The 255,178-nt window shown below is 36.7% G+C and overlaps 2 protein-coding genes and 1 long non-coding RNA gene across 4 annotated transcripts; 2 read left to right on the top strand and 1 right to left on the bottom strand.

Annotated features, from left to right (window-relative positions):
- Nucleotides 1-21,138: 21,138 nt before the first annotated feature.
- On the bottom strand, nucleotides 21,139-188,356 carry LOC140155486 (liprin-beta-1-like). The gene is given in 28 exon segments (XM_072178353.1): nucleotides 21,139-21,620; nucleotides 23,584-23,709; nucleotides 28,618-28,827; nucleotides 29,246-29,434; nucleotides 32,658-32,780; nucleotides 40,922-40,969; nucleotides 46,077-46,199; nucleotides 47,330-47,530; nucleotides 48,981-49,131; nucleotides 49,994-50,063; nucleotides 50,066-50,130; nucleotides 51,592-51,742; nucleotides 53,410-53,467; nucleotides 53,470-53,623; nucleotides 55,189-55,367; nucleotides 59,933-60,042; nucleotides 61,930-62,014; nucleotides 64,213-64,277; nucleotides 66,094-66,148; nucleotides 70,021-70,083; nucleotides 71,157-71,219; nucleotides 79,557-79,619; nucleotides 88,889-89,020; nucleotides 110,614-110,808; nucleotides 137,863-138,095; nucleotides 144,981-145,853; nucleotides 163,870-163,932; nucleotides 188,175-188,356. Coding segments are annotated over 26 exon segments (3,036 nt in total). The 5' UTR covers nucleotides 145,057-145,853; nucleotides 163,870-163,932; nucleotides 188,175-188,356; the 3' UTR covers nucleotides 21,139-21,572.
- LOC140155487 (uncharacterized) lies at nucleotides 92,105-94,036 on the top strand. Its single transcript, XR_011859389.1, has 2 exons — nucleotides 92,105-92,341; nucleotides 93,262-94,036. It is a non-coding gene; the product is annotated as an uncharacterized lncRNA (long non-coding RNA).
- A 16,165-nt stretch (nucleotides 188,357-204,521) lies between the features above and the next one.
- On the top strand, nucleotides 204,522-239,663 carry LOC140155485 (uncharacterized). 2 transcript variants are annotated; one of them, XM_072178351.1, is made up of 4 exons: nucleotides 204,522-204,706; nucleotides 228,684-228,865; nucleotides 234,136-234,246; nucleotides 236,716-239,663. In XM_072178351.1, exons 1-4 carry the CDS (start codon nucleotides 204,604-204,606, stop codon nucleotides 238,186-238,188), a joined length of 1,869 nt encoding a protein of 622 aa, XP_072034452.1. In that variant the 5' UTR covers nucleotides 204,522-204,603; the 3' UTR covers nucleotides 238,189-239,663. The 2 variants fall into 2 exon arrangements, with proteins under 2 accessions (XP_072034452.1, XP_072034453.1); XM_072178352.1 differs by lacking the exon at nucleotides 234,136-234,246.
- The last annotated feature ends 15,515 nt before the right edge of the window (nucleotides 239,664-255,178 follow it).

Raw genomic sequence — 255,178 nt, 5'->3', positions numbered from 1 at the left:
ATTTTTGGGTGGTCGAAAGTAGAGCCAAGCGATTTTTGGCACTGATGTTTTGGGTACCGTTTCTATATTACGCCTTAAGAAAAGGTTTGCAACATGCTTTTAAAAATATGCTTCGCTCGTATTATAATTATGATAAGATAATTAAGGTTTTGCATTGGGGTTCCCCTAAATCCTGCATATGTAAAGGAGGGAGGCAAATATTTGTGGCATGTCAAGAAAGGGAGGGGGGCAAAGGTTTTGGCACGTCGGAATTGGCACGGCAGACAATAGACAAACTATTTTGAGAATTCACCACCCCGGGGTACACATAATTATTGCACCACCCCTTAATGAGTTGATGACTTGATACCGATTTTTTATGACTTGATGAGTTGATGATTTTACGACTTTTTACCGGCTTTTTTTTACCGACATAAGTTGACGCGACTTTTTTACCCAATATTTTTTACCGATTTAATGAGTTGACGACTTATAATGACTTGGCGTTTTTACCGTATTTCTTGCTTGACGACTTGATGACCTTCTCACCGAGCATTTTACCGACTTGATGAGTTGACGACTTATCTTCACGCACATTTCGACAATTTGACAAATTCAAAAGCCTGTAAAAAGAGGAAACATTATTTCAGGGTTCGGTTTTTGTCAGTTTTTCTCTGGTTTAAATTAAACCGGCAAAAACAAAAACCAGCAAAATGCTGAACATCAACTCTTGTCAAGTCACGACAACAACGATTCCTGGGACATATCCTGCGATGCAGGAAGGTGATGAACTGTGCCGAAGATATGCTCTCTGCACCCCCATTGCACGTGGAGCAAGTATGGCCGAGTGGATAAGGCGCCCGACTCATAATGCATAGGTTGTGAGTTCGAGCCTCGCTCGTGCCAACGTGTTGTGTCCTTGGGCAAGGCACTTTATCCTCATTGCCTGGGGATGTGGTTGGGTTGGATTGGATGTTTGTATAGTTGTTTGTTTCAATGTTGCAATATTGGCGCTGATTAAGCTGCTGCCTGCAAAATTGCATTGTGTCTGTTTAGATGTGTTTAATGTAGGCCTACAATTCTAGCAATTTGACCTGCGGGTCACCATTAGAGTTTGAAATTAAAAAAAATAAAAAATAAATAAAAAAAAGACCTGGAAGGCAAAGAGCATTCTACTTGTCTCATGTGCAAAACATGCTAGGGGACTTCGTCAACTGCCAGATGCATTACGTAGGCCTACATCTGTAGATGTGTGTTGATGAAGTAGTACGATGCGTATGTCTGCTGAAGTTAAGTGTAGCTCTACGTGTGTTGATGTAGCACATTGCGTAGACCGTTCGGCCATCTATATATGTCTACAGATCATGTGTATTGATGAAGTAGAGTACTGCTTACGTCTACTGTAGATACGCGTATTGATGAAGTGGTGCACTGCTTACGTCTACTACAGATATGTGCATTGATGAAGTAGTACATTGCGTACGTCTGCTGTAGATATGTGTATTGGTGAAGAAGTACATTGCGTACATCTACATAACTGTAGATATGTGTATTGATGAAGTAGTACATTGCATACGTCTACTGTAGATATGTATTGATGAAGTGGTACATTGCGAATGTCTACTGTAGATATGTGTATTGATGAAGTAGTACATTGCATACGTCTACTGTAGATGTGTATTGATGAAGTGGTACATTGCGAATGTCTACTGTAGATATGTGTATTGATGAAGTAGTACATTGCATATGTCTACTGTAGATATGTGTATTGATGAAGTAGTACATTGCATACGTCTACTGTAGATATGTGTATTGGTGAAGAAGTACATTGCGTATGTCTACTGTAGATATGTGTATTGATGAAGTAATACATTGCGTATGTCTACTGTAGATATGTGTATTGATGAAGTAGTACATTGTGTACGTCTACTGTAGATATGTGTATTGATGAAGTAGTACATTGCGAATGTCTACTGTAGATATGTGTATTGATGAAGTAGTACATTGCATACGTCTACTGTAGATATGTGTATTGGTGAAGAAGTACATTGCATACGTCTACTGTAGATATGTGTATTGATGAAGTAGTACATTGCGTATGTCTACTGTAGATATGTGTATTGATGAAGTAGTACATTGCATACGTCTACTGTAGATATGTGTATTGATGAAGAAGTACATTGCATACGTCTACTGTAGATATGTGTCTTGATGAAGTAGTTGTTACGAGTCGTACTTGACTCAAGGCCAAAATCACCTTTTACTCGAACTCACACGAATGCACAACACAAATACACTGTTTATTTAAGCTAACAAAATCTAAGTCTTTAATTGAGAACAGAGTATGATTGGTACATATAATAACAATATCGCATTTACAATAAAATCACACAATGACAGTTTTACTCTATGACTACTTAACCAGCTGTCTTCTTGTTGGTGATCCTAGAGTTCTTGCAATGTTCTGGACGACTGATGTAATATATCCTTATTCGCTTGTCCTGCGAAGTCCAGTGTACACTTGCGCTTATAAATCCTTGCGTATAAAATCCTCATACGAAAATGATGATGCTTTCTCCAATCTCCTTTGCGCTGTTATCTCCACAACTCCTTGCGCTGCTTTCTCCTCAAATATATCTCCTTGCGCTGCTTTCTCCAAAAATGGTGTTTCTTTCACCAATCACTCTTTTTCCAGGGAACCGGTTTCTTTAACACAGCTCCACTGTTTCTTGACAGATGCGTGGCCTTCACAAACCCAGCAAACTCCAGCAATTTGACAGAAGAACTTTTAATCCTTTGATGAGGAAGAGCACTTTTGTGTGCTCGCTGTCTTCTTCGTTGCTGTATTAAAATTAGCTCAATTATTGGCTATATAAACTGGTTAAAATGTACTTCTTTTTTTGAAGCACGAAGACCATCACACACATGTGGAGTTTTCAATCTCCCATGGCATTCTGTAAAGTCCCAACAAAAGCCTCAAGCTTTTTATATCAGTACTCATGCAAAAAACCCATCATCTATTAATAAACCATTACTTCAATCACATTTTCATAACATTGCTGCAATCTTGGGATTTCCCAAGATTAATTATACACATTCACCTTTCACATTACATCACTTCCTGGGGGGTTTTCCTGACTATGGTGCAATAATGAACTGGGGCTTTCCAAGTTCCAAACATAGCTCTGACTTTGTTTACAATAATTTGGGGAATTCCAAAATACAAGGGGTTTCCCATCTCATGAAATACTTTCAGCTTGTAAACAAAGTTAAATAATTAAATTAAATCAAATTACTCAGGGCACATCACATAGTACACTGCGTATGTCAACTGTAGATATGTGTATTGATGAAGTAGTACATTGCATATGTCTACTGTAGATATGTGTATTGATGAAGTAGTACATTGCATACGTCTACTGTAGATATGTGTATTGGTGAAGAAGTACATTGCGTATGTCTACTGTAGATATGTGTATTGATGAAGTAGTACATTGTGTATGTCTACTGTAGATATGTGTATTGATGAAGTAGTACATTGCGTATGTAGATATGTGTATTGATGAAGTAGTACATTGCGTATGTCTACTGTAGATATGTGTATTGATGAAGTAGTACATTGTGTACGTCTACTGTAGATATGTGTATTGATGAAGTAGTACATTGCGTATGTCTACTGTAGATATGTGTATTGATGAAGTAGTACATTGCATACGTCTACTGTAGATATGTGTATTGATGAAGTAGTACATTGCGTATGTCTACTGTAGATATGTGTATTGATGAAGTAGTACATTGCATACGTCTACTGTAGATATGTGTATTGATGAAGTGGTACATTGCATACGTCTACTGTAGATATGTATCTTGATGAAGTGATACATTGCTTACGTCTACTGTAGATATGTGTATTGATGAAGTAGTACATTGCGTATGTCTACTGTAGATATGTGTATTGATGAAGTAGTACATTGCGAATGTCTACTGTAGATATGTGTATTGATGAAGTAGTACATTGCATACGTCTACTGTAGATATGTGTATTGATGAAGTGGTACATTGCGTATGTCTACTGTAGATATGTGTATTGATGAAGTAGTACATTGCGAATGTCTACTGTAGATATGTGTATTGATGAAGTAGTACATTGCATACGTCTACTGTAGATATGTGTATTGATGAAGTAGTACATTGCTTACGTCTACTGTAGATATGTGTATTGATGAAGTGATACATTGCTTACGTCTACTGTAGATATGTGTATTGATGAAGTAGTACATTGCGTATGTCTACTGTAGATATGTATATTGATGAAGTAGTACATTGCATACGTCTACTGTAGATATGTGCATTGATGAAGTGGTACATTGCATACGTCTACTGTAGATATGTGTCTTGATGAAGTGGTACATTGCATACGTCTACTGTAGATATGTGTCTTGATGAAGTAGTACACTGCGTATGTCAACTGTAGATTGTGTATTGATGAAGTAGTGCATTGCTTACATCTTCTCTAGATATGTGTATTGATGACAAAAGTAGGGGTGTACGTACGTCTACTGTAGATCTATGTATTGATGAAGTACTGCTTCACAATTTGGCGGGGCTCTAAAATTCCGTTAATAAGAACATTCCAAAGAAGTTTGGCTCTAAATCTACGGCCTCTGGCAACACCATCTCGCCACTGGTCAGTGACCAATTGCCGACAGACCAACATATGCCCTGAAGATGCACCTAGGATAAGGTGTGAAACCATTGCCTCTCAAAACCGTGATTCCAGTTGAATAGTTGTAACCAATCTAATTTTATATTTGATTATACCTGGATGAATGACAACCTGCACAAACGTACTGCAATGATTACATCTTCTGTAGATATCTATTGTCGAAGTAGTACACTCTCTCAGATTGTCCGGTTGAATATTCAATGAAGAAGATTATTTTTTCAATCTTTTCTCATCCCGAATTAGGGACAAATCATTTTCGACTGTATACTCAGTCAGGTGATTTGAATTTTTTGAACTTTTTTTCAATCAAAAGTAGTGATTTTCAATCTTTTTAGCGATTAAATCAGGGGCAAATGTATTTCGATTTAATTTTTAGTAGAAAGGATGGATTTTTTGTTGTTTTTCAATCTTTTGCAATAATAATAATTATTATTACAAATGTATAAAATGTGAATCACAGATTCCTCACGCAATGCGCTTTACACAATAATAAAGATGAGGATTGCAATACTTTCCAGTTGAGAAGATTGAAAATATTCACTCTAAACATGTTTGAAATCTCATTCCAAACATAAACATGTTGTGAAAATAAAGAAAAATACCGTCAAACTTGATCCTCCAATCTTTCTTAGATTTGGCTGAAGTAAAAGACATTTATTTCTTTGCCTTTCAGTTGGGAACTGGAGCACTTTGTATGAAATGAAATACCGATTCAAATAGCATGATTAGATTTAGATCCCTAATTAGATTACCCAAATAAAGTAACTGAAGTAAAAGAAGACACCTCTTCTGCATCACCCAAATAAAGTAAAAAAAGACACCTCTTCTGCATTACCCAAATAAAGTAAAAGACACCTCTTCTGCATCACCCAAATAAAGTAAAAGACACCTCTTCTGCATTACCCAAATAAAGTAAAAGACACCTCTTCTGCATCACCCAAATAAAGTAAAAGACACCTCTTCTGCATTACCCAAATAAAGTAAAAGACACCTCTTCTGCATTACCCAAATAAAGTAAAAGACACCTCTTCTGCATTACCCAAATAAAGTAAAAGACACCTCTTCTGCATTACCCAAATAAAGTAAGACACCTCTTCTGCATTACCCAAATAAAGTAAAAGACACCTCTTCTGCATCACCCAAATAAAGTAAAAGACACCTCTTCTGCATTACCCAAATAAAGTAAAAGACACCTCTTCTGCATTACCCAAATAAAGTAAAAGACACCTCTTCTGCATTACCCAAATAAAGTAAAAGACACCTCTTCTGCATCACCCAAATAAAGTAAAAGACACCTCTTCTGCATCACCCAAATAAAGTAAAAGACACCTCTTCTGCATTACCCAAATAAAGTAAAAGACACCTCTTCTGCATCACCCAAATAAAGTAAAAGACACCTCTTCTGCATTACCCAAATAAAGTAAAAGACACCTCTTCTGCATTACCCAAATAAAGTAAAAGACACCTCTTCTGCATCACCCAAATAAAGTAAAAGACACCTCTTCTGCATTACCCAAATAAAGTAAAGACACCTCTTCTGCATTACCCAAATAAAGTAAAAGACACCTCTTCTGCATTACCCAAATAAAGTAAAAGACACCTCTTCTGCATCACCCAAATAAAGTAAAAGACACCTCTTCTGCATCACCCAAATAAAGTAAAAGACACCTCTTCTGCATCACCCAAATAAAGTAAAAGACACCTCTTCTGCATCACCCAAATAAAGTAAAAGACACCTCTTCTGCATCACCCAAATAAAGTAAAAGACACCTCTTCTGCATCACCCAAATAAAGTAAAAGACACCTCTTCTGCATTACCCAAATAAAGTAAAAGACACCTCTTCTGCATTACCCAAATAAAGTAAAAGACACCTCTTCTGCATTACCCAAATAAAGTAAAAGACACCTCTTCTGCATCACCCAAATAAAGTAAAAGACACCTCTTCTGCATCACCCAAATAAAGTAAAAGACACCTCTTCTGCATTACCCAAATAAAGTAAAAGACACCTCTTCTGCATTACCCAAATAAAGTAAAAGACACCTCTTCTGCATCACCCAAATAAAGTAAAAGACACCTCTTCTGCATCACCCAAATAAAGTAAAAGACACCTCTTCTGCATTACCCAAATAAAGTAAAAGACACCTCTTCTGCATCACCCAAATAAAGTAAAAGACACCTCTTCTGCATTACCCAACTTGAATAAACTAACTGAAGTAAAAGACACCTCTTCTGCATTACCCAACTTGAATAAACTAACTGAAGTAAAAGACACCTCTTCTGCATTACCCAACTTGAATAAACTAACTGAAGTAAAAGACACCTCTTCTGCATTACCCAAATAAACTAACTGAAGTAAAAGACACCTCTTCTGTTCTGCATTCAGACTGCAGTAGCTGCCCAGTGAACATTTGGTAATTTACCCACAGTATATTGCACACACACCCGCATAACAACTACACATAACAGCTATTGCACTTACCCACTTCTGGAACTGAGCAGTAGATTTCTTTTTGGAACTGAAAAACCTTTGTATGAATTCAAAACGGTGATTCAAAATCATGATACTACACATTCTGATTCGGTGTGTATTTTTGCATTACTTAAACATAGTGATTCCCCCCGGTCCCGTCTAAATGAATGCATTTCATGAATAATTCACACACATCAAATGCAATTGTCATGTCAGGGTTGGATGCAAGTCATTACTAGAGGATCACAATCATTTTGACAATCAAAAGAATTTACATAATGGCCTTATCTTTAACATTTTCAACTCCTAACTCCTTAAGCATTTTATGTAAAATACCAGCAGTCACTGGCCTAAAGCACACAAACCTGAGTCAACTTTCAGTTACTTAGAAACCCGAGTCAAAAGCACACAAACCAGCATCAAAAGCACACAAATCTGAGTCTAAAGCACACAAACCTGAGTCTAAAGCACACAAACCTGAGTCAACTTTCAGTTACTTATAACCCGAGTCAAAAGCACACAAACCAGCATCAAAAACACACAAACCTGAGTCTAAAGCACACAAACCTGAGTCAACTTTCAGTTACTTATAACCTGAGTCAAAAGCACACAAACCAGCATCAAAAGCACACAAACCTGAGTCTAAAGCACACAAACCTGAGTCAACTTTCAGTTACTTATAACCCGAGTCAAAAGCACACAAACCAGCATCAAAAGCACACAAACCTGAGTCTAAAGCACACAAACCTGAGTCAACTTCCAGTTACTTATAACCCGAGTCAAAAGCACACAAACCAGGATCAAAAGCACACAAACCTGAGTCTAAAGCACACAAACCTGAGTCAACTTTCAGTTACTTAGAAACCTGAAAGCACACAAACCAGCATCACAAGCACACAAATCTGAGTCTAAAGCACACAAACCTGAGTCTAAAGCACACAAACCTGAAACAAAAGCACACAAATCTGAGTCTAAAGCATACAAACGTGAGTCAATTTTCAGTTACTTAGAAATATTTTATTGTGAAACTAGTTTGGTATATCGAAGAGTTGAACAATTTACATTTTGTCATAATTATCACAGAAGGAAGAAACATTCTTTCTTCTTAACATAATAAGTCAGTACAAATATGATCCATGGAAGTTGTCAAATAATTGGATTTTGAAGTCTACAAATCTACATAAATACCACTGCATTGGTCATTATAAAAATGATCCATGCATAATGAATGTATGGTTATTTCACCCATTCACTCAAATAAATAAATATATCCCACATTTATGATGAAAAACAGAAAGCATCTTGTGGTTGTGTATACATCCCGCTTGCAATGGGTTCCCCAATGTAACCCAATCGTTATTGACATCGTTTTCAGACTACTGTGCAAATAGTCCGACGTCCTTAAGTATATTTTAAAAGGTCAAATTTAAACAAAATCTCGCCGATTTGGATGTGTGTTGGATACATGCAATACAGGCAGCTTTGCATATATACAACTAAATCTTGTAAGTCAGTAGCACTGATTGTCTCGTATTGTGCAACAGCCCAGTGCATTGCGAGGTACATGTATCTATGATTTCATTCAGTTTAAAACCAAGTCATAAATACTACTTAAAAGGGCATTTCGTGATCCACAGCATCATCCCCCCACTTTTCTAAAAAAAAGTTGAGATTTTTATATCACAGGAAACCTCTAGCTACATAATGTTTATTTACAAAAAATTTCTTGCAGATTAATTCGTTTAGCAAAGATATCGTGAAATTTGAGTTTCGTTCTGGTATACACATTGTCTATGGATCAGTGTAATACACATAATCATGCATAACTCGCAAACGCCGCATCGGAATCAACCAAAATTTTGGGAATAAGCTTTCTTCGTGGATATCTACTGAAAAATGTCTTAAAAAGAGGATGCTAGGATCACGAAATACTCCTTTAAATGATATATATAATGTGACATAAATAATCAATATTTCTGTCTTTCAACATAGCCTTGAACACAATAATATGAAATTGCTCTAGCAACACTACTAGCCCCACACTAGTATAAATAAATACTAATAACATCTATAGTTTGCTATTAGGCCTACTTATTATTATATAGTTAATATAGCATGTGTGACCCTTTATGCTGATGTAAAATAAAGCACCTCACGTACAAAACAAAATATTAATACAAAAAAATTGAATTATAAATACATAATGAAGTAACCCCACCTCCTGTGTGTATATCAGTTTCAAAAGCTTCTTGAATAGGTACAGATACGCAATGTACCCAACGATTTGTTAAATTAATTAACAGAAAATAAACATGAGAATGAATATACATCAATGCAGCAAATTTATGTAAAAATACAAACAAACAACAAAATGAAGGTAGCATTGTCATTTTTTTGGTATCACAGTGCAGTGTCATTCCAATAACACCCGAATGGTACTTGATATTATGCAGTATTGCATACTGTAACATCACAAAGCAAGAAATGCGAAACAATAGTGATCCCCAAATAAGGATGTTTAAGGAAAGCGTTAAATGCAATAGTTTGTTCTACATTTCTCTCATTCACCTGAGGAGCCTTTGGGCGAAACAGACTGTAGTGAACATGGAATAATTTGGTTTTTTTAATTTTATGTGTGATCCCCACATATATAGGTACAATTTCCCCAAACTTGGCACTAAAATTATTGATATTCCATGTTCTGTGTCCCACTTTGTGGTGAAATCGTATATCAATTCGCTCTCTATCTGCCCATAATTTCCTGTCACCTTCATTATGGACCGCAATGGCCTCATCCCAATGGCATAGTTCAATAACCTCAATTAAACAATAAAATATCAAAATTTGAACCTCAAGTTACAGAGTATGAGTTTTTGTACCCACATTTTTAAAGGTCATTCAATGAATGTGCAAATGTATTGGGGTTAAAGAAGTGCACCCTGATAGATGAGCATGTTGTGGCTTCTAGTGCTTTGTCAAATATACCATACTCTGCATATCATCCTCTTCCACACCTGTAACGTTTGTCACTTTACACCATAATAAAAACGTAAATCTGTAATCCATATAGCGGTATCGATTTACCCACCACTCACAGATGAATATCCAATTTGCACAGCCTAATCAATTTGCCCAAACTTCACGGTTATTGACGTCAGAATTTTATCTTTCTTATTGTCAGTACTCCCATTTATGAATAGATCAAAAACTCGCACTTAGAATTAGTATCTAAATGCATGCTGTTCATGCAACACATTAGAAATATGGAAACTGTTCCATTACCCTTGAAAAAAATATCATATAAAAACAGGTGCTTTGTGACACGATTGACAGCCCCAAGCAACACTTAAGTACAAAATCCATCAATAGGAGCTCATAGTAATGTTGTCACTGACAAAGATTTGAAGATCAAAATTAAATAAGCTTATAAAAGCAAATCACAAACATTATATCCTACAAAACAAATAAATAAATAAGTACAAATCAGGTGGTACTACTTGATTCTATACAAACTATTACTTGATCTACAAAAAAATCAAATCAGTCAATTATTAAAATGTCCTTGTTGGTATCATATGATTAGTCATTAAGTCTATGTATATACATTTGTGTGAGGGAGTGTGTGTGGGGATTTGGTTTCTAAACGGAATGAGTGTATGAGTATTACCTTGCATAGTTTGCTATGACAAAAACATGTATTTGAGTATGCTCATGCCTTGAGTTTGTATATACACCCAAATTGTGGCATTAATATTGTGGAATGTGAAAACAAATTTTAAAAGAAAATCTCCCATGCAAGATGATTGTGTATATTAGCCTACCAGATACCATAAAACTTGTATAATATTCCAATAAGTAACTCTTTAAGGGATGGGGTATGAACCTTTGGACAGTATTTATTGTGGGACATTAGAGCACATCAGACATATCGAATTGCATTCTGAAGAATGTCCTTCTTTCTGATATCAAATAATTTTGATTTTTTGAAATTCGTAATGTAATACACATTTTATGGCAAATGATTAGAAATTGATATTTTTGATATTTAACAGTACTCAAAGTAAACTTTATAAATCTGATGATTTATCCTTAAAGTGTATGTAGGTGGGATGAAAAGCCGACGATCAATTGAAAATTTTGACCTTTCGTATTGAAGATATGAATTTTTCCCCCCAAACACAAAAAAAAATTAGGTCTTAATTTACGAGGACCGTTATATATCAAAAATGTGAAAAATATCAATTTTTAATAAATTTTCATAAAATTTGTATTATATCGTGAATTTTTAAAAATGAAAATTATTTGATATCAGAAAGACATTCTTTGTATTCAGAATGCAATTCGATATGTCTGATGTGCTCTCATGTCCCACAATAAATACTGTCGACACGCTCAAAACCCTCATTCCAGATCCCTTAAAATCGGCTGATCTCTTACGTGTGATAAGATCAAACAAAATGAATCGTTTGTTGCTAATATCAAATTACGAATTTACGCAAATGAAAATACTCGTATTTCATGGGCCCGAATTCCAATTTGGATTGAATTTTCAGCGCATAATTTGTTGTTTTTCATTTGACTCTGCACGACATATGACTGTTTCTACCTGATCGCATCACACTCGTTCAAAGGGAATGAGTAGGATGTTAATGCTCTGCATGCTCACCATGCGCTTCAACGGAAAAGGTTCAAGTGTTGAAATATTTTCTCAAAAAATCAAAAGCTATCTTAAGAACTACCAATTAAGCTACTTGCGGTTCGCCATTATGCACTATGTGCGGGAGAGCCTCGAACTGGCAGCATACATGAAAGGAAGAATTATGTAACCTTACACAGAACGTTATGACTAGTTCAATTCCCATTCATGTATGCTGCCAGTTCGAGGCTCTCCCGCTTATAGTGCATAATGGCGAACCGCAAGTAGCTAATACTAAACTTGTTTGTACTCATTTTAATGCATTTTTCATGCTGATTCCAAATATGGTCATGAAAATTTACATTTCTGAAATAAAAAAAAATTGAAACTTGTCGTCTACAGTCGACACCCGCTTGAAGGGATTTAATTTGAAACTATTGATTTTTGAATTATAGAGGAAGAGAGCGTTAATCTTTCAATTAAAGAAATTGTCATTACTTGGTAACTGGATACCTAAATTTAATGCAATTTTGATTAGAATGTAGCATTTTTTTTTGTAACATAAAAAAAAATGATGGTGAAAAGTCCAAACTGGATATTGCCCACAGGGGACTTCTTAGTGTCACAATTAACATCAGCTGCTATTTGTGATGTGATCAAGCAAAATGAGTCGGATGTCGGGAATATTGATTTTGAGATAAAGCCAATAATAGTATTCAACTTCCTTTGAGTAAGTTGTTCAGAGCTACACTAAATTGACCATATCTCTGGAACCGTAAGTCTAATTATGGTGGGGTTTTGAGCAAAATAAAGCTCTGAGAATGACTCATTTAATGAAATTGAAAACTGAATTTTGATTTTGACCGACATCAGACTCATTTTGCTTGGATCGCATCACATTTCATAGATGTAAGCATCTCGACAAGATATACATCATCACGAAGAAAAGTGAATTTACAATGAGAAATTTGAAGTTATTTTAGAATTTGAAACAGTCATGAACCTCCTTAATGGTTCAAACTGTCAACACATGACAGATCACAGGTACCGTATTCAACTTAATTAGCACCCAAGGCGTGCAAGTCAGTCACTTTGGGGGAAGCTTATTAAAATGATGAAATGAAAGTCAAAGTTGGAAATTTGCAATGGAAAGACTAAAACAAAACAGTGCATCTGAAGTCAAAATCATCATAATCCGGAGCCAGAATTTTTTCAGATGGTAATTTTATTTCGACGTTTGATGGAATTTATTTGCACAGATGCATTGTCGAAAAAAAAGGGCTCTTATGGCCATTGCGGCAATTTCAATTGCAGGGTCCATTCATTAGTGGAGGAGTAATGTGCATACTGAGACTAGACCTAAACAGCTTTTTCTCCTACACTCTTCATTCACAAAAGCATTTCGACAGCATTTTTTGTGGGATATGAGAGCACATCAGACATATCGAACTGCATTCTGAATACGAAGAAATTCTGATATCAAATAATTTTCATTGAAATGTTTTTGAAATTCGCGATACAACACACATTTTATGACAAATTATTAAAATTTGATATTTTAAAATTTTTTGATATATAACAGTCCTCGAAGTAAACTTTTAAAATCTCATGATATGTACTTAAAGCGTATGTACTATGTAGCTAGGAGGAAAAGCTGACGATCAATTGAAAATTTTGACCTTTCACATTGAAGATATACACTTTTTTCCCCATAAGACCTAATTTTTTTTGATGTTTTGGGGAAAAAAATCCATATCTTCAATACGAAAGGTCAAAATTTTCAATTAATCGTCGACTTTTCATTCAACTACATACACTTTAAGTATAAATCATCAGTTTATAAAGTTTACTTTGAGTACTGTTAAATATCAAAAATATCAATTTTTGATTATTTACCATAAAATGTATATTACATTGCAAATTTCAAAAAATCAAAATTATTTGATATCATCAGGACATTCTTCGTATTCAGAATGCAATTCGATATGTCTGATGTGCTCTAATATCCCACAATAAATACTGTCCAAACGTTCATACCCCATCCCTTAATATTAGATACTTACATGCTACATCCCTGAAAATCTCTTTTTTTGCAGGTTACTCATTGTATCAATTTCACCTTGCAAATCCAAAATACACAGTGCAATCATGTTGCAAGGTGCTCTGTAATAGGCAATTGCTTGGGAAATTGTATCATGTCTTTAGGCTATAGTATTAGACAGTTGTTACTTGAATAAATCCATACCGGGTGCTAATTGGATTGAATACGACAGTCAAAAAGGCAATTTTTATATTCAAAATCTCACATTTTAAAATAAATTTGTAACATTAAAAACATTTACAAACATCTCAATCTTTGAACAAATCTAGTGCATAAGTGATATGGACATTTTCAGACAAGTTGAGTTTGTCTATTAGTAAGTTTATTCTTTGTGACCTTTGATTACTATCTTACGACAATTGTAGCGGTCCAAATGTGTCATCGTAACAGGTAATACAACTGGGTCAAATTAACCATCGGATACACATTCAACAAATGATCTGAATTTATAATTATCATACTTTATTTAATAGCAAAACTTACAAAAAGGCAACTTTATGGGAAAGATATATTAATTTCCTTAATATTCAAAAGGAAGGAAATACCATAATACACATTTTATTTTTTTTCAATATACATCATTATGGTGGTAAAATGAATGTCATTTATAATATCATACATGTAAAATTGGGAGAATAGTTTGCACACAAAAATCTCTCAAAATTGAGAGGATTTCTCATATATACAAAACCCTGTTTGTGTACAAGCGTAGCATATATTACAAAGTGACCAATAATTAAAAAAAACGGGACTATGTACAAAATATGTCTATAATATCATCACAATTGGCAATTCCATTGAAAATCCACACTCCCCCTGTGGAAAATTTTGAAAAATATCTTCTACAGAGGGAGTATGAATTTCAAATGGAATGAGCACATTAGGCAGCTAATTTGAAACTCACCCTCCCTCTGTGGAAGATTCATGTTGAATCTTTCTCAGAGGGGGTATGAAATTCAAACAGAGTTGCCTAATATGTTCATTCAATTTGAAATTCATACTCCCCATTTTTAGAGATTTCAAAATCTTCCACAGGGGAATGAATTAAATAGAACAGCCTCATTCAACAGTGTACTGATGTGTTTAATTAACCTAATAAATTTTACTTGTCAATTTTGTCATACATGTATAATTTACTTTATGATCATTAAGTATATCCACTCGCTTTCATCATAAAATACATTGTTAAATTCAATGTAGTACAAGACCACATTGCATGCATATAAGGAAGTATACTGCACATGATAAACAAAAATGTTTCAATATTTTGTGTCATGCATGCATGGAAGGAAGTTTACTGCACATGATTATAACAATATTTTTGTAATATTTTGTGTCATTGGAACTGCATAGACACACATATCAAAACTTACCTTTCACCTATACTTTTGGTTAGTCCTAAACAAGCATGAACTGTTTGGCCTTTTTTACTACACATAAAGTAGACCTATGATTTTATGTAAGCTTAACTACCAGGCAAAATACGGACTTCCGGGTCAGTAAAATGAAAATGGTGGCCAAAGTAAACACTGCAATTATTGGTAGTAATACAGAACATTATCACTACGAAATTGCAGATTTGAAAAATTGTGCATTTTTATGCAAAAATGTGATTACTTAGTTTTTTTAATGACAATTCACCTTTAATTTGACAATGTACTTTCAAAAAGTTGAAGTTTACAATAGGTTTTATCCAGTGGCGGCACCAGGAATTTTTTTTGAGGGGCATGGGGAAAGTGAATTTCGGAATTGGGGGGGTCAACAAATTTGGTACAAAATTGCCCAAAAGTGGAAATTTGTGTGATTTGGGGTTTTCTGCATAAAAGTGGGGAGGAGCAAGAAAAATATTTTTTTGGGGATTCCCCTTGCCCCTCCCCCTAGTGCTGCCACTGGGTTTGTCTATGTCATGTCTTGGTTGTGACCATCCAGCTATATATGGCATCAAAATTTCTGCATTTCATTCAATTTTTCATGGAAAAATATGGGGGAAATTTCTTAAAGAGGGCGCTATTACAGGAATACAGGTATGTATAATTTTTCTTGCGCTCCAATATCAGATACATCAAACTTAAGTAGGTAAAAGCTAAGCTCATTTATCTATATGAATGGTCACTTAAGTAGCTACCGTGGGGAATACTAAATTCCTGTGTATAATAACAGGTCACTGTATCTGAAACCTTCATTGCTACACTTGATGACGGTTGGTAGAGCCTGCATTCTCAAGGGATGCATATTGCTTCAGTTAATACCACTTTCTGGATTTTATCGGAAATGAGATTTCCATTTGTGCAATTTGCTAAGCCTCATAGGAAACTCTTTAAGTTCTGGTCTTTAAGATGATATTACAATTGAAATAATGACCCGTTTCTGAGATAGAGGTCTACCATTGTCCTGATTGAATAAGTCCCAAAATGAACTCACTTTACTGGTTTGATACAGGCCAATTTCAGGCACTCAAGTGGGATGTGTGTAGGGGTGGGGTGTGTTTGCAATTTCAAATCCCTGAATGAACATATTCCCACTTAGTTTCCCCAAAAATTGTTTTTGCTATTAAACCACGTCCTGAAAGTTTTTGCTTTTCAGCTACGTGAAAAAACACAAAACCTTTAAAAGGGGGGAATTAACCCAATCACAATATCATTCTGAAAAAGGTCATCTTATCAATTTTCATCAAAACAATTAACAAATGAAGAAGTTGTTGCCATGAGGCAGTAATATATAGATCTCCGTGAATTATTCCTGAACCATTGTGTTTGTTAGTTTAATTCCAAAACTGAGAGGACGTCCCCACAGATATGATATTCTGACATTGTCTGTTAAATTAATTGCTAGTATAAAAATGATTACTTTACATTCCCTAGACGCACAAATATGACCTAGTTTTCAAAGTAATTACAACGCAATTTAATTGACCCCTTTTTAATTAACCTACTGAATATTATTAAAGTAGTCTCCCACCAACACACTCTAACCTACAGAGGACAATTACAATGTGAGCAAGTTTTTATGATTTCCCTATGAGGCAAAGCACTCGATGTAATGACGAAATATAAGTTTCTTGTGCAGCAAATTAATCAGAAAACTTTCATAAAGAAATACCCAAACTAGAAGAAGTTTATTTTTTATTTTTGACAACCAAGTATAATTATATTGATTGATATGGTAGGTAAAATCATTATACTGGCTATGTATAGGTCATTGGCAGGGACAGGCGATTTGCGCGGAACTTTTTCCCCACAATTCTGCGCAATTGGCCTTTTTTTTTCCTATGGGCAGGGATACATGATTTGCACTGAAAAAAGAGTTCCGCGCAATTTGCTATTTTTTTCTGCGCAAATCGCCTGTCCCTGGTCATTGGGTTCAATCCTCTACATGCTGTTTTGTCTTCCCTGTTTTGTTTGTTTGTCTGTTTGTTTGTTCACATATCTATCCCTTACATTTAAGCAATTTACAATCCTGAGTCACAACATTTGGCAAAATCTACATATATAAAAGCACTACATGTATGCCATGCACAGAGAACGGTTACAACATCTGTGCTCTGCCGATGACAACTGCCCGATTTTGTCAAGTGGCCATCATTTTTACCAAAAATGCCTGTCCAAAATTTTACAATGAAAATATAAACCAAGCCTCTGCCCCTTCTGAGGGTTCAGTCAGTTCAATAAGCTATATTGCTATAGCCTTGATTTATTAATCTGGTTTTGTTTTGAGTTCTCAGAACTTATCAAAGCATTATATTTAACATTTAGCATTATGTCAAAGGCATTAATTTTGCCTGTCCCCGGAGCAAACTGACAGTCCAAATCGACAACTAAATGGACGGGTGGCTAGCTAGCACCCTGCTGCCCAGTTGTTGCACCAAAACTGTCCTCAACACATGACATACACATGTACAGCCGCTCCACACCATCACTAAAACTCGTAATTGTTACAAAATGTACTTACATTTCTCTTAAACTTGCGTAGGGAATTATACTTTCTCTATCTCTCTTTCTCGTATTTGCCATACATCATCAGGCACAAATTCGTTTCATCTCAGTAAACAGATATACATAAATATCAAAACATTTGTTCCTATTACTCATAGGTTCCATGCATGTCATATAGTAAAGTTAATTTTTATTACTTCCGTGGTCCGGCATGCAGCTGGTGAATTGCGATCGCTTAGAAGTGACAAGGTAAGCTTACTACGCTCGCGCCGACAACCAATGGTTCAACTGGCTTGTTGTCAAGTGCGTTGATCAGCCAATCAGCGTGATTGTTTATTTCTTCTGTGTGTACGCTGGTCTACGCTTGGCGCACAGCTCGGTACCATGGAAGTAATAAAAAATTAACTTAAGTGTATCATTAATGTCTTCCGTTTAGATTTCATTAGAAATCTACATATTATATAAACAAAGCGCAATAGCAAGTACAATTTTGTAAATAATAATAACAACAATAAATAATATGAAATCATTTCAGTGGGATGATACGAGGGTGAAGACATTTATTATCTGGAAGGAGGGAGCTGTTATCCAACATTCATAAAAGCAAATAGGCCTAGCAGTAGTCACAACTAGACAAGATAGCAGCTTATGCTGCATTGCTGAGACTTTGATACTTTGACAACTGGCTATTCCAGTTGAAATAGATTCATCCCCATTTTGGAAGACATGACCTTAATCTCCCACACAGTGTCATCGCCCCGATATCTTCATGGCAGAAATCGCCATGGTAGGTTGAATCCACAGCCACGCATTGCCATTTTGTTCCGACCTGTTTAATAGTTTTGAGACGCATAATGAGCCGAGGGACATCCGACTAAGGCTTCTGACAATAGCCTGTAATTGACCTCTCTGTGTGTGAGTGATCATGTATACGCCATAAGGTCATCTGCTTTTAGACTGCCTCCACAAGTGAGTGCAGCTAGCCTACGCTGCGCTATAGTTCGGCACATATAAAATCAGAATTTTTGTCAGTTTTTGAGCTCAATACGCACGCTTCTTTCTCAATACGAAAGCTAACGACTATCATATCCTTTCAACACATATGTTCAAGTGCAAGGAAAAAAAGTATGGCTTCTATAGAATAAAAAAAATACGGGAGATATTCATCATTTTCTACCCCGGTATCCAAAGATTTATTGTCTGAATATCAAATCGTGCATAGCACATTCTCGTGTATCGATCCTGTGTGTTCATTTTAGTGTCTCTGCTGTACAATGTAATTATTAACCAGGCGATGTCGGTGTGTCCTATGCGAATGTGGATTTCAAATTGAGTCACATATTTTGGTAACCACATAATTAAGGTCATGTCTTCCATAGAGGGAGATGTATTGATTTCTATTGTAAGACTCATAATTTCTATAGCACCTACTGCAGATTTGATTCCTGCACAAATTGGCTTCTAACAATGGTCAAAACAATGGGATTTTCCATTTATGTGGAAGATTTAGGCCTATCTTCCACAGGGGGGTAGATAAGAGTTTCAAATTCCACAGGAGTTGCATGAATTTCAAATGGAATTAGCACATTAACCAACTCTTTGAAACTCACCCTCCCTTTGCGGAAGATTCAGGTTGAATAAATAGCCAAAAGCTGCTCTACTTACTCTCAGCACATCGAAAACAACTACATTTACAACTTAATTGATATAAATAATTGAGTTTTCATGTTTTCTAGTGACTAAAAAGTGACAAGAGCTATATGAATGCTATTAGAATGACTTACTTGTATCAAATAACAATGACATGATACTAAATAATGTCACCTGAAGAAGCGTTTCTGATCTCATGCAAAAACATTTCCATCATGACTGCAAAAACATTTAAATACAAATACAAACACTGCCAATTGCAAAAGAGAATAAAATCATCTGCTGCGTTGCAAATGATATCCACCAGAGATACCGAGTAATGCTCCCTGCATAAGTCACATATTGAAAATCATACCAAATAAGTTGATTCGCCGTATTCAAGTTGATGCGTCGTATTAAACATGACACCATCTTCGCTCAATATACAGTCCTCAGTTACTCCCACATGTTGTTATACAGACTCTATCTCCAAGGTCAATGATTTACATCTGGTAATGAACACTCTTGCAACATAGCTCAGTTACCATGGTAACATAAATCTACTCTATTATTGCTGGCAGGTAGGATCCATGATTGCAAATCTGCAAGTAAAAGTTTTCTCACATGATGATAACTACCGATTTCTTGAGTTAAGTTCTTCATTATGCATTGTTATCTATACTGATTAAGTTCAAGTTTATTCATCGATTGTAAACCTAGCTTGACAAGTCAAGTACCGTTTTCTCTCAAATTAAAGCCATAATGTGTGATTTGCTTCACAGCGACGCCCTCAATTTTACTCGGATTTCTACTTTTTGCATAATTATAATGCCCAGTGGGGTACTAAAATACCACGTAAAAGACTAAGCCTGAAGTGCTTTAATAACAGTAAACTTTAACTTTTTATATTAAAACCGGGTCGACCCGGTTTTATTCAGAGTTCATCGACCGACTGCTTGCTAACATCTCCCGTGGATGTCAGCTTATGTCTACACACGTCGAGCGCGATGCTCCGTGCAGTAGTACATGTTATGATCGGCAAGCGTAGTACACGTATTGTAGGCGCTGGGATGAAATCACATTTTTCTTTGTTATACCTGATTTATTTGCCTCGAAATTAAAAGGGGATAATGTGATCAGTGAAAACAAACATTTAAATAGGAATCTATTCTTTATGCAAATCACACATTATTGCTTTAACGCCCGTTCCCAAAGAGAGGTGTTATTTTTCTCAATGATAAATCCCATTAAAAACACTGCTAGAGTTTGTTCGGTTTATATAAGGCGGAAATTATTTGGCTTTTGTTATTGCGCGTGTCAATAAAGTCCAAACTCGCGCGCGCGTAAATTAACATAGCGTTCGCTAGTCACGCACAACGCAGCGCACACCTAGCGTAAGCGCTAAGCCCAACAGCGTGCATGCCATTCTATATCAATACAGTGTTATGAGTCTTATTTTCTCCGCCTTATATAAGCCGAACAAACTTAAGTACTGTCTTTCAGTGATGCGGTGCTCCACAAACAATAAGGAATTTCTACAAATACTGTCTATAACAATGGCCACTCACTTGGATATTGTGAATTCCGCGATCATATGTTTGAAAATACAGATACATGTATTGTATGGTATTTTGACAGCATTTATGGAACAGTTTCTTTGACAAAATTGGTGGGAGGCGTTTATTTGATGGGGGCTTTAATTCGAGAGAATACGGTATTACAGCTTGCTTTGCAGAAGTTGTGTGCATCATAAAGGATGAAAACGGTTTGACGTCTCCAGTGCAAAGTGCAGTGTCAAGTATCTTTCACCTGTTATTCCAATTAGCGTTCAAAATTTATCTGCCTATGCATGTTATGTTCCAATGCATTTTCATATGTTAAAATGTGCTAGTGTGCGATGCGTGGTTCTTCGTTCCCCTGTAATAAGAATTGTGCTTAAGCATCATGAATTTGATCTTGTGCGCTAGTTTGTAATGTTTGAGTGTTTCCAGTGTACGACGCATAAGCCTCTTGCCTTGTGTATCTACCACCTGTAATGTTATTGCAAGCGTTCAGTACCAAATGGTGCATCTATCTGCATTGCGTGCTACTTTCTTCTCATACATGTGTACCACTGTCACCAAAGTTGTCATTGGCTAACATATTCTGTAGAAGAATTCAAAATACGATTTCATTAACATCACATGTCATTAATATTCACGGGAGAATGGCATTATTCTAAACTGGCTTTCCGAAAAGAATGGTTCTCTTGCTCTCGTCGACGTGAAGGCTCTGTTAATGAGTGACATACAAGGGTCTGTATGTTCCCTTCATGAGTGCTGCTCTGCACCAACCAATGCTTTGACGTATAAACGTCCAATCAGATTACTAGTCTGTTGTTATGATTGTGAGACGATTGCATTGGCCAATCAGAGCCCCACTTTATGTGTTAATACTTTGTACGCCTTCATAATGTAAACAAGTGTGCCGTTCTTCTCTGCCAGTAAGTGTAATAGTGCATTAAGCTTAAGATTATGGCAAGGTTTAGAATATTGGTTTGAGGTTAGGCAATGAAAAAAGACACCCTGTTCTACGAACCCAGAAGTTCTATTATCAGCTGATTTTTGGCCGAAAGTGGATCGATTTTGACAGAAATGGTTGTATGCATATAAAATCGGCAGATTTGAGCAAAAGGTTCAGTAATTTTGACTGAACAAATTCGGTTAAATTAGGGTTCCTGCACAAAATTTTTTTCCAATTTTCATAATTTTTAATAATAAACAAAACATGAACACTTTCTTGTTTTCTAGTACATTTTGCAATATTTTTTACATTTTCATGATAAAAGATTGAAGATTAAGTTTGTTGTACTGGGTGCTCTGATGTTATGATTGATCAACAAGATCCATTTTTGTCCATGACATAGGTCATCATTTTTACACATGCTTTACATATAGCTTCCTTCCAATTAAAAAATTGACAGGTGGAAATCATGAGGTTTTTATTTCCTGGTTTTCCCAAGACATATGCATGAGAATGGCCATTTCATATTAAACCTAAAAAAATTGGGGAAATACCTAATAAAACAAAGGTCCAAGTCCAAAACAAGATAATCCAATACTGATGTGGATAAAAATACATACAATTCTCGCGTTTCACAATACGATGCGCCTCCAGCGATCGCTGGGTCGAGGCCAAAATACGCAGTGCATCCTGGGAAAATGAGTCGACATCCAAAGCCCACGTAATATGAATACAATACAGGAACATGCATCATTGTGGGTTTAAATGTCATTATAATGATGTTACAATTACATGCGAATGCACACTAAAACAACAATTTACAACTATAGTAGATCCTTTTTCCGTCTAATGATCACAGGGAATCCTTCGTGGAGCTGTTTTCAACATATTTATTATCACACTCGCGTGAAAATTCAATAGCAGCTAGAACGGCGAGGTCGACTCTGGAGTCGAAAATTTGACTGCCAAAAGCAACCCCTGGCGGCGCATCATATTGTGAAACGCGAGAATTGCATAAAATGTCATATGGGCAAAAAAACAACAACCAGCTACTTCCTCTCAAGCCCCATTTTGCAACATATGCCCAGCAAACACAAAATGTTTTACAGATAACTTGCCAAACACTATTTACAAAATTTTGACAACATATTGACAATATCGTTGCAGCGTTTTCATGATAAATTCCATGATAAATGTTTTCATGATAAAAATGTTATTAAAACATTTTGATTAAAACATGTTTATAAAACGTCTATAACACTTTGATAACAGTTTAACTCTCTTCACGGGGGTGTCGACTGCAGTCGACATAATTATTTTTGAAAAATCAAAATTCAAAAATTTCAGAAATGTAGATTTTCATAACCATATTTGGAATCAGCATGAAAATTGCATTAAAATGAGTACAAACAAGCCTAGTATTGGTTCAGTAGTTCTTAAGATAGCTCTTGATATTTTAAGAAAATATTTCAAAACTTGAACTTTTTCCGTTGATGAAGCGCATAGCTAGCACGCAGAGCATTAAAGATGTGTGTTTGCTGGGTATATATTTGCACTTGGCCTATAACACCATGCATGAGGGAACCTGTAATGATTGAATACTTACAGTAAGTGTGTTAATTTCCTGTGAGAATGCGCCAATTTGATGAGCTGTTTCCTCCACACGTACCTCCCCTCTGTTACCATGGTTACCATGGTTACCACCGCCACCGCCGCCACCATTCTGCTGCTGCTGTACAAAACACACATGAATACATAGAATTAATTTTATCTATACAAATATGTTGCTTTTTGACAAAAATAACAGGATCGACTCAAGCATCCAAACACACAGGGTGCATACACAAAGCTCAGGAACAATAACCTATTACAATGCATGCAGCTCACATATTTGGCAAAATTGGGCTATTCAGTTGAAATCCATACACCCCTATGGAAGGCATGACCTTAATCTCCCACATAGGGGTGTGAATTTCAAATGGGGTGAATGGGTGAATCAATTTGAAATCTACACCTTCTGTGTGGGAAATTAAGGTCATGTCTTCCATAGGTGTATGGATTTCAACTGGCTCTTTTGTGGGTATTTTCCATCAAGAGCCATAATTTATTAATAGGCACAGGGTGGTATATTTAAGAAATAAAGGGTAATGCATTATCCTTTACACGAAAATAATGTGTCCGAGGCAGTAAAAACGTAAATAATGGATGAGGCGCAGCCAAACCCATTATTTAAACGTTTTTACTGCCGTGTAAAGGATAATGCTGCACCCTTTATTTCTATTCTATTACCACAAAATAGTGCGATTTAAAGAGAAAGTATCACATTTTTTTTTTTTTTATTTCAAGTTGTTTACCTCAAGGTGGAGCGCGTACGCGTAGCCAAAGCGTAAGTGATAGCGAGTATTGCAGAGCAGCGTAACCGCGAAATGCTCTGCGTGAGAATGCGTAACTACGCTAATATACTGCATCACGCTTTGCTGTGCACTGTGATGCGAGAAGAACATAAAGTTTGTTGCCCTGGCCACTTTATTGCTAATTAATGGTCTTTCACGTGGCGCGTTTCAACAAATCACAGTGCGCGATTTTGAATAATGGGTGCGTGGGGTAATAGAATTATATCTAGATGGCTCTACTTAGTTCTCATTGGAGTATGTTTTCACAAAGGCAGGGGTGTGATTTTTCCGGATTTCCGGATTTTTGGGATTAAGAAAAAAAAAAAAAATCCGGATTTTCAAATTTATTTTTTTTTTTCCCGCTTTTGGAGTGGCCCTGGACCAAGAGCTAAATGCTTAACAGAGATGTCACATTTCCAGAATTTTCTGTTCCGGATATGAGAAAATCTCCAATTTTAAAATGAAAATTCCTTAGAACCCTGACTGGATGATTTATAGACACACTGTACTGTGCAAAAATGGTGATGCAATTTTTCATGTGTATGTGAATGATGTGATACTGGAAGTATGTATTCACAGATAATAAATGTTTTTATACTATAAACTGAAGTATTTTAACAGTTCCTCATTTTTGCATTTTACCCCATGAAATTGCATCTCCAGTGGTGCTCAAGTGTGTAAAACCCCTCTGGCTTCGGGGGGCTTCGCCCTCTCGACCCCCAGCAGGCGTTGCCCCTGGACCCCCAGGGGCCCTTAGCGGCCCCTGGACCCCCCGCATAACAGGCGAGAGCTCCGCTTCATAATTTCATTGCCTTGGGTTTTTTTTCAAAAGCACCAATCACACCCCTGCAAAGGACAAGTGGCTGTTTGCATATTACTCCCAATAATTTTTTTCTGACGAGATATCATACATTTTTCCAATAGTTTAATTGACCTAAAGATATCTAGGAAAAGGCTTGGGTCTGGGCCTTAACCATTGCCTGAAAAGGGGACAGATATTAATGAACGTATTATTGACCTTTTCTTTTCCTAGCACTACTATAGACTTTTTTCCCTCTTTCCCATCATGCACTATTCCAGGGGGGTATGAGTGTCGCAAAATACATCATCTCCCCGGGGGAGTACAGAGTTATGTTCATCACATTCTGGAATACAGACATTTCGGCTGGTGCCTTCATCACAAAAAAGGAATCCCCGATAATCACGATAATGGCGCCCGATCACTAATACCTTTCGGGGGCTAAAAACAACATTTCTATGCCTTATGGACATGGTGAAAAAAAAAAAAAAATTTCCTGTTATTGAAACCTAACTTTGTATACATTTTATAGACATAATGGTAAAAACTGATGACGGGACACGCAGTGATACTTTACCGGTGTCCGTTTCACTTTTTTTCGGAGATGAAAATAAAATGTAAACACAATCTCTTACACAGATGTTCTGCATCGCTCCGTAACTGCATCACTCGTGTATTCAATAATTGCATAATTAGTAACATCGATGGCCTTTACGATAATCCGCTTATATGGAATCAGTATGGCCATATTAAGACAAAATAATTACAAAGACCATCGGATGCACACGATCTATGAGGTTAATGAACTACGTCATACCCCCCTGGAATAGTGCATTGTGGGATAGAGGGAAAAAGGTCTATTGACCCTTTGCACAGATCTGCCATCTTGCTACCAAAACAAGGTTCTTTGTGCAAACATATGTGCAAATAGTGTATATTTGTTTATTGTGCTTTTCTAGCAACTAAGGATTTTTTCAAAGAGTACGCCATAGGTAATTGAAGCATGCGTACGAAAGGCATGCCCACATGCAACAAACACTTTGAGGGTTGAAACTCATTTTGAGGTGACTGTGCCAAGGGTCAACACTGTATTGTGAATGACAGTTTATTTGTCATCTGAAGGCAAACTTGCAGAGATTCATACTTGATAATGCAGGGATTTTTTGAAATTATGTCAACCAAACAGCTTGCAAGTCAACAAAACAAACCATTAATTGAGCTTGTATGAAAAATAAACCGATACTCAATGAAATATCATCACTATAACATACAATTTATTCCAATTAAACACCACATTATAAGGTCCTAAGAAGAAAAAACCAACCTAAGATAAATCCCCTACTACAATGGGGGAATTATCTCTTCACTCATTTGTGCCTCAATTCAACTTAGGTGAAGTTAGGTCACTAAAGGAATTGAAGTTAGAACACTTCACTCCTAAGTTGAAGTGAAGTGGCTGTCCTAAAAGTGAAGCAATTGCCTTTGTTAAGTGAAGTGGTGTCCTAAGAAGTGCCCTAAATTAAATCCTTTAGTGACCTAACTTCACCTAAGTTGAATTGTGGCACAAAGGAGTGAAGAGATAATTCCCCATTGTAGTAGGGGATTTATCTTAGGTTGACTTTTCCTTCTTAGGACCTTTTTAGTTAGCATAAGCAAATGGGGACATCATCATTTATCAAAACATCAAAACAAACACACTATTGAATTTTAAAACAAGACCTGACCAATAAACATGAACACACTTGAGACAAATTGAGGTATGCTCAGCCTAGAATCTAAAACTGATGTTAGCTTCCTTAATGAATGGGATGTTGATGGCTAGCGTGTATTATATATGCTGTGTCTTGACTTATTTGCACAAGACTTACCTGCATGGGGTGTACAAAGGGGCTACTTATTCACTGTAGAAGTGACATAATAATCGTATTAACTACCATAGCAATAGATGAATACAATTTTTGACTATATCGCCCTGCAGTACAACGTTCACACGGTACCTATGCATTGAACCATAGCATGCCGTTCACTCGCACCTGTAAGATTAGTATCTTTGAAAAGAGCAATATTGTATTCAATCTATGATTGCAGACATACACAGGTGATGAGTGCAACCTGCTTGAAGTGCAGGGCGATATAGTCAAAATTGTATTTATATTGCTATGGTAGTTAATCCGATTTATTACGTCACTTCTACAGAAAATAGCAAGGAACTGCTATTCTAATTCTTTTAGTTTGGATTGCAGGAATACTTTATGCGCTATTCCACCTGTTGAAAATTTAGAAAATATCTTCCACAGGGGGGTATGAATTTCAAATGGAATTCGCACATTAGCCAACTTGATTTGAAAACCACCCTCCCTCTGTGGAAGATTCAAATTGAATCTTTCTCAAGAGGGTGTATGGAATTCAAACAGAACTGCCTAATGAGTTCATTCCATTCAAAATTCATACTCCCCCTGTGGAAGATATTTCCAAAATCTTTCACAGGGGTGGTGTGGATTTTAAATGGCATAGCCCAATGGTAGGTAAGATACTCACACAAGTAATGTCATTATTATGTTCTCAGAATCTTCCTTCCTATACTTTGTACAGAGTTGAAGAGTCCAATATAATCAACACTTGGACTGTGTTGGATAGGCTCACTTTTTCCCCCAAAATTTTGTTTTCTACAATTTTTTGACCAAAACTCATTTTTGACTTGCTCATTTTTGACTTGCTCATTTTTGACCAAAATCACATTTTTGACCAAAAAATCACATTTTTGACCCAAAAAAATCACAATTTTGACCAAAAGTCATGTTTTGACCAAGAAAAGATTCTGAAAACATAATAATGATAAAATTGGATGGTTTTTCACCCAATACAAAATTTATTGAGTCTCGCTATGAGTTTAAAAATATTGGACTCGACTTTGTCTCGGCCCAATATTTTAAAACTCATAGCTCGACAATAAATTTGTGTATTGGTTCAAACCATCAATTTTATATCAAAATTTGACATTACAACTGAGGTGTTATCTGGCAGTGCACATTTATTTGGCAGAACTTGCAATCCAAAAGTATGTTACATAACATTGGGCCAAAAATAAAAAGTATGTGTGAGCACTATTAGTCCATTTGGCTTCCTAAAGACAGTAGTAGCCTTTGTAGGGTGCAGTCGTGACCTACAGATGCACCACCTGTGATCGCGCCTGTATCTCCAGCGTGTATTGTTAATGTTGCTGTTAATGTTAGGAGCAATATGCGTTCGGCAGTGGCGGCGCCACTGGGAGGCCATGATGGACATTCCCCCACACTTGGGCTATGCCCCCTAATTGTCCCTCAATCAAAATCAGACAATTCTACTTCTTTGGGGAGGGAGAAATATGCAAAATGAAAATTTTCATGCCCCATTCCCCCTGGGAAAAAAATTGGGTGCCGCCACTGATGTTTGGAGTGGATCGAGATACCTCATTTGTCTGCCCGTGAAACATGTCAGCACTGCGTACCTCCACACGATAACTTGGCACAGGCCGCGAGCCATTTTGTTGTTGGTCCAGAGAGGCACTCCTAGGCCTCAAACATGGCGGTAGCTCCACATCCATGGGGCACACGTAATCTTCCATCTCATCCATGCGACCGTGGCGTTTCTTAGGAGCTGAAAAAGATTTCTTCCTTGGCTGTTGACAGAAATGGTGAGAATGACTTTGTAGAATTAATAATGAACTGATATTTGGTTAAAAAAGACGACCACTCGCAGATCATCTTGCATGGATATAAACACATCAAAAGAAGTAAGTCCCCCTCTCAAAATTACGTCATAATATCGTAGAATAAAACTTTGTACCAATAAAACTAACTGAGAAATAATCATATGACTGTTTACTAAGTGCTGTGTGAAAATGAGAGATTTCCATGACTTCAGGGCTGAATGAGCCTAAATTGAAGGCAAAAACTGCCCTTTTCAAAAGTCACAAAGTAGGCCACAAAAAAAAAAATCATTTTTTTTTAACATACGTTTACACGGTTAACCGACCGGATTGTGGTCCGTTTAAACGGTTAGACAAATAACCGTTAATTTACACCCCTAACTCTCACCTTGATCTTGGCTAATGAGTTGAGTGGTATATACATGGGTTGTCTTTCTATCTCTCGCTTGTAAGCTTGTACTTCAATACCAACCAAGGATACAAAATGTGTGTTGAGATGTCTTCTTAAAAGTGTCTTGCTACTTGGAATAGACAATAACGCTGCCAGGGTTTCTGCTGTGAATCTGGGTTCCAAAACCTGAAGGATATAGCAACAAGCAAATGTTAAGTTAAAAGGGCATTTCGTGATCCACAGCCTATCCCCCCACTTTTTTCCAAAAAAGTTGAGATTTTTATACCACTGGAAACCTCTGCCTACATAATGTTTATGTACCAGAAATTTCTTGCAGATTAATTCGTTTAGCAAAAATAACGTCAAATTTGAATTTCGTTCTGGTGATACCAGAACGAAATTACAACAGTGGCCTATGGAGCAGTGTAATTCACATAATCATGCATAACTCACAAACGCAAAATCGGAATCAACTGAAATTTTGGAAATAAGCTTTTTTCGTGGATATCTACTGAAAAATGTCATAAAAAGAGGATGCTAGGATCACGAAATCCTCCTTTAAGGTGGTACTACACCCCTTGATAAATTTGTGACTATTTTTGCATATTAATCAAAAAATAACTACACACTGGTAACAAAAGTTATGTATATTATAGGGGCAAGGAATCCAGTTACTACACTGGAATTTCAGTGACTCAAGACAAGCGGTACATTATTTATGATAAAGAGGTACTGCTAGAATGTACCTCATTTCTTAACATATATAATGAACCACTTGTCTTGAATCACTGAAATTTCAGTGAAGTAATTGGATTCCTTGCCCTATAATATACATGACTTTTGTTACCGCCTAGGCGAAATGTCAACCGTGCTAGCATGGTCAACCATGGTCAACCATGGTCAAAACATGGTTGACCATGGTTAACTATGGTCAGCGATGATCAGCCATGGTGGCTTGACCATGGTCAACCATGGTTGCCATGGTCACCATGGTATACCATGGTCGACCATGCTTTAGCATGGCCGAGCATGGTCAGCCATGGTCTTCACCTCACTTGACCATGGTTGACCATGGTCACTTTTAAGTATACCATGGTCAACCACGCTTTATCATGGGTGAGCATGGTCAGCCATGTTCATCACCTCACTTGACCATGGTTGACCATGGTCACTTCAAGTAGACCATGGTCAATCATGCTTTAGCATGGGTGAGCATGGTCAGCCATGGTCATCACCTCACCTGACCATGGTCACTTCAAGTATACCATGGTCAACCATGCTTTAGCATGTGTGAGCATGGTCAGCCATGGTCATCACCTCACCTGACCATGGTTAACCATGGTTACTTCAAGTATACCATGGTCAACCATGCTTTAGCATGGCTGAGCATGGTCAGCCATGGTCATCACCTCACCTGACCATGGTTGACCATGGTCACTTTTAAGTATACCATGGTCGACCATGCTTTAGCATGGCTGAGCATTGTCAGCCATGGTCATCACCTCACCTGACCATGGTTGACTCTGGGTAGTGAATGAGAAAAAGCGCCCTCTGTTGTTATTAATCGTATTTAATGCGTATTTACAACGTTGTGAATAAATATTTGACACCATAGAATATAAAAACTAGTAATTTGATAAGTTAAAATAAGATTTTTAGCGGAATAAATCTAAATAATATGATTATGCAGTTTATTCCGTTAAATATTACCCCATAATTTCCCTCATTCTTCAGGCCCTGCCCTCTATCGGGTGCTAATTTAAAGTTTAAGCTTGATTGCTATTGTTTCTTTCTATTGTTTCTTCCTTGATTGCTATTGTTTCTTAACCATGGTCAAACATGCAAATTTTTGACCATGGTTGACCATGGTCACTTTAGATAGACCATGGTTGACCATGGTCTCTGGCCGTGGTGCCATTTTTCAAAAACATGGTTGACCATGGTTGACCATGGTCAAAAACATGGTTGACCATGGTCAAAAACATGGTTGACCATGGTCAAAACCCTGGTTGTTGAACTATGGTTGACAATGGTTCAACCATGGTCAAACATGCTAAGTTTTAACCATGGTTGACCATGGTCACTTTAGATAGACCATGGTCAAAAGGTTAACCATGGTTGACCATGGTCTCTGGCCGTGGTGCCATTTTTCAAAAGCATGGTTGAACCATGGTTGACCATGGTTAACCATAGTTCAACCATGCCTTTTTCGCATAGGCAGTGTGTAGTTATTTTTTAAATGCAAAATTTATCACAAAATTTATCAGGGGGTGTAGTACCACCTTCCGGGAGACTTGCACATAAAAGCCTGTGATTTGTCAAAAAACACATTGCTATTACCTGTTCTGGCTCCAAAAAAATTTCAGTAACTTTCTTGGACATTTGGATATATTTTAATAGGTTTCAGCATTTTACTTAAAAATTAATATAATGCTACTGTAGCGCTAGTTATTATCAACACATGCATATTTTGTAAACATCCCAGCAAACGCAAAATGTTCTTAAAATGTTTATTTAATAACATTTAAATGTTGGGTTATACAGACAGTGAATTTACGTTATTGTAAAATATTTTGGGCAAACATTTTTGGAGAATATTTTGTAATTTAGTTGCCAATGTTTTCCAGACATTTGTACTTATTTTAGCCTTTAATCACAATTCATAACCTCATGAATATAATGTGATATATTTGCTCCAACATTATTTTAACATTTTGTAAATACCATAACAAAGACCCAGGCTATTGATATTTCACAGTAACTTCTGCACATGCTAATGGGGCTATGCACTATAATTACTCAAATCCTATATGAAAAATTTAACAAATATATGTATATAGGACCTTGAGTTTCCGACAGATCATTGGTCACAAATCCTAGTTTAACCTATCTGCTAATGTTATCTGTCAAAAACAGCAAAACTTGGCTAAAAATGTAAACAATTTTAGATAAATATACCCCCAATTCATGAACTTTCAGTGAAATTTGTCTAAAATATAGACTCTAAAAATCCACTGTAGAGGGGGGTAAAAGTCTGCTTTGGGCAGAATGAAGATTTCTCTTGAAAAGGTCTGCATTTGGAAAATCCACACCCCTCCCTACACAGGTTACGGGCCTGCTATTATCAGACTGCTTTACGCGGGCGTCAACTGCAGACAACCTGTTTCAAAATTTTTTTAAAAATTCAAAAATTTCAGAAATGTACATTTTCATGACCATATTTGGAATGAGCATGAACAATGCATTAAAATGAGTACAAACAAGCCTAGTATTGGTTCAGTGGTTCTTAAGATAGCTTTTGATATTTTCAGAAAATATCTCAAATCTAGGATTTTTTATGTTGAAGCCTATGGCCAGCATGCAGATCATTAAGGAGGATAACACAATAACACTCAAGACTACCTCTTACCATTAAAGATCCATGTACACCGCTGCCTCTAAGGTTTGGTGCATACTCTGATAAATCCACTGATCTCAACCACTCCATCACTCTATGATTGGTCCATAGCATTACTTCAGTACCTTCATATGGCTTTAACAAAATATAAAAATACATTTTATTCTCTGTATGATTGCATTCTGAATATTTCTAATGTGTGACCCAACATGAGTAAATGAGGCTTGTTGGGAGTTGACAGAATTGAGATTATGATATTGCAAGTCTGAATAATTCAAGGGATACTTTAAAATGATTCAAAAGAAGAACAGATATTCATGTTTTTTAAGCATCTATAAAGTCAAATTGCTTGAATGCCAGATAGAAAGATATGGAGTTGATTGACCTTTCTAGCATTCTAGCTAAATTGACTACTTAGGCATGGGCTTTGTAACACATTGCTTCAATAAATCAGAAGTTCTCAATATCGGCCCCATCTTGTACCAGCATTGGACCACACATTATCAGACAATAAAAGTTAAACATCAAAAAATGCAAGGTTTGAAATCACAAGCGTATTTTTTTTAATAATTGTCTGCTTATTCATGGAAAGGCAATGTGCTGGGGTAATCCTAAAATTGATAATTTTTCCTATAAATTAAATCTTAAAAATTAAAAAAACGTGTATCTAATCAAACACCATATGCATGGACATAAGACCAGTAAGATTAAGGGCTATCTTGTTTCCCTTATACATCTGATTTTGTGTTGACAAATAGCTAAACATCTCAAAAAAATAACTAACCCCCCTTAAATAATGGCCATTATTAAAAAAACAGGCTATTGTAATAGTAATCTGTAAAATGCGTTGGAAGCAGAATTTATTTCTGCTAATTTTGACACCTCATTTGATACGATAGCCCAGAAAACAATAAAACACCGGTCAATTTAATGTAGTGAGGTCCAGATTTGAAAGTTGCACTTTACAACAATACAAAAACTCTACACAGATTTCCTTCCATTATACTGAAAACAAACCAATAGAATTTACTGCAACTTTCAAATCTTGGGTTACATTGATTTAAATTTACGCTCTGACATCAATATTCAGACAATTGCTACAAATGAGGTGTCAAAATGCGCAGAAAAAAATTCTGCTTCCAACACATTTTACAGATTTGTAATACAATCACCTGTTTTTGAATAATGGCCAGGGGGGTAGTTACTTTTTTGAGATATTTATTTTTGATAATAACTAACGGCAACACTCTTGTTACCATGGTTACCAGTGATCCCTCTAAGGCTGTATGTCAACATTTGGATGCAGCAAAAAGCAGATTGAGTGCATTAATTCTCTATGAAATTGTTGTTTTTTTTTGCCAAAATTGGCCCATTTTGAGATAAAAACTTGATTGTAGTGTGTGAATACTGGTTGTTACATTCATCAAAATTTGATTAAATTCTACACCAAGTCGGTACCTATTAGTAATAAAGGGACTATTATCATCATAACTAGAATCATGCTGGTTATACATCTATCATACTGATCAATATTGCTGCGATCATAACAATCATATCAACATCAAAACTTAGTGAACATAAATTAATAACACGACACTACTAATCAAACTACATCAAGTCAGAACACAATGTAGCAACGCTGTGAACAAAATCAATCAAATAAAATGGTGACTAATCAAAGAATGTGCTATTCCAGTTAACTCATACCCCCCATAAGAAAAATACTTAATCTCTCACATAGCGTGTAATTTCAAATGGAGTCATCCATTCAGATAACCCCATTTGAAATTCACACCCCCTGTGTGGGGATTAAGGGCATGTCTTCCATATGGGGTGTATGGATTTCAACTGGAATAATGCACAAATCAATTGTAGTCCCAGCCCCCCAGGGGCCTGGCAATAGCGGGGTCCGAGCCAGGACTTGGCCGGGGATGTAACAGCTCAATGTGTCCCCACAGTGCGGGGACGTAGTGGGGGAGTGTACGGGGATGTAATGCCTCTCAAACAGGCCGGGATCTATCCCGGGAGTGTACAGAAGAGTATTAACAACTGTGCCGGGTCGTATCTTGGAAACACTCGTGGGGACTTGAACATGGTGCCCGGGGCTAGGGGCGGGGACTTGGCCGGGATGTACCCGGGATGTACACAGAAATAGTGCCCTGCCCTACGGGGACTAAGCCGGGACTGTAACATGTTTGTAACAGTTTCCAAAATTACATCCCCGGGTAGGTCCCCGCTATCCCTGGCCCCCGGGGGGCCGGGACTACAATTGATTTGTGCATAACCCATTTTGGAGCAGACAACACTGAATGGGTGACTCCATTTGAAAATCGCACTCCCTGTGTGGGGATTAAGGGCATGTCTTCCATATGGGGTGTATTGATATCAAGTGGAACAGCCCAATGCCTGCTATTCCTGCTTTTTCACAATGGAGTGAGTCTGCTATTCTCTACACACACAGTTATCAACATCCTTTGTCAAAAATATTAACTGTGTTAAGGGCTCTGCTAGCAACATATGGAGAGTATTTTTTGTGGGACCCGAGAGCACATCAGACATATCAAATTGCATTCTGAATACGAAGAATGTCCCTCTGATATTTTGAAATTCGCAATATAATACACATTTTATGGCAAATGATTAAAAATTGATATTTTTGATATTTAACAGTCCTCGAAATAAACTTTATAAATCTAATGATATGTACTTAAAGTGTATAGCTGGGATGAAAAACCGACGATCAATTGAAAAAAAAAATTTCCCCCAAACACAAAAAAAAATTAAGGTCTTTTGGGGAAAAATTGTATATCTTCAATATGAAAGGTCACAATTTTCAATTCATCATCGGCTTTTCATCCCAGCTACATACATGTACACTTTAAGTACATATCATTGGATTGATAAAGTTTACTTTGAGGACTCTTTAAATATCAACATATCAAATGTTAATAATTATGTCAAAATTATGTCAAAATCTATTTAAAAAAAAGTTGACATTACATTTTGACATAATTTAATGAATTTTGACCCATTTTGTGTATCAATTCCAAATTAATGAGTTTGATTTGTTTTCATATTAAGATTTGAATGTTTGTGCATGTACTGAGCATGTTCTTTTAGTGACTGCACAAAAGAAAGTGTGACAATTTAATTTAAGAAATTGAGTGAGGTATTTGTATAATGATGCCACGTAAGACATGGTTCACAGTGGACAATGGTAAAAGTGCATTGGTTCCAATCTCTTTAGTTATTATTCGTCTCAGGTTTGACCCCACTACAAGAATCACATAGGAATTAGTTTGGTGTTCACTTTGACCAGGAGTTTGGATGAAGTATGGGTACTGTCATTCATCTTCTAAACCAATCAAAAGGCATGGGTACCATTATTGTTAAGTGAACTAAAGTGATCTAAAAGGGTACTGTCATTCACATGTCAATCAGAGTACATCAATCACAAGCTAGGCAAGGTTCAATTGTTTAGGAGTATACATGTAAGTAACATAATTTTCTATCTGCTTCTTTCTGTAGACAAGGGGCGGTCTTCAGCAAACGGCTCTTTTCAGAGCCACCAAAACTTACAAATTCAGCAGATAGGTGAGATCTGCTTGTTTCTGTAGACAAGGGGCAGGCTTCAGCAAACGGCTCTTTTCAGAGCCAACAAAACCTTTATATTAGCAGATAGGCGAGATCTGCTTGTTCTCTGTTGACAAGGGGCAGTCTTCAGTGAACGACTCTTTTCAGAGTCATCAGTAGACAAGGGGCGGTCTACATGTCTCATTCTTAGGTACTTTGTCCTGAAAAAGTCAGAGCTACTCCTGACGAAAGCTTGACAGTTCTAAACTTGTCCGACGGCGAACCCGCTAAAAACCCACTAATTATAATTTCTACTGAATCATATTCATCTTGATGGTGAATAGAGAAGGGTGCCTCCAGTATTTGGATTTGCATGCTTTAAAAACAAAGTTTGAATTTGGTGGTCTGAGCTTTTGATCCTACCATCATCCTAATCAAAGGAAAGGATATAAAGCTTAGGCTACAAATCCTAAAACTTTTAAAATTAAACTACACAGGGATTTGTTGTGGATACAAAGTTTCTAACACCCCATTTGGTTGTTATAAAGAAAGAAATCAAACAGAAAGAAGGTTTCAATATGGGATACCATTATTTACAGCATATGAAAGCAGAGCGGTGGTTCAAATAAGAAAGCATTGATCAATTAAAAATAAAATTTCTGACCCACAAATAATAAACTTAAAGACTAAAATTCAGAGTGGTAACAACTGTTGGTTGCAGAATTTAACAATTATTATAAACATCTGGTCGCATTAACAGTCGGTAAAGATCATATTGAACACAAAAATCAGAAACATTTTCAACTGAACTGAAAAAAAATGCATAAAATCAAGATTGCATAGAAAATATTCAGGTGTATCAACTTTTTAAGAAGTTTTAAAAGATATGTGAGCTCTTTAAAAAATGGTACAAAACAAGTGTAGGTACATGCACATTTGCCATATCACAAATTACCTGGCCCAAAGATGTATGACACGTAAGCTACAATTAATTTGGATTGATTGAAAGAAACAATTGAAATTAATACCATAATTGATCAGATAATATTAATCAGATTTTAAAATTGGTTTTCTTCCAATGTATATTATGAAATGCAGTGCTGCTCCTTGGCCCTTGGCATCATTCATTTCTGGAAATATAAATACACATGATACCTATATACATACATACATTTTATGACTGCACAGGTAAACTAGAGCTGTTAACAAGAATTATATAATAGGAATGAGTCCACTAAAAACACAGTTTTCAATACTATATATATATAAACTTTGAAGACTAAAAAGCAGACATGTACGAATTAAGAGATGAACAACACATTTGGGCTGTTCCGTTTAAATCCACACCACCCCTGTGGACGATTTTGGAAATATCTTCCACAGGGGGAGTACGAGTTTCAAATGGAATTAGCAGCTCCATTTGAAACTCACCATCCCTCTGTTGAATATATTCAGATTGAATCTTTCTCAGAGGGTGTATGGAATTCAAATGGAACTGCTTAATGTGTTCATTCCATTCAAAATGTATACCCCCTCTGTGGAAGATATATTCCAAAATCTTCCACAGGTGGAGTGTGGATGTTAAATGGAACAGCCCTATGAGCTTGCCAAAATAGGTGCTCTCTCCGTCACATGATGACATCACTGAAAATCACAAGCACTTGCACCTTGAGTTTCAAGTATTATTTGTATTTTTTTAAAAGGTACTTGAATTACCGTATTCATTCCAATAAGCGCCCAGTGCGCTTAACAAAGTTATTTTGGATGGGTGCTTATTTTTTACCTCATAATTTTTCTGTAAAAGGTGTTTATTAGATACAAATTTACGTATGTAGGGTCCTGAGACGTTCTAATAGCCTTTCTGATGCAGAAAATGTATTGCAAGTTTACACATGACTTGCAGCTATTTCACTGTATCAACATCTAATCTGTCACTTCAATATTAATGGTACCCTATGGTAGCAAATAGAAAATACCCTGGGTGGGCGCTTATTTAGAGGTTAATAACTGCGCATCGGTTATTTGGAGGGCATTGTGAAAAATCTAAACATTTTGCCTTTGGAACCGAGGAATATTCCAAGGTCCAAAGCAAAATGTTTAGATTTTTCACAATGCCTGACATATTACCGATGCAAAGTTATTAACCTCATTCATAACCGTCACTTTAATCTCTTCACCTTACAAAATTACACAAAATTTTGCTTAAAAGTTTATAAAAATAGATGATTCTTACATCTTCCCTTTCCAAAAATCGTTCTGGCTAAAACAGGACGACCAATAACAAAAGTGCATATCACAATCTGTGCAAATATGGTAGCGCGCAATCCAAATACGGCATCCAGCGCGCGCACAGTTTGTTTGACGCACAACAACACGCAAACGCCGGTCAATTGAATACCTGAGTGGAAGAAGGGCCCAACTCCATCAAAACTGTTTTTGAGATATTAAGAAAAAACTTAATATTTGCAAAAGTTTTATAGACAGAATGTTTTCATCTTCAGAGGACCTTTAATACATGAACATACAATACTACATACATTCGAAATTAAATATGATGTTTCCATGGCAGCGGTACAGGTCTTAATACTGAGCTGGAGTTGGGCCCTTCTTCCACTAATATACTGCAAGTGCCAGTTCCGTGAGCAGATGTGGTATAAATAGCCACAGAAATTTGATAATTATCCATTAATTGCACAAGTAGAAGCATGTAATATGTTAGCAAGAAAGTTTATTGTAGTGAAAAGCAGATTTCATGGGTGAACAAAATTTCTCTTATATTCCAATATCTGTGGAAGAAGGGCCCAACTCCATGGAGTTGGGCCTTTCTTCCATAAAAACCATGATTAAGTGTACATGGAAGACTATTTGGAGAGTGGACTTTGACTCATCTTTCACACACAAGGAAGAACAGTCTGTTGGCAATAGAATGTTGGGTCAAACTCATTTTTGTAAAAATTTGGAGTTGGGCCCTTCTTCCACTCAGGTATTCAATTGTGTGTGACATTGGAACAATTACGCATTTTGCGGTCAATTGTGAGAAATTAATGACCTCGATTTGCGTTCGCGTTTTCACAAACAGCTCAATGTAATTGGATCGCATGCATCGCGTTTATTAATGAGGTTATGAATGGGGCATAGGCGCTTATTGGAACGAATACGGTACATTATTTCTTTGGGCAGTTTTGTTCATTTGAGTAGAATACTGGTGTCTGGGGCCACATTAGTCAGAAAATTCCAGTAAAGTGTGCTGAGGCTTGTGGATTTATGTCTGTGAGAAACACTATATAAAATCACTGGGCTTTAAAAAAAAATTTTAGAACATTCATGTGGCTATAAGTGCAATCTCTGTGTTTTTCATCTCATATTTTCCCAACAAGTCTACCTCAGTTTTTTATGAACTTTTAACAAACTTTGTGAAACATCTAAATTTGTACTGGTTTTGTGTTATACACAAAATTCTACAATAACAACACAAATACAAAACAGAACAAAACATTATACTGATGATGCTACGCTATATATGGTTACACAATAATATATTGTTGCGCATACTGCATTTATTATTCTACAAAATCCTTTTTTACAAAATCTGAAGAATCAGGTTTTGATCACAATTTAGTCTTCCCATGAGTCAGCCAAAAAAAACCAATATTTATCCTTCACCAGCATTTGAACGTAGGACCAATTTGTATCTAGCTCAGGCATTATGTACATGTATCTTGGATTACACATTTACTGTGACCCCAAGAAAATAACACTACCGTATTTCATCAAATAGTCGCCCCCCTCAAATAAACACCCCCACCACTTTTTCAACCAAGATGTTTCAAAAATGCAGATATTTCCATGCTACATGTATCTTGTATAGTAAGCTTACCAAGTTGCCCACATGGTCGATAATAGCGTCACTTTTTGACGAAAAAATTTCGATTGGAAACCCGGAAGTGAACCAGAAGTCAGTGTTTCTAGTTCATAGTTCGTCATTTTAGTGTGAGTTTTAAGTTTACCTAATGATTTTAACGGGAATTATCATTCTAAAATTGACCTTGAATAAACGCCCCCCCCCCTTGGGAAAATGTAATGCCCCCGGGGGCGTTTATTTGACGAAATACGGTATAATATGAAGTTCCACTCTGTCAATGTACAAACTTTTACTCCATGTAGGAATGAGTACATGAGTCGATCTAATTTTGTGGTTGTGCATTGTAATATGCTTGTGTTTTCCTTCAAATCAGTGTGTGAAGAGTTGCTAATAATCCTTCATAAGACTTTTTTTTTTAAACAAAAGACAAATATTATTTATAACATCTACTGCTGCTTAAAAATCTATTTCAATTCTAATGCATGTCGACATCTAGTATCTAACTGCGCTGCACAAAAATACAATAAAGCTGTCGCTATATAGTTCTACTTGTAAGAAACCGAACATTTGTGTAGACCTGATCTATTGCAGCGTGGGGCAGTTTCACCACTACGGACTTAATGCAATGTACATTTGACATAATTAGTGTATATTCTATGCACACCTGAAGACAATGCCATGCAGTGCACACACAAACTAGATTCCATCACACAGGGGTAGGATTAAGGTCAAAGGTTACACACAAAAGGGTTGATAACAAGGAAACAGCTGCAAAGAAATAACCACACAAAATACAGCGCCCACTGCCCAGCAAAGAGCGGGTTGCCAAGAATTAGTTTACCATTTCTGAACTCCAAGCGGGCATAGTCTTTAATTCACGAAACCACCGCTGCAAAGAAAAAATGGCCGACACATCAGACTTTGGACAGCAATGACTGATAAACGATATTGAGCTCAACTTGGGGCTCTCATGTTGGGCTATTGCAGTTGAATTCCATACACACCCTATGGAAGACATGACCTTAATCTTCTGCACGGTGAGCGTGAATTTCAAATGGGGTTACCTGAATGGGTGGCTCCATTTGAAATCTACACCCATGTGTGTAAGGTGTGTATGGAATACAAATACAAATAGACCATTCTGATGACAGTAAAAGGTAACAAAATTAGCAAGCAACGGATAATAAGCCATGAATTACGAAAGTTACACAAACGAACAGAAAAAACAAAAAGTACATATTTTTTCCATTTTAATGATCGAATGAAAAAAAATCTTCTTGCACCTTTTTGTAATTACTTTTCGGTTACTGCAAAACTGATAGACTCACATGAATATAAACAAGTTTGACTAGGTATACTGGAATTAAAGCAGGGTGCAAAAAATCTCTTCTAATCTACAGTAATCATTTGTGTACTGATTTTATTTTAGTAGGCCTATATTACAATGCCGTTAAAAATTGGAAAAATAAATTTCAATGTCCTATTTTCAACTTGCTTTGGTCCTTTTCTGGTGCAGCTGATAGAAGAATATAAAAGTTGCCAAACATTTTGTATGACAATTTTCCAATAATGATGCAAAAACTGTACATGAAGACTACAAGTTAAAAGACAGTAAAAGCAGGGGATATGTCGTATGTCATTGCTTTTATCAAAATACCAATAAGTCCTAAAAAGTGACCTTTGAAGTAGGGGTTCTCAACATGTAGGGGTCACAAACTGTGGGGATGAGACTCTAAAAAAATGAAAAGTCAATTGATAGTAATCATAAACAACAAAATGGAGTAAGCTTAGCGGAATTTCCAACAGCCCTTGTATCAAATTTTAACAACCTTTGGCAGGTGTTTAAAGGTTCCAAAATTCATTCCTCCAGCGAAATATGTCGCAAGTTGCGTAGACTTTTAAGGCATATGTTTCGGTCCCCACAAAAAAGTTGAGAACCCCTGTCTCTATGTTATAGCTTGCTTTTCATAGTGCAAGCTTTTTGAGTTTTCTTCAGTAAACAGGGCCAGGCTACAAGAATGTCTGTGCAATAGTTTACATATGTGACCTGATCAACGGGAATGAATCACATGTCGGCAATTTTCAATTAGAAGTTCAGCAATTTTTAATTAGAAGTTTTTTACATCATTTTCTGGCAGTTTACAAATGTTACATTTTGATGCAAACCCCATCAAAATCAGACATCTGGTTACCAAGTTATGAGCAATTTATCAATGGCTTAAAACAATAAAAAACAAACAAAAGAATTTGAACACTGTTTTTGCCATATCTCAAAAACAATATTAGCGACATACGACTCATTGCCCTTGATCATGTCACATATGTCATCATGTAAGTTTAGATTTGTATGAGCCAGGGACAAGTGATTTGCGCGGAAAAAATAGCCAATTGCGCGGAGATTGCGCAGAACTTTTTTCAGTGCAAATCATATATCCCTGCCCATAGAAAAAAAAAGCCAATTGCGCGGAAAAAAAGTTCCGCGCAAATCACTTGTCCCTGGGTATGACAATAGATTGGTGCGTCACTTCATTATCTCTAATACCAATAGACACGCTTCCAAACTTGCAAATCAATACTGAACAAGTAGCACAATTCCCCCAAAACCACAGTGCGTATAATGTGTGTGTGAGATGCGTGCACATACCAAAATGTGTGCGATTTACTTTTGTGCCCCAAAGTGCGAAATAAAAACCCAACAATCGCCCCTATTCGGTGCTAATCAGCTACTGATTTATGAACACAGATATCCAACTAGAAGATACATGGTTGACATATGTATCTGTGACATATTTGCTTCATGTTGGTGAAGATAAACAACGGGCCCATTAACAAGGGAACCAACCATCAGTCACAATGAGCTATCCAGTTGAAATCCATACAACCCCATGGAAGACATGACCTTAATCGCCCTCAATCACTGTAGATTTCCAATGGAGTTAACCATTCAGGTAACCCCATTGGAAATTCACATGCCATGTGCGGGAGATTAAGGCATGACTTGTCAAACATCTTAGATATTGGACTTGTGAAATATGGGATGAAATACCGTAAAAACTCGATAGTTAGCATATGTGCTTACTATCGAGCACTTCTAAAACATGCAAACATGAAGAGCCCCATCCACAAAAGTGTAAAAGGTTTTTCGCAGATCATCGATACACACTGTTATATACGAACAAGTAAGTAAACCTGCAAATGTGTGTCTCAATCCCATTAGCTCAGTAATGTTGGTAAAGCGCCGGACTTTGGTAACATTTCACGTTTTCAAATCGCTCGATAGTAAGCACATTATGCTAACTATCGAGTTTTTACGGTAGCACATCAAAAATTCACTACATAAACAACTGAAAAATTTATGCATGGAAAGTGTGGTTTGCCATGATAATGGAGTCTACCCCACTGTAGGATTGTAACAATGAAAAAATTCCGATTTCCATTTGGACCTTGCTGCTGATTACACTATAGACTATTCCTATAATTGGCACATTCCTGCCATTGATGGGGTAAACATGGATATCACATATATAGTGATAGTGAGGTCAAGAAGAGCATCACAATGGTCACATGATTATTGCGTTATTCTATCTACCGTATTTCGTCAAATAAACGCCCCCCGGGGGCGTTACATTTTCCCAAGGGGGGGTCGTTTATTCAAGGTCAATTTTAGAATGATAATTCCCATTAAAATCATTAGGTAAACTTAAAACTCACGCTAAAATGACGAACTATGAACTAGAAAAACTTTCGGGTTTCCAATCCAGATTTTCGCCAATTATTGACGCTATTATCGACCATGTGGGCAACTTGGTAAGCTTACTACACAAGATAGCATGGAAATATCGGCATTCTTGGTTGAAAAAAGTGGTGGGGCGTTTATTTGAGGGGGCGACTATTTGACGAAATACGGTATTCATGATATACACTTCTTGACCTCCCTTTCGGTTTTTTTGCAATATGTGACATTGATATGATATCGATGTTCACCCGATCAATGGCAGGAAAGTACCAATTATAGGAATGGTCTAAAAAATACAATACAATTCTGATATCCCTGTAAAAACAATACTATGAAATAAATGTTATTGTCTCAAATACAGCAATCACCATTTCCCTGCAAGAAAAGTGGACTATGGCATGTTTAGGACATCACAGGGTAACTTGTTAACGAGGCGGTGCAGATTTGTTAATTTCATGATAAATCTGCAAGCAGTTTAGTTTAGTTCTGCAAATGAGCACACCAGCCGCATAGTATCATAAGATAGCAAGCAGAATAGTCCAAAACAGAAATGTTTTGTAGACGATTTTACCGTTTCCGATGTTGATTAAGATACTTGCATCGAACCCGAGATTCCGCATCTCGGGATCGATGCAAGAAGTATCTTAATGAACGGTAAGATCGTCAGGTGTACGGAGTCTATTTCTTTACTAAATACAAGGAGTACGTGTTCACCAGACGGTGCCAGGGGGCAGGGGCAAATTCCTCCAGTCACAGATTTTGCTCCCCAACTTACAGCACTTTGAAACCTCTGAAAAATGCATTACATTAAGTCCAAGGTTTTTTATTTAATTTTTACCCACCTCCGCCCAAAAACAAAACCAAAAAAGAATCAAAAATTTACCATTTTGCACCAATTTTGCAGAAATTTCATAATTTTTCCCCCCATGTCCCCCTGGTGACACCACTGAATTCCAGTTGAAATCCACACTACCTATGTGGAAGATTTTGGAAATATCTTCTACAGAGGGAGTATGTTTTTGAAAGGTAATTGGTCAGGGTTAATCATTTTGAAACCCATACTCGCCCTGTAGTATGGTTTTACCTATGTCTTCCACAACTGGAGTATTTCAAATAGAAGTTACCCAATTCAAAACTCATACTCCCTCTAGTTGTGGAAGACTTTAGTTAAATCTTCCACAGGTGGGGTGTAGCTATTAAATGGTATAGCCCGATGGAAGATGCTTAATACTGTTGTCATTCATTCATTCATTTTATTTTAATGGGTATTGAGCAGTGTCAACTAGTTCCACTTATGATACAATAAAATGTGTTGTCAAATAAAATGAATTCACATTCGGTATGAAAGTATCTTCATATTCTTAGAATTGTTTCTGTAGGTTTTTCTTCCATGAAATGGTTTATATAAACATGTGTGCAACTTTCACAAGTGACAATAAGTATAAGTTAAATTTCACAACAAATATTCCTAGGATATATACGAGAGTGTAATAGCTTAGTGAAATCATAGAGGGACCCAGCTTAGACTTAAAGGAGATATCTTACTCTTCCCACAATGCATTTCTTCCATTTCAATTGTCTGTACTGATTTGCTATCTCTAGTGCAACATGGGTCGATAGGGATGAAATATACCTCAGTGAACAGAGCACATCCAGATCTTGAAAAATATATTTCTTGACTACTGACCCATGATTAGCCAGTCTATTTTAAACATAAAAACAAAGGAAACATATACAAAGTAATGCGAGTGTCATTTGATGAAACAAGGGCATGTATCATATTGCAAAGGATTCTGGGAAGGGTGCGATATCTTCTCTGGCTTAAGACTTACCTGGTTACAATTATAACTAGGTGTGTTAATGTATCACAATGAGCCACACAGAATTCCAGGTGAAATCCACACTACCCCTGTGGAAGATTTTGGAAATTCCTTCCACAGGGGGAGTATGAATTTCAAATGGAATTAACACATTAGCAGCTCCATTTTACAGAGGGAGTATGAATTTCAAATGGAATTAACACATTAGCCGCTCCATTTGAAACTATCTCTCCCTCAGGGGAAGATTTAGGTTGAATCTTTATCAGAGGGTGTATGACATTCAAACAGAGCTGCCTAAATGTGCTCATTCCATTTGAAATTCATACTCCCCCATGGCAGATATTTCCAAAATCTTCCACAGGGGTAGTGTGGATTTTAAATAGAATAGCCCAATAGTAAAATTATATATATAAATAGAAATGTGTGATGATATTATTTACCTCATCTGTAGGTCTTCTGCGGAGACAGTTTGGCTGGAAGCTATTGAGTCTGAGACACTGGATACCTCTCATAATGCTCACATGATGGAAGGCGCTGGTTACTTTTAGAGACAGCAGATCATCCTAATCAACAACAACAACAGGATTTAAATCTTTTAAATCGTATTAAATAGACCCGGCGTAAAGCAAAGCTTCATCCCACAGATAAAATGGCCAAGATTTAATCTTGGACCAGTAAAAGGCATTAGCCTAATGGAGAGAAACTTCATATCTTCCCACAAAATGAAACACAGCATGATTATAATTAAGTTTGTTAAAAGGTCATGGGGGCAAGGAGAGGGGGCCGTTTGTGGGGCAGTGGTGGCGAGGTAGCTCGAGGTTGTGAGTTCAAATCCCAGCGGCGTCAATGTGTTGTGCACTTAGACATGGCTATTCACGCCTATTACCTTTCCTCAACCAGGTGTACAAATGGGTACCAACTTTATTTAACTTTGAATATGAAGGATACTTTGCAACGCTTCCATACATGAAGTCAAGCGCGAAGGGATGTGAGGGCGCGTAGTTTGCTTATGCTTGTTGTAGTTGCTTTCTTCTTAGGTGATCTGTAACTTCGGTCTTGAATGTTGAGGTGATTGGTATGTTAACTATATGTTCAGGCAGTACATTCCACTCCTGAATTGTTCTTGGGAAGTACGAGTCTCTGTAGCAGTTTTACTTTGCTCTTGATCTGAGATATGCTAGACTGTTGTTATGACGAGTGGGGCGGACGACTGGTGTGAGAAACTTTTGCGCCGGTATGGCAACCTGGCCAGAGTGGGAAGGTAACAGACTCGCTGTGGAGGAGGTGTAGCGATCCCCTTCAGCAACATTACATGCTGGAGTTTGGCCCAATCGCTTCGAAAGCAAGATGGGCGCTCCAGCCTGTGACCGCAGGTTTGTCCCTGTTACCTTTTATTCAACTTTTGTCAATTATTACAATTTTGATAAATGAAGTAAATTTAAGGGAATACACATGCTACCTAGTTGAACACAGATGGACTTAGGGGTGAAATCAAAACTCGACCTGCTGTTGACCGCCGGTTCTGTCCAGTTACGTTTGTTTAGAACAATAGCAACTGGGCGGAACCGGACGGAGCCGGCGGTCAACCGCCGGTCGAGTTTTGATTTCGTCCCTTAGTTGTCTTTTGTTAATACTGGCCTGTGTCTTCACTCAAACTACCAACAATCTTTACAACAAATCATTATCAACTTACCACTGTCAAGTAATGTAACATTCTACCATCTATCCTGGCTTCACTGAAGGAATCTTTGTACTGTGGTAGGCCTACATCATCAAGCCATCGGAGTACCCAAGAGTAGTCTAAATCGCCAAACCGGTCCTCTTGTTCTGAACCTATGCATTGTAATGCCAACTGCAGTTTCTTCCGATGCAGATGGTGTTTCACTCCAAGGTCCTGAAATGACATTCATAACCTCATTAATATACACGAAACATGCGATCCAATCATTTTTATTTATTTGCCAAAACGCAAACGCTGTTACTAATTGACAGTGGACCTCCGCTGCTGTCAGCGTAAATATTAGTAACATCCGTGCACGCCGTGTTGTGCATCGAACAAATTATCGAGAGCGCTGGCCGCCGTATTTGGATTGCGCGCTACCATATTTGCACAGATTGTGATTCGCCATTCTGTTATTGGTCGTCCTGTTTTAGCCTGATCAATTTTTGGAAAGGCAAAACGTAAAAATTGTTTATTTTTGAAGAAAATTGTGCATTATTTTGTAAAGTGAGGAGATCAAAGTGACGGTTATGAATGAGGTTAATAACTTTGCTTCGGTATGTTGGGTATTGTGAAAAATCTAAACACTTTGCTTTGGACCTCAGGATATTCCTCGGTTCCAAAGGCAAAATGTTTGGATTTTCACCATGCCCTCCAAATTACCGATGCGCAGTTATTAACCTCTAAATGTTTCTTTATAAAATTTTATAAAGATTTTTTCCCTATTGCTTAGGCAACCTCTCAAGACGTGTGTGGATTGTTTGTAATGCAAAGTTCCCAAAATATTTCAAATGGAGTCACCAATTCAGGTAACCTCATTTGAAATCCACACTCCGTGTGTGGGAGATTAAGGTCATGTCTTCCATAGGGAGTGTTTGGATTTCAACTGGAAAAGCCCATTTTGGAGCACACAACATTGAATGGGTGGCTCCATTTGAAATTCTTACTCCCTGTGTGGAAGATTAAGGTCACGTCTTCCATAGGGGGTGTATGGATTTCAACTAGAAAAGCCCATTTTGGAGCAGACAACACTGAATGGGTGGCTCCATTTGAAATTCATACTCCCTGTGTGGGAGATTTAAAGTTCCCACCAAGGTAGTGCCTAGGCATCATGGGAGAACAGCGTCTAACTCAAACTAGCATTCCAATGCAACTATACCGTGTGTCATAAGTCTGTTCCTCCCCCATAAGAAAACCATTTTAACATGCTTTAAATTAAATTGCATATTAACTTGATATATATTTGTTACTGGTTATTGTTTTAGATTAATATAAATGTCACATAGCAATTGATTTGAAGTTGTTGCCTTTTATGGTTGATAATAACCTCCGAAAGTCTGCAAACCTCAGTTATTGTTGTTTTTCCATTGAAAATCAAGGTCTGCAGACCTTTAAATCTGTTAAAACATACAAAATTAGCTCTAAAAATCTAGAACAATGGCCATCATATTTTTTTGCTGCAATGAGCCTTAGGGTTCTTTGCAGCTAGTAGCCTAAAGGCAAATAAACAGAAGGGGTACTTCCATATTGATGCTATGCTCCAGGGGAAGTCGGAATATAGGCGGAACGGACTTTCTAAACACCGTATACTTGATCCATGTCAAAATACAGAATGTGTATTTACCCTCTCAAGTTCTATTGGTGTAGCTTTCAGTAATGTTGACCCACTCTTCACCCAGATACGACACATGGCAGCATACTGGCCCAGACCTAACTCATGCAACCACGCAACTACATGATCCGTGTCCCATTTAGCAAACGGTGTGTCAATATCACTGCAAAAAAATACAAAGATATAAAACATTCACCATGATAAAGTTGACACTACAAAGAGGAGTTTAACCGTATGGTCAAAAAATTGTATCAAATAATCTGTACGCAGAGAAATAGTCATACACTATATGCCCTAATTTCAGCTGAATAAACCTGCTGTCACATATTTCCGGGTGTATGTGAATCTATATTCTAACAATATTTCTTTTTATCTAAAATAGTATATCTTTATTAAATTTGGGAGTTTAGTTTCTGGTTCACGAACCATAGTCAATTTCTGTACAAATAACTTTGACTGAAACCTGTATCTGACCGAAGCCCACAGAACTATACCGTGGGCTTCTTTTCTAGCGATGGGCAAGGTCAAAAAAAGCTAAAGATTATGTCCTTGATTAACTTGTATTCCAATTCCTTGCTTAAGGTTTTTCCTTGAAAAATTTCTGTGATTCAAAATTTCTTTGGCAGGGATACAGAATACAAAATATAGAAAATAATGAGATGCCGGCAGCTAAATATGAATATTTATTAATAGCCATCCATCAAGATTATGTATCAAGATTATGACCTATTGCATTCACTGCAATTTGAGCGAAAGTTGGTAGCACCAGAGAAGTTTCTCATCTCTGGTGTAATATGGTAGCAGACTAGTGGTCTGCGTCCGTTAATAGGCTAATGCAGTATGCAACGCCGGCCGGCGAGATTGGCTAGCTGTAGTATAAAAAGAGCGTCTTGAGCTTCGTGTGTTATATATATTTGTAAATTAAAAGAAAAACAATGAAAAAGTTTAATTTCTTGTCCGAGCAATTTTTTAATAGGCACATATGCTTATATAACAAATTTTTACATCATCACCAATTTTCTTACCCATTGGCTCTCAGCTCCTTGGACCACCCTAATCTTGCCCCTGCTGTAGCTCTTAACCGTCCACCCCTCTGAATTCAATGGGAATGTCCAGGTCATCATCGTCAAGACTCATGGACGCTGAACTGCTACGTTTCAACCTAATACAAAGGAGAATATGAGAAACACAATGTTTTTTATCAGAAAATTTAAAGAAATCAATTTGTATTTTTTTAAGAAATATAGGTGTGCTAACATGCTCTGCAAGGCCAAATGTGGCCTAATAAGGGTGACCTTTGACATTTTAGTCGATGTTGGAGGTTGATGTCCATGCAGACAGTCACACAATTGAATTCACTTATTTTTTCATATGGGGAAAAAGATATGGAATGAGAATGTATATAATACTGTAGATCTATGCTTCACTTCTTAACCCTAACCCGCCAGGGGCTTTTTGGCAACGGGAAGGGAAAGAAGGAAGGAATAAAGAGAGAAAACAAAGAAAGAAGTTGTTTGCTCTGGGTGGGATTCAAACCCGAGACCCTCGATGCCAAGCACTGGGTCGATTAAGTCATCACACCACGTGGGATGCACACACGAACAGCGCATATATCAAGTAGTATTTTGTAGTATACGGGCGTGTTAGGGTTAAGTTATCCTACACACTTCAAATATTTTAATCAGGATCACTGCTAGTGCCTTTAATCAGAAACAATTTTAGATCAAATATTGATCAATCTAAGACTGATCTCTGAGGTAGTTGGGAAGCTTCAGTTGAAATCCATATTCCATATACACATAAGGAAGGTAGCGTGATTTTCAAATGGGAGTTACCCGAATGGGTGACTCCATTTGAAATCTACACCCCTGTGTGGGAGATTAAGATCATGTCTTCCATATTAGGGGGTGTATGGTTTTCAACTGGAATAGCCCAACTGATTTTGTAAACAAGCAATACGAATTCAGAGTAAAGGACTGTCCAGTTTTAAACTGTCACTGCATGTCGTCTGTCATTCCTTCACACATAAAATACACAAAGCGATAATCATGTATTCATACACTCCTATATCAAAGCAGCCTTCGGGGCTCGTGCATTAGACATCAAGAGTGTGTGCATTATTTTGTCTAATTTTCTCCCAACAATACGTGTTCATTAACCTATGTGTAAATGTAAACCAAGGACAGGAATCAAGTTATTACAATTGCAGTGAATCTTAGTATCTTGTCTCTCCCGATAATATCAACAATTATCTTGCTTTTCCAAATGAACATAGCTAAATCATATATATATATTTAGTTAGTGCTGTATATTTTCTGTATTTTTCTGGAATGAGGAGTAAGCTTATGAAACTATCCCCTATGTATGTCATCATCATCATCATCATCAGCCGTATTCAGCCCACTGCAGCCTCCCCAAGTTAGCACCAAAGATTCCTGTCATTTGCTTTTGCCATCCACCTGATCCCTATGAAACTTGCTATCTCATCCCTCCATCTGACTTTCTGTCTGCCTTGGTGTCTTGAGCCCAGCCAAGGCCTCCATTCTGTGACATTCTTTGTCCATCTATGTATGTAGTTCAATACAAATCTTTTCAATACTAATCTTTTTTTTGGGTTACTTACTTTCCAATTAATTTCTTGATGCCTCCTTTCTTTTTATGTCTGTCAATGGGCGGTGTTCCTGGTGGAGGAGGGATAATACCAGCTTCCATGTCAAAGGTCACTTCTTTCCTTGGGACTCCGATGTATTCTTCACCATCAGACTCCGTCATAGCTGTTGAATTAAATACCAACAAACATGAGAAGGATAAATCTACATATTCCATTACAGTGAAGCTATTCGCTCATTGCACGGTTCCGCCATATGCGTGAAGAGCCTCAATCTGGCACCATACACAGGGCCGGATTTACCATAGGGCCAGATGGGCCCGGGCCCCCCAAAACTGCCCTGTGCAGTGTGCAAAAATAGGGTACAAAAATTGCACAATCAGCTATGAGAATGGCCATCCATGAAAAAACCTGAAAAGTTTGAAAAAGCATGAAAAAGTGTGTGAAATTAGGCTAGAAAGGCCAAAAACAGGCTGAAATTAAAAGAAAGTGCAGAAATTTGGACCCAAAAAAGCCTGAATTCAGGCTCAAACCTGAAACTTCTCATGCCAGCATAATTATGCGCGCTTTGCGCGCACTGGCCTGTTATATAGCAAAATTCAGCATCAATTTGGGCTAAATAGTCTATTTTTTTTCGCGCGCTTTGTGCGCAAATGTCCTAGTAATATCTTAAAACTTGAGGGCACATGCCTTCCTCACAGTGCGTTGGGGGCCTCCAAATTTTGAGCTGGCCCAGGGCCCCCAGGTAAATCCGGCCCTGACCATACATGAATGGGAATTGAAACAGTCATGTAACACTGTGTAAAGTTATGCAGGGTTTGGGCCATGATTTAGGGGGTGGGATTACACACAGATCTGTCACAATTTCTGGATGTTTTCCAATTCGTAGGGCATTCCCTCCCTGTGATACATCCTGAGGATGCCAGTAACGGAGTCCTGCCTGTAGAAGATATGCTCTTCATGTTCCATCACATGGCAAAAGTAGACCAGGGCAACAAATGACAAGCTATCCCACTTACATATAGAAGCTGTTGGGGAATATCAACATTGATTTACAACCAGATGCTATTGCCTCACTAGCTATGGATCGTGGTGCCTGGAGTCAAAAGTTGAATCAAATGAGGGCATTCTTAACCAAACTAAACACATCAAAAGAAATAAGTCCCCCTCTCAAAATTACGTCATAACATCGTAGAATAAAACTTTGTACCAATAAAACTAACTGATAAATAATTATATGACTGTTTGTTTGCTAAGTGTTGTGTGAAAATGAAAGATGTCAATGACTTCATGGCTGAATGAGCCCAAATTAAAGACAAGAACTGCCCATTCCAAAAGTCACAAAGTAGGCCTATGCTTGTTAACTGCAAGGTGTATTGGGACAAGGAATGAGACTGACCATCTTATCACTCACTGTGCTGAGCTCTGCATCAAGATGGGGATTTGCATGACTGAATGATCAAGAATGTTCACTTGGTGAGGATTTTAAACTGCACTCAACCACAGTCCACATGGGTTTTGCATTAGTGACATGCCATGAATCAACTTTTGTGACAAGCATAGGCCGAATTTGTGACTTTTGAAAAGGGCAGTTTTTGTCTTCAATATGGGCTCATTCAGCCCTGAAGTCATGGATATCTTTCATTTTCACACAACATTTAGTAAACAGTCATATAAATATTTCAAAGTTAGTTTTATTGGTACAAAACGAAACCTTACAATGCTATGACGAAATATTGGGAGGGGGACTTATTTTTGTTGATGTGTTTATACACAATGTCTAAGCATACATCACGTTCACAACAACTGTATTGACTCTTTTCTATTACTTACCCAGATTTGGTGCACTGGACGTTTTCTTGGCACCTCTGTTTTTAAACAATCCTTTCCCAAAAGATTTACTTGTTTCTTTGCTCCTTCTCTGTTGGAAGCCACCACCTCCTCCTCCTTCATGAGTCGGAGAATCGGTAAATATAAAGTCTTTGTTACGGCGTGGGGATGGTAAAGTGTTGTATGCAGGCGAACGCTGTGATATGCTGGGTTCTTTCTGTATGTTGGAAGGGAATATGTGGACTCAGTAAAACTGTTTAAGGAGCTATGACAATATTGAAGACCTTTAAAAATTCACATTAAATTAAATTTGTGTAATCTCAAACATTAATATAAAGATTTTATAAAAATACAAAGTAAACTTTTAAAGGAATTCAAATATTGTATATAAAATGTATGTTGTATGAAATGACACATAAATACAAACCAAATCAAATGAAAACTTATTGTTGTTTTTTTTTCTTTTTAATATTTTTTAGCTACATTCAATCACAAATCTGAGCTTTCGCCACCTTGGCTGATTGCTTGATCACAGATGATCTGGTGATGATGGGTTTATAGTTCTAGAACATGTATATGACCCACTGCTAAAATCACTACCGGGTAATAAGGATGTGTCATCAGCAATCAAGTTTTGTGGGAAAAGCAGTAGACCAGATCATGTGTGATCAAGCCATCAGCCAACCTGGCTCAGATTTGTGTTATTGTATTTGGCTAAAAAAATACTTTTTATTATCTACAACGATCCTACTCAATTAATCTTTTCATAAACTAAATCCATTTAGTGACCATACACCAACTATTAGCAAATATAGGCGGCATTATCTATCTAAATTGAGGGTAAATTACAAGCTTATTCAGCATAGAAATGGGCAATTATCTAAAACAACTATCGGATACCTACAATCCCGGCCATAAGTCGTTCGAACACTTGTGTAAAGGTTTTACTGTTTTGACTGGTATTTTAGTTATACTTAACATACTGAAATATAGCTTTCTTTGGTGTAAAGTTTGAACCTGTTCTTACTACTACAACCCTCCCCCTTCCCCACCAATCAATGTTGGATGTCTCTAAGGGTGCATGGCCAAATAAACAACTACCAACATTGATCGGGGGGAATGGGGGGCATATATGCAGCACTCATGTTAAAGTGTTCAAACAATTTTGACCAGGATTGTAGCTATAAAATAATAATGTAAACTTACCAATGCCTACATTACAAATATCAATTCCATATTAACAAATGCCCTTTTATTACTTTAATAATGCAAATATTTCACATAAAAAATAACTAAAGAAAAGCAGACATGAGATGTGTATGTGTGCTGTGATTCTGTTAACATCATTTAAGTGAGGTACTTGGTGACTTCTAACAAAGTTTGACAATTGGAATATAATGGAAACTATATCCATTCCTATGACTAGACACTGATCACACTGTGCATTGTGCAACTAATAAAAATGGCAAGTGAAAGTGCTACAAAGTGGTGCTTCAAAATGCATGACCAAGCTTAAACAAAACTTGCTTCGGATCAATTATATGCATCATGCTGACCCACTAAGTTATACTTCTAACTGAACAAAAAATAACTCAAATTTTCAAAACTATAAATTTGCATTGTCTATATTTTGTATTAATACAACTTTCAAATAAATAAAACAAAACAGGTTTGCTAACAGCTGCTCTTCCTTCTTCCCAGGCACACTGCACAAAATAAAGAGGCAAAAACAAAGCCAGTTTTTTCTAAAGCATGCAAAATTATGAAACGGATGCTCCTTACATTTGGTGGATGTTTAGCGTTGACGTCCTCGAGACTGGCCGACCTGCGAGCCAACAACGGACTGTCCCCGTCCGTGTAATTCCTTCTCCTTCACTTACTACTCCGGAATCAAGACGGATGGAAGTCGGATGATGGGGGTGAATTGGACTGGACGATTGGGTTTGAGGCGAATCAAATGACTGTGGAAGGTTAAAGGTCAGCAGGGCAAAGGTCAAATCAGTATGAAAGACCTTATGCTATAGAAAGAGTTTATCTGCATATTGGTTTATTTTTGACAAGGCCATGAAATGATTTTTGATGAAATATTTCACAATATGTCAAATAATTATAAATAAATAAACTATACCATTTCACCATAATGTATGCAACTATTTTCAGTGAACTATGTGTGGATTCACTTATGAAGTATTATGCAAAACCTGTTAGTTATCAGGAATATTCAGGTCAGGTCATGCTATAATGTCCTGAACCTCAATCAAAATGATCTCTGCACAAAGTCTATGCCTACAGTACAAGACAAAATGACCTGGCCAAGACCCACTAGTGGTATGGGTGAGCATGAAGTCAAAGGCCCATTAATTTACCAATCAATAAACAACAGGGCCGATATTCATAAAGCCTTGCTAAATTAGCAACCAACTTGTGCTTAGCAAGATGCTAAATCCACTAGTTGATAGCTACGTAGCAATCAACTAATTTCTTATTCATAAAACCTTGCTAAACACTTTGCTAACTAGCTATCAACTAGAAATATTTAGCTGATAACTTATTTGGGTGTTTTGGGTGCTATGGCCTTCAACAGTTGTGTAACATCTAATACAATAGGCTTATATAATACATGTCTATTATACTTGAGCTCTGAACCACAGTCAAAATGATCAAAATGTAATGACTCATTGCTGATGGTCTTCATTGAGATTTAGTTAATAAAATTACATGTGTATTTTGTAAGCTATATAGGCCTACAAGGTTGTTACGGCAAATCATAACAAAATGTCCACCATGAGTAAGCCAAGCATGATTTATCTTTATCAAATTGACATATAATTTGTTATTGAAAATAAGTCATGCATCTTTACCAAAGAGAACATTGGTAACATGTCTCCAAAATATATCTTTTACGTATCAAACAATTGAACAGAATTGCTTCGATTGAACATATCTGCTTAACTAAAGATTACTTGCTATATCATAATCATTTTTCTTGTGCAAATTTGGTTAAACAATACTGGCTTAGTTCAACGTTTATTCATTCACCCTAAATTTGTTGTGTGTTTTTAAGACAGTTTCTTATGTGTAAAACACACTGAAGACCTCAGAAACAGAATATTCTGAGAACATTATTTTTCATAATTGACAACAGTTAATATGAAATTAAAACAATAAATCATGTCCAAATGCAGACTGACTAGTTGTCAACTAGTGACTTAGCGCTGCCCCAGATCAACTCTAAGTTTTGGCAAAATTTTAGAATGTTGCTAACTCTAACTGGGTTTTATGAATAAGAATTAGCAATCAGCTAGGCTTAGCAGCTTGCTAAAGTCAATTTTAGCTGTCAACTAGGCCTAGTGTGGTTTTATGAATATCAGCCCAGGCCTACATGTATGGAATCCCACTATAGTGATCATTTGGTTTTTCGGACAGTTTATTTTGTCTTGTACTGCAGACAGAAATTCTGAAAATTGTATAAGGCAGTTGACAGGAGTTACACTTCAACAGTGAATATCACCATATTATTGGCTCTGACAGTGCATCTACACTCAAGGAAACCACCACAAAAGTTAAGTTGAAAGTTAAGTAAATCCAGGTCACTAATGTCACCTTATCTATGCAGGAAAAACTCTCTTCGAAAAATTTGAAAAGGTCTATTATAAGAAGCTTGATTACATGATGAGCAGTAGCAAATTTTTATACGGAAAATCTGTCTTTGAACAATTTGAAAAGATCTATTATTTATGACCAGAAATATAATATTAGGAAGCTGGTTATAAGAAAAGCAGAAGACCAGTCATTCCATTTCATTGTGCTATGTGACATTAATATTATGGATTATTATTATATGAACTGTTTTTGATTGGCAAACCAAATTAAATTTTTGTATGCACTACAAATTCAGAAATATCACACTTTAAATGCATGAAAAATTATTTTGCAAAATTCAAGAACTTGCCCCTCAAATTTCCACAAACAACTTGAATGAATTCTGCAATTATAATGTAACAATCCTGTTAAGTGGACCCCTAGCCAATTTTGTGCCTATTTTTGCATTTTTCTCAAAATTATAGCACATTGGTGACAAGTAAGATATGTTTATTATAGGGGCAAGGACTACAACTACTGTACTGAAAATTCAGCAACTCAAAGCAAGTTGTTATTGATTTATTGATCAAATATTGGTTTTCCTTCATTTTTGACTGTAACTGTTCTCTGTGCTGAAATAAAATTTCCAGTGCAGTAGTTGTAGTCCTTGCCCCTATAATATACATATCTTACTTGTCCCCAATGCACTAAAATTTTTGAGAAAAAAATGCAAAAATAGGCACAAAATTGGGCAGGGGTGTAGTACCCCCTTAAACATTTCTAACACTTCAGTAGCTATTTCCATGACGACAGCATGGTGAGCTGCATACACGGTAACAAGATGGTAAACATATCAGTGCAGCATGACATCTACTCTTGATAAGAAATATGCAACACTAATATATTTGGATTCGTATATTATCCTGTTTTGCCAAATGAAGCGTATAGCCCAATTCATATCTCAGAAGTGTAATGTTAGTATTTTATAATTTTTGAAAGGGGTAGAGACAAAAACATGACTTTGCATGTTTCCATTTTACAATCGGTCATAAGATACAAAGACTTGGCCAGTCTTGGGTGTAGATTACGATATAATTGTAAATTTATTTTAATCCAAGAAAATATTAGTGCTGTATTTCTCTGAGTAGGATATAATGGTTATATGTATGAAATGCACTGCAACCATAGTAGATAAGTGCTTCAAACCACACTATATATATAAATCTACGTATAGAAGATGTTAGTATTTAAAATGATCATAATGATTACTATGATGCAATATATACTTGAATTTTATGATTTCACAAAATGGGCATCTGTTTTCAGGAGTCCTTGTTACATTACATTTGTGCAACACAACAAGTTATTATTATGTGCATATGCAACATTTCAATGATGCATGTTTATTAACTTGAATGCTCTGCATGCTAGCCATGCGCTTCAACAGAAAAAGTTCAAGTTATGAAATATTTTCTCAAAATATCAAGAGCTATCTTAAGAACTATTGAACCAATACTAGGCTTGTTTGTACTCATTTTAATGCATTTTTCATGCTGATTCCAAATATGTTCATGAAAATTTACATTTCTGAAATTTTTGAATTTTTTAAAAAATTTTAAAAATTTTGAAACATGTCGTCTGCAGTCGACACCCGCGTGAAGAGAGGTAACTATGAGGGCTGGTAATTTGATTCTCTCTACACATTGAGATATGATAATTAATATGGGAATATAAACCATTTGGATGGTTTATATCGCCATCTATGTACCTGAAAACTGTGTACTAAATGGTGATAAGTGGTTTCACATAATGCTATGGAAAATGTTTATACAAAACTCAAGCGGACATACAATAGTTTACATGATGAGTGCGTAATCAGCAGTCTCGTGCATCCAGCCTAGCTAGCGGCCGACTGTTAATGGCTATTACATATGTAACATGTCTCAACAATACCACACAATGAAATTGGTGATGACGTAAGTATACAGACTGCAGAACAATTAAGGTACCAGTTATTGTTTACCCATGTACATTTATCGTAAACAAAGACGGATGTCATAATTGGAGCTAGCTCGGATTTAAGAGCTCATTCGTTGAAATCGTTCTAGAAATAAAGATACTTTGATTCAAAAACCGAAGGAAGATGCCAATTCAAAAGTTGCAGTTTGCTCCATTGCATATCCTAAATTGATTTGTATACAAAGCATTCTCGAACAAGAGAACTAGTGACATATGCATTCCATTGATTAGCACATTTACAGGGCCCCCTAGAATAGCAGTGCTTTGTCACTGAAGGAGCTACCTTGTATAATGAAAGCGCAAATAAATAAAATAAATAAATAAAACTGGCGTAGTGGTTTCATTGATTCGAACACAAGTGCAACTTTGATTTTGTTTCTTCCTTAGGTTTTCAGATCACCGTTTCTTTAATTCTCAACCAATTTAAAAAAATGAGGTTTTAAATCAGAGCTAAAGTACACATGTATTGGTTGCTTGTTTAAATGTTGACATATTTGTCTTTCTTTAGGCAGGGGTGAACATAACTGGTACCTTAAATCTTTTGCACACTGTATAGACGAATCCAATTTCACACATTCCTACTCCTCAATGGCAGCCATAGCCGCGACGGGGACCCAGCTATCTCACCTAAAATGTGAAATGATGCGGCCTTGGAGGGTATTTTAAACTGCATTCTATCACCCGTGTTACACATAGACAAAAGAATGATGACAGTTTACAACACAAATCGAATTTTAAGCGGCTTTAATCCACCCAATTGGGCAGTTGTTGGATTTGTCTATATCCACTGTATAAACACTTTCCAAAGCATGTAATAAAACCACATATTTGTATGCAATTTGATGTCCACTATACAAGATTTAATTAGTCCACTGCATATTCACTTCAGTTAATCATTATATACCATGTATCTATCTATTCTTACATCTTTATCTTCAAGTGATGGCGAGTCGGTAGTATCGGCTGTTGCTGAGCTTCCTGTTGAGTAACTGTCGGAACGTAACCTTTCTTCTTCCAACAACTGATTTATATCAACTGCAAAATTACAAAAACAAATATCGTATCACTGTTAAACAAGTAGAGAGGGAGCATACAACTTGCAAACACAATTAAGGTGGTCATACAATTTTGAATTCTGTAATTAAACCAATCTTTTAAGGGGTGGGGTATGAACGTTTGGACAGTATTTATTGTGGGACATTAGAGCACATCAGACATATTGAATTGCATTCTGAATACGATGAATGTCATTTTGATATCAAATAATTTTGATTTTTTAAATTCGCAATTTAATACACATTTTATGGCAAATCATTAAAATTGATATTTTTGATATTTAACAGTACTTGAAGTAAACTTTATAAATCTGATGATTTATACTTAAAGTGTATGTAGGTGGGATGAAAAGCCGACGATCAATTGAAAATTTTGACCTTTAAGTATTGAAGATATGGATTTTTTCCCCAAAACACCAAAAAAAATTAGGTCTTTTTGGGAAAAAATCCATATCTTCAATACGAAAGGTCAAAATTTTCAATTGACCGTCGACTTTTCCTCCTGCTACATACACTTTAAGAATATGTCATTAGATTTATATTATTTACTTCGAGGACTGTTATATATCAAAATTTCTTCAAAATATCAAATTTTATAATTTGTCATAAAATTTGTATTATATTGTGATTTTCAAAAATGAAAATTATTTGATATCAGAAAGACATGCTTCGATTCAGAATTCAAATTGATAGGTCTGAGGTGCTCTCATGTCCCACAAAAATACTGTCGAAACGCAATAAACGCTCATATTAGATCCCTTAATCTATTAGCATAATGAAAATTCAATATGTTATCACCAACTACTCCCCATTCCAGAACACGGCACTAATTTTTTGAGATTAAAACAATATTATCGAGTTCTGCCAAATGAAACATAGCTCAGTCCTAATCATTCATGTAGTCCTAACTGGGGAAAAAAGAAAAAGTTCACTATTTTACTAACTTCTTGCATTTTCGGCATGTTTTCTGACAATTGAGTCACAAAAATCACAGACTTGGACAAGTCTAAGCATTCAAAAGCTCGAGTATATGCTGAAATGTTGCTTTAATTTTCACTTTTTTGCGTTACTTTAATTAAATGGTTGGTTATAAGAATGAAACAGGTCTTTTCCAAAATTTAGAATGCATTTAAACTGAAATAATTAGTCTTACTACAAGTCTTTGGGCTTGATTGTCACAGCATATGAAAAACACCCTAAAAACACATGTTTTGGGCACTTATTTCCAATAATTGGCCAAATATTAGAATTTTACTTTTATTGCTAGTTAGGACTAACTAAAGGATTAGGATTTGCCTATGTTTCATTTGGCAAAACCCGATAATATTTATTTAATCCAAATAAATTAGTTCTGTATTTTGCTGGAATAGCGAGTAGTTTTCTGGCTACCTGAAGCAAACCATATCATGATCAAACTGGTCATAATACAAATGGATGCCACACATTTTCAAGCCCTTATTAAACAGGAAGCCCCACCAGAGCAGTTCTTCTGGGGTGAAACAGACCTGCCTGGTTATCAAATTAATCAGCGACAATATTATCTGTGAATTTGACAGGTATGAAATATCAATAAGCACCTGTCAAATTCAGAGATAACCTCGTCACTGATAAATTTGATAACCAGGCAGGTTTGGTTCACCCCAGAAGGACTGCTCTGGAGGGGCTTCCTCTTTAAGAGGAAAAGACATCTTTATTCCCGCGGACATGTGCATCAACATTTAAGGGTACATTTTTTTATATTTTCTTGTGCTGAAAGCCAATTTTAACCTTTATTTAAAACCTGCTGTAGTTCATCCCCAAAATCTGCTGTGCTTTAACTTTCATCTGACACTGAATAAAACTACCGAGAAAAGTTGCCTATACATACCTTTTCGCCCCTGGGAACTCATCACCATCTCTTGAATCTTTTTGTATCTCTGCAAACTTCTTCTCAACTCATCAATCTTCTTATCCTGTTCAAATATTGCAAACAATACCAAATCTGATGTAAAAAACAGCCTATATGTGACACGATCTGGTCCATGGGGGCCAAAGGAGGCATTTTTTTAAATTGAGTTACTGTAACTATTTACATTATACATACAATAAGCTATCATTTACTGAAAACACTAAAGGCCTAGCATACTTGGTTCTTAAGTTATGAAGTTTTTTGATGTCTATTTTCTTATGTATTTTATTGTTTATTAACTCCATATTTTTACCTTTATCTCAGTTTCAAATTTGCAGCCTTTGGCCCCCATGGACCAGATCGTGTCACATATTCAACTCTATCTTGTACTTGTGCACAATACAAGTAAATAACTACAGTACACACCGCACAAAAAGAAAGTCCCTACCCGTTTGATTGGTCATACTTTTCAACATGATTGATTTTAAAAGAACATTGACATTGATATAAATGTGCTGCAGTTTGATACCTTACTTGTGTAAAAAGAATTACACAGCCCTCGAATTAACCCACAGCACCCATGGCATTTTGCCGTGGGTGTCCATCCCCACTGCCGTAATGCCCTCAAAATATGTCCTTTACCCAAGGCAGTCACTTGCCATGCCCTCTAATGAAGTTGCCGTCGGTGCCCCAGCCCTGCCCCTTCATTATAAAATCATCTATCTATGTTTGTGTGTGTTTTCTTCACTTTTGAGAAATTGCCTTGGTGCCCTTCTCAAATTTTCAACAGTTGCCATGATGCCCTCTTGAAATATCACAAACTGCTGTGCTGCCTTGCCTTTTCAGTGAAAATCCAAGGCAATTATCAACTTGCCTTAAAAAAGTTGCCGTGCCCCTTTAGATCCTTAATTCGAGGGCTGGAATTACACACAGTATCAATCTGCAACTAACATTTCAATCTCAATGGTATTAACTCTCTCAATGCGGTTGTCGACTGCAAACGACAAGTTTCAAATTTCTTTTAAAATTTCAGAATTCTGCATTTTCATGACCATATTCGGAATCAGCCTAAATCTAGAAGATAACGCTGCCTTTGATTCAATAGGCTTTTTACAATGTGATAAATCAAACAAAATCAATTTGTACGTCTTTGTGAAATGGCCCACAGGATCTCTCATATAGGTTATAATATTTGTGGACTATGCTTGTTTCCCTAGAGGTATGCCATTACTACAATATTTGTCCTTGGTGTACATTGAAATATGGGTCATTGAAGTTATTTCTGGCATGATCATGTTTTACCAAGTCATGCTACAAAATCAACGAGGCATCCTGTTATGTATAACATACAAACGTATAATGTTATTTTTCAAGCATCAGCAACAAGACTTGTAACTATATAATTTGGAACTAAATTAAGAGCAGAAATGATGCATGAATTATCACATTTATTTGTGCTTACTGTGGTACGGTGACTAGTCACATTTGTTAAATCACTTATTTCAGAAGCATACTGATATACTGGAAGACAGAGATAAAAAGACTAGTTTGCGTCTGACGTCATCAAACTCGAGCACAGTTTGTTTACTTACAAGTGTCGTGATGATGTGAGTTAATGAAACGCGGCGATAAAACTGGGCGCCTTATTGTTAATTTTGCACCTTCAAACATACAAACCATCTCATAAGTTAGGTCTTTATAGTAGGAAACTTTCTTTCGTGAAGGCACCATGTCAACAATGACTAGAAAAGTTGCTTTTTGATTTTTAAAAGTACGTAATTTTTCACCATTTTGTGCTATTCCTATTATCCGATCGGCACCAGATAAATCGACCTTCTTTTTACGCGCTATTAACCAATCAAGGATTGTAGGGAATTTGATTGACAGTGACGTCAGCCGCAAACTTGTCATTTTATCTCTGTCTTCAATTATAATACATGTATTTAAATTCATGAGTGATGATAAAGAACGAGATTGCTGACATCTGCAAATGGAAGACTTTTAAAATATTTTCTGCCAATGCATGAGTGAGTAATTGACCATTTCGGTAAATCCCGGAATTCGTCGCGGTTAGACCCGAGATGTTGTCATTTGACGTCATGCATTAACAATATTTGCTCAACAATGTGTGCATCGGCGTGACATCAAATGACTACATCTTGGGTTTAACTGCAAGGAATTGTGGGATTTACCAAAAACGTCAATTGCTTCTACTTTACTTCCTGTTTACTTCCTGTAACCTCTGACCCCAAGACTAATTACCTTTTCTCTGTTTGCACTCATCAAGGTTTCTACAGCATGTTTCATTTGGGCAAGTTCCTCCATCGCTGAAATTGTCATCAAAAAGTCAAGTTAATATTCTCAATTGAAATGACATAATAAATCTTATAGCAGACACAACAAAAACACACCCTGCAACAAGTCAAAATGTTACAATCATCTCACATGTGTACATCCATAAAGGATGTGCATATCATCTGCTACATCAGTCTCTTTTAACACAATAGCTAGGAATAAATAGACTGATATCAAGTAGAGGTCACTTCATATTCAGTGTTGTGCAATTACGGAAATTCTTTTTTACCTCAGAAGTGCATTTACAAGCCTCAAAAGACCCTTGGCAAATTGTATCTTATATCATATTTTCACATGGTACAAAAAGTTATTTACTAATACACCTATAGATTGTAAATTTGAAGAGGCAAAATGTTCCTACTTTGGGATAGAAACGGTTCGTATAATGCCATGAAACCCTACAATATCGTCGCCGCATACTGCACTACCAAGTTAACGCCCTGGACACTACTGGTCATCGAACAGCATTTCTGATTGGTTGATAACTTGAAATGCTCATTTCAATTGCCAATTATGAGCAGGCTTTAAACTATTTATGGTCAAACTTGCATTTGCAGATGATCTTATTAATACCCTCCTTGATTGGTTCAAAATTGGACACACTATTCATTTTGACCAATCGGCAAGTAGTTCTCATGGGGTTAAATTATAGTAGCTACAAACAATCTACAAAACAAGATGCTGCCTTTTCACTTGGGAGACAAGATTGTTTGAATCAGTCTGCTAATGGGCTATTCCATTTAAAACCCACACTACCCCTGTGGAAGATTTAGTGCAAGTCTTCCACAGAGGGAGTATAAGTTTTGAATAGAATAGAAAATTGGGTAACTTCCACTTGAAATACTCACTCCAGTTATGGACGATATAGGTAAAGCAATAATGCAGAGGGTTTTAAAATGATTTACCCTGACCAATTATATTTGAAAAACTTGCTCCCCCTGTGGAAGCTATTTCCAAAATCTTCCACAGGGGTAGTGTGGATTTCAACTGGAATAGCACAAATGCAGAAACTGTCAGTAAACAAGCCTAGCTATGTGTTCATCTTGGGGGATATTTTGAACCTGTTTACTCCCAAAGGTTGTATCTACAAATAATGAACAGACCAAATACTGTGGTTTTACTTGGTGGAGCAGAATGCTCTGTGATATCTTACTTTCAAATTTATCTAGGTCTTCTACATCTTATCTCTCTAGCTCAATGGGCTGTTCCAGTTAAAATTCATACACCCCCTATGGAAGACATGACCTTAATCATTCCACAAAGGTAGTGTGAATTTTAAGTCGGGTTACCTGAATGGGCGACTCCATTTGAAATCTATACCCCTAAATTAAGGTTATGTCTTCCATAAGGGGTGTATGGATTTCAACTGGAATAGCCTAATCTTTGACTGTATGGAAATAAATTCAACACTTTCTGAAACTGAAAACCGGAAAAGCCTTAGAGTAACAGACAGACAGAAGTGTATTTCCTTTGCGATTACAATGTAAAATGAGTTCTCAAAAATGTACGCTAAGTGACAGCCAAACATCAAGAGGGGGAAATGCTTCTCAGGTTACCATAGTTACAGCTCGTCTGATTTTTATGCATTTGTCAACCTGATATTTCATTCCTCTGCACACATAACGCTACACAGAGGGGCATAATGGGTCAATTTGAAATCAAACACAAACATTAGCTGTAGATATTTATTGATGTTGACTACGTCAAACGGTTTATGCATATCTATCTTCATTTATGACTAGTACTAGCAGGTGGAAGACTAGAATAACAGGAAAAAGGGTTACATACTCTGATCGGCTGCGTTTCCTCCCATTCTAGCAGCTTGAATTTGATCCAGCTCAGCCTGTAAAAATAAATAAATATAAACATGTGTTAATGAACAACATCAACATGAAAATTATCATTAATCACAAACATATGATCAGGAATAAGCCTCAAAAACATGATTTTGATGTTGTAGTTTTTGTTAGATAGTTCACCCATGTTGGCCTAAAAAGTTTCCCTGTACTTTTGGACCAGAAATATTTTGGATGATGTACCTTATATGGTCATTAGGTTCAAATGTATTATTGAATAATTCAAATGTACTTCTCAAATGACTCTTTTTAAATCCAACCTCAATCAGAGGCATGTATCACATTATACTCATTTCGGTTTCAAACTGATTGAATCACAAAGCCCCCATAGGTACTACTCTCTTCCTAACAGAGCCACTGATTGGTTAACAATATGAGTAACCAATCAAGGCAGAGCTTTTAAATCTCTTGATAATTTTAAGCTTACTCCTCTTTAGCCCTACTGACATTGTTACCATATCTCTGATTGGTTCAATGCATAATATAGTTCTCATTGTAACCAATCAAAATACTTCTTAGATGCCGATAATTCAACAGGTAGTGCCCATGTGACTAATTATATGAAATAATGAATTGCAAAGGTACAGGTTCTATTTGTGCATTGTGTGATTGATTCATGTTATAAAACCTATTAAAACCCTATAACCTATGTGCAGTGGCAGTGCCAGGAATATTTTTTCGGGGGCAAAGTGAATTTCAGGGGGCAAAATTGCAAAAAAGTGGAAATTTACACGTGATTTTGGGGTTTTTTGCCTCAAAAGTGGGGGTGGGGCAAACTGGGGTGGGGAAGAAAAATATTGGGGGCAAATGCCCCTTGCCCCCCAACCTCCACCCCGTAGCACCACCACTGCCTATGTGTGTTCACTACCTGAAGTAATAACTTTGGACTCTTCCATCATGATGAAACAAAATGATTCAAGTTTTTGTAGGGAATTTTAATACCAGAATTTGCACAATAAAATACTCATTCCCATATATGTTGTGTATAAACAAACAATTAACAATCAGTAACTTCAAGTTCCTTAAACTGTAAACACAATACACCCACTACAAATTATCAAGTCCATTCCATCGAACAAACACAACAAAATGTACCCTACTTGCTAGCATGCTATGTCTGCTAGATGTCCGTGAGAACTAAACTAATTATCAACTTGTTTGCAATACCAAACACTAAAATCATTGTCACCAAGACTACAACATTGAGTATGTTATGTGAACATGTAAAAATCAAAGTAATCCCTATCAACCCACCCCAACCCTCCCTCCCATACACACACCCCATGACAAAAATAACCACCAATGCTTAAACATTCTTATTCCACTTCTGCAAATGTTGACCGTCTTCATGCTTTAAATGAACTGTGTTTACAAAAAAAAGGTTTGATCCAGGGGAAAACATGCTAACCATGATATTTTGGTTACAGGGTGGAAACATGCATTGGGAAATTCCAATTAAAATCCACACTACCCCTGTGGATGATTATGGAAATATTTTCCACAGGGGGAGTATGAATTTCAAATGGAATCAACACATTAGGCAGCTCCATTTGAATCTCGTACACCACCTGAGAAAGATTCAACCTGAAGCTTCTACAGAGGGAAGAAGAGTTTTAAAGAGTTTGTTAATGTGCAAATTCCATTTGAAATTCATACTCCCACTGTGGAAGATATTTCCAAAATCTTCCACAGGGGTGGTGTGGACTTTTTAAATTGTTTAGCCCATTATAATATGGTTATGGAAGTTTAAGCTATGGTAATGGAATAGGTTCATACATTTGAGTTTCTGTGACTCACATGACATATATCACATCTTACAATTGTAACACATTAAACAGGTTGAATTCAAATACACCAAACCACTTCTATAATAATCACTTCAAAAACATCCATCAAATGAATGAATCCATACACGAAATGTAATGAAACTGCTATCACATCTTACAACTAGGTAAATTCAAAGCATATGCTTAACTCATCTGTTTTTTGTTACTGCAAAATGTTATTAAAGTTTTACTGTTGAGGTTTAAATATTGACCACTAAGGAAAAGGTAGGTATAACATGCACATATCACTCTGTTATGTCTTTTGAATTATAATATAATGCCCAAAATGCAGCATAGAGAGGGATCAATGCTTGCTCTAGGATCCACAACATGTTCATCTATCAGGGCACAGTTCTTTAACCCCAATACATTTATACATTCATTGAATGACCTCTGAAAATTTGGGTACAAAAACTCATACCCTGCAACTTGAGGTCAAATTTTGCACTATGATTTTTTAATTTAGGTTATTGAACTATGCCATTGGGATGAGGCTATAATTGTGGTCCATAGTGTCTAAGCAGGGGAAGCTTGCTATGGGTTTTTCCAGGCAGGGTTTTGTGTTCTTGTCATTTTCTTTTGATTATACATTAATTTGTCATAATGTTGTTTTTTAAAGAGAACCTCAAAACTTTTCTAAATCGCTATCATGAAGGTTTCATGGATTTTTTATTTTTTATTTCAATTCTACATACCATATTTATCCCAATTAGAACCCCATGTGTTTAAGTCAGTTATTTTTATGGGGCGCTTATTAAAATTGTGAAATGAAAGTTAGAAATGGGAATTTACATGCATGAACATACAGTGTATCTGAAGTCAAATCATATAATCCTAATCTCGAAGATTTAGGTTATTTTATCCAGACATCTGATGGAATTTAGTTATACCGTATTTACTCTATTAAACACCCTACAGTAGTTGCATTTTCAAAAAGGGGCATTTATTCAATTTTCAATGAAAAAACTTGCAAAATATAACTTAGGACTTTCAATTTGATTAACATGGCGGCTCGCATACAGGGACCACATATTATCAGGAAATATCATGAAATTTTTAATGCCAGAATGGAATTTATTTAGTTAAATATATGAACATTCTACTAAAGACGAATCCAACGAGCCAAGTCATGGTCAGGATTTGGTCGGCCATTACTGGGGCCCCGCAGCACCAAACTGGTGTTGTGACTGCCCAATTGGGTGGATTAAAGCCACTTAAAATTTGATGTTAGATTCTTTTGTGTTGTAAACTATCATCATTCTTTTGTCTACGCGTAACACAAGTGATGGAATGCAGTTTAAAATTCCCGCCAAGGCCGCGTCATTTCACATTTTAGGTGGGATAGACCCAGCGGGGACCCAGCTATGACTGCCAATGAGGTGTAGGAATGCATGAAATTGGATTCGTCTATAATGTGGTGATGAATAGGACTTGTCCATGCAATTGTGCGATCATGACATGCCAGTTTTAAGATGCATAGAGATGCTAACATGCTATGGCATGGAAATTTCTGCATTTTGGTCACTTTTGAAAAAAGATGGGGGGGCATTTAATAGAAGGGGCAGCCTTTAATAGAGTAAATACGGTATACAGATGCATTGAAAAGGGGGCACTTAAGACAGTTGCCAATCTGAGGAATTCTGTAAGGGGCACTAATTAGGTGAAATACGGTAGTGAAATTTTATGATCCACAAACTGAAAAAGGCACTACTAAAATAAACTACCTTTGTATGGAAAAAGTTCAAACAACTATATATGCATCACTACCAATTTCAACAAAACACTGTTCACTTTCACTTGAGAGAATAAAACGTAACGTAGACGACATTAGCCTAATTCTTGTTTTAGTAATCATCAATGGGGTTGCATTTTTATCAGCCAAGAAGCGGGAACTATAATAAACATACACAGAGTGCTCAGAGAACTTTGTAAATAACTGCTGGGCCCATCAAGTGAGTGCAATTTGAATGTTGGTTAATGGATAAAAATATGAAATATAAGGGTAACATCACACTAGGATCACAACCACTTACGTGGCACTGCCGGAGCCTCGCTTTAAGATCAGCGGCCTCAGTTTGAGTTCTAACCAGTTTTACCTTTATTTACATGAGAGGATAAGTGCAATCCACGGGGTGTAGATAGTTAGAAGAGAAGTAAACATATGTACAAAGATCACATCATTTATCGTAATATCGAGTAGAATTGGTAAGTGTCTATATGCTATATGGGCTATTCCATTTAAAATCCACACCACCCCTGTGGAAGATTTTGGAAATATCTTCCACAGAGGGAGTATGAATTTCAAATGGAATTAACACATTAGCAGCTCCATTTGAAACTCACTCTCCCTCAAGGGGAAGGTTCAGGTTGAATCTTTCTCAGAGGGTGTATGAAATTCAAATGGAGCTGCCTAATGTGCTCATTCCATTTGACATTCAGACTCCCTCTGAGGGAGACATTTCCAAAATCTTCCACAGAGGGAGTATGAATTTCAAATGGAATTAACACATTAGCAGCTCGAAACTCACTCTCCCTCAGAGGAAGGTTCAGGTTGAATCATTCTCAGAGGGTGTATGAAATTCAAATGGAGCTGCCTAATGTGCTCATTCCATTTGAAATTCAGACTCCCTGATGAGGGAGAAATTTCCAAAATCTTCCACGGGGGAGTGCGGATTTTAAATGGAATAACGCAATAACCTAAACTGTACATGCGTGTGAGGCATTCTCACATTGTGTGGTCATGGTGAAACTAGATAATTCTGAAAAGAAACTAACATCTAATTACATAAAGGGTTATTAGAAGAATACAGTTTCTCGTCCACTATCAGTATACATGTACAGGGTCTCTTATACATGTAGGTAGCATATCAGTAGAAGTGGTGCTAATTAAGACCAGACTCAAGTATACATGTATGGGTCTCTTGTAGCTAGCATATCAGTAGTAGTGGTGCTAACACTCAAGTACGACAACATTGTTTCGGGTCATCTCGGATAGATTATATCTGTCGATACATGTTCACCACATTGCATTCTAATCACATAGTATATAGCAACATTCCCATATGTTCAATATAATACAGGATGGGACACATACACAGAGATGATTTCCCATGTGTGATTTTATGTATTTCAAAATACTAGTAAGGAAATAACAATAATCTGAACCAACCTGACGCTGCATATATTTCTCTTGCCATCCGTGAGACTCTGTTTGAAGCTCTGTTATAATTCTCTGTAAAAATGACAAATATCATAAACAGTGTTAATTTTTGTCTTCCTAATATGATATTTTGTTTATATCATTATATGCCACTAATAGTAAATTTAACGTAATGATTTGTGTAATTATATAATAAAGCAATAGTTTATGATGTTCTGCTATATATATACCTACACATATACCTTTATTTAATTACTTCTTCGTACAAACTTCAATCCTGGACAAAACTTTGACATGGGCACATCGAATTCTCCCTTTCCCCATTCAATATTGCAACCTGTGCGATCTGCTTATTCCCCCTAGACACCCAACAGTGATTGGTGGGGAAGGGGGAGGGTTGTAAAAAAAAAAAAAAAATTGGAAGTGAATTGTCAGTGAAAAAACCTTAAAAATCGTGTTCAATTTCCCGATGGTGCTTCTATTAAAAGGAGGGATCTACACTATACATGATGGCGGCACCCACGGAAAATGATATTTTCGTGGGGAATACAACAAAATTACACCTGTAAGTGCATGAAATTAGTGAAATTCTACCATAATTAGGCAATGAAATGGATGGGAGTTGAGTCATAATAGGTTTTGTCCATTCAATTTAGCGATCGTGACTGACACGACTGATGCAAGTTTTAAGCTTACCTACGATATGTCATGGAAATGTTCACATTTTGTCAATTTTTCACAGAACCATTGGAGGGGGGCGTTTATTAGAGGGGGGCGTTTATTAGAGGGGGAGCGTTTATTACAAACAATACGGTATTCCAACTAATTTATCCAGGATCGGTCTATCCCATCTAAATATCCATACACCCCTTTGGGCAGGGTTCGCAGGTTTTTGCCGCAGGTGGAAAAAAGCACAGTTTTAACCGCTTGGCAAAAACTAAAAAAGTGATTTATAGTTCAGTTTTTTCATCTCAAAACAAATTATTAAGTTATTAAGGTTAGCCGAGAGTTTTTCATGCGCTTGATTTCAGAGGGGCGTAAGTTCATAACAGAAACAGCCATGCAGAAAATGCACAAGCGTGCCGGGGCGTAGAGCCTACTTATAATAGAATATCGATCCACGGTCAAGACATGAAAAGGCTATGAAACTTGGCTTAGCTTCGTGCCGATGCCCGGAGCTCGTGTGTCGGGGGTCATGAGGGCGGCATGCGGGTCGGATGCCGGGGGCACAAGCCGTTTTCGGCAATTTTCATAAGGATTTTATAAATTTTAAAACTGATTTGGGGCACTTCGTCAAGCTACGCCCTGGAAAATTGGTTGATTTTGAATTTATAGCCTTGATAAATCAATGCTGCTATTCCCCTGATTACAATGTAATAGGGTACAACAATAACATCAACAACAATATCAAAACGCAATTATTTGCAAATCAAATTTGGGAAGAATATTCAACAAGACAGACTTAGCAGGCCTACAAATTTCTGAATTATATAAAGTGAAAAACAATCAATCACGATTCACTGCAGTCAGCAAATCAATCAAATAAAACTAAAAAGAAAGGAGCAAGAAAGAATAAAAAAATAGAGAAAAAGAGAAAGAAAGAGAGAGAAAGAAAAGAGAGAGAGAGAGAGAAAAAGAAAGAAAAGAAAAAAAAAAGAAATAAAAAAAGAAAAGGAGAAAGAAAAGGGAAAGAAAGGAAGTAAAAATGAGAAAAGAGAAAAAAAAAAAGAAAATTCAGCCACACAGGGACTCGAACCAACAAAAATGTTTCATAACAGATCCCCAGTCCAACGCTCTATCCACTCGGCCATACATCAGCTTACGCAATTGCTTGTTCCCAAGCGGATATATAACTATAATTGGATGCAATTACGTTGATTACAATCAGCGTCCGCACAATGGCTCTTAGAATAAACATGCATGTCGGCGCTGAAATTTTGAACGAACTGATGGAGGAAAAACCTTGTTTTTTGCAATACTAGCTTCAATTTGGAGTGAAAATCAAATGGGATAGCAATTGGCAGAATGTTGAGAAATAATGTAGGTATTCAGATGTCTGAATTAACGTCCCGTAATCCAGATATCGATAATGTAACAAAACAGTGTTTTGTGGTACAAGATTCTCGAAAATTGTTCCCAAAAACGGGCTAATAAAATTTAATTGGTACTGTATTTTGTTCTTCCCCATGGCAGCATTATTTCTTTGGTCGATTTGTAGTACAATACAAAAAAAGAGAAAATAATCACTCGGCGTGGTTTTATACGGAGCGAACATTCGAAAAAAACTGCATGGAACACGTTTTTGATCTTTTGAACATGGTGCGTAAAAATGATTTAAACGAAGGATTTTCAAACGGATTCTAAAAATTTGTATAAACACACAAAAACAATGTAAAGATACATCCATGCACCAACATTTGACTCACTGCGATATTTGATTGCTGAGAAAACGCGGTTTTAGAGAACAACTTTATACGTCTTTTATCGTTTTTATCGTTTCTTCGTGTAACCTTAAGTTATTAAGTTACAAAAATCATTTCCTGAGTGTAACAAGGCCAGATTTTGTAACATATTTTATTTTAAAGGCATGTGTTTTCAATGCTCAAGTGCATTTAACAGAAATGTGGCATATATCAGATTCAAAACTTTTTCATTTTAATGCTTTCTGCATTAACTTTTAATATTTGGGTGACTGTATGTGAGTTTTTGCCAGTTTTTGTCATTTTTGCCGGTTTAAACCAGGCAAAAACTGGCAAAAACAGTTTTTGCCAAAGTTTTTGCCGGCAAAAACCGAACCCTGCCTTTGGGAGACACATCCTTAATCTTCCACACAGGGAGCATGTATTACAAATTTAGTTATCTGCATAGGGGGCATGAACTTTAACTGGAATATCCAATTGTAGACCATAACTTGAAATCCACTTTTGCTCATTTCAAAATGACTGATTACGGAGGTTGATTCTATTTTTAACTCATAAGCTAAATATATGTGCTGTGTTCAAATATGGAGGGATCTCCTAGATGTAATGAAGCAAAACCTTGTTAGCAGCATGTAGATTAAACACTATAATCGGAATGAAGACGCCGTGATGGTGTCACCAGCTACATCGCTGCTCAACGCAGGCTCTGTCTGGAAAGGTAACTTTTTAGCCGGGGGGCACTTCAATTTGAAATGGATATAGGTGTAGGGCTAGCACTTTCGCACTAAGGTGATAGCGAAATGTAAAAAATATGGGGTCATTGGGTGAGAGCAGATTTTTGGCATTCGGTGAGCGCAAAATGTAAAATATATGGGGTCATTGGGTGAGAACATGGACCTTTTTTTAAATGGAATCTTTGGGTGAGAACCGAAACAGCGCCACAGAAACCTCGAAAATTGAATTTCTAGTTCTAAATGGCTTCAAATTTCTTTTTTTTTTCAAAATAAGTAACAAAATCAGTGATAAATGAAAGTTGCTGTTCAAACTGAACTAGTCTTTGGGTGACAGATCAAAATATGGAGTCTTCGGGTGACAGAGCATGTGTTCATAAAAAATATGGGGTCTTTGGGTGACAGCAATGCTGAAAAAGGGGGTCTTAACAGCCCTACATACGCATCACCTCCAAAGTTGGAGTGCCCCCTGGGCTTTTTAGCTAATGCCAAAACCCTGTTGTTAGGTGCACTGATTAAAACTAAGTAATGACTAAAATTAGTCCTTAGATTTAAGTTAGGAAAATCCTTGCAGCAATTATTACAGAAGCTGCAATTAAGTCAAAATAAAAAAAAAACTGAATCAAAACTGCACTAAAGATTCCTAATGCTGCCACCCTAGAGGTACACTGCTGCCCTGCTACTTTGTGGCTACAGACTACCAGTGGAGTACCAGTGTGTGTACTGTTATACGTGCGATTCCAATGTGTACTAGAGTACCTACGCAGGTACTAGATTACCAGTGAAGTAGCTGCACGGCAGTGTACCTCTGAGGCAGCAGCAGTAAGAATCGGTTTTGATTTGTTCGGGTTTTTGACAACCCTGGATAACCCAAGAAAGCCTCTGTTGAAGCTTATTTCCATTGGGGTCCATATTTGAACACAGGGACGGGTTGGGAACAGTCAGGGGTTAACACTCTACTCTTTTCGAAACTGACTGCGAGATACATGTACAGGTATGGCTCTCTGCACACAGGACCGATGGCTTAACGTCCCATCCAAAGGACGAGGAACTTTCATGATTCATTTACCCAATTCTTAATGAACCATTGGGAGAGCGGAAGTCTAAATTTAATCTAATTTTAATTTCAGACTTTTTTTCCCAAGTCAATATCCCAGCAAATCGCCACCGCTGGGAATTGAACCCGGGACCTCATGCACTAAAGGCAAGTACCCTAACCATTGTGCCACGCTCTCCACAGGTGCAAGTATGTGGAGAGCGGTTAGTATAGAAGTACAAAATATTTATAACATACATTGGTATTACTCATAATCTACCTGTGTGATACAGTTGAAAAATGTACAAAAACAAACACATTAAAAATAGCACCTGTAAAGCACAGCAGGTGCATTGGAGATTTTGTCTCTCATTTTGTGCATTAATGACACAGAGGAGTATGACTTGTGATTTATGATCTACCTCATTTAAACTTGTACAGAAATTAAACAAAATTACCTGTTGTCATTAGGCAGCTCCATTTGAATTCAATACACCCTCTGAGAGTGATTCAACATGAATCTTCCACAGAGGGAGGGTGAATTTCAAATGGAGCTGCAAATGTGTTCATTCCATTTTTTTTTCTGTTTTCATGTATTGCTATGGTAGTTAATCCAATTATTACGTAACTTCGCCAGCGTATACACAAAGAACACAAAGTTGAAAAAGGATTGGAAAAATTACTGTCCCATGAGCTATACTCAAAAATCTAGGATTTGATTTATTGATAATCCCTGCAAGCCTTTGCAACTTTGTCAACAGGGTCCCTGGCAGATTCCCTAATAGCGAACCAAATCACTTTAAAGTGGGTTTCAGACAACTCAGTTGACGTAAAAGAAAATATTTATTAAAAAAACCCTTATACAACAATCATCTATGCAATTTGTGTGAAAAAGAATACAAACTAAAGACAATTTTACTGTTAATTGAGTACCACACAGGTATAAAGTATAAAGATAAAAATATAAAATATATAAAATATTTAAAAAATATAAAATACAAAATTAAAGAAAATAAATGTCTCTTTATTTTTTTTTTTGGCCATGCAACATACATCATGTAACATTACACTTCACACAAAATGTTTTGTAAGTGCACTGAAAGGAACTGCTTGAACAGGTGTATTAAAGTAAGTGCACAGGTGTAATCCACATGCAGGGGCCACTAACTGGGGAAGGGGGCACTAGTAATAAGTTCAAATACAATCCACATCCATTCCATCAGACCAATCCATTATCTCCCATCAGGGAACTTGAACATTAGCAAAGTTAAGGCCCTGACATTTATCAAATATTGACGATAATAATGCATTACTCTGATGAGGAAGTCTTTGTATGAAAATTTCATGACAGTATTAGAAGAATGAACAAGACAATCCGGGATGTCGGAAGGGTTGCTGCAGGCATCCATTTTAAACTGATTTTAATTATGCAAATGAAAAGAGATAAGACCGCTGTAACAATTTAATGACCCCATGAGGAATAGCAAAGTTGGCATCCAGAAAATGCAGAGACCAAATTGGTTGACTTTATTAAGTGTTAATCAACAGCGTAAAATATAGTGTAATTGATCACTGCAGCAGCAGATGCATGCATGCATACACTGTTGGTTTACTGTCCCTCCCAGGACAAGAGTTCATGTCTATTTCCCTTTCCTCTGCAAGTTGATGACACAATGTCAATGTCAATGATTTGTACAACTTCTTAACATAATTAACATACACCAATTCAACAACATTTACACTGACTAAATCACTTTGTAGTGTAAATTTAATAGCCACATTTTAGGCCAATTAATATTTCCCTGTTACCATAACTGCATAATATATGTCCACCTTCTGCTATAAGCCCACCCCTATTTATCAAAATATTCTAGAAACAAGGCTGTACATAACGTACACGGCTGTAAGCCCAGTAGTAAGTTCTTTAATTAAATCAATGCTTTGCTCTCACAGTTAAGAATATATGATACAAATTACCAGTACATGTACATCCAGCATGAATATTATACTTTTAAAAAAATCAAGTACCAGCCCCTCCCTGGTTATAAGCCCACCCTTGAGTTTTGGAGTGAAATTGGCCCGGGGGGATCACTCATGTATAAAAGTTGTAAGCATCTGCATGAATTGACTTTCAAAAATGACCCTAAGCTAGGATGTCGAAAATTTGTCAAACTAACCCTAAACTAAACAAGGATTTCACTCAAATAAAAACATCCAAAGCAAGGCATTGGTTTGAAATTTGCCCTTAAACAAGGATATGCATTGCGTGTGTCGGTAAAGTGATATCGGTAAGCTTAAAATTGGAGTTGAAGTCGGCTCCGATTTTTTAAAAATCTGGTTGGTAAAATTGCTCAGAAACCAATCTTTTGGGCCGAATAATGTGATAAATAGGCCTATGTTACCAATAATATCTGTTAATTGAGCGATTAAAAAAGAAACTACCCTAAGCGAGGATCGTCCTTATAAAAACACCCCTTCTTTTAATAAAATTAATGTTTTGAAACCCTAATCGCGGATCCGAGATCCTCGTTTTGCTTTTCAAAACCACCCTAAATCCGTGTTTTCTTTCACACGGATGTTTACAACTTTCATATATCGAGTGGCCCCGGGGTAAATTGCCCATCTAGGGGGGTGGGTTTATACCTGTGTGATTTACAGTATTAATAAGCACACGTTAGATGGCCAATGTTGCAACCATCACATAGTACCAACTAGACTATAATCACCTTCACCCCCTTATCTCTCAAGCACTGATGTACAGAGCATTTATTTTATATCGAGAGAATATAATGCTCTGCATGCTAGCCACAGGCTTCAATATAAATCGTCCCAAGTTTTGAGATATTTTCTCGAAATACCAAGAGCTATCTCAAGAACCACTGAACCAATACTAGGCTTGTTTGTACTCATTTTAATGCATTTTTCATGCTGATTCCAAATATGGTCATGACAATTTACAATTCTGAAATTGCTTAATTTTTAAATTATTTTTTAAACTTGTCGTCTGCAGTCGACACCCGCGTGGCGAGTGTTAAATTGTATATCTGAATAATCTACATTCTCAATAAGATAATTGAAATGTGCACATTTTTGCTACAAGCCCAGAGTTGACTCAAGCTATAGAATCCTTAATGGTCTTAATGGTCCTTAATTTATCTCCATAGATTTGCATGAAAACCAACGTTTTTACAAAGACCTCCACCTTCTTATAGAGGGTTCTACAAACAACGATAAGGGCACTTTGTTTCGTAAAATTTGCATATATGGTGTTTTTATACACACATGTATGTTATTCAATAGATCACCAGCTTACTCTTCTTCCTTTCAATTATAATGTCTGCTCTAAAACAAAAGGTCTTAATGTGCTGTATCTGGCGTGTATGTAATTGTCTTTTAATTCAACAAAGTACAGCAATTATATAATTTCATATATCCTGGCTACTGACCCATTCCATGTCAACTTCAGGGATGTGCACCGCAGCACCTCTTCAATTTTTTTCTTTTTCTGTGTGGTGGTTGATATTGATGAGAATGAAAAATCCCAAAATTTGAGCTTCATACTCCATTTCGTTTTCCCGTGGCATCAATTTGAAATTTAGGGGGTCAGCGTAAAAATGTGTCGCAACGCCGAAAGACAACGTTGGAGGTCCATAAATGTATAAAGGAACCCTTTACAACTTTGAAAAGTATGTATCATGGGGTACTTATTTGTGTAGAATTCAAATCTGGCATCAGAAAACTTGTAACTCCTTTACTTTAAAAGATATAGGGCCCTCAAAATGCAACTTCGTCCAACTCCGAAATGGAGTATGAAGCTCAAATTTTCGGGATTTTACTTTCTCATCAATATCTACCACCACAGAGAAAAAGAAAAAAATTGAAGAGGTGCTGCGGTGCACATCCCTGGAGTTGACATGGAATGGGTCTACTATAAAATGTGTCGGTGATGACACAATCAATCCAAATTAATCAGATAGTGATTAAATTGATTTTGAGAAGAACTCATTTTATTTTGTTTAAGGAATCGGATAGCAATGTTTGCACATGTACACACGCTTACATTAACTTGCATTCGTATATATGCTACTGTAAAAGCATGGATTCAACGATCAACAACGGTTGTCAAAGGTATAAATGCTAATGATAAATGAAAGTTGATTTGCCAGAGAAGAGAAGCATTTTGTTCGTTATATTAGAGGATATTACCCTGTTCACAACTTACCTGACTATGCTGATATCTGTTATTCAATTCTGCTGCTTCAGCTTGCTTTTCCTCAAGTTTTGCCTATTGGGAAAGAGAAATCACGTATAACAAAGGAAGTTAGCGAAATATCCTAATTAGACGAGGTAGACTATTGTCACGTCTGACAGAACAAACCAGCGTGAGATAATTTCAACAATTGTACAAGTATTAATGCAATAGCGGGAAGATAAATGAATATGCACCGCAACAGAATCCATTGTGACACACAGATTTACTTGTTTATGCTATATCACACATTGTATGTCAAATGCATGTGCAGAATCCTGTATAATGTAAAAGGTAATTTTAGTGTGTGTAAATTTTCATCCTATTCCAGTTTTTAAACTATTTTGCTAGTTTTAAAATTTGTGATTTTCTGAATTTCTCACATAGAATAAAACCCAGAATTCTCTACTTTACTTTATAAATGTCAAATTTGCGCTCGTCAAAGGTTTAGGGACCGTTCACAAACACTTGTTAGGGGGCCTGATGCAAAAAGGGGGCCCCTGAAAATTTTTGAATCTCCTAAGGGGGGCCCTGAAAAAATTGACCACAAATTTTCCTGGAAAAATTGAGTTTATATGCTTTTTATGGGGTTGACCCATAATTTTCATGTCAAAAAGGGGGGCCCTGAATTTTTTGAGGTCTGTAAAAGGGGGTCCCGAACAAATTTCACGATGAAATTTTTTTGCATCAGGGCCCCCCCTTACAAGTATTTGTGAACGGTCCCTTACTGCAAAATATTTTAATGGCGTAGGACCCTACTTGTAGAAATATTGCAACTTTTTATATATTCCCATCCAGAAATCTACTCATTAAAATAAAATATTCATCCTGCTGTTTGAATTTTGATTTTATACACACACCACGTTATGCAAAGAAAAGAGGCTGTTGCTAATTATGGTTCTGGTTTAAGTGATCAAGTACTGTGTTAAGGAACAGAACCCTGGGATTGTGCAGACATTGTGTTCAATTACATTCTTCTAGTCTGTAACATAAGCCGCCCTTTCAACATGTTATATCACAGCTATACAATCATTGTTCTATGTTCACAACAACATATTTAGCAATGCATAGCTACAGAGGCCATTGTTGCTGAGAATTGAAGAATAGTTATGCCTATAACATGAACTTAGAATATAAATATACTATTTATGAACTAATTTATATTTACTTATTTCAAATATGCATCTATTTTTATTTTGTTGACACTCTCATATGGAAAAAAAAGTTGACTAGAAACAAGGAAAGTAAAAGAATAGATAAGGAGGAAGAACTTCATAACCTTGAGCTTGGTAGATAGGGATTTCAGTGTTTTTATGCAGTTGCACTGCAAACAGTCTGGGTTTAGGATAGTGTGCACAATTTGATACCACGACCAGCAAAATATGCACCTAGATCACTATCAATTCAAACTGAAGGTGATACAGCTAGGACAGCATACAGTAAGCCAAAGAATTAAGGTACCAGTTGTGTTCACCCCTGTATATCCTAAATAAAGACAAATGTATCACAATTAAAACAAGCAGTCAATACCTTTACTCTTTAGCTCTGATTTAAGACCTTATTTGTTAAAATTGATTGAGAATTAAGGTGGTTATGGAGGCATTATAAAAGTGCTCTAAGCATGTTTTAAACAGATTAATTGAGTAGAGCAAAGTACACTGGTCAATATGCCTTTTGTTTGGAGTCAATCGGACATACGGCTTTCAAAATATATCAATTTATATTTTCTTTGTATCTTATTGTTTTTATCAATAATCAATAAAGTTAATGAGCTAAAATGACTGGAGAGCTCATTAACATATAATTTTATAATATTTTGCTAAAATTCCATGCATAAATGTTCAGGGTACTTTTATTTTGCATAATTTTGCCCTGAAACTTGGTCAAAGTGTTTCTAATATGTTCTAATGTATTATATAGTGAAGCCGCCCCTAATTTGCATATTTGCATAATTAATTAGCATTTATGCAAATTAGCTCATTAATTATGCAAATATGCAAATTAGAGGCGGCTTCACTATATAATACATTAGAACATATTAGAAACACTTTGACCAAGTTTCAGGGCAAAAGTATGCAAAATAAAAGTACCCTGAACATTTATGCATTGATTTTTAGCAAAACATTAACAAAATTACATATTAATGAGCCTTTCCAGTCCTTTTAGCTCATTAACTATATTGATTATTGACAAAAACAATAGGATACAAAGAAAATATAAATTGATGTATTATGGAAACCGTATGTCCGATTGGCTCCAAACAAAAAGCATATTGATCAGTGTACTTTACCCTACTCAATTAATCTGTTTAAAACATGCTCAAAGCATTTTCTAATTTCTAGAAAATGCATCCAATACCACCTTAAAGAAACGGTGATCTAAAACCTAATGAAGAAACGAAATCAAAAGTTGCACTTTTGTGCTCTAATCAATGAAAGCACGACGCTAGTTTTAACGTGCTAATCAATGGAAGCGTGGCACTAGTTCTCTTGTTCATGAACGCTTTCTGTACAAATCAATAGGGCATGCAATGCAGTAAACTACAAGCAAATCTTCGAAAATACCGAGGGTAGATGAGCGGCAGTCTACTGTTGACTTCATGACGGACCAGCGGGAACTCGGCACACCATCACGAACTGTTGGCCCTGATTATTGTCGCCTGTCTACCTTCAAACCTCTTGTAATATCTACTTATAATGTCCGTACTGTAAATCAACAAGGAAAATGCATCAGCTTTTCATGGGCTGTGCTGATGCAGGTATTGACATTGCGAATTCAAGAACATCGTCTCATTACACCAAGCCCAACCGATGAACTTTGGTCAGATGATAGGAACTGGGTTTTATCATTCAGTTCTGCTACCAAGCAAAGGCACGGAGGAGTTGGTCTGGTCATGTCCAAGCACATTCACAGATGTCTTAAGAGTGTTGAAGCTGTTTCCGAGAGGATACTATTTGTAACATTCCATGGCAACCCTCAGCTCAGCATCACTGTTGTATATGCACCCACTGAGTGCGCAACATCTTCTGACAAGGAGGAATTCTATTCATCTCTATCTGACCACCTGGATGGTATGAAAAGACACAACATCCATCTCATCCTCGGCGATTTTAATGCCAGAATAGGAACAGACAGTCATCTTTCCCATCCCTGGGTCATTGGTCCACATTGCTACCATGATTCAACAAATGACAATGGTGAGCGTCTGGTCAACACCTGCCAGGAGTACAATCTCAGACCGGCCCAGATGAGATTCCCGCAACCCAGGAACCGTCTCTGGACTTGGACCCATCCAGCTGGATCAACCCATGCACAGCTAGATCACATACTAATAAACAGCAAGTGGGTAAATTCTCTCCGCAACTGTCGAGCATACAACTCAGTAGAAGTGGACTCCGATCATCGATTGTGAGCATCCGTCTAGCTGCCAGTCTGCGAACTAGCAAAGGAAAACCTTGCAAGAGACCAAAATTCAACTGGAAGAAGTTGCAAGATCCTGATACAAAGGAGGAATTTCAGCTGGAGCTATCAAACAGATTCCAGGTCTTGAGCATGGATGACACCACACCCATCTCTGACAGGTATGAGACCTTGAAACAGCGGTCCGTGAAGTTGCCGAGAAAGTTATTGGAAAGCAAGAGCCATGCGGACTACCAAGTTGGGTATCAGATGCAACCATCAGACTTACACTTGAAAGGGATGAGGCCAAAAAGCGGTACTCCATTTCAAAGTCTCGTCAATCTAGAGAAAGATGGAGGAACTTGAACACCAGCCTTAACAACTCCTATAAATCTGATGAGCTTGCTACCCTCAATAAGCAGATGGAAGACCTGAAGCTGGCCGACGAGATGGGGAATTATACCACCACCTGGAAAATTATACACTCGCTTTCTGGGAAGAACTCAAGGAAAGGGGTGAAAGTCAAAAAGAGATGGATCAGCTCCAACCAGTGACCATGAACTGCTTGAGGAATGGAAGGAATATTTTAGCTCACTCCTTAACAACGACAGTGGCACAGCAGCTTCAGAACTTCCTGCACCAGCTGTTGAAGATCTTCCTATTATCACTGAGCCCCCAACTCGTGAAGAAGTAGTCAAAGCAATAGCAGCCATGAAGACCAACAAGGCAGCAGGATTGGACTGTGCTATAACTGCAGAAGCACTTCAGGGAGGAGGGATAGCATGATTGATATGATTCTCGAATTCTGTATGGAAGTATTCTCAACGCTGACACCACCACGTCAATGGGTTACTGAATGTAATCATTCCTCTACCAAAGAAAGGTGACCTCTCTCTCATGACAAACTACCGTGGGATTTCGCTTATGTCCATTGCCGCAAGAGTGTACAACAAGATCCTTCTGAACAGGATCCGACCCCACATTGATCCCCACACTGAGAAGCAACCAGGCTGGCTTTAGATCTGGTCGCAGCTGTGCTCAGCAAATACACATTTTGAGGAGGATCATGGAAGGCTTCAAGGAGTACCAACTTCCCTTAACAGTCACTTTTGTGGACTTCAAAAAAGCCTTCGACTCCATCAACAGGTCCGTCATGTTTTCAGTGCTGCGGCATTATGGAATACCAAAGGTTGTGGTCAATGCCATCCAGGTGCTCTACAAAGACTCCAATAGTGCCGTTATGGTAGATGGCAGTATCTCAGAGCCTTTCCAAGTAACAACTGGAGTGCTTCAGGGTGATGTGTTGGCACCATTCCTGTTTATTATCCTGGTAGACTACCTTCTGATGAAATCAACTTCTGGAATTGACGCTGGAATTGTTACCTACCCGTCCGGTCAAGCAGGTATCCTGCCAAGATGCTGAATGACCTGGATTTTGCTGATGATATTGCCCTGCTGGAATCTTCCATAGACCGGGCCCAGTCACAGCTTACTAGGACTGCAACTGCAGCAGCAGATCTAGGCCTTCTAATCAGCGCACCTAAGACAGAATATATGACTGCAAACTGTAACGCCCAACCAGCACTTGAAGTCTATGGTAGTACCATCAACCATGTCACAGACTTCAGGTATTTGGGTTCAAGATGGGCTCTAGTGTTGGAGACCTAAAAGAAGAAAAGCACTAGCCTGGGCAGCTTTCTGGAAACTGGAACGCCTTTGGAGAAGCCCGTCCTGCCAATCGAAACAAAAATCAAGCTGTTTCAGACAACGTGTGTTACTGTCTTTCTGTACGGGTGCGAGTCATGGGTAATTACCAAGGACATGGAAAACAAGATCAATGTATTTGCAACATCTTGCTACAGAGTCATGTTAAACATCAAGCGTGTGGATCGGATTCCAAACGAAACCATCTACAACCTGACCAACACCACTCCACTGGTTGCCAGAGTCAAGATTCATCAACTCAAATATCTCGGCCATATACTGCGTCTTGAAGATGGCGAGCCTGTGAAAGAATATGCGCTTTATATTCCACCACATGGGAAGAGGAAACCGGGACGACGCGCACACTGTACTTACAGTATGTCCAGCACCTCCTGGGAGATACTGAAGGATGCTGCAGCCAAACAAAATTGTTTCGCTTGCCCAAGATCGCATTAGTTGGAGAAAGCTTGTAGTCGCCTGCTCCGCAGCCGACTGATGATGATGAAACTACAACTTTTACATTGGTATCTTCCTTGGGTTTTGGGAGCGCTGTGTCTTTATTTCTTGAACAATTTCAACGAATGAGGTCTTAAATTTGAGCTAAAAGACGCAGCTATTGGCTGCTGGTTCCAATTATGACATATATATGTCTTTGTTTAGGATATACAGGAGGTGAACATAACTGGTACCTTAATTTTTTGGCTTACTGTATATTGAACAATTTCTAAAGGACAAAAAATGTGAATCAATATCAAAGGATAGATACCAGAGTTTAAAAAAATTAAAATAAGAAAATGGAACACAAATGTAAAGACAGAGCAAAGACTGGGATTTAAATGAAAAAAAAAATAAAGACACTAAATTAAGTTATAGTATTTCTATGAACAGCCCTAGAATTAACCCACGGCACCCATGGCATTTTGCCGTGGGTGCCCATCCCCACTGCCGTAATGCCCTCAAAATATATGTCCTTTACCCAAGGCAGTCACTTGCCGTGCCCACTAATGAAGTTGCCGTCGGTGCCCCAGCCCTGCCCCTTCATTATAAAATCATCTATCTATGTTTGTGTGTGTTTTCTTCACTTTTGAGAAATTGTCTTGGTGCCCTTCTCAAATTTTCAACAGTTACCATGATGCCCTCTTGAAATATTACAAACTGCCGTGCTGCCTTGCCTTTTCAGTGAAATCCAAGGCAATTATCAACTTGCCCTAAAAAAGTTGCCGTGCCCCTTCAGATCCTTAATTCGAGGGCTGTCTATGAACTGGTACACCATCAGTTATCATAGTACCGCGGTGTATCCGGTCCCTGTGCGAGTGGTCAAGCTTTTGTCATGCTAAATAGAAATACTGCAACTTACTATGAATTACTGTCGAGAGAGCCTAGCTAATTATTAACATTATATTAATTACTTGTATCATTGTTTTTGCTTGTAATGTAATTATAACAATTCATCCTTCAATGGTTCAAAAGCATTTTGCATGAGTTTGAAATAGAGTAGTTTTTGTGACAAATCGCTGAAGAGTGGTTGAGTAATTAGTCAAGGAACTGTCGCTTTTTGCAGAAAAGACAGCTGACTTCTATATATATTTTTCTTTCATCACATCACCGACTACATACATCACTCAGTATTTAATATAGGCATGCACGGGCCTGTCACAATAATGTAATTTAAAGCCATCACCTTGGCTTTATAGGTCAATGAACTTGATATGAATCTTCACTCTTCAGACAGATAGACAGAAGGACACCCCTCATGAATAAAAGGACGACTTTGGTAACTTGAGCAGTCAAGTGATTCTACAATCTATACTAATCAATATTAATAACATTAAGACAATAGTTAGATGGCTCAACCAGTGTGCTTCTATATCATCGCGTATCAATGTAAATTTTTGTGTGCCTGCGAGCACATTGAGTACGGTTCACAGTTTGGGCAATTTCCCTGAACAGACATTCTTGAAATGCTTTAATGCTGTTATGGATGAATATTGATCAAAAAATTATATACTATGATGATCTACCAAATCAAATTAGGGTATATAAACATGAGCACCTGTGTTTATATTGCACAATCACTGTCTAAGCATACAAGAAGCTCATTCTAAAAGGGTTAAATTTCATTTTGTTTCTCCCTGATGATGACCACAGAGTCTGTACAGTACTTTGTCACACTCTTTACTCTCCTCATATTTCTTAGGAAAACCTAAGAAAAATTGTTGCCCTGTGCTGAGATACGTGAATGGATGCATTGATGACTCATTTGATTTAGTTTGCTTCCAAGGATATGATGCGTACTCTTAACACGAATATACAAGCCTAATTACATTTATTACCTTGTTAACTTGGTTTAAGCCTGGCTTGACCGACCCTTACATACAAAATTGCCTATTCCTGTCAGGACTGTAACTCAATTGCACTCAATGACTAGGTGGAAGATGCAACTATTACTAATCTAAGCAACAGCTTGCTTTTTTAGTAACCATCATGTGCTGTGTATTTGTCATTAATTGGGGGTCAAAAGCAGATCATTCTATTGATGCTACACTGTACAAACCAGTGATGATAGGCTTGTTTCTACCAGGCAAATCCTGTCGAATTCACATGGTACAATGTCATTGCCTTATTTGAGCTTTGCAGCTGCAGACATTATCTGCAAGTCCTGCAATGCATTATATCATTAACCCTATATGCCCTGGCTGCTTTTTGGTAGGGGGAGAGGGAAGAATGAAGGAAGGAAGAAAGAAAGAAGAAAACTTTTTTTTTTCTTGAGTGCGGTTTTGAACCACCGACCCCTCGGGTGCCAGACATGCGCACAGGCCTACCTTTCCACGGAGGTGTAGCTTTGCCAAGAAAATGAACAATTCTGAAATTAGTACTATTTTTTTTTAATTTGTAACTTGTCGTCTGCAGTTGACACCCGCATGGACAGGGTTAAGCGTCTGTGATTGATTGAAACATTAAGTCATGCATGCAACACTATGGACCACAATAACCTCATCCCAATGCCATAGTTCAATAACCTCAATGAAACAATAATAGAACAAAATTTGACCTCACTGTTGCGGAGTATGAGTTTTTGTACCCGAATTTTTCAAAGGTCATTCAATGAATGTGCAACTGTATTGGGGCTAAAGAACTACGCCCTGATAGATGAGCATGTTAAGGATCCTAGTGCAACACACCTTTCTATAATGTTCATCTACTAAAAAGTAGGTTCTTCTTCTTACATTAAATTATAGTGCATTTTGCCAAGTGAAGTCATCAGAGTGAATTCATTGTACGTAGCTTCAATCGTTAGGGTTCACTAAAAACGCTGAGTTACTTACACCACGCATTAAAAGATAACGCATAGATCATGTGCAAAACAGTTGCCGTAACATGTTGCATCACTGACAGCATTAGGCCCAAAACACTATAAGGCCAAAAAAAAAAAAAAAAAAGGTTTGTCTCAAAGCTGACGAGAAATTTAAAAACAAATGCGAAATCGATTTTTTTTTTTTTTTTTTTTTTTATTCGACTTTTTTCATGGTATTTTGTAGGCCCGAAAATACGAAAATAATAATTTTAAAAAAATATATATATATATATTGCCTACCTGGCCCTCTGTTGATCAGATTAGGTCAGTTTAGATTGTCATGTAATTTGTGAACAACTCACTGAACTGCCGGCCCGGCGTGAGTCGAAGAAAAGTGACAAAAATTTGACCATGAATTATGTTTTATAGTCAAAATATTCCACTAATTCGATTAATATAATGATATTTGGCCTAAACTTGAACTCATTTGAAATGAAATGTCAGTTTTATTGAGTTTTTACACTCATCCATGTGCTTGCAATGCTGTTGAATTCTGCACTTTGGCGATATTGGAACTGCATTTTATTGAATTCGCTAACTTTTAATATGGCATAAAGCAACATTTTTATAGTACTAAGTGCACTGCTTGGAAACTTTCTTAAAAAGCGAGATAGATGGTTTAGAATCACGGCGAGAAAATTTTGAGAAAAAAGTCTGACTCTCGCCGATTTTTTCTGGAAAAACTATAAAAAAAATTTTTGAAATAAAAAAATTTCCGCATTTGTCTTTTGTCAAATCGTGGGATTTTACAAACGCTGCGTCAGCTTTGAGACGAACCTTTTTTTTTTTTTTGGCCTAATACAAGCAGAAAGGTGACTTCACTTTCCGACATAGATTTAGTGCTTACCTCGGCATGAATGGCTCGTTCCTTGAGTGAAGCAATATCATTCTCTGCCCCGGTGTACTTTATTCTTAGGTTGGATATGTCGGTCATTAAATTCAACTTGTCGCTTTCCAATGTCGATCTTGCTGACATTTCCTGTGATACAAAAAATGATAATAATGATAATAGGTATGGAGATGAAAAGCAAGTTGGACAAAAGCATGACGTTACTGAAGGCATACAATGTTTGGTTTTTGAATGATACTATGGCTGAAAGGATTTTGAAGTTAACCCATTTTCAATGAATAAACTCATTTCCTTCTTCTGGCAATGTACATCTTCAAAGGAAATCAAGAAAACTAATTACAGTGGGACAAAATACAGAAGAGGACATCTTATGATAAGCCTTAGGTACCAATTTAGGTACCCCATGCTGCTACTTGCCTAAAATTGGACTTATTTTCCAAGTGTCAGACCACAGCAGTAATTTTACATAATTATTTTCCTTTCAATTTAACCACATTTTAAGACTCTGAAGCTCCCAATAGAGGTTATCCGTGTTCTATAAGCTGCATATCCTATCAGCGACTGCTAATACCTTGTTTAGGACTTTCAAAAGAAGTACCTGAATGTGCAACCATAACTGTTTCAAATTAACCCACCAAAGTCATGCCGGTAGCTCCGAGGTCATACATTGAATTGGTTTGAATGAGGAATACTACGGGAATTGAATTTCCTATTGGTAGCCTAGTGTGCGATGACGTAAGGGGCTTTATGATGCAGATGAGGCGGGAGGTTCGATGGCGGAGTAAGAGCGTGAGTGAGTCACTGACGGATTTCTAGGCGGCAACAGCGGTCATACCAAATTTGGCTCTGCTATATATCGAATTGGGTGTGGCATTGAGTGTAGTATTACATAGGCCTACATGCTAGTAAAATGTCTACTGGGGAACAATCAACATCAGCTACTGGACAAGCTAGCGCTGTTTTAACGGCAAAGGACATTTCAGCGATAGTGTCTGGCGCTATAGGAGGTGTACAGGGGTATATTGACAGAAAGTTAGAAGAGCAGAAGGAGGTGAGTGAGAAGGCAATAGAGAGTGCCGCGAGCAAGTGAAGAAAGCTGCTCAGCTGCAATTCAAATATAGAGGGAATCGCCTACAATTTGAGTTTAATTCCCAATTATTGGAACACCTAGTCAAATTAGAAGGCTATATTACAGAAGGAAAAGAGGCGGTGGCTCGAGGCGCAGTTCAAAAAGCAATAGCTGACGTTAAGAAAAGAAATAAATACATTCGCCTGGCCGACAAATCAAGCGAAGGGTGGAGGGTGATTGATGAGTACGTGGAAGAGGAACTGGCGTCTGATAGCGACGATGAAAAACGCATCAGAAGTGCGCAAGCCAGAGCGGCAACCAAGCGCAAGAGGCAAAGTTCAGGGAAGCAAAGAGCGGGTAAGGCGTTTCAGGGCAAGAGATGGGCAGCTGATGCTAGTAATACTAGTGCTTCTGATAGCAATAGCTTTTTTCGAGGCTCTTACCCACAGAATAAATACCAGAGTCATCAGTTTGGCTTCACGAGTTACGGAAGACGACCAGGCCCCTCTGACAGGTGCTTTGGCTGCGGCAAAATGGGTCACTGGAGAAGAGAGTGTAATAGTGGAAACACACAGTCACAACAAGGCAGCAAAGATGGCAGCGCCCATCAGCAGTGGTAGTGTTGATTCTGTGGGAGAAGCCGGGTGTTGGATATGGATAATAAAGGTATGTGGGAGTGCAGAGTGAATATTGGCCAATAAAGATAAGCTGCATAACATAATTTTGTGCTGGTGTCAAGGCTGGGTGCACACAGTGTTGCATTTGGTTAGGTAGGATATTCATGACAATTGGCATATCTGTATCTCTACGTGCGTATAGAGAAAGCATATCGATCAAGGTGCTCATGTATGACATGGATATACACGCAAGCGGAAAGCTTAGGTACATCCTTTTTTAAATATAAGAAGCATGTGTTCGAGTGTACAGGCATGAATGAGATAAGCGATACAGTTCATAATATGAAAATTCCTCGGATGCAAGGCCTGAACCTATAATGAATGTAATAATAATATGATAATGATTACGATGTAAACATTTTTGCCATAGGTAATCCGAAATCCAGCAGGGAAGGAGAGGAAATAGCCTGCGTCAAGTATGTCGAATGCAAGTTGTTCAAGACAAGTAGAGGACAGAGTGAGCGGTACGATTCTAACTTATTCTATAAGAATAATTTTTACGAATATGAACAAGGAAACTCGCAACCTATTGTGAAAGACAGAATGAAAGCTGCGTATGAATTTTGGGTTTCAATAGGTGCTAACCCTGAAGTATTAGGCATTGTATCTGACGGATATAAATTGCCATTTATTTCGACACCAACACCGGTTTTCTTGAAGAATAATAAATCTGCATTAAAGCATGCAGATTTTGTCCTTACAGCAGTGAATGAACTTTTGGACAATGGGTTGATAATTGAGAGATTCAATATGCCTTACGTTATTAATCCACTTTCTGTTTCAATTCAGAACTCCGGCAAAAAGAGGTTGATTTTGGACTTACGTTATGTGAATAAATTTTTGTGGAAAGATAAGGTGTCATTTGAAGATTGGAGGGTGGCACTTGAGTTTTTTCAGAAAGGAGATTACATGTGCTCCTTTGACCTTAAGTCGGGGTACCACCATATGAATATTTTTGCCGAGCATACAGAGTATTTGAGTTTTAGTTGGGATTTTCAAGGCAGCACTAGATACTTCTCCTCTACCGTACTCCCCTTCGGTCTGGCAACCGCGCCAGTACATCTATACAAAAGTTTGAGACCATTGGTTAAGCATTGGAGAGCGAAAGGAATTTGTATGGTATTATATTTAGATGATGGGTGGGTGAGAGCGAATCACGGTGGAGGAATGTGCGATTGCTTCAGAAGTGGTTAAGAATGACTTGCTAGCCGCAGGGTTGGTCCCAAATAAGGAAAAATCCAATTGGAAGCCTACTCAGCAAATAGATTGGTTGGGCTTGACATGGGATGCGAAGCAAGGTTCAATTGCGGTAACAGAAAGTAGAGTGTCTGATATTTTGGGCTGTATTGATCCTGTATTAAGATCCATGCCATATGTTACTGCTAGAGTTTTGGCCTCCTTAGCTGGTAAAATCATATCCCCTTTTTCCTGTTGTGGGTCCTATTAGTCAGCTGAAATCAAGGTTTCTGTACCATGAAGTTACAAAACAGTTTCATTGGGATAAGGTATTCAAAATTCCTTCAGACAGTAGTGCAATTGATGAGATATTCTTTTGGAAGAATAACACTGTTTTGTTAAATAACAGATATTTGTTGAAATATGCTTTACCACAGGTTGTTATGCATACAGATGCAAGTGGCAGTGGGTGTGGCGCTCAGTGTGGACTGCTTAGATTTAGCCAAACATGGGATTTGGTTGATACAGGTAAAAGCTCCACTTGGAGAGAAATGAAAGGAGTGCTGTTGGCTTTAGAAGCCTTCCTGCCCAGGATTAAGGACAATTCAGTTAAATTGTTCACAGATAATAGAGGTGTAGTGGCTATAGTGAATAAGGGCAGTATGAATCTAGAGTTGCAAAACTTAAGCCTTGAGATTTTCAGACTGTGTAAAAAGAATAACATCAATTTGGAAGTCCAGTGGGTTCCAAGAGAGAATAATGCACAGGCTGATCAGCTGAGTAGAGAAATCGATTTCGATGACTGGGGTGTAAGTAAGGAATTTTTCCAGTTCATGGACAAGGTGTGGGGTCCTCACACAATTGATCGGTTTGCCGATAACTTCAATGCTAAGTTAGAGAGATTTAATTCCAAATTTTGGTGTACAGGTTCGAATCATGTGGATGCTTTTTCGATCAGTTGGGATGGGGAGAACAATTGGATTGTTCCTCCAATTCATTTAGTGCCTAAAGTAATCAAGCATTTGAAAGTTTGTAAAGGCATATGGGACGCTTCGTAATACCAGACTGGCCTTCAGCACCATTTTGGCCTTTGTTATTCAGTCATAATAGCTGTTGGGCAGGCATAGTTGCACAGGTGATAAGATTTTCGGATCCTTCCCATATTTTTGTGCAAGGTCGGAATCATAAGTCATTGTTCGGATCTCAGAATATGAAAAGTCATGTTCTATGTGTAAGGATAGAACCAGAGAAGTAACTGTGGCATTGTATGTGTGAGTTCTTGGAGTTGTAAATCCACTGGGTAAACCCAAGAAGTATGTCAAATCTCACTGGAGATGGAGACATAAGGAAATTTGAGATTGTATAGTGCTAATTAACATAATTGCAAATTGTTTTCCTGTGCGACAGAGAAGATATATAACATTTTGTTTTTTGTTTACATTGTGCAGGGAAGCAGAATATAATGGTGTTTTGAAGAAAATTTTGGACTCCTCAAGGGCCAACAGTACGGTTGCAAAATACAAGAGAGCGTTTAAATTATGGGAAGACTGGTGTAGAGGCAAAGGGCTGCGTCCCCTCCCTGCTAGCCATGAAGAATTAGCAAGGTACTTTGTGCATTTGTACAACAATAATGTTCCGTACTCTTCAATTGAGTCGAGCTATTATGCTATCAAGTGGCACTTTGACTGTTCACCACAGGTGGATAACAATCCATGTGACATGAAGTTTGTGAAATTACTTATAGACGGGCTGAAAAGGATTTTAGCCAAGCCAGTGGTTCAAAAGGAACCTATCACAGCAGATATGCTTCTTAAAATCGTGGATAAATTTGGTCAAGGTGAAAATTTGATGCATATCAGAATGTGTGCCATGTTATTGGTGGCATATGCAGGGTTTTTTAGATACGATGAGTTATCTAACCTCAGGCTTTGTGACGTAAAAATATTTACATCACATGTTAAGTTTTTCATAAACAAAAGTAAGAATGACCAGTACAGGGAAGGGGCTTGGGTTGTAGTGGCTGCATCCGGCAAAGAGACTTGTCCAGTTGGTATGTTGCAGAAGTATATTAACCTTGCAGAGTTGGATTTATCTATGGAAGATTTTTTGTTTAAACCTGTTCTTTTTAGAAAATCAAAGCAGGTATATCAGATAAAGAAAGGGAAGTTATCATATAGCAGATGTAGAGAAATTTTACATTTCGCCTTGAAAGAAATTCAAGTAGACCCTAAGAGATATGGCTTGCATAGCCTGAGATCTGGAGGGGTGTCGGCAGCAGCAGCACTAGGGGTACCAGATAGATTGCTGAAGAAGCATGGGAGATGGAAAACAGATGTTTCCAAAGATAGGTACGTTAAAGAAGAACTTGCTAACCAACTGCAGGTATCTTCTAGTTTAGGATTGTAAGTAGAAGCCTGCATAAATTTCTGAAGTGTAAAGGACAGGCAAACATAGTCAAAAAATGTATCTTATAAATGAGAGAAGTAAAGTAGCTTTAAGAAAGTAGTATAAAAGGTTAAACTGAAGATTGTGATGTGAAATGAATTGATAGTTTAATAATAATTTACATTGAGAACATACATACGTATTCTGCCCGTTCTTTAGTATCTGACATGGGGAGCATAGAGGCTATGAGCCCGTCGCCGAAGATCCGTGCTCCCCTAAATGTGTATATTAACATGTGTTTGTTGCAGGAGGACAAAAGGCGCAATGGGAAATAATTTATTTCCGGTTGAGCCTGCGAATTAGGAAATAATTGAATTTCCTATTGGTAGCCTAGTGTGCGATGACGTAAGGGGCTTTATGATGCAGATGAGGCGGGAGGTTCGATAGCCGGAGTAAGAGCGTGAGTGAGTCACTGACGGATTTCTAGACGGCAACAGCGGTCATACCAAATTTACAGGTATAAAGGTTTGAAGAGATAACGGTACCTTAGGAGTTCATTCCTAGGTTGAGCATTGGTTTATAGGAAGGTGGAACTTATGGGCATATGAGTTAATGTAGGTGTGGCAGTTATCTTTTTACAGGTACGCATAAGAGAGTATGGAGAAAGAAAGGATAAACGGCTTGACTGGACTTGGGTGAAGAGTATATATGTATCGGAGGACAAGAATGGGCTTTGGATGGAGTGGTTTAGGACATGAGTGATTAAGACAGACAGAATGGAGGTGCAGAAGTGATGTAGAGAAAGGTACTGGGGTTGAAGGTCGGGAGGAGATGGGGTAAGTGATGATATTTTCTTGTACCAGCTTCTGTCCGCTATGAGCCCGTCGCCGAAGATCCGTGCTCCCCTAAATGTGTATATTAACATGTGTTTGTTGCAGGAGGACAAAAGGCGCAATGGGAAATAATTTATTTCCGGTTGAGCCTGCGAATTAGGAAATAACCAGCGCCTTTTGTTAGAAGTCACACATGAGTGAAGTGGATAACCTCTATTGCAATAACAATGGGTTGTGTGACCATGTATTGATCAGCGAGTAACTTAATCCCAATAAGTACCGAAAGTTTTTTAAGTCAAATGCTTTTTTGCCCAATAGGGTGATTTATGTTCTAAATTTGGGTAAAAAGCCAAATATCCGATATTGGGTGATTTTTTTTCTTTTTGAGTTCTTAAAAAGTGGGCTACTTGAGAATCATGCACCATAGCCTCCACAACTCCACAACTGTTGTCTGTACTGAAACAAAATTTCCAGTGCAGTAGTTGTAGTCCTTGCCCCTATAATATACAGATCTTACTTGTCACCAATGTGCTATAATTTTTGAGAAAAATGCAAAAATAGGCACAAAATTGGACAGGGGTGTAGTACCCCCTTAAATTTGAGAAACCCTCTCCTGGTATGGCAAGCTTGTAGAATGCTACCATTAAAGTTTAAGTGTTTTAGATTACAAGGGAAGTTGATATTAATAGCAAGCCATGGTATTTTGATGTCGACTCATTATAGCAAATTAGATATTGATGACACCATTAGATAGACACACTAGATGGGTGACCTATATACATTTATTTTGATAATAATTACTAGTTAACCTATATTGTCATGTCATTATATATCAGTGTCACAAGTTCAACGAAGAGAATTCATAACCTCATGAATATATGCGATATATCGTATGTACTTTTTGCCCCTGAACATGGATGAAGCAAACCATTCAATATAAAGTCTACACCTACAAGGCTTTATCCATGTTCAAGGGCCAAAAGTAAATGAGGTGTTTTCTGCATGTACTTTTGGCCCTTGAACATGGATGAAGCAACCTCTTCAATATAAAGTCTACACCTACAAGGCTTCATCCATTTTCAAGGGCCAAAAGTACATATGAGGTTTTCCCGCCCAGTGACGATATGTTTAATCCAATCACAGATAATAACTTTTAAATACGCAGATGCAAATGCAGGTTATTGAACAAGTATGACCGCATCTCGTGAAGTAGCTAAAAGTATGCTGTACAATGATCGCGTAACGCGTTCAAACAATTTACGCAGATGCTGGTCGCCGCATGATTTTGTGCTGGTGTGATTGGTTGCTAGCAATATTTCCCAAATCTATTTTTTACACAGAAAACAAAAAGGGCCGCGCCGGGGCTTGAACCCGGGACCTCAGTGGTGCAAAGCGAGGGAACTACCGCTGCGCTAACTCGCCCTCAATATTGGTATTAATTATGGTATTAATTAAAGCAACAATGTATGATTTGCTCACACTAACACTTTGGTTCAATATACATTTTATAGCAATAATTTGATAATTTACCCAACTGATTACTTCTGGTAATATATGTGATCAAGCAAAATCAGATATAGCCAAACAAAGACAATAATTTCTTGTGTTGCATATTGTTTTAAAACACTTCAACTGTTCATATCTTTGGAACTAAATATTCAATATCAATGGGGTTTTCTGCAAAATGTAGCTTTGCAAATGTTTTATACAATCATGCAAAAAACTGAAAATTCAATATGCCTTCCGACTTCCAACTGATTTTGGTTGATCATACTGTAGGGTACGGTGGCTCAGTGGTTACGGCCCGAGAGCTTGCTCGACGTGCATGGGTTCGATTCCCCGTGTCACCACCATGTTGCGCCCTTTGGCAAGACACTTTGCCTCGCTTGCCTCACCCCACCGAGGTGCAATGGGAAGCTGTTAGGGGTAGTCACAGTCGTTGTACTGATGGACCCTCGCCACTTGTAGGCTGCAAACGTGGTTCCGACATATTCTAATGACGGCAGAATAAATGTAAAGTGCTTTGAGGCTGTTTACGGCATAAAGCGCTATATAAATATCTACATTTATTTATTTATTATTTATACCACATAATGTCTATTTGTCATGCAGTTGATACTATTACAGAAGACTGCAATACACTGCAGTCTTATTTTCTTTACATTAAGGCACAATTTCTGTAAACACAGACATGAAATCTAATTTGACATAGAATTAAGTCTACATCTGACACAAACATACCCTCCACCTGTCCATTAATACAATTTAAAACAATGTCGGCCGGCAAGACTGACAGCATACCTAATGTCATCCTCTACTTAACACTAGCCATATAAGTGAGCATTACTGCATTCTGTATACAATATGCAAGTAAAAAAGAGCCACATTGTATGTTATGATTATAGCTGAACTTTACTTAACCGACTATAAATCCCAAGTTGTATTTTTCCCATCGGCCTCCATCTGTGCCTGGGTAAATGCCATAATAAGCTTTAATGTAGGTCTCCCTCCGCTGATTGAGAATGCTGAATTAGTTAGTCAAATTGTATGCTGCACGTACCGCTGCATCCATGGCATCTTCCTAACATATCCTAGTCTAATTGGTTTGAATACTAAACCAGTCATCCAGAAGAATCAAAATAACTGACGCTAAAGTGAATGGCACATTTTCTTTCCTTAAACTGTTCCTATTTTTAAATACATTTCCCTTTTAACTAAAAATAATATATTGGTTTGCTGTTCTATGCATTAAAGAGTTTATTTGAAGATATACATCTGATGTACCATGTTGTACCAGCTCAAACATCAATAATAGGTCACGTGATACATAAAATGAATGCATGTTTCCGGACTAGTGGAGATGTGCATCAAAGAAAATACACATGGAGTATTGCTCAAAATGACGCTCTAACACTTACGGCACATTAATAGTTGCTTGAAATTCTAAGAAGACCTTTTTCAATGTAAGTCACTTGATATGTTGCATACATAACTCTGGTGCCAGAGCTTCTCTTACAAAATGTAAGGAAACAACTAATATGTATACTGTGCCACCCAAAAAGTATCCAAGTGCTTAAAACAAAAGCTATATTTTAATGACATTAAATCTAAATTGCAAAATAAAGTAGTCAATATTATTTTGTTTTATATACCAAATCTTAAGATTCTTGTCATCTGTTTGGTTAAAAGCATCGATTTTGTGAAGATAAATTAATAGTTTCAATGCAAGCGGCAAAGATTACAATCAGCGATTTCCACATAATTGTAGCGCAAGCAACAACATTAAACGCGTCGCGTAATATCATTTTACGCGGGAACAACGCACACACAGAACTATGCCCGGGGAATAGTTACTTTTGTGGGCATAGTCAAAACTATGCCCACGCTTTTAACCAATCAGATGGCTGGAATCTTTAGATGAGGTAATGATATAATGAAGTTTATCATTTAAAAATACTACAATAGGAACATGATTTTATTCCAACCTGTACACCAGGTATCATTCCTCTGCAAAAGCAAATACTTCCTAAATGTAAAAGAGTGAAATTTTCACTCCCTGTCAAGAGTGAACTGATTTTCACTCCTATCCAGTAAAATTGGCTCCTATTCGAGTGACAAGAGAGTAATATAATTTACTCAAAAAGATTGATTATAGTTTTCACTCAATTAAGAGTGAATTACCACTGTTTTGGAGTGAGAGTCATTTCATTTCCACTCTTTTGAGAGTGGGTTTCAGTCTTTTTAAGAGTGAGAAAACACTCTTTTGAGAGTGAAATATTTTCACCCTTTACAAAGAGTGATTTTCACTCTTCAAGGACTGGTCCCTAGAGTCACTCTTTGTAAGAGTGAATCTTTGTAAGAGTGAAAATTCACTCTAAAGAGTGAATTTTCACTCGAGTATAATTGCAACTCTCAAGTCTATCACCTATTTCGCCTGAGCTACCCTAAATTTAGTTTGACCAAGTTAGTATTGATTTCAGAAGAGTGCATAGCATTTGCCATTCATTACTGCAAATATTTTTCATATTGTTCCATGTCAAATTTGGTTAACTTTCATTATATGTTTATTATAGTCCAGTGCATTTCTATGTTAGCATTTTCCATCAATGTTGTATATGTTTTTCATAATTGTTCTCTTTAAAATTTGGTTAACTTTAATTTCATGTTAAGTACATAGTGCATTTCTTTGTTAAGGTTTTTTGTTAGATGATTTAGACATCATATATGTGATGCGATCAAGCAAAATCAGTTGGAACTCGGAAATATTACATTTTCAGTTTCTTATAGGGTAGTAAAAAAAATGCACAAAGCTGCATTTTGCAGAAAATCCTATTGAAATTGAACAACCAGTTCCAAATATATGAGCAAATAAGGGGGTACTACACCCCTGGCCAATTTTGTGCCTATTTTTGCATTTTTCTCTAAAATTATAGTGCATTGGTGACAAGTAAGATATGTATATTATAGGGGCAAGGACTACAACTTCTGCACTGGAAATTTTATTTCAACACAGACAACAGTTGTGGAGTTATAGTCAAAAATGAGGGAAAACCAATATTTGATCAATAAAACAATAACTACTTGCCTTGAGTTGCTGAATTTTTCCTAAGCCTTTTCTGAGCAAGGTTGTTGAAGGTACCCTATGATTGTTTTCCAAAAATCTTCCCCCCCTCCCTCCTTTTGACTTGCTAAAATCTCTTGTCTCCTCCTTCCACCGGAGCTTGCCCTCCCTCTCCCCTGCCGGGCAGATAATTAAATTGTGAGCCCCTTTCTCATTCAGCAAATTTGTATGCAGGTTAATTTACAAGCTATAAAAATGTACATAGTGGCAGTGCTACACCTCCTTAACATTACACAACAGCATTTTAATGTATGGTACATTTTATTTATCGTTGAATGATTTCAAAACTACAATTCTGCTTGATTTCCATGTTTACTCAATGTAGTACTTCATCTGAATGCATAATGCACAGACGTATATAAAATGCCATAACCCTTGCCGTCAAATAACCTGTTACTATATACCAATACGAGATCTATATTTAGAATTTGTCTAGAGCTGTGAGACCAAAATTTAATTTCTTAAATTGCTTATACAGCCTAGCTAACCTACTCAAGCAAACTCTCACCCTACTACCTAACACGGACTATAAACATTGATCCAGTCACTCGGCCGGCGTGACTTCGGGCTGTTTTAATTTGCTGACGGCGACAGTCTTGGAGGCTTGACCAGTTTACTGTAAAAACAATATATGAATTCATATAGTACACAAACCACTGCTACATACATGTTGTTCCTTTCACCTAATCAAACCATTCAAAGAAAGCTGACACAAAGGAGAACTGGTTTAATGACATGGATTTGCTAATTAATGCTTTCTTAATTAATACAACAATGTAAGTCATGAGAACTTTGTTAAATTTGTACTTTCTCGATATTAATACAACATATTTACTTGATTATTATATTTCCTTCTGTGGTATCACTCTATAGAAAAGTACAAAGGTTCTAAGAAGAACCTAAAATAAATGGTTCTAGAGCTGTTGTGTATGTGGACTTTAAATGGTTCTACAAAGAACAGAAATAGGTTCTGAAAAGGCCAGAAAGAACCATTTTAGACCTGAAAAGGGTTCTGGAAATGCTAGAAAGCAATTGGTTCTTTCAATTTTCAAAAACACTTTTCTCTTCAGGGTTCCACTCTCTTAAATTGAAATATTTCAATCTTTTAATGATTGATAATAGGAATCAATCTAAATAGATTGAAAAATAGATTGAAATGGGTTTTTTTATTGGACTCGTAAAGTTCTCTTTTTGTAGACTGATTTCACTATCCAATCATGTGTTACTCCTAATGTACTGCCAAATGGTATGTGTTGCATATCAGAGCACGATGTCAAAACACGTAAGGCAGCAGCTTGGAGAGCATGTAACAGCCTAAACAAGATCTGGAAGTCTGCTCTACCAAAGAAATTAAAACTGCGAGTTTTCAGTGCAACAGTAGAGTCTTGTGTTAACATATGGATGCGAAGCCTGGACCATAACTCCAAAACTATCTAAAGAGCTGGACGGCTGTTACACTCGAATGCTTAGGGCAGTGTACAACATCCATTGGAAGCAGCATATAAACAACAAAGAGCTGTATGGAGACCTGCCAAGACTCTCAGAGAAGATTAGAGAAAGGAGGACACGCTTCGCTGGACACTAGCTGCTTCAGGAGTAAGTGCGAACCTGTCGCCAATCTGATAACCTGGACCCCCAAACACGGAAAAAGAAAACCTGGAAGACCACCCATTACATACGTAGATGTTCTCAAGCAGGACACTGGACTACAAGCATCAGACCTGGGTACGGCAATGCAGGACAGGAGGATATGGAAAGCTGTTGTGGTTCGGGAAAACCACCAAATAAGCAAGTAAGCAAGCATATCGAATGAGATTTCAAACATTTTTAGAGTGAGTGTTTTCAATCTGGAAAGGATTTGTCCCTAATTTGGGATGGCAAAAGATTGAAAAACAATGAAAATCAATCCTTTCTACTAAAAATTCAATTGAAAAAGATTTACCCCTAACTTTATCACTAGAAGACTGGGAATCACTCCTTTTGTTTGAAAATGCAAATCACCCAACTGAATAAACAGTCAAAAACGATAAACCCTAATTTGGGAGAACAAAGGATTGAAAATTAAATCGGGCAATTTAAGAGAGCACATACAAAGTCAATGTTTGTCGGGATGTGTCAACGGTCCATGCCTTTGTTGGTGTGGTGTGTGTGGATGCAGAGTGGGGTGTGGGGGTGCGTGTTTGGTGCGAGCTGAGGGTATTACTACAATGATGATATCACACAAAACTTCACACATCAGTGGTTTCGTGCAACAAAGATTACTCTAAATTTGTTCCCCATATAGCCAAATGGTGAACTTTGTCGCTGCTCATCCCTTTTTAAGGGATTTTTTTAATTCTAAGAGTGTAAAGCAATTTGAATATCTTGGGATAGGTCAATTTTACTTGTAGATATTACCATCAATTGCACATCAATGAATAGGTAATCTTTTTGCATGGCTCAATGGCCAATAGGGGATGCTATGTATAGCCCAAACTGACAACCTATATCCTTTGAAAATGAGATAATTATGAAATGAATTCCAATGCCAAAATTGGTCACGTTTTAAGAGGCAGACCTACGTAGTGTAACTGCAGCAAAAAGACACAGATAGTAAGTGTGGAACATTTTGCATTCCACTGGAATAGTATTTATAACAGAAGATAAACCAAATTCCTCAAAGATCTACAGCAAAATTTGCCTGGCTCCAAATGTCAACATTTTCTTGAAAGACACTTCATGGATTTGTCACAAATTCCAGCCCTGAATTGCTGTGTTTTTGTATTGGAAAAAAGGAACTTAATTTGACCCAGAAAGTGGAACGCAAACCCGCTAAATAACATATTAATTATTATGAACTCCAGTCGTAAAAGCCTACCCCCACAAAAAGATATATATATATATAAAATATACATTTTTTCAGTTTAGAGAAACCATGTTGTCTTATTCTTTATTGTGAAAAAACCTTGCCATAGGTGTTATATTGAGTGTCCAAAATTTCAAATCAATCGACAGAAGCACGGTGGCCTAGTGGTTAGGGCGCGAGCTTCATAATCGAAAGGTTGCGGGTTCGAGCCCCACCACGGCCAGTGTGTTGTGTCTTTGAGCAAGATAGCTTAATTCCCAATTGCTTCACTCCACCCAGGTGTAAAATGGGGAGCTGCTGGGGGTAATTACAATCTAAGTCGCTGAGAGTACCTGCGCATCGGTTGCGGACTTGGTGAAGCGGAAATTATTCTGATGTATAATAATGGCAGCGGAATAATTGTTGAAGTGTGCTGATGCTTAGGCAAAGCGCACTTTAAAACAACCAACATTTATTTAGAAAGCAAATTTATACTTCTACGCTACTCAAATTTGGTACACTCACCGGAACGCTTTCACCGGGTCAACCGGCGTCTTCAGCGGATGTTATTGCTCTGAAGATTGTTGAACATTTATTTATTTATTATTTATTATGAGGCATGTATATATAGTACTGATCACATCATAGTTAGGGGTGCACCATTAGATTTCCAGGGGGGCATGGGAGTTTTTGGAGAAAAAAAACTTTGCCCACTAGTGAGACGAAAAAAAAAAACTTTGCCCACTAGTGAGACGAAAAAAAAGATTTTGCCTGACTGATGAGTAAAAAAAAAATTCCCCACCCAACTTTGTATAAAGGTATACATTTAAATTGACACATAAATACTTCGGCGAAAAATTTGAAATTCCGCCACGAAAAAAAAATTCTGCCTGACCCAAACTCCCATGCCCCCGAGAATCTAAGGGTGCGTCCCTTAGGTTGGCATATCGCTTCTATGCTATGACCGGCTCTGAAAATCAGACATGTAGGTAATGAAAGAAAATTTATATTATGATCTGTCAAATGCCTGGCTAATTGCAATCAATATAGTTACCTATATCTGATGAGTCTAAAGGAAATGATTACATAACCATATGTACAGCATACACTACACCAAACATTAAATTGTTTAGTAGAGATCCTGAGATAGAGATCAGAGCATATGGTTTTCTTTCTCTGAATAGTTTTCTTCAAGCCTTGAAATAAGCAGACTGGAACCAGAAGCAATTTGTTTTTGAACATTGCTCCTGGTTCACTGGGAGCAATTTTCTGAAGAAACAGGAGCAATTTTCAAATATTACATCCTTTTCTGCATGTACAATACAGTATACCACTACCAGCACTACTGGATCAAGTGCAAAACTGGAACCAGGAGCAATTTGTTTTAGAAAATCGCTCCTGGTTCATATCAGTTTTAAAAAGACCAGGAGCATTTGGTGGCTTTACAAGAGCAAATTTGCTCCCAGCGCCTGCTTATTTCAAGGCTTGGTTTTCTTGCATGAATTAGATCTGAAATGGGATCGTGATCGACCAATCTGTCAAGTTTGTGATAGGATATATCGTCAGTACCGATCTTGGGCTGGATCGATCAATAATTAATATGAAATTTACCCCCGGGGGGGTCATTCCCATTGTGGCCTGTACACCATCCGCGATAATCAACTTTTAAAAAGCACATATCACATATTTATTTGAACTTTCATATTCAGCTTCATTTGATGTTTAATGCCACAGGATTTTATTGTTCAATCACCTCACTACCCATTTTGCCAACATTGTCCGCATTTTGCTTAATAGATATTTATATAGCTCTTTATGCCATAAACAGCCTCAAAGCGCTTTACATTTATTCTGCCGTCATTAGAATATGTCGGAACCACGTTTGCAGCTTCCCATTGCACCTGGGTGGGGTGAGGCAAGCGAAGCCAAGCGCCTTGCCCAAGGGCACAACATGGTGGCGGGACGCGGACTCGAACCCACGCACGTCGAGCAAGCTCTCAGATTATGAGTCCAAGGCCGTATCCACTGAGCCACCCTGTCCTCACTGCTTGCTTAGTAAATCTACCGTATTTCCATGTTGAACACTTATTAAGAGAATTTTAATATTCTTGATGCTCTTCTTGCTTTTGGCTATTAAAATAAAGGGGGCACAAGAGGTGGATATCATGCTCATTGTTAAAAAGTAAGAAGGGTGGTTTTTAAGTGTCTGGGAATTATGTATTCTTTGTCAAGGTATCAAAAACAGCAAGAATATATGTGTTTGGGGTATAAATATATAGGAAAATACAGGATAAGAAAAATGGTTTATTTTATTATCAATATAATATTTTCATTTTGTCAACATTTACAAATTGCAAACTGTTATAGTTATAGCTAAATAATTCACAGCTTATTATAGGTCTACCATGACACTTTAATTTAATGAATCCAATAGGTATTAAAGGTCAATGACATAGTAATCATATTTAGTTACCTACTAACAAGAAAAAGATAATTATTCTAACAGATTAATTGCATTGATATTTAATTGACAAGTTGAACAAGTGTGGCCTATAATACCATAGATTATCAAAAAATACCATGAGTACTGAACTAGTGCAAAATCACAATCAACATAACTTGCTGAGCTCATTTACATTTTTAAAGCAATTCACTTAGTCAGAAATCTTCCCCTTTCATACATACATTTGCTTTTCGAAGATGATTTTTCAAAACATGGCATACATTTGTAAGTCGGGACCATACCCATTATGTTTAATTATAGCATTTCATTTTTTGCAATACACAGGTTCATTTGAATATCAAATGATGCATAGCCTAATATAATGCAGTTTGTTTTGATATTAAAATATCAAATTTCTACATCATCATTAATACCTAACAAGAAAACAACACACGCTGCGGTAACATACGATTTGGGGTATGTGTCCTGAAATTAACCCAAGCCAGTGCCCAAAGGCTAGACCAAAATGAAATATTGATGTGAAAACCCTAGATCCCTTACAAGCCACATACTACAAACACATCTGTAATCAGTCTGGCTAGCTAGCTAGCTATCTATCCCCTTGAAATCTGATCGGATGCTCCATGTAGCTGAATATCATAATTATGTGTGCAGAATATTGCATAGGCAATGCATAGGCAAGCACATCAACTTCGTATCTTGTATACCAAAAAAAATATGCTGATGTATTGTTTGTTATGATGCATTTGTACATGTAAATGGATTTTATGTGTGATATTACCATCCCACCAAATTGTGTACATGAATGTGCCACACAGCCTTTCGGATGCTGACTTTCTCTATACCTACTTTTTCCTGTTTTTGCTACCCATCGGTATACCAATTTTCAACAAAAAGAACCCTCAAATCACCCAAATTTTGCCCTAATTTGTACACGTAAATGGGTTTTATGTGTGTTATTACTATCCCACCTTTTTGTCTTTAAAAAAAAATTGTGTACGTGGATGTGCCACACAGCCTTTCGGATGCTGACTTTCTCTATACCCACTTTTTCCTGCTTTTGCTACCCATCAGTATACCAATTTTCAAAACAAAAAAAACCCAAATCACACAAAATTTGGCCTAATAGGCACTTTTAAGGGCACTTTTGCCAAATTGTATTAATATTCTGATTGTGTTATATCCTGGAATATAAATGAATAAATAACAAAATCACAATCAATTGTGACAAGATGTAAATTTCATCATGCCAGATGCCTAGTACAGAAAAGAGATACATATAAAAATAACTACAAGTGTGGTCAAATACTTCTATAACAGATACACAGCTCTAACACAATCATGCGAGGCAGAATAAAGACTTTGATGGGTCTCAAACTCTGCGGTCTCCTCTTTAACCCAATTTTCTTTCTGTCCAACCACTTTGAGGTCAATCCCGCAAATGCTAAAGCAAATAATATTTGTCAACTCTTCGATAGTGTGACAGGCTCAATTGACCGACTTTTCCCTGTCATCAATGAGTGCACGTAATATTGATTACTTGCCATGACTTGGGCTCAGATTTTGAAGTGAAAAATAAATTACGCAGAGTTCTATTAAGACGATCAAATTCCAGGTCTCCACAAGATACTGAAAAGGCTTCAATTAACGACTGAAAATCGAGTTTGTATGATAACGTCATAAATGTTTTATACATTTCCCCCCTTAATCATACATTGGGCTATTCCACTTAAAATCCACACTACCCCTGTGGAAGATGTTGAAAATATCTTCCACAGGGGGAGTATGAATTTCAAATGGAATGACCACATTAATAGGCAGCTCCATTTGAATTTCATACACCATCAGAGAAAGATTCAACCTGAATCTTCCACAGAGGGAGGGTGAGTTTCAAATAGTGCTGGATAATGTGCTAATTCCATCTGAAATTCATTCGCCCACTGTGGAAGCTTAATATATTTCCAAAATCTTCCACAGGGGGTACATGGAGTGTGGATTGTAAACAGAATGGCGAATTTCCTCCCGCACGTGTAGTCAGTCAGATATGGTACAACTAAAAGCTGTAACACTGAACAAGATAACACTGCATCATTTTACTCAAGATTGCTACCCACTACACTTTTCTGCGTCACCAAATTGCATTATATAAATCCATATCTTAATGTTACATTTATAACAACATCATTTATAGCTTTTGGCACCTGAATACTACTCTCTATTGTTTCTAGTTTCCATTTTGGAATACACCAAACCATATGCTGTGGGGCGTAATTATTCAGAATTATCTGGAGAAATCTCCATGTTACTTATTTAAAAGGCAACTTACATTTAGCATACTAAGAAACACTATCATGTAATACAGACGTCCCTGAACTGCACTTAAAAAATGGCGGCTATAGTCCAATGGGGATTTTACATTTGCTATAATAACGCCTACATTTTTTTAAACTTTGAAGAAAACAAAATCAAATTATGTATTATGCAGGGAGACTGTCTTTCATCTTGATGGCCGGCGAGACATGCATTCATATTTAAAACAATCTTCCAGACAAAATGTACTGCTTTTACATTAACAGTCTCAACATATGAATATCGCTGCGCTTTTCCTCACACCTTCCACCACTTTTGCTTTCTCAACTAAGTCATCAAGAGCATTCAGATTACACTATGTCAGATATACCGTATTCGTCCGAGTATAGTCCCACGTTCGAGTATAGTCCCACCCCCAATTTTTCGAAAAATTCCAGAAATTGTAAGTTATTTTTTTTTTTGGTTTTGGAGTGTCCCTATACCTAGACCTAAATGCTAGGATCATTCATGGTTGACCTAAAAAAAAAAGTTTGCATGGTGTTTTGTGTTTTTAATATGAAAATTGATAATTTGTTTTCATGTCATACTCTATTAATGATATCAAAATGCATTGAATTTTTTTGAAATTTGAGATAATCCCCCACCCCAATTGTGAAAAAATTTCACCTAAAAACGGGTGGGACTATACTCGGACCAATACGGTAATACTACTATACCAAATGTCTACAAATTTTAACCATCTTTCAATGGGGACGGGTACATGGTGAGTTTGGAAAAAGGGAGTTAAAAAAGCGAGTATTTGAAAATCCCTTTTCCCTTGAGAATGAAAAGAAATATTGAAAAGCAGAAAATTTACACTTAAGGGACCGTTCACAAACACTTGTTAGGGGGGCCTGATGCAAAAAAAATTCATCGTGAAAATTTTTCGGTCCCCCCCCCCTTTACAGATCTCAAAAATGTCAGGGGCCCCCCTTTTTGACATAGAAAAGCATATAAACTCAATTTTCCCAGGAAAATTTGTGGTCATTTTCTTCAGGGCCCCCCTTAGGAGGGTCAAAAATTTTCAGGGCCCCCCTTTTTGCATCAGGCCCCCCTAACAAGTGTTTGTGAATGGTCCCTAACTAGTCCAGTTTCACTCAATATCTATTATCTAGGCATATTTGGTTACTGTGTTATTTGCTATTGAATACTTCAGGCTTAATATCACTAACATGATCACAGGAATGGGTTATTTCCTGTTAAAATCCATACACCCCCTACAAAAAACATGACCATAATCTTTTACACAGGGAGTGCAAATTTCAAATGAGATTACATGAATGGGCGTCTCCAAGGAGATAAAGGTCATGTCTTCCATATGGGGCGTATGGATTTCAACTGGAATAGCCCAATTAAGCACTTTATTGTTCACACTTTTCTGTAAAAATTAAAAATATCATTTCATTGCCAAGGGCAAGCAATATCAATATAGGCAAAACTTATGCTGAACGGTCAAGGTAACGGAAGGAATCTTGTTTTCTGAGTGAAATGAAATGGAAATCCTACTCAAAGACTGGCACCTGAATTCAACTCACCAATTCATAGCCGGCCAGTCTGATGGAATGCGTATATATAATATTTAAAATGGTCTTAATTACCGTATTCAGTCAATTTACTACACCAGAATGGTTTTAATTACCCCAGGGCAATCTTTGAAAAAGTTTGTACGGGGATGTGCCACCCAGACTTTCGGATGCTAACTTTCGCTATTCCTACTTTTTGCTATTTTTGTAACCTATCAGTATAACACTTTTTCACAAAAAGCACCTAAAAAGCACCAAAGTTTGCCCAAATGCGCCCAATTAGGCAGATTGGTCTCCACTGAAAACCCACCCATCGATATACAAAAATCACTGATACCCCCCCCCCCCTCCCCTCCAACCCCCGCTTAAAGAAAACAGAATGTATAATTTAGGAAACAGAAAAATTAGGGCTTTAATGTCGAGACTCCCTAAAACAATATCTGAGCTAAATTTGTCGAACTCTAATCACTGAATGTCCCTCAGAACCATAGTTTGATCAATTTATATCTAAGACTTATTTCTTCAGATAAATACAAGAGCTTCAGAAGGCATAGTGAAATACACCAGCAGTGCACCATGCTCATGCATTCTGTTGACAATATTTTCTTGTGAAATTTGCCTAGTCACATATTTACTTCCTGCACATACATGTATAACATTGATTTTATCATGTTCTTCATGAATTTCATGTGTGAGTTTCATATCTATGGGACATAGTACATTTTCACATACTGTTTCATAATCATTATTATTTATGTTAGGTATGATGCATCATCTGCTATTTCCCAATAGTTTAATTAGTAGTATAAATTAGTATTTTTCATTTTTCTTTGAACTCATCTTTCTTCATATTATGCTTGGCTATTATAGGTATTTTAAATCCTTCTTTGACAAGGTGGACCAATCCGTACACATGTAGCTCTGTGATACACACACATGCATATAACCCAACCCATAAGATTGCATGCACGCACCTTACACACTGTGAACCCGCTTAGTACGCTACATGTATGTTCCATCTTGGCCAAGAATTATTTAAAATACCTATAGTCTCTCTTTCTTAACTTCAATATACAATGTCTCCAATAATCTCTATAGTTCTGTTAGTTTTTGTTTGTTTGTACACATCTCTTACCATCTGCAGCAAGGTTTTGGGCTAGTCTCTACTATCACCACCAATCAATATCCTAACATCTTTAAAGCCAATAGTCTCACGTTCTTTGTGTGCATTTTTCTGTTGTGACCAACTCCGGTCTTTGCTACCAATTTTTTTTTTTTTTTCCGCTGTGATTTTCAAATATTTAGCTTGATATTTTTTCTGCAGCACATACTTGCAGCAGGGGGGATGTTGCAGCAAAATTTAATTGCCACTCTGTTTATCGCATTGGCAAAACACACACAAAATAAATAAATAAATGTACATATTTACATAGCGCTTTATGCCGTAAACAGCCTCAAAGCGCTTTACATTTATTCTGTCATCATTAGAATATGTCAGTACCACGTTTGCAGCCTACAAATGGCACAGGGTTCATCAGTATACAATGACTGTGACAACCCCCAACAGCTTCCTATTACACCTGGGTGGGGTGAGGCAAGTGAAGCAAAGCGCCATGTCCAAGGGCGCAACACGGCAGTGGGACGGGGACTCGAACCCACGCACGTCGAGCAAGCTCTCAGATTATGAGTCCAAAGCCGTAACCACGGAGCCACCGTGTCCTAACCAAAACATCAAATCTATATACACTTATTCATTTGTTTACATCTGTTTGTTGTTCACTTGTTTGTATACATCTCTTACCTCCTCCAGCATAGCCTCAGTCTTGCTTAGTCTTTCCTTCTCATCAGCAAATTGCTGCTCAATATCTCGCACCTTAATCTCGTGGCTTTCCACTTCCTCTGTCAAGGCATTCACTTGCATTTGTAAAGTCTGCTTCTCTGCTTCAAGCTGCTTGACTTTGGCATCGCTAGCTGATGAGTCTGTGGGTCCATTGGGCTGAGGGGTTACAAAAGAGAGGTATAATCAATTATTATCTATATAGAAAAGACACCTTTGTATGGCTAGTGACATAAAGTTAAAGTCTTGCCATGCTCACATAAGTAGAAGTGTCCATCTCTTTTTGCCTAGTATTTAAGCAGTATACGTCTCTCTTCATTTTTTCATTCACTGTTTATTAGAAAATGCATTTTGCAGCCAAAGGCTGAATTACATACATTGCACAGATAAAAATACATATAAGCTAAGCAATAAATGGCATATAAATATAATTTGACAATACTTTTAAACAAAGACACTTCAAATGCAAACAACCTTCCTTGCGCACTCATACATTAAGCCATCGCTCGCATTAAATGTGACCCGCTCTAACAAAACCAGGAACAAGTCACATTTTTGACATTTCGTTTCTTTGGTATAATGTATTATTAGATGTTTGCACTTCTCGTGCACAACAAGTCTGCTATGCCTTCCCAGCATTATGCTGATATTCATTTGTGACCCGCTCTGTCGAAACCCGCCATAAGTCGCACTCAGTCATTTCGTGATACGGCGAATCAAAGTTGGGAAAGGGGTGAAAAACCTTGCAGAGTTTGTTTTTCAGTTTTTATTATTTTTTGATTCCTTAATATGTTTACTTTAACCTACCACTGAAAACCAATTATTCTTTTATATCTAAAGCATCCAAATCTAGCATTTTCAGAACATAGACTGTTCAGAACCAAACCCAAGTACTTTTAAGTACATGTCATTTTAGAACTTTAAAGCCATTTTTCTTACATTTGCCTTTTCTTTATGTGTTGCTTCCCCCCTTCCTGTTGAAAGAATGTAGAATGAGGACTACATGTCCCAGAAACACAATTTTGGTATCAAATGAAAGCCGAAGACCTATACTAAATGATGACATCAACAACTCAATTTTTAAAATTAGTGACTTATGTCTGGTTTTGTGGGAGCGGGTCACATATATTCACATGGGAGGCAATAGAGGTAAAAAGGGGATACAATAGATGTGAAGTGCCGTGCCTTAGTTCACAACTAAGGATTCGAACCTGCAACCTTAGTAATAATAAACAGCATTTACAATATATTCATAACCTCATTAATATGTACGCAATACATGCAATCCATTCATTTTTATTTATTTGGCAAAACGGAAACGCTGAATACAGTCACTAATAAACAACAGTGGACCTCCGGTTACCATCCGCGCCATCAGTGGGGGATACTCTCAACTCTGAACCTTACGATCTGAGTTCAAGCTGATACCGCTACATCACTATACATATACCCTGCATGGATAGTTTGATAAACTCAGTAAGATGTTATGAAGCAGCTCTAGAGATGGCATCATAGAGGTTGAAGTTACAGGTTGAAATATGTAAATTTATGATACTGTAGATAGATACTGCTGTATGGCAAAGTCGGTTTTATTCTATTTCAAATTCGAGGAGAACCCGAGAACCAGTTCTCCTGAAGGTTCTCGCTGGATTACAACTAGGAGAACCAAAATTGGTTCTCGTAAGCTTCCAAGTCTCAGATCGCATGTTGTGTTATATTTTACCTTTCTGCAGCAGAAATATGATAGTGCAGGGCGATATATTAATTGTATTCATAAATTATTGCTCTGGTAGTTAATCTATCCCTTGTTCCAAGGCAAAAATTAAATCAGTGACAAAGGCAACAGTGGCCGATTGTCAGATGAACTTAATACTAGTTTTAAGTTTGAGCATTGTTGTGAAAGGGTAGTGAAAGCAACATGCATTGTCTGTCAGAAAAACTGCAAAAAATTAAGGTTACCTATTTTTCTCATTATTTTGCAGGAATCAGAAGCCTGGTTTTGATGAGAACCAAAGGTTCTCGCAAGAGCCCTTTACGAGAACCTAAACAGGTTCCCGCAATTGATTGCGAATTTGAACCCCTGCCATTTGCGATTCACTCCTCAATCTGGTTATTACATCCACTCACTTGTTCAAGTAGCTGTCAACTGGTGTCACAGGTAGCCTACATCTACACACCAAATATTCCTTCTGACAATACACAACTACATGTAGCCAATATGTGTATTACAAACACATTTAAAAGATCCAATTGGTTTTTCCAGTACAGACCGATGCATGCTCTCCAATCCAATTATTCACATTGCATATATGCATACACTTTCTTATAGTGGAATCAGTTACACAATTTACGTTATAAATATCACCGCAACTGTACCAAATGTAGAGATAAGTCTCTTATGTGGTCAGAAAAGCCTCTTGCAACCTACGCTGAGTCAACCGCAAACTTTAATGGCCCTTAATGGCAATCCTTTTATAACCAATGTTTAAACGGCTCCCACACTGAAATCACTGCATTAACATAATCAATTGAACTTTAATCAAAAGCTAATTTGCAAAAAGTCAATATGTCTGTGACGAATAATCCTCATTAAATTATTGTATTGTAAACATGTGGTGCTATTATATACCACAACATAAGCCCTTCCCCCAAAAAAAAAAAAGGGGGCTGCATCAAACCATACATACATGCCATATGTTTGTTTGTCTGTTTTTGTTTGAAAAACTGCTTTAAAGGTCCGTGACCCGATGGACAGCATCATCCCCCCGATTTTTCTCATTGTTGATGAGTTTTTGGTATCATTTAATAGATTATATTTTTCTCATTACCATCCTGAAATTTGACGATCCAATTTGATGTATTTTCGAGAAATCAAGAAACAAACAGGCTATACTGGTAGCCACGCACCTTCGACATTCTGGGTAGGAAAAAATGATTCCGTGAATAAGAGCCGTTTTACTCCCATGCCAATTCGCACGAACGGAAATAGGTCCGAATTTATGAGGGCGCTATAATGATGAACGCTTAAAACAAAAATAAAGAAATACCTAAGGGATGAAATAAAAACAAAACAAGACCTTATCTTGTTAAGTATGATACGAGTAATATGAAAAAAAATATGAGAAAAAATGTCCCCACTATAAAATTAATTAATTAATTAATTAAAATATTATAAAAAACTCATTTTTCATTAAAACAAATCCTAAAATAAAAGATAAGTGTAAAATGTATGTGATGATAATATATAAAATTAAAAGGAAATGTATCAGGGTCAAATTAAAATAAAAAGAATGAGATATTTTGTCACAAGAATGATGAGCGTAGTGGTATGGCGAAGCACTCGACGGGAGTGTTGTTTCTGGATGCTGGACCACAATGCAATTCATGCGTATCAACGTATTGGCTTACTAATTGTGCTAATTATTCACTTTTACGCTGAAAATGTTCTCGTTTTCTCACATAGATGCATAAAGGGGACAATATTTGAAATTGTATGTAAGTTTGAAGACAATCCATATCCTAAACTGATAGGGTTACCCCCCTTTAAGGCCAAATTTCCTAACTTTTAAAGAAAAAAAATTAATTACTAAATGGAAAGTACCAGACTTGACCCCTCTTTATCAAGGACTGTCTATGTAGCTCAGTGGTTAGAGCGTCCACCCAACAAGCAGAAGATCTTGAGTTCAAGTCCCCACACGGGCAGGTATGTCTGGAGTTTTTTCTCAGGTTTATCTGCCTAGATGCATGTTATGTTTCCATTGTGGTTTCATGTTAAATTGTGCTACTGTGCAATGCATGGTTCTTCATTCCCCTGGATATTAAATGGTGGTTAATTTTTCATCCTCAAAAACATTTTTTTTAAATATTTTAATATGCAAATTTGTCCTTGTCCTTAGCGAACCATTCCTTTTCAAGGACATCAATTAAAAGTAATAATTTCCATTTTCCCTACCATTAATCATTGCATAACCAATTTCTCATCTTAAAGGCAAACTACTAAGGAAATTAATTTTCAAGGAAGATTGCCTCTGTGCACCCTTGAAGTCACACAGTTGGCGCCCGAATTGGTTTCACTCTAGGCGGTTCACAGTAGATTATGTATACACACAATGATTCAGGGTATTTTGTGCTTACGTGTATGTATCTCTATATTGCAGATGAGAAAGCTAATTGTCGATGCCTGTATATGACAGGCTGAAACTTGTTGATTGTGATGGTGAAAGTCTACGTACGTAAAATGACTTTCAGTTTCAATTTATTGTTTAAATTGACTTGCCTCTCAACAATATGATACACTAATTTCCAATATAAAATAAACGTTTGTCGTTTGGTGACTCTTCCATGGCTAAGTTTCTATCTTTCATTTCGCCCCAGTGTATATTTTGTTGGTCGCAGGATCAGAACATGTGCGCAATACAAAGAGCAAATATACATGCATACAAGGGCAGCGTGTTGGCACGCTTGCAGTGCAATCACGTAAAAGCAATGACAATTGACATTACTACCAAACTTGATGAGGAATAAAGTGTATGGAGCTGTGAGTTCTATGTTCTATCACAGCATCTGGATACTTTGATACCAATTGATTTTAAAGGTGTGTAAAAACGTTTCCAAATTATTCCATTTAAAAAGAAAAGAGATTGTTATAATTCATGTGTGAACAATTTCCGGGGGGAAGATCTCTTCAAATAATAACAGTACATATTAAGAACAATAATACCATAACACTAGAGATCATTATTACTTACATTCCTTTAAGGGATCTGATAGCAACGTTTGCACAGTATTTTTTGTTGGACCTGTGAGCACACCAGACACATCAAATTGCATTCTGAATTCGATGTATGTCCTTCTGATATCAAATAATTTTTTTGAAATTCAAAATTTTACATAAAATTTATGGCAAAATATTAGAAACTGATATTTCAAATAAATCTACCATTTGATAAGTACATCAAGTGTATCAAGACCATCATTTGAAAATTTTAAACTTTTTTTGTATAATAATTTCAATTTTAAATATTTGCCATAAAATTTGTATTATATCCCGAATCTACATGTAGTGTGTCTGATGTGCTCTCAGGTCCCACAAAAAATACAGTACAAACTTGCTATCCGTCCCCTTAACCAAGACAACTTCTGCCACTTGACGTTTAAGTGTGCAATCAGTAATCACTCAAGTACTCTAAAGCACTTTGAATTTCCTTCATCTTGAAGAAAAATGTGAATCAAATGTAGCATAAAACCTAAAAAATTAATAAAAAACAATAACAATAGTATTGGTTTTTGTTGATTCACAAACTTATGATGCATATATAGGTCAACAATAAATACCAACTATCACAACTCACTTTTTTAAAACTTCTGTGGAAAACTTGACGAACCCTTGTCAGCCTAGTCTGAAAATGCACCATAAAAGCCATGATATCCAAGAATACAAAAGTCTCACAAACTTTGTAAAACTATCAAACTTTCACTCTGAACTTCCATTCAGTTATTCAACTTTTTTTGAAACAAATATGCAAATAAGTCATCACTTTGCACAGTATTATTAGATCCATTGGAACAATACGTTGTGCGTAAAATGCCCAGGATGGCAGTAATATCCTTTTTCCAGCTATGGACAGTAGAAGTATGAATGAAGGATCTCCCGTCATAAGAGCTGATGTCAACTTAATGATGACCTCATGCCATGTGAAGTACCGACTCTCAAATCCCATAATGCAATGGGTTTTAACCATGTACAAAACGTGTTAACCCCATGAGAACTACCTGCTGATTGGCAAAAAAAAGAAATTTTCATTATCAATTGGACCAATCAGTAACATTGTTAGAATAATTTCACCACGCAAAAAAATTGGGGTGAATTATTTGCAAAGCTCCATTCTGATTGGCGATTTAAATGAAGATATCATGTAAATGACCAATCAGAGGGAATGTTAGATCAGCAGGTAGTGCTCAGGGGGTTAATGTTAAACCAGGAAGCAGATGTAAACATAGATATGTTAAACAGTCTTACACATACTCCGTAGCATAGCCAGGACTTATTCTGAGGGAGGAAAGAGGGGGCAAGACTTCTCACAAGGGGGGAGGGCAGCTTCCCCTTTCCCCCTCCCCTGGCTATGCAAAAGCACATACTGTTGCTGCCTGTGGAATTAAAATGACTTCAATGCATGCAGTGTAAGTAGAATTTGCCATCATCAAATTCTAAGTAATGTACATGAAAAATCAAAACTTATGATCTACAAACACCCCCCCCCCACACACACCCCCCCCTATCAAAACGTAAACAAATAAACTTAGGAGCATACCTGTTTAGGTAGCAAGCTTGCCCATTCTTAGACTCCTCGTCCGTTTCAGATACCCATTTTCCGGTTATCGTGCATCTTTGCACAGACACTGCTATACTACATTGGAAGATATAGTTTGAATATGCATGCATGCATTTTTCATGTAGCAGTCTCGCAATCTCAGTCTTAAATCTGGATCTACGTAGTTGATGCCTTTCAAGTCAGTCGCAATGTCTGGCAAACATTACACATCAACATGAATCGAAATTGTCTATCTAAACCAAATGAATTGTGGGAAACTCTCACTGGAGAGCCATTAAAGAGACTGCTTGATTACATATGGGTCATCAGACAATCTCAAATTGACTACTTCCCCTGTGTTCGCAATGCCAGAACCAAATATATACGCACTCAAAGCACAACGCTGATTAACTTTTCAATGTTCCATCACCTATTATGTTGATGTCAACAAACCCTGTGTACACCGCTAGCTGAGAGTTCGGGTACCAATGTTTGTGATTGAATGCAAATGATTGTATTTGAGATGATAAAAAATCTTGTTTTTAGAAGTGTTTGTCATCGCCGGATGTGTGGATCACTCACTACATTTCTCTGTTTTTACATTACAAAACTCACATATCATCTCAAATATTACTAACACCTGTATTTGAAGATCAAAATCAACATTTTCATACAAGCAAGAACAAACAACAGTAAACAATTTGATAGTTTGTACAACTTTCTTGCATTGACATCTAGGGCCGGCGTCGGAACCGTTTTTTGATGTCGACATATTTCATATCTTGACGTCGACAGTGTGTCGACATACATTTGGGTTCCGAAAAAATACCAGGACTTTTTTTTCATGATTTGAGGAATATTTTAAAAATTTTAACCTAAAAATATCTAGAAACACCATCGGCAATTTCAGCCATTTCCAAGATGGCCATCTTCATAGCGAGCATGTAGCGATAAAGTGTACAATTTACACGGAAAACAAGGCAAAATACTGCCAAAAGTATGACCCTGAAGGCAAATAACATGAAAAATTGGCGAAATAGTAGGTAAAAGATCAGATTTGGCATTGTATTTTGTTGAAAATACATTGGAAATGGCCAATATTTTGAGTGAAAATGAGCTTGCCTGACTAGGTTTTACTGGGCCATTGCCTTTGCCGGCCTTATTGACATCTCTCAATCCTCATTTTCAGAATAAAAATCCTATGTACAACATTGTTTTTAATATGAACATTTTTTAATGTATTAACAAGTAACAATTCAGTGCCATAACATATCTCAATACAATAACATTATGCAAATAAAAATTCAACTTTGTCCATTTTTTACTCTGACAATTAATGTAAGTCACACAAAAGCTTCTGCAAAATGATGTTAGTGGTTCATACAACTTTCTTGCACTTAAATGCTATACTTGCATATATTGACTGCTCAGTGCTAGAGGTGGGTAAGTGCAATAGCTGCCACGTGTAGATGAGTACAATTTATACTGTGTGTAAATTTCCAAATGTTCATGTGGCAGCTATTGAACTTACCCACTTCTGCACTGAGCAGTAGTCCTACAAGATGTTACAAATATATTGTAATGTGACCTATTAATAACAAAAACTCTCTCCAAGCAGGCGTCGACTGCAGACGACAAGTTTAAAAAATATTTCAAAATTTCAGAATTATAATTTTCATGACCATATTTGGAATCAGCATGAAAAATGCATTAAAATGAATACAAAGGAGCCTGGTATTGGTTCAGTGATTCTTAAGATAGTTCTTGATAATTTGAGAAAAAATCTGCTGCAGCAGTACAAAATTGTTTCGCTTGCCCAAGATCGCAATAGTTGGAGAAAGCTTGTAGTCGCCTGCTCCGCAGCCGACTGATGATGATGTTGAAGACTATGACTAGCACACAGAGCATTAAATGTGAATTGCTTCCACTACCTACAGCTGTGACTTGTCTCAGTCATCGTCACAATACATTATGATTAATTGTAGTATCCTTGCTCCATTGATTATATTGATATCATCTAAATCGAAAACCTAAGGACACAGACACGTAATAGATCATCAATGTTAATTATCTCTTACACACTGCTGAACAATATACTCATCCAAATAGATATCTGTTGTAACTTCTTACCAAGGTAATGATACATTGGTTCACTGTTCAATGACACTATAAACTATGCTTTTGAAGATCTTCGATTTTTATCAAAACCTGATCTTTTTCAGAAAATGTTAAATGATCCGATGAAGCGGCAGCCGAGCACTAGTCTTGTGCAAGAAGTGGAGTTGGAGTGTTTTTATTGGTATCGGTACTGAGCCCGGATCTAGTACTAATCTAATCATGTTTTGTTTGTTTGTTTGTTTGTTTTTAATTATAAACTGGTATGTAAGAAACTTCATTTACTTGGGCACTACTTGTGTTCCTTGGAATGTTCTCTTCCCCACCCTTTATTATAAGACGTACATAGCACTTTTCAGTGGCAACCCAAAGGGGGGGGGGGAAGGGGCACAGTCTGTATTCAGTATTGCGACACATTGGTACATCTCAAATAATTCTTTTGATGATGACAAGAAGTTTTGATAATAGTGTCACATGAAAGACTCTTGATGTTAAATTGCTTGAAAATCATTGTAAAATCTATAAAATCTCTGAAAAAAAATGTTTTCCTATATCAAGATGTTATATTTTTTTCTGGAACCGGTTGAATATCATTTTGAGGGCCGTCAGGCGTCGGTACATTGTAATTTTGTGCCCTTTCAAAAGGCTGGCTACTTCACAAACGAAGTAAATAGCATGATGACCCTAACAAAGGGTTCCGTAGAACTTGGTCTTCTTTACAAAACGGATTCATTTGACCAACAATTTAGATTTGGTGTAATTATTATTTAAGACTTGCCAAATTAGTGTGAGGTAGTGACACACCCTTCATAATAAGAATAGTTTATTTCACCTTTATACCTATGATAACGTCCCATATATCTGGGTAGACAACAGCTGATATTAGTTATATCCCTAACTTAATCCTGGCTCTTAACAACCTCCTGTCTGAATGTATTCATTGAATAAAAATTCCCTTAAAAGGTAGAGCACCTGTAAAGGGGTTCATTAAATTATAAAATCTTGGAAGATTGAAAATCTTTCAATGAAATGCGGTGAGTAACATTTGGGCGCAATGCTTACGCTAGTTGTGCGTTGCATACTGCGTGACCGGCGCACGCTCATGTGAATTTCCGCGAGAATGAGTTGGGACTTTATTGACGTGCGCTGTAACAAAAGCCTAATAATTTCCACCTAATAAAAACCGAACAAACTTTAGCAAGGTGCTTGCCAGCAAAAGGGAATCCTGTACAGGACTAGCAAACAGGGTTATGTTATTTTCTGATATTCTGGGCCTAACCGGAGGATGTTGATCCCATTTTACACAAATTATACACATTTTTTTAAATGAATTTCAACCTATCAGCCCGAGAATCATATTTATATCAACAATAGGGATGCACTCTCAAATGCAACTTTAGGCTGTTTGCAGTCAACTGCACATCTTAGCTAAACAGGGACAGTCCCCGGTTGCAGTAACGTAAACGGTTGAATTGTGATATTTCATAAAAACATCCACGTTAGATGGCAAACACCCCACCCCCAGGGATGTAGCTACAGTGGGTGGTGGTGGTGGGCGGCAGAGCCTACCACTCCGTTTTGGAGCCCACCACTCAGCTGCAATTTTAGCACTGGAGCCCACCACTCAGAGGCCAAAATTGCACAATTTTATTGGATTAGTCAAGAATTTGGTCCATTTTGGCAAAAAATTGCCAAATATGCAAGATTTTCATAAAATGCCGTCCACCACTAAAACTATCCTAGCTACAACCCTGCCACCCCCACACACAATATCATTCACATAGTATTTTCCTATGCAGTGAACTGACAGCATTACACCTGCGATGACCAATCAGAATGAAGGCTTTGATGGATGCGAAGTAAATCACAACAGGAAATCTTGTTGATTGTTGGGATCGAAAAATCAGGTTTCTTCACAAAAATGTCAATCCAAGACTTCCTTTATTGGCCAATGACTTGCAAAGTAGAGAACTAACATACACCTTGGGGTTCTGCTCTCTGGATAGGCCTACCCATATACATACATTTTGCTATCCTACCATTGGCACTACCTTTTTTCTAGGCATTAACAGCTGAAATCTAGGAGATAACGCTGACAAAACTTCGGCCAGGCACAAGTGACCTGGTGAACGAAGTGAGCCACCGTAGATAGCTGGTCGGGGTATTTTTGCAGGACAGTCAAGTGTAGCCAACAATCGGGCTTATTACCCTGATCGGAACCGACTGTAACAAGGTCATTTGTCATGGGTCATCTGCCCGCCATTACCAGATGAGCCATGGGGAGAGCGGAGTTATCATTTTTTTTTGGGGGGGGGGGGTCCTGCGGGGAATTGAACCCGGGACCTCTTGCACCAGAGGCAAAGACCTTAACCAGTGTGCCACGCTGCTCCACCTTTGCTTCCATTCCAATACTAACCATCAAATAAAACCATTATGTGTGATTTCTGTCCAATTTTAATTTTAAATAATGAAAAAGGAGACAGCCTATATGCTTCACCCTAGCAGGTCGTGACAAATTCCAAATTAATATATGCGAGGCTTGCATCGTTTATTTCCAATCCTCGCATATATTAATTTGTGTCTCGCATTGTCTTACGCCCTGCTAAGGTGAAGCATATAGGCCCCCTCCTTCTTCATTATTTAATATATAATTGGCTGCTGAGACACAATGAGAGAGTTATCATGGGGACTTAAGTTGAGATTGCCCGAGTACCGACTGTGAACTCAAGTAGTACAGTGGTTAGACTCTGGACCGGTAATCCAGCGACCAGGATTCAATTCCCGCTGAGACCTGATTTTTTCTCTTTCAATGTTTTCATATGTAAGTTTGCTCAAGCCCCAAACACATCAATTTTAATTTTGTTAAACTTGACCTAAAATGGTGAAATAATGTAAGTAATAACTGTCGAGAAAGTTTTGTCCATTTTAAGCCGAAATAATGAGGTAAAAGAGGAAAAAATGCATTGGACATATTGGCCATTTAACATGGAGCATCTATGGGCGATTTATTACAACATAATATGTTGTGATTATGACATTAATTGCTACAAAACAACAAATTTGGCTGATTTTTAAAAACAGGCCTAAGTTGATGTGTGTAAACACTACATGTACAATGCAAAAAAAAAACAAGTTTGAAAAGATCCTACATTATGGGTGTAATGAATTATGGATTGCTCCTTACATAAAAAAATTGTCCAAAAGGTCTTGCATATTGCATCTGACTAAATTTGAAATGAAAGGTTCATATCACATGTCTGGATGTCAACCATGGATGAGGCAAAATGCTCAAACCTTGAAATCTAGCTATGTCATTTTAAGCTAATTTTCATACAGAAATAATTTTAAATTTATATGGTATAGTATGTAAAGAGAATTCAGCAAATAAATACAAGAAGGCAAAATCTTACAGTCTTTCACACCCGTAATCCCCCGGGGCGTAATCCTCTGGCCATTTATTTACAGTAAATACATTGGCTTCCCACCTTCATGATTGTGATATTGGAAATCTTTAGCACATGCATTAAATGTGTAGAGCCTTGTTCAGACAGCAGTTCAACCATCTTCCTCTAGGGGCAAGATGGTCACAGAGTCTGCAGTAGGCATGTCCACACGGTGGGCTAAAGCAACAACTTCCAAGGGGAAATCTGCCGTGTGAACTGTCCTAAGGATGGATTCCAATCCCTAAATTTATCTCCAAGAAATTTAGGGGATTTCCCAGAGTGACCCTCAAGAATGATACTGCCGTGTGTGCAAGCCATTTTGCGATTTCCGGGTGCTGAGCTTATCCTATGACCTTGGTTTAATTAAATGTAATATTGTTCAATTTGGGGTGCCACTAAATGTACGCCTAGATAGGTCACAGTAAGCTACCTGTTGTAAATCGAAAGCTGACGTCATCAGGCATCACAAAACTTGATGATTCCACTACATGTAGATAGGTCACGGTAAGCTACCTGTTGTAAATCGAAAGCTGACGTCATCAGGCATCACAAAACTTGATGATTCCACTACATGTAGATAGGTCACGGTAAGCTACCTGTTGTAAATCGAAAGCTGACATCATCAGGCATCACAAAACTTGAGGATTCCAGTCCTGAGGATTCCACTACATGTAGATAGGTCACGGTAAGCTACCTGTTGTAAATCGAAAGCTGACATCATCAGGCATCACAAAACTTGCGGATTCCAGTCCTGAGGATTCCACTACATGTAGATAGGTCATGGTAAGCTACCTGTTGTAAATCGAAAGCTGACATCATCAGGCATCACAAAACTTGAGGATTCCAGTCCTGAGGATGCCACTACATGTAGATAGATCACGGTAAGCTACTGGTTGTAAATCGAAAGCTAATGTCATCAGGCATCACAAAACTTGAGAATTCCAGTCCTGAGCATTCCACTACATGTAGATAGGTCATGATAAGCTACCTGTTGTAAATCGAAAGCTGACGTCATCAGGCATCACAAAACTCGAGAATTCCAGTCTTAATTGCGTTGTGTGGACACACAGTTGGGGATTCACTTAAGAATGGCTATTCTCGAGTACTCCAAACCCTAAGATTTCTATGACCCTCTGAGCATGCCTAGTGCTGTACTTTCTATTCATGGCATGCTCACTTAAATTTCAATGGAAAAATTTCTACCTTAAAAAAAGGTCTACTTTTAAGGGGGTACTACACCCATTGATTTTTTTTTGCATTTTTTGCATTTTGTGAAGAAATTACAAAAAAAATTGGACAAAGTGGTATGCAAAATGAAGGGCAAATCTTCTCGTTTTATTGGTGGCATCGGTATCAACGTAGCTTACATGCTTTTAAAAGTAGAAGCCAAAAGGTGGTACATCACTGATGATTTAAATTCACTTCATTTTGGAAAGCTTAATATCAACGGATTTCGTTAAAATTTTGGATATGTGTTGCTAACACGTTAGGGAAATAAAGTTGATATGTAAAATGGGAATAAGTGGTTCCTGATTTCTTTTATGACTTCATGAACTTGGTGCTCCACAACTATCAAAAAGGAACTGGTTAAAATGCTTCTATTTTCAATGTTGAGCTATATTTTGTATTTTTAACTTGCGACATTATTTCACTGAAACTTAATTAAGCCATAGGTAACAGGTTACCACAACCATACTACAGCAATGTTGAAAAAATTGTATTTCTTGTCACCTATACCACCATATTGGGTAGTTTTCCGTAAGCTTAGCTTTTGTGATTTTGGTAACTATTTTATATTTATTTGTGAAATCCATCTCAACTAGGCATTCTAAATTGTACTCACCATTTACATCCCAAGGTATATTAGTATATCCACCTTGCACTTCTCGATATATATCCAGTTAAAGACAGAATATCAAAATTATTCCTCATTATGATACATTTTGTATCACAGACTCTCACATGTGTATTCAAAATTGATGCTTAAATTTGACCTGAACCAATTGACCTATAACCTGACATACGGTGACCTAATAGCCTTTTCTTCTCCTAACAACACATCAATAACAACATCAATATCAAATTGACTAATGACTATGCATCTATTGTGTAAGTGTTTATTTAATTTATTCAGTGTTATATATTTTGCAAGCACCACTAGATTTTCTATAGAGAGTATAACAAAGGATTTAATGTATTCTATTCATGTACCCTACTTGAACATGTTGAAAAGAATAAATTATGGTTTGTTATGAAACACGCATCTGAGTTACCAGGATACGGTAAACAAAAAATATATAGGGCTAAAATGACTTACTATACAATGGTTTGAAAACACCTTTTTTATTTATTTTTTTTAAAAATTTTTATTTCACATGATCCGTGCATATATCGCCTCGCTATAAATGAAAAAATATTTTTTTAGACCAATCAAACCAATATATGGGTGTAGTACGCCCTTAAGCAATGAAATTCAAATTTGAGCAGGCTCATTCTGTTCAAAAGTCTGCCCAAAATCAGAGCACATGTACCTATCATAAAAGTTTTTAATATCATTGGATTATATTCCTATATGACAAAACATTCATACAAAACATTTCTAGTAAAAAGGGTTTTAACATGCTGATGGAGGGGAGAGGGTTGAGATTTTTTCCCAATCTTCTGTAGGGGGTCGGTAATTTTTTTGAAAGGCAAGTGCCAAATTCTCCGACACCACACCAAAGTATTTACAAAACACTCCGTAACAAAACAACTCACCACTAATTTGCAAACAGGGACGTAGCCAGGAGCCGGGTGCAAACTGCCCCAGCCCCGAAATTTTCAGGGATAAATGGGAATGGCCGAGTAAATTGTCCTTAAAATGAATAACTAACTAATGCTACTACTTGCATACATAACTTCTACTTGTTCTTTATCCAACAGTATCAAAGCTTTCATTGCTCTTAAATCTTCAACAAGGTTGGCAAGGAAATTACTTATCAACATTGTTTCAGATGTTGCGAGCAATTATATTTGGTGAATGAAATGAGTAGGATGAAAAGAAAATAGCGTTGGCTAGTGAGTCACAAACTCACTGTATGGCTGTGGTATTATAAATGCCCCTAGGATTTATCAATAAGATCACGGGACTGTTATAGATATCTAACTTGTTAACTGAAATAGCAAATGGAACAAATTTAATATCCAACAACCTAAATTTGTTCTTAATATAGCTAGCTACTATCAAGAAACTTGAGAATGAAAGCTATTCTGTATGTATTTAACTATATGTACATATGAGCGTATATTTGGTGTATATTAACGCTAAACCCATGTTTTTTTGCTATCAGAAGGAAAGAAGGAAACAAAAAAGGAGATAAGATGAACAAAGAAGTCATTTGGTACCCCAGGATTCGAACCTTAGACCCTGTGCGTGCCAAGACTTGGGGTGATTGCATCATGACATCACGTGAGATGCATGCATGCCCACTGATTTTCCTTGTGAAAGATTATGTATGATTTTTTGTGGTTAGGGCTACAGAAACATTTTGCAATTCTACCCCATTTCATTAATTGTTCCTGATACAATTGCAACCGATCATAGCATGCAAACTATAATCATGCAGGTAGAGTCAAAGGTAAGAGAAGATAAAAAGAAGGTCATGTATGTAACCTTACATGCCTCAATCTATTTTGCATTTTAAAATGTAAAGGCTTTCACAAGTGGCACTCGGCATCTCTTTCTCTCATTGAATTCATGCTATGTTTGGTATCTGCATCAGATTACAAGATGGAGTCTCACTTTATTAGTATAGACTTGTTCGAAAATTACCCAATCATGACGCTACAGCAAGTACATACATGTAGTACAATCCGAAGGACATGCTCCAAGGAATGGTGCAACAAAATTTGGCATCTGACCAATCTAATGAAAAATTTCCTTAAAGATCACATTTTAGAATGACATACACCAGTGGCGTGCGCAAAGAGGGGCAGGGGGACACGTTCCCCCCACCACTTTTGTTAGTCATTCGGGAGAAATTAAGGGAAATTTGGGGGGGAACGCTAAAACCGCACCTTACACACCTAAATCAGACTCCATTTGGGGGAACTGAACAACCTGCCCCCACGCCACTGATATACACAGAACACCGGAGGAAAAACCCTTGCGATACAATATTCAAGTATGTATTGCTTGACTTACCTGATCTTAATGGTAGATGTTTCTGTAGAATCATTTAGCAGACACACAGTTTCATCAGCCATGCACACAACAAGACGCTAAACTACATGGTATATGTTGCCAATTACCTAAAACATGTTTTCTTGGGTTGCTATAAGAAAATGTAAATACACTTTCTACCTTTCTAGACAACTTCAGGAGCCACTATGGTGTGCGATTATACAACATGTCAACTTTAGTCCTACATGTAGGCACATTTTTTTTTTCTTTTCTTCACTATAATATTGCCCAATTATCGTTTATTTGAATAGAATAAGAAAATCTTTGGTCGAAATACGATCTTCTGAAGCACTGGCAACTTCTTTTGAAAACTGCCCTTGTCTTTATTTTGAACCAGGAGCCAGTGGCGGCGCCAGGAATTTTTTTTGGGGGGGCATTGAGGAGGCAAAGTAAATTTCAGGGGGGGCAAAACCAACAAATTTTGTGCAAAATTGCCGTAAAAAGTGGGAATTTCAAATTTTGGGTTTTTACAGGCGGGGGGGGCAACAGGGGAAAGTGTTCTGACTGGAAGGCATTTCCCTGGTCATGAAGTTGGGAATCAGGGGCATTTGCAGGTTCAGGATTTTGCCCCTGGCTCCTGCTTATTTCAAACCCTGATGAAAATGTTAGTATAAATACGTCTTGATACAAACTCAACTGATAAATGGTTCAACTTTTATTTGCTTTGGTCCGGGGCTTGGGAGTATAAAATTGAAAGGTGGTTAGGTGGGAGAAGAAAGGATCGGTCCCTATTGCCAATAAAGTAAGAAAAGGGCCGGCGTTGGCACGGTTTTTTTGATGTCGACTTTCTTTTCTTTCATGATTTTAGGAACATTTTTAAAAATTTAACCTAAACATATCTAGATTCAAGATGGCCGTCTTCATAGCGAGCACATAGCGATAAAGTGTACAATTTACACCGGAAAACAAGGCAAAATACTGCCAAAAGTATGACCCCTGAAGGCAAATAACATGAAAAGTTGGTGAAATAGTTGGTAAAAGATCAGATTTGGCATTGCATTTTGTTGAAAATACATTGGAAATGGCCAATATTTTGAGTGAAAATGAGCTTCCCTGACGAAGTTTAACTGGGCCATTGCCTGAGCACTATGTCGCCATGGACGAAGTTCTAATCTTCTATCGATATGTTGACATAATTCACTTTGTCGACAGGATTCCGACAGAGGACCTGTCGACGCCGGCCTTAAGTAAGACTAATAATATACTTAATAAGAGTTGATGCATCCAATCATGGTGTCATAGGGAAAAACTGATTAACTAGCTAATATCTTAAACACACAGTGTTGACTCTCTGTCAATTTGATCTCTATTCCCTCATCCATAGTTCTGGCTTATCAATTCTTTGCATAAATAACCAAAGGGTTTGCTTTGAAGTGTCCATTCAAGGGAAAATAATGCAAGTTGCTCCTCTGCTAAATATGTATCTACCACTTTAATGCAGTGGTAGCACCAGGTATTTTTTTGGGTGGGGGGCATTGGGTGAAAGTGAATTTCATGTTTTTACGCATAATTGTAGCAAAAAGTGGAAATTTGCATAATTTTGGGATTTTACTGTGGGGCAAAAGTTCTGACTGAGGGGGCATTTGCTCTCCCATGCCCCCCTGGTTGCGCCGCTATTGCTTCTTAAACCACTAAAAGACACTAACAGTTCAGCTAGCTCTTTAATAATCAGAGGACTCACGAGATGACACCCATCCAGTGATCCCTAAAATATATTGATATAACACATCATTAAGAAGTTGAAGGCTCTGTACAGGCCCGTAAACCAGGATTTTTTCGTGGGGGTGCGGATTTTCCAAATGCAGCCCTTTTTTTCATGAAATCTTCATTTTGGTCAAAAACAGACCTAAACCCCATCTACAAATTGTATTTGGAGCCTATATTTTAGATAGTGTCACAGAAAGTTCATGATCCAGGATATATTTATATAAATTTTTTAAATTTTTGGCCCAATCTTGCTACAAAGTAGATTTATGGGGGGTGCATTGCACATTGCACCCCCACTCTCCTTGGCTACGGGCCTGGCTCTGTAAACTAAAATGCAAACCCTCTGATCACCGAAGTCCTGTGAAACTGAAAGTTTTATCCTATGGGGTAAATCACAGACCCAATAATGTGGGTAAAATAGACAGGGAAATGAGCTGTGCTTGTATTATATCCCAGTAAATTGACTTTAAGGTTGATCTGAACCCTGGAAATATGCAAACTTTCGTGCCTCATAACTGCTAAATTGTTGGTGTAAAGTACATAAAATTATACATATTTAGAATGGCAAAGACTTGTTGGCCCAAAATCCCCAAAAAACATTTTCTTTTTGGCCCACTTCTTTTTCGTAAATTGTAACAAAAAAATTCTTGGGCAAACATTTTTTGTTATTAATTTTTAAAAACTAGATAAAAATATCTAGGAGCTGTTTTTAAAAAATTTTTGAATTTCGACCAACTTTGTGAAATTTGCACCAAAAATGGTCAAAAAATGCTGAATTTTCAAGAAAATCATAAAAAAGCCTGATTTTCACCCAAATTTCAAATATTTTTGAAAACCACAATTTTTTGGGATTTTGGGCCAAAAATGTCATTTCAAATTTGACAAATGAATTGATCAAGGATTAGCCATTCTAAATATGTATATACTTTTATATACATTACACCAACAATTTAGCAGTTATGAGGCCCGAAAGTTTTCATAATTCCAGGGTTCAGACTAACCTTAAGGATGTCTGATAGTACCTAAGTGATGACACCTATCATAATTAGATGACTTTGTTGATGGATGGATAGTCATGAAGAGAATTAACAACAACATAATGTGTCATAGCTAATGTTAGGATTCCACCAAGGTTCAATGTGACAGTTACAGACACCAAAAAAGATGATGACTCATTGGAGGAACTGTAGACCTATTGAGGATCAGAAAGACTGTGTGTATGTGTATGATCAAGTCAAGTCAAGTCAAGTAAAACTTTATTAATCCACAAGGGAAATTACACTCATGAGTGCTCACACATACAAAACACACAAATACTACAAAACATCATATCACATCAAAAACACAGCGAAAAAGATGAAGCTATGTCAATTAGGCCTACATGATACCAAGAACGGCGCCCGAGCGCAGCCAGAGCCATGAAGTCCAACAGCCCGTGGAACGAAGGAGGAAAGACACCGGCCCGTCAAGGCAAAGGACAAGCGCATCCGACCAGACCTGGGAATCAGCCGACATGAGAAACGACCGCGGAGTGGACGACCAGAGCCATCCATCACACCAGTCAACTTCCTACCCAACAGACCAGCACAAACAGATCTCCTTGGACAATATCCCCATGGTATCACTGTACCGTTCATTTGCCTACAAATGAGAAAGCCTGAAAGTGTCAAGAATAAGATTATGTGTTCTGTTTGGTTCAGCATTTTTCAGCATAAATTACAACCAACATTCCTTAATACATACCAATAGTAGGTAAGAAGAAATCAAGAAATTGGTTTCCTCTTTTGTACATATGGGACAACAGAAATGGGCTTTTCCAGTTGATATCCATACACATCCATATTTGAGATGATTTAGGCATACTGGGTTTTATATGTGAGGTGACTCTTAACCAAATTAAAGTCTGCAGACAAAAGTTGAGGAAGACCAAATCTATGATTTATGCTCTTTTGCTTTTGGTTATATCTCTCCATTTAATGTCTGTATGTTAATATATTGTTTACGGCAAATAAAAATGGTTCCAATTCTGAAAAACAGTTCATTTGATTCTAACATCCGATTTACCAGATTCATTTCGATACAGGTATGTTGCAAAATTATTTGAGTAATTGAAGGGCAGCAGTAATTGCAAAATGTAATCAATTTAAGTCAGCACAATAGTGGTGCAAATTTAACTAAAGGTCAGGAGGGGCTTAAACCCCTAAACCATGCTCCATGCCCCCTGACCCCTTTATGAAGTGGCAATTTTATATAGGAGTAGATGAGAAGGTACCCATTTCACTCCTTCAGAGAATACATTTACTCCCCAGCAGGCTTCCCTCTTAATTACTAAATTGTGATTATACCACTACTGCCAAGAGGTAGCAGCAACTGTCACTGTTTGAAATCAATGGTAAGTATGCTGACACCACACATGAAGACTACAAGTCTCTTATTTCATCAACCAATGAAAGAGGGGGTTGATTAGGAGTACATGATTAGATTTCATTTCATGCTTGTATACACAGCTTACCATCAAGAACAATATCAGTCCTGAGTAAGTATGACAACATTAATCAGCTCAATTCAATGACGTTACATCATGCATGCAAGTGTTATATTATGCTTGAAAATCTACCCATCCATATTAACATACAAGTACTCATAAAAAAAAAATTCTTGAACAACTGCTACTGTGACATCCTCATGTACAGGGTGATTTAAAATGACCTGTACCCAACTTTACCCATTTTTTATATATATTCGTGGAGATTGTACATATCAAAAAACTATCACAGAAAGCAGTGAAGTGTTCTGTAGTAGAAATTTTGAATTTTGATAATAAGTGGTTTTAGTCAGAAGATATCACATTTTCAATTTATCATCCCATTTTTAGATCAACACAAGTTTATCCGTATTCTCTACCGCAGTAACAAAATTGGTGTGTTTTATAAAAATGTACTTTTCTTCAAAACCATTTGAAGTACAGATATGATTTTTTCACCAATAATAGGAAACATACTATCCTGTTACAGCTTACATACACAAATTATTTATTTGTCGGTAAGTATTTTATTTTAATTTTTGAATTTGGGTACAGTTCATTTTAAATCACCCTGTATACTTCCTGACACACTTGCTGAAAGAATTCTAAATCAATATTGCAATTACATCCATCAAATGGCAGTGAAATCAAACTTGTCTAGCAATGATGAAATACTATTAGACACCCATTGACAGAAACAGGTGCGACTCTATGACCATGCTGACTTCTTGGACATGCTTGCATCTATAGCTGCTTTTAACCCTACTACTGTAAAAGTGTGTCTGTCCAAAGATCTTTTAGTAAAGCTAGATGAGAATTAGTGTACATCACTGTACATGTTCACGTAACCTCCTTCAACTCATTTGCAGAGATTTGGATACCAGGATCGTATTCTAATTCGTTGAATTTCTAATTAGCATACTTTTGGATACCTCCATATTTGGGTTTACCCAATTAATTATTTTTATGATGATGATGATTTTAAAATGACGATTACGTTGTTTACATCATGACGTCATTAGAGCTTGTCACTCGTCCGATTCGAAAGACGAAAAACATTTGCCCTTTTCTTTCCATTAACATTATATCGTGAAATACCACATGGCGGAGGTGTTAGTTTTTTATTTAAGGAAAATATTCCTGGCGATGACCCCATGTTGACAACGTCTAAATATGATGTATTAGTTCTGGAAAAGGTCCGGCGACAGTCCACCATTTTTTTTCTTTGAGGCCATTTAGTAGACTTGCTTAATTACCAGTCGTATTCACTATCCTAACTACAGTTTGCACATTGAAAAGTGAACTTCGACGTACATGATGCAAAAAATTCTTGCCGTACCTTTTTTGATTCATTTTTCAGCCGGGACGGTTACGTTTGTGGCCACGCATCGGTATAGGGATGACCGGTTCTTGTGTATATTAGAATTCTGTGGTCTCATCTCAAGTTGAGAGTAACACCAAATCCAACGTAACATGGCATTGAGACAAGACATGCTATATAGATTTAAAGTCCCTTTTACTAATGGCATCTGAAAATTAGTCAGAACCGTGTTGTCAAGATTTTTTTTTTCCATGGCAGTTTGGTTCTCGGAAGTTTTTAGAAACCATAGTAAAAGATACGCACCTATAAGGCGAAGCTGCTGCTTGATTAATCAGTTAAAAGCATAATCTGTTAAAAGCACATACAAGTACAGCTACATCTTCAAATTTCTAGATACCGTAAAACCTCGTCTACAAGCATACATGTATAGAGTGCTTCTGATGAAAGCTAACTTATTCCAGGCGCCATTATGGAGTTTGAGCAAATAAATTACAGATTCAATCATATATACAAGCCAGTAAGACCAATCTAATGTATTGGTATATTTACGCTTGTTCATATTTTAAGCTTTCATCAAAAACACTATATATGCTTGTAGACGAGGTTTTACGGTATACCATCTAAAGAAAACCTTTACAAGTAATAATTAGTCAATTTTACTTTCTCCTGTGCTATGAAGATCACATGTTTTTTACCTCTGACAAAAATTTGAAATACAGCCATTTCTTGAGTGTTTTCTTTTTTCCTCCCTTCCAAGTTGAAAGTGAGGGTTTTGTTGATACCCACAACATAAATGACAAAGTAAAATCCCATTCTTCAACAGAAACTCTTAAGTAGTTAATTCAATTGAACACTGTATGCTTTTGAACTTTTAGGACACACTAAATTTCTATCTTTAAACTATTACTACATTAGCATGGCACAAATGTTGAGATCAAATTTGACTCATCAGCCAGGCTCATCAGCCATTCCATGTACAACTAGTACATGTTCGCCATCAACATTTGAGCAGGGCTTTAATAACACTGGGCAGGGCTTAATACAATTGCCGCCTATTGGCAAGCAGCTAATCAGCGGCACAGTAATTACACACCGCATGCTTAAAGTATGCATGCCAACTGTGTAAGGGGCTGTGCAATAATTATGAGCCCCCCGGGGGTAAAATTTCCAAACGGCTCGCCAAAAATTGCTTGCCCCCCCTTTCGGCTCGCCAAAAATGTCTTCCCCCATTTTACCCTCCCCAGGGCTCATAATTATTGCACAGCCCCTAAAAGAAGTGATGAATCCATCTTTACTTAAGGCAGCTATTATGTGCGATTGCACACCAGACATGTGTTGAAGTTGCTGCTCTTTCCATCCATTCCATGACATGGAGTGTTCCTCCTCATAGATCACTGTCACACGATGTCATAGAATTTTTGCATTCATTTTCCATGTAAATTTCACAAATACAACGGTTCCATATTTTTAAGCCTTTCTGCCATAATTATTAAACAGTGCACTTTTCACCACAGTTCAACAACAGTAGTCAACCCTAAAATAGCAACAATAACACATATAAGGAGGAATCACTAACATTTTTGTACCGAAAAATAAGCACTTGGATGGTATATAAGGAAGTGTGAAATCTATCTGCCACCCACGTGTGATTCCTATGACGTTGGTTCAACTGAAAATATCATCAAGAATGGTGCACACACACATAATCTGTTATTAGGTGTCAGCAACCGCTACAACCAACAACTTCAATGTGAGTGTGTGCTGAAGACAGTTTTTAATTTGCCGGGTACATACTCCACACATAAGACTTCTCATCCACATGGGATAAACATCAAGACTCCTTCCTTCATGTCAGGGTGTATCAAATTCATACTCAATATTCACCTTCTCTTCTTTTAAATTAAGCTTGGTTGTGTTTACCTTGTGTGACATGATACAATTACAAATTTCTTATTTCAATAAATATATATACATTTGATTAGGAAAAAAAAAAAAAACATGTTTGTTTCCTGTAGCAGGTCAAAAAAGTCAAATGCGAAATGTGTTTTTTATTTTTTTTTTTTTATAATCCATGTCTTCAAAAAAAAAAAAAAACCTTTTTTGCTGCAAGAATGAGAATTTACAGTGAGTCTCTCCGACACACACACAAAAATCACATTTCTTCAAATTCAAGAATATTTATGATCCCCTTTCAACCTGCAGATTAAAAAAGTATATTAAAAAAATGTGTGATGTTTTCTCCAGTGGTTTTTCTCTATTCTCATTTGTTATGTGATGTGTAAATGTTTACTCCAGTAGTGTTTTATATTATTTTTTGTGATTTTTTTCCGGTTTTGGGATTTTTTTTTTGTAAGTGGAAAAAAAATAATTCAAATGCGCAAAATAAGCTGTCAAAAAGCTAATGTGTGCGAGCTACAGGAAACAAACTTTTTTTTTGGCCTTATAAGCTATAAATATCTGTATTTAACACTTGTTTCATACATTATCAATGACGCAAGGAAAAAACAACACTACAGGCATTTGAATGCTAAAAGGTTGCCATCTCACCTTTCATGCATAAACAAAAATAACAGTATTTACTCTTGAGAATTATAAAATCGCTTATCCAAAGTTCAAAATGCCTATGCATTTCTTGAGTTATGAAACATGGAACAACATACATGTATAATGTTAGTATGCTGTACCAAACTGTAACTTCAAGAACCAAAAGACCTACTGTCAGGGTTGTTGATTTTTACTTATTTTTTTTTTTAATCAGATTTTTTTATTTAAATCGATTTTTTTGATTTCTTTTTATTCCAAGAACTGCTATACACCATGATAAAGTCAAAAGAGTACCAGTGGAATGCTAGTCATGTGCACAATCTTACCATGTATTTACATGTGAAAATTTCAAAGAAAAAATTTGGTAAAATCATGGGAAAAAAGCTGTTGAATTCTGCACCTTAAAAATGAATTTTTAGCAATATATAAAGTGACATCATAGAGGGATTTTAATTGTATCCAAAAGTTGTAGAAACATTAGGAATGAAGTGAAACAGTCAATTTAAGAAAGAAATTAACTTTATTATCAAAACTGGTAAAAAATGAAAAAGTTGATTTAAATCAGTGATTTAAAAAAACAAATCAAGTGATTTAAATCAGCGTGATTTAAATCAAACAACCCTGCCTACTGTATAAAATTTAGAAGACTACATTTTCTAGCAACAGAAAAGTTCCTACTTGCTATACATGTAGTACTCCTATATGGCTGCACTTACAGGTTCAGCCAATGCTTGTAATTATGTAGCTAATCAATGGCTGCATCCATGATCGCATACTTTCCTAAAGCGTTTACCCCATAGCATGGGCACATCATGACTAATTTTCTTAAGTTGGAAACATTGATAGAGGGCATCCTAATGGGCCAAAACATAGGCCATGAACAGCGTACCATTACGCTTGGAAATAGCATCATTCTCAATCAATGATATTGGATGTTAACCCTGTATAATAACATCCTCTTAACCGTAGATTGCAATTTGTGGTTCAATTGCTGCTAAAAATACCTACTTTGTTTCAGTGCATTGAACCCTTGTTGCATCAATAACAGGTCACTGTTTGCTTGTGCCGGTATATTTGGCTAACTATTCCATGAAACGAAATTCACAAAGATGAATTTTGGTATCACATTCGTGGTTAGGGTATCTCATCATGTATATTGATTGCTATGTCACTATTTGTAGTTCACCCGAGGCACAGCTACTGCTCCATGTAGGTACTCATGAACTTGAAAGTTTAGATTTACAGTAACGTGACTGGGATGTAACAAGCTTTTAAGGATACAAATATGTTGAACTGATACCAAGTAAGTAAGGAGGTTGACATGATCAATGTTGAAACTCAACATACCACATTACTTAGGGAACAAACCAAAATAGTGATGAAGTCCTATGAATATTATTGGGACCCATGGGATGGTTGGTTGGAGCCATATTTTTCCAGTTTTAGCCATTTATCTAAAAGACTGCTGTGTAATTCTTAATAATACAGTATAGACCACTTGACATCATTGTTTATCAACAAAGACAAGAGACTGGTCTATCGATATGCTTTAACGAACCGCTACACTGTTCAATGGCTTTTTTGTACTATATGAAATGTGGTGGGCAATTTAAAATACACATGCCCTGAGCAAACTATGATGCGTACGCTTTTTTGCAAACATATTTCTAAAATTGTTCGGTTAAAATCAATCAATTTTTGCCAAAAATGGCTGATTTTAGCCAAATTTTTTTTTAAAAAAGAATATCCAAAACGCAAATTCTGGGTCGGTCGGGCCCGTAGAACAGTTTGCTTGTTTTTGTTGCCTTAATTTAATTTGTATCCAATTCCAAGGTCAATAAAGTTGCTCTGAAAGAGGGTAATTAATGAGTTGAAGATCAAGTGGGGATGGTAATTAAGGGAAGGGTCACTTAGTAGGTCAAACAGAGTACATGCATGTAGTGCTCTAATGAGCCACTTGTCAAACACAGCTAAATGATTTCAAATCTATGTAATGCACCCAGGCATATTTTGAGTTCAACCACCAACATTCTACTTGACCAATGAACTTACTTGAGCTGGTAAATGTGTGCATCAATTTTAAAAGTAGAAAACCACAAACCACTGCTCAGTGCCAGAAGTGGGTAAGTGCAATAGCTCCCATGTGTACATTGTAGTTGAGTACAATATACTGTGTGTAAATTGCCAAATTTTCACAGGGCAGCTACTGCACTTACCCACTTCTGGCACTGAGCAGTCAAAACTGTGTATAGTTTGATCAGCTTGTAATAGGCGGGAAATGTTAGGCTTTTACCACTACGCCTAAAAGTAGACCCACCTTAAGACAGAGTGCTATTAGTTGACCCGTCTGGTCTATATATTGGGTGTTAAAGAAAGTAGACGAAGTATAGGACTTGAATTAATAATTTGTGACGATTCTAGCAAGATGTCACAAGGCAATTCTCAAAATAAAATATTTTGATATTAATCCCCGATGTTATAAGGCCCTCCGTTTACGAACTGATCAAAGTATATAGCATAATACTTTTACTTACAAGGAAGATGGTTTACTCCAAAGTTTTGATGAACAATTCACCCATGCAATGTTACCAGCATTTCTCTTCTTCCGGTACACAAGCTGAATGCGAGGGCCACAGGCACCCTCACAGTCACACAATGAGATGTATAAATAAGACATTCATCTGGGCAAAGATTCTCCTCTCTCTTGTCATGTTTACTTACAGTTTTCGGAAATGGGCTATTCCAGTTGAAATCCACACTACCCCTGTGGAAGATTTTGGAAATATCTTCTACGGGATGGAGTATATTTTTCAAATGTAATTGGTCAGAGTTAATCATTTTGAAACCCATACTCCCCCTGCATTATGGCTTTACCTATATCTTCCACAACTTGAGTGAGTATTTCAAATGGAAGTTACCCAATTGTCTATTCTATTCAAAATTAATACTCCCTCTGCGGCAGACTTTAGCTAAATCTTCCACAGGGGTAGTGCGGATTTTAAATGGAATAGCTGCAATGAACTCACCTGAGCAGGCAGTGCTGCACCCTGTAGCCATTTAGTGAGGTATATTCTAGTCAATTCAGGCACTTGTTTTTTTATTCGATCTCCTTCTCCTCTGTCTTCCGCATCCTGGACGGCGTGCTGGAATTCCCGAGCCATCTGAGGGAGGTTGACCTCTGGTTCCTGTACATTGTTGTAGTTTTTGTTGTGTGATTCTAAAGTGCCATTCTGTAGCTCTGCTTGCTGCATCTTTGTTCCTGTAGGAATGATGATAATTCACTTATGTTTAGTGATGACTAGAAATACAAGACAACAAACAGGTAATCTGCCTGTGAATATCTTTCGACATATAGTTATTTAAAATAAAACATACAAATCACCGTAATAATTACAAAATAACAATTTTTCAAATTGAATTGTATATTGAAGATGAAGTTTAATTCATCAGAGATAACTTTTAAAAGGCATTTGATACCCCAAATATGAAATAAGGCACCAAATTTTAACTGGTTTAATCTTAGGGCTCATATTGAAATTCTCTTACACAGGAAGGTGTGCGCCATCCTGCAGCTTTCCTGTGCTAGCCTTCTTTTGTTAAAATCCTGGGCAGGGTGTATCACTGATGCATATAATCCATCCGTTTATGACCAAGCTTTCCTGAGCGCGCGCTTAGCGAGGGGAATCCTGCCTTCTTTCTGTGTGAAAACGTGGTAGGGTATTTCAATATGAGCCCTTAGGATCAACCGTTAATACTTCATAAATATTTGTTATTAATGAACTATAGTCTGTCCACCTAGAAGTACAAAGTAAATAGACCTCAGAAACTGGAGGTATGAGAACAATTATTTCAGTGTAATGCTTCTTTGGCGCGCCAACTGCTGCGCGATTTGTGCACATCGCTCTTTACGCATCGCGTCGCGCTCGCGTGTGACGCAAAGCATCGACCCCCGATGCCACATATTTGGTTTGTACTTCTATGTGGACAGACTGTATATACTAATTAAATTAATCAGTTTTAAATGGTAGAATTGTATTGTTTAATACATTACACACAAGATATTTTTGCACAATACACAACAGCCATTAACTGATATTTCATAAATACTAGGGATCAACCACACAGATAGTTAGGCCCCGGCAAAAAACGCAATTTTTTGAAGTAAAAAACGAGATCCAAAATTTTTAAAGCGAGAAAAGCGAGATTTCCCCCCGAAAAATGGCATAAGGAGCTTTAAAAACGCCCGAAAATACGAAAATAAAAAAAAAATAAAAAATAAAAAATGTTGCCTGCCCTCTATTGTTCAGATTAGGTCAGTTTAGATTGTACAGGTAAACAGAACTGCCGATGCCGGCGTGAGTCGAAGAAAAAGTGACAAAAATTTGACCTTGAATTATGTTTTTGTCAAAATATGCCAGTAATTCAATAAATATAATGATATTTGGCCTAAACTTGAACTCATTTGCAATGAAATGTCATTTTTTATAAAGTAAAGCCATGGCTTTTGCACTTGCAATGCTGTTGAATTCTGCACACTTTTCCGATGGAGAAGTTCATTTCGTGGAATTCGGTGAACTTTTATGGCATAAAGCAACATTTTTATTGTAAGTATACTGCTTGGGAACTTTCTTAAAAAGCGAGATAATTGGTTAATAGCGAGAATCGCAGCGTGAAAAGCGAGATCTCGTTTTTTGCCGGGCCTTACAGATAGCCAATCATTTACTAAATGGATGCAGCTCCTGATTCTTTGTTTTCTATTGTTTTATAAGATGTTCAATGGACCATCTCAAAACTTGCTCCACCCAAACTACAGCTCCTTTGTGGTGGACGGTCACAAAAGTGCAGCAAAATTATGCCATCAACATTAATATTGGAGTTGGTTCTCAATCTGATAGTCTCCAGTTTGACACAACCTTCTGTATTCAAACAACTTCATATAGGATCCACCAGGTTAGGCCAATGATCAAATTGACTCAATTACAAGTCGCAACCTGAAGTACGCTCATCACATTTCACTGTGTGATGGGTAGCACTCACAGCAGCTAAAGGGAGTATCCCATCATGCATTGCAGTCTATCTGCTTGCTCCATGTAGCAAATGTATACAAAATATAAACAAGAGTAGATATTGAGAGCTATGGATAGTTTCACAACACTTTCGAGATCATACTTTTTCAAACAAAAGTCTAAGCTCCCCTGATATAAGCGAGTAATTGAAAGTTGAAGTGAGAGATTTTGTGTACACTTTCAATGGCATGTGCATTTCTACTATGGTACTGCAGAGCATGATGGGATACACCTATTAGCTGCAGTGGGTAGCACTGGACATACTGAATTACTAAACAGATATGAACATCAACTGTCTCTAATGATAAGTGACACAGATAGTTAAGTCATTTATTAAACTAGTCACAAGCCTATAGGTCAATTGTATTTGAGACAAAAATATGTTTGTATCAGTGTATCGGATAAATCACTGTGTGGTTGTTGAGCAGGTGAAAATTCCAATGATTGAATAGATTTGTCTATATACATAATATAATACAACGTTTTATTATTGATACTGATAAATATTAATTTGTGTCAAAGCATGAATTTGAATGGAGTGAATACACCCTGCAGAATTTTAAGTGCACTGCTCGCAAGTCCATTTTTTTTTCAGCTTTTCTGAAAACCATTTACTGCCTAAATGCTGTGCAAACATTATACTTTTTCCAATCAATATCATGTGTGTTGTGGTATGCAACTATGCAACTATGCATGCATTGGTAAGATGAGGTGGCTTTGCAAGGTTTTCAACATCGGGGCTCACAAAACCAAATTTTGAGGGTGCCAGGATAATTTGGGGGCTGAAGGGTATTCAAGCCACTGTATCCAAATTATTGGGAGGCTGAGCCCCGGGGTCACTCCCATTGTGGCCTGTACACCATCCGCGATAATGAAAACGCGTAAAAGGGTCGTTTTTAGTGGAAAGGCACGATACGCGGCGTGATCGCGTTTAGGGTGTCAAAAACATGAAAAATTGGAAAAAGGGTAGCAAAATTGCAATTTCTAAATACGCTGAAATGAAATTTAGGGTATGGAATTTGATGTTAGGAATGAAATCCTTGTTTAGGGTGTCGTTTTAGCCAAGGGTTAAATCCTTGTTTAGGGTGCTTTTCAAAAGTTGATAATCGCGGATGGTGTACAGGCCACAATGGGAGTGACCCCGGCTGAGCCCCTACTAGCTCCCCAGTTCCAATGAGATGCAGCAACACTGCTTGTCAATACATTCAATGAAACCTACAGATTTTAATACAGATATATTATAACATGACTCCTCTTTATATGAGGCACAAAATGCACAGCAGAGGGTATCACAATTCATTTTCCAAGTAGAGGTTAAAGCTATTATCCGGGGCCATTAGGGCCATGTTTATATGTCTTTAAACTGCGAGTGGAGAACAATTGGGGTTTTGAAGGTTCACACTTCACACTTCACAGCTGCAATGTCATCATGTGTGTGGAGATGTGGGTGAGGGTGGGGGTGTGTTTGTATATGAGTGGGGGTGTAAAGTGTGCTTACATTTGCAGTAGACCTCCACATCTCTCACACATGGAGACAATCTGGTGATGTGATTTGTATTTTTGATTATGTCCCTAATAATATCTCTATGAAATGCTAAATCATGCACAGCAGAGTGCTTTCATCTACCTACGTGTACTAACTTGACTTCAGTCCCAACTTGTTAAATTAATGTAATCTCATGTTTTCAAACCTATAGGGCATGTATACTGCACCAATAAAGTATCCTTACACTTGGAAAAATAATCACAATTTCAAAACAGAACCATATTGGGGTAAATTTGTTTTTTAAATAGATGCACTATCTAATCCTGCACATTAGGACACCACATTGAATCCAATGTGACTTCAAAAGGCAAAGTTACAAGCATTTGATTAGACGAAGGTCCAGTTTTAAAAGTGACAAACTGGCCTATACAAGGCGCAAAAAGATTCCAACAAGCGAAAGAAAGAGACAACTCAGTTTCTTCAATGAAGCGTTTTTTAAAGCAGTTTTTATTTCAGTTTTACTTCTCTGTACTTTTCATAACTTTATTATTTGTCAGTTCTTTTGTTTCAGTTTTCTTTTGTTCCTTTTGTTTTAAATTAAAGCCAAATGCATAAATTAGCCATTCACCACTCTCAAACCAGATGTCTAGTCTGTGGAGTTTTGAATAGGTCACTTTGTCACTTTTAAAACTGGACCTTCGTCTAATCAAATGCTTGTAACTTTGCTTCTTGAAGTCACATTGGATTCAATGTGGTGTCATAATATGCAGGATTAGATAGTGCAGCTATTAAGAAAACAAATTTACCTCAATATTGTTCAGTTTGGAAATTGTGATTATTTTTCCAAGTGTAAGGATACTTTATTGGCGCAGTATATCTGCTGCATCCCTTTTAAATCCCACTGCGAAAATGTAATTAAAATATTTTGCCTCGTTTTCAGTTTTTGGCTTTGCTAATTCTGGCCCAAAATTGACTAAACCATTCACTAATCTTTTTACATCCTGCACATCCTACAATATTTCGTCAAATAAACGCCCCCAGGGGGTGTTACATTTTCCCAAGGGGGGGGTTTATTCAAGGTCAATTTTAGAATGATAATTCCCGTTAAAATCATTAGGTAAACTTAAAACTCACACTAAAATGACGAACTATGAACTAGAAACAGTGACTTCTGGTTCAATTCCAGGTTTCCAATCCAGATTTTCGCCAATTATTGATGCTATTATGGACCATGTGGGCAACTTGGTAAGCTTACTACAGAAGATAGCATGGAAATATTGGCATTTTTGAAACATCTTGGCTGAAAAAAGTGGTGGGGCATTTATTTGAGGGGGTGACTATTTGATGAAATATATCATATATATCCATTTCCTAAAAATCCATCTGGTCCTTGGACAGGTGGCCGAGGGCTTGCATGCGTTATTGAACATTTACAGGGTGTTTGGCCAGGGAATTGGATGCACGATGCACGGTATCATCACCTCCAAAAAATATTTTTGGCTCTTTTTTTTTGATGAATTATCTTCATCCAATTTTTTTTTGGGGGGGGGCAAATTTCTGAAATTCTGGTCATTTACGGCAGATTTACATCCCTGAATGTTCACAGCACTTAGTTTGCTATATAAATGTATGGTTAAAAGTAATCCTGTAACATCATTCAACACTTGGCTATTTAATGTCTAAGGAACTGCCTGGCAACATACATGTAGGATGTCATGGGAGGAATTCATGGGTTTTTCCTTGATACAAAGAGAAGACAAAGCAATCCAAGTGTTTGTTGAAAAGTGTACATTTTTGGGCATCTTATTTTTTGTGCTTTGCCAATTTCTAACTGTTTTATTTGTTTTTAAATTCACCATTATAAACTTCGTTACACTGACCTACATGTATGGGCTTAGATTTTTGCAGTGACAATTTCACAGGTGCTGTTTGGAATATATAAAGTGTAAAAAATAAATGCAGCACAAAATGTCCACTTTTCAGTACAATTAGAGGTCTCAAACATGTAGCCCCCTATGTATGAGGTCCGATCCCCTCTTTTTTGGAGCAGAATTCCTGCTTCCAGTATGTATAGTACCTACCTGTATGTCTTTAATCCAAAATAATTGCCACAACAGTTTGGAAATTATGTACATTTACAGCAAGTGCTAATACCCAATGGACTAAACATCCCCTCCTTTGCAAATTATGCAGAGGAAAATAAATACATAATTACCACAAGGTTTGAAGAAATTATTCCAAAAGGGTTCCCTTTTTCAAACTAAATCTTGATCCAAAGTAAAGAGTGTACTGTAACTATTGTTTTGCAGAGATACCACTCTTTTTCACTCAAAAAACCTGAAACTGGTGAGAAAAACCTGAAAAAGCATGCAAATGCAGGCTAAAAAGCCCCCAAAAGGATTGAAAATAAATAAGAACGCTGGAATTTGGAATCGCAAAAAAACTGAATTAAGGCATCTCTGGTTTTGATTCATAAATATATGTCTCTACGTCATCCTTGCCAATGCAAGCGTAATTACTGGTTTTATTTATAAATACATTGTACATGTGTCTCTACTGAAAAGTCATCCCTGACTATGCAAGCGCAAACCAAGTAGATTACATGCACATATACGTGGGTGCTACAAAAATGTATGCATCTACCGTTGAAACATTTAAAAGTAAAATATGCAATCTGATATCCGTTTATGAATGTAGCATAATGCCTTTGACTGCATATTGTATGATCGGTGTACGGTTGAATCATTATACTGAAAATATTATACCACAGATCTTAATACCGACAAACATGTTTAATTCAAAATTGGCTCGGATAGCGATGTTTGCACAGTATTTTTGTGGGACCTGAGAGCACATCAGATACATCAAATTGCATTCTGAATTTGCATAAAAACATCTTTTGGGAAACTTTATGTTATGTATATCTTCAATACGAAAGGGCAAAATTTTCCATTAATGGTCTGCTTTTCATCCCAGGTACATACACTTTTAGTACATTATCATTAGATTTATATAAAGTTTACTTTAATAATTTGCCATAAAATTTGTATTATATCATAAATTTAAAAATAATTTAAATTATTTGATATCATCAGGACATTCCTTGTATTCAGAATGCATGTTGTTGTCTGATGTGCTCTCAGGTCCCACAAAAATACTATGAAAAGGTGGGTGACCGATCCCTTAAGATTAGATTTGGGTTTCCAGAGATGTGAATATTTTCCTGTTTCACAAAACAATAAAATGCAAAAAATAAAATTGAACAAGGTCATATCTCAAAATAAATTTTTGCCTCAAATGACTTACTTTTGCTTGTCAGATATCTTGTATTGTGTACATATATACCTGAACTGGTTACAATACTTTAAATCAAGTTTGTTTACATGGACACTAGAGTATCCCTATATAAAATTGTTCAATATTTGAACCTATCATCATTAGCACTACTACGCCTATGCGCTACTGATCCAAATTGTATACGTACATGTGATACATGTACAATACATAATAACAACACCACATACATACATGACTTGTGCATTCCAAATGCCCGTCCTTACACATCCTCTTGAGATGTGTATTAGCCTCTTACCTGCTATAATATCATCCATTTGTTCTAGTGCTGCTGCCAGCATCTGGCTGGCATCTGTAGCCAGGTTTGTACTCATAATTTCCAAACGTCTTCCTCCTCTAACACACTGCGATTATCCTGCAAACAAAAATTTCAGTGGTTATAATTCCTTCCAGCGCCAACGCAAAACATCTACATTGTTGTCACAGACGACACATTTACCAGAATTTCAGAAATATAAGATGTGTAGATAAGAGATGGAAAAGTGTTATGCTCGAAACTGTTCAGTTTCTCTCCCAGCGATTGCATATAATTCCGGTCTTGTGGCTGTCATCGCATGTACTCCTATAAGCAATTGTAATCCTGTTATAAGAAACCCTAACTGTCTACCAGTATTCACATCCGTGCACTTCTTTCTTACGATGCTGTTAGTGTAATTTTAAAAAAGGAATCTTGAAGAAATATCACAATATCTCCCGATTTATAAAATGTGAAGTCGCATATTTTCAACTCACGTCAGAGAAAACAAAATATCATGTATATATTCCAACCAGCACAGGTTGTCAATATAATTCTTGTAACTGGATTATTCCCAATGGTGTGTTACGAAGCCTTTTCAAGCAGTCTATTTCTGTATCATAACAGACCGATGCCACGAGATGCATTCAACTGTATCAACTCGTTGTGGTCAGTCTCCTCAAGCTGCGACCTTTTGCTGACCACTCGCTGACCACTCACTTTTGTGACATCGATGAACACGATTAATTATTGGTGTGGAAAAGACAAAACACTTGAGCAGTCCACTCTGGAGCACTTGGGATATATCCAGCAGTAAAAAGACGATGCGCTGCTATCGCGGTCTTCTCAAATTGTGACACAATGCACCTGTTTCACCTGTAATGAGAAAACAAGACAGTAATCAGTCAGCTTTTAAATGCTTGTCAATTTTGGTTATTTTTACATGTTTAGAGAATCATTTTAATTTTTTTTAAATACTGTTCCTGCTTGAATCTTAAATGCACTTAGCAATTGTTTGACATAAAATGAACTGAATCCACCAATTATTAGAGGATTAATTCAAAAAATTAAACAAAAATAAAACGATGTCCTCCTATGAACAGTGCTGAAAGGAATGCTAGAGTGGACAGTCATGCGACATCAAACCTCTTTCGCTTCTCTCCCATTATCCCATAATTTGGAGGAAAATGAGTGGGAAATTGCAGTATTATCATTGGGGATAGTATGGATAATATAAGCATCGAGGTAAAACACAATGTTCAGGGGAAAACACGCACACACCAAATTCCCAAAATAATTACAGAGGTGTGATTCAAAGCTTGTGAAATATCCAGAATATAGTAAAAAATCCAGAAAAGCACTGTGAAATTGGGCAAAAATCAATAAAATTGCGTAAATTTTGACTGCAAAAATTTGGAAAATCTGGAAAAATCCTGACAAATCGCATCCCTGGAATTACTTTTTATCTTCTTGCAGCACTCCCAATCCATTCACAGTACTGACTGTTATGTACAACACTCCATCTTCTTCCTATATTGGGGAGTTGAGACTCCAAACTGCTCTGCTAAATCATAGCTCTACTACTGCAAGACTGCAATTACCAAAACTAATCTTGAACCTACATTTGTACACAAAACATATATATCGATTCAATAGAAAAAACCCTTTACAGCCTTTTCGGATTATAAACAATAAGCGCTGCCCTGGGGCTGAACATAAGGGTAAATATAACAGAAGCGAGGTCCATTTTAGGTAGCATCATCATTATGAAAAGACAATTTAATGCTCTGTGTGCTAGTCATAAGCTTCAACATATTAAGTCCCAAGCTTTTAGATATTTTCTCAAAATATCAAGAGCTATTTTAAGAACCACTGAACCAATACCAGGCTTGTTTGTACTCATTTTAATGCATTTTTCATTCCGATTCCAAATATGGTCATGACAATTTACAATTCTGAAATTTTTTAATTTTTTAAACAAAAATGAAACTTGTCGTCTGCAGTCGACACTTGCATGGAGTGAGTTAAGATTGGCTGCAGAGCTAACAGTGAATGTCCCATGGATTGATAGCAGCCTCAATCAGCAATTTCACCACAGAGAACAACATATAACTTTGAAACTTGTGTAGTGATCTAACCAATTTATAATCTTGAACACTATGGACCACAATGGCCTCATCCAAATGGCATAGTTCAATAACCTCAATTAAACAACCAAAGTGCAAAATTTGACCTCAAGTTGTAGAGTATGAGTTTTTCTACCCAAATTTTCAAAGGTCATTCAATGAACGTATAAATGTATTAGGTTTAAAGAACTGTGCCCTGATAGATGAGCATGGTGTGGATCCTAGTGGAAGACTCACATTTTCTCAAGTGTTGACTTGGGCCTGCAGATTTTACACATGCATTCAGGGTTTCAGCTCCATGGAAGGTCTTCCAAAATTTTATTGTATTGAAGTATAATGTTATTCCGAATTTTAATCAAGAGATTGAATCAGAGCTTGGGGGTTTGACTGATTCAGAGTTTGAGTTAGATTGAAGGTCTTCCTGAGTTTATTGTTAATGTTGTTCAGAGTGTTAACCTTACAGGATAGTCATGAGATTAAATCATAGATTCAAGCAGGGCCGTAGCCCCGGTCCCCGCACTCAGTGCATCCGCAGGTACTCATGCCTGTCGGTGAACTTTAAAAACACCCCTTTTGCATCTCATTTCACAAGTTTTTAGGGAAAACACCCTTTTTTAGCGATTTCGCGAATTATTTGCCCTTCGACAAAACCCCTATTTTCGCCAAAACGCGAACGATATTTCTAATATACCCTTTTCTGGAGGAAACGCCTAGGCTGCTCGATGAAAATAGCCTTTTTGTCAATTTCGCGAACACGTGGTTTGAAAAACACCCTTTTTTGTGTGTTTCAAATCGCATGAACTTCATCTGAAAACACCCCTTATTACGCGAAATTTTCCACGAGCATGAATACCCGCGGATTAACGGAGTGCGGGGACCGGGGCCGTAGCAAGGTTGAAAAATGTGGGTGGCCATCACAAATGTGGGGTGGCCAAATTACAATATGCCCAAATTGAAATAGAGATATAAAGAAAAACATAACAAATTTCTCAAAAGGTGGGGGCGGTCATGGCATCCCCGGTCGCCCGCTTGCTACAGCCCTGGATTCAAGGTTAGATGGATTAAGAGTTCTTTGGTCACGGTTATCAAATACCGATTGTTTTTTTTGGGGGGGAGTTGACCGTACCACCGTTTTTTTCATGTTACCATATAATTACAGTTTCAATTACAGAGAAACCATACAAGTCGGCATGTCTGAATATACCAAAAGGCCAAAAATGCTACCCATGTTTGCGGCACATCTCCGTATGGCCATTTGTGCTGAGTACCCCCCCCCACAACGGCATCTATCACACTCTACACATTAAAAATTTCAATTTCAAAACATATGCCTACACCATACAACATTCTGTTCTCAAATTAATTACTACTGTAAACTAATATCCCATGATGAATATTCCTTCTGTGATAATGTCAATGATTTACACAATATTATCATAGCTCAGAGAAGATACCTTACACTTCCCATAATGCATTTCTCTCATTTCAATTTGCTGTACTGATTTGCTATCTCTAGTGCAACATGGGTCGACAGTGATGAAATATACCTCAATGAACAGAGCACATCCAGATCTTACAAAATGTGTTTATTTCTTGACTATCGACCTATGTTTGGCCATTCTATTCTCAACATGTAAACAAAGGGAGTCTGTTAATTGGGAGTGTTATTTTATGAAATGAGGAGATGTATCATATTGCAAAGGATTCTGGGAAGGGTAAGATTTCTTCTCTGATCATAGAGCTAGAAGTATTGGTATTATGTTATCATTTTTATGCCTGAAACTTGAGGTTAGGCAAAAATGCTGTTCACAGCTAATGATGGCCCAAAGACCCATCAAAACATTCCCTGATACCTAATTAGCCGAAAACAGATTTAGCAAAAGTATTTTTGTGGCAAATCACGTGCCAGTTGGGAATGCATCCCCCTTAGGATTATTTTCTTGGAATTAAATGAAAGCATGATATTAATAATTTGCCAATACATACACCATTACTTTCCACTGTGTAAAGATCGACTGTATAAGATCGTATCATCATATTATTATCTCCTAATCTGGGCTCCTAATACAATCTATTACCGTAGTCGTCCGAGTATACATGTAGTGCCACCCGTTTTTTAGGTAAATTTTTTCAAAATTGGGGAGTAGGATTATACTCGAATTTCCACAAAAAAAAAATTTTAAGTTATTTCTTTTTTTGGATTTGGAGTGTCACTGGACCTAGACCTAAATGCTAGGATCATTCATGGTTGACCTAAAAAAAAAAAATTGCATGATGTTTTGTGTTTTTAATATGAAAATTGATCATTTGTATTCATGTCATACTCTATTAACCCTAACACCAGTAAAAACCACAAAATACCACGATGAAAAATTCATAACATGCATGCATCCCAGGGTCTGCGATGACGCAATCACCCAAAGTGTGATATGATCACGGAATTGCTGGCCGGGCAACAATAACCCGAGCAGCTACCGGTCCGCGTTCGTTCGCTTGGCATGCGAGGGGTCAAAGGTTTCAATCCCGGGGTGCCAAGTCAAAATTCTTCTTCTTCTTGAAAAATCGGATCTTCTCTGACTTCCGATACCAAAAAGCATGGGTCAGTGTTAGGGTTAATGATTTCAAAATGCATTGAATTTGAATGCATTTTGAAATCATTAACTTTAAAAAAAAAAAAATCACAATTTCTGGAACTTTTCGAAAAATGGGGGGTAGGATTATACTTGAACGTGGGACTATACTCGGACGAATAAGGTATTTTGATGGTTTTGGATTTTTGTTTGTGTGGTTTTCAAATTGAACCATGTTCAGCAGGGCTCAAATTTCAGTCAAGCCACCAAGCCATTGCCTGCCCTTATTCAGTTTTGGCCCTGGTACCCCCAGATCTTTGCCAATTCCATCTTCCAACACTTGTTGGCTCTATTGGCTCTATTGGCCTGCTTGAAAAGCAGTGCTTGTCACTGAAGCAGTATTACCCTCAATAAAGAAAGAATAAATAAATAAATAAATAAATAAATATAATCCTGTTTAAGGGGGTACTACACCCCTCGATAAATTTGTGTCTATTTTTGCATTTTTCTCAAAAACTAATAACACACTGGTAACAAAAATTACGTATAATATAGGGCAAGGAATCCAATTACTACACTGGAATTTCAGTGACCCAAGACAAGCGTTCGTTATTTATGATAAGAAATAAGGTACCGCTAGGATGTACCTCATTTCCTATCATATATACTGAACCGCTTGTCTTGAGTCACTGAAATTTCAGCGTAGTCATTGGATCCCTTGCCCCAATAATATACATAACTTTTGTTACCAGTGTGTTATTAGTTTTGAGAAAATGCAAAATAGCCACAAATTTACCACAGGGGTGTAGTAACCACTTAATTTGATATTATTACCCTTACTGTAAGTGTAATTACTCAATTTGTCGGTCGCATCACATACTGTTCTATTTGAGATTATTTTTGACTTTTTTGATCAAATTGGTGTGTAGCAATGTTTTGGAGCTCTTCAAATCCACCAACTTACATTCCTCCCGATCTGAAACTGACCATTTGTGAAAAAAAGAGGAAAATGCTTTTTAAAAAAAGGAAAATAGCACAAAATCATGCTAAAAAAGCACAAATTGGGCTGAAAATAACAAATAATGCGTAAGTTTCAGGAATAAAAAAAGAGGAAATCAGCTAAAAAGAGGAAACTTTCAGGCAACCTCAATTCTTTCTTATGGATGAGATATAAAAAAGTTTTTTTACTTTTTGTGTTTCTCAAGTACAGCAATTTTCCAACAATGTACAATCTACTTCTACCCATTCATTAGTCAAAGCCAAGCCAAATCCAACAACAGAATTTTCAATCCGTGATTTTCTCAAAAGCGTTTTGTGTCGAACAGAACAGTGTGTAATGCGACCGAAAAATTGTCCTAATTACCGGTACTAGTAAACAACTGGCCATTAATCAGATGTTGACATTCTATTTGATCGAAGCTGACAATTGCCTAGATACAAAAAATGAACAACATATTAATGTTAATCAACTGTTCTTATCTTACCAATTCTATTCATTAAAATGCCCATCAACTCAAGTAAACTTGTTTATTTCCAGCGGCACCACGGGCAAATGACCCTACTCCCATCAGTATCCTAAACCCCTCCCCAAACCTCCCCAAAATTACAAAAATTTCCAATTTTGTTCAATTTTTCCCCCCTGAAATTCAATGGTGCCACCACTGTGCTTTTTTATTTCAAACATCATCTGCATTGCAATGGTACGATTCAAGTACAATAAAGCAGTGTGCATTATCATAACATTATTCAGATTTAAATGAATCAATAATTTGCACTATGACGACATCCAATGTTGTTCCAATATAAATAATTGAGGACACATTATGCATTGGCTTTGCCCTAATTGATTTACTCTGTGACATCAATTTTATCTTCAAAATCAATCTCGTCAAATGAATATCAATTTAATTTCATTACAATGTTAATGCCGCAACTTCTCTCCCTACCATGGCTGTGGAATTGCTCTAATTCTAAGTAGTGATGTGATCAAGCAAAATGAGTCCTAATTCAGTTTTTAATATCATTATAAATTATGTGACATTTTCAAAGCTTTTTTTTTTGGCTGAAAATTCCACCACAACAGGACTTACAGTTCTACAGATATGGTTAAAGTTTAGTATTGCTCAGAACAATAATATACAAAAATTGAATACTAATTATAATATATCCCAAAATCCATAGCGACAAATGAGCCAGGGGCGTAGTAAGCGGGTGGACCCTGGGGTGGACATGGTAGACTGGGGCCCCGGGGGTTTAGGGACCTCGAGAAAAATTGAAAATGGGATAGGGCAGATAAAGGAGATGTTAAAGGGCCCGCACTGCTCCTTGGCCAGGAGCCCCCCGCCCTGCATTTTGAGAATAAACGATATGAATTTTTGTTTTTACTATCCTCTACCCTGTGATAGATGACTGACAGGTCCACTACGATAAAAAATATTAGACCTGCCTGTCATCTATCATAGGTAGATGATAGTAAAAACAAAAATTCCTATCATTTATTCTCTTTCGTAGTCAGTTAAATATTATTTTAATAACTGTAAACTATTTTTTTACGCGTACTGCTAGCGCATGCAAGCATTCCGCACCAGTCTAGGCATACAACATGATACATACACGCACCTCTACAAGCGTGTTACCAACACTCATGACGTGGGGTTGTCTACGGCCTGAAAGACGGCACCCGAAATCATGCAATTGTTCAATCAGATTATGTGCCTACGAACTAGACCATTCCCACTGACTACGAAGTATAGCTTGATCACATCGCTATTTATTTAGTCCATAGTTGTAATGCAAACTCTTACAACATACAGTAAAACCTTATTATAACGAAATCGGATACAAGAAAAACCCTGTTATAAAGAAGTATTTTGCCAGAACCAAGATACAAAATTCTTTTGTTATTTATTGTTTTACAACCCTGATATAACGAAATTTGGATATAAAGAACTAATTTCTCTGTCCCTGACAACTTCGTTATAATGAGTTTCCACTGTATTTAAAATACAATTCAAACGAGATAAGAGTTTGTTCACTTCTACCAGTCTTCATAGGCTTCAAGCTGGTTCCAAAGGTTGATAGCAGTTCACTTGCCATCTTTTTGTGTTGCAGACAAAATATGGCAAAGTGAGTTTCTGAATGGTGAGTTGGTGAAGGTCTTGGAGTTAATTCAATTGACAGTAGCCTTTCATGTCTTCCATAGGGGATGTATGGATTTCAACTGGAATAACTCAATGCCATTTTTTTAAAAATATTTTGTCAAAGATATTAAAGTTTGACTCATCTCAATCTGCAAGTTAAAGCCATATTATAACATTTCTGTAAAAATAGATTAGTATTTATTTTCCATAAAATGTTAGCTTTTACTGTCAGATATGTCCCTTTAATTTTGAGCAGAACAAGTGAGGTAAAGCATAGAAAATTGGAATTTACTACTAGCGCCCATGCATGTTACTCCCGCGTTTGTAAAATGGTCCAATCCTCGGGGTGTGTGTATGTGTATCCCACACGCTGTGTGCGTACTGTGCATACATGTTCAACATAATTTCCATCGTAATAATAAAACGACGGTTCCATCGTTTTATTCAAAATCTTGGAAAAACTACAGCACCTAAAGTCTTGATTTTTGCGGAGTATCTTTATTGACTAAAGTACATTTGTACAATCGTGTAAAAACCAGAATTTAAAAAAAATTTGAGGGCATTCTCCTCAGCAAATGTTATAATATGTAATATGGCTTTAAAGCAATAATGTGTGATTTGCATAAAGAATAGATTCCTATTTTTATGTTTGTTTTCACTGATCACATTATCCCTTTTAATTTTGAGCCAAACAAATGAGATATACCAAAGAAAACTGTGATTTCATTCCAGCGCCTACAATGTGTGTACTACGCTCGTCGATCGTATTGTATGGAATTCAAGTTGTCATCTGTCTCTAAGGTTGGGAATTCGAGTCCCGCCCGGGTAGCCTAGTACCCGGGCAGGAAATTCATGCCCGGGTAACCGACATTTTTTTTTTTTAAATTTCTTTTTTTAATTTAAGTTATTTTTTTCCCCGGTTTCCTAGTGTCCCTGGACCTAGACCTAAATGCTAGGATCATTCATGGGTTTTTTTTTTTTTTTTTTTTTTTTACCCGGGCACCCGAAAATCCCAACCCTATCTGTCTCATCTCAATCTGCAAGTTAACCCAATCACATTTCAAATCAATGCTTCATATAAATTTCACACCTTCATAAATCACAAAACTTAACTCCTGTACATGTACCCTTCTAAACATATAGCCTACATGATATACCCAGTTTGGTCAGTTCATCATCCTCATCATCATTAAATAGCAACCAATACACTGGCAAGGAGCATCCCTAATTGGCAAGCAGTGCTCATCCCAGGGGGCCAGCCCTTATAAAGTTATGTCTTGGGAGTTATAATTGGCACAATAAGCTGCCCGGGTTTTGTGTTGCATTTCCCTCAAATTAAACACTGGAACCAGTGGTATGATTGGGCTACGGGCTATTCCAATTGAAATATATACACCCTATGGTAGACACAACCTAAGTCTTCCACACAGAGAGTGTGAATTTTAAATGTAGTCACCTATTCTGTGTCGTCTGCTCCAAAATGGGTTATTCTAGTTGAAATCCATACACCCCTATGGAAGACATGATCTTAATCTTCCATACAGGGAGTGTGAATTTCAAACGGAACCACCCATTCAGTGTTGTCTGCTCCAAAATGGGCTATTGCAGTTGAAATCCATACACCCCCTATGGAAGACATGATCTTAATCTCCCACACAGGGAGTGTGAATTTCAAACGGAACCACCCATTCAGTGTTGTCTGCTCCAAAATGGGCTATTGCAGTTGAAACCCATACACCCCCTATGGAAGACATGATCTTAATCTCCCACACAGGGAGTGTGAATTTCAAACGGAACCACCCATTCAGTGTTGTCTGCTCCAAAATGGGCTATTCCAGTTGAAATCCATATACCCCCCTAAACAAAACCTTAATCTTTCACATAGGGAGTGTGAATTTCAAATGGGACTATCCCAATGGTCGATCCATTTGAAATCTGCACCCACTCTGTGTGAGATTAAAGATCATGTCTTCCACAAAGGGTGTATGGATTTCAACTGGAATAGCCCTTTCTAACACTGTTAAACCAGTGATTGACAAGGTTTCCAGCCAACCCTATTACTGTATGGAATAATTAGATGTGAAAATTCTGCCTTACCGTTGTTAAGCATCCATACTCCACTGCTCAAATTTCATATCGCTATAATCACACTATTTGGACCGAAAAGTTGAGGAGGTGCATTGGATATTCTAGCTCTATTGAAGCTAATCAAAATACATGTAGTATACAGGAATAACTAGGGCATTGGCCAACGTCATATTACTCTAAAATTTCTATTTTTCAAATGCTAGTCATGCTTGCAGAAGTAATATGCATATCAATGAATTGTGTGCATGGAACTGAATAGGATAAAGCGATTTAAAATATTTCATCAGAAATTTCTACAGGGATTAGAGCAAGTCAAAAGAAATTAATTTTGTTTTTAAAGAATATTGATAAATTTTTCACTTACATACACATTGTGTTGGCAAATTTATGAAACAGGTTAATATATTCTTGTTTAGAATCAAGGTCAGAATAATATGCTGTGAATTTCAGCTGAAGTCAGTTAAATATAATATCTGATATGAAATAGATTATTTCAATTTTTCAACTCCCACATTTGAAATCCCTGAGGATTTTTACAAGCAAACTACCAATACTAATCAACACGCATGCTATACACCATGATGGATTTCATTTAAGTAAGCTCGATATGTTCACAAATTCCTTCAAGCATTTTTTTATTCAATTCCGCAATGTTACCGGTATATATTTAAAAGTTATAAGCTGTAAGCAATATTAGGAAACCAAACAAGTGTGAAAATATTTTTAAATGCTCTAAATGCTGTTTTCCCTTTCAGTTTTGACCTAAGTTTTCATTGAAATATTTCCCACATAATTTTGAAATATGACATCCATGAAATTATGCCTAAATCATTGATTCCATGAAGCATGAGCTGCAATACATAAGGTTGAATACACATTTGAACACCTTGATTCGTGCACTCATCACTAATACTTTGTTCATACGTATCTGGATCTTAAGTGCTGAACCAAATTGGATTCAGCATGCTGCAAAACTGTAATGATGACCGATCAAAGATTAGATATAAATGCTATGAGGAAGGGAAATTGGAGGATGAACATGGAAAAGGTCGGACATACAGCTATTAAGGAAAAACAGGAAGATTGTTGACAGAATTATTTGGAACACAATAACATTATAACAGAAGGTTAACAGTCTGGCTTGAATTTTGTCACTTTTTGATTTGATTTGATTTGTTCGGGTTTTGACAACCCTGGATAACCCAAGAAAGCCTCTATTGAAGCTTATTTCCATTGGGGTCCATTTGAGCACCGGGACGGGTTGGGAACAGTCAGGGGTTAACACCCTACTCTTTTCAAAACTGACTGCGAGATACATGTACAGGTATAGCTCTCTGTACACAGGACCGACGGCTTAACGTCCCCTCCGAAGGACAGAGTACTTTCATGATTCATTTACCCAATTCTAAATGAATCATGGGGAGAGCGAATGTCTGAATATAATCTACAGATGTTGCCAATTAATTTCAGACATTTTTCCAAGTCAATATCCCAGCAAATCTCCACCACTGGGAATTGAACCCGGGACCTCATGCACTAAAGGCAAGTACCCTAACCATTAGACCATGCTCTCCACTTACATTCATAATTTTTCCTCCATAGATTTGAGTAAAACAATAGGGCTGTATGAGGCTGCATAAAGTTTGTATTTTTCAATCTAGTTCCAATGTTGGCTTATATAAGACTAGATTAGATTAGAACCCACACAAATTAAATGCACAAATGTTCAGGATCAAAAAGATGGCAAATATCACCCCTTGAACATATCCTACTAAATTAATTATAGATTTGGTGATCATTCTGAATTGTTGCATCCCATGCAGTACCATTTTACACCTCTCCCACTACAATATAAATGCCTCACATTTCATAATCTTTCTTTGTTTACTGAATACTGAATAAATAAAATAAATAAATAAATGTTGTTTGATTTAACGTGCGCTTCAGCTAGGCATGACCTACATGTAATTATCACTGTCAGCACACTACAACAATTATTCCGCTGCCATTAGGATATTCAGAATCATTTCCGCTTCACCAAGTCCGCAACTGATGCGCCGGTACTCTCAGCAACTTAGATTGTGACTACCCCCAGCAGCTCCCCATTTTACACCTGGGTGGAGTGAAGCAATTGGGAATAAAGCTATCTTGCTCAAGGACGCAACACACTGGCCAAGGTGGGGTAGAACCTGCAACCTCTCTATTATGAAGCTTGTGCCCTAACCATTGGGCCACCATGCTTACTATGCTACTGTTACAATTGTTTTAAAGAAGTAAATTATGTTATCCAAATGTATAAGCTTAAAGAGTTACCTTTTCAGAGTCTGAGTAGATCACATCAAAGCTCCCATTGGGCACCCATTCCTTTTTTAAAGGAATTTTATTTGTCCTTCCCCTTCCTAAGACTTCATTGTCAACATCATGAAAACAGCAACGTGAATTGAAGCTTGCTTCATTAAAATTCATCCCATTTTTATTTTAAAATGTTATCATCATACAGACGTGAGATATAATGATCAAAGCTTTTTCAGTTCCCTCGCAAAGCAGCATTTAGTTCAACCTCAGTCTCCCCTAAAAATATTCCAAGCCACTCAAACACATTATGAAATTCAACAGAGGCGGAAAGTCAAGCAATGTTGTTCTACACGTGTATGTATATTCACAAATGAAACAGTAAAGAATGTTCCGATTCAATGTAGGTAAGTAATGTAAGTTCTCAGCATAAAGTAGGTGTGACAAGGGGATGATTTGTCGCGTGTCTGCAAGCATGGTCACATTGCATAACCCTTTGACAACCTACTTTCATCAAGTTCCATTGACCCACCCATTTCAATACATCGCTGATAATGGGATTTTAATTGTAAAAAGCAACATAATGTCACTGACCAGAGTGCTGACCTAATAAGAATACATGGACATAGCACTCTAGAGGTTACACACCATTCAGCTATCATCTGCACTGTCAAGTACATCAAAAACATGATGGGTTTGCACAAGGAAATATCAAGAGTTTGCCTTACCAAGCCGAGATCATGTTTATTATCACTACATGTATGCTATCATGACTAAGTTCACATACTAGTTCACTTGAGCACAGAAAAGATTAAACTCTGCTTAAGGTTAACACAACAAAGTGGTAATGACTACGGGAGGGCGGCCGTTTCAAGTCACTGTAGTATGTGAACCGTGCGTCGTCAACACTCATGGAAGACCAGCATCCACGGAGTAACAAGTAACATGAATTGAATTGCATGAATGAAATCAAGCAATTGTGTAATGCAAATATTATCCATTGGATTGATTTGATAACGCAATGTGCTATTCCTGTTGCAATCCCTCCCTCCCTATGGAAGACATGACCTTAATCTTCCACACAGGCAGTGTGAATTTCAAATGGGCTACATGAATGGGTGGCTCCATATGAAATCTTTACCCCCTGTGTGGGAGATTGAGATGATGTCTTCAATAGGGGGGTGTATGGATTTCATCTGGAATAGCCTGTTTGATTTGGTTATGCTACAGTTGCAGTGAGATGGTTTGGCTGCGTCAGGTTGAAAAGTGGTAAATATTGGATTAGCGAAAAGGTCTTTGAACATCGTCCTGGGAACAGTTCCCACTTGGCTTTAGCTCATCTCTTGACCCGAGGAAGGACATCATCAAATTGATTAACCATAATTACATCCACCCACTGATCATTTGATTAAATCCTAAATAGATTTCAAAGTTGAGCAGTTGGTTGTACAAGAAATATATGTCCCATCTCTTTATGCAATTATAGGTAGGTTTTGTACATGAAATTGTCACATTATGAAGTCAGTTCATTTCAAAATTATGATCAAAACTAGTAGTAACAGTAAAGCATGTTTTCATTGGCTGTAAGGCACAGCAAAATGGCTCCTACTGGGAAGAAAAATATATATTTCTTCATTGTCAGTGCCTCTTGATGCTAAATTTCCCAACATTTCAGTACAATTAAGCCGACTATGAAGAACAAGTACTCTCTAAGTCTCAAGCATTTTCATCACCGAAACAATTTACCAAATTAACAAACCTAGTACTGTACTAAACCCATTTCAAATTTCATCGGTATGTGACAACTTCCCATTTCACATCTCAAATTTAATTGTTCCGTTAATTAATGTAACATGACACCATATATATTTCATACCCAAATCAGTGACAGAATTTAAAAGAAATAAATATCAAGCAAAGATTGCCTTCATCATGAACTCACCCCATATATCATCATGCATCATCATCAGCGAGAGCATTGCACGGGTTTACATGAACTAAATGACTATCTGACGTCAGCCACGGCCCACAACATGTTGTTATTATCATCACTCAGTGATTTGAAAATGGCAAAACCTCCTTTATGCTTTCCCTGCATACGCTGTAGGCTCACTAGTGTTTCCAGTGTTTTTTATCATTTCACTTGAATACAGTATTAACAGTTTAGGGATAATGCAATTAGTGTGCACACAAAGCTACAGGCTAATGCGGCAATGCTCCCTATAAAAAGGCCGTCTAGTATCCCTTTTGAAAATAGCAATCAACTTTCAAAACAACAATCGGAGATAATATGCAAGAGGACCGACCGAGATAGAGAGAGAGAGTGGCTGATATAACCGCACAGTCATTTGGAATGATAACCTTACCGTAAAAATAACTTTTTGTATCATGTTACTATGCTACTGACATAATGCCCCAAGACTGTGAATGTACGAATTAACTGTCGGTAATACAACTAGATATATGCATAATCGTATAGGCTTTACTATACCATTTATCAACTTTGAATACTAATAAGCAAGAGGAAAAGGACATTTTATTTTTAGAGTAATTTATGAATATTGAACAATGTAAAACTGCATTGAGTCCAACCCCTTTTCTCCACCTATGATGGGATCAAGCACTGGCCAGACTTGTGTACAGGCTTATCATGCAAGGTAAAACTAGAGCGATAACCGCACCATAGCTGAACCATGTGGCTTCGGCAGTATATTGTGGTAGGCCTATACCACTGTCATCATTGCATTTAAATTTCAGCTCAATTGAAGCATTTTGAAAACTTGACATTTGTCCCTTTATTGCCCCTTAATGACCTGAAATGAATTTTAAAATATTTTAAACATGTTTAGAATGTCACAAGGATCATTGCGTTTAAATTTCAGGTCAATAGAAGCATTTTGAAAACTTGACCTTTGACCCCTTTATGACCCTTAATGACCTTAAATGAATCTTAAAATATTTTTTAAATGTTTAGAATGTCATAAGGATCATTGCATTTAAATTTCAGCTCAATTGGAGCATTTTGAGAACCTTGACCTTTGACCCCTTTATGTTCTCTTAATGGCCATAAATAAATGTAAATGTTTAAAACATGTTTAGAATGTCACAAGGATCATTGCATTTAAATTTAAGCTCAATCGAGCATTTTCGGTTAATATGACCTTTTTGACCCCTGTGACCCATGGATGACCTCCGACGTTTGGAAATATTTTTATTATATTCTTTATGTTTCCCTCTTTCATATGACACCACTCATGGGGTCATACCTTTGTGGCATTTAGAGATATGTCCATTTCGACCAAATGGTTAGTCAGTAAGCTACAACCCAGGAAAAAAAGGTTGGCACAGTTTGCCTGTCTTTTGGTATATCTCTGCCCCCGCTCCCCCAATTCAATGTTGGACCAAGCCATGTTGTCAACAGGTCCATGAGACCCTCCAACATTGAATGATGGGGAGTGGGGAAGGATGAGATATAGGGGAGTCTGTACAACACATATATTGTATGCATGTTTTCCTCGCCTCCCCAATTTTAATAGGGCTCGCATTTCCATTGTTTAGTGCATGTGTGCCAACTATTAATTTCCCGGGTTGTCCGAATCAATTCCAAAAATATGCATCTAATTTCATATTTTGGCTTGTAAAATAAAAACCGTTAAAGGTATGGCCACCAAATTTTCAGGAAATAATTCTCACATTCATATCAATATATGAAATTAATATAAACAAAAAATATTGTGAAATAAGGTATAAGTCAAACGAATATTATATAATTGCCGATTATTTTCAAGTTTAAAGCTATGATAACTCGTCCAAAATATGCATCTAACTTCATATTTTGGTTTATAAACTAAAAGCCATAAAAGGTATGAGCACCAAATTTTCAGGGAGTAATCCTCACATTCATATCAATATGTAAAGTTCATATTGATAAAAAATATTGTGAAATAAGGAATAAGTCAAAAGAATATTATATGATTGCCGATTATTTTCGTAGTTTAAAGCTATGATAATTCTTCCTAAAATGCATCTAATTTCATATTTTGGCTTATAAAATATAAAGCATTAAGATATGGCCACCAAATGTTCATGGATTAATCCCCATATTCGTTTCAATATGCAAAAATTAAAATTAATCAAAAATATTACCGATAATCAATAATTATCGATTATCGATAATCAATAAATCCTTTTTTAATATTCAATGTTTATAAATGTATAGACCACCCAACCAACAAAACTGTATATCTGCAGTAATTTGAAAATATGACTTTCTCGTAAGTGCTATAAAAGCATCATTTTTTACCATTTATATGCACATCATATCTCATGCAACCTGAAGGAACGAAACTTGTTTCCGGTTTGGATTGTAACACCTTAAAATTCACATTTTTCGTAAAAAAACGGTTCAAATATTTTTTTCTGAATTGAAAAATCTCTCATGGTATATAATGGCCATATTAGGCATTGTGATTGGCAATTTCTAACTTTTTTTAGTTCAAGCATCATGGCCGTGGACACGTGATGCTCTGTTTTGAAAGCCATCCGAGTTTCCATTTTGACAAACAACTTGGTGCCGCAATTATGGTGATATTTGTACAGTGCCGTAAAATAAAGGTAGAAATACAGAAAAAAGAAGGACGGACATTGGCAAAAATTACTAGAATGATGAATATAATATGATGAAGGATATTGTAAAATAATAACAAAAAAGAAAAGAAAACGAAATCTAAATATATTCAGGGGCTCGAACCCGTGTTCCAATGCGCCTGTGGCAGATGCCGTATCCATTGAACCACAGAGCTGTGTAACTTCAACAGGCTTAAACTATGATATAATGCTATTCAAGATGCATGTATATAAATATACGCTCTACATACGGTATACAGTCCAAAAAATTACTTTTTTACGGCATTTGTTTCATTAACTGAATATTTATCATATAGCAGGTGTTGGCTGACATTGTGCTCCACATTTATTTCAGTTTTGTGCCGGGGTAAAATGACTTTGCGACAAACAAACGAACGATGTACACGCTTGTATAAATAAAAAAGAAAGTAATACTATATTAAAATTCTTTACTCTTAAAAGACGTATACCGTCCGATTTTGTCCCGTAGTCATTTATCCCGGACAAAACTGAACTAAATGTGAAGCACAATGTCAGCCAACACCTGCTATATGATAAATATTCAGTTAATGAAACAAATGCCGTAAAAAAGTAATTTTTTGGACTGTATACCGTATGTAGAGCGTATATTTATATACATGCATCTTGAATAGCATTATATTATAGTTTAAGCCTGTTGAAGTTACACAGCTCTGTGGCGCAATTGATACGGCATCTGCCTCAGGCGCAGTGGAACACGGGTTCGAGCCCCTGAATGTATTTAGATTTCTTTTTCATTTTTATTTTACAATATTCTTCATCATATTATATTTGTCATAAGCCAATGTCCGTCTTTTTTTTTTATTTTTACCTATATTTTACGGCACTGTACAAATATCATCGTAATTTCCGCACTGATGATGTTTTTATATAAACATACATAAAATTGCCCTATCTATGATACGGGTGCAATTACATTAATTTGATGTAATAATAGCTGATTGAAAATTGCTCATTCAGTTCTTTTTATTTATCATTTGAATTAGAAGCAATTCGATGTAATACTGCATTTAAAAATCATTCTTTCTTTTTTGTCAGTTTTCGCGTAATTCAGACCCAAGCCAAGACGCATAAAACCACGCATTAGCGATGTTTTTAATGACCACTCCCTAAAGAAACAAATACATTTTTCAATTTTTTTTTATTTATCGTAAAGCCCTATCACTTATATGTTTTTGTGTGAAATATGAAGATAATTCAACATTCCGTTGCAAAGTTATTGGTAAAAACGGAAAACAGATGCAATATTTAGGATTTGACTCGGACAACCCAGGAAAAAAAGGTTGGCACAGTTTGCCTGTCTTTTGGTATATCTCTGCCCCGCTCCCCAATTCAATGTTGGACCAAGCCATGTTGTCAACAGGTCCATGAGACCCTCCAACATTGAATGATGGGGAGTGGGGAAGGATGAGATATAGGGGAGTCTGTACAACACATATATTGTATGCATGTTTTCCTCGCCTCCCCAATTTTAATAGGGCTCGCATTTCCATTGTTTAGTGCATGTGTGCCAACTATTAATTTCCCGGGTTGTAGTAACTTAGTAAGTAAGCTAGTAAGTAAGCTAGTAAGTAAGCTAGTAACATTCACTCTTATAGGCTGATACCATTTCATGGTTCAGCAAAAATGTCTTGCACAGCTTATGAAGATTCTAAAATCCAATTCAGATTGCATTTTTTCCTCCTGAACTCGGTCAAACTTTTAAAGGTGTTGCAATGTTTCAATGTATTGAAACAAATCAATCCTTTTCCAACATTGATGGACACCATTCTCCATTGAAAATTATTATACTTCGTTCTCTGGGTGAACAAATTTTAATCTTTCCCCAGAGTAGCCAGTGAACATAAACATTTGCATCTGGCCGTATTCGAACCTGTGACCTCCAGATGCACTGGGGTTTTTTTTCAACGTTTACGTGCACTGGCTACACTGAGGAAACATTAAAATTTGTTCACCATTCCCATTAATGGCTAAAGCTAATGGCTAGAAGAATCATTCTATGAATACGAACCTGCTCAGCATCTATCTAAACACATGATGATGGACTCACAACACCAGCAGGTTTGTTCAAGTTCTGGAAGACAAATGAAAAACCCAAAGATATCTGTTAGCACTACCAAACAGAACCTGCTTACATATTTTTGCAATCAAGTCAACTGTGCAGCTTCTTTGACTATGACACGTGCATTGTAGGTGTGAGACTGTAAGTGTAGGGGGAGGGGTGCGGGGAGGGGGTGCGGGAGTGGGGTTGATAGGCACTTGCAAATGAAGACACATATATATATAAGAAATCTTTAAGTTATTAAATGCAGACGAACAGGACAAGTTCTTGCCTTGTTCTTACTTGTCTGATAAAGCAACATCATGTCTGGTTAATTCAATAATTCTTTCGAGGCTCGATTTCTGCTATTCCATCTTCGCAGGTATCACTGCTGATAAATTCAACCGTCTCCAATGAATTCAAAATTGTGCGGCCCGTCTTATTGTCAAAAAAAGAAAGCATGAGCATATTACACCAATCCTCATCAAGCTTCACTGAATTCCTTGTTTTCCTGTTTGTACGAGTAGGTGAGTAGGTGTGTGGGGTGTGGCGGTGTGAATGTGTCTTGTGAGTGGGTGTGCAAATGGTACATTAAAGTACATGGACCTGGCATGTGTTTTATGTAACCTATAATAAGCCTGTAGTAACGTTTAAATTTGTAAAGTTCAAAATTTTAAAAACCAACTACCACGCAAACCAGTATTATGATGCGTAGGCCATGACAGGTATCAACCATGCTCTGTTGATAATTGCTTTTAATATTGCATAGATCTACAAAGTGGTATCAGATATGGTCAGCTGACCTTCATTTAATGAACACTTCAAAAATAGCATCAGCGGATCCGCCTCATCTCTCCGTTTTCCATATAATATTCCAAGCAAAAGTGATGTTGCTCAAGGCATACCCAAGGATCCCGCATCTTTCAATGTTCATCCGTGCAACACCTTTTCATCTTCCTTCTTACATTAGCAAGAAATTTGATAGCTGTAATCATTTGAGTCCCAGCCCACCACAAGAAATAAAATTAGATAAAAAAAAACCATAATGTTCTCTTTCAGTTCCTTGCTACATACACATCCTATGCCACTAGAATTCTGTACAATCACTAGAGGCAAAGCTACGGATGTTCAACCTACATTTTAAAAATTTCACAGAACTGAGAAATAAAAACCATTTAATAAAGTGGCAGTAAGATATTTTTAGATTTTCCATCAAAAACAGTGAACAAATTATTCAATATATCTCCTCACTTTACTTGATTCAAAAGTAATGTTTTAAAACCAAGCAAAAATTCATAAATCCAAAAAAAATACAGAAATTTCTAAGACTCAAAATATTGTGCACACAACATCCTTCGTTAGCAGCGCCTCTTGGCTGCAATAGACACGTCAGTATCCGAAATTCAAGTCGCTACCATCTCCTACACAACACCACACCACATTGTTTATTGCTACCACATGTAATACAAAATATTTAAGGACATTGACAGCTTGTTATCGACTCAGAGACTATAATAAGAGTGTATAAATGATTAATGTTTCATGATGACATCTGCAGCAAGTTGTTGTTAGCCCTACTATAGGGCCTTTTTTAAAGGCCATATAGTAGGGCTAGTTGTTGTCCAAAAGCAGTTTTACCATTTAATTTATTCCCAAACATAATTGATGTACATGTATAATACCAATATTAACTGGATTCTGTATTAAAAATAATTTTTAAATGATGTGTTTGGGGCTCAAGCAAACTGACATATGAAAATATTGAGAGAGAACAAAAATAATTTTTGTAATGTATTCTGCCATCTTTGTACATGTACACCCCCTCCCCCCTCATATTACTTTCCCTCGGGGGGGGGGGGTACTCAAGTTTGGTTTTGGTAGGGACGTGCTGCTGAGAATTTGAAAGTGGACCCATAAATATACCAATTTTTCGAGAAATTTGGACCCATTAATATACCAAAAGTCAAAATTTTTGGCCAAATTTAACCGAAATTGTCTTAGTTTTTACAAATTTTCCCAAAATTTTGGGAAATTTTTGGCTAGATTAGGGAAAATTGGGCTATTTTCTGAAAAAATTGAGAAAATTCTGAAAAAAGGACCCATTCATATATACCAAAATTGGCTTTGAAAAAGGGGTCATTGATATACCAAAAGGCTGAAAATGCTACCCATATTTGCGGCACGTCCCTGTATGGTCATTTGTACTGAGTACCCCCCCCTCCCCCGGCCCCCCTCATTATTACTTTCCCTCTTCACAACTTAAAAGCATTCCAATTCAATCGTGCTCATTGACAGCCATGTGAATCACACAACCATGAACAAAATTAGTACAGTGCTATAATACACACTAGTTATATCAAAAATAAATCAATATCATTTATTATAGTGGGAAGTGTTTAATTTGCGTTATTTTCCTGTAGTTCAATTTCCTAGATGTGAGTGACACATGACAACTCTAGCTCGCATTTGAATTGCCACTAGGCCTGGGTTTCCTAACACGTAATTTCAAGTTGACCGTTTATGGATGTTGGCAGATAACCCTTGAGGACATTGTATTGTAATAAGTTCTCATCCGTACTCAGATGTACATTGAACAATAATTGAACTCATTTGTAATATTTGCTTATTGAGAAATTTCAAATTGTAACACAGAAAAATAATGCTTGTTTCCTGTATCCAAAAACTAAAAAATTTGTGGCAGGCCGAGCGGGGCCAAGCTATATATCGTGTGTAATAAGTCTGTTCGGACTGTTCCTCCCCCATGAGAAAAACATTTTAACATGTTTAAAATTAAACTTACACAATTAATTTGATATTAATTTGTTACTGGTATTGTTTCAGATTAAAAGGGAGCTGCCTGGGATACAACACCCTTGCAGGAAAATAGCTCCAGTGTCAAATCAATCAGGTCTGTTCATTTAAATCTTTTAAGAGTTAAGTTATAAGAATTGTAACAATTCTCGTGTTTTTGTGTATTTTTTTTGAAAATTCCCTAAATTTGGACAGTTTTTGATTTTAGTAGCTCACATGGAAGGTGCTATGGTCACCAAACTTTCAGGGATGGTAAATAAGCTTAATATCTAAATTAGCTCGCCAGTATTTTTGGATAAAGTGTTTACTTTCCTTAGTAAACATGACTCAAATTATGAAATATTTTAATCACACTTTTGGGGGCACATGATGGATTTCTGCACACTTTTTTTAAGGAAATGCTTAAATTCTGAATACTAGGCTGGGGAACAAACTTGTTTTTCTGCCAAAATATAGAACAACCATTCATTGCAAAATTATGAACCTCATTCAAGAGCCATTTCACATGTGCCAGAAAACTTTGTGATTGTGAATCCTGTAAATATGTAAAATTATCAAGCTTCCAGAATATGTGTACTGTCAACTAATCCAACAATTATTCAAATAATAATATTAATATTATGAATCAATCAAAGGCATATTTTGTGATCCTATCATCCTCTTTATGACATTTTTTAGTAGTTATCCACTAAAAAAGCTTATTCCCAAAATTTCAGTTGATTCCGATTTTGTATTCCGAGTTATGCATGTCAGATTATGTGTATTACACTGTTTCATAGTATCATAGGCCAGTGTTGGTAACTTTGTTCCGGTGTACCAAAAGGTACATTAAATGTACCTTTTGACAATATTTTGCTAAACAAATTAATCTGCAAGAAAATTTTTGTACAAAAACATTAATTAGCTGGCTGTTTTCAGTGGTTTGAGAAAAGTGGGGGGATGAGGCTATGGATCACAAAATGCCCTTATAACATCTTGAACATTTACATTTTATAAAATCACATTCATAACAATGTTCTTTCTAGTGAGACACATAAACCAATCGGTTGCAAAACGTATTCTTTGCTCTCTGCAACTTAAATTGCTATAACCTAAACATGCTTTAAAGGGAGTGAATCAAAGGTCACCATATACCAACCCTACTGACAGTGCATCTTTAAATAACACTTCATTTGTTCAAGTTCTGGTTACAAGTGTCTAGAATTATTTGAATGTGGAACGTTATCATAGGGAGAAAAAAAACTCATTTCACACATTCTCCCCATGATTATTGCTTTGGTTAACTGTCATACAACAATGCATATTGAATTGCTACATTGAGTTCTTGGAGTGCACAAAACCCTTCATGATACTTCTGGGATCTAACCATGCCATTTTCAAAATGGATACCATAGTTCACATACATGTAGATATTACAATACCTTACAGAATTTACATGTATTTTAAAACAATTTATCAGGTCAATACATTTGAAACTAAAGCATTTAGGGTAGAGAGACCAAAGTTTTCTGTTATACCAGTTAAGAAAATGGAGTTCAGTGTTCAGGTGGAAAACCAGTTTGTCATAATTTCTCGGAGAGGACTTTGTCAGACTAATTAATGTCATTTTGAGGGATCAGATAGTAACGTTTGCACAGTATTTTTTGTGGGACATGAGAGCACAGCAGATACATCAGATTGCATTCTGAAAACCAGGAATGTCCTTCTGATGACATTAAATAATTTTTTGATTTTTTTTTAATATGTGATATAATACAAATTTTATGGCAAATTATTCAAAATTGATGTTTTTGACATTCATCAATCCTCAAAGTAAACTTTATAAATCTAATGATACATTTAAAATAGACTTGGTGATTTATTAAAGCATTATTTACAATATTGTTTCATGCAAGCCAGCCGAAGCCGACCTACACTCGTCAGAAAAAGCCGTCCATCATTTGAAAATTTTGACCTCTCGTATTGAAGATACATTTTTTCCCAAAGACTTTTACAATTTTAGGGGTTTGCACGAAAAAATATATATCTTGTATTCTTCTAGCACGCCAAGAGGGGGAAAGCAATAATTGGCATGTCAAAACCTTAGGGGAAGCAATTTTTGGCATAGATTTATGGGCCACAGCAAATAGGAAATCAGTACAACATTCAAATATATGCAAAATGTTCTGTTTGTTGCACTCGCATTTATGTGCAAACGGTGAGGCAAAGATTTTTTTGCAGGATGAGAATTTATGGCACACCATTCAGACATTTTACCCCCCATTGCACAGCCCCTGATCTATGCCCTGATTAGGTCCAAAATCAAATCAAATCAATCACATCAATTTAGACAATAACAATATTTATTCTAGTGTCTGATTTCATTTTAAGGGCTGGGGTATGAACATTTGGACAGTATTTGGTCAATTCCAGCGAAAGCGGGACAAAATTCTCTCTATGTTAACTTTCCACTTTAAAATCCCATTAATAAAGGAAATCACGTTATTGATGGAGCATATCATGTCACGTCCAATGTGCTCTCTTTGTGCATATAGGCCTTTACTAGCAAGTCATACCAGGGGACAAGTTACGATGGCTTAAATGAATTGGCGTTACCCACGAATTCAAAGATAAAGCACCATATATATCAATGAATGTCCTTCAATGAAAATGAAATTATTACCGTTAGAAAGACGTTAGCATGATCTCTCATCATATGTAAAACGATTGAATTCCACCAAAGTTTGTGGACTCTAGAGGCCATTAAGTCAATTTGGCTAATAATTTTGTTACCAGCGTAAAAAAAATAAAATGATCGTTCTGAAAAATGTTAAGTGAATATGCCATAAATGACTATATCATGAAACGAAGTTTCGTTCTATAATTCTGAGGTCCAAGTGATCATTTTATGCAAAATCGTTTTACCCATAAAATTCCATAAAATCAAATTTGACGTTACCCACGTATCAACTGCTACCCACGAGTCCAGCAAATATAATTGCCATAACTTAAATTAACATTTTAATGACTTTGGACACTGAATTCAGTTTGACAAGCGCTTAAAATTGTAAATCGTAAAAATAAGTTCACCGCTTTAAAAAAGAATCTACGACGGTTTAAACTTTTGTTACCCACGAATCCCGAATAGATGCTAACCTTGAAAAACAAGGAGATTGTTTATTTTAAGTTTAAATCAGCACATATTCAAGCCATGGGTATGCTATAATTTTTACAGTACTTACAGTTTATGCACCTAAGAAACGCAAAACCCCAAACGGTACTACAGTACTTATAGCTTTACCCACAATTGAGTTACCCACAAATCCAAGGATTTACTCAGTAAATTATATCTACCAAAAAACGTTGACAACGTAAAGAAATCAGCAAGTTTAAAAAACCCACCTCGGCTCACTTTTTGAAACTTGGTCCCATTTGTAAAAGGTACTGATTTAAACTTTATCATATTTACATAAATTTAAAACATTTCCAGAATTGTTATGTATCTTTAATGTGCAGATGCGATATTAATTTGTAAGCTTTCTGGAACGACCTGAAAGGTTATTATCTTGTTCTTGCATAATAATCATGATTAATGATTGAATTAAACAAATAACAAGTAGGCTTGTAATCTTGTTGGAAACGCTGTGTTCTGTTGAAATAAAATAAAAACACTGATTTGCTGTTGGTGTTCAAAATAGGACCAAGTTTCAAAAAGTGAGCCGAGGTGGGTCTTTTTAAACTTGCTGATTTCTTTACGTTGTCAACGTTTTTTTGGTAGATTTCTTTTCTTTTTATGAATGTAGCCAAGCAGCTCCAAGCTTGGAAAGTCATCAGATTAGGAAGTGCTCCATAAAACGAATAAAACGAAAAATAGATGTTTGAAGTTGCAATTCTTGATTCATGACAATAAATAATTAAACGAAACTTTATAGTCGTTTATTTTAAAACTTGCTTGTCACGCTGTGACTGTAATGTTAAGAGGCGTACACAATGATCAATATACATTTTAATATATTTTAATTATTCAAGGCAACATAAATATGTAAAGAAAATGTATTTGTTTATGAACAACACGCACCCAATGTTGACAATGCCACAGAGACACAGAGAGTAAGTCCGATTTAGGTCTACTTCAAGTCGAACTGGTAAATGCACATTATATTTAAGCCTATACTACGGAAGCGCCTAAATGCCCTTTAGTAGGCAATATAATCGTGTTTTAATGTTTGTGGTTCTTTGTAGCCCTGCGGGGCAACCTAGTTGGATATTCCTATTAAGCGGCGGTTGTCGGCGATCTTTCGTGGTTTTTCATCAAGCCCTGCCCTCTATCGGGAGCTAATTTATAGTTTAAGCTTATTGGATATCCATATTTCGTGGTTTCTGGTTCTTTGTAGCTATGTGGGGCAATCTAGTTGCATATCCAAATTTTGCGGTTTCTGGTTCTTTATAGCCCTGCGGGGCAATATAGTTGGATATCAATATTGAGCTGCAGATGTTGTTGATCTTTCGCGGTTTGTGGTCTTAATTTGTTGGATATCCATATTTCGCGGTTTGTGGTTCTTTATAATCGATATGCCTGCGGGCAATCTAATTGGATATCACAATTTCGTTGTTTGTGGTTCTTTGTAGCCCTGCGAGGCAATCTAGTTGGATAACCCTATTAAGCGGCAGTTATCGGCGATCTTTCGTGGTTTGTGGTTTTAATTTTCCTCATCAAGCCCTGCCCTCTATCGGGAGCTAATTTATAGTTTAAGCTTGTTGGATATCCATATTTCGTGGCTTGTGGTTCTTTGAAGCCCTGTGGGGCAATAGTTGAATATCGAAATTCATGGTTTGTGGTTCTTTATAGCCCTCAAGAGTAATCTAGTTGGATATCAATATTGAGCGGCAGTTGTTGGCGATCTTTCGCGGTTTGTGGTTTGAATTTTTTGGATATCCATATTTCGCGGTTTCGGGTTCTTTATAATCGATAGGCCTCACGGAAATCTGGTTGGATATCCAAATTTCATGGTTTGTGGTTCTTTAATTGCAGCCCTGCAGGGCAATCTAGTTGGATAGCCCTATTAAGCGGCGGTTGTCGGCGATCTTTCGCGATTTGTGATTTTAATTTCCCATATCAAGCCCTGCCCTCTATCGGGAGCTAATTTATAGTTTGTTGCTTGTTGGATATCCATATTTCGTGGTGTGTGATTCTTTATAGCCCTGCGGGGCAATCTAGTATATGTCCCAATTTCGCGGTTTGTGGTTCTTTATAACCCTGTGGGAAATCTAGTTGGATAACAATATTCGGCGGCAGTTGTTGGCGATTTTTCGCGGTTTGTGATTTTAATTTGTGACAATTTATAATATTTATTCCAAATATAATTTCAATGTGAGCTGTGAACAGAGCCACTGATAAATGTGTTTTAAATGACGAAAATATCATGATCGTCAGGCATGGTGAAAGCATCTGGATGGTGAAAGTAGGCCCTAGGCCTAAATGTGAATAAAAAATCAAACATGTTTGTTTGATGAAAAAAAAAATAATATCACAATAGCAATGGATGTTCGAAATGGTGTTATTCTTGATTTATGACAATAAATTGGTTAATAAAACATTTAAAAAAAGGCGATGGGAAGTTTCGAACTTGAGCAAAACTTCTTAGGTAGATTAGACGTCCATGTCCTTAACCACTTCGCCACCTGGACGTCCCGCTATAACGACGTGTGAAAGTGGAGTATTTATTAATATGAATGTATGCTGTGGTCCGGAAAGAATAAAAGAATTGTGAAAAACTTGATTTTTTTGGCCAATGGGATCCAGAATTTGTATGTAGGGTATCCAGGAAAATGCTAGGGTATATTTTGAAAGTTAATCTCAAAAAGTAGTGCGACAGTGACAGCCATGTATGGCTGTAGCAGTGACGAAAGATTCTGGATATCAGTATGATTAGCTATGATTTGCCACTAATTTTGGCTATGAAATACATGTGAAATAAACAAGAATGTTTGTTTATTATCAAATAATCGGATTGACTGTAAGATTGGTGTAACTTTTTGAATTAATGAGTTATTAAAATATTACACTTTGGACAGTAAATAAGATTTAGCATGGTTTTAGATATATTTTGTACCCAGCGAAAAATATCATAGAACAATAGCGTTTTTGTTTCGTGTAAATATAGTCTTGCGGTGCATCTGCTTATTCTTCTTTATCAGTCGTTTTTTTTTAAAACTTGCTGGTCATGCTACCGCATGACTCTAATGTTTCTTATGCATCTTAACATTTTGAAAACATGCGAAATAGGTTCCAAAACAGTCCTGTTTAATAGCGTCCTCTTGAAGGTATACTGAAGCTGTATCATGAAGTTTTGATTGATTATCCTAAATTACCATTTTTGGGGTAAATGCAAGTGGTTCGATACACGGGAATCATTCAAACACAATGGAGGAATAACCGCATGATGGTTTCCAACCTTCTGTAATATTTTCTATTTTGCCGCTTACCAATACATACCTTCAAATATGTGTTACCCACTTAACATTTTGGTTACCCACTTTAATCCCTACTTAAATTATAGTTAACAATGTATTGATAGTGTTTTAGTTCATAGGAACTGTCAAACACGAGTTAATAGAATATTGCTGCATGAAAATATGGAATTATTTTACTAAAATATTAATATAAAAATGTTTGCTCTGTCTATTTGAATTTGGTAACTTCATTATTCTCAAAATTTTTATACCCAAAATGCCATAATGATCCATTCTAAATATTCCATGTAGTTTGTATTTTGATTAAAATTCATTTTAGTGCCATTGCAGTCTGAATTATTGACATACGGAAAAGTATTTTTTATTTTTATTAAAAAAATAATAATAGGAATTGCTATTTTCCAGACGCTGTTACCCACAAATCCATCCGAGATCCTCATCCTGCGACGAGATACAAAATCTAACTTTATATTTATATGAAGCATTTATTCTAATCTTTCGAAATAATACAGTAATGTTAAATGACAGCCACTTTGGAAAGAGTTCAAAGAATTGACACAATCTTAACTGTACACCTGGTTCTTTCTTAAAATTTGTAATAACCAAAATATTTCTTTGTAGATATATGTAATAAAATTCTATTTTACGTTCAAAGTCTTCACCGATTTCTAGTGTATATGAGCCAAACATAAAACATTGAAAGATATTAAAGAAAGTGACATTTTATGGCGTATAACAGGTGAAAAAGGCTTGAATTGTGGGTAACATGCATATGCGCATTTAACACTTTATTTGGTCTGGCAAGAAAAGTTATTTTTCAATCCGATGGCACTTCCACCTGATGATTCACTAGATATGATCGTCTCATTTGATAAGTCTAGAATTGAAAAGGAAAACATTTTCAAAATGGCCCCCAGAGAGAATTTTGTCCCGGTTTGGCTGGAATTGACCATTTATTTTGGGACATTAGAGCACATCAGACATATCGAATTGCATTCTGAATACGAAGAATGTCCTTCTGATATGAAATAATTTTGATTTTTGAAATTAGCAATTTAATACACATTTTATGGCAAATCATTAAAATTGATATTTTTGATATTTAACAGTACTCGAAGTAAACTTTACAAATCTGATGATTTATACTTATATGTATGTAGGTGGGATGAAAAGCCGACGATCAATTGAAAATTTTGACCTTTCAGATTGGAGATATGGATTTTTTTCCCAAAACACCAAAAAAAAAAATAGGTCTTTTGGGGAAAAAATCCATATCTTCAATATGAAAGGTCAAAATTTTCAATTGACCGTCGGCTTTTCCTCCCAGCTACATACACTTTAAGAATATATCATTAGATTTATATAATTTACTTGAGGACTGTTATATATCAAAAATTTGAAAAATATTAAATTTTTATAATTTGTCATAAAATTTGTATTGTGATTTTCAAAAAATGAAAATTATTTGATATCAGAAAGACATGCTTCATATTCAGAATGCAATTTGATAGGTCTGAGGTGCTCTCATGTCCCTCAAAAAATACTGTCGAAACGCAATAAATCAATCATATTCATATGGCCAGATCCAGGCCATATAGCCCCTATAATTATAGTACGATGACTGTCTAGGCTGTCCCAAATCAATATTTGATATTGTCACCAACTTCCTATACTGCAGAAGTCCACCTCTAGGTTGTACAAATTATGTATTTGAATATCATGCCAACTGATCAAACAAAGAGCATGATGAGAGTCAACCTTTACCTTCTTTCTCATCCTTTAAACCTAGAATTACAAAGGGTGTGAGGTTTTCATCCGTCATAAAAAATGTGTGTCTTTACACCCAAACAACTTTAAAGCTAATCGTAAAAAATATACATCCTGTTTCCTCATTTTAGTGATAAATTTTTTCCAGCACTTTACCCAGGTTAGGACCGACCAATTAAATATTACCATGGGGGCGAGGCTCACCATATATTTCTAAAGTAAAATCAATGCTCGGAATATTCCTTGGTTCCAAAGCACAATGTTTAGATATTTCACAATACCCTCAAAACAACTGATGCGCATTGCGCAGTCATTACTCATTAACCTCTAATTAATAAAGGAACATGTACGCACATACATGTTACATTTTGGTGCATATCTGAAATAAGATTAATGCTTTGCTTTATATTATCTTCAATGATAATATCTATGGTATGTCTACCAAATAATATATGTTAATAACAAAGCAATATGTGACCAGCTCCAACAAAACCCGGAACAAGTCGCCAGGCATGTTTTTGAGTTATAGGCCTTTAAAGATGACATCCCATAAAAAAAATTAAATTTTGGAATTCTTAATTTCATGCTATTTGACCTTGGGACTGAGTGGACTTTCAAATCCTTGAAAGTACTTATTTAAAAGAGGTTTAAAATCAATAATTGACAGTTGAACTGTGGTAATCCCTATTCAATCCTGTGTAAAGCAGGAAACTAATATCAATTTGGCAAAAATATCAAGGTATCATTTACAAAATGATCCATATCTTGAAAAGTATTGATGCTAATTCTGGTATCATTTTAAAGCTTATTGTCCCGTGCTTACATTTTTATTCAAATCATGAAATGTCAAAAATGCAACTTGTTCCTGGTTATGTCAGAACGGGTCACATATCAATCATTTCTTTCCCTAAATCAGTAAATAACATCTTTATATCATTGTTATATTCAGGCATGAGAGTGGCTTTGCTTGAAAAAGTTGAAGTAGAACAAAAAAAGCTGAAAAACAGTGTGAAATTGGCAAAAAAGACCCAAATTTGGGCTGAAAAAAAATGTGTAAATTGAATAGTAAAAAAAGCTGAATTCAATTGATCAGCTGAAAAATTTCATCCCTATTATGTGTGCATACATGTACAATGAGTGGCGTACAATGTGCGTATGTACGTACATATTGTGTGTGCTATCTTAAATCAACTTGCTCCTGATTGATGAGTGGACATTTATATGATGTGCAATTAGTCATATAACCTTTGGTTTGTGTTCTTATAGTTTGCTTACCAACCTGCATATGTATCTTTTCAGCATACATGAGCAATATCTTGGTGTATATTATTCATCCAGTAATTTGAAGCAAATTTTTTTTATTTCATTAAAACTGGAATTGAAATTTGCAACTCACTTTTCTACATGTACATTGTATCGGATACCGTCACCCTTCATCACCACTATCAATTGACCTGTGATGTATAGGCTGCATTTTGAGGCCCTGGACTCACCAAAATACAGTTCGGACCCCCTATTTTTAAATTTTCTGCGAGTTCAGGGTTCCTGCAGAACCCAGCTTTTTAATCTAGCGCTGCCGCAGACATACTATTTATGCTGCATTTGTACAACTCTGACTCGCCAAACTCTACTACGGACCCAACAAGGTTCTTGTGTTCCCTATTTTTTCCAGGCCTGGACCCCTACTTTCAGATTTTCTGCAAGTTCGGGGGTCCCTGCGGACTCTGGAGCACTTTGTTCTAGCGCTACCCCTGGTGGTGAATGGTGATGCCGATGCGCATATTGTTACGGCTTTCACGGCTACAAAATGCGCAGTTACGATGTTGTTCAGTGAAATATGTGCACATCAGCGCAATGTCAAATGATGACATCGCTGTTCATGTAAGGCATGTAGGGCTTTGCACTAGAATGGCTTTCACATATGCAGGTTTGAGCGACAAACCCCTTTTCTTTTCTTTTTTTGCCAAATAAATAATTCTATTTTGCTAATATAATAAATCAATTCAACTCAAATAATGCTTAATTCCAACATAAACATGATAATGAAGTTTGTGCACCCACAGACTGCACTGTGGTACGATGTCAATAAAAATGATGATCTTCAGCATCTACAGTGAACCATACATGTAGATCTATGAGTGAACCAACAGTTATTTTGGCATGTCCCTGTTTCCAACCCCAAGTAATTGATCACCATGACACCATTCAGAATTACTCATCCTCCCCATGTGTGTTGTGTGGTAATAACGATTTCTAGAGAGCAGTCATTTGATTTTGGATAATGTTATTGCGCTTTCCTGGGAAAATACACTCTAAATGACTAAATTTCCATCCAGAATTTCCCTTTCAAGTTGTTATAATTATAAATAATGTATTTCAAAAGGGGTCAAAGTTAGGGGTTAGGTCATTTTACATGTACATTGTAAGCTAGGATTAGGGATAGGGTAGAATTAGTGTTAGGGTTACTATTGTTATGGATAAGGTTAGGGTCATAGTTTGGATTACAGTCAAGGTTTAGAGGTTCATGACTGCGCTTCAGTTGTTTTGAGGGTATTGTGAAATATCTAAACATTGTGCTTTGGAACCGAGGAATATCCGAGGGGCGCAGCCCCCAGGGATATTCCGAGGTCCAAAGCACAATGTTTACATATTTCACAATACCAAAAAAATAACTGTGGCAAAGTCATTAACCTCATTCATAACCGTCACTTTTCACTTTTTTAATTCAATTTTCATCACATTTTCTTCTGTTAAATTTGAAAACAGAACACAATTTTAAATGTATCTTTCATTTTCCCTGTCAAAAATCGAATAGCCTATGAAGAAATACACATCTAGCAACCAATCACACTAGCATGCAATCACACGATGTCCAAATACAGTGGCCAGCGTTCGCGTAAATTGTTCGAATACATAACACGTCACGCGGCGCAGTCATTGTAAAGCATATTTTTTACCTATGTCACGAGACACGGTTATTAAACTTTTTCAATAACCTGCATTTGCGTCCGCATATTTAAAAGATAGTAGGCCCTTCACAATTGATTCCGAGTTTACTGTTCAAGATTTTAAAAATAGGACGAGGTGACTTTTAATTATTAATTAATTATCTATTATTTTCTTTATTTAGTATTTGTTATCACAACCAATTATCAACCCGTTTTGACGGGAGTCGGCATTTAATTATTTTATTACTATGCTTACTTTTACACATATTTATAAGGTGCAGTTATGCTGGTTGTTTATTCATCATTATTGTTGATATGATTCATGTTAGAAAGTAGCAAGTAAAAGTCATTAAAAGTTATTTTGAAGGAGAAAATCCAAAATAAAAACAACATAATTAAATATTTTGCAATTTTCAATTTTGGACGCAGGCGGCGAACAGTAAACTAAGAATTTAGTGTGAAGGGCCTTATCTGTGATTGGATTAAACACATCACGTATAGTATTGAGGTTATGAATATACTTTGGGTTAGGGTTAAGTTTATGGTTATGTTTAGGGTTAGGATTAGGGCCTCAGTTATAGGTCAGGGTTAGGGTAAAGTTTAGGGTTAAGGTAAGGATTAGAGTATAACTAAGTTGTTGGGCTTTCACACTAATGATCCTTGCCACTATTGACCTGTTACCATTCAAATATCCAATCAAAAAATTTTGCATCCTAATTCCAGCAGCAAAAATTACATCTTCTTGGCTCCATCTAATTTCTCTGCTCAAGTCTATCTTGAGACATCATATTGCATTAATTGCAATTTGTGCTTGTTCTACTCGATGTGTTAAAATGATTCAGTACAAAATTCATTACTTTCCTAATTCTAAATCTCAAATAACCGCATCATCTTCTTTAAAATACTCTCATCTTAAAAGTAGCGATGCCTTCAGGAATTTGATGACTACATCAGATTCACAGCTCCATCATCATCACATTTGCTCCAACTTATCACAGCTTTCTTCCCATACACAGGAATCTTAGTAATGTGCCTCCAGGAACAATTATGATTATGAGATTTTATGACAGGCCACATGACAGACAACTCACTGTATAATGCTTTTGTTATGATAGACTTAATGCCAGTCTCATCTGTTTTTGTATTGGGATTTGACTGTTTTTCACCATACCAAATAGTGCTGTCTGGAGTTGGACCTATGTGACCCTTTTCAATAGCTGTGATAACACTGCAATACAACATCACAATAGAATAAATCGGTGCTACCTTCAGGGTATACATTTTCGTCTATGTAGACCCTAGCTACATAGTTAAGTATTTCATACATACATGTATGTGTAGTTGTACACTACAAGTGCTGTATGACTTAATTTCAAGACATTTTTTCTTGAGGAGCGTGAATTTGAAGACATTTAATTAGGGGTGGGCACACAAGGACTTTTTTCTGCAAACTTACACAGGAACCAGTTTTTCTATGGCCAAATTGCATCAGGAAAAAGAATCTGTCAAAAAAAATTTCACCAGATGAAGTCTTAGGTCGGGTTTTGGCGAAAATTCAAAATGGCCGCCAAAATAGGTGTTTTTTCAAGATTTTGCCACTTTCTGTATAGTTTTAGGCCAAATGCACCAAGTAATATGTCTTTATACATGTTTTTGAGGCCGCTGATTCCAAATCTGCCATTAATATAATGGCCATATGAATATCTAGATGGCTAAAATTCAAAATGGCCGCCAAAATAGGTTTTTTTCAAGATTATGCCACTTTCTGTATAGTTTTAGGTCAAATGCACCAAGTAATGTGTCTTTATATATGTTTTTGAGGCCACTGATTCCAAATCTGCCATTAATATAATGGCCATATGTATATCTAGATGGCTAAATTCAAAATGGCCGCCAAAATAGGTGTTTTTTCAAGTTTATGCTACTTTTTGTATAGTTTTAGGCCAAAAGCACCAAGTAATATGTCTTTCCATATGTTTTTGATGCCGCTGATTCCATATAATTTATATAATGGTCATATGAATATCTAGATCAAATATGGCACAAATTTAAAATGGCCGCCAAGATCACCTTTTTAAAGAATTTGCTGACAGGGACCCATTTATATTGAGTAATAAAAATATGTCTTTTTAGGTGTTTTCATGTCGCAGACTATGAATCTCTACTTGATAATAATCACATTTGATTAATCATTGTGGCAATATCTGATAATATATTCATAATGGTACAAGAGGCACCATTATGGCAAATGTACTGCACCAAGGGTTTTTAGTACGCACAACTGTATGTCAATTGTGTAATTTCAGGTTCACCATAGCAGCTCAAAAACAAACATGAAGCCACAATATCGCTATTTAAGTCTTGCTGGGTTAGCGGGTAGATCAGCCCTACAATGAGTAATGCAAGTTCAAGTCTATCACTAATTTAAGAAATGGATGCTTGAATTGTGATCGGTAGAGTGATATTTCAGTATCAAAGAGACAGTAGCCAATATTCGCAAATAATCAATGTCAGCCAAATTGTGACAAGTGAACTAACAGAGGACTGATTCAAGAAGAAAGTGTTGCTAAGAGCCTGCAGATGCAGGATGCATGCCTTGAATCCAATAAACAAGTTGGTATACCCTGACTTCAATATTTTGTCAGATTTGAGCACTTTGAATGCCTATACACTAGCAATTAGACTACAAGAACAGGCATGAGAATTTTCAGTTTAAAAACTGAATTCATTTTTTTTTATAGTCAAAATTTCCAAACTTTATTTAATTTCAGCCTGTTTTGGTACTTTTTGCCCAATTTCACGCCAAGCATTTTCAGTTTTTTCAGTTTTTTTTAGGAAAGTGCAGTCTCATGCCTGCAAGAAGCATGCCATTAAGTACTCCGTTAAGAGCTTTGGTAAATCAAATCCAGATAGATGGTCATGCCTACCAGACTATGAAGTCAGTCTGGATGATCTAGCACTAGCATCATATTTCACACATTGTCTTTGGTAAGGAGGAACAAGAAAATGTTGATTTTCCAAGTGACACTTTATTGACAGTGATGATGCCTGAGCCAAACAGAGCTGATATTGTTTCCACTTGCAAACAATGGAGGTCAAATGGAAACCTAACACATATGTATTTTCAAGTCGCTGAGCCATGAACCGCTACTTGGATGACATTATCTCAATCTCCAACACTCGCCGATAGAGCAGACAATGTTGTCACCGCAGAACTTAACGATACACAAAAGTTGCTGGTCACAAGCTCAATGACATGATAGGTAAGTGACCACATGGTCGATGGGTCTAGGCCTAGCGTAGCAAGAAATACAATGACCACTGGCTAACGGCTATGTCGAAAATTCAAGGCTTACATCTGCAGTCTCTTAGCAACACCTTCCTCTCTCTCTCGCTCTCCCGCTCGCTCTCTTTCTGATTCTCGCATTTTTCTCTAGCCCTTCAGCCGATTCGGTTTTGGATGCTCCTTGTTTATCCATGAGTTAGAAACAGTAGCATTGAAAGTAGCTTTGTAAAAAGTATTCCCCGATGCAATTGTCCATGTAAATTTTGTCCTTTATAGTCATTTTTGACATCAAATTCTGCTTCTGTTTCTTTTAGTAGGTATCTGTTTTTGCACGTACTATGTCAGTGTATGTCCTAAGTATTTTCGTTCATATCCCAATTGAATTGCCCGACTTTATCAAACCAATCTTCAGATTTTTGAGTAGAGATTTGAATTGGTCATAGTCAGCGAGGATTCTTTTGCCCAGAGATTATGCTGTCATCCGACACTCTTCTTGATCCAGTCCTCTGTCATTTCACTTGCCTCAATTTGGCTGGCACCATTTGCTTATATTGTTCCCCTTAGCCTTTGGACACTGAAATATCATTCTACCGATCCCAAAGGATCCATTTCTTAGATTAGCGAAAGACTTAACCATGCATTCCTCGCTGTAGAGCTGAACTACCCGGTGATCCAGCAACACTTTAGCGATATTATGGCTTCATATTTGCTTTTCCGCTGTTATATGGTGAGCTGTTATGAAGCTGAAATGACAAAATTGACACCATATACAGTCGTGCCTACCAGTAATAACTAATATAAAAAACAAATGCCTTGGTGCGGTACATTTAACATAATGGTGCCTCATGTACCATTATAAAATGTATTATCTGAGCTGATTATTGCCACTATTAATCATATCGCTTAATAAAGTAGAGATTCATAGGCTGCGAAATGAAAACACCTAAAAAGACACATAACTCAATATATCAATATAAATGGCTCACTGTCCGCAGAAAGTCTTTTTTAAAAGGTGATTTTATGGCCATTTTGAATTTTTACTATTATCTAACCTAAATATTCATTTGGCCATTATAGAAATGGTAGATTTGGAATTAGCAGGAAGTGCTTCTGGCCTAAACCTATACAAAAAGTGGCAAAATCTTGAAAAAACACCTATTTTGGCGGCCATTTTGAATTTTAGCCATCTAGATATTCATATGGCCAGTATATTAATAGCAGATATGGAATCAGCAGCCTCAAAAACATATAAAAAGACATATTACTTGGTGCTTTTGGCCTAAAACTATACTAATAGTGGTAAAATCCCTAAAAAACACCTATTTTGGCGGCCATTTTGAATTTTCGTCAAAACCCGACATAAGACTTCATCTGGTGAATTTTTTTTTGACAGATTCTTTTTCCTGATGAAATTTGGCCATAGAAAAACTGCTTCCTGAAAAATTTTTGGGTCAGTGCCCACCCCTAATTTAATTTCTGATACAAGGCATTGCACAATACAATTTATCATATTTACATTTGAAGGGAAATTGACAAAGAACAAAATGTAACTTGATTTCTTCCCCTGTAATTAAAGAGGCGTGGTCCGATTTGTCATGTTCTCTTTGCTATCTTAGAATTAGATTGATGCATATCATTAAAACAAACCGTTTCCATATTTTTGAGCGGTTTTGATATTCAGAAATGTGTATAACAATGCCCCACAGAATATTACATGCACTTCCATCGTAACCACAAATCTTTATTTTTGTTCAAACGAAACATATCTCGGGCATTAAATTTCACTCGGATGATTATGAGAAAAATATTGAGCTTTCGTTTGATACCAAAAAATCAGATTTGATGAATAACTAGAATTACACGGTTCATAATTACTAATTAAGGTGGCCCCCACACAAAGGTGTGTAAATAACAAAGGTTTGTAATACAAATAATATGCAATATATGTTAATATTATTAAATAAGCTCATTAATATTCATAAATATGCAAATAACATGACACAAAAACTATCCAGCACATCAGGCCATCAGCTCAGGGTCAAAAATGGGGGGATGAGGCTGTCAATCAGGTCACAGACCCAATCAAACCTCAAAATCATGCCATCTTCCTGAAATGATGTGAGGCTATTTATGTTTACATTTGGCAATAGCTGGCAGACTCACAGATTTTATGGCTGGGTCATGTGTTCCTAGGAAGGAAATTATTTGTTATTTACTTGACACCTATATCAGGTTTCCCATACAAGTATCCAATTCAACTTGCACACAATAATCTCCAGTTTTCTCCACAAAACATCTCAAATCTCTATTAGGGTTGGGATTTTCGGGTAATTTTGTGCCCGGGTACCCGTTTATTTTTCGGGCGTTTACCCGGGTACCCGAAATTGGAAAAAAAATAATAATAATTTTTAAAAAAATTCTAATTTAAAAAAAAAAAAAAAAAAATTGTTTAAGTTATTTTTTTTCCAGTTTTGTAGTGTCCCTGGACCTAGACCTAAATGCTAGGATCATTCATGGTTGAACCAAAAATTTTGTTATTTATTTATTTATTTATTTTTCTATTTTTTGGAATTTCGGGTACCCGGGCGGGACTCGAGTTCCCGGGACTCAGTCCCAACCTTAATCTCTATTCATAATTTATGGAATTTAACCAAGTAACTGCAAACATTATCTCTTGTATAACAATAGACGTATCAATTGGCAAATTATGCAGACCTCCACTAACGGAGGATGGTCCCCCATTGCCGAGTGGTCTGTGGTTGGAATGTTGAGTGTGTGCGTGTCCTCAATTGAAGGCGATTGATTGCACACGCACACCACCACCACTGCACAAAGTTAGTCAATTTACCCACTAAGGCCGGTGTCAACAGGTCCTCTGTCGGAATCCTGTCGACAAAGTGAATTATGTCAACATATCGACAGAACTTCGTCCATGGCGACATAGTGCTAAGGCAATGGCCCAGTAAAACTTCGTCAGGCAAGCTCATTTTCACTCAAAATATTGGCCATTTCAAACATATTTTCAACAAAATGTAATGTCAAATCTTATCTTTTACCTACTATTTCGCCAATTTTTCATGTTATTTGCCTTCAGGGGGCATACTTTTGGCAGTATTATGCCTTGTTTTCCGGTGTAAATTGTACACTTCATCGCTACATGCTCGCTATGAAGATATGCTCAAATAAAGTTTGAATGCATTGAAATGCAATCTCATTCCAGGCATGAGTACTTCAAATTGACATGTTGCTCTTTGTACATTGACCTGCTGATAAAATGTTGACCAACTCAATTCTTGAGCAGCGTTCGAAATAGTGGAAATACGGTTGTCCAAACTAACCAAAACAAGCGTCGGACAACCTAAATGAGGTCGCCGGTTGTCCGGTTGACAACCAAAAATCTACGCACAATTTCTATATTTTAATATACATTACATATCTTTACACATGCGACAAAAGATGGTGGCTATATGATGATCAATTTTTTAATTGTTATTTTATGCAAGCAATGACAGCCCCGAAAACTTTTTCAAAAATTTAAAAACAAAATCATCAACTATTCAAGTGGTTTTCTTTTGCATCCGCTATAATTAGCACATTTTTAGCATTTACTATAATTTGGCGAAAACAAAATTATTTCAGGAGGAGATGTCCAATTTTGTAATGTACAAAAACATGTATTTGTTTGGAAAATCACGGACAACTGAAATATTTGATGGACAACCAGAAACTGTTACCTGGTTGTCTGGTGGACAACCACTTTTTTTTTCTTAATTCGGATGCTGATCTTGAGAGTGCTTAAATTGCTCCTCTGAACTCTGAATCCAATGGATTCAACTTTCCAAGAGTGATAATGTTCAACAACATTAAAGGGGTGGTGCAATAATTATGTGTACCTCGGAGTCTGGGGTGATGATTTACAGGGGGGCAAAGATTTTTTTTGTAGGCCAAAAAGGGGGGGCCAAGCATTTTTGGCAAGTTGCAAGGCAGGGTTGTTTGAATTAAATCATGCCGATTTATATCATTGTTTTAGATCACCGTTTCTTAATATTCTCAACCAATTTCATCAAGGTCTTAAAATCAGAGCTACGTTAGCTGTCTGTTAAATATTTTGACATATTTGTGAAATTTGTCTTTTTAATACAGGGGTGAACATAACTGGTACCTTAAGGGTAGACTGATGATGTATTGCTGGTCGAGACGAAGCAGCCAAAAAATTGATTTTCTTTATCTAAATCAATACAGCATATTATTGAAAAATAACACTTTCTTTGATGTTTTGTAAAAGTTCATTCTATAGCTAAAATAATAGTTTCTCGATCATGAGAGTATGAATGTACTGCACGCACTGCGTAATGCCGCAATTGTGCACGCGCGGAAAATGCAGAGCGTGTGTGGCAGGGCTGTCAACTTTTTGGAATTACTTGGCGTGAGACACGAGGCGTACCAGGATTTGCCGACTCCAATGTTGATTTTGAGCCATGATTATTTGAGCCACGGCGCTCGGGAATGTGAAAAGCGGGCGGGGGTAGGAACAACAAATTATTCATGACGATGCGTGAGATTTTACTCATTTTTCAGCATTTTGCGTGAGATATACTACCTAGGCGTGAGATTATACCACCCTGGCGTGAGACCGTGAGAAAGCGACCCAATGCGTGAGACTCACGGCCAATGCGTGAGAGTTAACAGCCCTGGTGTGTGGTACGCCGACGCAATTGTCATTGCGTGCCTATTGAGCTCTCATGATCGAGAAACTATTTTAGCTATAGTTTCTACAAATCATATACCGTGCTAATGAGTTACCGTATGTACAATTTACAAGGTGTTGTTGTTTTAGCAGCCCTCTTTACACCATAACTCAAGAACCACAGGACCTACAAAAGTACCGTATATCTGCGCTGCAATATTTTCAATCTTCTACATGAATTCGCTATGAAATGATCAATGCCTTTTTTTGCCCAAACTCACTACCATTTGCAAGATGCTGTGAACTACCAAATCACAAGTTCACAACAGTTAAAAATTGTTGCTAACCTTAATTGTTTGGCTAACTGTATTTGGTTCAAGTGAAGATGGAATCAGAGTGGAAGATTACAATATTCCCTCAGAATAGTCAATGCAGATTCCAAACAGATAAAACTTACCTCAAATCAGTTTTAGTTGCCCTTAATAACTCCAAATTGACATGACATTGAATTTTATTTGCTCAATTTCATACCAAAATCAAGGAAAACATGGTTTTGTTATAAATTGCAAAATAACATGGAAATCACATCTGGGGCAGTGTTGCCAAAACTTTTCAGCATCAAGGCGCGGCGCATTGACTCGCCAGGCCATGATAAATGATTCTCAAGTAGCCCAATTTTTAAGCTTCCAAAAAGCGCCTAATACGGATATTTGGGCGGATTTACCCGAATTTAGAACGCAAAACATCCAATTGGACGGAAAAGCACTTGACTTTGAAACTTCCGGTACTTACTGGGAAGTTACTGACCGATCAATAAATGGTCACAAAACCCATTGTAATTTCAATTTGGACCTTCAAAGACTCAAAACCTTTATAAATCGGCTAATTTCAAGAAAGGAAAATACATCAAATTAGTGCCGCGGCCTGAGACTGACAAAAGTAGCCCAATTTTAGTCAAGTAGCGGCATGCTTTTTTGAGTAGCGGCAAGTGATCGCCAAGTAGCCCAATTGTGCGCCTAAGGGGCGTCATCACTGATCTGGGGTCATATCTGGTCACTACACTAGGCCACTTGAGGTAATCAATATTGGTAACTCAGTGACTTTCTGCTCATTGTAAGACAGATAATGTTGTAAACTTGATTGCATAACATTAAAATTGCCAAGTGATATCCTTTGTATGAGTTGTCAGTTGATATGGTATTAGAACTGTCATGGAAGTAAACATTGAAAAAAATGTCAACAAAACATGCTACTGCAGTACTATGCCTGTATGTGCGTGTGAGGGCCGATGATCGGGCCAGTGATACACATTCGATGGGTGTACGTTCATGTTGGAACAGCAGGATTGAAGAAGGGGAAATAGCAAGAAACTCAGGGAGCTGATCAAAAAGGATATTCACAGTTACTTCAATCAGACGACGACAGACTGGAACGACTTGGAGGAGACGGCAGTCTAGTCTCCACAGCAGCCAGTTTGGTTCCGCTCCCTCCACACAAACAGTCTGCCAATTGCCACTTATAACGCCTTTTCTGATTGGCTACACGATTGTAGCCGTAGAGCTGTACATACGGGAACTTGATTGACCTCACTCAGCTGGCGAGATGGCAGGTCAAAATTGCTCATGAATAATAAAGTAGCCGTCTAGCCGATCGACCAATTGAAAGCTTTGTTTGACGTCAAGCTGGATGACGTCGACGTCAAGCTGGATGACGTCGGCAGAAAACCGTTAGCGAATCAAAAAGGACCAGTTCGTGATCATTGGCAGACTGTTTGTGTGGAGGGAGCGTAACCAAACTGGCTGCGGAGGAGACTAACGGCAGTCATGAGAGCTCAACAGTGACCGCAACCAGCAGGGAAATATTTCAAGAATTAGCTAGAGCTTTTTTATGACGCGACACCTCAATTTGCGAATAGACCTTTGACCAAAGTTGGTGAAGTACAGCATTTCTAGCAATGCCGACTCCACCAGCTGACCAGAGTAGGCAACATAGGTTTCCTTGCCTTAAGTTTTAGGCTTGACCTAATTCTTAATACCGGGTACTAAAAAACTTGTGAGTGTCTTTTCTTAATTTTCTAACTATGATTGATGATGTCGAGCATTTTAATCCTATATGAAGCCTATACCATGATATTACAAAATGATAGCAATTACACACCGCCCTAAACACTATTTATAATACACGTATTGGTAAACAGCATGAGTATTCTATTCAGTACTTTATCATGATGTGAATGTGAACGGGATAGGACGCCGGTTCATGGGTGTTGGATTCGTGGATTGGGGCTCGGTCTTGGGACATACAATCTACCCGACTAACTTACCTTTCAAAATAGTATGCCTAAAACTGAACATCCACAGTACGTTATTTATTATTCCGTCAGTGTATCAGACTCTTACATTAATCATCCCTCCAGGTAAATTAGATATATTGGGAGAAAATCATCAGCGGTGGCGACTCATCGTTGACACATCGCTGCCATTTTATTTTTAGCAAATTGGACAAAGTCGGAGTTTCTAGATTGTGATCACCAAAACATTTCTCTATATTTAGTTAGATTTTTATAAATTAACGCTAAAATTGAAATATAATATACACTTTCGAGGGCAAATCTGTTTCCATTCAAAAAAAAGTAGTTGTGATCCTTCTTTAACATAGTAAATTTGATTTTGAAGAAAGATACTGTTTTAAATTATTCTATCTTCATTTCACAATTTAAAATCACCTACTTCAGGGTGACACAAAAGTCGCAAGTTCGTATGCCTAAAAAACTATTACCAAGGATTCTCGAGTACTATAAATATACTATAGGATATCAGAGAAGATGTAAGAAAAGGAGAGAGAACAAAATTATATACTTGAGATAATCCCATAGGTTATCCTGTCGCATCTATTCATAGTCCTTTATTCTCAAGTAGTTAGACATCCACTTGAAATATCCAGTGATGTTATGTGTGTGACCGCCCACGGTTGACTGATCTGCACTCCAGAAATTTCCAATGTTTCTATAGAGAATTAGTTGAAAAGTATGAAACGGGTGTGTTAGGCTGAGTTCACATAGAAGTATACGGTATACGGTATTCGCTATACGAAATACGCTCATTCGTTCAGGCTGAGTTCATATAGGAGTATACTATGTGAACTCAGCCTGATCGAATGAGCGTATTTCGTATAGCGAATAGCGAGTATGTCAGTTTACCCATTTTCTTCGTCTTATCAAATGCTTGTAACTTTACTTCTTGAGGTCACATTGCATTCAATGAGGTGTCATAATGTGCAGAATTAGATAGTGCATCAATTAAAAAAATGAATTTGGCCACATATGGTTTAGGTTTTTAAAATTTGGACGGTATACTCTGCACTAAAAATCGAACATGCGCGATTCCCACTATACTATACTATACGCAGGTATACGGCCTTTTCGAATAGCTCTTATGTGACCCGGTACTATGAAATTACCTTGCTCGATTTAATGTATACGCGTGCACCTTCAAAACGTGCATCGTATACCCGAATAGTATACTTCTATGCGATCGTAGCCTTATGTGACCCGGTACTATGAAATTGCCTTGCTCGATTTAACTATATACGCGTGCACCTGTAAAACGTGCACCGTATACCCGAATAGTATACTTCTATGTGAACGCAGCCTTAAGGACCTGCTGCTTGGATGTGATACCACAAGTGGATAATACAAGAAAGAAATCAAGTGTTGTAAAATTTCCCTCAAATTCCGCCCTTTTTAGTAGATAGGGGCCTATATGAATTTCAATAGAAGACATTTTTAGGATTTTTTTAGAGAAGTGGTGATTGTTGATCATTTCTGTTTTATTTTTTTATGTATTTTCCTGTCATTTCCTGTAAACCTAATAAAGATATTCTGATAATTGAAAATCTTCTCTATCATAAATAAGAAGCTGAAAGTGACAACAAGTAGCAAAAAGTGTAATTTGCCATGGAACTTCAGTCATATTTTATCTGAAATCTGGCTGAATGACAGGGTCTTCATGTATGGTATGCATGGCATAATGAAATGCAAGCACTGACCTATCCCTAAAAGTAGTTATCTGTAACTTGTGTATCACACACGTCAAGGGTTCAAACCCCATTGTGGTCTTCTATTGTTAAGCAGCTAAATAGGGTGATTCGTCACTTACTTTGAATGGGCGGTCTCACACATATTTTATTTGAGGATAGCTGGATCAACCTCCTCTTTCTTACATCTTCTCTGAGGATATAAAGCCACTCGTTTGCGCAAATGAAGTCAGTCATTAAACCTATGCGCGATAATGCATGTGATGGCATAGTACCCCTGTACGTGTAGGATTGTATCACATGTGGAAGAGATGATGCATGTTTACGTCATCGTTTCAAAAAAAATTAAATGGCGAAAAACGGCGAACATTTGGTCGAATCTTTCCATTACTATCATATCGTGAAAACCAAATAGCTGAGGAGTTAGCTCAATATGCTAGGAAAATATTCTCTTCGATGACCCCATGACGAGACTGGCTAAATAAGCTGTATTTTTGCTGGAAAGGGTCCGAATAATTGGCAGTCGATGGGCGCCATCTTGGAAAAATTTAGGGTACCAAACTACCCAAAACTGTCAATCAACATTCCGATGGTACCAAACTCCCTAGCAACCGTCACTCAAACTGCCGAAGTGACTTCAATTTTTATACAGGGGTTGAATACGAGTGTCACGGCCCTGCTATTACCCTGTTTTGCCAAATATGGCTAAAATCTGAGACCATTTGGTATTATGGTCTCAGGCTAAAATCCTTATAGTCCTTTATAGGCTAGTCAAATTAAGCACCAGTCATTTCAGAAAAGCATATTTAATAACACATCAAAAGTCCCTGAAAATCCAAGTTGTGGAACAGTGCCATTTTCCTTTTTGTATTATGCGAATACAAAATGGCCGCTTATGCAGGGGTGAAATTTCAAAGCTGGTCAACCCTTTTTAAACACTATAACAATGTATTGCTCTCATCATAAGGATTCAGAAAAGTATACCTTGACAGTGTCTCCGACATACAGTTCTCGAGTTATAGGCAAAAAGGTCAAAGGTTAAATTTTGGGGTCCACAGGCGTCTACAGTTGAAAAATGCTCCAATTTTAATAACTAGTCTCAAATTGTTCCTTTGACAAAAATGAATCAAAATGAGAAAAGTTACATTGTTTTAGATGTTTTGTTACATAGGTTACGTCACAAAATAGGTCAAGGTCAATGCATTATCATCTTTTTTGTTATGTTACCAAACCATCTGAGATATATTCATGTTCTTGCAAATGGAATAATCTGAGACCATTTTTTTAATCAAAATTAGAGAATTTTCCAATTTTGTCCCCTGTACGTGGAATCCAAATTTTGACATTTGACCTTTCCCCCTAAAACTCAAGAACTGTACATCGGAGATACGTCAAACTACTTTTTCTGAATCCTTATGACGAGAGAAATTATACATTGGTACGGTATGTTTTTATTAAGATTTGACCAACTTTTAAATTTCACCCCCCTAGAAGTGGCCATTTTGGATTTATTCAAATTAGACACTGTTCCACTACTTGGATTTTCGGGGACTTTTTTATTAGTTACATGCAGAACTAAGTGGCAATAAAAGTCCAAATATAATATTTGGCCAATTTTAGCAATAATGACCAAAAACATGCGTTTTAAGGTGTTTATCGTGTGATTGTAAGTGTTTAGCTCATTTTCCCTGAAATTGCAGTTAATATCATGGTTAATATTAAGAAAAGGATTAGGATTTAGCTATGTTTCATTTGGCAAAACAGGATAATTGATTAAACATTAAAAAATAGTGCTGTATTTTTCTGGAATAATACTACCATTCTGAAATAAATGAAGTTTTGATTTTTAACAGTCGCACTCTCCTTTTGTTCATTTTTGTGTTTTTTTAAACTTATTACCCCATGCAAACTGTTATCCCCTGAATCAAATTAGAGGGTGCTATATCGGAGTTAAACTTTTGCATGTGAAGTCAGTAGGATTTTTTTTTTTTTGCCAATTTTGGCAAACCACTGAAAAATTATGTTCTATTTTCTTTTGTATCGCCAGAAACTCGGCATGAGGTATAGTTATAATAATTATAAAAGAAAAAGAAAAAGTAAACTATACTTAATTCCAACTTGGCATAATAAAATTTTATTGCTAATAAATTGGGGCACAGCAGGCCTACTTGGAACAGCCACTAAATAGTCAAGAGGGCAGTGGTGTAGATTTCTTATTGACATTGGGGGATGGGGTTGGAAAAAAATGCTTGAAGTATAGTGAATCCAGCACCTTTTGGTGACATTATTCGTTCATGGTACAAATGCGCGCGAAGCGCGAACAATTTTTGCCATGTTCAATCGCGCTAAAAATGTGAGATATGGTGCAAAAGTGGAACAAATTCACGCGAAGAGCGCATAAATTGGCCCTTTTTGTGTTAAGGGATCGGTCACCTACCTTTACACAGTATTTTTGTGGGACCTGAGAGCACATCAGACACGCCAAATTGTATTCTAAACCCTTTGGTATCAAATAATTGATTTTTTGATATTCGCGATATATTAATACAAATTTTATGGCAAATTATTATTAACGTTTAACAGTCCTCGAAGTAAACTTTATAAATCTAAATATGTACTTAAAGTGTATAGCTGGGATGAAAAGCCGACCATCAATTGAAAATGTTGACTTTTCGTATTGAAAATATACATTTTCCCCAAAACACCTAATTTTTTTTAGTTCTTTGGGGGGAGGGGAATGCCATCTTCAATACGAAAGGTCAAAATGTGTCTATGTATAGTCCCCCAGCTCTGTGTGAAAATCCATGTTAATTATGATAACAAAATTGAGAGGCAATCTGTTCGGAAGATACTGATCTTGAGTTCAGTGGGGATTTGACTTGATTTCCAGCCTCCTAGTTTCCAGAAGGCAGTCCATGCAGGAGCTCTGCGTCTTCTCTAATATCGCTTTCGCTCTAGAAGCCATCATATAATCGGAAATCTTCAACTCGTTTGATTTCTTCACCACTCAACATTTTAATATCTTTGCAAATTGAGGGAAACTGGGCCAAAAGCGCACAATTTGTTCTTACAACTGTAGAGACAAAATGCTTGTCTAAGCCATCCACATTTCGAGTATAGCATAAGAGGTGGCTCAAAATTGTAATATTTTATGAGGTTGTTTTTGTTTGTTTTCGGGTGTTTTTTTTTTTTTTTTTTTTTGATAATTGGTTATGAAAAAGATTAGAAAATGTGTTTTCCAACAATTAGAATGCGTAAATTGAAATTAACTTTAGTATAAGTATTTGGGCTTGATTGTCAGCATACGAAAAAAAGTCCTAAAAGCGCATGTTTTTGGCCCTTATTTCCAAAAATTGACCAAATAATAAAATTTGATTGGCATTGCCAGTTAGAACTAATTAAAGGATTAGGATTTAGCTATATTTCATTTGGCAAAACAGGATAATATTTTTTTAAATCTGACAAGTTAGTGTTGTATTTTTCTGGAATAGGGAGTAATGCCTGATTTCCCCCTCCATTAATATCCGAACGCTGCAATGTCACACGTAGAGCCCTCTACTTCCTGGATATCAATTTGCTATAGAATATAAAATGAGGGCGTATACATGGCCCCTTGTCAGAAGCTATCAAAGCCAGGACTATATTGCAGGGTGGTAAAAGGAGGAATCTAGACAGGAAAGATATCATCACTATAGAATAGTAAATTCCTCTTTTCAATTATTTTCTATAAGTGTATTTTTGTAAGATGTCTTATTAATTTTACTTTTCGTATTTTTGGCCGAGTTCTGTTAAAGCCATATTATAACATTTCTGTAAAAATAGATTAGTAGGCCTATTTATTTTCCATAAAATGTTAGCTTTTACTGTCCGATATGTCCCCTTTTAATTTTGAGCCGAACAAGTGAGGTATTTAAAGCATAGAAAATTGGAATTTACTACTAGCGTCCATGCATGTTACTCCCGTGGTTGTAATACGGTACGATCCTCGGGGCGTGTGCAGCGCGTGCGAAACCAGGAGTTGAGTGTTTACAAACACAGGAATTCGAGGAGGTTAAACCCAAAAAGCAGTAACTCGAGCAGCTCCTCAAAGTGGAGAACCCTATAGGGGGGTTAGGACGTCTTTTTCTGGCATTTTTGCCTTCAATTCGAGGAGTTCTATAATTGTTTTTGTACTAAGTTCTCCTCACACACCTCCTCACATTCCTGTGAAAACTCCTCGTTTTGTATGTAGAGTGTGTACAGTTTAACACACTTCACACACTATGTTTTTCCGTCTCCTCGTTTAGACTGCGCTACGAGTATGTGTGTGTGTATGTCACTTGTATCCCGCACGCCGTGTATGTACTGTGCATACGTGTTCGACTAATATATCCATCGTAATAATAAAACGCCGCGGCGCGCCGGTATCATCGTTTTATTCAAAATCTCGGATTTTGACAAAACTACAGCACCGAAATTCTTGATTTTTACAGAGTATCTTTATTGACTAAAGTACATTACAATCGTGTAAAAACCAGAATTAAAAAAAATAAATTGAGGGCGTTCTCCTCAGCAAATGTCCCATGCAAATGTTATAATCAGCCTATATGGCTTTAATTCAACTGGACATTTCTTTTATGTGGTTTACTTTATGCCAAATCATTTGACAGTGATTACAAACATTTGGTTATAAAAATATTTCAAATTATTATCGTGCCGATGCTGCAAAGGTCGTGGTGAATGCCGCTGACTGCACAATGAAGTCAATGCTATCTTCAGTAGATAGCAGCGTTAAATATTGCTGTCTTCAGCAAATAAATGTCATAAGCATAATATGGAAGCCGTTGGTTTTGTTTACAGCCAGCAGCATGCATGCAGTCATACTCAGTGCTATATGCAGTAGATAACAACACTAATAAACGTCATTTTCAGCATACAGAAAACAAAATAACTTTATTTTCATATCATTTACAGAAGCCAATGCCACAAATCAATGTATTCTCTAGTCGTACAAAATAATAATCCAAATTAATTGTATCTGTAGTATAGAAAGCACCAAAGAATAATGCTTTCAAATTTATGATATTTTCAATAAAATAAATAGGCCTAAGAACTGCAAAAGATCCTAACTCTCTTCTCGCGGGTGTCGACTGCAGACGACACATAAAAAAAAAATTTAGAATTGTAAATTTTCATTACCATATTTGGAATTAGCATGAAAAATGCAGTAAAATGAGTATAAACAAGCCTAGTATTGGTTCAGTGGTTCTTTAGATAGCTCTTGATATTTTGAGAAAATATCTCAAAACTTTGATGTTGAAGCTTAGGCCTGTGGTTAGCACACAGAGCATTAAGCAGCTTAGATGAATAACAACCACACTCATAGAAATGACTTGTTCGCCTTGTTGGCGCAATTCAAAAGGAGTAAGTTTGGACAACTCAAAAATAGTGTAAAAGTTGACAAAACAAAATTCATTTTAGTTATCCGAACTTAAAAAATGCTGAAAAAGCTCAGAAAGTTCCGTCAACTAATCAACTTTGTTGGCATTACTTAAAAAGTTGATGCAAGTCGTTGCGTCAACTTTTTAAGTAATGCCAACTTCTGAATTCAAGCTCAGGGAACTTAGAAAAATAAACAAGGTTCAAAGAACCAATTAGTTGAGTTATTATAACTCAACATGTAAGTTGATGTAACTCGTTCATATTAAGTTACTGGTACTTATTGTTTTGAGTTATTCCAATTTGGTACTTTGTTACTTAATTCACGTAATTGGATCATTTTCTGCACAATTAGCAGTATTCAAATATTTATTTTTGTCAGTGCAAAATTTTGTATACTATAGCATACCTCTAGAAAATTATGCTAACCTAGTTTCATTTTCTGAGTTGTAACAACTCAATAAAGTATGTGCAAATGAGTGCGACCAACATAATGATATCGAGTCAGCGTTACTCAAAATTGTACGCGTTGGCATTACTCGGAAAGTTGACACAACGACTTACATCAACTTACTGAGTAATGCCAACGAACAATTTCTATGAGTGCAAGCCTATTCAAGCCCCCCCAAAAAGCAATGTCCTTCTTTTAGTATCGGAAAAAAACTCATCCCTTGAAGAATCTAAGCCCCTTGACAGAAATAACATTTCTTCTGTTATGTTTATGAACGTGAATTTGATGTTTTCAGGCGCAACATGTATGTAAGTCGATATTCAAGTCATTTAGTTTTAGCATGATGTATACATAACATGGGGCCCGTCATCAGGCCTGAGAGTGAGAGCCGTTATAACAACATATCAACGTAGTGGAACACTGTTAAAAAATGTCCGTAAAAACAGTTTCCGTAAACTAACAGAAATCTGTAAATTTACGGAAACTGTTTTTAGTGTAAAATCATTTCAATGAAAGAAATATCAACTGACCTCAGATTATGATTAAAGTTTTCCTATTTTCCAACGTACATTTCATACTTACAGTGTTAAACATTTTGTTAAATACAGTAAATGTGCTTCAATAACTTTTGTTGACGGAAATATTTCTGTTATTTTACAGAAATTTTGACATTTTTCTGGCAGCAAAATTTCCAGAAGTTCCGTTTTCCACTGTATATATTTTTTTCCGTAGAAATACATACATTTTCTGTAATTCATAACGAATTTTCGTAAAATATACGTAAACTGTCTGTTACACTATACAGAAAATATCTTATTGTGGAAATAAAATGTTATTTAAAGGAAACAAAAAAATATTCTGGAAATTATTTTGCTGCCAGAAAATTCCGTAAATTTACGGAAATATTTTTAACAGTGAACGATGTACATGTAGTATAAGTATAGAAAGCAACAAAGAGTAGTACTTTCTATAGAAATGTATGATGTATCTTTCCACATGACCAATGTTTGACTACAGGCCTATACAGTAGTAGTGCATAATAAAATATTTTTCCGACCAGCCCACCCACTCCCAAAATCCCACTTGGCCTTATTTACGCGCGCTACAGATGTAAGTAAATGTCCATACTCAAGTCATTTAGTTTGAGTACCGTATAGGCCTATACGGGGCACAGTGTCATCGCCCCGATATCTTCATGGCAGAAATCGCCATGGTAGGTTGAATCCACAGCCACGCATGGCCATTTTGTTCCGACCTGTTTAATAGTTTTGAGACGCATAATGAACCATAATAGCCTGGTGATTGACCTCTCTGTGTGTGAGTGAGCATGTTTACGCCATGTGGTCATCTGCTTTTAGACTGCCTCCACGAGTGAGTGCAGCTAGCCTACGCTGCGCTATAGTTCGGCACATATAAAATCAGAATTTTGGTCAAGACGTACGCTTCTTTCTCAATACGCAAGCTAACGACTATCATATCCTTTCAACACATGTCCAAGTGCAAGGAAATAAATATGGCTTCTTTAGAACAAACAAATTACGAGAGATATTCATCATTTTCTATCCCGGTATCCAAAGATTTATCGCCTGAATATCAAATCGTGCATAGCACATTCACGTGTATCGACCCCGTGTATTCATTTTAGTGTCTCTGCTGTACAATGTAATTATTAACCAGGCGATGTCGGTGTTACGGGGCCCAGACCGTAAGAGTGAGAGCATATCATCGAAGTGGCACGCTATATACATGGAAAGTGTAGCTTGTAAAGGCACTCATCTACACTCAATTATACAATAAATATAGTAAATTTATTAACATTATACATAATGGTAAGTTTTACCCCGATTGTATGGACTGCATTAGTGTTGCTCAGTGACTGCACTTGAAAGGTCTTGACGAGGAAAGTATTTTACTCAAGAATCACCATAATGACAAGATGAATAACCAATCATAACACATCAAGTATGAAGTAAGTCATGTCGCTGCATGACGAGATTTTGAGATGGACACACAAGTGCCCAAATTTCTTAGTACTGTTTCCAGCAGATTTCACATCACCAAATAATGTCTCTAAACACTTTCCGTCCCGATGCAGTGTTTTTGCATTTCGGTAAAAACCATAAATCAATATCAAAAATCAAAAAGAAATTGTCAGATTTTGTGAAAAATTTGTGCCAGGTATTAAATGTAGGCTTGAATCCAAGCATCTGCCAAGATTTAAAAAGACTCTGTGCTTTTATTCAGATTTTAAATGCATTTCTCAAGACGCCAGTTTCTAGGTAATATTACAAGTGGCGCTATTCTGAAAATTAGGCGAACAAACTTGATAATCTTCGCGGTCCAGTAGTTCGAAAATTCAATGGTCACCAATATATTTCTTTTTGTTTGTTTACTTGCTTATTTGTTTATCTTTCAGGAAAATATTGCTTCGAAAAATTGAGTCGCTTCGTAAGGTAGGTAGAGCCATTTGAATAGAGCTTATTTTGTACACAAAGTATAGGGAAATTTATTAGTATTTTGCTTGGCCATATTAAAAATATTCTAACCAGAAAAGCTCTAAAATAATCATTCACAATGGCAAATGGAATTGTGAGAGCTAAGCTACCTAAACCGTGTGGGCCTACGAAAAAGTACCTCTGCCCTCAAGGAATTCAATATACACTAACTGCTAACTAAATGCCTGGTTTTGTGCCTAGTGATTATCAGCAGCAATTCTTTTTCACTAAGCGTATTCTTTGTATAAAATAAAGTGTCTTATTTTAAGTTCGTATATTTTGGCCGATTTTTATCAATTCAACCGGAAAGTCCTTTTGTGTGATTTATGATGCATGTCAAATCATTTGGCAGTAATAACAAACATATTTGATCAATAACTACTTGCCTTGAGTTGCTGAATTTTCAGTGCGGTAGCTGTAGTCCTTGCCCCTATAATATACATATTATACATATCTTACTTGTCACCAATGTGCTATAATTTTTGAGAAAAAAAAGCAAAAATAGGCACACAATTGGACAGGGGTGTAGTACCCCCTTAATGATAATGCTGTCTTCAGTAGATAGCGACACAAATACATGCCATAAGGAAGTAGCGTTACTGAGAATTGTCTTCATTAGCATGATTAGACACCCATCCAAAAACTCAATCGTTGAATATTATAGCCAGTAGAACAGCAACAATTTGTCGTTTTCAGTCAGTAACAGCCGTATTCAATGCTATCTTCAGTAGATAGCAACACCAATAAACGTCATCTTCATAATTATACACAAAACAAAATAACTTTATTTTCATATAATTTCCAGAAGCCAATGCTACAAATCAATGTATCTCTTGTCGTAGAAAATCAACTCAGATTAAAGATGTTATAACCAGTAAAAATCTGAAATAATCATTCACGATGGCAAATGGAATTGTGAGAGCTACCTAAACCGTGTGGGCCTACGAAAAAGTACCTCTGCCCTCAAGGAATCCAATGTACACTAACTGTATTCTTTGTATAAAAACGTGTCTTATTTTACGCTTCGTATATTTTGGCCGATTTTTATGAATTCAACCGGACAGTCGTTTTGTGTGGTTGAACAACGGTGATTTCTAAGAGTGTATGCGTATGATTTGAATGAATTGTAATCATTTTAACAGAACGAAAGTTAAATACAAGGTCATGATATTTATTTAAATATCTGTTATTATATTTCTTTTTTCTTTAAATATCTGCCAACTGAATCACCGAGTAGATGACTACAATATAGGCTATGTCTTTGGTAATAATAATTTGAATTATATAATTGTTAAGTAGCATCACCATAAGTTGTCTTGAGCAGCTATATATTTCAATAATTATCACCTTGATGATATAAACAAGCATAGCAATAAAATAAAACGATATAAATTACGCTTAAGTTAATTAGGATGATATAGAAAACATTAATTGTTTCTTCTTTAATAATTTAATTAATTTTGTATTGGCAATTTAAACAACAACAACAGAACAAAATATTTATCACAATATTTTGCATACTATAGCTAGCTGCTTTATCTACGGTATACACCAGCCAAAATCAATGCCCCAGTAGATAGTATTGTTAATGATAATGCTGTCTTCAGTAGATAGTGACATAAATAAATGCGATAAGCATAAGGAAGTAGCGTTACTGAGAATTGTATTTATTAGACACCCATCCAAAAACTCAATCATTGGATATTATAGTCAGCAGCACAGCAATAATTGGTGTTGTTTTCAGTCAGCAACAGCCGTATTCAATGCTATCTTCAGTAGATAGCAAGACCAATAAACGTCATCTTCAAATGCTACAAATCAATGTATCTCTTGTCGTAGAAAATAATAACTCAGATTAAAAATATTATAACTAGAAAAAATCTGAAATAATCATTCACAATGACAAATGGAATTGTGAGAGCTACCTAAACCGTGTGGGCCTACGAAAAAGTACCTCTACCCTCAAGGAATTCAATATACACTAACTAAATGCCTAGTGATTATCAGCAGCAATTCTTTTTCACTAAGTGTATTCTTTGTATAAAAACGTGTCTTATGTATACGCTTCGTATATTTTGGCTGATTTTTATCAATTCCACCGGACAGTCCTTTTGTGTGATTTATGATGCATGGCAAATCATTTGGCAGTAATAACAAACATATTTAGTATAATATTCCACAAAATGTATATCAAGTAGACGCATGTGTTAATCGCCATGAGAAAAATACTAAACAAAATGTATCCCGGAACAACTTACTCTACTTCTTGAAAGAGAGAAAATAGACACGGAATACAATATGTGTGGGCCAATATTTGCATATGGAACAACCATCGCGGAGAATGTGCCGTTCCCCCTAGCAAAGAGAGACCTAGAAAAAAAACCCTTGGTTTTTGAAGAGCTTTTTAGCTTTGTTATAGTTGGAGGCCATTTTGCAATAAAATAAAACGATATAAATTACGCTTAAGTTAATTAGGATGATATAGAAAACATTAATTGTTTCTTCTTTAATAATTTAATTAATTTTGTATTGGCAATTTAAACAACAACAACAGAACAAAATATTTATCACAATATTTTGCATACTATAGCTAATTGCTTTATCTACGGTACACAGCCAAAATCAGTGCTATCTCCAGTAGATAGTAATGATAATGCGATCTTCAGTAGATAGCGACATAAATAAATGCGATAAGGGAGTAGCGTTACTGAGAATTGTATTATTTTATTAGACACCCATCCAAAAACTCAATCATTGGATATTATAGTCAGCAGCACAGCAATAATTGGTGTTGTTTTCAGTCAGCAACAGCCATATTCAATGCTATCTTCAGTAGATAGCAACACTAATAAACGTCATCTTCAAATGCTACAAATCAATGTAGGCCCTATCTCTTGTCGTAGAAAATAATAACTCAGATTAAAAATATTATAACCAGAAAAAATCTGAAATAATCATTCACAATGACAAATGGAATTGTGAGAGCTACCTAAACCGTGTGGGCCTACGAAAAAGTACCTCTACCCTCAAGGAATTCAATATACACTAACTAAATGCCTGGTTTTATGCCTAGTGATTATCAGCAGCAATTCTTTTTCACTAAGCATATTCTTTGTATAAAAACGTGTCTTATTTTAAGTTCGTATATTTTGACCGATTTTTATCAATTCAACCTGACAGGCCTTTTGTCTTTTGTGTGATTTATGATGCATGGCAAATCATTTGGCAGTAATAACAAACATTTTTAGTATAATATTCCACAAAATGTACTAGTATATCAAGTAGACGCATGTGTTAATCGCCATAAGAAAAATACAAAACAAATGTATCCCGGAACAACTTGCTCTACTTCTTGAAAGAGAGAAAATAGACACGGAATACAATATGTGGGCCAATATTTGCATATGGAACAACCATGGAAAATGTGCCGTTCCCCCTAGCAAAGAGAGACCTAGAAATAAAAAAAAGAAAACTTGGTTTTTGAAGAGCTTTTTAGCTTTGATATAGTTGGAGGCCATTGTGTATACTTAACTCGCATGTTTTGATACGTGATATTTGCTAGATATTATCCCTGAGTGATAGAAAATCCAATTTGTGTGTTTATTTTCAAATGTCTACTGTAAAGTTGCTATAATATCCTTAAAGCTATTAGCACTGTATAATTTAAGAATGCCGCTAAATGTATAGGTGATATAATGGCATAAAAGTTGATATGTGCATTTCACTACTTCAAACGCCATTATCAAGATATTTTGATACCGGTACTTTGATTCACGAAAAGGGTATACTGTTAGAAATGTTCCGTAAATTTTACGGTAAAATGCCTGGCAGTTCTATTGCCAACCTTTCCCGGTAAAGTGATGATTTAACAAGTATTTTACCGTAAAATTAGCATATTTACGGCCGAAAGCCCGTAATATTTACGGTAAAATACCTGGCAGCTCTATTGCCAACGTGCAGTAGCGCCGTAAAATTAAATATACACGATAAATTATATTTAAACACAATCTGTCAAGACAAATACGGCTATTTCCTATTTGAAAAATGTAGACGATTCAACATGTCACAAAATAATCAAATTTAACGGTACTAACATGCCTATTTGTAGAGAAATAGCAATTCATTTTACGGCTAATTACCGTAAAATTTTACGGTTTGTGCCGTTGAAAAACGGTGATTTCTAAGAGATAATAGTACCGTAAAATGGGGTAACTTCGGTCAGCGGGGTAACTTTGGTCAGTCAAATATATTTTTTTAAATGGTCATATTTTCGTGCAGCAATATTGTTTTTAGTCATATTTGGTGTCAATTTGTTAAGAAATATACTTGGAAGAAATAGTATATTTGTGAGCAAGGATGTGTACTTGATTAATTTTTACAAGGGGTCAAATGTCACAAAAAACAACAACTTGCCCATATACAGCGAAGATCAATTGGATCTTCATGGAATGTAATACTCTGACCAAAGTTGCCCCAAATGCGGGATAACTTTGGTCAGGCTATTTTTGACCCCTAGGACACCCTTGCAAAATTGTTAAAAAATCTTTTTCAACTTCAAAGTGTAGTGGGGAACCCTAATGTCATAAAAAGAGTTAATTAGAAATATAATTGGTTTTGTTTGGAAGCAGTAGTTTAAAAATTCTGAAAAGTGCCCAAAGTTATATATACCTCATTTTACGGTACCTCTTTCCTTATCATAACGTACCGCTTGAGTCACTGAAATTCCAGTGTAGTAACTGGATTCCTTGCCCCTATAATATACATAACTTTTGTTACCAGTGTGTTATTTATTTATTTTTATTTTTTGTTGTTGAGAAAAATGCAAGAATAGTCAAACATTTATCAAGGGGTGCAGTCCCAGCAAACACAAAAACGTTTTTAAAACGTTTTAAATAAGTTATATTTTGGGTTTTAGTTTAGGTAAAAACGTTTTAATAACATTAAAATGTCGGGTTATATAAAGGTCATGAAATCGTTTTAAAACGTTTTGTATGAAAACACACCACACCAATATTTTTAAATGTTTTCAAAAAATGTTATTGTAAACTATTTTTGCAAACCTTTTTGACCAAATATTTTGTCAACACTTAAATAACATTATGTTAAAATATTTGAACCCAGCAAACACAGAAATGTTCTTAAAATGTTTTTTTCAAAACCTTTTAATAACATTTAAATGTCGGGTTATATAAAGGTCATAAAACGTTTTTAAAACGTTATTGTAAATATTTTGGGCAAACATTTTTTGCAAAATATTTTTTCAACCCCAAAATAACATTCTATTTAGAATGATTTGTACCAAGTTTTCAAAAATGTTTTTGGAATGTTATTAAAACGTTTTTATACCCTTTATATAACCCGACATTTAAATGTTTTCTGTAAAACATTTGTGCTTGCTGTGCAGTAAATTACCAACAAATGTTATTTAATGTTATGAAAACGTTTTATACCATTAATGTACACTTTATATAACCCGACATTTAAACGTTTTCTGACAACCTTTTATAACCTTTTGCGAATGATGTCGAAAACGTTTTGTGTTTGCTGCGGTACCACATTAACCGCACTTTTTACACGTTTATTTTATTGAAGACAACAACAGACACACATTTTTTTATTTTGTTTTTTATATTCACTCTTTTCAATCATTTCAATTTTATTTTTCCAACTACAAGAAATCCTTTTTCCGTTTTCTACCTCCGGTTCCGCGAAATTCGATCGTTTTCCGTACCACGGAAAACTTATGGCTCTTATATAGCCGCAACGTCCTAACTTACACGTGCTATCTTCAGTAGATAGCAATCACAAAATTAGATTACTGATTGTGTTATTTGCGGTGGAATCAATTATGCATATCGTAAACGGTCAAATCACATCAATCACTAGTTGCGTTACACGCAAAATACCAAGTGCGCTTTTGTAGGCGAACTCACGCATGTAAACGCCCAGACGCGCGAAAGAAGCGGCATTTTGTTGACGCACGGAAAAACAAAACAACAACCAAACAATATTTTTGTACGCTGATTTCATGCCGTTGCAGTGATACATTGAGTAATTTTATTGTATTCAGTTCAAGGGACACAACTTTTAATGAGTTCCATTTATTTAACGTTTAAATGCAGCCAAAGAAAGGCAAACTGATTGCGGACGATGGTCACGTCGATTTATACGAGCCTCACTTGTGAACAGCAGAACTCGGATAGTGTTGGCGGGCTTTATTACATAAAACGTGGCACTTCATTCATTGACAAACTGCTGCTGTGCATGCAACTGAACAAATCAGTGCGCATTGACAAGATCCACTTAGTACATCATCATGTGGTATAGGAAACGAAAAAAGCGCTGGTTTTAGAATGGTGTTTAATATGGCAGTTATAAGAAACCGAAAACGGCGCCTGTGTTTCTATGTACTTATTTCAACTTCATTGGTTTTATTTTTCGTGTGGCAGCATCTTGGTGAGTAACTCATGAACTTTAACTTAATCAATAAACGTAAAATAATTGTCTAACAACAATATCGCTGAAAACCTAACTTTAAGAAGTTATAATTTTACATTATGTTGTGTGTCATTTGTGTCAGTGATAATCTGATTGGTTTTGAGTGAACACTGTGCACACTGTAAATTGGCCAGAACACATGGAACGCGTTCATTAATGTAACGGTTTTTTAACACATGACACGTGTTCAACTTATTTAGAGAACACTAGTGTGAACACCTGAGACGTGTTCATATGATACAGTTGAACACATGACACATGTGTAATAAGTGTTCTAAAATATTTCAGAACATCAGTGTTCAAACTACAAGAACACCAGTGTTCAAATGAAACAAAGACAGATATAAGGAGATAAGAACTCGTGTCAAGTGTCCAAAAGGTGTTACATATGTGTTCTAAATTTTGAAAAGGTTGTCTTATTTTTCAAAATCAAATATTAATGTATAACAATGTTTCCTTTTTGTGATAGTGTTAGGTAAGGAGACACTATTTAAGGTAAATTTATGGATATGCAGACATATTTTCATAACTAATCTTGGAAACAGAGACAGAACACTAGTGTCAAGTGTTCCATGACTTTTACAGTGTGGTGAAATTAATACACACCTACCACACACGTGAAATGTTCGTTTCGTATTTTAACTGAACATTTCATCATTCAAAATGAAACCGATATGTCACTTTTCATACTTTGGCCTAAATTCAGACGTTTTAAAGTCAAAATGACCGCGCTATTACTTATTTTCAGCACGTTTGGACACTTTTTACAAACATTTTTGCACCGTTTTGAGGATTTTCCACAAATTTCAGGCTCAGGCTAAGAAGTTACTTATAGTGAGTGACATCTCTGATGAAATTTTTTTGGACACATATTTAAGTTATGTATCTGCTGCATGAAAAGGTAGGAAATATAGGCTATATGTTCAGTGATGTTTGAGTCCAGCGTTTTAACTATAGAAAAATTATTAAATTCGTGGACATCGTGGAACATACTCTTTGCGTGGCTCTGCGTAATAAACAGTTGTACGCAGATAGCCTCGCTAATATGGACGCGTAGAGTAGCGTTGTACGCGCGTGTAGTTAGCATGATTAGTCGCGGAGTAACAAGCGTAGTTGAATGTTCCACGATGTCCACGAATTTGATAATTTTTCTATAGTTATACGGTAATTCTTTAATTCAGCTAATTTTGTATTTAGACAAAAGGCTGCGTCACATTTGATCCAATATCACCAAAATCATACGGGAGATCGAGTTGCTATAAACATGCCAGCACCACCAAGGAAACAACAAAAGTTCGCTTAATAGTGAGGGAGTGAGAGCCCTAGATAGGGTGTCTGCTGGAATTAATTCCTCAATCGACAATTTTTGTACTGGTAGACGTGGCTTCAATTATTCAATCACATATCCAAAATCGACCAATATCCACCCTGGGCAAAAATATCTACAGGCATTTGAAAATCACTATTTTACAGTAAAAATACACAAATCACGAACGTTTCCGACTATTAAGCCGCATTTACGCAAACATGGTTAACGCGTCCACGCTTACTGTTTTGTATTTGCGTTCGCGCAACAAGTGAGCGTGTTGGCGTTGCATACTGCGTAAACCAGAGCGTCACATCACACAACACACGAAGTCGGTGTCTAATTGATCGCCACCTTGTGCAATAATTTGTCGCTCGGATGACATAGTGGCGTATCAAAAAAATGGCCATTTTGAGATAGGCCTAATCACGTTTAAAGTTTTTGCAACTTTTACCCTTTTGTCATACCTGAATCAAAATGTCCCCATTCGTTGAATGGATACGAAAAAATAAATATTTAAGTAATACATTTTATGTATAAAATACATCGATGTCATTCACCAATTAATTGTAACATAGGCCTGGTCATTAAGCCTATGCCTATACGTCATTATAGTATATAGGCCTACTAAACGTCTAATCAATTTAGACCTTACATAGGTCTATAAATAGCCATTAACACTAATACGGCCTAAATAAATACAAACTTATCAGAACGGTCGACAAGAATGTCAAAAAGTATAGGACTTTGTTATGAAAAAGTTATTATAGGTTTACAACTACATGGTAGAGGCCAGACTAGATCGGTAGGCCTATATCAGACATTACAAGAAGCCTACAACGGAAATTAATAGTTATCTAGACCTAAGTATCTCGTGGATTGGCTTTCTCTCATATTCCCTTTTTTTGCATTCTTTCCGTGCACCTTTATTCCGTTTTTTAACCAGTTGGTTCGATAACCATTTAGCATGTTTAGTTTAATACCTAATAAGTCTAAAACGAATGGTCTAATAAATTATAACCCATTTCGTCTACAAACCACTTGGTCTACAAACCATTTGGTCCAACAAGCATTTAGTCTGCTAACAGTTTGGTCTAGGCCTAGGCCCTACCGTTAGTCTATAAGCCTATATGCAATTTGCTAATGCAGTAGATTTATCGTGTTTTTATTTTGCTAATGTATAATATAACTGACGGCCAAATAGTATAGGACTATAGGCCTAAGTATTTACCTGCTGGCACACTACACGCTTATAGCCTACACATGTGATAGGCCTATCGCGTGTGTTTGATACTAATTAGGCCTATACCATAATCTATGATTATATACAATAGGCCTAAATGTTGATCTGTTGATTAAAATAATTGTTGGCAATATTATCCGATATCAGTTTAATAGGTCCTATATGGTAATTTAATGTTATTTTGTTTTCGGGAAGAAATGTAAGCAAGAGTTATTAAACGTGAACCCAGGGCCGTCGCTAGACCAATATGACTCGGGGCGTACAGCATGTTTTGCCGACGGAAATATATGTGAATTGTACACCCAATTTTTTTAGTGTGGGGGTGTGTGGGGGAGGGGTGTTAGCGGTCCAATTTGTTTCCGACATTTTTTTAATTAGTAACTACTATAACCATGATAACATTAACAATAGGCCTACGTTAACAACAGCACAATTTCGTAACACATTATACACATTAATCTTTTACATGACTCTGCCGACAAACACATAGCTTTGACTACATTTGCCGGCAATCGCATGGTTTTGACAGCACAGTCCATTTTTTCCGTCTATAATTGTGTATTGGGAGGGGGGTATCACACCCCATACCCCCTTCTAGCGTCGCCCCTGCGTGAACGTAGCCTATTAGGCCCTATCATATTGATTTGATTGAAATGTTATCGCTCCATGAAATTGAGTCACTGACAATCGATGGCGGTTAAAACAACCTTGCATGCTCAAATATTATTTCTAAGCGAAAGTTGACGGAACTTAGTTTAACCTATAGCTTTAATAGATTTATTTGTAGGCCTACAAGGACAGATTTGTAGTAGGATTTAAGTAAAAACGATTAGATTTTTATGATTGACAAATCCAGTTTCTACTCTACTTCTTCTAGACTTTCACAATCTTGGCAGTTCATGCTTCACGAGGAAAAAGTGGTCAACACGCTACCCTGATAGGCCTACGATCCACTTAAAAGAACCAAACATCATGGAAGGTTTTGTGATCAGCCTAATTAGAGGGGCCCAACCCTCCCAAACAGAACAACAAAATAACTAAGCCCTTGTCTTTTTTCAGACATAAATTATTGTAGGCCTATACGCTAAAACAGCCCTAAGTTTATTTGTATTTGCACCAATTTTGCGATCATTTATAAGAAATAAAAAAGCAACTCTTCCTTTTTTTTGTTTTTAAAGACCCGGACTAGAGCCGAGGACGAGAGACATGTTTTTTTTTGTTTTTGTTTTTTTAATATTAGACCTAGTGGGCTATAGCAGGCAGCGTATAGGTGCATAATATAATATTATTTAGACTAATACTAAATACGACACCTTCGAAATATCTTTTAAGCTATTATGCTAAAATTCCCAATTAATAAACCGCAAATCTAAGCTAATCTATTGGCAAAACAAACGTAAACAGTCCGCCGTCAATGAATAGCAAAAATATGCAATCAATGCTGCGAACCGTGTGTCAGCGGAAGGATAATAAATAAAATGTGAGTCAGCGCGGTAAACTGTGTATGCGCACTATACGCAAAATTTGTCGCTCATGTGTCAGCGCGTAATGCCGTCGCGATAGCCGCGTGCGACCACGCTTCGCAATTGTATTTTGATTTACGTCTTCGGAATTACACTTGCCCAAAGTTAGAATAAGTGCAACTTTCAAGGGGTTATAAAAAAATTTGCCCAAGGTAGATTTTAGCCGATTTTTGTTATACAATACTACAATATACTCTGCATCCATTGATACAAAAATCGTCGATTGAGGAATTAATTCTACCTAAACTGCCTTCACTCCCTGACTATAAGGTTTTACCGTCGTCACCCGATTCGACTTGACTATTGCGCCTGTTTTCAACGCGTGCGTACTCCGCGTCGTGCTCGGCGTTGCGTTGCAGACATCGCAGAGAACGATGCGTGTTGTGCGTGTCAAATGCTATTTTGCGCACATGCGATAACTAGGGCCACAAAATAAAGAAAACAATGTTTACTGAGCGCAAAAAAGTGGCCGCTTCTAATAATACGGAAATATTAATACAACATATACAAACCAAATCTCATTGCCAGCGTGCTTCCACTGATAACGGACCTGGACCCCCTCCCCCAAAGTAGGCCTACGACAGTAGGGTCCAATAGATGGTATGAAGTTATAGGCCTACCCAACAAACACAGAATCATGTTTTTTTAAACATTAGGCCTAAACGAGTGTTGGTTAAATTGGTTAATTCTTTTAAATAATATTTTGGCCTAAATTAACCACTATATTATATGCCGTTAAAGGTTATGTTTGTAGAACGTTTCATAATGAAACGCACTACAATAACATTAAAAATATGTTGTGAAAATGTTATTGTAGACATATATTATTTTGGCAACATTGTTCCAACTTAGAATATGTTTTTGATTGTTCATGTTTTTGATTGTTATTTTGAATTTTTTTTTAAAGTTTATAATCCAACATTTAAATGTTTAAAGCATTTTGTGTTATTGGGTAAAGACCTAGGCTACTACGTGCACTGAATTCATAATGCATGCGATACAGACAACACCATCAAAACTATTTAGTTTAAAAAATGTGTCATACATTTACAAAAAAATGATATCATCATTGGCTAAACGTTTTCTACAGCTAGGAAACCCAATGTTTAACTTTGCTTTAATTGAACTGCAACAATTGATGATATGAATCCACCTCGAGATAATTACGTATAGTTTTTGTGACCAAAAAAGTTTTCCTCTCGATAAACGGCACTAAGCATGCTAAGTAGAACTGCTTATAATAATCGTAGGCCTATAGTCAAACACTTTCGCCAATGGTGTCAAACGCTTCGTTTTAACCATGCTTTAACATGTTTAATAAATCCTCTTTTAGGTCATTCGAGTCAGGTGAACATAGTGAAAGCTGAAAAATTCCTCACTTTATGTAACTTGATAACTCTTTGGCCCAATATCTTTGCAGAATGGGAGTCTTTCTTACACCCGTTTATGACCAAAATACACCAAATTAGAATTAGGCTAAGAATTGTAAGGCTTCATTAAGTCTTTTATAGTCGACATCATTATAATTGGACACTTCTTAGGTAACTTTTTTTTGCAGTGAAAACTTTCCTGCGTAAACAGATAATTCCTTTTTTGTGGCCATATGCGTACACGAACGCTGATCCGACATTAGATCGCGCTTGTATGCCAGCGCCTTGGTACGCACCAAAATATCCATGTACGCAATTGACTACGCATGGTGTCGCAGAAAAAATGCATTTTTGACCAATTTTGGTCAATTTCCGCGAAAACGAGGTCCGGGACCCCCAATTTTTTTTGCGCGATTTTACAGAGCTTTTTCTTTTTCATAACATATATAAAATTAAAAAAATTTCGTCTCGACAATTTTTTTATACAACGCAAAAGGTGGTATATTTTGGGCAAATTGCTGATTTTGCCATTGAAGTGTACAGAGATTTTGGAAATGTACACCTCTTTTAAAACGGCTGTAGCTCAAAAGTGAGGTCCGGCACTCCCTGTTTTTTTTTCCTGATTTATTATCTACACATATTAACGTACAAAATATATCAATTTAAAAAAATTTGGTCGATAGGTTTAGTAACGACGGTAAAACCTTAAAAACACAAACTCGTATGAAATCGCTAAAATATTGGTAAATTCGCCAACAATTTGGTAAAATCGCCCAAAAATGTCTAAAATCGCCAACAAAATGAAAAATCACAGAAAATATTTAAAAATCACAATGATTGTTTGGGTAAAATCGAATGAAATCGCAACAAAACTTTCAGATGCGCGCAAAAATTGTGATGTTATAATAATATTACAATGTTCGCAGACGCAGCTATAGTTAGTAGTAGGCCTAATTACTTAAGGTGGCTGTGTACTCTCAGACATGCATGTAGTAAAAGTGCAATAACTTTGTAATTATTCGCGCAAAACATATAAAAGTATACATTTTATGAAGGCAAGACATCAATAAATCTTAATATAAATACAGATTTGGGGTAAAAACAACAATTTTGAAGAAAATCACAAAAAGTGAGTTTTTGGCAATATTTGTTAGGTACATCATAACAAAAAACACTCTTTCCAAAATATTTTATTTTGTTTTTAGCTCAATCTTGAGGCTCCATTCCAAAAACGGTTTTTTATTTTTTTGATATTGGCCTTATTTTTTGAGATATTGACCATATAAGGCATCAAAATGAACTTTTTAAAATTCAAAAACGCCTATTTGCACAAAATGATGCCCAAAATCTGAAATAGACCAAAATATAAAAAAATGAGAAAACCGTTTCTTGAGTCGATCATGCTTTTTACGATGATCATATTTGCTTACCTATAGATGCTGTATTTATTGAGTTATCGTGTACCTAAATCGTCATTTTACCGAGAAAATGAACATTGAAATAATGGCCGTTGAAGTTTAAAGTGGTCACATTTTGCACTTTCATCGAATCTCACAGGAGAATGCGACAGTTTTCGTTTTTGTAACTAATATTACGTGAACATCGGGTAAATCCACAGCCCCTTGAGAAGTTTGAGCGAAATCCATTCATAACTTGATATTTAAATCGGGGAAAGAACTTGAAAAAACCCACATTTTATCAGCTAAAACGGAGCCATTTGACCACTAGGTTTTTGTGAAATCAGTGCTTCCGTGGTGTTTCCATAAGATGCGCCGCGCATGCAGATAAGCGTCGCGTATTTGTGCGTTAACAAATTGCGCGATACGCAACGCGATGAGTTGTTGCGCGCGTGTACCTTGCTGGTACAACAAAGATTTTCTTTCCTTTTCAATTTCAAACACGAGTGGAATAGTGAAATAAAATCCTTAAAATATTGCAGTTGGAGTTTACAAATCTGGATTTTCATTCCTTGTATTTATAAAAAACATAACAAGGTACAAACATATCATAAAAACTCAATTTTGAGAAAGAAACAATGGCTAGAGTACACAGCCGCGTTAAGGGTAGACTCGGTATATATTGTTGGTCGAAGCAGCCAAAAAAATTTTCATTGTCTAAATCAATATATATTATTGAAAAATAACAAGATGCCGAACTACCAAATCGCAACAGTTCCTCACGGACCAACCTGGGTAAACAAAATAGTTGCTAACCTGAAGTTTGTATTTTGCTTATTATTATTTCCCAAACAACGCAGAAAATGGATGAAGAATGTCGCCTCTCTTTACCAAATGAGAGTAAAATGGTTCACATTATGATTTATTGGGAGTGGCTTCTTTTCCTTGCTCCTTAGTAGCTTCTTTCTTTTATGTTTTTTTATACAAGACATCGTGCTTGTAAATGGTGTATAGCCTAGCTTGAGCATTTTGCTTGACCCAAGTGTGTCTCCGCACGGGTCGACCATTCAAACAAACAAACAAACAAACAAACAAAGATGTGTTGAATAGGCCTAAATATGCAGTTGAATAAATAAAGCAGTCTAATTTATTAAGGGTAGACGAGGTATTGTTGGTCGAAGCAACCTAAAATCGATTTTCATTATCTAGATCAATATATTATTGAAAAATAACACCTTGATGTTTTGCAAAAGTTCATTCTACAAATCTTATACTTTGCAAACTTGCTTAATTTATTGTTGTTAATGAGTTATGTACGTTTTACAAAAGTGTTGTTGTTTCAGCCCTCTTTACAACGTAACTCAAGAACCGCAGCACGTATAAAAGTATATCTGTGATATTTTAATTCTTCTACACACTCGCTATGAATTGAGCAATACAGTTTTTGCCAAAGCTCACTACCATTCGTAAGATGCTGTGAACTACCAAATCACAACAGTTTAAAATAATTAATAACCAACAAAATTAAGACACATAAATGCATAATACGATTTCAAGGGTTTACAGGTGGAAAATACTGCATGGCACGTTTTGGTATCACGATAGGTGTGAACACCATGCATATCATTTACTCACTATACAGGGTGTATCAAAATGATTGATACCGGGATATGTAACATTTTCACAAATATATCAAAAATATAAAATTGCTAATTAATATAGTTTTTGTACTATAAATAGAAAGGGGCATATGTTAACTTATTGATCTAATAATCTGGTACAAAAATTAGTAAAAAAATTCTGCAAAAATGAGAAATTTTGATACACCCTGTACAGCATGTGGCAGAGCATCTGATGTGAAACATTACATGCCTTATTACCCACCTATATGAATCCCGGATTAGTTTTGTAATTACCAGTCTCATATATTATTGAGATATCAATTAAGTTTTCTTTCTTCCTAATGCCTGCCAAGATGCAGGTGAGAATGAACTTTATATGAGTGAACGAATTTGGAGAAAACCTTCTGTTAATAAAATACTATGCTGAGCCACCAGCCTGGGTGGCTCACGCTCCAGTAATTTCAGATGATTGACCTCAGTAATACATCAAAGAATGTCTGCCAATTCATGAAAACAAATAGATAATCAGCTTATCGGATTAAAAGCTTAGAGGGAAGGTCTTGCTTCTCAGCGAGTGTTTGTAATTATCAGAAGGTTTTCTCCAAATTCATTCTCTAATGAAAGTGAACACTTGATTTGCGTATGCTGTCATTAAATTTGATAAAGGGGCGTTCACATCTTTTGAGTTAAAAACAAATAACGAGAAATGTTGTTACAAAATTTCAATACTATGACCCGTATTATGATCCCAGAAATACATTTAATCAATTTAACTGTTGAAATGGATATTTTTTTAAGATTGAGGACAAATCATTTTGGCATGCCACATAGACCATCTTTCAAGACCCCGTATAACTAGATTTAACTGTTATCTTTTCTACCACCACGGTGTATTTGCAATAATATAAAATGTTTAACACAGAACAGTAATGACCAAACTTTATCACAGACCAACATACCTTCAAATTTGAGTGGTGTGAAAGATGAAAAATTCCCGGGGAAAAATTATCACATCCGATAAATCTTGCAGTTTTTCACAAAACTTGCTTCTATGTCAAAATAGACATGTTGGTGCCACTTTCATTTGATATTTTCTGTTTAAAATTAGAAATGTACACATCATAATGTCAAAATAAGGACATTCCAACAATGTTAGTCCAAACCTTGTACAAACTCTGTGAACACAACTCTGTGAATATGCCTTTAACAGTCAAAAAATTGTGAATGTGCCTTTAACAGTCAAACTAGATTCTCTCCTTATCCAATAAACGGAGTATAAAGGTACAAGCTAGTGGTGTATGAAACAAAATGGCTATCGATCTTGTCTGTGATTCAATATCTTTTACCTTCACGATAAGACGACAACTAAAAAGGGAAAATACGAACTGCCTCTGGCCAAGGGAAACGAGCGTGACTAACATAGGAGTTCTATTGACCACAATGAGGAGGAACAGGCCAGGTTTATAAGACTCGGGTTTGGTAAAAAGAAGCGAACCCTCTGACCTTGTTCTGTAATATATCTGAAGATGAACTTCTCGTCAATGTATCAGAATGTCTCAATCCAAAACGATGTTCTGAAGTTGCATGTATTATATTTGCGGCCAGTGATATATATTCAACATGATATTAGTGTAGCCGGAAACAGGGAAGACGGCATTATGTCCGTAAGCCAATTATTGGTATAGGTAGGTACACACATACATAACTGCCCATCCAGCAAACACTAACCGTTTTACAGAAAACGTTTGTATGTCGGGTATACATAAAGAGTGTAAAAATGTTTTAATAACATTCAGAAAGCATTACTCTGAAAACTCTCTCTCTCTCTCCATCTCTATTCTATACTCTCTCCTATCCCTCCCTATAGCTGCTTCTTAGCTCTCTGTCTTTCTCTTGCCTCCCTTCCAAGGGGGGTTGCCGGGGAGGGGGGACTGCCCTGCAGAAAATAATCAGGGATAAAACGGGAACGGCAAAGGGTAAAGGGTCCTTAAAATGACTAAAAATGAGACAAAAAAAATTAACAAATGGGGACGAAAATATCGCTTTGCCCCCTCCTGGCTACGCTACTTAGAGAATAAACGATAGGAATTTTTATTTTGCCTATCCTCTACCGTGTGATAGACGACAGGCAGGTCCAATATTTTGAGTAGTGGATGCCGGCGCAGCCGGTATCCACTACGATAAAAATATTGGACATGCCTGTCGTCTATCATAGGTAGAGGATAGGCAAAATAAAAATTCCTATCGTTTATTCTCATTCTTAGTCAGTTAAATATTATTTTAATAATTGTAAACACATTTTTAAGCAAAAACCGTCATAAAACTCCCCTCATTATAAAATGAACGAAACTTGTTTACAACTTCACGTATTCTGTTGCGCGTATTGCTAGCGCGTTCGCGTATTCCGCACTAGTCTACGCATCCAGCGCGATGCATACGCGCACCTCTACACGCGTGTTACGCATTATCAAGATGCATGATGACGTGGGGTCGTCTACGGCCCAGACAAACAAGTACCTAGACCTGGAACTTTGGTTCGCGTAGTGAAGCCAACACTGCTTAGCAACGACTTTGACAAAGACGCATACCCGGACGCAAGCAAGCAGATTTGTTCGCGTGTATGGAACATGTTGCATTTGACGCGAGCGATAATGGCACAACAATCACGCAAACGAGCGAGTTTTTCTCTCCAGACATGAACGCTTATTTCTCCGCGTCCGACCACCCGACCAAAATCACCTTGGATACGAGGCTTCACCTACTGCCATGGTCAGGGATGGGCAGTCATAGGTCTAGGTTGATATGTCTATGGTCTACGGCCTGATAGACGGCACCCGAAATCATGCGATTGTCCAATCAGAAATGTGTCTACGAACTAGACTACTCCCACTGACTAAGAATGTCCCTTCCCTTTCTTTCTCGTTCTCTCCCTCCCTCTCCCGAGTTCTGTCTCAGACTCTTCCCCTCTTTATCTCCCCACCCCACCCTCTCTGTATATCACTCCTTCTGTTTCTCTCCCCATAGCTCTCCCCATACAGATACACAAATTGAACAGTTTTCGAAACGTTAAATCGCAGCATGCACCTGAAGTTGATATAATTATATTCGTCCCATTTCGTGACATTCCAAATTTATCTGTGGTTTGAAGGGTTTTCTATGGTTTACCTGCCCGTATTCTTTTACCCAACTATTGATTCGGCATGTTTCAAGACTTGCATTTAAATTTATCCTTTGCAAATATGGATTCAAATTCACCTATATTATATTTGTTTATATATAATATGTTAAATTCAATATTTGCATGGTACATGTCTTGTCACCTGGCACCGAGCCTGGCACTACTATGATTACGATCGTTTCTTTTCCTTTAAAAACAAAATGAATCAAAATTTTAACTGCAGTAATGTTGATTAATGTAACGGGATATGTTGCATTATTATAAACTAGCAGGATACCCGCTTCGCGCGGTCCCCGCTAGATGAGTAAATGGGAGCGATCACTAAAACAGGAGGAATTACTGAAAAGGTAGAATCATTGAAAGGTAAATTTTATTTTTCTAAACCTGTCCCTTCTTGCATTTCCATTTTCTTTTCAGTTTCTTCTGCACGGGCCTAGTTTGTTTCCATTAAAACAAAATGCTATTTCGCTTGTGATTTTCCGTTTCCATGTTATTTATCTATCTAGGCCTAACCCCATTCCCATTATTTTCTAAATCTATCCTTTCTTATACGTTTCCCTTTATAGCTTCATTTTTATTAGCTGCTTCTAGCTTGTGATTTCCCGTTTCCTTCAGTTGTTATTTATGTTTCTTATTTTTCCTGATTAGTTTCTAATTTTAGCTTCTTTTTTTCCCCTTAATTTTCCTGATTAGTTTCTTTCTTTCCCTCTTAATAGTTTGCTCCCGTTTCATTTAGTTACTGTAACCATAACCCGTAGGCCTACCCGTATCTTTTTTGTCTTCTTCTTTTTTTTCTTATTTTTAAATTCATTTATCTCCTTTCTTTCTCTTCAGTTTCTTTTGCATAGGTCTATTTTGTTCCCATGCTGCTTAGCTTGTGATTTCCGTTTCCATGTTATTCATTTATTGAGCCCCGTTTCCATGCATTATTTTATAAATCTACAATTTCTTACATTTCTCCTTTTAGTTTTGGCTTTTTTCTACGTTTTATTCCCATTTTTCATATTTCCTGCTTAGCTTGTGATTTCCCGTTTGAATTTTATCTATTTAATTCTATTCTCATTATTTTAGTTTTTTTACATGAGTTATTTATTTATTTATTTATCTTTCCTCTCGTATCCTCACGATTTTTTATCATCTTGGCGGGTAATCTCTTAATCGAATCCAGTACCATGCATATAATCCACAACCCGACCCATCCATAGGCCTACCTTTTCAGTTTTGTCTTCCTTTCTTTTCTTTTCTATTTCTCTGGCACGGAAAGTTGGTCTGTGCATATTATGCACCCCGTACGTGCGCGTCACATTGCTCAGTACGCCCGCAGACAAACGAGAGGTGGTATGTCTATGAGTACGCCGACGTACTAACGCCAACGCGCTGCTGCCAGTTAGTTACGGTACGCGCTACCACTGAGTTTTGACAACAAAAAATCCCGGGAAAAAACCCCGGTTTTAACCATATTTTCACTGATTTTGAGGCCAATTCTTGGTCTTGACAGTTTTCAACCAAATAAAGTGCAATGCGTTCCCGGTATATTGTCAGGGCAATGTTGCTCTGCGTATGGTTTTTTAATGGAAATATTATTACGCGGTTCACACTGTCCTTATTACCCACAATGCCACTGCATGCGATTTTGCATAGCAACACGACAGTTTTTTATGTTATTCTCTTAGTTACCATCAATTTTTGCAAAATGAACCTCAGATGGTTTAATGGCAATATGTACCCGATCAATGTACGAATAAATCAGAGCTGAAAGTGAAATCATCTCTGAGTCTATTCGCGAACAAGATTTAGCGACTTCCTTTTATTTATATAGATATTTCAGTTCCTCTTTTATTTTATCATATTTCAGTTCCTCTTTTATTTTATCATATTTCAGTTCCTCTTTTATTTTATCATATTTCAGTTCCTCTTTTATTTTATCACTAGCGGGATACCCGCGCTTCGCGCGGGTCCCCGCTAGATGAGTAAATGGGAGCGATCACTAAAACAGGAGGAATTACTGAAAAGGTAGAATCATTGAAAGGTAAATTTTATTTTTCTAAACCTGTCCCTTATTGCATTTCCATTTTCTTTTCAGTTTATTCTGCACGGGCCTAGTTTGTTTCCATTAAAACAAAATGCTATTTAGCTTGTGATTTTCCGTTTCCATGTTATCTATCTAGGCCTAACCCCATTCCCATTATTTTCTAAATCTATCCTTTCTTATACGTTTCCCTTTACAGCTTCATTTTTATCAGCTGCTTAGCTTGTGATTTCCCGTTTCCTTCAGTTGTTATTTATTTTTCTTATTTTTCGTGATTAGTTTCTAATTTTAACTTCTTTTTTCCCTTAATTTTCCTGATTAGTTTCTTTCTTTCCCTCTTTAGTTTGCTCCCGTTTCATTTAGTTACTGTAATCATAACCCGTATAATAGGCCTACCCGTAGGCCTACCTTTTTTTGTCTTCTTCTTTTTTTTCTATTCATTTAGCTCCTTTCTTTCTCTTCAGTTTCTTTTGCATAGGTCTATTTTGTTCCCATGCTGCTTAGCTCATGATTTCCGTTTCCATGTTATTCATTTATTGAGCCCCGTTCCCATGCATTATTTTATAAATCTACCATTTCTTACATTTCTCCTTTTAGTTTTGGCTTTTTTTCTACATTTTGTTCCCATTTTTCATATTTCCTGCTTAGCTTGTGATTTCCCGTTTGAATTTTATGTACTTAATTCTGTTCTCATTATTTTATTTTTTAAGTAAGTAAGTAAGTTAGTTAGTTAGTTAGTTAGTTAGTTAGTTAGTTAGTTAGTTAGTTAGTTAGTAAGTAAGTAAGTAAGTAAGTAAGTAAGTAAGTAAGTAAGTAAGTAAGTAAGTAAGTTAGTAAGCTAGTAAGTTAGTAAGTTAGTTAGTTAGTTAGTTAGTTAGTTAGTTAGTTAGTTAGTTAGTTAGTTAGTTAGTCTCTCTCGTATCCTCACGATTTTTATCATCTTGGCGGGTAATCTCTTAACCGAATCCAGTACCATGCATATAATCCACAACCCGACCCATCCATAGGCCTACCTTTTCAGTTTTGTCTTCCTTTCTTTTCTTTTCTATTTCTCTGGCACGGAAAGTTGGTCTGTGCATATTATGCACCCCGTACGTGCGCGTCACATTGCTCAGTACGCCGACGTACTAACGCCAACCCGCTGCTGCCAGTTAGTTACGGTACGCGCTACCACTGAGTTTTGACAACAAAAAATCCCGGGAAAAACCCCGGTTTTAACCATATATTCACTGATTTTGAGGCCAATTCTTGGTCTTGACCGTTTTCAACCAAATAAAGTGCAATGCGTTCCCCGTATATTCCTCAATCTCCCGTATGAATGTGGCTGTAAAACTAAACGACGATTCATAGGCCTAGAATAAATAATAAAATTCACGCGACGTAGCCTTAATCTCTTGGCTGCCAACTTCGGTGCAGTGGCGGAAAATGGGATGCGTAGCTCTGCGTAGGGGCGAAAAGCTCGTAAGATCATTCTTAAAGTACGCGATGTTGTGCATCTAGATAGCCTGAATCATTTCTTGGCCACCTCGCAGTTGGCAGAAAACAGGGCAATGTTGCTCTGCGTATGGTTTTTTAATGGAAATATTATTACGCGGTTCACACACTGTCCTTATTACCCACAATGCCACTGCATGCGATTTTGCATAGCAACACGACAGTTTTTTATGTTATTCTCTTAGTTACCATCAATTTTTGCAAAAACGAATGTCCGATGGAAAAATGGCAATATGTACCCGATCAATAAACCACTAAATCAAAGCCGAAAGTCTAGGCAATTCGGAGAACACTCGCGCACAAGATGGGCAACCTTCCTTTATCTGAACAAAATATGGGCTATAATATTTAAAATCCACACTACCGTTGTGGAAGATTTTGGAAATATTTGCCACAGGGGAGAATGAATTTCAAATGGAATGAGTATATTAGGCAGCTCCATTTGAATTTTGTACACCCTCTGAGAAAGATTCAGCCTGAATCTTCCTCTGGGGAGAGTGAGTTTCAAATGGAGCTGCTAATGTGTTAATTCCAATTGAAATTCATACTCCCTCTGTGGAATATATTTCCAAAATCTTCCACAGGGGCGCGCTGTCTGCACACCCCCATCACGTCAAGTGCCCCCGAGATGGAGCGGTTAGTAGCTATATATCAGGGCTGGCTGCCACTATAGGGTTTAGGAATCAAGCATGTTTAGGCCGTGCAAAATTAAAATTTTGGTTCTCGTCCCCGCCCTCCTCAATTTCTGGGATTTTTCTGATTTTTTTTTTTTTTATAGATTTTTCAATTTTTTAGACTTTGGAATGATTTATGAAATCTTCATACATATAAATAAGTTTATTAGAGAACAAGCATCACTTCCAAGTCTTTTTGTGGTACTCTAGGGGTTTATCCTCAGAATCTCACATTTGAAAAAAAAAGAGGGCCTCATCGTTTCCTCGAGCACTGTTGGAGAAGACCGAAAACTACTGACAATGCTAATATTACCAGGCCGTTGCAACTCATATGCTAGCGCAATACAAAAAGGTGGCGACAGCGTCGGCTTTCCCTGTGTATTACCAGAGAAAATAAAGGTAGAGAAGCGACACTCTCTGCAAACTGCCTATACCGTGCTATACAGCGGTTGAAGACAGGCGTCATCGCCGGCCAAGTCTTACTACGAACGTGTAATGAGAAGATACCATAGAGTCCTACATAGAGATCTGAGGAAGAGACGGTCCGAATTGACCTAGTGACCTATAATTTATTAGAGAATCACATTTTTAGAGTATTTGCTCCGCCCACCGCTGTCAATCATTCTAATGAACAAATGAAACAAGCTCTGGCATTCTGGCAATGACGTAATCCTAATTATAAATGAGAAAATCACATTGTACATGTAACTGTCTGCTGTACTTCATGTCTTCCAAAAAGTGCCGGAGTGTCGCTAGCCTGGTATTACCCTGCACTAACATGGCGTCCAATGGCGTCTCCCGGGCGGGGCCATTTTGGAAAAGTAAAGAAAAATGTTGCTGCCACCACGATAGTACTAAAATCTACGTAAAAAAATATGCGTAGTGCTGTGGAGACTTAGTTTACATGACGTCACGAATATGCTAATTAAAGAAAAATGCTGCTGCCATCTACGGCCACATGTTGCAAGCGTGACGATCGCCTGGCCTCACGTCGACAAACGGAGTTGCAAGTCCATCGCACTACGTGCTCTATATACTTAGTCCATGATATTACATTGAAAAAAAACGAAAAAAAAACCAAACACCTCCCTCCCTCATCAATTCATGAAAATCCTCTGAACCAAAACATTAATTTTATACGGCCTTAGAATGTGGTGCAAGAAAAGTGTTTAATTCCTAAACACGCTTTTTGCAGTGTAGTGTGGATTTTAGCCCAATTGGGTTTCAATGGGGTTCTTTATAGAACCAAAAACAGTTCTGTAGCCAAGAAAAAGTTCTTTTTAGAACCTTTAGCTTGAATGACCTTTAAGGAACCATTACGAAAGAACCCTCAAAGGGTTCTATAAGTAGAACAGAAAAAAAGGTTCTTTATCCAAGCAAATTATTTTTAAGTACCAAAAAGGGTTTGCACAACTTTTTACCTTTCGTAACTTTGTGATGAGTCCCTGAATTAATTAATAAGAACGTCCCTATGCCTATTTAAAGGTTCTTTATAGAACCTTATCACTGCTTAGTGTTCTGCATACAGGACAATAAAGGTTCTAAGTTGCACTTTTTTTTCTAAGAGTGAACAATGCCAAACTTCCGTCGGCAAAAAGTCTTTCCGTCGGTGCATTAACAAGTTTGTACCCCCCCCCCCTTTCCGCGATACGCCATGCACTGGCTAACCATTTTACCTTAATCGTAACCTTAGTCCTAATCTACTCTAGTAGTGAATCCAATTGACGCTTTACAAGTTAAATTTGCGTACATACCGCGGACATTATTGTCGTCTTTCCTGTTTCCGGCTGCATCATGTTGAATATAACTGGCCGCGGATACATGCAACTTAAGAACACCGATTTGGATTGAGATATTCTGTTTGACAAAATGAAAAACGTATTTATGGCTTTATGGTCAATTATGTAGCAAAATATGTAGCAAAACACGCAAGACATGCGAATCAACCTAGTTTGTGATAAGGCTGGCTATACATTAAATGCACACGCTATTATAGAGAAAGCAAACTTGGATGGATGTACACGACTCCTGAATATAGAAGTTATCTTTATCAACCCTTTCGGCCCATTTGGTGAATCGAAAGAACCATCTCCATACAACAAGTTCAATGCAGTTCGTCATGCATATTGCGCCGTAGGCTCGAAAGGTTATTTTGGCAGACGCCCCTGTACTTGGTCTGGGTATAAGAGCCTGCATCGATTATACAGCAGCAGCAGTTTTACACTTGAACATTCATTGCCTTTATACAAGAGAACAACATGCAAGAAAATAATATTTTAGATAGAAGGTAAATCTGCCAATATATCGACAGTACGGATGCATAAACGTGAATGGGTTTACTACATTCGAATTGAGATGGAGGTGAGGATTTGGATTCGGACTACTATCAAGTTGATTCAGAATGCGGTTTTATAGTCATATTCAAGTTCAGATTCGGAGTCAGGTTCAGATTTAGTGTGTTAATGCTTAGACCACAATATATGAAGTTCTGTTTCGGATTCAACTTCAAATTCATGCATTATGCAGATTCGGAATTCAAATTCACTCTCGGTCCGGAATCAGATTCAGATTATACGCATAACAGATCCAAATTTAGCTTCGGATTTAGATTCATTTCAAGTTCAGATTTTGATTTAGATTCGGATTATAATTCAATTCAAGTTCAGATTTTGATTTAGATTCGGATTAGGATTCAATTCAAGTTCAGATTTTGATTTAGATTCGGATTAGAATTCAATTCAAGTTCAGATTTAGATTAAGCTAGTGTGTATGCAGGACCTGCATTGCAGGTACATGAATTCAAATTCAAAAAGTTGATGTTGCTGCTACTGATGACTGTGGTAGGCCCTATACCGTATTTTGGCAATCTACCTTCTATAACTTCGAATCTACGCATTAGATATAATTTAAATAATAATTACATTGACAGTAACATACCGAGGGAGGTTAATAAAATAAAGCAAAGAAACTATCAATTATTTCCTTACAATAAATAGGCTTAAGTTAATTGAAAACACCTTTAAAATTGTCGATGGCAACCGTCATCGGTATATTTAACGAACATGTTGTGTACGTATTTCTGAAAAACTTATGTCTATTTTTATCTTGTTAATGCATGGAAATTCAAAGGTCTATAGGGTTTTGATATTAGTCATATTACCCATCGTGTCTTTTTATAAATTGTTGTTCGCACTCTTGATCTGAACAATTACCATTACATTTGTATTAAATTTAAAGTCACTGGGGTGTTTTTAACAACCAATATATGAATATGTAGAATTTTGAAAAGCTGTATAATTTCACTTGAACGGAATGGAGGAGGAAGAGACAGGGCTCTGATGAGCGTGAAGGAGAAGAGTATAGGAATGAGTAGTATAAGAGAATCAAAACGAAAGAGATGGGGGAGGAGAGAAGAGGGAGAGAGGAGAAAAAAAGGGAGGAGGGGAGGACCCGGTTTTTGGCCATGTCCCCATTATAACGGTTTGGCAAGGGGGAGGGAGAGAGCGAGAGAGATATCATAGGAGAAAAGAGAGACAGGTGAGTATTTAAGGAGCAAAAGAGGAGAGAGAAAGAGAGCGATATAGATATAGTAAAGTGTATGCTAGGAGAGACAAGAAGAGATATAGAGAGGGAGAGATATGTGGAGGGGGAGGAAGGAGAGGGGATAGATTTTTACATGGAAGACACTGAATTAAATTTAACTATTTCAGATACTGATTACATGTAGCATTATTAATATTATGGACTTTGACCAAAATCGAGGGCGCAATTTTTGAGAACTCTCACAATGCCCCTTCAAAGTAGCTTTTCCATTCTGGAACCCCATGAATAATCCATCTGATGTGTTAACATATTGTGCAACAAGCAAATTATGATGATGACTATAATTATCATGTCCTCAGACACTGGAAACTTATGGTAAGCGGTTGACCAATTAGATGGAAGCAAATCAAATTGAATTATTAGGCCACATAAAATTAAAAATTCTTTTCACGTCCCCACATGTTTGGAAAAGTGAGGAGGCAGGGAGGTGTTTTTGTTGTTGTCAAAATTGATATCGATGCAGCAGTTTTTACTTACAATTGACATTGCTATTATAATAACAGTTTTTTATTTTAAAATCATGAGGGTTAGACCCCTTAGAGTACCACAAAAACACTAGAGAATAAAACAAAAATATATACTATACTATTAGAAACTTGAATGTAATAAGAAACAAAAAAAATGAACTGATCCCAGAAAGTGAGGAGGAAGGTGTGCGTAAAACGAATTATTATTATTTTATTTTATATTTGAAAAAAATCTTCCCTTTATATTAAAAAAATTTGAATTCCATTATAAAATGATAATTGTCACTTTTTTTACAAATCGATATCGTGTCATAAGCGTTGTATTTATACCTCTAAGTTGCTTGGTGAAAAAACTTGAAATTTAGGAAGAGAAATTGGTAGTATTTTTAGAAGAATTAATACGCTTCATCTGTCTGAGTACAATTCTAGCAGATTTACTGATGCCCAAATGATTTTTTTTGTACGAGGGATTGCTATATATACGTGATTTTGTCACTTTTCTTGCTGCTGCTGTTGTCGTTTGCGTCAATTTTTTTTCAAAACAAGATATTTTCTATTACATTTAACGAACATTGATTACATGCAGCAGTTAACATGCATGGGTAATATACTCATAGATTAATGGATATAAGAATGAATTGTTTTCTTACAGAAATTTAAAAAAATGACTAAACCGTTATAAGCAACGAAAATCCGATATCATCAATATTGAAAATGAAGGACATTATTCATGCTGTAGTTAATGTACTCATATATTATTGGCTATATGAAAATTAATTGGTTTTTTAATAGGAATCACAAAAAGCCTGACTTAAGCGGAAAATCGAATATCTTTATAATTGAAAATTCATTAGAAGAACACCTTTATAGGTTTTATCAGGGTTCTTGCGAGAGTCCAAATATCTAAAGGTGCCAAAGATCCTTTCGTCGGGGTTCTCGTGAGAAGACGCAAATGTGTCCAAAGATCCTTTTATCGGGAGTTCTCCTTAGAGGGCAAACACCTAAGGGTGTCAAAATATATTTATCAGGGTTCTCGTGAGAAGACGCATACCTAAAGGTGTCCAAAGATCCTTTTATCGGGGGTTCTCCTTAGAGGGCAAACACCTAAGGGTGTCAAAAATATTTTTATCAGGGTTCTTGTGAGAAGACGCAAATGTATCCAAAGATCCCTTTATCGGGGGTTCTCCTTAGAGGGCAAACACCTAAGGGTGTCAAAAATATATTTATCAGGGTTCTTGTGAGAAGACGCATACCTAAAGGTGTCCAAAGATCCTTTCATCGGGGTTCTCCTTAGAGGGCAAACACCTAAGGGTGTCAAAAATATATTTATCAGGGTTCTTGTGAGAAGACGCATACCTAAAGGTGTCCAAAGATCCTTTTATCGGGGTTCTCCTTAGAGGGCAAACACCTAAGGGTGTCAAAAATATATTTATCAGGGTTCTTGTGAGAAGACGCAAATGTATCCAAAGATCCCTTTATCGGGGTTCTCCTTAGAGGGCAAACACCTAAGGGTGTCAAAAATATATTTATCAGGGTTCTTGTGAGAAGACGCATACCTAAAGGTGTCCAAAGATCCTTTTATCGAGGTTCTCATTAGAGAACAAATATCTGGCCAAATATCCTTTTATCGGGGGTCTCGTGAGAAGATACAATACCTAAGATCGTTTTATCGGGGGTTCTCATGAGAGGACATAAGGGTGCCAAAGATCCTTTAATCGGGGGTTCTCCGGATAGAAAAAATGCCTAACGGTGCCAACAATCCATTTATCAGGGTTCTCGTGAGTAGACGCATACCTAAAGGTGCATGTGCAAAGATCCTTTTATCGAGGTTCTCATGTAAGGGTGCCATCGGGGGTTCTTATGAGAGGACATAAGGGTGCCAAAGATCCTTTGATCGGGGGTTCTCCGGATAGAAAAAATGCCTAACGGTGCCAACAATCCATTTATCAGGGTTCTCGTGAGAAGACGCATACCTAAAGGTGCATGTGCAAAGATCCTTTTATCGGGGTTCTCATGCATGGGTGCCAACTATCGTTTTCGTGAGAAGACGCATGCCCAGGGACTCAAAAGATCGTTTTGTTGTTTGACATATTTATATTATTCAATTTGATAATAATACTCTATAATTATATAAACCTAAACGGATAAGGCGTCCGACTAGAGATTGGAAGGTCGTGGGTTCGATTCCCATGCCGACACATTCCCTTGCTTTATTTCAAGTTGGGTTGTGTGCCGGTCGGGATTTGTATTTATTAATTGTAACACTTTGGGTTGGTAAACTGTTCATTCCTTCCTATATAGACGAATCCATTTTCACGCATTCCTACACCTCAATGGCAGCCATAGCTGGGTCCCCCCTTAGATCTATCCCACCTAAAATGTGAAATGCTGTGGCCTTGGCGGGGATATTAAACTGCATTCCATCACCCGTGTTACACGTAGACAGAAGAATGATGAAAATTTACAACACAATACAATTCAACATCGAATTTTTTAAGCGGATTTAATCCACCCAATTGGGCAGTAACAACACCAGTTTGGTGCAGACGGGACCCAGTAATGGCTGACTGAATTCTGGATTCGTCTATAGTGTTATTTTTAATTCAAACACACCCTGATCAATTCGGAAATATCAATAACATATCCTCTTCGGTTACCACAAAATCGGATGTTTGCTGACGATGTCGTTATAGCTATATTTTATTCTTCAACCCCCGGCAACAAAATATGGAAACTCTTATCTCCTTAGTGAGGGATCCTCGTAATATCAGTTCTGATATTATACACAAGTTTTATCGCATTCGGTATACCACTAACTATATTGCGGATTATAATTTGGCGCCTTTTTAAAATATAAAAGTATTGCACTTTATAAATTGATCAATTGACTTCCATATCCTACGGCTAAGTAAATTATATTAAACATAAAATGCATGAAATGTTACCCTTAACTGTAATACAAGTAAAATATATGTACCAGGTTTTCGGCAGTGAATTTTAATCTTGAGATTGTAAAGATTTGGATGTGGAGTTGGATGAGCGCACGGAAAGAAGATCGTGTCTCTTCCCCAAAGCGTGATAAATGTCATTAGTGTGTTTTTTTTTCATGCAGCTCTACGGGTACAACTAGAGAAATTCAATTATATCCACTTCCATTATTCTTTAAGCGAACGTCGTCGGGAACAAATCGAACAACTTAATCTTCATGTGTAGATTAAGACATATACTCCAAATTACAAGCGACGAGCGATCTAATAATCGAGATCGTAATTTATTAAGCATGACAGTACGATCATACAGATTGATTCTACACAATTCGCCGGTCGCTATCATGTAGCGACTGACGTATAAATGTAGCTGAGGGGTAAATACCGTATGTTGTATTATATATAGTTGTCATCCTGGGGGTCATCATTAGCGCGTATCATTTGTCACAAGCTGCACATGTCTATCACTGTTTGTCATAATTATGAATTGCACTAAACATTTTTACCGTATCTTGGGTATAAATTTATTGAATAAGAATGGAAATGGATAGATTTATGTATAGGCCTACAAATCCATGTTTTTGACTTAACTTCTAAATATATCCCAACACAAGGGGATTTCATTCCAACAGGGACCAATTCTCCTTCATTAGCTAATTAGAAATAAGCTTTTCAAAATATTCGCGTGACAAACTATATTGTTGCCAATATAAATACATTAGTTATAACTGCGAAATATTTATTACTCTTAAAATTATGAACGGGCAATTTTCTAGATGTATAAAAAATCTAAAATTAGTTATATTATTACTATGCGTGCTAGCCATAGGCTTAGGCCTCAATATGAAAAGTCCAAGTTTTGAAATATTTTCTTAAAATCCAATACTAAGCTTGTTTGTACTCATTTTGATGCATTTTCACACTGATTCCAAATATGATCATGAAAATGTTTGAATTTTTTAAAAACTATTTTTAAACACTTGACACAATCATTCTGCTCATATCATGTCATATTGGATATATATTTGGCTATATATTATAGGTGATACACTGACCCATCGGCGTCTGATAGATTTAGAAACCAATCTTATCGGCTATGAAACGATCCAGAATGGCAGAGATGGGAGTCGGAGAAATAAATCAGTTGTACCAGCTAACGGCTCAGGAGTTACCACCAGTGCTAGAATTAATATAACTAAGGTCCCCACCGATGTTAATAACAAGGTAAATCCTATTACCGGTATTATTATCATATTATCATCATCATCATCGTCGTCATTATCATTATCATTTTCATTAGTGTTATTATTATTATTATTGTTATTATTATTATTATTATTATTATTATTATTATTATTATTATTATTATTATTATTATTATTATTATTATTATTATTAGGAGAGTTGGAGAAATAAATACCGTTAAATACCAGCTACCAATTGCTGATATCTGTGTTGATGAAGTCACTATCTGTGCAAGTGAAGTAACTAGCTAAGTATACTGCTGACATTAGAGTTGATGAAGTCACAATTGATAAATAGCTATCTTATGCTGATCAGTGTTGATGAAGTCACAATATATTGATAAAGTAGCTATCTACTGCTGATATCAGTGTTGATAAAGTAACTATCTGTGTGAGTGAAGTAGCTATCTACTGCTGATATCAGTGTTGATGAAGTCATTATCTGCGTTGTGAAGTAGTTAACTACTGCTGATATTAGAGTTGATGAAGTCACAATATTGATAAGTAGTTATCTAATGCTAATGTTGTTGATGAAGTCACAATATGTTGATAAAGTAGCTATCTACTGCTGATATCAGTGTTGATGAAGTCACTATCTGTGTGAGTTATATAGCTATCTACTGCTATCATAGTTATCTAATGCTGATATCAGTGTTGATGAAGTCACAATATGTTGATAAAGTAGCTATCTACTGCTGATATCAGTGTTGATGAAGTCACTATCTGTGTGAGTTATAGCTATCTACTGCTGATATCAGTGTTGATGAAGTCACTATCTGTGTGAGTTATATAGCTATCTACTGCTGATATAAGTGTTGATGAAGTCACTATCTGTGTTAGTGAAGTAGCTATCTACTGCTGATATCAGTGTTGATGAAGTCACTATCTGTGTTAGTGAAGTAGCTATCTACAGCTGATATTAATGTTGATGAAGTCACTATCTGTGTGGGTGAAGTAGCTATCTACAGCTGATATTAATGTTGATGAAGTCACTATCTGTGTAAGTGAAGTAGCTATCTACTGCTGATATCAGTGTTGATGAAGTCACTATCTGTGTGGGTGAAGTAGCTATCTACTGCTGATATTAATGTTGATGAAGTCACTATCTGTGTTAGTGAATTAGCTATCTACTGCTGATATCAGTGTTGATGAAGTCACTATCTGTGTGAGTGAAGTAGCTATCTACTGCTGATATCAGTGTTGATGAAGTCACTATCTGTGTGGGTGAAGTAGCTATCTACAGCTGATATTAATGTTGATGAAGTCACTATCTGTGTGAGTGAAGTAGCTATCTACAACTGATATTAATGTTGATGAAGTCACTATCTGTGTGAGTGAAGTAGCTATCTACTGCTGATATTAGTGTTGATGAAGTCACCATCTGTGCAAGTGAAGTAGCTATCTACTGCTGATATCAGTATAGATGAAGTCACTATCTTTGCAAGTGAAGTAGCTATCTACTGCTGATATCAGTGTTGATGAAGTCACTATCTATGTTAGTGAATTAGCTATCTACTGCTGATATCAGTGTTGATGAAGTCACTATCTGTGTGAGTGAAGTAGCTATCTACTGCTGATATCAATGTTGATGAAGTCACTATCTGTGTCGGTGAAGTAGCTATCTACAGCTGATATTAATGTTGATGAAGTCACTATCTGTGTGAGTGAAGTAGCTATCTACAACTGATATTAATGTTGATGAAATCACTATCTGTGTGAGTGAAGTAGCTATCTACTGCTGATATCAGTGTTGATGAAGTCACTATCTATGTTAGTGAATTAGCTATCTACTGCTGATATCAGTGTTGATGAAGTCACTATCTGTGTGAGTGAAGTAGCTATCTACTGCTGATATCAGTACTGATGAAGTCACTATCTGTGTTAGTGAATTAGCTATCTACTGCTGATATCAGTGTTGATGAAGCAACTATCTGTGTGAGTGAAGTACTATCTACTGCTGATATCAGTGTTGATGAAGTCACTATCTGTGTGAGTGAAGTAGCTATCTACTGCTGATATCAGTGTCGATGAAGTCACTATCTGTGTTAGTGAATTAGCTATCTACTGCTGATATCAGTGTTGATGAAGTCACTATCTGTGTGAGTGAAGTAGCTATCTACTGCTGATATCAGTGCTGATGAAGTCACTTTCTGTGCACGTGAAGTAGCTCTCTACTGCTGATATCAGTGTTGATGAAATCACTATCTGTGCAAGTGAAGTAGCTATCTACTGCTGATATCAGTGTTGATGAAGTCACTATCTGTGTGAGTGAAGTAGCTATCTACTGCTGATATTAGTGTTGATGAAGTCATTATCTGTGTTGATGAAGTAGCTAGTACTGCTGACATTAGAGTTGATGAAGTCGCAATAAGTAGTTATCTTATGCTGATATCAGTGTTGATGAAGTCACAATATGTTGATAAAGTAGCTATCTACTGTTGATATAAGTGATGATGAAGTCAATGAGTGTTGGTGAAGTAGCTATCTACTGCTGATATCAGTATTGATGAAGTCACTATCTGTGTTAGTGAATTAGCTATCTACTGCTGATATAAGTGTTGATGAAGTCACTATCTGTGTGAGTGAAGTAGCTATCTACTGTTGATATCAGTGTTAATGAAGTAGCTATCTACTGCTGATGTTTTGATGAAGTCACTATATGTGTTGATGAAGTAGCTAAGTACTGCTGACATTAGAGTTGATAAAGTCACAATTGATAAATAGCTATCTTATGCTGATATCAGTGTTGATGAAGTCACTATCTGTGTGAGTGAAGTAGCTAGCTATCTACTGCTGATATCAGTGTTGAAGTCACTATCTGTGTTACTGAATTAGCTTATCTACTGCTGATATCAGTGTTAATGAAGTCACTATCTGTGTGAGTGAAGTACTATCTACGGCTGATGTCAGTGTTGATGAAGTCACTATCTGTGTGAGTGAAGTAGCTATCTACCGCTGATATTAGTATTGATGAAGTCACTATCTGTGTTAGTGAAGTAGCTATCTACTGCTGATATCAGTGTTGATGAAGTCACTATCTTTGTGTGTGAAGTAGCTATCTACTGCTGATATCAGTGCTGATGAAGTCACTATCTGTGTGAGTGAAGTAGCTATCTACTGCTGATATTAGTGTTGATGAAGTCATTATCTGTGTTGATGAAGTAGCTAGTACTGCTGACATTAGAGTTGATGAAGTCGCAATAAGTAGTTATCTTATGCTGATATCAGTGTTGATGAAGTCACAATATGTTGATAAAGTAGCTATCTACTGTTGATATAAGTGATGATGAAGTCAATGAGTGTTGGTGAAGTAGCTATCTACTGCTGATATCAGTAGTGTTGATGAAGTCACTATCTGTTTTAGTGAAGCAGCTATCTACTGCTGATATCAGTGTTGATGAAATCACTATCTGTGTGAGTGAAGTAGCTATCTACTGCTGATATCAGTGTTGATGAAGTCACTATCTGTGTTAGTGAATTAGCTATCTACTGCTGATATCAGTGTTGATGAAGTAACTATCTGTGTTAGTGAAGTAGCTATCTACTGCTGATATCAGTGTTGATGAAGTCACTATCTGTGTGAGTGAAGTAGCTATCTACTGCTGATATCAGTGTTGATGAAGTCACTATCTGTGTGGGTGAAGTAGCTATCTACAGCTGATATTAATGTTGATGAAGTCACTATCTGTGTGAGTGAAGTAGCTATCTACTGCTGATATCAGTGTTGATGAAGTCACTATCTGTGTTAGTGAATTAGCTACCTACTGCTGATATAAGTGTTGATGAAGTCACTATCTGTGTGAGTGAAGTAGCTATCTACTGTTGATATCAGTGTTAATGAAGTAGCTATCTACTGCTGATGTTTTGATGAAGTCACTATATGTGTTGATGAAGTAGCTAAGTACTGCTGACATTAGAGTTGATAAAGTCACAATTGATAAATAGCTATCTTATGCTGATATCAGTGTTGATGAAGTCACTATCTGTGTGAGTGAAGTAGCTAGCTATCTACTGCTGATATCAGTGTTGATGAAGTCACTCTCTGTGTGTGTGAAGTAGCTATCTACCGCTGATATTAGTATTGATGAAGTCACTATCTGTGTTAGTGAAGTAGCTATCTACTGCTGATATCAGTGTTGATGAAGTCACTATCTGTGTGTGTGAAGTAGCCATGATGCAGTCATGTCTACAGTAGAATTCACCTCGACCTTTGCAGGACTTAAACCCCATTAAAAGCTATTAAACCAAGATAACACTCATTGAAGCAGCTCAACTGATTAAATCAGATCTTCTCTGGTTGTGCACAAGTGTCTGTTTTCAATGTGCGACATCGCAATAAAGCTGGTATTATAGCTTCAGTTGGGTAACCGATTATAAAGGAAACGAAAGGAAACAATGGTATGTGTAGCTTTGTTTACGAAATGAGACAAAGACCTGCCTTTTGTTAACCAGCATTCTTCAAAATGAGCAACATAATGATTGTTGACTTAACACGGTTTGGAAATAATTTCTTCATATTTTTGGTGTTATCTGTCGTTTACATATCCTTCCTAAAACACAAAAGTGCGACCCTCTCCAAACATCTAAATTAGCTAAAAATTTAGGACATGTTACAAAACTTTATTTTCTAGAACCTATTTAGAATAATTTAAATGCAGCTTTTACCGTTTTTTTGTGGCATCCTTCAGAAGTGAGCGGTCCGATACCAATATTTTTGGTCAAATCTCCATTCAATTAACACGGGGAGTTGGCTAGCTATGCCTTGCCCTCACTCATATTTTACAAAAGTGCGACCATTTCTGAACATCTAACCTAGCTGTAATTTTAGGTCATGTTAGAGAAATATATTTTTGCTAGAAGTTTTGGAGAATAAATAAAATATTGGCTGGTTATTTTCACACAGTGATGTTAACTAGGCAAGTGTCCATTCTCCCAACATACATCATTTGTAGAGGTCACGCGACAATGGTGAGAGCACTGTGTATTGTGTATAGGAAAACGGACAGTGCTGATGAAGTCACTATCTGTGTTAGTGAAGTAGCTATCTACTGCTGATATCAGTGTTGATGAAGTCACTATCTATGTGAGTGAAGTAGCTATCTACTGCTGATATCAGTGTTGATGAAGTCACTATCTGTGTTAGTGAAGTAGCTATCTACTGCTGATACCAGTGTTATTATTATTATTATTATTATTATTATTATTATTATTATTATTATTATTATTATTATTATTATTATTATTATTAAGGAGAGTTGGAGAAATAAATCAGTTATACCAGCTATGAAAGCCACCCGTTTAGCAGTCACTACCAATGCTATAACCAATGAAACTAAGGTGCCCACCAATGTTAACTACAAGGTAATTCCGATTTCCGTCAAATTGTGAAAGCGCCCTAATATGATAAATTTCGGCTCAAAATTAAGGGGGTTGAAAAGAGGAGTCTGATCAATCTGCCAAGGAAAAAAGATGGGCACATTAGCATGTAATGATGTGAGCATTTTTTTTTAATGGAAATTCATTTTTTAATGGAAATTTTGTAACATTGCTTTAATGGTCAACTCTTTCTGGCACGGTATGTGCATACTTGTAACGTCATCACAGCCGGGCATCACAGCTGCCGACGAGGCAATATTTTCCCCTTAAAAGGATGAGGGAATATATTCTAAAATAGGGCATATATGCCATATGTTAAAAGAGGAAGGTAGCGGTCACACATGTTTGAAAACTCAATTTATGGGTATTATTTTGCTGCAGTAGCCAGCGGCGGTGGTGGTGGTGGTTGGAAGGGGGGATGAGGCAGAGACCTGACAAAAAATGAAAGAGAAAAGTGCCCCTGACAAAAAGGAAAGAGAAAATCGGGAAGGTAAAGGGAAAGAAAGGGGCCAAGGAGCCTGTTTCCCACCCAAATCCACCCCAGTTTTGGATCTAAATAGTGTAAAATACCAAATACCAAATATAATACCTAACGAGGTCCTTTTTTGAAGCTCGAAGACTATACATGTGCAGTCTCTCTAAAATGAAGCCGGAATATGTATATATCCCGAAATACAGGGGTCAAAATGATGCAACCGAAATATATAACTATAAATAGCTATACCTATTTTTAGGTCAACAAAGAAACTTAGTCTGATTTCCCCAAATGCTCTGCATGTTCAGTGGCAAATATTAAATTTTGCACAGCGTTTTGCTGTTTTACGGTTTGAAACTAAAGCTGCTATGGTGCCGCTTTTTTGTAACTCAAACTAAATTCTAAACGAACATGTGCAAGTATATATATATTGTAGTACAATATCTATGTCAGTCCCAAAGTTAACAGCTGCAGAAAAGTCAATAAATTGTTCATTTTCGTAAAGTGCAACTTATTTTCAAAACGTAAAATATCATGAGAAACCGGACACCTGTGTATTACAAATCATTATGTTGTGAAAATTAGTTCAATTACGATCTTTTTTGTTCATCTTGTTATTTAAATAAAATGTAATCGTACCTCTGTTGGCGAATAATCATATCCCAGCAAACACAAAACGTTTTCGACATCATTCGCAAAAGGTTATAAAAGGTTGTCAGAAAACGTTTAAATGTCGGGTTAACGTTTTCATAACATTAAATAACATTTGTTGATAATTTACTGCACAGCAAACACAAATGTTTTACAGAAAACATTTAAATGTGGGGTTATATAAAGGGTATAAAAACGTTTTAATAACATTCCAAAAACATTTTTGAAAACTTGTCTATAGCCATAAAAAATAAAGAGACATCAAATCAAATTAAACACACCAAACTAAAAACAGTTTTGCTCCATGAAGTGATCTGCAACATTTGGAGAACTGCTATTGTGCCTTTTGAGAATTGGAGAAATAGTTCTGATCTCCAAGGACGAAAACACAAAAGACCCCTCTCTCTTCAAACCAACTGCTAAGCCACCCGTCGAAAAATTCGCCCTAAGTGTTAAACATAAGTGCAGTATAATTCCACGAGAAATGGTACATTTGCTCCAATATCTGTGATTTGCTTTGGTGTTTAGATGTTATAAAAGGCGTAGATCTGCAGACCACGCACTGAATCAACCATGCACTCAATATGTATTCGCGAATATTGATTGACACCAGGGCTGTCAACTCTCACGCATTGGCCGTGAGTCTCACGCATTGAGTCACTTTCTCACGGTCTCACGCCAAGGTAGTATAATCTCACTCCTAGGTAGTAACTCTCACGCAAAATGCTGGAAAATGCGTAAAATCTCACGCATTGTCAAAATAATTTGTTGCCCCTACCCCCCTCCCGCTTTTCAGATGATTCTCGAGAGCCATGGCTCAAATAATCATGGGTCAAAAAGAACATTGTAGTCGACAAATCCCGGTACGGCTCTGTCTCACGCCAAGCAATTCCAAAAAGTTAACAGCCCTGATTGACACCCTCATTAGCCTTTTCGAAATCTGGCGTACCGTACACAAAAGGAGGGCAGTCTTCAATCTGGGTAAAACCCGGCAAATTCAAAAGACTTTACCCACTTCATGCAGCGCTATCCTATTAATTGTGTCCGCCATATCTTGAAAAGGCTAATTGGATTGAAATCTGATGCCAAAACCTTTACGTAACATAGTTCGACCCACATGTTCAGAACATTTAACATATTCAAGTCGATAATTATAATTTTCTAGTATTTTATGGTCCACTTATTTCGCGATTATTCGTTTCTGAGATGGATTTCTGACCTTGAAAAGGCCTTTGTCCTCATAGCTCAAGCCAGTTCACCGCGATTCTTAAAAAAAGTATTTTTCACATTATTATCACGACAAATTGTTTTATTTTTTTCACTTCCAGGTGCCACTTCAATCGGGACCATGTGATGACGAATGTCAATGGCTGAAGTTACAACAGAGCAGAAAAGACAGGGTTCTCGATTCATGTGATGCATCATTTGATAGAGGTGTCGAGTTCGGATCCGTGCAGTGGTCAGATAAAAAGTTCAAAAATAAGTTCAATCATATACTCGTATCTGATCAGTATCAACTTTTATATTGCTATGTTCCAAAAGTTGGTTGCACCAATTGGAAAAGGATATTTCTCACATTGAACGGCGAGGTCGCCGCTTCAGAGGTTATACCACAAAAGAAAGTTCACTATATGCCTATTCCAAAATTAAGTGATTTTACCTTTGAAGAAGCCAAAGAGCGCCTTAAAATGTACACCAAATTTTTATTTGTTCGCAATCCGCACGAACGGATGTTATCAGCCTACAGAGATAAACTGGAGATGAAAAATGAAAGGAATAAAAGTTTTCGAAAAGATTATGGACAGAAGATTTACAGATACAATAAGCAGAATGATAGAGAAAATTATAGGAAATATTCTCAAAATTATCAGGGTGGCGACCGAGTACCGAACCGTAAAATGACTCCAAATGGAGAAAATGATGTAACATTTCAGGAATTTATGAGATATGTTAGTGATAGTCGTAACAAATTGAATGAACCTGCTGAGGAACACTGGAGGGAAATCGATCGATTGTGCAGCCCTTGTACCATTCACTATGACGTAATTGCTAAAATGGAAACGTTGCAAAACGACACACATTTCATCTTAAAACGTTCTGGTGCAAATGAGTTGGTGGAAAAATTAGGGCAATCCACAAACCCCACGAATAGTTCAAAGAACACCATGATACAAAACGCCTATGCACAGCTTACTTCAAAAGATCTCACCTTTTTTGAAAGACGTTTTCAGAAAGATTTAGACTTGTTTGACTATCAGCGACCTAAAGCCATAACTCGCTTAAAGTCGGAAGAAGATGATCGTCGAGAAAGGGTTGAAAAGCTCCGCACTGTTACTGTCAACAAACCAGGGAAGGGTATGAACATAAAGATCGGTAAACAATTTGAGAACTCCCGGAGACCTGTCTCTCCAAAGCGTAAGCCTGGTAAACCTATGGTCGTGCCAGCGGTGGAAGATTACATTCCTGATGAAGAAAATATTTATAATTATTATCAAGATCGACCTCAGCTTGACAGGACTAGGGTTAGACCTGAAATCAGTCGTATTGACGAAAACCTAGGTCATGTAGGTAGGATTCGCCGCATTGAGGATGAAGTTGAAAGACACAAACAATTAATGTTACATCGGATACGCCAAGACGCTCTAAATCCTGGTCTAGAGAACCCTAGTAGCGTAGATCCATCCCTTCGACCAAGAAACCGATTTCGCGATCGCAGACTTTACGACTTTGGGAGGGATCGGTTTGACTACGGAATGGATCATTTAGATATGAGGAGACAAAGGCATCGACGACGTTATTGATTTAACAAAAATACAGGGTGTCCCAGAATGATTTATACCGAGAAAGATGGATTTTTTTAGGTATGAACGGCATTTCTATTGGTCATATTGTTTTTCATTTTAAGTTCTACATATATTTAGCTTTCTTAGATTTTTTAGGTTTTAAAAAGTGCGAGAGGATTGCGTAAAAATTGTGAATTACAAGTTTTGACAAAGATCTGTAAAATTACTGATCGTTCAGCACAAAGTAATGTTATGCAGTATATTGCTGTGTCCTGTTCTTACTTCTACTAAATAGTCGATATCTATTGTTTATTTATGATGTTACGTAATCATTGTATGGAATAAAGGATTTGCTACGCTTGAGTGACCTTAAACTATTCTTTCTTTGACGGCAGTTTTGAAGACAATTATTGAGGTGTGTGAGTTTCATCACTTGAAATGCCGGCAGAGATGGATTTTTCATAAACGTATAGGGAAGGTTCGTCCTTAGTGTCACAGTATGCATTTATGTCCACAGTATATGGGGAACACAACAGCTACGTAACGAAGAAGATTAAGATTTACTGCGGAGGATCCGTGAGGAAGTTATGTCCTCTGTAATAATGACATTTTGGGTAAAAATTGTGGTAAAAATCACATAAAAAGTATGTTTTTCAACCTAAATATCTGATGTCATATTGAAATGTTTCACTTAATCCCATATCAAGAATTATTTAGCATTGTAAGCTCTACATCTGCGCCAAATTTAGTGTATTTCCTATCAAAGAATGTAGGATTTGGACGATGGTGATAAAGGATCCATGTGTTATGATGCCTTTGCACTGTACATGTATATTACACACATGCAGTTTTCGTCCATTTTCAGAAATAGCAATGTCACGCCAAAACGAATCAAGCTATTTCCATGAAAGTCACAGAATAAGTAGGAGACATGTGTGGCATTGTATTGCACTTATTAAAATTATATACACTGTTGACTATATATTTTTGATATTTTGTTCAAACACGGTATAAATCATTCTGGGACACCCTGTACAGAGGTTATCCGTGTTCTATTCGCTGTCGTAGTGCACGTTAGAATATGACCGTTGCTAGGTCAACTGGATCACGCTTTCTTTGTTACGAACCACTGATCGAAATGATCACAACACAAAGCCTATGGCATATCAAAATTCGGAACAGGTGCATGAATCCAGGCTTGGAGCAGTAGCCAATGGTTACTAACGTGCACTACGACAGCAAATAAGCTGCATATCCTATCAGCGACTGCTATACCTTGTTTAGGATTTTCGAAAGAAGTACCTGCATGTACAACCATGACTGTTTCAAAATAGCCCGCCAAAGTCATGCAGGGAACTCCGAGGTCGTGTATTGAATTGGTCTGAATGAAGAATTCACGCATGAGTAAAGTGGATAACCTCTATTGCTTTGGGAAAATACAGAAGGCTGCTCCCTACAGATACGATAAAATGTAGTACCTTGATCGTTATACTATTTCGGGGGGGGGGGTTATAACCTTACTTAACATCACCCTTAACCGCTTATCCTATACCTCACACATACCCCACACCCCCACACACAGTCACTCTATAGTACCAGCACAGCCACACCCACTCGAAAATGAAAAAAAAAAAAAAAAATCGCTCATCATTACATGACTTGACTTACTTGACTTGAAAATTTTCCTCCCATGACACAGATAGGTTCTGCTGGGGAAAGCTGCCTAGCCAAAATGCTTCGCCACTCAGCTCTGTTATTTGCCATCCGTCCGGCTTCTACTATGGATTGGATACCCACTGTACTGCAGTTTGCTTTGATGTTGTCCATCCAGCGCATAGGGGCCCTTCCTTTAGTTCGTTTCCCTGGGATCCTTCCTTCCAATACGATATCTGAATGGAGGCGTTCTTTTCACATGTCCATAATAAGACACCTGTCTTACACGGATCTTGATCATTATATGCACTGGTAATCAAGGGTGTCTCTGATTGAGGTGTTCCTAATCCTGTCTCTTCCAGTAACACCCAGGATTTTTCTGAGACAATCCATTTCAAATACCAGAAGTCGCTGCTCGTCACGTTTTTTGATTGTCCAAGCTTCAGAGGCATAGGTTGCTTTGGAAAGCACCAGTACTTTGAACAATTCTATAATTTTTGTTAGGGTGCGTATTTCTGTGGATTTCCAGATGGTGGTTTGTCATTACATCTTCATAAATGTAATCGCCCAAACTGATTATCTTGTACTAACGACACGATAACGCCTTTTAGCGGCTGAGAGCTTCGGAGTTCGATCCATAGTACATGGGGATTTTGAGGTCTTGAGCTAACATGATCATTGATGCAGTGCCAGGGACGTGTAATGGAATATATTCATGTTACTTCGTTGTAACATTTAATTTCAGGTAATCTTAGGCACACGGTTGTTTGATGGCATATAGAACTGTATTCATTTTAAAGCAAAGTTGAACACTGATGGTGCTATTTATATTCAATCTTGTTTGCATTTTTACAAGGAGTAGACACTTTTGTAATGACATTAAAGCATCAAAATAAGTAACACAGCAAGGATATTTTCTAAACAAAATTTATGATGAAATGAAAGGAATAACTCAAATTATTGGGCTAAATTAAACTTAAAATGTATATAAATAGCGCCCTCAATTTTCACACAAATATACAAATTATAGAATAAAAATTACTAGTACCACAAAAAGGCAGAAAAAAATTAAAAAATTTGATAAAGAAATCTATGTTAAAAATAGCTTTTAAAAGTGTATATTAGTAAAATAGCTGTTGGTATTATCCAGGTCTAGAATTGAAAATTACATACCGGTATTATTTTGTTAGAAAAATTAATAAATGATCACATCAAACAACCGTGGGCAGGTAAATAGACGTGTAGAGCTCGAATTTTTACGGTATTCGGTATTATCGTTTACTAAGTACACCCAAGAAAAGTTCTTGTATCTATGTATATCAAATTGCCTAGATCGTTTTCATTTAGGCTGCATTCAGGGCCTATGCAGATACCTATTAATATTAATTTACCTGATCAAAATCCATTGCCTTATAGAATAACTCTGTGTGGTAATGTTGAAAGGCACAACGGTAAGTGATAGAAGAGTAAGCCATGTAAGGCATGCACCTTGAGTCAGAGTTACATTAGAGAATGAATTTGGAGAAAACCTTCTGAAACACTCGCTGAGCAGCAAGACCTTCCCTCTAAGCTTTTAATCCGATAAGCTGATTATCTATTTGTTTTCATGAATTGGAAGACATTCTTTGATGTATTACTGAGCTCAATCATCTGAAATTACTGGAGCGTGAGCCACCCAGGCTGGTGGCAGAAGTTTTTCTCCAAATTCGTTTCCTAATGTAATTTACCTGGAGATTTTTACGGGTCAAAATCAATTGCCTTAGAATAACCCTGTGTGGTAAATGTTGAAAGGCACATAGGATAGAAAAGGTGCACTGTACATGTAGCCTATGTCTTATTAAAGCCATGTAAGGCATGCACCTTGAGGCAGCGTTAACTGATTACCTCAATCAGTTGGCAATGCAAAAGGCGTCTCGAAGCTGTGAGAATATATAGTCTAAGCAAAGGCTCCTTTGAAAAATTACTCAACAAATTTCCTCGCGTCATTCCCGTAGTTGATGAACAGATACAGATACATGAACACGCATATCGTTGATCTATTATACTGAGTTAAAATGATATTATGTGAGTGTGATTTTAGTTATTTTGATGTTTGTGTATTTTGCCGATGAAAGGTAAACGCTCGTATTTAATATGATCTAGAGGAAAACTCATGCGTTTCAGCAAAAATATAGTAATAAATAAATGCAATTTTTCTGATTGGACACGATTCTGGCACTCTCTCTATAAAAATATCCTTAATTTGTAATTGTTGCACACTAGTGTTGTTACCACCCACGCGTTTTCATTCTCTCATAAATGATTACTGTTATATATTATTTGTTATAAATAAATTGTTTTAAGGGGTCGGCCACCCACCTTTGCACAGTATTTTTGTGGGGCCTGAGAGCACATCAGACACACTAAATTGCATTCTGAGTACGCGGAAATACCCTTCTGATATCAAGTAATTTTGATTTTGTTATTTTAAGAAAAGTTGAACAATGATGGCGCTATTTATCTTAAATCTTGTTTGCATCTTTACAAGGGGTTGACACTTGTATAGGCCTAATGCTATTAGAACATCAGCAAAAAGACTACCAAATGACAAGGGAATTTTCAGAACACTTTTTATCATAAAATGTAAGATTTAACTCATATTATTTGACTAATTTGAATTTAAATATAGCGCCCTCAGTTTTCACACAAATGTACTGAATATAGAATATAAATTACCACAAAAAAGCAGAAAAAGATGAATAATTTGGTATAGAAACGAAAATCTATATTACAAATTGCTACAAAATATGTGTATACAGTTTATTAGTACGATAGCTGTTGGTATTATTTAGGTCTAGAATTGAAAATTATATGTTTTGTTAGAAAAATTAATAAATGATGACATCAAACAACCGTGTAATTTGATGAAAATATTAAAAACTGATATTTTTTGTATTGTTGATATTTATTAGTCCACAAAGTAAATTTTATAAATCTAATGACAGTGTATGTAAAGAGTATGGATATGGACAAACCTTCGACCATATGAACATTTTGACCTTTAGTATTGAAGATATTTTTTCCCAAAACACCTAAAGATTTAAGGTCTATTGGGGGAAATGTATATCTTCAATACAAATGCTCAAAATGTTCATATGATGGAAGGTTTTTCATCCCAGCTACATACACTTTAAGTACGTATCATTAGATTTATCATCTTTTTAAATAATTTGTCATAAAATTAGTATTATATCGCGACTTAATGGGTATTCATAATGGGTCAGGTCCCACGAAAATACTGTGCAAATGCCGCTACCCGAGCCCTTAAGCTCAAACTCTAGGTGAACATTTTTCAGTATCTGACAGCGTCAAAAACCACGGTATACCACGTATGATGTTTGCGAACCTACAATGAATATGGTTAATCATAAATACAGGGTGAGTAAAAAATGCAATAGAGAAAAGAATCGATATTTATGTAAGAACCAAGTTGAACTTTCCCATTATTCAAAGTTTCAATAAATGCCACACTCAATAGTCACCTCCTGTGAAAAAATGAAGTGACTCGCTACTACCGTTTAATTTTTATGAGTCCTTTTGCTGCGATACCCAATTTCATTTTGTCCAGGAGGTACCATGTATTTTGAATGAGAGCACACAATGCACGATAAATGCACCACCTCAAGACCAAAGGCAATAACACTTTGGGTGCACCATTTCAATGTCAACGAGGTTAAGAAAATGGCAATTCAAATTTTAGATGTCTCTTGGACAAACATTAAAAAAAATTTCACCCAAGATCAATAATGTATAGGTAATTTATAAAATGTTTTAAAAGCTAAAAAATTCAACTTGGTTCTTAAATAAAAATCGATTCTTTTCTCTATTGCACTTTTTTGACTCGCCCTGTATTTATGGTCAAGATGATATCAGAGATTTATATTTATAGTACTAGTAGTCTAATAGAACATACATATTGATGCAATAACAACAGAAATAATGAATGTCTGCTATTAAAACTGAATTAAATAATTGTTATTGTGACTCGCAGAGTAGTTCACTTGATGATAAGGTTTGAAGCAACACTGTATCAATATTATTATTGTCATTAACAACAGGGTTGGATCAAGGATTCCATAAATATTGTCAAATTAGCAGGAGGCCAAGACGCTGATATTTGCTGAAATATAGAGTGTGATCATTGTATGATTTGCCACTGCCTCTGGAAGAATACATAAAAGTCGCAATGAGGATTTGAGGCCGGGATCTGAGGCGGCAAAGGGGATTTGCATTGCTTGTGAATATATCGCACAGATCTTGGGGTTGTACATTAATTATGAGACCGGGGTAAAATGTCCAACCGGCGTTCCAATCTTTACTTGCCCAATCTCGGCCTGTCATAAATTGCTTGCCCCCTTAGCCCTGCCAAAAGATCATTGCCCCCTCGTTTCTGTACTGTTTTCATTCGCCTTTTTTTAGAGCGTTTTATTTAAAAGGCGCCCCATGAATAGGTGACAAAATCGCTTTCCCCCCTCTCTCCGGCTTGTCAAAAATTGTACCCCCTTTTCGGCTTTGGTGATGCAATAATTTTAAATACTGTTTATAGTTGTGGCAAACCGATTTCTCCCTATAATCTCTTTGATTCCCCAGGCCCAGATACACATACTGCAGTTACTGTCCGTTTTCCTATACACAGTGCTCTCACCATTGACGCGCGACCTTTACAAATAGTGTATGTTAGAAGTATATTGCATTTGCCTAGTTAACATCACTGTGTGAAAAATAACCGGCCAATATTTTAACTATTCTCCAAACTTCTAGCAAATATATTTCTCTAACATGACCTAAAATTACAGCTAGGTTAGATGTTCAGAAATAGTCGCACTTTCGTAGAATATGAGTGAGGGCAAAGCATAGCTAGCTCATAGCTAGCCAACTCCCCGTGTTAATTGAATGGAGATTTAACCGAAAATATTGAGCTATATTGGTAACGGACCGCTCCGTTCTGAAGGATGCCACAAAAAAACGGTACAAGTTACATTTAAACTATTCTATGAAATTCTAGAAAATATAGTTTTGTAACATGTCCTAAATTTTTAGCTAATTTAGGTGTTTGGAAATAGTCGCACTTTTGTGTTTTAGGAAGGATATGTAAACGACAGATAACACCAAAAATATGAAGAAATTATTTCCAAACCGTGTTAAGTCAACAATCATTATGTTGCTCATTTTCAAGAATGCTGGTTAACAAAAAGCAGGCCATTGTCTCATTTCGTGAACAAAGGTCCACATACCATTGTTTCTTTGCGTTTCCTTTATAATCAGTTACCCAACTGAAGCTGTATTATAGCACCTCATAGCGATACCGGACATATAAAACAGACACATGTGCACAACCAGAGAAGATCCGATTTAATCAGTTGAGATGTTTCAATGAGTGTTATCTTGGTTTAATAGCTTTTAATGGGGTTTAAGTCCTGCAAAGGTCGAGATGAATTCTACTGTAGACATGACTGCATCATGATCGTAGCATCCTATGTTTTTATTATCCCCATTTCTTGTAACATGGATTCATTTGTATTATTATAGCCATGCTCACATCCTTTACTAAACATGCAGAGAAACAAGCAACTTGAAAGAAAAACATTGTTGAAGTGCCCAACACATTTTCCTTACAAATAGCATATGCTTACTAAAAGCATACATATTTATAAGCAATGTGCATAGGCTATATAGGATAAACATATTGCGTCTTCTCATTGTCAACATTTTACGAACGCAGATTCCATTAGTACCATGAGTACTGACTCGTATGTTATAAAAATATTTGTTGAAATTGACATTATGGTATAATACAGGGTGTCCCTAAAAGAGCTGTATCGTCGGAAACAGAATATTTTGGGTACTTTAACGCATAAACCAAACGTAACTTAATAACTGATGATGTTGCGAAACATATCAGCTATCACATACTTTTTGAATTTTGACAATTGACCGCTCCGTTTTTGAAATAAAAGAATTTTACGAAACTCCCTCATTTTCATAATTTTCAAGCCTTTCCACCAAATCAATATCTATCAATAACAACAGACGAATCATGCGCTGATGATGTGCAGTGATTAGGCCAACGTAATTTTCAATCTTAATAATTCGTCTGAAAGCCCTTCCCAAGTTAAAAACCTAATACGGAATGCGGTTTTAATTAATTTTATTTTTTTACTTTAATTTCGTGTATCTGTAGCAAGAATAGACTACTTTTTCATCTCTCAGGGAGGTTGCACTGTGGTCAGGATGGAGAATTTTTTAAAAAGATTTTTACGCTTTGGGTTATGTTGACGTCTGACGATGTCAGACGTGAGATTTTTGTGTGGTGGATCAGGAAAAAAACCAGCGTTTCCGACGATACAGTTTTTTTTTTCAGGGACACCCTGTACATGTATCTTTCCAATAGTTTAAATTATATTTTAACAGAATTAAATCTTAAATCACGAAAAAGAATACTTTCCATAATGTTATCAAAAATTTATTCTGTACTTCTATGGGCTAGGAAGGACTTAAGACACATTTATGCCACTGCATGAAGCTGTGCATTTTGCCGCCTATAGTACGCTTTCCATGAGCAGGGTGCTCTTGATGTATACAACAATTTCGTGGATTGTTCAGGGTTGCACAAGGTCAATGTTTAAGCTGGAAATTGTACAATTTTATTTTGTTTGGCTATACCGTTAAACCTCGTCTATATACAAGCATATATAGAGTGCTTCTGATGAAAGGTACATTAATCCAGGCGCCATTATGGTGTTTGAGCAAATAAATTACGGATCAAAGCATATACAAACAAGTATTATTTTAAGATCAATCTATTACATTGGTATATTTACGCTTGTATCGAATTAACTAAGTTAGCTTTCATATCGAAAACACTATATATGCTTGCAGACGAGGTTTTACGGTCTTCAGAAGTGGGCTACGTGGGAAATTGCAAAACTGCAAAAATAGGGCACTCTACTTTGGAAGTAACGGGGATGTGCGGACAGCATTTAGAAACTAGGGGTCTTTCGGTGAGAGCCTACACCAAAAAGAGGGGGTCTTTTGGTGAGAAGGCCTCAAAAATGGGTGCCTTTTGGTGAGACTGGGGACATCTCACCAAAAAAGGGGTCTTTCCGTGAGGGACAATTTTTGGGTCAAAATATAGAAGTTGATGCAAAATTTTGAAACATTTGAAGAAAAATAATGGAAAAACGGGGTCATTCAGTGAGAGATTATCAGAAATTCAGTGTCCAAAAGTCTTAAAAAATGGGAGTCTTTTGGTGATAGGAAAACGAAAAGGGGGTCATTGAGTGAGAAGGAGTTCAGTAAAACAAAAAAGGGGGTCATTGGGTGAGAATAAGTTGAAAATGGGGATCAATGTAGCCGTACATCCCCGTCACCCAGTTTAGTGGGTGCCCCCCGGGAGAACACGCTATGCTCGATGTGTTCGAGTGATTTGCTGGGATTCTAAAGTAGATTATCATATTCATAGTGATGAAATTGGTATGAGAATTAATTACTATTTGTAATGTACATTGTATATAAAATGACAAGTAATATCATATTTATGAGATACAAATTCTCATTTCACGACATTGTTTTTGTATTGTTTTACTTCTCTCTGTCAGCAAGTACATGTATTTAACGTTTAATAATTTCTAAAAAAACACACAATAAAACAAACAAACAAACAAACAAAACAAAAACAAAAAATTAAAAACAAAAAACAAACAAAAACAAAACAACAAATCAAAACAAAAAACACACAATAAAACAAACAAACAAAAAACAACAACGAACAAATGGCTGAGTTTATGATTATACTTAATAAAATTATTCCAAGATAATCTATATTGCTAATGATTCAAAAATGTTCTAGACGGTTTTGAAAAAAGGAGAAAACAGAAAAAAGAAATATACAAAATTGCTCATTAGCTATATTTAGCGTTATTTCACCTTTTAACAGCGATATGCAGTCGTATAGAACGTTTGATATAAATCCCAAAATATATTGACCTTTTGTTCTTTGCATTAGTAAAGAAAAACAATCCATTTGATAAAAATGCATATATTTTCTGTTTTAAGTGAATAAGATATTTTTGAAAAAATCGAAAGAAGAGGTTCATTCAAAAATATGAGAGATTATGTGCATTAGCAATCGATTAGGATTATGACAATGGTTTAATATTCGTAACTGTATGCTACAATCTTTGGCTTCGTCAAATATATTATGTATTTATTATTTTATAGATTGCGAAAGAAAAGAACAGCCAACTTAAAAATACAATTTAAGGTGTCTGATCAACGCCAAATTTCCCCTTTTATAATTCATTCTATTAATTGTTAATCCCCTCTTTTTGCAAAATACTTTGCCGCCTTTATAGGTTCCCCTTTTGGTTTCCCCCTATATTTGCAAATAGTCTCCCCTTTTTACTTTCTCCCTTTATGGAAATAGTTCGCCTTTTTAACTTTCCCCATTTTCAAATAGTTTCCCCATTTTTATTTTTCCCTTTTTTGAAAATAGTTTCCCCTTTTTTTACTCTTCTCCTTTTTCAAATAGTTTCCCTTTTCTACCATGTCTACGCTCAACAATGGTTTCTCCATTTTTTACTTTCTCTTGTTCAAATTAGATTTTTACTTTCCTCCCGCTTTGTGGTGTGCAAAATTATTTGCAAAAGGGAAAAGTAAAAAAGGGGCAACTATTTGAAAAAGGTGAGAGTAAAAATGGGGGAAACTATTTGTAAAAAGTGGGAAGTCAAAAAAGGGATAAGATTTCCTCCGCTTTGTGGTGTGCAAAATGATTTGCAAAAGTAAAAGAGGGGCAACTATTTGAAAAAGGGGAAAGTAAAAATGGGGGAAATTATTTGAAAAGGGTGGAAAGTAATTTACAAAAAGAGGAGAATTAAAAAGAGGAAAATTTGCTATAAGAATCTGACAATTAATAATAAAGGGGGAATATGGCGGAGATCAGACACCGTAACTATTGGAAATTAAACTATATTCCTATAGACGAATCCAACGAGCCAAGTGATGGTCAGAATTCAGTCGGCCATTACTGGGTCCCGTCAGCAACAAACTGGTGTTGTAGGACTGTTGTTACTCAAATACAATATTTCGTCTTGACAAAACCAATTTGTTTTACTGACCTGACAGTTTCGACCATCTTGGACGATGGTCTTCTTCAGAGTGATGTTTTTTCCGACTTCTGTACACCAACAGAGGGCGCACCAGCGCCCAGAAGTGGGTCGTACACATGACTAAGGTAATGGGCCCCCTTGTCTCTGTTCATGGTGTTCGGTGCTCTCTTCATTATCCAGATTGCTTCACGGATACGGCGTTTTAGGTTTCTACAAACCTAATGAACCTCTTCAAGAATATGGTGTTGTTACTGCCCAATTGGGTGGATTAAATCCGCTTAAAACTCGATCTTGAATTGTATTGTGTTGTAAACTTTCATCATTCTTTTGTCTACGTGTAACACGGGTGATGGAATGCAGTTTGATATTCCCGCCAAGGCCACGTCATTTAGGTGGAATAGACCTAAGGGGGACCCAGTAATGGCTGCCATTGAGGTGTAGGAATGCGTGAAAATGGATTCGTCTATAGTATTCAAAATTCACAACAGCCATATCCTCTAACTTCCTTAGATTGCACTGTTAGAGGATGACAGAATTTTAAATACCCTTTTAGATTTAAATCGAGCATATCAAAAATTCTAATCTGACATACATTATTTTAGCTTTGAAGGGATTAAGGGGGTATTACACCCCTGCCCAATTTTGTGCCTATATTTGCATTTTTCTCAAAAATTACAGCGCACTGGGGACAAGTAAGATATGTATATTATAGGGGCAAGGATTACAAGTACTGCACTGGAAATTTTTATTTCAACACAGACAACAGTTGTGGAGTTACAGTCAAAAATGAGGGAAAACCGTTGTAGTCCTTGTCCCTATAATATACATATCTTACTTGTCACCAATGTGCTATAATTTTTGAGAAAAATTAAAAAATAGGCACAAAATTGGCCAGGGGTGTAGTACCCCCTTAAGTAGATGGGACCAAAATTCTTAAATTGTCGTATCAAACAACAAGTACCGGTACTAGGAGCCCGGGCTAGGAGCATTACACGATTACGCATCGATTACAGAAAACAGCTTTTATATCACTTAAACGTCTAGATAAACATGATTAAAAATGTATACAAAGGTTCACCCATACGACTGAGACATGAATAATGAAATAGGTCAATCAACATTGACGAGGGCACTTTGAAGGTAATTTGCCTGAGAGGGTCTTGCCAAAATTTTGTATGGGGATGGGACTTTTGGATGCTGATTTTCTCTATACCTATTCTTTTTGCTGTTTTTGCAACCCATCAGTATACCAATTTTTTACAAAAAAAACACCAACATTTTCTCAAATTGGTTGCTTTTAAAGGCACTTTACCAAATGCACCCAATTGGGCACATTGGTCTCGAATGAAAATCCACCCAGTACACAGCGTCATCATCCCTATATCTTCGTGTCAAAAATTGCCGTGATAGTACGGCAAATCCTCTCGTTTTTCAACAGCTACGCGTGGCGATTTTGTTCGAGATAGCTAGGCCGCGCGACTCAGGCTAAGCATACCATTTACACCATATGACTATCATAATGAGATACCGCAGAGTTTCTATACTACACATTATTACGATTTGCGCATGCTCTAGTACCCCATATGATGTTGAAATTACAAGAAAATTCGATTTGTTTTCAGGTAAAACCCAGGTTTTGTTTCCAATACACTAACTTGAAATGCAATACACTACCGTAATTAGCGGCCATGGCTGTTTGCTGTGGATATATTTTACTGCATTTTATGCATAAAGATTTTGAATCGAAAGTCAAAATTGTGATTATATTTAATTTTGAGAATTACAATTATATAAAAGCTCTTATAAAGGAACACGTTTAGCCCATTCACCTAAGATCCAGGTGCTTGTATAGAATATTCAATCACACGTACGTCTATAACACAACGCATATGTAAACTTTCTTTATCTGTGTCAATAATAGAATCATGATTTCAATAGAATTGAATACATTTTGAGTTTGTACTTTACCACTGAGCGATCTAGCGATCGATTTCTAGCCAATCAGATAGAACTCCTTTTCTTGCGTTCGGTGAAATACCAATCGCCCGTCGCTCATCAACGGAGTATGGAGCTGTATGGAAAAACTATTTATAATATAGGATGTTGACACTGTGCAGTATACCAATATCGATGAAAGGGTACACCGCGGCACATCTCTTTACACCAAGAATCCGGGGTAATGTGCCACAAAATACAAACTTCAATTCATGATTTTTCAAAACAAAAGGAAACAAAGGGGAACTTTGTTTGGCTATATCTCAAAATCAATATTTCAGAGTTCCGACTGATTTTGCTTGATCGCGTCACATGTGTTTACATTATTAGAAACATTCACCGTGCTGTGCAACTCATGCATACATCTCAAAGCATTTATTAAATCACGTGTCTACAGTATGTATTCTCTTGTACAAGCACACCCTACGCCCGGAAAGCGTACTCTAGAATAGCAATGAATAGCAGCAATAATATACAAACATTTTCTTTGTTAGAATGAAACATTGACTATACATTGATTCCAATCTGTCGGTATCATTGACTCAAACTGTTGCCACTAAACTTTCTATCAGAAGCATCTGCTGCAAACACAGTATACGTAATGTACAAGTATTGGGTTGCCTATAAACCGCCTTTTGCTATTATAGGAATACTTATCATCTTATCCCCTTCAGGTATTCAAACGCACAGGTGACAAACAAGGAGAGTTGACGGTGTGCCTATCCAGACTGTACCTTCAGTATGCACGCCACATATCATCACGGTCTTTCGTTATGGCTGTTCACAAATCCATTGCAGGGTGGCTTTACAAAAAAGAGAAGTTGTCTTTACTTTTCGCAGTTACTTTTTTTTTTATAAGACACTGCATTAACGATTTAACAAGTCAATGATGATGAGGTCAGTATCACCTTAAAATTTTGTGGCAGCATTTGCGATTAAATTATTCACTTTTACCAAAGAGAAATCGAACTTGCTTCATGCCTTGAGTTAATTTGGAAATCCTTGTACGGGAAGACTGCTTCATTATCAGGAAGCTGTACGATAGACAGCTGCACGGTGCATATCAAATATTTCATGCAAACGAAAGGGAACAGTTCCACAATGACTCCCTAAGGGGGTTGTTCTTTTGGGGATTTGCCAATTGGTCTAATACCATTTGGTTTAATATCCATTTCATCTACATCCATTTCGTCTAAACCCATTAGGTCTATATCCTCTACGTCCAATAATCATTTGGTCCTTTAACCATTCGGTCCGATAATCATTTGGTCCGATAACCATTTAGTCTAATAACCAATAAGTCTAAAACCATTTAGTCTAACAACCATTTAGTCTAATACTCATTTGGTCTATAACCAATAGGTCTAATAGCCATTTGGTCTAATACCCATTTGGTCTACACACCATTTAGTCTTACAAGCATTTAATTTATTAATAAATAGACGAAATGTTATTAGACTAACAGGTTATTAGACCATACGAGTTTTAGACCTAACGGTTATTAGACCAAACTGTTATTAGACCAAATGGTTATTTAAGAAATATTAGACCAACTGGTTATTAGACTATATGGTTAGTAGACATACCGGTTATTAGACCAAACAATATTAGACTAAATGGACATTAGATCATATGATTATTAGACTAAGTGGCAATTAGCCTTTCTGGTAATAGACCAATTGAATATAGACTATACGGGAATTAGACGAAATGGTATTAGACCAATTGGCAATAGACCGTTCTTTTAAATCAAACATTGAGAGAACCATGCATATAGTCACACATGTTGAAAGCAAATTATATTTGTCTGACTTTTGGTTGAAAACGATTGCCGTCAAAACGTAAAGCTTACCTTGTATAGAAGAATCCAATTTCACGCATTCCTATACCTTAATGGCTGCCAAAGTTGGGTCCCCGTCGGCTCAATCTCACCTAAAATGTGAAATAATGCGGCCTTTGAGGGTATTTTAAACTGCATTCAATCACCCGTGTTACACGTAGACAAAAGAATGATGACAGTTTACAACACAAAAGAATCTAACATCGATTTTTAAGCGGCTTTTTAGTGTTGCGGGGACCCAAAGATGGCCGACCAAATCCTGACCATGACTTGGCTCGTTGGATTCGTCTATAGTGAAATGATTAGTATTTAAGCATAAAAATGAACTTTTCTTTTCTTATCTTGTAATCTTGTAGTAAAATCACCTTCATGAAAATGGACGAATTGTGTCTTTACGCGATTATGTAAAATGAGTAGTTTATCATCGCACAAAGTAATTTTGCATTTGTGTTTCTTTCAATACAGTCTTTCAATCTTATCCAATCAATTGTAATATTTTGCTAAAATGCCATCAAAACTAATTATGGTTCCTGCTGAAATGATTATTTCTACGTTGCTGATTACAATGAAATGAAAAAGATTTTAACCATTTCTGTTGACCATAGATTTTAGCGACAAACGTCTCATTTCAGTTACTCGCTTTAACTTTATGTGAATTGCAAGAATGTATGTCAGCATATGTGTTTACAATTAGAAACATTCACCTTGTTTTGCAATGCATTCATCTCAAAGCCTTTAATTAAATCACCGGCATACAGCATGCAGACTCTTGTACAAGTACACCATACGCCCGGAAAGCATATTCTATAATGGCAACAATATAGACAATACTTTATTTGGAACATCCAGTCTGTCGGTATCATTGACTCAAACTGTTGCCACTAAACTTTCTATCAGAAGCATATGTTGCAAACACAGTATACGTAATGTACAAGTATTGGGTTACCTATAAACCGCCTTTTGCTATTATAGGAATACTTATCATCTTATCCCCTTCAGGTATTCAAACGACACAGGTGACAAACAAGGAGAGTTGACGGTGTGATTGTCAATACTCTATGCATAGTATTACTAGTACCTTATCTAAGTCTGTATGCATGCCTCTGCTCATACTTGTAATTTTTGTTTGTGTTTGAGTTTAACTTTATTTCTATTTCATTTTCTTTAAACATTTTGTATTTTTTCAATTACGACCATTATAATTTTGTGGAGGTGAAGAGTTTGTATTGGTCTATGTTGAAAGTTGTATAATTTAAAATAGACGTTGAATTGATTTTCAACCTTTACATTTACATTTACATTTACAGGCATTTATGGCGCCATTCACAAAGATACCATGGCGCTTACAAAAATATATACAAAAAGTCAAACAACAAGAGAACAGTTCAAGAAAACAAATGAGTCTTTAGCATAGACTTGAACGCGGATGTGGTCGCAGCAGATTTTATGTCCACGGGTAGTGAATTCCATGCCGTAGCGGCTGCAATGTGAAATCTGTTTTCGCCAGTCATTCTGTGGCTGCGTCGTGGAATAGCAAGCCGGTTAGGGTCAGAAGACGATCGCAAGGTACGAGGAGGAACATAAACGGTAAAGTAGTCTGAAATGTAGTTGGGACTCAGTTGTTGCATGGACTTATAGACATACAGAAGGATTTTAAACAGTACTCGTTGGCGAACCGGAAGCCAGTGCAAGGTCTCTAGGAGATTGGAAGCGTCAATTCTACGACCAACTGCAAAAACCAGTCTTGCAGCATTATTCTGTAGGCGTTGTAGTCTTGTAAGGTCTTTGCCGAATAATGAAGTGAAGAGTCCGTTGCAATAGTCTAGACGAGATGAAATGAGCGCAAGAACTGCAAGGTGGCAAGTGTCCTGGTCGATGAATTGACGAATACGCCAGAGATTGTTAATGGGTCCTGTCTAACCTATTCATGGAAGCAGTGATCATGCATTATTCACTCACTGTGGTCCTAATGTGTAATCACGTACACATTATTCCAGAATGTTTGATAGTTCAATATAATGACAGAGCATCTCAAAAAATGCAAATATGATCAAAGGCATGCATACTGACCAGGATAAGGTACATAGATTCTGGATAGCCACATTATCAACACTCCTTGATTGTCACCTGTGTCGTTTGAATACCTGAAGGGGATAAGATGATAAGTATTCCTATAATAGCAAAAGGCGGTTTATAGGTAACCCAATACTTGTACATTACGTATACTGTGTTTGCAGCAGATGCTTCTGATAGAAAGTTTAGTGGCAACAGTTTGAGTCAATGATACCGACAGACTGGAATCATAGTCAATGTTTCATTCTAACAATGAAAGTATTTGTCTATTATTGCTGCTATTCTATAGTACGCTTTCCGG

Source organism: Amphiura filiformis, chromosome 6, assembly GCF_039555335.1.
Source record: "Amphiura filiformis chromosome 6, Afil_fr2py, whole genome shotgun sequence".
Taxonomy (NCBI): domain Eukaryota; kingdom Metazoa; phylum Echinodermata; class Ophiuroidea; order Amphilepidida; family Amphiuridae; genus Amphiura; species Amphiura filiformis.
The sequence above is the reverse complement of the archived record's forward strand: the minus strand, read 5'-3'. Positions and strand labels throughout refer to the sequence as shown.

Excerpts from the sequence above, each read along its gene's own strand:
- LOC140155485 (XM_072178351.1), top strand. The coding sequence starts at position 204,604 with ATGGTGTTTAATATGGCAGTTATAAGAAACCGAAAACGGCGCCTGTGT. Across the intron at positions 204,707-228,683 it reads TTTCGTGTGGCAGCATCTTG|GTGATACACTGACCCATCGG; the intron begins GTGAGTAACTCA and ends TATATATTATAG. Across the intron at positions 228,866-234,135 it reads CCACCGATGTTAATAACAAG|GAGAGTTGGAGAAATAAATC; the intron begins GTAAATCCTATT and ends ATTATTATTAAG.